General features: G+C 35.5%; 2 protein-coding genes across 5 annotated transcripts; one reads left to right on the top strand and one right to left on the bottom strand.

Annotated features, from left to right (window-relative positions):
* Positions 1-42316: 42316 nt before the first annotated feature.
* Positions 42317-117197, bottom strand: LOC145687243 (uncharacterized). The gene is made up of 7 exons (XM_081760717.1): positions 116864-117197; positions 116304-116386; positions 115245-115556; positions 97116-97153; positions 95855-95946; positions 73755-73886; positions 42317-46067 (listed from the first exon to the last, which is right to left on the bottom strand). The coding sequence occupies exons 1-7, from the start codon at positions 117195-117197 to the stop codon at positions 45403-45405; spliced, it is 1656 nt and encodes a 551-aa protein (XP_081616843.1). The 3' UTR covers positions 42317-45402.
* Positions 117198-125656: 8459 nt separating this feature from the next.
* On the top strand, positions 125657-239973 carry LOC145688104 (uncharacterized). 4 transcript variants are annotated; one of them, XM_081761848.1, is made up of 6 exons: positions 125657-125811; positions 134635-134739; positions 144275-144400; positions 160978-161102; positions 168335-168486; positions 237596-239973. In XM_081761848.1, exons 1-6 carry the CDS (start codon positions 125763-125765, stop codon positions 237693-237695), a joined length of 657 nt encoding a protein of 218 aa, XP_081617974.1. In that variant the 5' UTR covers positions 125657-125762; the 3' UTR covers positions 237696-239973. The 4 variants fall into 4 exon arrangements, with proteins under 4 accessions (XP_081617974.1, XP_081617977.1, XP_081617976.1 ...); XM_081761851.1 differs by having other exon boundaries at positions 125801-125834; XM_081761850.1 differs by lacking the exon at positions 125657-125811 and adding an exon at positions 125820-125892.
* The last annotated feature ends 3636 nt before the right edge of the window (positions 239974-243609 follow it).

Below are 243609 nucleotides of genomic sequence, written 5' to 3'. Positions count from 1 at the left end.
AATAGTGAAATTTTACTTTCTGCTCGCTCTATGCACAGAAAAAATGGCTTCGATACTAAACAAAACTCATCTAGAGAACTGTGGATCCTGTTACTCATTCTGAGCCAATTGAGTGAACTGTACCTGCCTGTTACGGTCACCTTTGAGACATTACAACTGACTTTTGTATTCCTGTCATTTGTTGGTATGCAGCACTCATATGATTGACCCCTGCTATACATTCGTCTTCCTAGATAACCAGGGCGTACTGTACTTTTGGCTTTTCACAAGTAATGCCATATGTGCCATCACAATTTCCTCGAAAGTGATTATCCTCAGACGTCCACTGCGTGGTCTGTCCGACAGAACGTGCTTGTCTAAATTTCACCGGTAAAGTGTGTTCAACTCGGGAACTTGAGAAAACCGGTAGACACGATATTGTTCAACAAAAATTCCCGTGGAAGAGGATATAAATAGGAATTCCTCGCACCACAGGTGTCTTCTATCGTTAAGTCCCTTTTATTTAAGGTGCAGGAAAGCAGTTTATATAGGCCCTGACTTCGGAAAAAGTTGTTTAGAACTATATTCTAGAAAAGTAATTTCGGAGGGAGAGGCTATTGCAAGGAATGGGATGCAATACTGTTTCTGGTACAAGAAAGCAACTTGACTGAGTCCAAATGTTAGAAATTGCAATTAGTGGCAATTTTGTAAAGGATGTAAGAAATCACACTGAATTCATATTTGCATCACTAAATATTTTGGAACCTGAATTTTGTGGAGTATATATAGTACTAGCAGAGGTACCCAGAGTTGTACAAGAAGAATAATGTTTATGCACAATATTTGAATATATATATATATATATTAGGGATGGCCAAAATTTTCCGGAATCGGAAAATTTACTTTTCGGAATTCGGAAAAATTCCGGATTTCGAAAAAATTCCGGAATTCAGAAAAAATCCGGAATTTAGAAAAAAATCCGGAATTCGGAAAAATTCCGGAATTCAGAAAAATTTCGGATTTCGGAAAAATTCCGGAATTCAGAAAAAATCTGGAATTCGGAAAATTCTAGATTTCGGAAAAATTCCGGAATTCAGAAAAAATTAGACATTCGGAAAAATCTGGAATTTAGAAAAAAATCGGATTTTTTCCGAAATCCGGAATTTTTCCGATTTTACTTTCCGGATTCCGGAAAGTAAAAATTCTGGAATTGGCCATCCCTAGCTAGTAGCTGTTAAAAGAGAAGCACAATAATGAATATATATACTGTATTAGTTTCTTGTAGTTGGATATGTCTTTATCACTTACATAGACAATTGCTACTGCAGTTATTTACTGCTTTATGAGGAAGGTCTTATTTTCACACACAAAAAAGTCGCCGGTATGTCTCAAACATTATCGCGTTCCCACCTGCAGCTACTCCAAAGCACTGCTAACTACTTTTTAATCAGGCGAAAGGCAGTGAAGGAAAATAAATCTCAAGAAATATTCTAACAACATTCGTTTATTGTCAATATACCTATGTACAGTAAATACAAATTTATAATTTTTGACTTTAGGAAGTATACAATGTAATTGTTCAATAATTAACATAAGCAGGCATTCATTAATTTATATTAATATAATAATTAATAAAACTAATAAGCGGGTGATTGATGACTCAGTGGTAGAGTTTTCATCTGTGGTATTCTAACCCAGGACATGTGGGTTTTCGATGGCTAATTTTGTGTTCGAAAATTTTCCCGGTGGTAGGCCTACTCTTGGTTCCCTTTCTTATATTTGTTCCATCATTACTCATTAACGAATTTAGTTTATCAAAACTCTATAGCCATACATTCATTCTGTCTGTCAGTGAAACAAACAGCCTCAAGAACTATCTGATGGATTACCATCAATTTTGGCCATGATGTACAGAGTCAATAGTGAAGAATCGAGTCCCCTGATGAATGTAATATTCAAACCGGAAGCGGTAGAAATCAACCATTTTCGGTTTTAACGTTAATCATTATATAGTAAATATGGTAATAGATAGCGAGAAGCGGTTTCCAGTAATCGACATATATAACATTCATGTAGATAGAATGTTACCCAATTTGTGCATCTGCTGAAAATAATGAGCTTAGGCATTTAGAGAGCATTTTCCGCTTTAGAAAATGTGTGCTTGGTAAAGAATGTAGAGAATTAGCTGAGTCAGGCACGTAGCTAGAATATGGTAATAGGAAAAGGGGTCTGTCACGAAATACTGTGGTTATTTACCAGGGGCTCAATCATTCTAAACTATTTTATTGGCAACATATATTGGTTCGTTTAGCCAAGATTTCTAATGGGGAGATGATATGAAATACTGTGGTTACACACCAGAGGCTCGATCAATCTAAATATTTTACTGACAACATACCCATATTGATTGGTTAGGACAATAAAATGAGGATATATTAGTAAGTATTTTAATAAGAAGCTATGAAGAAATCTCGAGTAAAGGAATATAAAAAAGTATTGAAAAAGATATAGTCTTCCGAGGTCATTCGAATGGTGTCGAGAATTTTGCGTCTGGGAAATTTGCGCCCTACCTCAAGAACAGGGAAAATTGCGCCTGCGATGTACCTCCACCGGGAAGTTTGAGCCCTGCGAAATAAAAGAACCAATTGGAGCTTACGCATTTGCTCGGAGGGGCTGACATTACAGCATAAACAATCCTCCCCCCACAACCATGCCATTTGTGATTTATTTTCATTGTGGCTATATAAGGGGAAAACAAACTTCAATATAAGCCAAAAGAACACAACGGATCAACGCAATCACTGCTTCTTCCAGAGATGATTTTGGGGGAACACTGGCCTCCCCAGAGCTCTCAGAGTGCCCCCTCGGAGGAGACCAAAATAATACGTCTATAATATAATAATAAATAGAATAGTATCACCAGTGACCCCCCTCCGGAATACTAAGTGTGCCTCCCGGAACATTTTTTCTGAAAGAACTATTGAACGCAATTGTGTGTTTGAAGTGTAATTCCAGCAAGTAAACACACTGTACATAGTTTTCTTGATAATATTACTGAACTGATTTTACATTCACTTTACATTTTCTTTTCTTTATTTTGTGTCCTGAAAAGCCAAACAACTCTCAAGGATTGTGAACAGAGCTATCTGGGTAGAGCCATACAGCCTTTTGTAGATTAAATTATACTCTTTGATTATATTAATAAATAATTATATATCAGTCATTTATACTTTTATTGTAAATTTTGTAGTATAATGAAAAATTGTATTTGTATGGATTGCCCTTTAGTGAACTAAAATTGTATTTTTTTCATTTGTTCGGAATATTATAACGGATGGAGTAACTCACTGAGACGATGAGAGGCAAGCCTAGTTCAAGTGTGAGTGGAAGTTACTTTACACAATACAAAAATAAGTTGAATTGTAGGGCGCTAACATCCCAGTGCAAATATTTAGCCGGCGCATTTTCCCCTCTTTTTGGGGTAGGGCGCAAACATCCCAGTGCAAATATATTGCGAGCGCATTCTTTCCTATTTTTGTGGTAGGGCGCAAATTTCCCGGGCTCAAAATTCTCGCATTCAAGGAAAATATAATGTCCGTGAAGTTGACCCCAATTTCGACTTTAAACGTCGCTAGTGCTACGTTAGTGTTCGATAGTGACGCAAATCGTTAGTACTCCACAGATAACGTGTGCTTTTTAAATAATGGATATAAGTCTTCTAACTGCATGCCAACACGCCTACTTCTAAGAATCATCTCAAAAATGAGGTTAACCGTTAGAGCAAGTAAGTGCTCATTAGTGCCATTAACATTAACGTTAATGCCTCCATCGTACGGCCCTTTGAGTAATAATAACACCACGCTCTTTTGCTAGAGTCTCAATGCGTCCCTATATTCTCGCGAACATTCTGACGTGCCCAAGTTAGTTACTTTTTTTTGCAACTATTGTTTATCTGTTATTGTTTATTGTTTATTGCTAATCTGCAGAGTAGTCCTTACATTAATATGCCATTGTCCTTGATAATCATTGCGTATTTACAAGCAGTTTGTTACTACTGTTAGAAGATATAAAAAAACAACAGATCAAATCTACTACTTAACGGTTCATATTTTTCTTTTACAGTACATAAACGATTAATAATAATAATAATAATAATAATAATAATAATAATAATAATAATAATATTCCAGCATAAAAGTTATCAATTGCATCACACTGGCAACAAGCGACGCATATTTTAACTTCATAAAAAATCGTTTCTCACGATTTTCTGGAAAACTACGTATGATAACATCTTCATGATGTCAAGTTGTTTATCACAGTGTGATATATGTCTTACCTTTGGACAATATCACAATAAAACAAAAATTAAATGTTAGGATTACATCGTGCTTTTGGACTACATCTCATTAACCATGGGAAGATTGAGTAGTGTATACTTTAGGATGTAAGTTTCAGCTTAACTTGCATCATACATTCTTAGGATTACAAAAAGGAAGTTTGTTCGTTTGCATTTGAACAAAATTCTTAGGATTACAAAATGAAAAAATATTTTTTCCGAATTCCGGATTTTTTCTGAATTCCGGATTTTTTCCGAATTCCGGAATTTTTCTCAATTCTGGAATTTTTCCGAAATCCAGATTTTTTCCGAATTTCGGATTTTTTCCGAAATCCGGATTTTTTCTGAATTCCGGAATTTTTCCGAAATCCGGATTTTTTCCGAATTCCGGAATTTTCCGATTTTACTTTCCGGATTCCGGAAAGTAAAAATTCCGGAATTGGCCATCCCTAATATATATATATACAGTATATATAAAATGAGTAGAGTGAATGATGAAGAGCAGTGATTTCGGAGTTGCCCCTGCCAATTCCGGTCCCACTGATATGCACGTCCTTGGCTGAAATGGGCTTAAATGTTATAGAAACTGTCGCCAATTAGCTTAGCAGCTCTAAACTCTATGGATTTAATCATCTTGCTTTTATAAATGAGGTTACATTCCGAGCTTTACCTTCCTAACATGAAAAAGTCATGAGATATTGAATGTTTTCATAAATGTCAAATCACCTCTTCCCCTATGAAGCTCCTTAACTCCCCTTAGAATACGAAACAAAGGATTCTATAGAGACCACGGTTCCTTCCAAACTGCGGTCTTTTCAATAAAATCACTTTAAAGTAGGCAAAGTCAACAGTGTGGATATGTATACCGGATAAGCAAACAAACAAACACAAACACATACACATACATACATATTCATTTTTATATATGAGCGGCTCGAGGATACATAATGATATATCACATTTCTTAACTTTCGAGTAAACTGGGAAAGAAAATTCAATATTCCTGTATAATTCAATGGCACATACCAAACAAGCTTCCCCTGCCATCTGTAGACACATGTTCGCAATTAAACTACCTACGTACTCTTCTGTGATCTAATCCCAACCCATTCCACTTAATAACTCAATTTCGCCGGAAGTGGCACATACCGTTATGTTCGCCGGAGCCGCTCAAAGATTTGGAAATAAAGAACTGTGTAGAATAATTTAACACACTCTGCGTTGCCCTTGTAAATTCCCAGGCCAGCTGACGTTCATGTTCTTGATTAAACTTGGGATTAAATGTAATCTGGACAGTCAACAATCAGCTGAGCGACCCCGAAAATTAAGAATTCGAAACAAGTTTCGGTCATTTAGAACATTTTATTTTTCACTCCTTCTCACCTCATGCCTATGGGGACTGAACTTTGGCTTAGATGCATCGAGAGTACCACGGAAGTACACATCTAGTATTTAAAAAAAAAAAAAAAAAAAGATTGTAAGTCATATGTGTACGTCAACTTGTTTTTTAAAAATGAGTTTACCTACCGAATTTCATCTTCCTAATATGACGAGCTCGTAAAATAGTCTTTTTTTTTTTGCATAAATTTTAAACTACTTCTTCCCCTTTGAAGCCCCGTCCTTCCCAGTTAGGATATGCATCAAAAAGTTCTAAATAGAATACCATCTCTTCCAGGCCTTGGTGTTTTCGACACATTTATTTAGAAGGATGTCAAACCAATGGTAAGAATTTTTGCACTGGACAAACATACATAAAAACATTATTTTTTAGGTACACAACTAGTTTAATTATATAAAACGAGCAGAAGTGCCCGGATTCGCAAGGGAAGAATAATGTTTATGCACATTATTTGAAAATAAAGAACTGAATACTGAATATAATAAAGTTGCGTTGCCACTGTCGGTTCCCGAGCCAACTGACATATACAGTACCTTCGGCGTTACCCTTTTCAGAAAATAAAGAACTAAGTAGAAAAAATAACGACAAACAGTTTTCAAAGTATAAAGATAACTTTTAATCTTGTTGCGTAAAAGGTATTTTTATACATATATGCTACTGGCCCCGACGAAGAAGAGAATATTATTATTCTCGTATATACACATATAATTACTATTAAATGTGGTAGTGAAGATATCGACAAAGTAATTAATATATGAAACTTAGATGACTTTCAAACGTAAAGCGATAAGAAAGACTAAGGACATTAGAGTATCACAAATATCCAAAAACGTCTAAATTTTGGAGGCCTCTACAACAGTAATAACTCCAGTGAGATGGGCGGGGCAACGTATGTACACTAGCAAAAATTCACACTTCCATTTTCATATCCTGCAACATTAGACAACCAACAATACTGTTGAGGTTCGCTGGTTGTGAACTACATAAGGCGTTCTACAAGTGCAATAGTTAGTTCCAAACATGTCACTGTAGCAAACAGCAAAAAAATACAAAAATATCCATGTCTCTGTGACGAAAGAAACAAATCAGGTAGAATGCGCCCTTTAGTATCTACAGAGCGATTGTTATCATAACAAAGTCACAAAGAGATCTTATTTAACCTTAGACACACAAAAGAAAAATTAATGTTGCTGAAACATTCATTTTATTTTACAGGTTACAGTACTTTTTAAACTCTCGGAATCTTTTACATTATTCATTTCAATGTTACTTTCATTTTTGTTAGTTATCAGTTTTAATATCTCTAGTAAAACTTTATGAACGAAACATCAGGTCGAGGTGTTTTAACTTCCATCTTTGTTTTGCGAGAATATTTTTATCATCAAAACCATAGTAGTTTTTATTTTTTATATGTATTATTATTATTCATTTACATGTTAAAGCTAACAAGAATATTTTCTGAAGTTATATTACTAGTTTCCAGTGTGTTCGGAAAATGAAATAAAAAAGAAAAAAACAAAAGATAAAAAGAAAATGAAAGACAATCTAAGAATGTAAAAACAAAATATAGTGAGTGTCACTTCAATTTGCGAAAAAATGTCATATGTTTCAAATATGAAAAATAGTCATATTTTGTGTGCACATAACATGAGTTTGTGTAATTTAATCCCTAATTAATAATACAAGAATACTTTTATTAGAAGCATATACGATATCAAAAGAATACGAGTTGTTTCTTGTAATACGCCATAATGTATCATTCACTATCCCTTGCTATATTCTAAGTAATCGAGAACTCTTAATTTTGTAAAGAAAAATAAACGAAAATGAACTAAAACATAAACAAATATGAATATCGATGAAAGTTTCGGATAATATTTCAATTGGAGATACCTCCACTCTATTTTTTTATCTCGGTTAGCATGTGCATGATTCTTGCATCTCATCTCTAGATGGAGAACTTTAAGTAAAGAGAAGTCATCACACTCCTTGCAAGAACAAATTAAATTTAAAAGTGTTGAATTGACTTACAGTAGATTTGAGCCCACGATCCCATGATTACACAACTAGTGCCTATAACACCTCGACTGTTCTTTCACTACTGCGATCTCTCGTAGCTTGAGAGTTGTGTCATGAAATGATGGTCGGAGGGAGAAAGAACGGAAACGAAAATTTGATTTATTTTTTTAAAAAGAAATAAACCTAGAAACTTTCGGTTTGCCTAACGAAGGCTTAAGTAGCCAAGTCTCGATGAGGACAACCCTATTAAAGAAATCTTGAGTGTGACACAATATTTTTTTCTGCCGTATGTCTTGGTAGGTATTCAATTAATTACTCTGAAATCTAAAAGGAGCGTCTTATGTGCTAAAATAATACATTACTATCTGTCAAGAAATAATTTGTCGCGGGTCTACATTGTTTATCCCTTCTTGGAATCGTTGTTATGAACAATTAGTCAATACACTATGCATCCGCTTCGTAATTCAATCATGTTTAAGAAAGCTATTCAAGTAGCAAGTAGATATTTACTACTAGATAAAGAATAAAATAGGTATTTACATTTAGTTTACTGTTCCAGTTCACACAACAAGCTGTAAAAAGATAAAAAAGAAATCAGAACAAATCTTCATAGCTTAGCACTTAACGTTAATACAACAAAAGTATTACAACTAGTCCCAGATATTACATTTATTATAAACACTTCTGTTGTGTATTGTTGGGTGAGTGGCTATCGTAATTATCATTGAGGTAGCCATTAAGTGTCTTGGTTTCGAATCTCCGCCACAGCTGGTTTATGATTCTTTTTTCTAATGCTTGTTTAAAAAAGAACTGTAAATAGAAGGCAACACTTGAATCATTTCCATTTGGAGCTGACCACGTGATTCCTGCGCTTCAATACTGCGTCGAGCAAACGTTTGTCTAGTGGCATGTCCTTGACCATGTAATGGCGACTTCCTTGAAACTAAATGCCGAATATGAGCATTTAATCTGTCATATCTGTAGTTGGGTGTGGAGAAGAAACAAAATTGAGGACCAAAGTTACAAGAACAACTCAAGTTATTAATACAAACTATGCCAAAGATTTTTCCTTATATCATCTTAAAATAAAAGGAGCCGATGTTTTGAAAATAACGAAAGACGTTTTGAAAAGAATAAAAATTACGTAGAATTTTGTAAGCGGAAGCAAAGAAACCTAACGTGAACACACTAAGGACGAATCTTTTACCGCGTATTGATCGCGGTTCAGTTGTCAAGGCACTCGGACAATAATCTGAAGGTCCTTGAATTGTATCCATAGAAGGTAGGTATTTTTTTTTTACTTTACAATTTTTGGTGGTGAATGATTAGCAATGAATCATGTTTAATTATTTTCAGATATTTGAATAGTCGGATGTTTCAACACTTGAACTATCAAATCTTCAGGAATAATAATAATAATAATAATAATAATAATAATAATAATAATAATAATAATAATAATAATAATAATAATAGTAATTATTATTATTATTATTATTATTATTATTATTAGTAGTAGTAGTAGTAGTAGTAGTAGTAGTAGTAGTAGTAGTAGTAGTAGTAGTAGTAGTAGTAGTATTATCATTATTATCTCTAGAAGACTACAAGCTAGGAGCTTATTATCGCTCATGTCATACCATTACAAGTAGAAACGTGACATTTGATAAAAATATTCCGGGTTTGTTTAGTGTTGCCAATGGATGAGAAATTTCTCATCTCGTTACTAATGCAAAACAAACAAAATCGAGAAAAGAATGAAAATTTTACATTCGAGAAGGGACAAGGCTAACTCAAATTATCGTCTTGTTTTTGAGATGAAACGAAAAGTATCGTAAACATTTCTCTCAGTGGAGTATTTAGGATCTTGTCTCGGAGAGATGTGTGAACCAGTAAGAAGCATTTGTGTTGTATTGTAATGCGAAAAAATAATAATGAAATTATTTCGGGGGGGTTGAGCGTCATAGCCAACCCAAATACGCCACTGATTTCTCGTCTTATCTCGATTCTCGGAATAGTGTATGTTCATTCTTTAAGCAACAATTGCTCTGTAGACTGAATTTTATACGCTATTTTGTTACTTTGTATTTCTGAGCTCATCGAATTATGGTCTGTGTAGGTATTTTTGTAACAAAGCTTTTATAATTACTTCCGCATATCCTAAAAGTTAGTTTGTTATATGCCTTACTGTTCATTTATGTTCAGTTATTTTTATTACAGTTATGTTTCTTAAAACATACAGTAGAATACTTTCTACATGAAACGTTAGTGGAAGGTTTCGTTTAAAATTTGGATAGTTGAGTTTTAAATCTCTGCATAAGTAGTTACCCACAAAGTATTATAAAAGGATTTTTCTTTTTTTAGTTCAATCTTTCATCTCTTCTGCCACGATATTACCATCTCCCTCTTAATTTAATCTTCACACTCTATTGCTATACCTTATCGCCTAATCATCCAGACTTCGCACTTGTGTAAGATCACCGCCTTCATGTCCATCTACTGCATATCTACCCGTCATATCACGCACAGTAACTCCTCTGTCATCTAGCAGAGCCTCCTCTGTCTACATTGGCCTAGCGTCGCCCCTAGGCAGAAGATAACCAGCATTTGTCTTTATTAACAGTCCCTATGTGTTGTGGCGTGCATCGCACCTCATTTCATACCTCATATTCATTTATACAGTATTGAATTATTATCACAAGCCTGTTTTGTATTATTCTAATCATAATTATTGTATTTATAACTATATTTAATTTTATTAATTACCTCACCTATAAAATGATTATAGTCGCAAAGACTATAATGACCCAGTAATAAATAAAGTAATATCTCTTAGCCCAACGATTATAACCTTTAATTCCTTAATTTCCGTTCCATCCCTTTCCTTAAAGAGGGTATAGCCCTCTACAGGGTAGCTACCCCAAGGGCTAGCAAAAAAAAGGTTCAAATGTTTAGAACATTTTTGACTTAACACCTTTTACGCTGCAAACACAGGTATGCTATTTTTTCACGACGAATTGTTCCTAAAGTGAGCTCCGGGGGTCAAGAGTAATCCCTGCCTCTGCATCATGAAGTGAAAAATCTTGATATGATTGCGTATACGTACTTGTATGAATTTAAATGGCAACTGTCGTCGATCATTAGAAAGTGAATATGGGAGAGCTATGAAATGAAGAAAAGAGACGCGTGTCATCCTAACTATATATTAATTTTTAGGGGGTTTAAAGAGGGGATGAAATATTATTCTATATTATTTAAATGGACCTTTTTTCGGACCTATAATCTCATGTTTTAGGTACTTGGAATTGGAAAAAAGAAACTTGAAATTCGGTATGCTTGTACGTTTTCGTTAGCACTACCTAAGTAAACCAGTAAAAATTTTAAAAAATCAAACTTTAGAGTGGCTTTATAGGGAACCGAAAAATGTTTCCCATGTTATTTATATGGAACACCTTTTACATCCCCAAATTTTTGAGCACTTTCTGTAGGTCTACAAATGATGAAATTTGGCATGATTGTAGCTTTTGGGGACTTACCGACAGAAAAATTGCCAAAAGTGAATATTTTTAATTTTTAGGGGGCCTAAAGGGAAGACGAAGAAATTCCCCGTGTTATTTAAATGGACCTTTTTTTTATAATCCTAACTATATATTAATTTTTAGGGGGTTTAAAGAGGGGATGAAATATTATTCTATATTATTTAAATGGACCTTTTTTCGGACCTATAATCTCATATTTTAGATACTTGGAATTGGAATAAAAACTTGAAATTCTGTATGCTTATACGTTTTTGTTAGCGTTAACTAAGTAAGTCGCAAAAAATAAAAATTTCCAAATGTAGAGTAGTTTTATGGGAAACTGAAAAATCTTTCCCATGTTATTTATATGGAACATCTTCTACACTGCAAAATGTTTAGGCACTTCCAGCAGGATTAGAATGATGAAATTTGGCATGATTGTAGCCTTCCGGGACTAACCTACAGCAAAATTCCCAAAAGTGAATATTTTTAGTTTTTAAGAGGTCTAAAGGGGGGGTGAAGAAATGCCCATGTTATTTAAATAGGCGTTCTCTTGGGATACAAAATCTTATCTTTTTGATAGTTGAAATAAGAAAAGGAACTTGAAATTGGTACAACTCTGGTTTTAAGAGGTGCGAGGAAGTAGGCCGAGCAAAGGGGCGGGTGTGGGTGTGAAGTCTCCAGCTGGAAAAATTCAGGAAATATGAAGAGCAAATGCACGAAATTCACTGTTGATGCAAAGGCTGATGCATAAGAGATGCGAGGCCGTAGGCCGAGCAAACGTGGAGGACTGGGGGTGGAGCCCCCAGCTAGCCGGAGACTAGTTTTATTATAAAATTACAATGTGAATGCATTTTATCTGATCCCAAACGGTTATTGTGCAATATACACGGTTAAAGGAGCACTCTGATTAACCAAATTCAAAAGACTTCAAGGATTTATCATTGCACAAGCAGCGTTTTCTTCAACGCCTCAGTGGCGAAGTCGGGAGAGAACGCGATTAGTAATTGCAAAGTTGGTGGTTCGGATCCCGGATTTCACCCATCCCGGATGACAATTTGTTTCACTTTTTTAGTGTTTTTCTTAGACTCGCCTTAATGTATACAAATCACCCATATTGTCAATTTAACGTATTTTGGGGGAATAACTTGTGATTCATTGGCGTGATTCTGTCGCTGGTGGCCCAATGCTGGCATAATTTTCAAAACGGAAGTGGGTCCACCGCGTAAAGGCACTGCGATTCCACCAATGTTTCAGGAAATTTCACTAGTTGCTCATTGGTGGTTCATTATTATTATTATTATTATTATTATTATTATTATTATTATTATAAAAGTTTTGTGAACTTAATTGATCACCCTGTACCAACAAGGTTAGGCGCTTTCTTTATGATTGTTTCAGTCGTAGCGCACTCAGCACTGAATCTTGTGTCCCTTTATCTATCCCATCTCCCCCTGTGTGCATTATGTTGGACAAAAGCTGTGTGTGGGGGTTTTCTTGGGGGTTCTGTTTCCTCCCACTTTCTTCATCACCATCTAACGTAAAACTTAAAAAATATAAATTTTCGTACGGCTCTTGTGAGTTCAGTAACCCTACTTTCTATATAAAAGTTTACTGGAAACCTTTCGTTCGACATTTACCTACTTGTAGGAACGAACGCAGGGGGAATGTTTCGGTGGTAAGGACAATTCTCTCCAATCTCGACTATTTTGTATTTTTTGTTATGTTAGGGGCGATTTTACAAATTTTAATACAATCTATCGTCATACGGAATTTGTATTCTATATTATTATTATTATTATTATTATTATTATTATTATTATTATTATTATTATTATTATTATTATTATTATTATTGGAAATTTGTTCAGACAATAAGTCCAAAAAAAGTAAGCCTAAATCCGTCACAATTCCCGCACGTTTATACAGAGGAAATTGCATTTTCCCTCTGTTCTTTATATAGATACTAGCTGCAAACCGTATATATGCCGCCAGTAAGAACCTTTTTGTCTCCGTAAACAACTTATTAGATTTGAAGTTCGAGACTGTCTGAGATATTATATTTATTTTTTAACATGAAAATATGATAAACTATTTAAAAGTGTAATACTTTTTACATGTGTAAATTGCATATATAATGATTTGATATTAAAATTGGTGTTTACTGCCTATATTGCATGTTTGTTTACATTTAATTCAAAAGATATATAAGATTTCTCGGTTTAAAATATCTAGAATAATCAGTAACACTTGGATGGGTGAAATTAGACTGAAATATGTGCATATAAGCATACTGAAAAAAAAACAGGGATGAATTCAGGGGTTAGGCCGGGGGAATCTACCTCCTAAGAAAATTCGTCCCTCCCCGGAGAAACTCAAAATTTAAATTACAAAATGTAGAAATTACTTTACCCAATTATTTGCTTTTCTTTCCGTGCACGTGCAGACGAAATCCAATCTCTCAATATATATATAAATGACTCAGAGCCATTCTATATAAATATTAAACATGTAACATCTAAGATAGAATAAAAAATAGTCCATAAAACCTGTGTTTCTTAACGCTATCAGCAAGTTTGGCAGAATATGAAATTGTCAAATGTTGAAGAAAGGTTTGTATTTTAGTAGGGACTATACTCTCGCCCTATATTATATATTAGTAGATAGCACTAGCATAGAGTGAGACAGGGAAGATCCTTCGTTCATTCCATATTATCTCTGATGTCAACAGACTTGAGTTCTTGAAAATGAACAGTTGTTGCATTATTTGAAATAGAGACACATAAATCCCATTTTTCCCATCAGAAGTAACAGACGTAAATGTATTTTAAGACTGTAAAAGTAAACACACCTTCCTTTAACTAAATTGAATTCAGTCAGAGGGAAGATTCAGAGGGGTCAGGGAGGAAAAATTGTTCTCCTGGGTTTGAGATTTATATAGATTTTATCAATATAATAGTAATATATAAGTGAAATATCGCTATTGAAGGTGACGAAGATCCTACTCAGTGCCGTACATTGAGGGGGGACAAGCGGGACGACTGCCCCTTTCACTGAAGTAAGGGGGCGCAAAATTCGGGAGGAATAAAGAAATGAAAAGAAGGAAAGCAAAAAAAGGGGGGGAAATATTACTCATGTTAGGAAAATGCATGTGCACATATACAAAATGGAAGGACTAAAGTAATAAAAAGAGTTTAAATCAAGGAAAAGCAGGGTTTACAGACGGCACTGATACTACCAGTGTCAGACTGGCCAAGGTGAGGCCCTTGGTGCTGGTGCTTAAAGGCTCCACTCAGATATATATATATATATATATATATATATATATATATATATATATATATATATATATATATATATATATATATATATATATGAGTGGGGCCTTTAAGCACCCGCACCAAGGGCCCTCAACTTGGCCAGTCTGACACTGGTAGTATCAGTACCGTCCATGGAAAATCAGCGCTCGGGGCGAGAGTATACGACGGCGTCCCCGTACCTTCATGCGCAAAAAAAAAAAGCGCGCATACTGTAACCTACGATTTTTCGCAATTATTCCATCTTCCTTACGTTTATGGGTAAAATTCAGTTATTAGTAAGTGGAAGTAATAGAAAGCAATCCATGTAAGAAGATATTTCCCATAAAAGATAATAAAATAATCAAAATATAAGCAAAAAACAAAATTATGCTCGGTTTTGTGTATACTGGCAATACTGTTTTCGAGGGATTTTGCAGTAGCAGAGCACGATTGCAGAGGGAATAACACGATTGGTAGGGAGAGAGCTGAATCAAGGAGCTGGAAAATGGAGTAAAAATTGCATTTATTGGCTTAAATCTAAGGTTTAAGTTGTCTGCCAAATATAAATTTGCTTCTGTAACCAAGATGTACGGAAATATAGAAACAAAAGAGGAAAACTGTTTTCTTAAGTTTGGAAGTGACATGCTCTATAGCCCTGAGCATTTATTTGTTAAGAAAAAGACAGGCAACAAAACGTAGTCTCTGTGGTCAAGTGGGTAGAGTGGATGACTGGTAGTTCTTATAATGTTTTGACACCAGATCGAATCCCATCCCATTCATTTTATTTTTTTACAAAACATTATAGAAAGTGTATAGTTTTTATGTTAAAAAGAATCGAAACAATATAATAAGGAAATAACTTCTTGTTTCGTCTGATGACGTATTTATTCAGAATTAGTGTACTATTAGTAATAGCAATTGTTTTCAGTTTATGCTATTGTATAACTTCTTCTCTCATCCTCTTTTCTTGGAAAAAGAACAATTTTGTCTCCAATAATTTGTGAAAAATATATATTGACAGAAACAGACATCTTAGTACCAAACGTGATTTATCGTGATGAAATGAACAAATTTCCCGTTATAGGCCAGTAAAAATACGATTTAACCTAGGACTACTTGCAAAAGAAATGAAAACAACGTCAATTGTTGTATTTTATGTTCTTATTGAACATACAAAAAGTATAGAAGAATCTAAGTAGGGGAACACTCTCAAAATGGCCACTTTCAATATGGCGGCCAGCACACCTTCAAATAAATTACATATATATAGCTATTTCGTTTTGTTTCGAGAAAACGATTAACTTAAGGTGAAAGTTTTTGCTTAACTTTTGTTCACCTTTCTTTAACCTTCACTTTGATACTCAGATCATTAAAATCGGGCCCATACTTCTAAAGTTATAGTGCAAATTATTTGTGACTTGTGTTCCTCAGATTATAAATAGTAGTGACGCTTATTTGTTCAAAGAAACTTTGCTGTTTTCAGAACTTCCATAGAAATATATGCGCTGCGTTATTTTGAAAAATCATTCTGAATCAGTTTACAAGACTTGATGTCTTATGGAAAATGTCATGGCGCGTAACTCCACCACGTCCATCCTGATCAAAAATGATGCAGTCTGTTCAAGAAGGCTCCTTTCCTGGACGATCACCTGCAAATTTTCTTCCAATTGTTGACATGAACCCTTTTGACTTATCGTGTTTGCTTTTAACGCTTCAATTTATTTGTCAAGAAACAGCTCTTCATAGTGTTACACCTATTCTAACTCTTGGTCAGACTCTGGTGTTAAGCACCGCTGATAAAGCATGACAATTCTGTAAATACTTCCCTGAGTTCCATAGTATTGTATTTATGAGGTTTTCACTTACTGATGAGTTTCTTGGGTTGCATTGCCCATCTCATAAGTGGAATAGAATTGAAAGAGATATTAGTGTACGCACCAAACACTGCAGTTCACATGCTAAGTGGTAAAGCAATTTCAAGAGTAGTGCGAGGTTATTTCTAATAGATGCAGTTTTAAATATACTTCTATCTAAGTGAACAACTTTTTATACGGAAGTTCACCTGAATTTATTCAGAGCACCTTGACAAGTAACACGTCCTTGCTTGATAATGAACACAATGCTCCAAAAGATATGTGGTTTGCAGTAGAGAAAATATATCACATGATTATGAGTAAAATCAAACCCTCTCAACTCAATTCATATGAACTACTGAAGGAAATCCACAGTCACATCAATGATAAGAAAACATCTTTGGCAGTTGAAAGTCGTACCAGAAATCTATGGATTCAGTACTAAAATCTTGTAGATATCCTTTGCAACTTTATCACAGCCGAATAGACAGTGGATTGAAATTTGCATTTGAGTACATGTAAAGAAATGCTTTAATATCTTTCAGCCTGTGACCGCAACCTCAACACGAAATCAGTGTACCCTTATCTCAGGAAATGACTGGGCTACAAGAAAACCATCTGGATGTTTAAAAAAATCTGTGAGGGCCACCACGTTACCCGACGAAGTGATCGTTGCTGGACAAGACTTCCTCATGATCTCTTGATTGAACAGACTCTAATACGAAATATCAAAATCACAATAGGATTAACACGAGGTAGAGCTATTGGGGTGTCTCAAAGGGAATTTCGGATTTTGTCTATGAAAGCATGCCCTGAAATTAACAACACCCTACAAGAGCTAATAAGATTGGAATATCACCCAAGTGATCAAAACAAGGAGAGCACGTCTGCAAGAGTGAAGAGAGATCAGAAAGATATTTCAATTAGTTTGCAATACCTTCAGGACCGAAACCTCTTCTACTTCAGTATTGGAGACACTATGTTGTACAATATTAAAAATGGAAATGAGTGATAATGAGTGAGAGGAAATGAGGCAGAAATGAGTGATAATGTTGATATGGCAAAGGAAGTCGGAGATTCAATTCTGAGCTCGATGGTCGAGAAAGAGATTGGTAAATATTCATTTAAAAGATCGCATCAGGTTGTAACTATGAATGCTAAAAGCAATATTGTTATCGATGATCAAAATGTGCCTATGAATTCACAAATTCTCTTCCAGAGGCTGATGTTGGTAGCTCAATCAAATAATGAAAATATAGAAGAGGGGTTTAAGTACAAAATATAACAATACGCTTCATCCATGTTTGACCAGTTTGGACTTATGAGAAGCGAAAAAGCCTGACTTAGCAGATGCGTTGTGGAAGATTTTAGAAAATGAATAGAATGAGTCAAGTGAAACATTACTAGCAGAACAGTCGTTACCAATGGCGGCTTTCTTTTACATCGCAGTCTGGTAAAAAGATGAAACTTTTAATTCTAATTGTGATAGCCATGTGCAGTTTGCCTTAAAAAAACTGCCCCAAAGCTATTATTGTCTTTGACAGTTATTTACTTTGGACAGCATATAAGAAACAACCCGTGTTCGTCGATCGAAGGGAATAAAAGCAGTTCAAATTATATTTACTGAGAACATGCCATTTCACTCTAAGGAATTGTTCCTCGCAAACCCAAACAATAAGCAGCGCTTCATAAACATGCTGAGTGATCAACTACGAGCAGAGGACTTCCAAACACTGCATGCTACTAACGACGCGGATGTCTACATTGTAAAATCTTCTGTTAACTGTGTCAGAAAAATGAAGACATTTGTGTATGCAGAAGATACTGATATGTTGATATTCCTCTGTTATTTTGCAACAGTGCACAACATGTTTGAGACATAGAACGTGTATGCTCTATTCTTGGTGAAGAAATTTGTAATCACCTTCCATTGTTTCATGCGATTGCTGGATATGATACGCCATCGCATTTGTTTGGTATAGTTAAAAGTGAGATATTGAAGAAAATTAAAGATAAACTCTTTCTTCAGCAAACAACATTACTTTAAGATTCTTCGTCCACCAAAAAGAAACATTATCCATGCAGGTGAAAAAGCCCCAATTTGTTCGTATAGTGGCAGACATAAATCATTGATCAGGTAATAGCGACTGCTTTGAAACAAATGCAGAGTATGAGAATTAAATCAGTCATATCTGTGGTTTTGTGTGGAGAAGAAACAAACTTGTGAACCAAAGGTTTAAGAACAACTCAAGTTATTAATATAAACTTTGCCGAAGATTATTCACTTATCATAAAAGAAATACGAAAGACGTTCTGAAACGAAGAAATATAGCATACAACTTTGCAAGTAGAGGCAAAGAAACCTAAAATAACGAAACTAAAGACAAATCATTTACCGAGTGGTTCAGTGGTCAAGGCGCTGGACCAGTAATCTGCAGGTTCGTGGTTCGAATCCACGTAGCGCATTTTTCTTTACTTTAGAATTTTTGGTGGAGATTGATCAACGATGATACACATTTTATTATATTCAGATATTTGAGCACTCGGATGTTTCAATATCTAAACTATCAAATCTTCATGAATAATAATAGTATGTAATAATAAACTAATAATAATTAATATTATCTCGTAGAAGATTAAAAGCTAGGAGCTATTTATCGCTCAGGTCATACCATTACAAGCAGAAACGTGACATTTGTAAACAATATTTCGGTTTGGTTTAATATTCCCCACGAGAAGAATAATTTCTCATCTCGTAACTAAACCAAACAAAATAACATGAGAATTAACATTTTACATTCGAGACAGGACAAGGCTAACTCAAATTATCGTCTCGCTTTGAAGATCAGAATCGAGACGAGACGAAAAATAACATCGTAAACATTTCTCATCTCGTCTCGATTCTCGAAATAGTGTATGTGCACTCTTTAAGTAACAATTGGTCTGTAGACTGAATCTTATAGGCTTTTTGTTACTTTGTATTTCAGAGCTCATTGAATTATGGTCAGTGTAGGTATTTTTGTAGCAAAGCTTTTATAATTACCTCTGCATATCCTAAAAATTAGTTTATTATATGCCTTACTGTTGAGTGCTATTCAGCTATTTCTATTACAGTTATTTTCCTTAAAACATACAGTAGAATACTTTCTATATGAAACATTAGTGGAAAGCTTTTGTTTAAAATGTGGGTAGTTGCAGAGGTGTGTCTTGAAGGTACGGAACCCCTTCTCCGAAATCCCTACTTTAAGTAAGTTTTTCCAAATTTTAGGGCAACTTTAAAAATTTTAATATTACATTATTATTATTATTATTATTACTGAAATGTTGTTAATTTAATGGTTCACCCTGTTCCACCAAGCTTCCGCCTAGTGGGCATTGTGCTGAACAAACAAACACCCAGTGTGTAGGTTTTCCCTGGGTCCAGCTTTCCTCCCACTTTCTTTATTCCAATGTTTCTTTCATTCTCATCATTGACGTCTTCTGTAGCTTAGCCGTCATCATGGGCGGCGATTAGGGGGGGCAAAGGGAGGCAGTTGCCCCCGCACTTTTTTTAAGTAACCAATTAATGTATATAGTTTCATTTGGAAATGTAACGATTTTGTATGTGTTACTGATTAATAGGAAAAAATGCTGCCACATAACATTTGCTGTTGCGTGAATACGTATTGGTTGTCTTCCCGTGGAGTAAAGAAAGCTACAGTAATTGCGTTTTAATCGCCACAGAAAATAACCCCAAAAAATAACCTATTGGAGCACAATTTCAGCATACTTTCATTTCTTCTTACAAGGGCTCGATATGTTAGTGAGCCGCTTTGAAGCTAATCGAAAGAACATTATGAAAAAAAGTAGGGCCTATTTCACAAGTTATTCTTTAATTGCACAAAAATTGACAGTTCCTAAAATGTCTTTTCTTCTTTCTAAAGTAAGGAATATCGATTAAAAAGAGCGTGATAAGAAACAACTTCTACCTTTTCCATTGTTTTGTAGTGTAATATACGAGTGAAGTGTTGTGTTTAAGGATGTACGAGTGTATATACAATAACATTTAGTAAATTGAACATAATTCTAGGTTTTAAGTTTATTTTGTATAACTGAAGTGTGGATTGTAAGTATTGTTGTGTTTTGAAGTGTTCCAAGAAAGTGAAATCTGCACCTAATGGCAACGAACATATTTCAAGAAGTTGCAAAAGCAAATATTTCTTTAAATGTCGTAGCATATGCTTGTAGTATTTACTGTCTTTCATTTTCTAAGAGTAATAACATACATTTAATATCATGTGTGGAATTAAATATTAAGTTTTTCATTAATCCTCAGTTTCAATATAACTTTTACAAAACAAGCATCATTATTCATTACTATGATTAATATTATCCTTTCTGTTTATTTGTTTTGCAAATTTATTAAATAATCTGATCACACAATTTTCCAGACAGAATTTTAAGATGTTCATGAGCAAGGAATCAAATCTCTTCTTACACTTTCGTTGTTTAAGAGTACAAAGGGCTAGTATCTACTTGCGTTGTTCTTCTCAATTTACTTAATAAACTATTATATACGATATACGGTATTTTAACTGAAAATATAGTATCCTATTAGTTACACAACCTTTCGTCAAACAAAATGTTAGAAACAACCAGGAAAACTAACATTTATATACAAATATTCAGATCATGTCTTGCCCCCTCACTTTTAACGTCCAACCGCCGCCACTGGCCGTCATAACCATTACTTAAAAACAAAATTTCTTACGGCTCTTGTGAGTTCTATATCCCTACTTCCTACATGAAATTTGCCTCGAAGCTTTACGTTTTAACATTTAGCTAGTTGTAGGGACGTATGCCGAGGGTATGTCCTGATGGTCCTGACTCTTCTCTACAATCCCGGCTATTTTGTAACTTTTGCCTAACGCTACGGGCGACTTTACAGATTTTAATGCAATGTATTCTCATACGGAATGTGTCTTCTATATTATTATTATTATTATTATTATTATTATTATTATTATTATTATTATTATTTATTATTACTATTATTATTATTATTATTATTATTATTATTATTACTGTATATTTGATACCTCAATATTACGTCGTATTCCAATGCAAATAAGCATAATGAAGTTAAGAAAAATAAAAAGAATTTTTTCGGATCCTCTATAAGGATGAATTGCCTTATAAGAGATACTTTGAAAAGAAAAGAGGGGGAAAAGAAGGTGTCAGCTACTGGACAATATGAAAATCGAACCTTCGGATGCCTTAAAAGAAACTAAGTAGGATTTGTCTTCATCACGATACATAGTAACACCCTTTCTTTGGGTAAAAGACATTGGATTATGTATGCGTTATATTGATATTTTAACAAAATATGCAAACAAATATATTAAAAAGAATAGTTACTATTTACTAATTTTTGTCGAACGAATATATGGAACGTATTGAAAATGGCGAACGAAAATATTATTATTATTTCCAGTTAGAGAGGAAGAACTTAATAACAATTCCACAATGACGTTTCAGATAAATTTATGACTCATACTAGGCCTGAAGGATAACCCGTTTGTATTCATGAATTGTTTGCGAAACACGCTAACTTTTCAGACAGTAAAAATCGAGATTATAGACTGTGACGTCATGTTGTTAGTTTTTCCATTGTGAAAGAAGTCGTTTCAATTCTAAACTGTTAGAACGAGAGAAATTGACTATTTTTCATGTTATTATACATCAGAAACATCTACATTCTAAATTATAATTTTTTGAATATCCTCGGAGGGACTCGAACCGCGGACCCCTAACTCACGAAACGAATGCTCAAGCCACTACCCTGAGACCGCTCTTTTAAGTAAAGAGTCAAGAAACATTCGTCAATGTAGAAAATTGCAAACGTTTACGATTCCAATATTTTATTAAGATGAAACACTGATTTCGGTCATCATAAAATACTATGGTCCAGAGAATTCAAGTTTAAATTAAAAAAAGACCGAAAGTATCTCCGTAACCTATCTCTATTATATTCGGTTATTCCCGTTTTACAGGTATTTGCAGTAACCTTGAACGACAGGGACACGAACACAGGTACATCGAGGACATTTAATATTTCAAAGGCTCTCCCACCGGGAATCGAAACTGAGACCCCTCATACTCAGCTATCTAATGGGTGGGGTGCCTGGTTCGTTTCCAAGGCAAGTAAGCTTTAGATGGACACATCGTGTTCGTGGGTTTTCTCGGAACACTCGCACTTTCTCATTCTACCATTTCGTCCACCATAAATCACTTGTTTTAATCAGTCTTCCTCAACCTAACACGAATAATCGTTGGACATTAAAAGTAAAGATTTCATTTTCAAGCTGTAAGCCCAAACCAATCCGAACCGAAAAACATTTCTATTTTCTATTGCTCATTAACGTGTTTTCACAATATATATATATATATATATATATATATATATATATATATATATATATATAAGATAGGGAATCGTAATTCCATTTAAAACTGAAACAGCAGACTCATAATACCTTAACCTAAAACGAAACCATCACATATCGTTTGGAACTTTTCCAAAAATATATACGGATATTCTGAAAAGTGGCAATATACTGTCTATTTTCAAACAAACTGAACCAAATTACGGTTCGTTTTCTGAAATAAACGGGCACATTCTGTTTCAAGTTCAAACCGAACCCAAACCAGTTAACACAGAGATGTCGTGGGTCAATGAAACCGTGACCCAGTCTGACTCATGACCCACCGTGACCCACTATGGCCCACCACCCACTATGACCCACTGACCCACCAAAACACATCGTCATCAACTCTGGCATGATCCACGGCCTCTTTACCGACTAAAGGGTTTACACTTGTAATACAATCAGGTTGTAAAATTCTAAATAATCGGAGTTTGAATTTCTACCGTCAATCGCTCAAGCACCGCTCTGTTACAATAATAATAGGATCTAACCTTTACGATATAAAATGGTAGTGTTTATCATGGGTAAAATTACGATGAATTTCAATTAAATTATCATGGTCTAACTACTTCCTTGTTGAATTATCGATACTTTTCAGTGGAAAAACGGATGAAATTTTGAAAGTCCCAATTCAAGGTCAGTAGACCAAGTACAGAAGCTTATATTACAAATTTTGTCTATTTTTCTCACAACTTCATGGGTTGATTGCCCTGTGCTTTAAGTGCTCTATATAATGAACAAGCTTCAGCAATTATTATAGTAGGAAGCGTATGGTAAGCAGGGGCGGATTCAGCGGGGTGATCACCCTTCAGAAGAGGAAACTTTCTTATTTTGTATATAAATAAAACCCAGATTTCGGAGCTCTTAAAAGTAGCACTAAGTAGCAGTATTACAACCCACCGCCCCACGGAAGTGCATCCTGGATCCGCTCCTGATGGTAAACATATATGGATATAAGATACGAAGCACTGCATTGTTTGTGTCTCAACTAATATCGATTGTTTTCGATTATTTTTACAAACTTACCCACTGTCAATTTACCATATATAGAAAGTAGGAGAAGTTTGAAAAATGCTAGGAGATTTTTATTTTCATTTTTATTTTCATTAAAGAGGTAATATACTGAATTTCAGCTCCGTAAGTTGAACGGCTTACAAGATACACATTTTTTTCCGCAAAAATTCGGATCCCCACTATACCTTACGATATTAGTATAATGAAAGCAATATGATAACATCCAAGTTTGAATTAAGGCCTAGATATATACCAAAATTCATTTCATTTGACTGCAATTTGGCAGTAATGATTAGGCACATATAGTTACTTCATTTTTTATATAATAATTTATATATTACAGTGATTCAAAAATGTGTTTTTTTCTGTAGTTAGCTCCTCTAAAAACTCATTGTCTCGAAAGCCAAGTAGTAGTATAACTCCTATTGCTATTATTACAATTACAAATATCAATATCCAAGAATGGCTCAAGTTCTTTTTTCACCTAGAGATACTCATCTCAGGTAAGTAAACAGAAACAAATGAAAAAGGGAAATGGAGGCCTTGAAAGTAAAACGTAGACAAATTGACCAGTGTTCAGAAGCATATTTTTAAATCACGCTCGACCCTACTGATAGCAGGTGGTTAGTTGCAGTTATCAGTTTCTCGCCATGTAGCATATATAAATACAGCAGAAATCAAATAACTGTTACTGGCGGTCTTCGTGGCCTGCGTACTAGCGCATTGCACTAGTAATTGTAATTGAATTTGGCGTGGGTTCAAGCCAGGTCCAAGGACTTTTTTTCTATTTTTATTATAAAAAATAATACTCAAAAAAGTGATTTACTTACGTTACTTGTGCAGTTTTGCTATACGATTCCACTGTATAAGAAGAAGAAGAAGTAGTAGTAGCAGTAGTAGTAGGAACCGGTTAGAAGCCCCGCAGGGCTGATTTTGTACCACCTTTACTGGCATGATATAAATTTAACCTCAACTGCTTCTTCAATTTTCTTCTTCAACTTCAACAAAGTGACAATTTTCTTCTATTACAACACAATACATACACCAGATTGACTTAATGTTTTGCAGATTGATATATGTATGAACAGTACACATCTATAGGTTTGAAATTTCGCGGACGTTGACGTACTGAACGCAATATGGCCGATCAAAATGTCAATGTGTCCACGACTCTTGTCTGGAAAACGAATTGTACTATGGAAGTACAGTATCACTAGAGTCTATATATACACTAGCTGAAATACCCATTCTTTGCACGGGTCAGATAAAATATCTATGTAAACAAACAGAACAACGGAAGAAAAAGATATCGGTCATTTTCTACTAGTGTTACATATCCTGGTAAACATCCCCTGAGACCCCCTGGTTTCCAGCCGATGGGGGCTGTATTAGAAAGTCAACGCCTATGGGAATATCACCATTCATCTTAGCGACCGCCAAATTATGAATTTGACACTAATATCGGTCATTTTGGATTATTTTTACATTTCTCGGTATTATCTCGGTGACCCCCGGCCTAAAGCCGAATGTGATGAATTGGGAAGTTAATGCGATCCGAGTTTCACCATTAACCTCAGCGACCGCGAAAACTGAATTCGACACTAATATCAGTCAATACTACTTTTATATGTCCCGGTAAACGTACCCTGAGACCCCTTGGTTCCCAGCCGATAGGGGATGTATTTGGAACTCAACACTTGTGGGAGTATCGCCATTGATGTCAGCGACCGCGAAAACTATGAATTCGACACTAATATCGGTCATTCTACTACCTTTACATATATTGGTAACCACCCCGCAAGTGCCCCTTACAGCACAAGATTTGCTAGGCATGTGCCATCTAGGTGTCCCAGCTACTTTTTAGGTACCTTAGTCGGGTCAAGACTTCAGCAAACTACCCTTACTTTTAGTGTCGAAGGATATAAAATTCGAAACGATAGTGTGTTATTAAAACCTTATGTCTAGAATTCGGTCCAGATACGCTGAACAGTATGGCTTCTATTTGAATGCATGTAAAAGTTTGGCGAACCGACAGACGAATAGATGAGCAGACATCGAAAAGTCAATTTTTCAATATGTAGGGGCCATGTAACTTGAATTTATTGAAATCTGGTATTCGATTTTTATAACTATCGCCACAATTTCTTCTTTCATCGCTCGAACGTGAAAACGAATAGGCCTACACCGACACGTAAAGTCGGCCTACACGACCAAAATATAATTTGTTATGTTTAATGTATCGTTACGTTAGAAAAAAACTTATGCCTGTTACATCATTTTATTATCAGTTTTTCACGCTACTGTATAATTCGGAAGAACGGTATGATTATAGTTAATATCCATGGCATATTTTGCAAGCATTCGTGTTCCTCACAAATAGAGCTGTATAATTTAGTTTTGTTTAAAGAAAGCATTCTTTATTCCTTACACAGACTTATGATTGTATTTCTTGCACTTCTGGATATGAAGAAAAGGAGATAGAGAGAGTCAATATATAACGAAATACTTTAGTTTGTATAATATTTACCTGTACCGTGGGCAAAAAGTGCTCATAAATATGTAATATACTTAGTAGAATGTTCATTTTAAATTAACAGAAAAGAAGAATGTTTTTAATATATGTAAGAGATTATTATGGGATAGTTATGGTTATGTACATGTTATGTGTTGACCTAGTCAAGTAAATTTATGTATTTTACGGTCTTAAAACCAATATTTAAGACATATCAAGCAATAAAGGTGAGACTAATAAACTTTGAATATCTGAGTTGATTTGTGCATAAAGAAAAGTAATTATCGCTTCGTAACTGATATTTTACACGACGAACCAGGTTGACGACGCTTTTCTATAGAGTCGTTATAAAAATTTGGTTTACCAAACCCGGGATCTTTTGAAAATTCAGTTCCCGAAGAAGGAAAGTAGGGCTGAATTTACTTGGATATTACCATTTATGAATACGAACTTAACCGTATTACGAAGCGGTAAGGTCATCAAAAGAAAAATGGATAGTGAAATAGTGCAACAGGAATCTAATACCAGTAATCCAGGTGAAATTAGTGCAACACCAAGTTTGTCATCTGAGGATCGACTTTTGTTAGCTGTGCAGCGACAAATTATGCAAATGACGACTGAGATAAAACAAACCATGGAACAGAAGCTCAATGAATCTAACACAAACATGGAACAGAAGTTCTATGAAGCTAACCAGACCATGGAACAGAAGATAGAATTGAAATTCAACGAAGCTAACAAGACCATGGAACAGAAGTTCTATGAAGCTAACCAGACCATGGAACAGAAGTTCTATGAAGCTAACCAGACCATGGAACAGAAGATAGAACTGAAATTTCATGAAGCTAGCAAGCAGTATGAAGAATTAAGTAAACGAATAGAACGGATAGAACTGAAATCTGACGATACGAAACAAACAATCGTCCAGGTGATGAACGACATATCCTCGCAGTTTGAAGAGAAGTTAAAAAGGTTAGCCGATGAGTGTCAAGAAAAGCACGATCATCAAAATCATGAAATCTGTGCTGTAAAAAAGGATTTAACGTTAATAGAATCTTCCGTTAAACATCAAAAGATCCAGTTGGCTACTATGCAGGAAGAAATTAAAACGTTACAGGCTAGAGACACCATTTATCGCAATAATCTGGGCAGTGATCGCTTCGAGTTTCCCCAATCACCGGATATAAATACGCCTTCGCCGGAATCTGAGGAGGATATTATATTAGAGGAAAATTGTCCGAAGATCACTGATGAACGAAATATAAATGGTATCATGACACAGCACGCTACGGACCGGAACAATCACACCACAAGAACAAGGAGTGAGAAAAGAAAGGTAAAGCTAAGTGTCAAGATGAGCGAAATCAAAGCCATGAGTAAATTTAGTGGTAAGTGCAATGAAAATGCTAGTTCTTTCTTAGAGAAATTCCAAGACGAATGTAATATAATGTCTATCGACCGATCACAATACATGAAATTAATACCCCATGTATTACTCCCACCTTGTTCCTTATGGTTTAAGGCAATACGTGATCACATTAGTACATATGAGGAATTTAAAGCGGCATTGATCGCGAATTACGAAAATGACTTTTTGCTGGCAAACAGAGATGCCACTCTTAGAAATCAACATTTCAATCCTCGATTGCACAAATCTATTGTAGAGTTTGTTGTAAATGTCTATAATGAATTAAAGGTCGTTAATCCCTTGCAATCGGAATCAAGAATAATTGCATCGATTCGCAATTTGCTTCCATTTAAATTACAGCAGATCTTATTTTCCACACAGTGTATGAGTTTCAGTCATTTATTAATGCTTGTACAATGCTACGAAACTCAATACCATGCTATGAATCTAACACAATCAGGAATGGGTAAAAATAAGAATAATTCAGATCATTTGGTCCCTGTTCGGAATTTGAATATCCGAAGTGTGAATAATAATGAACCGAACCTAAGACGAGTATACTCTAGCAATCAAAATGAACAAAATAGACAAGGCTATGTAAGGAATCCGCCTAACCTAATCAACCGAAGTAGACACAAAAATAATAGAAATACATGTCGAAATCCTAGAGATGCTATCAATCCTATGTATAGACATAATCATTGTTCACGAGATGGTACTTCGTATCCAAATTCAAATCACGATGAAAGACAGGTACAACCTAATGTAGAACCTAACCACGATTGTGCGGTACAATGCACTTTATTAGATTCATATGCCAGTGCGAATGTAACATGATTACTGTTAACGAAATTAGGTTAAACCCATGTTGGTTATAGATTCTTGTGAATTTTCGTTTTAAAGTTTGTGTTAATATTAATAATGAAAACGATGATCATAAATATTTGAGATGCATCTAGTTAAAGAGTTAGTAGCACCCAACATTCTTGATCAAATAAATAAGAATGAAAAATAACAATAATAATGAAAAATGTGTTTATTTAATAACAAAAAGGTGTCTTTTGTTTCTGTAAAATAAATTTATTTACTTCCATTTGATTATTCAAACGTAGGTTATGTTTAATTTTTATTCTTTCTTATTAATGTGAAGAATCATGATTCAATTTATAATTAGTTAAAGGTAAAAAAAAAAAAAATTTTACTTTATATCAGATTGATTTGTGTTTAATTGTCAAAGATTATGTTAAGAATAAGATCCATTCTATAAAATCCATTATTCAATAACTACCTTGAATGAAATTCTTCTTTATTTATGACATCTTAGTGCTACTATGTATACATTACAATTGCAACATCTAACTTATTTGTTATACAATGCGCCCGAAAAGAATAAATATTATTTGTCACATCATCGTTTGTAATAATGATCGAAACTAGTAATCTTGATAATTTGTGTTTCACCCTCGTTAATTATATTTCTAAGCGACGATGTTTTTAATGATAAAGAATAAATAATAATGTAATAAAAGAGAAATATTAATGAAATCAAAGATTTATTGTAAATGTATTTATGTGAATGATAATAACTAATATTTTATATATATATGAGGGATAACAAAAAAATAATGAAGATATATACGAGGTGTGATCAAAATATAAAGAACATATGTAATGTACGAACATTAATCTAATCAGACCAGTGGTTCTTGAATATAAAAGCCAAGCCTACTCATGACTTTTATATTCAGTCCCTCTGTCGGGCGACATTTTCTATAACGAAATACTTTAGTTTGTATAATATTTACCTGTACCGTGGGCAAAAAGTGCTCATAAATATGTAATATACTTAGTAGAATGTTCATTTTAAATTAACAGAAAAGAAGAATGTTTTTAATATATGTAAGAGATTATTATGGGATAGTTATGGTTATGTACATGTTATGTGTTGACCTAGTCAAGTAAATTTATGTATTTTACGGTCTTAAAACCAATATTTAAGACATATCAAGCAATAAAGGTGAGACTAATAAACTTTGAATATCTGAGTTGATTTGTGCATAAAGAAAAGTAATTATCGCTTCGTAACTGATATTTTACACGACGAACCAGGTTGACGACGCTTTTCTATAGAGTCGTTATAAATACTCTAAAAAGACACACACACACACAAACATTAGAACAATAATTTAACATCAGCTACTTTTTATGATAAAGAGCTATTCTACTTCATTCGCTCTGACTGTAAGGCTGCAGGTCGCGCATGTTTTTATTTTTTCTGTTCCTGACTCACAAACACACTCGAAGTGAGTTGAAGTTTCTTCTGCTGTGCACTAACGGAGAGGGAGAAATGGACATACCATGCCATAAACTGAAAACAATCGCTATTACTAATAGTACACTAATTCTGAATAAATACGTCATTAGATGAAACAAAAAGTTATTTCCTTATTATATTGTTTCGGTTCTTATTAACATAAAAATTATACACTTTCTATAATATTTTGTAAAAAAAAAGTAAAATAGATGGGATTCGATCTGGTGTCAAAACAGTATAAGAACCACCAATCCGCCACTCTACCCACTTGACCACAGAGACTACGTTTTGTCTTACAAATAAATGCTGATGGCTATAGAGCATGTCACTTCCAAACTTAGGAAAACAGTTTTCCTCTTTGTTTCTATATTTCCGTACAACATTTTGGTTACAAAAGCTAATTTATATTTGGCAGACAATTTACACCCTAGGTTTAAAGCAATAAATGCAATATTTTACTGCACTTTCTAGTTCCTTGATTCAATTTCTGGATACTACCAATCGTGAAATTCCCTCTGCAGTCGTGCTCTGCTACTGGAAAATTCCCTCGAAAGCATTATTGCCAGTATACACAAAACGGAGCATAATTTCGTTTTCTTGCTTATATTTTTATTTTTATTATCTTTTTTGGAAATATCTTCTTAGATGGATTGCTTTCAATTATCTCCAGTTACTAATAACTGAATTTTACCCATAAACGTAAGAAAATGGAATAATTGCGAAAAATCGTGGGTAACAGTATACGCGCTTTTTTTTTTTTTTTTTTTTTTTTTTGCGCATGTGGGTACATATGAGTGAAGTCGACAGACCAGCCGCGAAGCGCCACCATGCTTGGCGCGAGGAGTGACAAGATTTTAAAAAGTAAACCCTGCTTTTCCTTGATTTTGAACACTTTTTATTACTTTTGTTCTTCCATTATATATGTGTGCACATGCATTTTCCTAACATGAGTAACATTTTTCCTCTTTTTTGCTTTCCTTCTTTTCTCTTCTTTATTCCTCCCGAATTTTGCGCCCCCTTACTTTGGTGCCAGGGGCAGTTGCCCCGCTTGTCTCCCCAAGGTGCGGCACTGAGTAGGATCTTCGTCACCTTCAATAGCGATATTTCACTTATATATATCTATTCTATTGATAAAATCTATATAAATCTCAAACCCAGGGGAACAACTGCTCCTCCCTGATCCCTCTAAATGACGCCCTCTGAATCTCCCCTCTGACTGAATTCAATTTAGTTAAAGGAAGGTGTGTTTACTTTCACAGTCTTAAAATACATTTACGTCTGTTACTTCTGATGGGAAAAATGGGATTTAGGTATCTCTATTTCAAATAATGCAACAACTGTTCATTTTCAAGAACTCAAGTCTGCTGACATCAGAGATCATATGGAATGAACGAAGGATCTTCCCTGTCTCACTCTATGCTAGTGCTATCTACTAATATATAATATAGGGCGAGAGTATAGTCCCTACTAAAATACAAACCTTTCTTCAACAATTGACAATTTCATATTCTGCCAAACTTGCTGATAGCGTTAAGAAACACAGGTTTTATGGACTATTTTTTTATTCTATCTTAGATGTTACATGTTTAATATTTATATAGAATGGCTCTGAGTCATTTATATATATATTGAGAGATTGGATTTCGTCTGCATGTGCACGGAAAGAAAAGGAAATAATTGGGTAAAGTAATTTCCACATTTTGTAATTGAAATTTTTAGTTTCTCCGGGGAGGGACGAATTTTCTTAAGGGGTAGATTCTCCCGGCCTAACCTCTGAATTCATCCCAGTTTTCAGTATGCTTATTTGCACATAGTCCAGTCTAATTTCACCCATCCAAGTATTACTGATTATTCTAGATATTTTAAACCGAGAAGTCTTCTAAGTATTTCTTTTAAACTAAATGAAAACTAACATCCTATATAGGCAGTAAACTCCAATTTTAATATCAAATCATATTTGCAATTTACACATGTAAAAAGTATTACACTTTTAAATATTTCATCATATTTTCATGTAAAAAGTAAATAAAATATCTCAGACAATTTCGAACTCTCGATCTTCAAATTTTACAAGTTCTTTACGGAGACCGAGCGGCTCAACACGATTGACTACAATATTTAAAAAAAAAACACCAATCATACCTCAGTTTCCTGAGCAACCCGAGTTTCCTTGCATACAAGGCCTCTTTGACCTTTACTAATTTCAACAGGAACACAAACACATTCATATCCAGGACAGTAAAAATTCCAAAGGCTCTCCCATCAGGAATCGAACCCGGGACCGCGTACACTCAAACCACACGTCCTAGCCACTATACCAGCGACGAGGGCCATACTGACGACATATGTACGGCTTGCAGTTCGTATCTATATAAGGAACAGAGGGAAAATGCAATTCCCTCTCTATAAATCTGCGGGAATTGTGACGGATCTAGGTTTATTTTTTTTTTTTTTTGGGACTTATTATCTGAACAAATTTCCAAGTTTATGTAAAAGAGGAGTGTACACTGAAACAACCCGAAAATATCCTCGGTCTTGCTGGAATAGGACACAATATTGAGCTCTCAAATCTTCAATAATAATAATAATAATAATAATAATAATAATAATAACTAACTAAAAAAACTAACTCTATGGCCTATGGAACCCGGAGGTTCAGTGCCGCGTTCACAAAAGCTCTCCACTGACTTGAGCTCCCTCGTGGCTAAGCGGTTAGCGTACGCGCCTTTGGCGTGGGAGACCCGGGTTTGATTCCCGGCGGGAGCTCATGTGGTTCGGATTCCACGTTAATCAGTAGGTCCACGTCTCATATAGCCTCGCTGCTGAAAGGGACGCTAAACTAAAATCAACTCAACTCAACTCTCCACTGACTTCTATCCTTAGCTAATTGCATCCAGTTTCTACTGTGTATTCCTATCTCTGCGAGATCCATCTTAATATTGTCCTCCCATCTGCGCCTAGGTCTTCCTAATGGTCGTTTTCCTATGGGTCTACCAGTCAAGACTTTGAAAGCGTTTCTACTTTCTTCCATTCTAGCTACATGACCTGCTCACCTAAGCCTCCTAGACTTGACGACCCTAACAATGTTGGGTAAACCGTATAAACAATGTAGTTCCTCGTTATGAAGCTTCCGCCACTACCCATTCTCGTTCCTCTTGGGTCCGAATATTCTTCTCAGGATCCTGTTCTCAAATACTTTCAGTCTATGTTCTTCCCTCAGAGTAAGCGACCATGTTTCACAACCATACAGAACAACAGGCATGATTATCGTTTTATATATTTTAAGCTTCAAATTCCTCGACAGAGTTCGCGACGACAAGAGATTTTGAACCGAATAGTAACACGAATTTCCTGCTTTTAGTCGACATTTAATTTCTTCGTGAATATGATTTTCGTCTGTTAATATTGATCCTAAATATTTGAAAGTATCCACTTTATCAAAAGCATTATTTAATATTTTAACGCCTCCACAATTTGCCGTATTACGGTCCCGACGCACTTCCATGTATTTAGTTTTCTCTGCATTTACTTCTAAACCCATGTCCCTGCAAGCGTTTAATAAGATCTCTGCATTTATTTCTACTGTTCTCCTATCATCCCCTATTAAATTTACATCATCAGCATATGCCATAACCTGGTGAATGCCGTTCAACTCTAGGCCCTGGTTGCTATCTTTGATTTTCCTTATGGCATATTTCAGCACAAAGTTAAATAATAATGGCGACAACGCATCTCCTTGTTTCAGGCCATTTTCGACGTGGAAGCTCGTGGACAAAAATTTTCCTACCCGGACTTTACTTTGGGATTCACTTAAACATATCTTAATTAATCTAATTAGCTTTCTCGGTATTCCAAGTTCTGTAAGAACGTTGTATAATGTTTCTCTCCTAACCGAGTCGTAAGCCTTTCTAAAATCAATAAATAGTTGATGTACCGGGGTATTGTATTCCCACTTCTTTTCGAGTATTTGGCGAATGGTAAATATTTGGTTGATAGTTGATCGATTTCGTTTAAATCCGCACTGATAATCTCCAATAATTTCATCTGCGTATGGGGTCAATCTTGCTAACAGAATATTTGAAAGGATTTTATAGGATGTTGACAGAAGAGAAATGCCTCGATAATTATTACAGTCAGTTTTGTCGCCTTTCTTGTGAATTGGAACAATGATTGATTCTTTCCACTCTTGTGGCAATTCTTCCTTGTTCCAGATAAGGAGAATGAGTTTGTGTATCTTGTTCCACAATTTTTCGCCTCCAGCTAAAATTAACTCAGCCGGAATTTCATCTACACCCGGAGATTTGTGTTTCTTAATAATAATAATAATAATAATAATAATAATAATAATAATAATAATAAGAAGAAGAAGAAGAAGAAGAAGAAGAAGAAGAAGAAGAAGAATATTGAATACAAATTCCGTATGACGATAGATTGTATTAAAATTTGTAAAATCGCCCCTAACATAACAAAAAATACAAAATAGTCGAGATTGGAGAGAATTGTCCGTATCACCAGGACATACCTCCCACGTACGTTCCTACAAGTAGCTAAATGTTGAACGAAAGGTTTCCAGTAAACTTTTATGTAGAAACTAGGCTTACTGAACTCACAAGAGCCGTACGAAAATTTATGTTTTTAAGTTTTACGTTAGATGGTTATGCCGGCTAAGCTAAAGGAGAAGTCGATGAGAATGAAAGAAATAGTGGAATAAAGAAAGTGGGAGGAAACAGAACCCCCAAGAAAACCCCCACACAAAGCGTTTGTCCAACATAATGCACAAAGGGGGAGGTGGGATAGATAAAGGGACACAAGATTCAGAGCTGAGTGGGCTATGACTGAAACAACCATAAAGAAAGCGCCTAACCTTGTTGGTACAGGGTGAACAATTAAACTCACAAAACTTCTATAATAATAATAATAATAATAATAATAATAATAATAATAATAATAACCAATGAGCAACTAGTGACATTTCGTAAAAAAATTGGTGGAATCGCAGCGCCTCTAAAGAATGAACATACACTATTCCGAGAATCGAGATAAGACAAGAAGTCAGTGGCGTACTCGGGGGTGGCTATGGGGCTCAAGCCCCCCCCCCCCCCACCGAAATAATTTTATTATTATTTTTTCGCATTACAAGTACAACACAAATGCTTCTTGCTGGTTCTCAAGCCCCTCCGAGACAAGATCCTAAATACATCACTACGAGATGCGTTTACGATACTTTTCGCCTTATCTCGAATGCAAGACGATAATTTGAGTTAGCCTTGTCCCGTCTCGAATGTAGACTGTTCATTCTTGTCTCGATTTTTTTTATTAGTAACGACATGAGAAATTCTTCATCTCGTGGACAATACTAAACAAAACCCCAATATTCTTGCCAAATGTCACGTTTCTGCTTCGAATGGTATGATATGAGCAATAATAAGCTCCTAGCTTGTAACCGTCTACAAGATATTATTATTATTATTATTATTATTATTATTATTATTACTATTATTATTATTATTATTATTATTTTGGCTTCGGCTGTGGTTAGTACCATCAGTGAATTCAAATGCAAATTATTATTATTCCTGAAGATTTGATAATTCAAGTATTGAAACATCCGACTATTCAAATATCGGAAGATAATTAAACGTGATTCATCGCCGATCAATCGCCACCAAAATTTGTAAAGTAAAAATAAAATACTTGCCCTCTGTGGATCCAATTCGAGGACCTTCAGATTATTGTCCGAGTGCCTTGACAACTGAACCGCGATCAATACGTGGTACAAGATTCGTTCTTTAGTGTGTTCACGTTAGGTTTCTTTGCCTCCGCTTACAAAATTCTACGTAATTTTTATTCTTTTCACAACGTTTTTCGTTATTTTCAAAACATCGGCTCCTTTTATTTTAAGATGATATAAGTAAAAAATCTTTGGCATAGTTTTTATTAATAACTTGAGTTGTTCTTATAACTTTGGTCCTCAATTTTGTTTCTTCTTCACACCAAACTGCAGATATGGCAGATTAAATGCTCATATTCGGCATTTGGTTTCAAGGCAGTTGCCATTACATGGTCAAGGACATGCCACTAGACAAACGTTTGCTCGACGTAGTATTGAAGCGCAGGAATCACGTGGTCAGCTCCAAATGGAAATGATTCAAGTGTTGCCTTCTATTTACAGTTCTTTTTTTAACAAGCATTAGAAAAAAGAATCATAAACCAGCTGTGGCGGAGATTCGAACCCAAGACACTTAATGGCTATCTCAATGGTAAGTACGATAGCCACTCACCCAACAATACACAACAGAAGTGTTTATAATAAATGTAATATCTGGGACTAGTTGTAATACTTTTGTTGTATTAACGTTAAGTGCTAAGCTACGAAGATTTGTTCTGATTTCTTTTTTATCTTTTTACAGCTTGTGTGAACTGGAAAAGTAAACTAAATGTAAATATCTATTTTATTATTTATCTAGTAGTAAATATGTATTTGCTACTTGAATAGCTTTCTTAAACATGATTAAATTACGAAGTGGATACGTAGTGTATGGACTACTTGTTCATAACATCGATTTCAAGAAGGGATAAACAATATAGACCCGCGACAAAAATCTTTTTGACAGATAGTAATGTATTATTTTAGCACATAAGACGCTCCTTTTAGATTTCAGCGTAATTAATTGAATACCTACTAAGACACACAGGTTTCTATGGCAGAAAAAATATTGTGTCACACTCAAGATTTCTTTAATAGGGTTGTCCTCATCGAGACTTGGCTACTTAAGCCTTCGTTAGGCAAACCGAAAGTTTCTAGGTTTATTATTTTTTTAATCAAACTTTCGTTTCCGTTCTTTCTCCCTCCGACCATCATTTCATGACACAACTCTCAAGTTACGACAAATCAGCAGTAGTGAAACAATAGTCGAGGTGTTATAGGCACTAGTTGTGTAATCATGGGATCGTGGGTTCAAATCTACCGTAAGTCAATTCAACACTTTTAAATTTAATTTGTTCTTGCAAGGAGTGTGATGACTTCTCTTTACTTAAAGTTCTCTATCTAGAGATGAGATGCAAGAATCATGCACATGCTAACCGAGATAAAAAATAGAGTGGAGATATCTCCAATTGAAATATTATCCGAAACTTTCATCGATATTCATACTTGTTTATGTTTTAGTTCATTTTCGTTTATTTTTCTTTACAAAATTAGTTCTCGATTACTTACAATATAGCAAGGGATAGTGAATGATATGTTATGGCGTATTACAAGAAACAACTCGTATTCTTTTGATATCGTATATGCTTCTAATAAAAGTATTCTTGTATTATTAATTAGGGATTAAATTACACAAACTCATGTTATGTGCATACAAAATATGACTATTTGTCATATTTGAAACATATGACGTTTTCTACTGATGCAATCGTTTTCGCAAATTGAAGTGACACACACTATATTTTGTTTTTACATTCTTAGATTGTCTTTCATTTTCTTTTTATCTTTCGTTTTTTCTTTTTTATTTCATTTTCCAAACACACTGGAAACTTGTAATATAACTTCAGACAATATTGTTTGCTTTGTGTAAATAATAATAATAATAATAATAATACATTTAAAAAATAAAAACTACTATGGTTTTGCTGATAAAAATATTCTCGCAAAACAAAGATGGAAGTTAAAATACCTCGACCTGATGTTTTGTTCATAAAGTTTTACTAGATATATTAAAACTGATAACTAACAAAACTGAAGATAACGTTGAAATGAATAATGTAAAAGATTCCGAGAGTTTAAAAAGTACTGTAACCTGTAAAATACAATGAATGTTTCAGCAACATTGATTTTTCCTTGCTGTTCTAAGGTTAAATAAGATCTCTTTGCGACTTTCTCATGATAACAATCGCTCTGTAGATACTAAACGGCGTATTCTACCTGATTTGTTTTTCGTCGCAGAGGCATGGATATTTTCATTTATTTGTGTTTTATTTATTTATTTATTTTTGCTGTTTGTTACAGTGACATGTTTGGAATAAACTATTGCGTTTGTAGAACGCCTTATGTAGTTCACAACCAGCGAACCTCAACAGTATTGTTGGTTGTCTAACCTTGCAGGATATGAAAAATGGAAGTGTGAAAGCACTTTTCCTCATGTGTATACATCCAATGTACCTTTGTGTCGAATACTATGATCATAGTATGAGATATTTCGAATAAATAAGAACAAAGTATCAAGCAATTGATTACTGAACTTGTTTCGAAAGACTTTATTTTGAAAAACGGCTTATTGAAATATCGCATCTAATCACGTAGATGGTTTTCAAAAGACACGAAGACATTAATGGTATCTCACATGAGAAACATTAAAGTTTGCAACACTGTTCATAATCATGTAATTCTGAGAGCTTGTTTAGTTTGCAATGATCAAAAACTGATGCTGTAATGTAATCTACGAAACAAAGGAAAGCAAAAAATTTTCATTACGTTTTTAACATTTTCCACAAATACGTAATTTTTAGCAGTAGTGCGTTCCATTAGAAACGTAATACCAGTCATAAATGTAGAAACCGTCTGGAACTGTCATAGGACAAAGAATCTACTCTTGTTGGTTCGTGAAATCCCTCGTCATAGAGCGGAGACTCCTCACACGGGAGGGTCCCACAAGTTGTCGCTAAGATCTGATTGCCACATAGCGCATCTGATAGAGCACCATGAGAAATGAACATGAGCAAAGTTTAAGGTTCTATGGACCAGAAGGATAGGAGCTACGGGGATTCAAAATTTGAATATCCAAAGAATTATATTCTGGAATCATGTACGTTTAAAGTAAATTTCTTGAAAACCGTTAAAGCAATCAAAACAAAAGTTGCACAATATACTTAGATCAAAATGCCCTATCGAAAACCATAAACATAGTTGCCATAGGGAAAGCAGTGTTGCCAACTCAGCATAAAAATATTTTATTTTAAATAGCATCATATACAAGTGTGCACAGATTTAAAATGCACTATTATCACTAAACATAACAGTGAAGTGTAGTGGTACAGTGTTGCACGCTATTGGAGCTACATGTGCTGAAAATGTACAATGGAGAAGTCTGATATGTGGGACCAAAGGGTAATAAAAGAATGCATTAGAAAAAAGTGAGGATTTTGCAATATATTTCTGTAACCCCGATGAATAAGCAGACAACTCGCGAGAACAAAATGATACACGCGAGGAAAGAAACACGTGTCTTCTAATTCTGTAAACTGGTTCTCCACGTTATCTTATCAATATTTGGAAGAGTGCTTTGTTGGTTTGTGTATTTCGTATTAAGTAACATGTTCTTTTACTTCCTCTCCTACATACCATATGATTATGTTTCTGCACCGTAATATTACCATATTCACATTGGAGATATAATTAGTTTGTTACTACCTCATTTCGTTTATAGTCGGACCGGATAGCGATGTTGTTTAGAAGGCTAGACAACCGACATATTAGGCATCGCGGGTTCCAATCCCGCCTCGGACATGTTTTTGTTGTACTTTTCACCTTACATTTCATTGTTATCTTTCTTTTTCATAGTGATTCGGATCCCATTTTGCACTCCTATATAGCTTCGAAGCTGACGCAGGACGTAAAAATTGCATCACTCAATTTCCTTTTTTCAAATGCATCAATATTTTGTGACATTGCTGACATTTTGCTATGTTATACTATCTATGTTATGCATTTGAACTAAATTCATAGTATGAAACCCAGATTCCTTTTATTACCATCTGTTGTCACATATCAGCCTTCTCCATTGTACATTTTCAGCACACGTAGCTCCAATAGTCTGCAACTGTACCACTACACTTCACTGTTACGTTTAGTGATAATAGTGCATTTTAAATCTGTGCACACTTGTATATAGTGCTATTTATAATAAAATATTTTTATGCTGAGTTGGCAACACTGCTTCACCTATGGCAAAAATGTTTATGGTTTTCGATAGGGCATTTTGTTCTCATTATATTGTGCAACTTCTGTTTTGATTGCTTTAATGGTTTTGAAGATATTTACTTTAAACGTACATACAAGTTGCAGGAAGTTTGAAGAAAACCGGACCCGGTGGAAAACCGAACCGGTTTTGGAGGCAACCGAAACCGGTTTTGAAAACCGAAAACGGTTTCGGTGAATTTTTTTAATTTTCAAAAAAGTTTCGGTTTTCCTAAAAACCGAAAACCCGGATTTTGTGCCCACTACTATTTGAAATAGATGCTCGAAGTGTGTAGCTCCGACCTCTTGGCAGTAATGCAATCGTTGAATTAATTCTTCTCGAACCTTGGCAAATATTATCACCAGAATTGATAGACAAGCATCCTTGTGAGTTTTCGCCAAACGACGACCCGAATACAGCCTACGACGAAGGGCCCGAGTGTGTGATCACCTAATATTCTAGCCTGGATGTTGAACTTTCTGGGTGTTGTATGTTGCCTTCACAAAAGACATGGGAATTCGCGTCACTCCAGTATCTGTAATTGTGCCTGCTCATCGTGCATTTCACGTGAAAAGTACTCTAATCACTGAAATACACGCTTGTCAGCACAATGTTTCCACACTTCAATTCTTCACATTTTCTCAATGTGCAGTTTGTACAGATAAAACTTGAGTTTCTTTAGGTCCTGTGTGTCGTTGTACGTGACAAGTACAGATCTGAGCCAGTGTTGTGATGGCTTACTCTGGACTTACATTAGTTTCAGCCAGCACGTGTATATGTCTCTCTCCAGCGCATGCATTTGGAACGCGGTGCTTAGGGACATTTAACACATCGCTTGTCGTAAAAAATAAAGAGCTTCTGCAGTAACTTGCATACGGTAGACATAGTAACGGGGTTGTCCACGTGTTGTTCATTGAACCGTTGTGCTGTTTCACGATAACAACGATTAGCAGCATAAAACAGTGACACAATTTCAATTATGTATTTCCAGAAAGCGCATTGTGCCCATAAATACGACGAAAAACACAAATCTTCATTCAAGAATTACTGGTCCCGGCTCCTCGATATTACTGTTCCTCACACACCAACTGGAAACATCCCTTCTCACACAATGGCTTACCGAATACAAAATTGCTGCTCCCGGCTGTTTCAATATCATTGTTAATCGGAACCCACTAGCTGATAGTGGTGCATGGTTGAACGCAGTGATCTTCACTTTATTTCTAAATTTTAATTCTCTTACTCTAAAGAGAATGATAATTGTAGTCGTAGTTTCTAGCCTAGCAACGTCCCATAACCGGCATGTGATCATTTAAATAACACTTTCCGCCAAGCATCCTTACCCGACATCCCCCTCCCCTCTCTTTTACAATATTGAAAATGCAACTATTCATATGACACAAGTAACAACATTCTTGAATTAACATATTTAAAAAGAAAACGCTATCTCATTGTTAACATATAAAATATACCAAATTTAATGATGTTATTGTTTACGCAAAATTAATCTACTATGTACACTCATGTCCAAAATTATTGTCGCATGTCTATAAATATGTTGTTGTAGGAATATAATTTGATAAGGAATTCGCCCAGTATTTCTTATAATGTTAGTATGTGTATAATCCTCAGAGACATGTATGTGGTAAATTTCAAGTCAAAAGAGCAGTAAATAAGAAAAATAAAATGAAAATAAAACTTTCTTGTTTACTTAACAACATTTTGTTTTACTCATTCTAATTTTCGTATTTATAATTCTTTTCCTTTGAAATTTACCACAAATATATATTTCCCGATTATCATATCATTATTATGCTATGATTATATTATTATTATTATTAACAGTATTACCAGTACCCTGCAAAATCATTATCAAATTATATTCTTACAAGAATACAGTTATAGATATGGGACAATCATTTTGGACATGAGTGTACCTCAGTGTGCCTTGTAATTAGTTTCAGATTCACACACGGTTTTGTGTCTTCAACGTTTCTTTCTGTAAAAGCACATGGATCAAATTTCAAAACAACTATGAGGATTTGTCTATAATTGTGACTTCCTGATCAACTCTCCCTTCACCGAATAGTACGGTTTTATTTTGCACTCATACTTGTTTTTCGGTTCACTGAAACTACTGCTTCTTAAAAGCTGGGAAAAGTGAGAACATGACGCTCTCCTACCTGCGTCCATGGATAGAACTTATAATGGAGATCTGCACGCCATAATAAAAGACAATAACTTCATCTCCGTCCGTAAATAGACTTTTATTTGTCATACTAAGAGACAGTACAGACTACTTCAAATATAAAAGTGAAATATCCACTCTTCTCAGAATACATAATGTTTAACAAGAGAAATTAACAACAATATTCTTAAACCTTTAACATTAACAACTAAATGCACTATTATATATACCTGAGAACATCAGAGTTTCTTATGTACTAATTGAGCCACTATAGATCACCGCAGACTACCACTAACACTTCTGTATGATCACCAGTAAAAATGTATACTCAGCTGTTCTTCAGTCAAGTTACTTCTGAAAGACTAATTTGAGTACTCTTCAGCAAGCTACAGGGAATTACGTTTTCTGTATGCCAAAGAAAACTTTTCTCGTACCGCTAAATTCATTAGAATGTTATTTACAATACCACGTAGGGAGAGGTATTGAGTTTTGCATGCAACTATACAATTCGTATTGAATACTCTGTCCTTTCCTGCAGTTATTTATCGAAAGTCTTTTTCTGAAGCTATTTTATAAATCATTTCTTGCACTTATTTCTTGCCGTTATTTATCGGGAGTTATTTCCTGCTATTATTTATCGAAAGTAATTTTCTACCGTTATCTATCGAAATTCATTTCCTCACGTTATTTATCGAAAGTCATTTCCTCACGTTATTTATCGAAAGTCATTTCCTGCCGTTATTTATTGAAAGTAATTTCCTGCCGTTATTTATCGAAAATTATTTCCTGCCGTTATTTATCGAAAGTCATTTCCTGCCGTTATTTATTGAAAGTAATTTTATGCCGTTATTTATCGAAAGTAATTTTCTACCGTTATCTATCGAAAGTCATTTCCTCACGTTATTTATCGAAAGTCATTTCCTGCCGTTATTTATCGAAAGTCATTTCCTGCCGTTATTTATTGAAAGTAATTTCCTGCCGTTATTTATCGAAAATTATTTCCTGCCGTTATTTATCGAAAGTAATTTCCTGCCGTTATTTATCGAAAGTAATTTCCTGCCGTTATTTATCGAAAGTAATTTCCTGCCGTTATTTATCGAAAATTATTTCCTGCCGTTATTTGTTGAAAGTTATTTCCTGTCGTTATTTATTGAAAGTTATTTCCTGCCGTTATTTATCGAAAATTATTTCCTGCCGTTATTTATCGAAAGTCATTTCCTGCCGTTATTTATTGAAAGTAATTTTATGCCGTTATTTATCGAAAGTAATTTTCTACCGTTATCTATCGAAAGTCATTTCCTGTCGTTATTTATTGAAAGTTATTTTCTGCCGTTATTTATCGAAAATTATTTCCTGCCGTTATTTATCGAAAGTCATTTCCTGCCGTTATTTATCGAAAGTCATTTCCTGTCGTTATTTATCGAAAGTAATTTCCTGCCGTTATTTATTGAAAGTAATTTTCTACCGTTATTTATCGAAAATTATTTCCTGTCGTTATTTATTGAAAGTTATTTCCTGCCGTTATTTATTGAAAGTCACTTTCTGCTGTTACTTATTGAAAGTCCTTTCTTGCAATTAATTATCGAAAGTCTTAACAAGAATTTCGGCAACACTTTATACCTCTTTTCATTTAACAATATCAACTGTTACATCAACAATATCAACTCAACAATATCTCTTAACACTGGGACTGGGATAAAACATTGGGACCTTTCTTTTTGGTAAACTAGATAAGTCTTATAGTTGATAAGTTAGCATATTTTCACAGATTATATTTAGAGAGATATGAATATCCAGTTCATTAAAGTACTAAATAATGTAAGGTATTTAGCTCATTACGTAAATTTCAAATATCAATTGTTCTTTACTGCTACGAAACCTAACCAGGCAAGAAAAATGCCAGACGTTACTCAGTATAAAAGTTTCAAGCAGGTTGTAAATATTCTTGACCAATACTATATTGCATACGAGAGTTGACTAGAGGATTGAACGTGTGAAAGCACTTTTAAAACATAGCTACGTTTTTTTTTTGTTTTGTTTTTTTTTTATTCATTTATTCCTGGGACACACTTTGGATGTCGAAGATAAATTATTCGTTTAGTATGAATAGAATGATCTCAACAGTAAATAAGTTGAAGATTAAACAAACTTAACACAATAAGTAACAAATGCCATATAAGAAATATTAAAATATAAAATAGTTTTCGAGTAGTAACAACTCTTAACTATAAAAAGAATAGTTTAAGACGCTGAACAATACATAATAATTGTAAATCATATTTGTACTTTTATAGTAAGTTATTTAAACAAACAGTAATATTCTCTCTATTCATACATCATATGAAACTTAAAACAACTAAAGCAACATATAAAAGTTTTGCATTCAAGTAGTAGTTGTATGTTAACAGGAAACTAGAGAGAGCAGAAGATCAATACATATTAAACAGTTTTTCCATAATATACTATTATTTCGTGGAATTCAGAATATATCTCTACAGATATGTGAATAAATGGTGTTCAAAAATCGAAGGAAAAACAGACATTAGTCTCTTGTTATCACTATAATAATTAAACAATTATAGTAAAAAGGAGAAAAAAAACTAACATTAATGGAATAAAGTAGTTGGTCATTTTTATGAAGAATATTCCATCAATAACTAACACTTTCCGGCTAACTACCTAATAGTTCAATAATTTACGGACTTATATTACATCCTACGGAATGTTTGATTAAATATTTTTTTCTTTTTATTTGGAATGTACCTCTCCAGTCAAATTCCTTCTTGTACCCAATTTGGCCCTGCACTTTTACAAGTAAGAATTTTCTGGACTAAGTAACTGTCAGTATACGATACTCATAGTTTTCCAGTCTTTGATAATTTCTCTTTATACTTTTAAAATATTTTTAACTGAAATGAGAATAAATATCTTTATATTCAAACATTATATGCATTAAAATATAAATAAATAAATAAATAAAACTTCTAACATTTATCGTATGTAAACGGAAAAGTGAAGAGAGCACACATAGTCAATACGTGCTCATAAGACAGTTCTTCCCTCTTGTAGCACCATTACTATTATTCATTTATTTCTGTAGTTTAGACATAGCAAGTTATCCCTTTCATACAGAAACATTACTATTCTGCATCCTTTCGAATCCAATCTGCTACTAGTTTTCCCATTTCTTCTGATGAATGTAAGACAAATGCATGTTCGAAATTTCTATTGCACAAAACAGTTTTAATATTTGGAAATCGTACTTTAAAATTAAAGTAGTTCTTCACAGGGCACCAACCATCCTTGGAGCCATAATATAAAAGAAGCATGTGACCAAATTGTTCGAAAGCTTCTTCATCTATATCCCGCACTTTTCGCATTTCATCCATTCCTAAATGAAATACATTTCGAAACGCAAGCGGGTGAAGGAGTCTAATCGTTGACCCAGCATGACTAAATGGTGTTCCAACAATAGAAAAATACAGTACTATCATTGCTCTCCTTATCATTTCTGGTAAGAACGTAAATAGCCAACAAAAAAATACCATAAAAGGGAGTAAATACGTGGCCATTCTTATGAAAAACTTCCCATTGGGCGTGACTGCCAAATTTTCAAGTGCTGGAAACAATAAGTAACACTTTTGAACTTGCTCCCTGATATCACATTCTTTCAATAATTCAAGAATTATCTTACAGCCTATGGAATGTCCAACAAGATACATCTTTTTCCCCTTTGGAATGTATCGCCGAATAAATTCCTTCTTGTGCTCAATCTGTCCTTCTAAGTTGTACAGAAATGGATTCTCTGGAAAAACAATATTCACAGTTTTAAATACAGAAGAATTAAGTAACTTGGCAATGAGTAGAGTACGATTTACTATGTTGTTAATACAGCAATTAAATTCACATAATGCAACTAAGAAGTTCGTGAACTTACTTTTTTTAATCAGGAGCGTCATTTCAGATTTTGTTTGGGAGGGGCAAGACCCTTGATTTAAGTAAAATTTCTCGTATTTCACTGATTTACCATTATTCTTTTGATAAAATCTATATAAATCTCAAACTCAGGGGAGATTGCTCCTCCTTGCCCCCCCCCCCTAAATGACGCTCCTGTTTCTAATAAAGGGAGTTCACCATTCATTGGCTGGGTTACTCTAGGAATATAAGATAATGCATTTGAAGCGAGCTTCTACCACTCAACATATATGATAATACACTTGATAGGTAGTATACAAACAAACATAAGCAACCATATATGTATGTATGTACAGTATGCGCATGAAGTCCGTACACTCTCAAAACATTAAGTAATGTCTTGTTCGTGCTGGTTGAGTATCGCACATTCTTGTATAGTCAAAAACAATATCAAGAATAGGTTAGAATTATCATTTCTTATACCTCCAACCTATACTTAATATTGTTTCTGGCTGTACGACTTTTCCACGTATTCTTCCGCTGCCTTAATGTCTGAAGCGCCGCCCTTTGTTCAAATACTGCGTCCTTAACGTGCAGTGTCAGAGAAAGTCATGGTAGAAGGGACTACAATTGACGGGCATTTGGTAGCCGCGATGTGGACCATGAGCATCAAACGAACAACAAACTGATTTTTAAAAAGTCACAGATGCGCAGTTTGAGATAGCAGAAGACAGCACCGATGATCTTCCAATGGGCAAGTAAACTTTTCCAATGGACACTATTCACAACGCGCCGAGAAGCGGACGATATTTAACAAGAAGAGAAATGTATGCAGATATAGCAGAATCTAACCAATGATACCTACTGAAATCCACGTACAAACGTGCAGCAGACTTGAAAATTAACCACGTATCGTCATCCGCAAAAAAGTTCGCATGTACTGTAACTTCACATTTTCATTAACAACTCAGTTTTCTTACTACATTATCGCTTCTTTGTGCTTTCCTTAACAAAGCAGTGTAATAATGAATAATTATTTATTTTTTTCGAGAAAAAATAAAGCAAAATAAGAAAATTATAAGCAAAAAATCTTTCTTCTTATGAAACCTTAGTCTGTCAAATAATTACGCGAAGAATATCCCGCGGGAAATTACAGGGAAAGTGACGTCAGTGCACAGGTATTAGGAACACTCAGTAACATGTGAAGCTATTGAACAGAAACATGAACTGAACAATCAACTACGTATTTCTGCGTTGAATATGCAATTCACACTTCATGCACAGTTCCAATATACAAAATCAGTCAATATCTTCAGTTGAAATTACTGATATAGGGAGAAAATGACTATTTAAAACTTCAAGTGTGAACCTGCGTTTGGAGCGATATGTTAGCATTATTACAACGTGTTCTTCCATAAGTTGTCTCGGTGGTCAAGCGTGTTTAGTAGTGCTCTTGAAATTCTGGCATCGGAGGGCGGCAGTTCGAATCTGCCTCCGGGAAGTTTCTTTTTTTCAATATACGGAAACATTTCTCTAAATATAAAGTTCTGTTTTGAAGTGCCTTAAAAAATAAAATCAGATGAACTATCACGTTTGAAAGCCCAGTTATATTTATTCACTCTATCATTTATACACGAAGACGCTAAAATGAGGAACGACATTGTTATAATGGGAACAGATTTGAATACCAACCTTAAATCACACGTCCAAAATGAAAATTATTCATGTTCCTGATACCTATTGTAATATACAGGTGTATATGTAGAGAGAGAGAGAGAGAGAGAGAGATACAAAACAATATATGCTTGTATTTTTAATTACAACGTAGAAAAGATATTGTAATTCATAATCTGGAATTTTATAAAGCGAATTGAACGCTTGAAGCGACTTAATGTTAATAAAGCTTCTTTTTCTTGAAGTTTTTGTAATTAATGTCGCAAATATTCCGATACTTTGTAATATGTGCCAAAGAAATAAATGCATGTTTTTAGCAGGATAGTATCGTCTACCTTTTGCTTCTATTGATGGTATAAAAATAAGGTTGAGTTGATTTTAACATCCCTTTTAAAAGCGAGGCTATATGAGACGTTTACCTACTGATTAGTGTGCAATCCGAACCACATGAACTCACACCGGAAATCGAACCGGCTTTCTTATGTTAAAGGTGTGTACGCTAACCGCTTAGCTACGAAAGAACTCGGTATGAAACTAAAATAGCACACATTACCCCATATTACTTCACCGACAGATTTCTGTTTTATGATCAGTTAAAATATTATTTCTGGACACAGTAGCGAAAAATGTATTTGCTTTTTCAACCACTGTACGAAAAATACAAAGAATAAACACAGTAAAAACGAAACAAAGAAAAGGATTCAAAGTAAAGTGCTTTGCCTCTCTCGAATAACTCACTCAATGTATTACAAGTTCATATCTCGCGCATTTCCAGAAGAACTATTATAACGCGCTGGCTTTATAACTTGGCTGTGTGGTCTAGTGGCTAGTATGTGCGTCTGTGGTGTACAGGGTCCCGGGTTCGATTCCCGGTGGGAGGACTTTTGGAATTTTATATGTTCTCGATGTGTTTGTGTCCCTATCATTCAAGGTTACTGTAAAACGTGTATAACCGAGTAGGAAATATACACAAATTACTGATAAGGGGAAAGGAATCTTTGGTAAGCGAACTTCAGAGCCGCCTTTCGCGACGTAACTTAAGAAGAAAATATATGTAAGATTAGCGAGACGCTTGAAATTACAGTAATGATGATTCACGGTTCGGTTCCCAGTCCGGTTTTCTTTCAATATAAGGATATTTTATTTTTTCTAAATATAAAGTTATATTTTGAACATTTGCACTGGTTATAAAAACAAAATTAGATAAACTGTCAGCTTTCAAACCTCTGTCACTTTTATTCACCATCTGTTTGTATACGAAGATGACACTATGGAAATGCTAGCACTACCAAAGTTCAAATAGATTTCTAAGTTATCAAATTGAAGCCACACGCCCAAAATGAGAATATATGTTTCTGCTTTATATGCATAGTTCAATGATACCAAACACAACCCCCTATCCCTACCCCATTCGGCGGTAGGGGGTAACTTTAAAGTTTTAAAGTGGGACAACCATTTCTTATTGCACATTTGGATTCTCCAGAAAAAAGTGACTGATTTCACCCAGAATTGAAAACAATTCCTTCACGGATGGCACTTTAATCGATACGGGAAAAGGAGGGATACCAAAACGTTATGAAAATGTGGTTTGTCAGACCTGTACTGCGTGGTCATACGGTTAGCATACTGGACTGCGGAGTCAGAGATCCTGATTTCAATTCCTAGTAACCCTAGGGGAACACCAAATGAGTATATAACAAGTAGTGACTATTTTCATGAATATATGCATCATATAAAAATCGCTTAAAGTCTGATACTAAGATGATATTATTATGTTATATATTACTTGAGATTACCATTAGGAAGACCTAGGCGCAGATGGGAGGACAATGTTAAGATGGATCTCGATGAAATAGGAATACAAAGTAAAAACTGGATCCAGTTAGCTAAGGATAGAAGTCAGTGGAGAGCTTTTGTGAACGCGGCATTGAACCTCCGGGTTCCACAGGCAATAGAGTTAGTTAGTTAGATAGCATTACTTGAGATGCAAACTACCGTTGCAATAATTTTAGAAGGAATGTTGCCTAACTGATGATGCCTATGAGAATTGTTAGGTTTCTAAAGTTGTGGAAACTACTCTTCCCACCCTGGGAAAGAAGTAATTATGCAAGTTCCTTTTACCCTCTACAAATAAAGCGCTGTATAGCACATATAGCACTGGAAACATATATTAAATTTTAAACTGGAAAGTAGAACTTTACGTCTTGTTTTGTCTGTGAAACATATGCTTGTTTAACTTTATTGGGAAGTATTAATTTTGCCAAAAATATTGAACGTTGAAAAACAGCAATAGAATTTCCTTATAGGGGCCGAAAAGGAGAGCTGATACTTCTAAAGAAGGCAGTCGTAACAAAAATGGATCGGAGATAAACATAAATCGAAAATGTTATGTTGAAAACATTTTCATTGATTTTGTCTTCTGCCTCAGGCACTGACAAAATCAGACAAATATCGTCTATTACGTTTAAAATTGCCTTAAGGAAAGTTGAACAAAATACCACAGCTCTAATCACTCAGTAAACAGTTGTGAAGTGCTCGCTTGAAGTAAAGCAACATATATCGAAATAAGAAGTTTTTTCTGGCTCTTAGGAAATAAAAACTGCTATTTTACTAGCTCTTGGAGTAACCAACTGCGCATGCCGTTTGATAGCTTCAACTGAGGGGTGCTCATTCAACGTGCAACTCGTGAAAAGGGTAGAAGTCAGAAATGGCTGAGAATAGAAAAGTGTGTGTTCTCGCTTTAGTGGAAGAAGGCTATTGCGCTTCACAAGCCGCTGAAAGGTGCGGAGTTTTACCAAGAACAGCACAGAAGTGGATAAAGCGTTTTCGAGAGACTGGAGAAACTATGTGGCGCCGAGGTAGTTGTAGGTGTCGTGTGACGACACCAGAGCAGGACGCGCAGCTTGTTGCTGCAGCGCGACTTAATCCCAACATGATCGCCAGATAACTTCGGCACGCATCTGCTTTTCCAGGCTCTCGAGATACTGCTGTACGGCGTCTTAGGGAAGCTAATCTTCACGCCCGTCGTGCTGCTGTGAAAGAATTTCTCTCGGAAGAGCATATAAAACGACGGCTTGAATTTGCGGGAGAAAATGTAAATCGTGATTAGAGAAATGATGTCTTCACAGACGAATGCACATTTTCTTCCTCAAATAACGGCCCAGTAGTCGTGTATCGTCCGAGAGGCTCCAGGCATGATCCCAGATACGTTTTCCACAAACGTCACTGTGGACGCATATCTGTATCTGCTTGGGGTTTTATGACATCACAGTGTCTTGGAGTATTCCATAGGGTAGAGGGGCGTCTTACAGGTGAGCAATATTTACATATCCTTCGGGATGTTATGTTGCCATCTGTGCGTTTTCTCTACCCCGATGGAGTAATCCAGTTGCAGCACGACACGTCTCCGGTTCATATGTGTCAATTAGTTCAGAATTGGCTCTTGCAGAAGGCTGATTTAGAGGTCCTAGATTGGCCACAGCGTGGAGCCGATATGAATATAATTGAGACAGTATGGGCAGAGGTCAAAAGGGTGATGAAGGAGAACTGGCCTAATCCGCCTTCATCCACAAAATATCAACTATGAGAAATCGTTGAAAACACCTGGGAGGAAGTCGCCCTTAGTGAACGCTTTCTCCGTAGACTTACCGAGAGCATGCCCAGAAGGCTCCAGGCAGTCATCGATGTAGAAGATCATTGGACCTCCTATTAAACACTTGTATATAAACAGCCCTTTTCAGGGCTACGTATTCCCTTCCTTTTTTTTTTTTTTACCGTTAAACAATGAAAATGGAAAAACATAATAGCAGTGGACAAGACTCGATCGTGCGAACTTGTGTATTGTAATCTGTCACTTATCCCCTGATCCATGCAGTAACACGTGGAAATCTTTCTTGCAAAAGATATTAGTAGTTCATAACAACACACTCTCTTTTATGTAATTCCTATGCCCCTTGCTGCTATCGATGGCGTGAAAACAAAATGCTACATATTACCCCATATCATTTCACCAGTAGATTGCTGTTTTCTGATCAGTTAAAACAGTATTCCTGGATACCTAAGCGAAAAATGTATTTCTTTTTCATGTATTCTACGAAAAACCTAAAGAGCAAACAAAATAAAAACGAAAAAAAACAAGCAAAAAGATTCGATGTAAAGAGCTTTGCCTTTTTCGAACAAACCACTCAATGTATCAGTGTCATTGCAAACAATGTCCCCCTGATGTAATGAATAACAACATGTAGTAAAGATCATGGGATCTTCAGATCAAATCCAGCTTGTCATATGGTTTTGTTTACTTCACCAAAATAGAAGTTTTTTTTTTTTTTTTAATTATCCAGTCATGTGAGAAAAGCAAATTTTGCAGAATTATAACATTTCGTTTTGAGAGGCGTATTAGCAAGGCGCTTAGTTTTATTTCTTGCAATCCAAACCGTGAAGAATAAGCTAATGAATAGCGTTTATGGGTCTTTCGATAAGCACCATCCAGTGTGTTGTCGTCGGAAACGTTACGGTTTTTTTTTTTCTCGTTTGTGCGCATCACATTCTGTTTTCCAATGACTTCTAATGCTAAATTTTAATTCGCTATTACTTCTTTCGTCGTGTTCACTTCCACCTGCAATGTTAGATTTAGGCATATTTGACTATCCTCTAAACTGTATCGAAGTTTTGTCAAGTTTCCAGTGGACGTCAGTTGAGTTGATTTTGAGTTTAACGTCCCGTTCAGCAGCGAAGCTATATGAGACGTGGACCTACTGATTAACGTGGAATCCGAACCACATGAGCTCCCGCCGGGAATCGAACCCAGTGGACGTCAGCTAACCATTATCTTCCAAGTACTAAATGTATTCAAATATTTATTTCAAACGGTTGATTTGATTTCTCGTGATGATCGGACAGACAATCACGATGTCACTTTTATATATTGACCGCCTTATTTGGAACTTGCCCCATTTTCTCCTCAAAAGTGGAGTTTTAAGGACAACGGAAGATGGGCTTACATGTTTTAAAATAAGATGTTTATGTTCATCTGTTCCCCTTATGATATATGTGTTAATGAATGATAACCTGACTGGACCAAATGCTAAATACTGTATATTAAAACGATAATTTCAAGTGCTTCATCCGTTTTACTGTGAAGACAAGACACAACCTCGATGTCATCATTCTTAAATATTGATGTTAATGTTATGTTTAATGTTTAACAATACCTAGAATTGTCCGTGCTATCAACAGTGAAGTAGCGAATTTTGTGTGTGTAATATTTAAATTACATTGAATTTAATGTGTCACGCTAGTAGCAAATTAAGCATGAATGCGAAAACATTGTTCAGTTTCAAGTTCTCAAGAGATTTTCTTTCCTGTCTATTATTTTGTCAATAGTTTACAAATCAGACTTTTGCATGTATATTCTTTAACATTTTTCCCATCTACTTTCCTCAAAGTTTAACGGGAATCGACCCCGATACTACAAGAAACATAAACGCACGCGCTAGTCACTAGACCAGCAGAAAGCACGTAAGTTCTACTAACACTATCATACAAATTTTCCGTGTGTATGACGACGTTTCGTCGTCTCCAGGTCTGTTCCGGTCATATCGGGACACGAGTGTAACTGCTTCCAGATCACGAAATTCTTAACCAGTTTCATCACTGCTTCCCAATATCAGCTGTAGGGTCAGATACTTTTTTTAAAAAACGGAGTTCGATTCTCGGCGGGAGCTCATGCGTTTCGGATTCCACGTTCAGCTGTAAGTCTATCTCTCATATAGCCTCGCTGCTGAATGGGACGCTAAAATCAAGTCAGTTACTACAACTAATAAGAGTCATTCCAGAAAGACCTCTGCAGACAATTTTCTTCATCATAAACTTTCTTTTCGTACCAAAAGGACAAATATATATATATATATATATATATATATATATATATATATATATATATATATATAATAACACGCATTCTGCAAAACCTTCCGAAGTATCCAAACACGTTAGAAAAAAGAAAAAGAAAAGAATAAATGACATAGGAACTTCCACCAAAAATAAGTTCTAGCAAGCAAAGTACTCTATTTTTGGCATTATTGAATTTGATCAGTTGATTTATTTGCTAATGGAATGTTGACGTTACATGTACTCCCTGAAATATACGCAAAAGGAAAGCATACCTTTTCACCAAAAATCCATTGTTAGATACATTAATTTATATAAAAAAAAATCGGAAAACAGGAGCTGGTTGAGTGAGTTACTCCCTGGATTTATCGCTAGTTTAGTCAGTTTGTAACGACAATAATATAACCATGGGACGTCAAATTAGTGTTGCGTTCTTCAAAGTTTAAAGTTCTAAATATATTCAATATAAATGTATATTGAAGAAACTTGCATTTCGGCATATAAGGGCAATATATTTTGCCAACTTCAAATATCCTGCATTTCATTGGAGTTTATTATAAAAAACTGCTTAATTCTATTATAGAATTGTTCATAATATTTGTCATATTACCTTCGACATTTTTAAGTGTAAATGTATTATTTTTTCATTTCTTTGTATAACGAAATGTAATGATATAACCATGGGACGTCAACATTTTGAACTATGATCTTTGTTTTGTTAAGAACCAATGATGAGTATTTTATATCTATTTATTTTTGAGAATCCAACCTTTGAGATAATTCAATTTATTTTTGAGCTGTAGACTTATTCATAGTTTTTATTAAGAGTAAAATCTAGAGCAGCTTTACACTTGTGAAATCTATTTCATTTTGTTCGCTTGACAATAAATATATAAATAATTACTTGCAGAATATCGAATTACCCCTTAAACTGTAACCATATTTTTCTTTTACTGGAGTCCTACCTGATCAGTGAAAAATTGAAATGAAAAAAGAAGTAAGATTAACAAGGAGAAAGCAGATTTTGGTAAATGAACTTCGCTGCCATTTTTTGCAAGGTGATAATGCACTATATCAAGGTGATAGTGCACATTTAAAGTGTTATTACAAACTGGGAGAGTGCAATGGCTTAATATAGCAAAGAAAAAGCGTTTTAAAGTTTTCGACTCGCCGCATATGTCATACGTTGCGCTTATTTATGAAGTGACGGCATGGCAAAATCAGTAGCATTTGTGACTCGTGTGTGAAGGGTCATGGGATCGATTCCCGCTTGAGTCAACGTTTTTTGTTTTTTTGCTTCAATCAATAAAGTAGCCACTTGTAGCTACAAGTAAAATGTTAACTCACCATATGTTTATAATGAATTAAAACAATAGACATATTCAAATCAGTTGTAAAATCTTTCAATGTTCCATGTTAACTACCAACGAAATGTAAATCTGTTTCGTAAATATATTGATATATAGTGGTTTTCAAAGCTAAACCAAGTTTTCTTATCAGCAGTAAAACCGTCATATGGTTGTTAGCGGCCGCGTGCAGTTTGTCAACCAGCTGGATGTTGCCGGTATTACAAAAGCTTAGCCGCTCTCCCTGTCGCCAGGGTAAACAATGAAGTCTCGAAATATTTTTTCTGAGTGTTGCAAACCAATAAGCAGATACATAAAACCAGAATAACCATTTAAAATAGGGATAAAATACGTACACGTCATTCAACAAGTAATTTTCTCTCCTATTAATATAATAATAATAATAATAATAATAATAATAATAATAATAATAATAATAATAATAATAATAATAATAATAATAATAATAATAATAATAATAGTTTTTACGTCCGAGCCGTTTCGGGCAACTGTGCATTTTCGGTAATGCTCGGAAAATAGAATAGATCCTGGACCGCACGTTGGACCGATATTGTATTTTTACCCGTATGAATCGGATTTGCCCGATTGAACCGTATGAATAGGGATGACCTGATAATCCCGTGTGTCATTATTATAAATGATGTGTTGTTTCACTTTATTATCATAACACAAATTGTTCTAATTATCATGTACGAACTCATAACGAGTCTATCGGGTCAAACGGTCCAAACAGGCCAAACGAGTTTATCAGGTCTAAGGATCGAGTAAACCAAACGCAATGGGTATCGGGCGGGTACAGCTTACCCGAAAAGTTCAAGCACTAATTATAGGTTAAAGTCAATACTTAAGAGCTCTAATTGTTTGCATTCACATTTTTTTTTTTTTTTTTTTTTTTTTTTAGTTAACTGACCAACGAACTTGCGGATACATAAATATAAATGCTCAAATCTAAATTATTGCATTATATTATTGCAGTGAGCATCAACGTGATTTACTATTAGGAGTTAGCGTGATGCACTAATGTTAGTCTTTTATAAATAGCATTATTATTATTATTATTATTATTATTATTATTATTGCCTTCATGCAACTTAGAATCAATCTCATAAAGCACTACATCATTATTGAACATTATTTTGAAAATTCTCACATAAATAGGTAAAATAAACAATTGGAACTTAACACTTCAAGAGTTCAAAATATGTCCTCGTTTTCGTTTTCCTTAGTTTCTGAGGATGATTGATCTATCTTGATGAAAACATGATCTTTGTCTCCATCAAAAATATTTTGCAAGACACGATAACTTTGTTCAATGTCCTGGGAAAACATTATTATTATTAATATTATTATTATTATTATTATTATTATTATTATTATTCGACAGACCATCTGTCTATAATGACAATTTAAAACTTTTTTTCTTTAAAAAAAGAAATGATTAAAAACCATTCTATTAAGTACGGTACCTAAATCCTCACATGTATTAATGTATGCAGGTTAATATCTGAGTAATAAAGCTATCATTATTAATTTCCTGTGTATAGTATCCTAATTTGTAGTTTGTCCAGTTTTTATACACGTGAAGAATCAGATTAGAAAGAAACTGATCAATTATATATTGACCTGTATAACTATATCTTAAAGTTAGAAATAATATACTTACAAGCAGAGCAGATAAACAGACAGAATCTTTATTAAGCCTATTACTAATATTACATATTATTATTAGCAATAATAATAATGATGATAACTAAATTCCTGGTGCAACAGCCATTAGAAGGCCTGGACTTATGGCACTCATTTCTGTGGGGTAATGTGTTTAGAAATCTGCACGGACTCGGGCTACTATGATAACCGTAATAGGGTTAGCCATACTGAGAGCTTTATACAGTTCTACCTGAGTTGGTGCGGCAACGCCGAAATTTAGTTACAATGAAGGATTTATGGTAGGGACAAGTAAACCCTTAGATCTTGACCTTCGAGGAAAAAATTGGCTATGTTTTGTCGCGATGTATAACAAGTTATATTATGGTTACCACAGTCGTTGTGTAAAAATGATCTTGACGCTTCGTGTCTACATCTGTTGACAGTGTGAGAATTACAAGGGGGATGGGAAGGAAATCCCGTTTGGTAATACTGAATGTAACTATAACCAAAGGAGATTTCCTCCTTATTCCTCTTGTAATATGCGGCGCAAAAATCTGTTTCCACGTTGGGGGAAGGACGGGTAAGACCGTTCCCATATTTTTTTTTAAAGCGATGTTGAAAATATTTATGAAGTTGAAAAGCAGTACTGTGGAGGATCAGGGTAGCAGAGTTGTCTTCAACATTGGTAGGCGGGCAAATTTGAGGTTTATTCTTGGGGGATATCAATTTCATCTCATTTTCCTTTGTGGCAATCGGACACAAGTCATCACATTTCTCCCCAAAAACACATTTCAAATCGGATTATCGGGGGGAACAGTCCCTAGTTCCAAGATTGGAGGGGATATGTCCCCCTCATCCTTCCGTGCCATTTGCGCTTGTGCTTGTAATACACACACACTGTCAACAGATGTAGACATGAAGCGTCAAGAACATTTTTTACACAACGACTGTGGTCACCATAATATAACTCGTGATATCAATATATCGTCCCTCTCGAGACAAAATGGCGTATCTCATTTTCTTAATTTTTCCAGAAGACAAGTTTAAACTTTTTATTATTATTTATTCTTTCGTCTTCTTTTAAAATTTAGTTTGATATCCTTCGTGTCAAGTATGTAACTTACGAAATCAAATTAAATTTTGACAGAACATGATAAAATAAACTTATGATAACATCTTTAAACTTGTCTCCTGGAAAAGTTGTAAAAATGAGATACGCCCCTTTGTCTCGACAGGGACGATATTTACGAAATAGAACATTGAAAAATTTTACAACTGATTTGAATATTTTTATTGTTTTAATTCATTATAAACATATGGTGAATTAACATTTTACTTTTAGCTACAAATTACTATTTTATTGGTTGAAGCAAAAAACAAAAAGAAAGTTGAGTCCAATGGGAATCGATTCCGGAACCCTTCGCGCGTGAGTCAAAGATACTACTGATTCTGCCATGCCGTCACTTGATGAATTTGCGCAACGTACGGCATATGCGGCCAGTCTAAATCTTTAAGACGCTTTTTCTCTTCTATATTAGGCCATTGAGCTCTCCCAGTTTGTAATATGAACACTTAAAATGTGCACTGTCACCTTGCAAAAAATGGCCAAGAAGTTCATTTACCAAAGTCTGCTTTCTCCTTATAAGATGCGAACGCTAGTCTCGGGAATGGGAATTCTGCACGGATTCAATGAAATACGGAATAAGATACACAAGTCATCTACTGTATTATATGGCAATAATCGTAAGGTTCATGCTGTGAAAGGATGTTGTTTTTTTCTTCTTTTTCTTTTTATTAAGTTTTGCGATATTTCTATAGTGTCTTGTGTGAACTGCAAAGAGAGAGATCATGCATTTACCCATTTGGTTAGAGATTGAACCTTTAAAATCTTTACAACATTTAATTAAATCACGAGGTGGTAGAAAGGAACGTGTATCGATTTCATTTTATAGTAAGGGGCAAAAGATACTATCCCGTGGAAAAACATGCATTTTTTTTATGTGACAGGTAATACGCGCTTTTGGCGTGGGACACCTGGGGTCATTCCCGATCTGAGCTCATGTGGTTCGGAATCCACGTTTCATATAGCCTCGCTGTTGAAAGGGACACCACCAATAGCAGCAAGGGGCAGACGATACTATGCCGAAAAACATGCATTTATTTCTTTCACACACATTACGAAGCATTGGACGATTTGCAACATTAATTACAAAAGCTTGAAGAGAAAGAATCTTTATGGACAATAAGTTTCTTACATACAAATTCAATTATATAGGGCCTACAACTTATCTTTCTTATTTAATTTATGGAGCGCGATGGTTCACTGGAAGAGCGCTTACCTTTGGTGCGTGCGGTCTCTGGTTTTATTCCGTCCAAACAAGCTTGAGGTGGACAGCATCATGTCCGTGAGTTTTCTCAAAGCATTTCCGTTTCTTCCCACTTTCTCATTCCACCAATTCTTATATCTTTATTCTTTCTTTAATCATCATCTCCCTCAGCCTAAGGTGGAAGGGTTCTAGAACACTGGTCCGTATACCAAGTGAGTCGTGATAAAGAAAGCAATGAACCTGGTTACTAACCTGCCTTCACTCGCTATCGCTCGCTCGGCATTACTATATAAACTGTGGATTGAGATTTGATTTAAAAAAGAACCAAACGGTTTATTAACCCAAATTCACCTCTATGTGTGGACCAGCATTCTAGAACCTTCCCGCCTAAAGGGTGTAATAGTGAGATGTTAAACTTAAATATTTCATTTCATTTTCTTATTTAATTTAGCTCTTCCACATAATATTTTATCTAATATAATAATAAAATATTATCAAATACTCGCAAAGCTGGGAGCGAGCTCGGAATCTACCGTAATGTGCGGTAATCTTATTAAATATGTTTCACTATCAGATCAGTTGTTGAATGTTTTATAATGCTATACTAAATTCCATGAACATTGAAGCGAAATAAGTAAAATGATAAGATTGACAATTTATACTGCAGAGTATTGCAAAGCTGGCGGTGTAAATATTTACTCCATTACGCAAAATCTGTTTCAAATACAAACATTATTAAACACTACATTTTCATAAACTTGTTCTTATTGCAACTATATCAATTTCCTAATTAAATTCAATTTATAGATAATTTTGTCTTACATATCAGCTGATATTCATGCTATAAACTATACAATAAGTTAACATTCGATGTAAATAAATAAGAAATGTAAGATGTTACAGATTCTGGAATTGCAATCTAATTCAATTTTTAGCACTATACATTTTCTATATGATTGTTCAAATAGCTTTATAAAAAAATCCAGATTATGATTTACACTAACTATTTTAATTACAAATACAAGCATATATACAGTATTTTATCTCTCTCTCGCACTCTCACTCGCTCTCTACATATACACCTCTGTGTTTGCAATAGATATCAAGAACATGAATAATTTTCATTTTAGACGTATGGTTTAAGGTTGCTATTCAGATCTCAAATCTGTTCTCATTATAACGGATGTGGTATTAGCATTAATAAGGATCGTTAACGTTCCTCATTTCAGTGTCCTCGTATATAGTCTAAATGATGAACATAGTGAATAAATGTGACTGAGCTTTGAAAAGTGATTGTTCATCTGGTCTTGTGTTTTCAAGCACTTCAAAGTAGATATTTATATTTTTTAAAAAAATTTCACTACATTGAAGATAAAAAAAAAGAGCTCTCTGCACTCAGGCTCGAACTGCCACCCTTCGATTCTAGAATTTCAACAGCATTGCTAACCCCGCTTGGTCACGGAGGCATGTTACGCAATAACGCGTTGTGATATTAGAAATAGAATCGCTCCAAGCGCAGGTTTATACTTGGAGTTTTCAATAGGCATTTTCTGTCTTTTTCAATAATTTCAACTGAAGATACTGATTGATTTCCCATATTGGAACTTCGCGTGAAGTGTGATTTGTATGTTCATCTTAAAAATACATTATTTTCTGTTCCTTCAATTTTACGTATTTATGAGTGCTCCTAATACCTGTGCACTTTGTGGAGTCAATTTCCCTGCAATTCCCTCGGGATATTCTTCGCGTAATTATCCGACAGACTAAAGTTTCATAACAATCAAAGTTTTTTGCTTATAATTTGCTTATTTTGCTTTATTTTTCTCAAAAATCATAAATAATTATTCATTACTACACTGCTTTGTTAAGGAAAGCACAAGAAGCGATAATATATTAAGAAAACTGACTTATTAATGAAAATGTGGAATTTACAGTACATGCGAACTTTTTTTTTTTTTTTTTTTTTTTTGCGCATGACGATACAAACACATGAAATTGGGCAGCCAAACACTTCCCTTAGTTTGTTCGATACCATCTTAGCAAAGTCTTTTCCAATCATTGGATTGGAAAAACAGTGCAAATTGTCCAGCGCTGCTTGCCTGGTCCTGAAAAAGCCCTGATCTTACGACACCGGATAACACACTAGGATTTCGTCAAAGGTATGGTGACGTCGTTATTTAAGAAACGGTGAACATACAAAAAATGCCGTATGTGCAGCCTTTGAGGAAGTAACCGAAGGAATGTTGGATAACATGAACAACCAAAGTTGCAGGGGAATTCAGGTACGTGCAGACCACGCAAGGACGCATTCGAACATTTTGGATTCACAAGAGATACATTCCGCATTTTCTGGTATTTTGCATATGCATGTAGCTGTAATTGTGTACAACGTTTATACTAAGGTATCTAGAGGTATACGAACTTTGTGCGCACTCTGTATATACACGAATTACGAGAAAATAGAGGGAAAATAGTTTAAAAAAAAAAAAACTAAGGCGCTACACGCTTCATCAGATAGGAAGAAAAATTAATTTACTGGAACGCAGCTTTAAAGCGTCCAGTGGGAAACATCATCTTTGATGCAGTCACGGAATAATGTAACCAAGCTGAAGATACAGTTAATTTACTGGCAGAAGACGAAACTAACGAAACAGGTAGGTCGGTTCGTAGGTCAGAGAATGAATAATTATAATTAAATGAAAAATATAAATTAATGTAGAAATGAACAAAAAATTAAAGAAATGAAAAAAGATAATAATCAAAATTTTACATTATTATTAGCATTTAACGGGAAGAAATGAGACATATACCAATTGATAAAGGTCATTTAGCTAAACAAAATGACATAGGTGAGTATAAATGTTCACGCGCAGTTGTCGATATTTTTTTTAAAAAAACCCAAAAACTGATGCTGTACAATAACCAAGCTAGGTGAAAGTACTAAGATGAAAGTGCTACTGAAGTATAGATTAATTGAGCTTTTCTTTATGACACTAGCAAGGTAACTGCACATAGTATGCTTAACTAGATAGCCCAAAATTACGATTAACTCAAACTATTTTATATTTAACTATAATTAGAGGTCTGTGCGGATGCGGATCTAGTTTTAGTTCGTATGCGGACGGCTGATAAACATGCGGACATTTGTGAAAAGACAAGAATTTTAGTAATCATTCTTCTAAAGGCTATTAATTATTTGCATTTTGTAATAAAGTATTGATTATTCTTTCGGAACAAATAACCGATAGAAAAAATTAGTTTTTTTTTTCTGCGTTTAACAGAAATAATAAATATGAGTGCTAATCTGATTTTATGAAGGTTTGAGTGGGATGGCTTATTCTTCTTTCCGAATTTTATTTATTTATTTATTTATTTTTTACGGCACCTCTGTTATACTTTTGCTTTCTGAGCAAAGACACTTGTTTTATGAGTTAGGAAAAACAAAGAAAATTGAGTTCGTCTACAATTGAAATGGAATTATATCATCCAGTTTAACGCCCCACGATTGATCCCTTAAAGCTAAGGAAGACGAATGATTAAAGTAAGTGAACGATGATAGAAGAATTGGTGGAATGAGAATGTAGAAAGAAAGGGAATACCCCAAGGAAACCCACGGACACGATGTTGTCCACCACTTGGCCCGGAATCGAACAAGGGATCCCACGTACACCTCTAAAATTAAATGACATATATGGCATTACCCATTTACAATTTTCTTAGTCAGAAATTTAAACTTGCCGGCTTCTTATGTAAGTATATTTTCCTTTTTTTCTGTTTGTATGAATTTTATTATGTTTCATTTAGGATAATTGACACACAATAAGAAGAAAAAATATTGAATATTTACATTGAATTTTATTGATATTATATCAGAGGATTCATGAAATTATAAAGGAGGTATTTACAATTGTTATAGTAGGAACTATTTTGAAATCGTGTTCGTCATAGAATAAGTTCGATATTTGTTATTTCATTATCTGCGGATCCAGATCGAGATGCTGATCGAGATCCTGCAAATGTGATTTTCTATATTGGCGCAGACCCATAACTATATTATAAAAAAAAAAAAAAAAAAACATAAGATATATATATCAATCGATAGATCACTTCGAGCTGAAAAACTGACATTGTTGGAGATAAATTCTCATGTGAAGTTTCACACAAAATCGAGAAAAACGAATTCTTTGGCGTGAAAAAGTATGGCGTTCGTTCCCAACCTGATGCAGTTGATAGTTTCTTACTTTACTAGGATATATTATTTATTTATAAACTGTATATGAAAAATATAGATTATTAACCAGGAGATTCTACCTATACGTATTTGTTTTTTTCTAATAGTGATATACATGGTCCTAAGAGTGATGCACATAATCCGAACACAGTGAGCGTGTGGCCCCCCTCACTCCCATTTCATTTAATTTTCCCAGTTACTCTTGGCTGAAGTGGAATAAGGCTCCATGGATTATATGTCGATGCAAACTTTGTTAGTTTTATCTTTCTCAACGAATTGGCAGCATTGTACAGTGGTGACTTGCAATATCTATTGAAGGCACAAAGAACAGAAAGGGGTAGTAACTCTACGAAAAATAGTTCCTTTAATTCCAACCTCATCGATATTAATCTTAATTATTTTCAACATTTTAACTACGTAACTTTAATGATGGATCAAAATGAAATTTGACAATGTATATAATGTTTATGAAAATATACTTTTCAGTAATAATCGCAGTAAGTATTAGGTGTAAGAACACAGACGCTTAGTCTGGAAGGCGCGAAGGTGTGTTTGGTGATGATGGCTACATAGACTGTCCCGCTTATGTTGCGTCCATCGAAAAAAATCTAAAATTTCTTTGAGCATCGTTGAAAATATTGTGGATTAAGTTATATGAAAATGAAGTGGAACTAAAATAAGTGTTTGAACGCAAAATTTTCATGAAACTAATGAACGTATGCAAAAGCAACGCATAATATTCAAAGTAATGAAAGGGCACGATTTGTATACAAGGGATCGATGCAGGTACAAATTTAATTATTTCCAAAGTTAACTAGCAGCATCCAAGACGGAGCCCAAAACATGACCATTGGAGAGACAACACGAATCAATAAGGAATTTCTTCACTGGGAATAACTACAAGACCCCCCCCCCCCAAAAAAAAAAAAAAATCCATCAATTTTCAGTGCAGTGAGGTGTAGTGTGAATAAATAGCGTGTGTTGAATGTTAATATATCGTTGAAAGTAAATTCCAGCCGGCAACTACGGTGTGTTATTTTCTTTAAAGAAAGAAAGAAATCAATCGTTCATAATTATTCCTTCGTATAAATCTTAAATAAATATCGATATGGGCTTATAGGGTGTGAGTACATGTTTAAATAAATTTCTCAATAAAATATAGTAAAGTTGTACACGTAAGTAATATACATAACTTGTGTTAATTGAATAAAAGTTCCTTAATGCATATGTTTTGTTTGCAATTATCTTTACCATATTCATTACATGAATCACTATCGAAATGGTGGATATTATATCTAAATACTTGCGTGCATTCTGTTGATGCTAGCAGGCGTGACGAGGACGGTGGGCACCCGCAGTCGCAACCTCAACCGGAATCCAAATTGGTTCGAGATCCAACTTGGAGGTTTGCGGATTCTTTATTCTAGTATTGTCAGCTGCGGAATGAATATTTGTTTTCCACCAACCACTAGAACCCACCATAAGAAAGGTGTACCGGACAAGAATCGAACCCAGTAGGGTTATAAGAATTGCTTATCCCGAATGGGAACAGGTAAGAACCAAACCCTACCGGTTATAAGAATGGCTTTTCCGAACAGGAACACGAACCAATCGTGTTATAAGAATGTCTTCCCGAACAGGGACAAGCAGGAATCGAACCCAATCGTGTTATAACACTAACGCAAAAATTACTTGTAATCAGGTAATAAAGAACGAAAATTATTTAGGAAAAACACGACAAAAAGATGAATACAGGTTTTATGGAAATAAATTATTGAGGTGGGTTATAGTATAGACGGTTAAAATAAGGAGGTGACTTGCGGATATGATGTTAAAGTGTTCCTCCATTTGTTTCAGAGGGACATGGAAGAGTCTAGGGGAGAGATTTTTAACGATACTTTCCTGAAAGGTGTTGGTTGTCAAATGTAATATCGTGAAAGGTTGCGTATTCTGGAACGGGAAATTGAGGGATTTGGGGTCCCCAGCTGAATCGATGATTGTTCATGATCCAATCGAAACAGAAGTTGAGAGTTTTGTAAATAAAAAAGGCTGGACAGTAAATGCATTTAAGGATGTAAAGTACATAGGCTGCAAGAATCGGAACTACTGAAGTGGTGAAAAGTATGCTATCTTCGTGATAGACAGTTGAAAGGTCAAAGAGGTACCGAATATACAAGATTTACATCCGAGTTTGTTGCATTTCTTTGGTGGAAGAGTATCCGTTCAAGGGACCAGCTCTTGTAACGCTAGGGAAGAAGGGAGTCTTGAGTAAACGATTTTAGGGCGAATAAGGGAAGCTCTTCTTGTTTCAGGTGAACTGCGAGTATGGGATACGCAAAATTCACTGGTTTCTAATTATTCTTTCTTCCTTCCTAATTCTTCCCCTCCTATCATATGAAGCGTTTACCGAAAGTGCTTATAAATGTATCTTACCTTCTTTAGAGTGTATGAACCTATGTGCATGTTTCGACTGATTGATTTGTATTCACGCCCTTTAGTCTAGGTTATACAGTAGCAAGTCTCTATAAATAAAACATACAGTTTATAGTGGGATCTAAGTAGTAAAAGTAAGTAGTACTCGATCGTAGGTTCGAGATTCTCTCACAGGGAATCGAGCTCGGGACCTCGTGCATCAAAGGCACACACGTTGGCCATTAGATCAGCAAGGAAGGCTATGTATGAACGTGTATGTCTATCTGGCTGTTTCATGATAATTTTAGGGAGAAAAATTTTGAGTGGTCTTATGTTTTTAAAGAATACAGTTTTTAAGTTGTAATTAAATCGACACATTAGTTTTAAATCGACAAATTGTCTGCACGTACGATATGTATTAGCCTGAGAGTTTATTATTACGAACTAGTGTGACGTACTGAGGCGTTGGCCATTTATAAATAGGATATTGTTATTACTTACAAAAGAACCACCGTTAAGGCTGAATTCCAGTGACTTGGATTATTTGGTTAATTTGGAAGGTAAGCAAGGAAGATAGACGCTGACAGCAATTTGCATGAGCATACTGGTGCAAAACTGACAGAAAACACAAAATAGATTCATCTCTCTAGATGGAATATTACTAAAGGTTTTATATCTATTGTTTTATTGATTTACTCATTTTACATAGCGAAGTTACGGCTAATCATGTCTTGTCTTCTGCTTGACCATGCAATGATCACGATTAATATTTATATAATAATGATTGAAATGACATACATACAGATACAAATACTAGTGCACATAATCCAATATGTATTAAATATGAATTTTTACGCACTGTAGTAAATAACACAACCAAAACATTACACTCACAATCACACACACACACACACACACACACCATATATATATATATATATAGGGTGACTGGTAATTCGATGCATTCCTTGCAAGGGGAAATTCTACAAGTACTTTGGAAGATTTTTACCTATATGATCGCAAACTGAGTAATTTGCACACATGTGATTTCTTCGAAATTGCCGGCTAACGAGAGATGCGCGAGAAAATTTTACCTTAACCCACTCCCACATATCGTAGAGCGATCAAATTTTACATGGGTAATCCTGCATACCTATGTACGTCATGTGGTAATGTTCAACTCGTTGCCCTATACCGTTGCTGTGTTATAGGCCCAAACGTAAAGTAAGGAGTAGTAGTTCAAAATCCATTACTGCACCTCAGAAAGCAGAGTGGCAACGTCGCAGAAGTACTTGCTCCTAGCAAATGACTACATGGTTGGGAAGAGTGGAATCAAAATGGTGTGCAGTCAAGAGAAAACGCGAACTAAAACGGATTTCATACATAGGTCGTGCATCTGTCTGGTCAACATTCGAGCAGTGAACGGGTGCGTTGTTTTCCAGGGGCGGACAGCTTTCGTCAGCATGCCACGTTCTGGGATTTCACGGAATCTCGCAACGCACGGAGCAGTGAAGTATAGTATATCCAGGTAATTGTGGTACCATTTGCCTGGAAAGTAAGAAGTAATACCCCACGCTGATCGCAAATAAACATGATCATCACTTTGGTCGCTCAGAGTTGAACACGGACTTCCTTTGGTGGTGGTATTTCGGCACGCTGTCATTGGCTTGACTTGGTTTTCCCATATTTTTTTCACTCCCACCAGGCGAAGGCTGGGGTGGTACCTTCTAGAATACCAGAGCCAGTTTTTTTTTTTCCAAATCCTAGACCCACCTGAATGACCGATATGATCCCGGAGTTGGAGGTCTGAGCGCTTCCTTGAGTCATTCTCATGCATGCATAAATAAATAAATAGCAATCGAATACATCAAATGTGTTATTTTATCACTTTCCAAGGTTTACATTTTTACCTTTGTAGGAAGCTTATAACAATAGGCTGTCATTGTAGCAGTTGGTACGTCAATGGTTTTAATTTTGTTTTGAGTTATTAAAAGGATGTATTTGATTGCAATTTCTTTCTTTCTTTATGCATTTATGCAAGAGAATGACTCAGAGAAGGGTTCGGACCTCCAACTCCGGGATCACAACGGTCTTTTAGGTGTGTCTTAGGATTTGGGAAGGAACTGGCCGTAGCATTCTAGAAGGTGCCATTCCGGCCTTCGCCTGGCAGGAGTAAAGAAAATATGGGAAAACCTAGTCAGCAATGACAGTGTGTCGACGTACCACCACCAAAGGAAGCCCGTGTTCAACTCTAAGCGATCAAAGTGATGATCATGTTTATTTGCGATCAGCGTGGGTTATTACTACTTGCTTTCCAAACAAAGGTTCCCACAATTACCTGGATATACTACACTTCACTGTTGCGTGCATTGCGGGGTTCTGTAAAATTCCAGAACGTGGCATGCTGAAAAAAGGTATCCGCCTCGTGGAAAACAACGCACCTGTTCACTGCTCGAATGTTGGCCAGACAGATGCACGACCCTGCGTATGAAATCCGTTTTAGTTCGCGTTTTCTCTTGACTGCACACCATCTTTATTCCACCTCTTCCCAACCATGTAGTAATTTGCTAGGAGCAAGTACTTCAGCGATGTTGCCACTCTGCTTTCTGAGGTGCAGTAATGGATTTTGGACCACTACTCCTTACTTTACGTTTGGACCTATAACACAGCAACGGTGCAGAGTAACGTGTTGAATATTACCACATGACGTACATGAGGTATAGGTATGCTGGATTACGCATATGAAATTCCATCGCTCTACGATATGTAGAATTGGATCAGGGTAAAACTTTCCCACGCACCTCTCGTTACCCGGCAAATTTCGAAGAAATCACACGTGTGCAAATCACTCAAACTATTGATTTGCGAACCCCAGTTCATATAGGTAAAAAAATGTACCAAGTACTTGTAGAATATCCCCTTGCAAGGAATGCATCGAATTACAGTCACCCTGTATATCACATACACACGCACACACAGAGAGATTACTACAAATAAACATGTAGTACATACATTTAGAGAATAAAAGAACAAATTAAAGGTAAAAAGAATGAAAAAAAAAATCTGCATTTTTGTCAGATATCAATAAGCCCAGAGAGAGTCATGGAGGATATTTCCTGAACTGACTTCTTAAATTCACTGAGTGAGATTGTCGTGTATTTGATGGAAGGTCATTCCAGACACAGATAGTGGATGTAAAGAACGCATTAGAGTAATATTTCCACGAGTGTAGGGAAAGAGGAAGGATTATATTTATACCTGATCTTGTATTGTGATCGTGCTGAGCATTTAGTGGTTGCAATCGTTGAAATACGTAGGAAGGTTGTTGAAAGCGCAAAGATTTAAAGAGAAGTGTGAGTCGGTGAAAATAACGTCTATCGGCCAGTTTCAGAAGGTCAAGCTTTCTGTAGTATGGAGTTAAATGATTTGGTCGTTTAAGCAAACCGTATAGAGGTAATTTGGATACCTTGTAAACGGTACGTTAATTCTTCATTTAAGTCTAATAAAGCTACATGACAATATTCAAGGTGAGAAAATACTAGTAATTTTACAAGTAGTAACTTTGTTTCAGTGGGAAGAATTTTCTTTAGTCTACTGAGGGAATGCATAGATCAGAACGCTTTCTTACATACAGCGTTGATGTGAGGTTTCTACTCAAGAAATTTATCTATTACTATCCCGCGATGTGTATCAGTTTCAGAAAATAGCATAGTTGTTCCATTTGTCTGTACTGCTGGTATATTCGAACGGTGAATTTATGTAAGTCGTTTAGAGGAGACAGAAATGCACTTACATTTAAGTGAATTTATGGTAAACCCATTTTTATTTGACAAGTAAATGCGGTTCAAACCATAATTTATTTGTTGAATTTGAACTGTCCAGATTTTCGGGTTGACCTGAGATATAGATCTGAAAATCATATGCGTATAGGTGATACAATATTGTAAGACAGAAGGAAGGTCATTAATGTACAGACAGAATAGGAGAGGGCCAAAGACGCTTCCTTCAGGGATGTCGTGACTGAGATTCCACAGCGAAGAGGAAGTATCGGATACGATTACAAATTTCTGCCGTCCCTGTAGATAATTTTGAACTCATTTCACAGCACCATCGGAAGAGTTAAATTTCGTCGCCAATTTACAGAAGAGGATCTTATATGTAATTGAAAAGCTTTAGAGAAACCTGATAGAGCAAAAATAGTTACCTGCTTTCTATTCATTGCTAGTCTAATGTCATCAGTTACATAGGTAAGAGTTGTAGCAGTACTGTGGTTCTTTCTGAAGCCTGACTGAAATGGATCGAAAAATTTGTATATCATCACAGGGTTCGAATCCGATCACTAATAATATATTCTAACGCCTTTGAAAAAGCAGGGAAAATACTAACTGGCCGAAAAGCATTAACACTTATGATATTACTTGTTTTGGGGAACGCTAAGACTTCATGTGTTTTCCAAGCAGATGGAAAAGTGCCGATCATAAGAGAACGTTTGAACATATTAGAAACTAGCATCAATTACCCGCTTCGCTGGGTTAAATTAAGAAAGAAATAGTAATATGTTTCGTTAGTCAGTCACTTTTTACTATTACTAAAGCGCTCCTTGATATTGGTCATTTTCGATAATTTTTATATATCCCCTCTCCTCCCCATGTTGCGTGCCACGCATCGGAAGTGTCATTGGTCATCTCAGCGACCCCGAAAAGTATGAATTCGACAGTGATATTGGTAATTTTGATTATATATATATATACCCCTCCCACAATTTTTGCGAGGCTCAATTTGGACTTAAATGCCATCAGAAGTGTCACTGTTCATCTCAGCGACCTCAAAAACTATAGATTCGACACTAATATTGATCATTTTCGACCATTTGTAAAAGTCTTTCCCCTCCTTTAAGTTTCATCGTCAAAGTGATATGACAAAAATCATCTCATGTTCGAACTTAATCTATGTTGAAAATTTGATCGAGATCGGTCAGGTGGTTCAAGAGTGAAGTCACATAGACAGTCACTTTCATTTTCATTTTTTTACATATATATATCTCCGAATCCCCCTCCGTTACGTTGCACCGTCAAAGTTAAATGATAAAAATTATCCCAAGCCCGAACGTCATCTATGTTGAAAACTTGATCGAGATTGGTTGGGTGGTTCAAGAGTTATTAAGTTTCATTTATTTTTTATAGATTTCTCCCCCCCCTCTCGCCCCTCTTCTAAGTTCTACCGTTAAAGTGATATGATAAAAACCACCTCAGGTCCGAACCTCATGTATGTTGATTTTTTTTTTTTTTTTTTTTTTTTTTTTTTTTAAAGATCGGTCGCGTGGTTTAAGCGTGATTAAGTCACAAAGACAGTCACTTTTATTTTTACTTTTTTTTTACATATATCTTCCCCCACCCCTTCGTTGCACTGTAAAAGTGAAATAACGAAAACATCTCAGGCCTGAACCTTATCTATGTTGGAAATTTGATCGAGATCGGTCGGGTGATTCAAGAGTTATTAAGTATTATTTATTTTTATAAATTTCTCCCCTCCCATCCCCCTCCCCTAAGCTCTACAGCTAAAGTGATATGATAAAAACCACCTCATATCTGAACCTCACCTATGCTGAAAATTTAGTTAAGATTGGTCGGGTGGTTTAAACGTGATGAAGTCACAAAGACAGTCACTTTTATTTCTACTTTTTTGACATATAAAATCCCCCATCCCCCTCCCCTTCGTTGCACTGTAAAAGTGAAATGAAGAAAACGTGTCAGGACCGAACCTTATCTATGCTGAAAGATTGATCGAGATCGGTCGGGTGGTTCAAGAGATTAAGAGTCACAAACATAGTCACTTTCAATTTTATAATTAGAAATAGGATTTAGTATAAAAGGCAAAATTATTCTTGTTCTTTTACCTGCCATCTTTTAATTTTTTTCTTTAACTCTTTCATCTGTCTACGAAGCTCGTAGTGATTACGAAACATCATAGCTGTGATTTTAAAGGTCTGAATTATAAGTTTAAATTACTTGCATTACACCGCATGTAATTCTTGAGTTTAATCATCTTCATATTGCCGTTTTTCAGGTTAAAATTATGACAAAGAGAAAAACGAATCTTAGGGGGGGATTGTCCGTGTTTGGGGTCAAAATTTTCGATTTTTGAAAAGTATCATTTTCATAATCTACGGTCTTTGAAGTTTCATTGCTGGAAGTTTCATGTTCGTAAGACATCAGGTTTCCTTCGAGAAATGCAAAATTATTGTGCACTTCCGTTGTATTTTCATGCTTAAATATATGTATTTTCAGTCGACGTTTGATCCAGGTTGTTTGATCATCCCACTCTTCTGTAATGCTGTAGTAAATATATTTTTCTTTTGTCGTTCCGAAAAGAATACACTCACATCATTTTGCTTATTGTTGTTTACTTTCTGCGTTCACAGTTCCTTGTTTTCGTGTTAGTAAACTTAGCGCGCGAGAGATTTATATGAAAGCCCGCCAGAATTGAGAGGAAGCAATAAGACATTGAATAGATATTCTTCCAAAACTAGGCATGCGATATATCGTTGGAAAGCATAATTTATCCCTTTTCAAACACAACTAGAAGCAGCTCCCTACGCTAATTAGATCAACAGCAGTGCTGAGCAAAAGTTGCGAGTATGTACCAAAATGAACGATTTTTTCGTATTTATGGCCCTCATAATTCAGAAACTTCGTCACACAGGAAGCTATAACTTTGCACAATTTCATACCTCGACAATCCCTACGAAATACTAAAATTTGGTAAAAATCTAATAAGGTCGGCTTCCGGGTTTTGTTGATCTCACATGGAATAACCCATTTGCGGGTTACAAAATCATACAAATTGCAGTGTATGATGCTGTTCTGTATTTTAATAGTAGCCGTGAAGCAAAGAATTGGTGTTCTGGAAAAGATGGAAATTTCAAGCAGTAAATACACCTCCGAACTACTGCGAGACACGGACAGAAAACGTATAACAAAATCTGAGTTGGCAATCCTGAAGCTTACCAGGGAATCAAGAATGAAGAAAAAAAGGTGTAGAAAGGATGAAGAGGACAAAGCCAAAGACGAAGAATATGGTTATGGTGCTTTCTGAATGTTGTGATTCGCCTTGTTGATGAAAATCCATTGTGAATTTTAACTACTAATTTCTCAAAAATGCATTTTCGGACATACATGTGCCATTTTCTTACAAACTATTAGTGCTAAAGTAGCCAAATTTTGTACCAATTTTACTTATATGTACTTCTATTTACTGAACTAGAAATATAGCATAGTTCCTTTATTTCTCTTAATTACTCTTTGGTGAATATAAAAAATAACTATTAAAATTCTTTGAATTTTTAAAAAAATAATTATTGGCTTTGTATGTACCCTAAAAAAATAATCTTAGTTCGGTAGCATTACCAGCTAGTGTAGAGTGTGTGGTATAAAAATTAAACGAATGCCTTCAGTAGTTCCGAAGAAAAAGGTACAAACACTTTTATAGTTGTGCTAAAATGTTGAGCCATGTGCATAAAAAGCAAGACAGAGGGAAAAAAATGAACACAAAGGTGCTGAACTTCTACACATATCTACCGACCGAACATTAAACTTCTGCAAGGAATAGCAAAGCGTGGGTTTGCAAATTTCTCGTAATCGGCCAAAAATGGACCCCTTAAGCAGCAGAAATACCTGTTGTTCCAGCACTAAAATAATGTTATGGTTTCTCTGCGTAATGTTCTAAAATTTACAAACTACTCAGTAAAATATACATTGCTGTCACGAAATTTCTCATTTGTCAAAAAGCACGAATCGCTCAAGCACAAAGAACAAACTTACTTTACAAAATACTTCAGTTGAGTGAGCGAATGGCTCATTTCTGTAACTTTTAATTATCAAACTTTTCTAGGTTTTACAGGACTCTTAATCAAATCATGTGCAATGTTAGACGTAACTCAAGCATTTCTGCACTGTGTTAAGCTTATAGAAAGCTACTAAATGGTGTAAAGATAACTCTCGTGCTTGAGTACAGAACAAAAATAGAATTACCATTTAACGGTGGTATTTTATCATCATCGGGAATTTCATGTCCTGCATGTGACAGCACCCACACCGGCATTCCAAGTTGTTCGTAAATCGTTTCCATGAATTCTGTATAGTAAGTAGACACCCCTGGATTACCTAAAAGTAAGCAAGTAGTTACAGTAAATCAATTAATGAAAATGACAAAAATTAATCAATATGTTAATAATAAACTACATAAAATATTCAACTCAGTCAACTGTAATAAGAAATTAAAAGTACAAAACAAATATACGAAAATATAAGAAATATTGATCTGTGCCATTTCGAAGATACAACCGTCGAAAATCTGACAGAATAATAAACAAAAATAAAATAAAAGACCATAATTCGAGTTTGAAATACCGCATCAAGGTCGGATAAACGGAATTAGTGATTATTTTGACCGTATATTCCATTAACTCACCAGATGGTGTGAAATTGCCCAAGACTTAGCCTGAGAGGGAAATAGTAATTCATGGAATATTCTACAAAATAATGATAATAAATCAGAAACTCTAAACTGGTACACACTCCACACCCATTGGTATATTAATAAAATCTACGACTCAAAAGCAGCATTTTTTTTTAATCATCCGACATTTTGTATTCGAGTTTTGGCTCTTTCATATCGTTCCGACGAAGTTTCGGCAGACAATACCTCCGAAATGACGAATTTATGCAACTATATTGATCAATGATTTATTTCACATTTTAACGAGAGGAATTATTTCCTAAAATTTGTCGGTGTGGTATCTTGTATGTACGAGTATATACATAATTATGCTATACGAGACAGAAATTAAAGGTGAACTATCAAGAATACAATATCTGAGCGAATATTGTTTGTGCTCTAGATAAAAACCCTAAATCAAAGTGCTAGGAAATGGAACAAAGAGCAGCCAACTTGTAAAACAACTGGGAGGTTGTTGTGCGGTAGGCAGTAGATCGTCAGACTCCTTCCGAGAAAGTTCAAGCTCCTCGTAAAAAGTCTGAGACCTCTTCCCCAATGTCACAGAGAGAAGTATACAGTGAACCAAGTATTACTTATTCACAGAATTAAGCATTATATTTTGTGTAATTTCTTTCTTGAAAGTGGGGATTAGAGAGTGAAACTCAATAGGCGTTATTATTCTGAAGAAGTAAAAAATCAGAAACTCTGTTAAAAATCTTGTCTTGCTCTAATGACAAATAAATATTTTCGGCTTGTGTATGCCTGGTTGACTTATCGGATCTATGAATATAATTCCTTTTCTCAAACTCCCACATATTTTCTCTTCCCTCAAAGCGTTTTGTTTCGTAGTACAGTCAGTACCGTGTGTTCGTCTGACTGAGATTATAGCAACATTGACGTCTATAGATTTAGCTGTAGATTTGCAAACTTTTCTTTGGAACACGGATGGCCATCAAAATAATGGAAACACCTGTAGTTTGCAACACGTAAATGTGAGAAGTGGTAACATGAGGATACATCTAAGAAGCCTGGTCGTTGTTCGTGGGGAAATAAATAAATCGTCTATAGTACGACAAGCGAGGTAGAACGGAGGCATGTGTGTGCTGAAGCGAGCAGACGCTCATGGTGATGATGCAAAATTGGGGACCTTTTCGAGTTTCCAAGGGGTCAAATTGTGAGTGCACCATTAGTTGGCTCAAGTGAATCTAAGGTGGTCTGTGCACTAACTGTCACGAGGAACAATTCGAAAGTGATAATAGCCTACAAAACTAATGCCAAAACATCGGCGAAGACTAATAGTAGACTGAACAGAAATCTGTGACAGAGATCACCACGCATTGCTTAGGATTGTCATTAAGACCATACAGTGAATGCAATAGAAATGAGTGAGGAGTTCAATCAGCACCTGGAGCAGTCTACTGCGATAAAGTTCGATGCGAGTAACATAACCTAAAAATACCCGGTCGGGTTGCGATTTCCAAAGTGCTGATCACGGCTATAGTGCGAAGAACATGTAAAGTTGACTGCCGGAAATTGAATATTAGTAATATGGTCCAACTAATTCTTTCTGACTTCATTTCTAACAACAGACCATGTTTATATATGGACCATGATGCCCAAAGATGTTTATATTCCAAACTGTCTTCTCCCTACTGTGGAACATGGTAGTTTCGTGGTGCTGTTGGCCGCGATTTACTGGTCTTCTGTGCATGTAATGACACTTACAGGACGCCTTTTTGTTAATGATTAGGTGGACATTTCAGGTATCTACGTGCATCCTATGGTCCAGGAGTCTCCAACCAATGACAATTTCCCGAGATAACAACGTTTCAATTCAGACTGCTGGAGCTGTTGATGTGTATTTTCATGAGCATCGCCATTTTAAGGAACATGAGCAATTTATAGTCCAGATGTTGTTACCAGTCAATGATACTATATTCCAGGATAATAATGCACTCGTTCATACAGATGAAACTGTTACGACGTGGTTTGAGGAACATCGAGATTAAGTTGAACATCTCAACTGGTGCACCCAATCCCGGGATCTTAACGCTATTAAAGATCTGTGGCCCGTTCTAGAAACACAAATTCAGCGTAGAATGGCGAGTCCATCGTCTCTCGCGGAACTGAGTGATGTACTGCGCGGAATTGTGTAATATTCCATTTGTTATCATTCGTGACCTCTGTGACCCAATTCCACGTAGCACCAGAGTTGTGAGGTCGAAAGTTGGTGTAACGCCATGTTAATCTAGTAAGTTGCACTTTTCTCAGGTGTCTCCATTAAATTGGCATCTTTGTATATAGCCTGTATGTTAGACCTGTGATAACGTAGAAATCAAGAGAGATACAGATATGAAATCTTGTACCATATAAATATCGGCAGGAGGACATTGATTGACATACTCTATAATACAACCAGATCAATAGTTAGAGGTCTGCGCGGATGCGGATATATATTTCTTTTCTGTGCGGATAGCGGATAAAGTTGCGGATATGGTATCCTACATCTTTTCCCTACTTAAAAAAAAAATCACTATAAAATTTGTGATGATGGTGGAAAGAGCACTAAGAAACGTTTGTTTTGAATTAACGTTTTGAAACAGGTTGAAAAATAGCTAAAATCAAAATAAGTGTGTTTGAAGCTTGTGACTCATTGACAGCAAAAGGACAAGAAATGACATGAGAGTTGTCCTTTTATTGCTCTTATCAATATTTTTTGCAGCCGTTTTGTAGGTGAATGACATCTCTGACCTAAACAGAACGAAACGACAGGCCCCTTCGCTACTCCTCAAGTACCGCTATTTGTTGTAAAAATGAAAAATAATGTCTCCAAAGCCCCTCTGATAAAGCTGAAAATTTTCAGACCATTGGCCTTGAAGATGAAGAAATGTGTTCAAATAAAGTTTTCCCAGCCTGAGAGGTCAGGAACCAAAACCATAATTTACCACACCACATTCCCTTCCGTAAACTGGAAACGGGTGGCGAACTGGAGAAGCGCGTAGGCCACCGAAATAGTAAAAAATCACATCATTCTTCAGCAGCTAAAATCTAGAAAAATACGCTCATCTTTCTCTCTCTCTCTTAAAAAAAAATTCTTCTTTACTGTTTTCTTTGAAGTACAGCAGATACCGAATGCACATTTGCAATCCCGCAGATTTCTCTTTTCGGAGAGGTACCAATGACCTCAATGAAAATCCAGACGGATTGGAGTTTTATAACAGCAATTTCTCTCTCTCTCTCTCTTCGTGTGTGTATGTATATTCTAGGCCTCTGGTAAAGAAAGAAAGAACAACCAATGTGTTGTTTCTCTCCGACCCTAAGTGTGTCCAACAATAAGTGGGGCTGAAAAGAAAAGCAGTAAATTCTAAACTTCCTCTATTGCCTCTTCCCGAAATTAAAGGCATATACCTCCTATTTGTATTCGAAGTTATTTTCACTTCTAGTTTCAGCAAAAGCGTGATCGTGAAATCATGCAGATTGTATTGCGTTGTTGCGGCACTTTTTTTTAAATTTAGTACAATTGCTGGTGCTAGTGTCAGTTTGGGATGGAGGCTACCTCAGCCACTACAATTACTTCCAAATTAAAGCATGGAGTATATACTATTGTGCAAGAAAATAAACTGAAATCAATAATATGGAAAAGTTCTGGTCATGTGTACGATGGTGATACTAAAGTCAAAGATGTTGTGGCATATTTCAAATGCAAGAAAGTTTACACTTACAAGGGACATCAGTCAGGTACATCAATTATAGCAAAACACAAATGTGATCTAAAGCAGGCGTCAATGATTAGTTTTTTGAATGTGAAACCACAGAACAAGTGTGTTCCATTTCCACCGAACTTAAAGCAAAGTGCAACAAAAAGACTTGTGACCTTTGTTTCAAAAGATATTGTTCCTTTCTTTGTTGTTTCTGGGAACGGTTTTGTAGAATTTTCGCAATTCTTGCTTGAAACGGGTACGACATATGGACAAATAAACGCGAAAGATCTATTTCCTTATCCAACTACGATTTCTAGGGCGTTGACAGAAGAAGCTGCGTCTCTTCGAGATACGGTATCTAGTGAGGTGAAGGAGGTGCTTGATGATATTGGTGGTGCAGTGACTGTTGATTTGTGGAGTGATCGGTATAGAAAAATAAACTATTTAGGGGTCACATTTCATTACATTCGCAAAGGAGCACTGTACTGATAACATAAGAACTGAGATTGTTCGCGTATTTAGAAGTTTCAATATCATCGAATTTATTGACCAAGTAGTGTTTGTGACTGACAGAGGTCCAAATGTCGTTTCTGCTTTGCGGCAATATACAAGGATATCGTGTTCTGCTCACATTTTAAACACAATTGTAGAGAACACTACAACAAATTCAAACACAGAAGAGGATGATATTTCGTATTTGATTAGTTCTTTGCGTGGTCTTACGACATTTTTTAAAAGATCCGGACTGCAAAATCGTCTCGATAAAACCCTGAAGGGCGATATTGACACTCGCTGGAATAGTAAACTAATTATGTTTGAAAGCATCGAAACATAGTGGGAGAACATCTTATCCATTCTGAAGGAAGCAAACAAAGAAGACTTGTTGGATGATTTAAACAGGGATTTGTTAAGAAAATTGATACTTTTCTTATCCCCCTTTAAAGCAGCTTCCGATGAGCTTGAAGCTTCAAAAAGGCCTACGTTATTTCTTGCTGCATTATGGAAAGAGAAGCTTCAAAGTATGTTGAGAACACAAACGACACAAGACTGTTTGTTTCTTCAGAACTTGAAGAAAAAGGCGCTTGCACTTATCAGTGAAAAGTGGGACATAACAATGATCCATAAATTGGCAGTTTTTCTTCATCCTAAATACAAAAGTATGAAGTTTCTCTCAGAGGATGAGCGAGAAGAAGTTAAAAACAATGCTAGAGAGATGGTAGCGAAGAGGATGAAAAACTCTATCCGAGAAGAACGACTATCTCCACCAATAAAGAAGGAAAAGGTCAGTGTTGGCACCTTTCATGAATTTGAAGATTCTTCTGATGATGAAGCCACAAGAAGTCCATCAAGCCGGAAAGATGAAGTTACAAGCTATGTACATGGGAAGTTTCACTTCGAGGAGGATTTTGACCTCATTACCTGGTGGTTTCAACAAAAAGAAGAGTATCCCTTTCTGAGCAAAGTGGCATTGTTTGTCCACTCTGTGCCCGCTACAAGTGCTTCATCCGAAAGAAGTTTTTCAACTGCAGGTCATACTTTGCAGGATCGACGCACTAGTCTGAATCCAAGTTCAGTCGATGATATAATTTTTCTCAACAGCAACTTACCTTAAACTCCAAAATTTGCAACATGTATAAAAAAAAGTGCGCTGTCTCTGTGGCAAATAATAACGAGAACATTATGTTTCGTTGGATTTTTTTTTTTTTTTTTCGTTAAAACCTCTACCATAAATATGAAGTGTTAGTGTGATTTTATGTCAATTTGTTTGCGGTGCTGTGATTAATTTTTAATTCTTAATAACGATTATTTCTATTTCGCCTTTGTGTTTTGAACAAATGTTCCTTTTTTATGAGTAATGATGTTTAAAAACTTAGTGATGTGGTCCAAAATTACTCGATAGAGGGGATATCACCTACGTGGCATTATTTTGGTCCGATATCTGCATTTGAAGATCTTGGGTAAGTACATAGATCGTTTATTAATTTCTAATTTGTATCTGCACGGTTTATATTACATTTTATTTAGCGTAGTTGATATTTGATCACGAGGAAACTGATAAAATATATTGTTGCGCTTGATTAAGAAAACTACAAGGGATAGCTATTTAAAATGTGTTTAAAAATATTTTCAAAATCGTGACTATTATAGAATATGTAAATTGTATATATCTGCTACCTCGGATATGCGGGTGCGGATAGAGATGTTGCGGATGCGGATAGAGATGCTGCGGATGCGGATGCCATATTTTATATCCGCGCAGACCTCTATCAATAGTGTTGCCAACTTGACATAAAAGCGTGTTTCTCAAATGGCACTACGCCAGGTTTTTATAAATTTCATCCGCATATTAAACGAAAACATACAATACTTATTGTTTAGTATTGTAAAGTAAGGACGTTACAGTATCATAAACATCCAAATTTTAAAGGCTTCTACAACAGTAATAACGCAAGAGAGACGGATGGGATAATGCATATCCAAAGTACCTTAGTGTCGAATACTACGATTATGACATGGGGCATTTTGAATAAATAAGAGCAGAGTTACAAGGGACTGAAAATGTGACTTTTTCCAAAAGGTTTTCTTTCGAAAAAAATTAGATAAGTATCATATCTAATCATGTAGATGGTTTTAAATAGACATAAAGATCATAATAGCTTAACAACAATTTGATAACTCAAACAATTCCGGAGATATGAAAAACATGGGTAGAGATTGCTATATTGTTTCAAACGACGTACATATTGAAAATAATAATAATAATAATAATAATAATAATAATTGATCGTTGCTTCCTTTTGTTTCTTTCACATTACAGCATTTTTTTTTTTCAGCTGTGTTCTGACAATTACATGATTTTAAGCAGTGTGAAATCTTAAAAAGTTTACCATATCTTCAGAACGGTTTCAGTTAAGATATTAAATTCTGTGAACTGCATTATAGTGTTTACGTCTATTGAAAACCTCTGTGCCATTGGATGTGGTAGTTACTAAGAAATTTTCGAAACAAAAATTTTTGAAAAGCGTTAAGTTTTTAATTTCTTGTAACTATGTACCTACTTTATTTAAAATACCTCACATCATGATCGTAGTATTTCTTGCGCTATTACTGTTATAGAGGCCTTCAAAATTAGGACGTCAATAATACTGATGCGTCCTTAGTTTGCAACATTAAACAATTAGTGTGGTACTGTATGTTTCCGTGCAGATTTGAAATTTGTAATAATTTGGCGTATGCTATTTGAGAAAGTCAGGTTTATGTTAGGTTGCCAACATTGTTGATCTGGTTGTATAACACAATATTTCAAACCATGTTCTCCTGCCGATATTTGCATGGTACAAGATTTCATATCTGTATCTGCCTTGGTTTCTATATTACAGGTGTAACCTTCTTTCTGGAACTCACTGTATATATATATATATATATATATATATATATATATATATATATATATATAGGGTGTCTTAAAAGTCCCCTGATATAGGGTAACTATTATTATCAGAGTTACAACAAAATGTCAGATGAAAAACCGTCTCCAAATTTGATGTTTTCAATCTAAAGTCAAGGGATCTTTTAGACTGGACGAGCTGTTTGGGCTGTACACTCTTTATCTGCCCAATGTGAAATGAAAATGAAACGTTGCCATTTACCTGGACCCACAACATAAGTGAATGAAGTTACTGTTTGACATGGGGGCTGACCATCGACACGTTAGTGTAAAAGACAGTAAGTTCATTCACTTATATTGTGGGTTCAGATAAATGGCAACGTTGCATTATTAACAATGGGCACATAACGAGTGCAGAACAAACTTCTCGTACGATTTAAAGAAGTCCTTCACTTTAGATCGAAAACATCATATTCGGAGACGGTTTTCTCTCTGACATTTTGTTGTAGCTCTGATATAAGAGTTACCCTATGTTAGGGGACTTTTGACACACGATATATATATATATATATATATATATATATATATATAGGATTGGGCACAAAGTCACGTTCCCCAAAATAAGCAAGGAAACAAAAGAAAGAAATGAGCTTCAGCGACTTTTTATTTTATTTTTTTTTTTTTTTTTTAAACTAGAACTACTGTCTCTCTTACTGTGGTTGGAACTGGTAACCATGTTTCCGTACGTGTTTTGTTTAAGAATTGTTTACTGGGTGAAGTTGTGCAGAGTAGTATAGGTGTTGAGATGAACTGCAAATTAACCAAGGAACAACGTGTTGGCCACCCTATTCATGTGACCTCACACCATGCGACTTCTCCATGTGGGGTGGTGTCAAAGTCGAGGTGTTTTCCGAGCAACAGTAAAATCTGGATCCTCTGAAACACCTAATCGAACAATCATTTGAGAGATTGGATGCCAATCCTCGTCGTAACATGATATTTGCAAATCAGTACTGAAGAATGTACCTTTGTACATTGAACATGGTGGGAGACAGTTTGAAGAGTATATTTGTAAGTACAATAAAGATGGTCAAGTTACCGTTGAAACATTTAAACTAATGCACAATAACGCTGAAATTTTGTACCATGTAAACATCAGTAGAGATACATTGTTTGGTGTAATCTGTGATACTACAAGGTTGACAGTGTGGTCAATTCAATATAAAATAACACAACGTCAGATTATTATTGCATATTCCAAATCTACATGTAAAACAAAACTTACGATGTTACATATATTATTACGTGTTGCAAACTAAGGACGCTACAGTACCACAAACATCGAAAACTCCAACAGTAATAATGCAAGTGAGACGGACGAGGTAATACATATTCAAAGTACTAGTGTCGAATACCACATCACCATATGACGTAGTTTGAAGAAGTAGAAAGAAATTAAAGATTTTACTATTTTCAAAGGACTTCATTTCGAAAAAGTGTTTAGATAAGTGGCATATTGAATTACGTAGATGATTTTCAATACACATAAAGATCAAAATAGCGTTTAGTGGAAACTTATATAAAACCGTTTTTTATTCACTTTGCTTCTATAACATTGCAACAATACGTTTGGTAGGCCTGATTACAATAAGCTGTTGGGATTACATACTTTTAAGCAGCATTGCAAACTTCAGTTTTTGAGATATCAAATTGCTGTAAACGGCATTGTGATCTTGACATCAATTGAAAACCATCTCTGCACTTGGATGAGGTATTTATCTAAGCATTTTTTTTAAAATCAAGTTTTCCTTTTTTAAGTCAAATTTTCAAATCGTAACTTTGTTCATATTCATTCGAAATTTGTCATATCATGATCATAGTATTCGACACTAAAGTACTTTGGATATGCATTGCCCCGCTGTTTCACTTGCGTTATTACTGCTGTAGAGGCCAGAAAAATGTGGATGTTTGTGCTACTGTAGCGTTCTTAGTTTGCAGCACTGAACAATAAATGTAACATTGTAACTTTTCGTTTAACATGTAGATTTAAAATGGTCAATAACTGACGTAATACGCCAAACAATGTCCCCCTGCCGATATTCGCATGGTACAAAATATTAGCGGTTTTTCGTCCATTAGTTTAAAAGTTACAAAGGCGTATAAAGATAAATGGTCCAGTCTGTTTATGAAAATAATATACATTTTCCTTACTAGCCACAAATGCATTGTTCCTATATTAATTTAAAATCTACAAATGTCCTAAAGATTTGAATAAAATTTGAAACAAACAATTATACTTCCTATTTTCACTTCAATGACTTTTGTTTTACCGTACGCTGAATCTCATTCTCACTCTACGTGCAGACCATGAGGGGCTATGGTCAGCCAATGACTCACGTTCAGATGGTTATATATTTGCGCGATACTTGACTCGTAGTCAGGGCTATTATTTCTTGTTTTCCAGATTCGTTACCTGGTAATTCCAGTAGTTCTCAATTGATTCCCGATGCTGTTCAACATTGAAAATTCTGCATCTCACCAAGAATGAACCCCGCAAGCGCACTAACCATTTGGTTATATTGGAATATGTAAAGGGTCAGCTGCCAAGAGAGAAGTGCAATGTCATCGGTACTGCATGTTCTACAGTACACAAAGTGAGAGATTACATCTTTTTTTTCTTGCTTTCTTCACGTGTATGTTTGTAGAAAGTTCTTTCTCATGGTATTCTGTCTGACTGTATATTTACTGCCTTGAAGAACAGTGAGGTATTTTATATAAGCATGGAAACAATTTAGAGATCTTTTCCCCCAAGTATGAGAATTAAGAGACTTTTCCAGGGGAAGACGATGAGAAGAAAATGAAAAGTACCTAGATATACTTTGTGCGTACATCCCATATATCCCGGCTATAATTTTCATTCATTACAGGTGATTTCTTTCTTATCACTCAGTAATTCGAACATTAATTTTCCTCATATTTTAGCACGTACACTATAAAATCCAGAAGTTGCCAATGCTGGGAAGAATATTTGGAAATAACTTTCGTCAGGTTTTTAGTTCAGCTTCTCTTATTGCTAATTAAATAATAGTATTACCTAAAAGAGGAGGTAATAATATTGCAATATTTTGACAGATCCAAGTACTAACTAGTTTAATTTTCTTTAAAAATTAAAGCCTCCGCCGAAACTTTCTTCCTCACAAACCGATTCATTCTAATATGAAGATAATCTTATTAAAAGAAGTATTTCATCTTTTTCATATTTAATCATGCAGATGAAAGGAAATATACTGAACAAAGATAATGACTCATAGAAGTATTATTTTAGTTGTTACTGACAGCCACAGATAAAGAGGACGGCGCGTTTGCCATTGTAAAATCTACAATCAATAACCGAAGAAAGAAAAATAAAGTGAATGTGGCTGATTGCATTTAGCTGACTGGATATTAGAGATACCATTCTTTAAGGTAATGTTAACTTCACTAATTGTTTTTAATAAAGTAGATCTTGGCATTCAAGTACTGTTCTCTAAACAAGAGTATTTTTAAAATATATATTTCCATGTGGTCACGTCGTGAATATGTTAACTTTCATTTCGCGTAGTGATGGGTTCCACTATTGGTGAGTTGCCTTAGTCTACGAGTCTCCAACTAAACTAAATACACAATATCTCAAGAGTATCTTCAGGAAGCTTAAGTAAATGTAAAATTTTTTCTGTATACATAGACAAAGAAAAGAGAGTTACTAATTCTAAAATTATACAGGATTGACAAAAGTTTGGGGCACGAAATAAAACATATTAATGTCATGTAATTAAAACGAAGTGCATTGACATCAAAAATAATATTTTCCACGTATCATCTATATATTTGTACTAGTTGAAATTCCTGTTCTTCGCACGGGAAGAACTGATATATGAAAAACATTTGAACTACCCTTAGGATAGGGGGGCACGGTGGCTGTTGTAAAGCGCTTACCTTTGGTGCGTGGATCCCTGGTTCGATCCCCGGCCAAGTACGTTTGTGGTGAACAACACCGTGTCCGTAGTTTTACTCCCACATTCTCATTCCACCTATTATTCCATAATCTTTTACTTGCCTTACTCATTCGTGTCTCTCAGTTTAAGAGGCATAATCGTCGGAAAACGAACTGATTTTTTTTTTTTTTTTAATTTCAGTCTTACGGTACTCTTTAGAATACAGCAGTTGAATGTAATGATAAAAATGATGTGGAATGAAATGTAATGATACAAACCCATGACATACTTCATTTCTCGCAAACATTTTCAACCATTACCCTCTCAAGATACAACCTTTGATCAAAATAACATGACAGAAACCCAGTTTGATGTTGGCGATACAAATATTCAATTCAATCGATTCAGCCATCTTCCCATGATGCAATCACAAAAAGAATTCTTGTAATTTTTACATAATAGACTAGATAAAATATCCCTTCTACTAAGGGGGGAATATATTTATGGAAGATACTTGATCTTTCTCTCCCCTTAGGATATGGATATCAATGAAAGCTTAACCATAAAAACTCTGTAACTTATTCTATTTTCGTCATAAATTCAGAGCCCCGAAAGAAATGCAGATGTGAAGAACCTAGGCTCCTACCATAGTTGTCTCCTGAATAACGAAGATTTAGTTTGTTACAGAAACAAGCCGAATGCAGCAACTATATACTCACCTACACAATGACATGATATAATTTTGAACTGTATGAAGAAACAACTATGTTCTTGAGACCACCGTGAAGAGTTTCGATCTAAACAGTCACTAGAAGATACTAAAAATCAACAAAGATGATTCTTGAAGGAAATTTAGTTAACTGCCTAGTTTTGAGATGAAGTAAATTAAAAAAAAAAAAAAAAAAAAAAAAAAAAAAACAAGTTACAATTCAAAACAATATCGTGTAATGAAATGATCTTCCATGTGCCAGAGGTGCAAAAGAAACAAGTCGAAAACCCGCTTCGTAGCCTGAACTCCATTGCTGAAATACCTTACTCTCTGTCAGACTTGTCACAGCTGGAAGGAAGAAAAAAGTCCCTATGTACCACGTTTACAACAATAAATTGGTAACTGTAACAGCTGACACACAGGTAACTATCATCTACGACCCCCGGAATCAGATGACGACGGTATTTCGTCCGTGGAATGATCATTTCACCCTGCATAATATTACATATTATAGTTAACGGTAATCTATAGGTAAAATTACTGATAAGTACTTTTTAAAAAAATAAATAAATAAGATTTATTTATTTATTATTTTTATTATTAAAAGTAGCCATTCTCAATTAACGTGGTATTGTTTATTGATTCATATGTCAATTTGATTAAATCTAAAAATTATTTTAGACCAAATAATACAGATATACATGAATTGTGCACTGGTCATGAGTGCACAATCTTTAACCTTAAAACAATGCGAACTAGAAAAAATGGTTTTACGCATCTCAGAAATAACTATGTGCAATTAACTTCAATACACAGTATTTGAGTTTCAAAAAACTAGAGTCAATTGTATTGGTTTCTGAACACCTCATATGATTTCAAGTTCCTCAAATGCATGTTATTTGTTATTTTTTTTTAATTTTGTATATATTTTGTTGCAGAGAGACCAGCATTAGACGAACGAAAAATTATAGATAAATCCGGAATATCCAACGATATGTCACTCGAACTAAGCCTGTGCAAAAACATTTTAGTTATTCTCCGTAAATCACATTAGGAAACCACCACTGATAAAATAGAAGTAACAACCACATTTCCTGTGTGTGAATTTTTAATTTCACTTTTCATTAGTATCTTAAATAGTTTTGGGAATACACACATTGTACTAAGTAATTTGACATCAGTCGGAAATAATATGGCTTTTATCAGTTATTAGGCGGCGTGAGGGAAGGAAGGGGGGATTTTATACATCAAGTTGTGTAATTTTTAATGCTATTTCTGACGATGTTACTATACCACAGTTTCTATTTGAATTTTAAAGTTACCAGTAGTAAAATACCCCAAGAAAATTGCCACTGATAGAGGTTACCATTGAATTTCCTTCATGTGACTTTCCTTTCCCATCTTAAAGTTGATATCTTGAATAATATTGGAAGCTATAAGCACTTGGTAGACTTATTAAAACAATTTCTATATGTATGCTTGATTGCATCGAACATGAAATATTTTCTAGTTTTAACTTAGGAATACCTAGCTATCAATGTCGAAACTTCTATTAAAAGCATTGCATTTCCTCGTCTGTCCGATTTGAGTAACTTTTGGATATGTTGTAGCTAAGTCCTCCCCCGCCGGGCAATTGTTTATATTGCAAGGATCCCCACATCACAACAGACGTACGTGTCAACTCAACACGTGCTATTATTTATAAACAACAAAGCAGACAGTAAGCCAACACGGAAGACCGAGGAACACCGAAAGCAGACGGACCTCACGGAAGGACCCGAGGAGGACAAATAAAAGGAGGACCACCGAGGGACCCAGTATCAGTCGACCAACTGATCGCCTAACCTTTACCTTCCTATGTCGCTGTGGACTAGGAGCACCTCTTCCTTACCCTATGCCGCACTGGGCTAGGGATCCATCTTGAACTTATAATCCAAGCCTAACCAACAACGTGCTAAAGTGTTCTGGAAACTGCCATGAGTGGAAGGGGCACCCGGCAAAACATTTAGTATTCCTTCACTTGGTCATTGAGGAAGAGACATTGAAATAAAGACACTTGTACTTATTATATTATACTTTGTAATAAAACTTGGTGAAGGGGAAAAGACACCCTGTCTATCATTTGACTCTACCAAACATTACATGGTGTAGGCACCGGAGTTTTGTACGGGGCGCTCTTTTTCTCAACTTTTTTATCTAAACACTGACGAAGTTAGTATCAGAATTCAACTAAATTTGACATAATCCCTCCCTCTCTTCTTACCTTTCCTTAGTGCGATTTATGCCGGAAACTAGGTCAGGTAAACGGACGTACAGATCAGGAGAGAATAATACAATACGACAGAGGGTGCATCGAATTTATCCTTTAATATGCCACATTTAACGAAGTATGCGGGACACGTGCACGAGGATCCGGACAGGTTTTTTATGCTATTCGACCATATGGCAGCAATGCAGGCATGGTCACCGGCTAAGAAAAAGGAAGTTTTACCAATATATTTACAAGACACGGCACTGGATCTCGTATTACAGCTTAAAAATCAAAATCAATTTGATACAATGACTTATGAAAATCTAAAATCTAAGTTAGTAGCTTTATGTAGACCAAAGGTCCCATCGTATAAAGCAGAACAGGAATTGTTCGAGGTACAACAGGGAATGGACGAGCCAATAGACTCGTACTTTTTACGTAAACTTCGAGCAATAAGGCAATTATTACCGGAAGCGAATGAAGAACAAAAGATTCACCATTTATCTTTGGGTTTGCAGAGGGATTTCCTTAATAAGATAGCATTAGAGGGGTTTGCAACGGTAGAAGCGCTACAAAATAAATTAAACACACTGGAAGCAGCTAATGACCTTTTAAGAAAAAGAGAACACGCAGAGCTATCACAAAAATTACATATGTTATACGGCCAGAGTAATATACCTAACCTGCATAATACATCCTATGGCCTATTAACCGAGCCAAAGTCAATATATCCTGGACAACAGTTATACCATCATACCTATCCTGTGCAGATGCAACCAGTTACACAACCAGTCAACACCTATATACCTGGATATCAACAGCAAAATAATCCTTCCACGGCAATTTCTCAACCCAACCATCAAGAAATTCAAACCTCAAGCCAGGAACCTAAGACCGTTCCCCACCCAGAGCAAAATCCTCCACAAAGTGACCTCTCTACCTTGGCCAATAAAATGGCAGAATTGTCGCTGGTGATAGCCCAGACGAATTACAAAAGCCATCCGAGAAATAGGAAACAGGAGGAGAAATAATAATAACAACGGGAAGAACCATCAGCAGGCTATGGAAGATCAAATTTTGGTGTGCGCAATATGCCGAAAGCGGGGGCATCTAATTGCTACAAGCGTCAAAAAAAAAAAAAAAAACGCATAAGGCAGCCCCTTGACAAGGGGGCCGATAGTTACCGACACACGGAACGAGGAGACCTAAAAGAAACTGGCAAAAACTATGAAATTCCTGTAATAAACGAACAATTAGGACAATTGGCGGAAAGAAGAGAAAATATTGCGTTAGACGACGAAAATAACAGGTCGCATCTAACAATTAAAACTACATTAGGCCTTCAGAATGCGATAATTGACACAGGGAGTACGGTTTCCCTATGGCCCACCCAAATCGTTCCCCCTGGGACAGATATAATTCCATTTCAGACAATAATAAAAGGAATTTCAGGCAATAACATTCATTTGAACCAAATAGCATTAATAAAATTTAAAATAGGTCAGACATCATTCACTCATTACTTCAGAATAATTGACAAGACAATACCAATAATAAAAGGAATCGATTTTCTCCAACGTTTGCATTCCACCATTGATTTAAACAAGAACACAATCTCGTTTTTTAAACAACCGAGGAAACCGCAGTTACCAGTTCAAAGTACAGAGAATACATTGTCAGCTTTAACCACTCAGATAATATCGCAGACGGATCACAATTGTTTATATCTGACTAAGCAAATAAGTTTGCCTCCAAGATCGCATACATATGTACAAGTAGCAGAAAAGAAAAAAATAGCTGACAGAGAATTCCTATATGTATCATTGCTTCCTGGATTACGCGAGAAATATAATTTAAATGCCCTCGATCAAAAGATAGAAACAAGCAAAATGGTAATGTTAATTTCAAATCCAAATGGCAAGAGCGTAACTATAAAGAGGAACACGCCAGTGGCGGCTCTTGAGGAAGGGCACGAAATTTCTTTTCACGCCCTAGAAGAACCCGATTTCTTTGAAAAGGCATATCAATTTAAAACAAAAGAGGAAACGGAAGAACGTTTAAAGTACACAAAAACACTTTTCAATAAAGAACTCTTTGACGTCAACCCCGAATTGGACAGAAAACAAAAGCAAGCAGTTTATGATTTGTTATTTAAATATAGAGACGTTTTTACATATGCCCCTGATGATATCGGATATTTTAGAGGATATGTTCATAAAATCAGAATTTCTAAGTCTGCCGTGTTCCACGACCGCTCCCCACCCATTCCATTAAATATTAGAAGTCAAGTAGATAAGCAGATTCAAGACCTTATCAAAGCAAACATAATCAGGCCAACTGACAATAATGAATTCTCTTCTTCACTTCTTGTGCTCAAGAAGTCTTATACGAAGGAATTTCGAATAGTTCTCAACCTGCAAAAGTGTAACACTTATACCAAGTACCTGTCGGTACCATTTCAAGCAACAGAGGACGTTCTAAACTCTATAAAGGGGAAAACTTTCATAAGCACTGCCGATCTTTCCAATTCATATTTCCAAATCTTGTTGCATCCTAAGAGCCGTAAATATATGACCTTCGAGCTCAATCATAATAGAAAATCATACGAATTTTTGAGATGCACAATGGGGGCCAAAACAAGTTCCCAAAGTCTAAGTGTCGCCACGAGAATGATTTTGGAGGGACTACCAGATAGAATTACAAATTTTGCCGACGATCTTGTTACTAGTTCGTATAATTTTCCACAGCACTTGTAGGATTTGGAGTTATTATTCCAGAAGCTTAGGAAACACAATTTTCGAGCATCACCCAAGAAGACACATATTGACTATCAGGAACTTAACGTATTAGGACACCTTGTTAGTGGAGAATCCATTAAAATATCTCCAAAAATAGCTAAAAAGATACGAAATTTCAAGAGACCGACTACAAAACGGATTCTTAAAAGCTTTATAGGCCTATGCTCATATCTTAGGGCCCACATTAAAGATTTTACGTTAAAAATTGAGCCTTTCCAACAGTTAGTAACATCCAAATCTAAATTTAAATGGACAGAAAATCACGATGTTCTTTTTGAACAATTAAAAGAAGACATACTAAATGCTCCATCACTTGCTCACTTTGACGATTCACTAGAAATCCGCGTCTATAGCGATTGCAGTCAAACTCAAGCAGGAGGACTACTCGCCTGCTATGACCCAAAAACTAACACTGAGAAGGTGGTTGCTTATTGTTCCCGGAGGCTAACGAAAAGTGAAGAGAAAGCAAGCACATGGCAAAAAGAATTGTACGCTCTTATATACACATTGCGCAAATTTCGCTATTTTCTACTAAATAGAAAATTTAACCTATATGTAGACGCAAAGTGTATCGTGACGATGAATAACCAGCCGGACAAAGTCGGGAAGTACACAAGATATAAGTTATTTCTAGCCGATTATGATTTTGATATACAATATTTACCTGGATCCAAACACCCAGCAGATATAATCAGTAGGCTAGAACAGGCTCAAGATATTAAGAAAGAAGGTGAAAAAGTAGAAAATGACGAAGAAAAAGGGGAGGACTATTATGCTTTTAAATCAAACAGCCTTCATGTTAATACTATAGAAGCAGGAAATAATGAGTCTTTACCGAATATCGCAAGAGAGCAGCGCAAGGACGAAAATTACAAAGACATCATATCCGTTTAAAAGGAAGGGAGCCAGAAAAGATTTCCACAGTCAGATCAGCAAGATTTTTTTTGTCTTAAAAACGGCATCCTATATCGAAAACAAAACCACCCCGATTATGGATTACTACATCTTTTATGCATACCGAAGTCCTTAGCTAATTTGTGGTTCACAACCTTCCACCGCCAAGCGACCAATCCGCATTTTGGATTTTCAAAATCATACAAGACCGCTATCATGAAATTTTATATGCCATATCTGAAAAACTATCTTGCTAATAAGATACGCATGTGTACTGAATGTCAACATCTGAAGAAACCAGCACAGAAGAAACAAGCCGAATTCTTACATCACCCGGTGGGAGAGATAGCAACAACATGGATATATGACGAGTTAGGGCCCCTACCAAGCAGAGAAGGAAGAAATAAGTACATACTAGTAGCCACGGAACTAGCCACACGATATGTCATTGCAAAGACAGTAGACGCCATAAACGCGGAAAACAGAGAAATTTTTGGAACATGAAATTATCCTCAAATTTGGAGCTTTTACAACATTATATTGGGACCGACACCCAGTACATGGAGCAACTCGTTTACAAAATTTGGCACAGAAGTACGATTTCGTCTATAAGTACCCACCCACATTTAATCATGCTTCAATAGGGTTAGTAGAGCAAACTAATAAAATCATACAGAATTGTCTTAAAGTTTTTCGTGCAAGAACACCACACGGATTGGGAAAGATGGTTACCGCACGTTATTTTTGGCATCAACACGTACGTACAAGGAGGGACCAAATATTCTGCAAGTTTCTTATTGTTTGGTTATGAACCCAGGACCCCGCCAGAATGTACGCTAGAATCAAGACAACACATACAAATTGACAGAAATAAACTAGCGGCCATCAGAAAGAAAGTACGAGACAACCTGGAACAGACATATAATAAACAAAAACAGTTTTACGATAAGCGCCATAGACAGACAACTTATAATCCAGGGGACCTTGTTTTAGTATATTATCCCACAAGGAAAATAGGCTTACCCGAACACTTCACAGTTCACTACGACGGCCCGGCACGCATCCTGGAGAAGATTAATTCAAATTTGTATAGAGTAGAATTACCGTCTAAATTCAAGGACAGGATTCAAGAAATTGCGGTAGACCGTTTAAAACCATTTTACGAGGACCAAACAGAGGGAAGACAAAATTAAGAAGAAAGAGACACAGATCCAAGAATAATTTAACAAAATTACTAGTACTTACCAGGAAAAGAAGATAAACTAACATCAGAAGAAACGAAAAAAAAAAAAAAAAAGAGATACACTGACATAAATTCGCACTTCTTCATTTCAACTATAACTTGTATCTCAATCTATTATACAACTTCGTTTCATTAGTACTTCCGTTCTTGTCGCAAAATGCAAGATCAACATTTTTTCTCTTTCTTTTTTTAGTTTCAAAAGTCATTAATCCTTGCAAGGTCGAAATACAATACTTTCTTGCTTCTAGCATCGCTTCTTCAATACGAACGTACATGAATGCTTATTACGTTTCTTCTTCTCCTTATACAGGATGTTCATAAAATCAGGCTCTTGACAACATTATACAGAGTGACCAGAAATTCACATTCTCTATTTTTCCTTTTTTTAAATGAAGTTACTAAATTCCAAAACCGATTCTTCTCTTTTCATTCGTTCTAGTAATAATTAAATTGTGCCTCGCCTTTCATAAGCCTCGCTACAAAACAAAACTTAACCAATTGGCTAAATATCTACACCATTAGGAAGACTCAATTCACTGGCGCCTACTACTACAACGAAAGAGACTTCACTGATATAGACTACTCATACCGGATGTGACCGATCCTTAATAAACTGATATATTTATTCATCACAGTGATGACACTTCTACCCACTTTGAGGGAAATGATAAACTGTTTTTTGATCCTGCTTATTTGGGACAGAACTACAGTGTTATTACCATTATGTGTATATTTCACAACAAGTTTTTCATAGTGATATAGGTGTATCCTAGTGTTTATAGTGTTTTCTAGTGTCTAAACAGTATCAAGTGTGTCAGTGTTGGTGCAGTTACTTTTTACTAATTACAACTGTGTATTTTCTCAAAATAATCTTCCAGATTATTTTTTTTCCAGTGTGGGGGTGCAAGGATCCCCACATCACAACAGACGTACGTGTCAACTCAACACGTGCTATTATTTATAAACAACAAAGCAGACAGTAAGCCAACACGGAAGACCGAGGAACACCGAAAGCAGACGGACCTCACGGAAGGACCCGAGGAGGACAAATAAAAGGAGGACCACCGAGGGACCCAGGATCAGTCGACCAACTGATCGCCTAACCTTTACCTTCCTATGTCGCTGTGGACTAGGAGCACCTCTTCCTTACCGTATGTCGCACTGGGCTATGGATCCATCTTGAACTTATAATCCAAGCCTAACCAACAACGTGCTAAAGTGTTCTGGAAACTGCCATGAGTGGAAGGGGCACCCGGCAAAACATTTAGTATTCCTTCACTTGGTCATTGAGGAAGAGACATTGAAATAAAGACACTTGTACTTATTATATTATACTTTGTAATAAAACTTGGTGAAGGGGAAAAGACACCCGGTCTATCATTTGACTCTACCAAACATCAATATAGAGCCAACTCCCTATGACCAACTCTGTGACTTCCAGAGGTTACCAAAGGTCACACAACGTGTGTTGGCAGAACTGGTTCCCATTAAAGCACTCGCCAGGATTCCCAATGCTTTTCGAAATGCAGTTGCGGGTCCTGATACTACGGATTTGCCAGATTAAGCTAGCTCCGTCATACGCTTAAAACAAGGTGCAAACTGACGCGCAATATACTATAAGTTTGAAATTCAATTAGAAGGGGCTGGTATTTTGCGTGCGCAAATGTTCTCCCTGTTCTCAGGTTCTGTCAAATATCAACTTTGGAATGCATTAAAGGACACAGTTACATGTACCCCGAAGATCCAATATTGGGTTGGTATTGCACGTGCAAAAGCGGAGCCGGAATTATTGGTTCCTGCGCACATGTTCCTAGTGTGTTGTGGTACATGGGTTAAGTTAGACATGTATCAAGTATTCGATATCCCAGCAACAGACTTCTATCTACGTTCCTTGATGCTGCAGAAAGCGACTTGCCCATTAATTTTGAAGGAGGCGAAGTTGAATGTTCCGGTTTTGAATGTATAGAGTTTGAACCTGACGACTACTTGTACGGCATCATCAAGACATGAGATCATGTAGCAAAGCGGGACAACCGGTTGCCCTAGTTTAACAAATATGCTGAGGGAAGAGTCATCGTTTCTTGCTTTCCACACACGTACCGGAAGGAGAAAGTCACCTGCTGGCTCGAAGGCTGGGGGTGTGGAAAGTACTGGAGCAGCTTTGGGAGAGGGGGAACGTAACGATAGGACCAATCCGCCGACTGACGTCTCCCACAACATGTTTCGATTTCTGACCTTCCATTACATCAGTACTGCATTTTGTATGCCAAATTTGCGACAGTTCTGAGAAAACCTGTTATGTGACATTTGGTGACCTCTGGAGGTCACAGGATTGGTCATAGGGAGTTGGCCACATATAAACAATTAACGAGGGGGTCCTCAGTTACAATATATCCAAAAATCACCCAAATTGGACAGGCGAGGAATTGCAATGATTTTTGTACAGTGATCTTTGCACAGTATGAAATTGTAAGAAAACCTGTGGTAGAAGAAATCGAACCTAATTTCCAGAATAGCGATACATATACCATAACAACAAAAAAACGTTACAAACTGAACTCATGCAAATCAGAGTAATCACATTCCTTTCATACACAGACAGAACATTATATAATAAACTAAGAAAGTGAGAAACTTACCTGATATAATTAATACAATACTATTTGTGTTTATTACCTCTTCGTCTATCCAGCCACCTAACGTTAACACATGGGTCGGAACACCATTCACAGTTATAAAGCTCTCTTCCATAGTGCAAATTATGGGACCTGCAAATAAACACAAATAAGCATACACTCAACATGAGTGCAAGGGATTTACGTATGGAGCAAACATATACAAGTTTATAATATTTAACAAAACAAATGGTTAGTTATCTGCTGGTCATAAAGATATATGCACACATCTAATAGTGTGTACTATTTGTGCACAACTTGCATAACAGTTCGTACAGGTCAAGTTTAGGCACATCACTCGAAATAATTGTTGAAAAATTATAGATGAAATTCACGGGAGCCACAAGAAGTAGTTGTTAAAAAGACACAATTCCTTCACGATTTTTGTGTATAAATACAGCGTCCGGATATATGCCATAAATATAATGTAAAACACCAACTAACCTGTGCCAAGTCGCCACTAAAACACACGAATACTATTTAACCGAGTCAGGTTACGGCAAAGTTGGTGGGCCTACGCGCGTAGGAAGCAGGCGCGACAGGGACTGTGGTGGCAATGAAAGCAAACAAATTTTCGCAGTGACTTGAGTTCCTATAGCATATGTAATAGTTTCACACTACTGACCCTACACTTGTAAGATAAAATACAGTCTTTGCATATTGTGCAGAAATACTACGCAGTCAGAAAATAATACCTACTATAGGTCTTCTTCATATGCAATTACTTATTTTAACTGTCGAACAGCACTTGTAAACATAAAATACAGCTGTATTACTTACTATTTAATTCTGCCACTTGTAAAACTTGTTCCTTATAAACATGTCTTTCGATACAGAGTATTGACTTTCACGTGAAATTTTCCAGCATGTGGTGCCTAAACTTGACCTGAATCTAACAGTTTATTCGTACTGCTAATATTGAAAACATTTCTATAGTTTACTAAGAAAGCACATCATTCAATATTAGTAAAATGCCTGTGTGAATAAAGAGTAATTAAAAAGCAAAACCGTCTCAATAGACGAATCAAAGGCTATGTGCCGCTAAGTCCAAGATGATACCACCTAGGTTAGATGAATTTCGGTTTCCTATTTCAAGATCTATCTAGCACTTAAACCAAATTCTTTTTTTATAATACAGTCAAGTAGAATAAACGAGCATATACAGAACAAGAACAGGCGTGCTAGCATACATTAACTATAACCATTGTGGATTTTAAAAAAAATCCCTTTGCTAATGATTCCCGAATATCTTTTGTACTGACCTGCTTCGAATTTGACCACTTAGGCCTTCTTGTGCATACTAAGAACTGCGGCACGTGAGATAATGACCATTCAATATATAAACCTACTGTAATGCATACATAAACTTACATAATGCTGAACGAACTCGTATTAAGTTAAGTTTTGCAGGTGGCGTCCTCAAAGTACAAAATTTACAGGGAAATTGCGTGAATTATACGAAATTTAAGCATCAGACAAACAAAAAAAAGTTACAATAATAAAAGTCGTCATTGTACGTTAACTAACTACGGACAAAACTAAAGTTTTATCTCGGACTATTGGATTATATGAGAGCGCGTAGTAGGAACCATATTAGGAAAACAGACAATAGAGCATAATGTGTCAGTGTTGAAAACTCACTACCTTGGTAACTAGCATAGGCAATGTATGATGCATAGAGTAGTGTCCCACAACGTACGCCCCGTTGGGGATCGGCGCTATTCTAAGTTAGGGGCGCAAAAGCTGTAAAATCTACGGAAGAGATGTGAATTTATTTCGCAATACGATTGTAGGAGCAATCAAAATATATCGCGAACTCATCTCTCATATGTATAAGGTCAAAATCCAAAATGTCCTCCTTACCACGTAGTACTCCATAAGGAACATATGATGGAATGACATGCTATATGAAGGCAGTCTACAAAGTGATTATAGAAAGGCCGCAAAACTATGCCACAAGCAAAGCATATATATTTATGCCATATTAAGTGTTTATCAACTATTCTCGTTTATGCATATATCCACCGCCGCTGACTCAGTACGAAAACACACTCGCACGAGCCCCTTGCTGCGTTCCTGCCCTGATTCATTTAGATAGCATTCGTATTATTTACTTTTTGATCTGGTTCATGTCATCCTACTTAGTCCTCCTAAAGTCAATCTGCACCCATTAATGCAACTCTTCTCTCAGAGTGATAAGGTAAGGAAACAAATTTATAATTCCATTGAAACATTGTTTTCGTTATTTCTTAATATGACAGTTTCCAACATTGAAGGTGAAAGGTACAAATTTTCCAATGTAATGTCATATGAAAGAAGGCATACTTACTGAAGAATAAAGAACGCAAGAAATTAACAAAGATTTGCGAAACAGAATTACAACTCAAGCAGGGAAATGAAAAAGAAATAAAAGTGAGTAATGTATATTAAGAAAAATTAATTAGGAAATTAACATTTAAAACAACTTTATGTCCCTCGGATCACGGAGGTGATCAGCGGAACTTTAGCCGTCATACTCTATCACTTTTTATAAATGGCTTAAATGCAAGAGTTTGTTCCGTAACAAACTTCATTACAAATTAGTAGTAATCAATGATCTACCAAGTTGTGTACAAGCTCAATCAATATTGTATGCTGATGACTATACTTTTGTGAACATAAACCACGATGTAGATAACCTTGTACATTTGGCAAATAGCGTTTTAACTGAAGCAAGTAAGTGGTTTGGAGCTAATTGTTTTCATCACAATAGAAGTAAAACACAACACATGTTATTCGGCTTGAGAGAAGTTCCAAATATTGACATCACAAATAGTGTAAAATTTCTGGGTATTTATGTCGATAGTAGGTTATCATGGGAACCACATATTCAGTATATAGCTAGTAAATTATCTAGAGTTGTCTACCTTCTGAAAAGACCGAAACATGTGTCGGATGGTTACGTAAGAACTGCATATTTTGCAGGTATACTCTTTTGGGGAAATGCTTCACGTATCAATGATATCCTATTAATACAGAAAAAAGTAATTAGAATTATGACAAATTCACATCAAACAGCGCATTGTAAACCTTTATTTAGAAATTTGAGAATATTAACTGTGATAAATCTGTATATATATACAGCTGTTTTGTTTGTGAAAAACAGACAACCTGAATTACAGTGCAGATACAACTTGCATTCGTACAATACAAGGTACAATAAACTCATAGATGTACCATATAAGAGACTCAATAAGTCGAAGAACAAGTATGATGTACTAGGCATAAAATTGTATAATGGGTTGCCAAGTGAATTATCTTCAAGTCCCATGAATGTGTTTAAACAAATTATACAATTGGCTAATAGAAAGACCGTTTTATTCATTAGATGAATACTTTACGCAAATTAAATGTGAAAGTTAACACATTGTAATTTTGATGTATATTTTGACGTTGTCTATTGCCATAATTGGTTCAAGGACAATAAAATTATTATTATTAGAGAAACTGGCCGTTAAATGAGGGTTGGAAAACTGCATATAAAGTGTCATGTAATTATCTCTGGATGAATGCATTATAACATTTATTTAGACCCTACTACCGGCGATACACACACACACACAAACAACTTTTATCTTTTCCAGATATTACTAGTTATTTAGGAAATGAATCATATCTCCTATTAACTGAAATATATTCACTCAGTTCAAACATCCACAAAACAGAACAAATGAAAACTTCCAGTGCAAGGAAAAGACAGTTACGATTGGTATCTTTCCTCTGTTGAAGTATAATGTTAATGTTATCTATTTTTGTCTCTCTGTCTTTTTTTTATAAAAAAAAAACGTAATTTCACTGACAAAATGTTTAAAACAAATTATATAAATAATAACTATAGTAAACCTTCGTTTTCCAATCAATGATATTTTTTATCCATAAGTCCAGTACAGCCAAAGAACTTTAAAAACGACAGTCAAATAGAGCAGCGTTGCCAAGAGAATCAACAGAATTTCTCCACATTTCTGCAGAAAGTGTTAGAAACCGAGGGCCTCATTCGGTAACCGTTGTTGGAAAATTTGAGGATCGTGACAAAAAGCAAATCTTTCGTTGCATTGACAAACCACTACAGAATAATACCCAAGGATGTTATAAAATAGCTATTTTATAGCATCCTTGATAATGCCTATAGTTTAATTTAGGTTAAGACTAACTGATGATGCCCATGCCAGATTTAATTTCTTGGGTGGCAAGCGGGTAAACAGATGACTACTTTTTTCGGTGGGAGGCAGCTTTTATTTTATTTATATTTTATTTTTATTTTATTTTATTTTTGTATATCGTAAAGGATAATGTTATATTACTTAATAGCGAAGAGAGTCATCCCCTCTTAGAGTGATTCATTTACAATAAAGGAAAAAAAAAGTTTGAAAAGTTTTCAATGAACACATTGTATTTGAGAGTAAATACGTTATTCTTTTCGCTATAGTTTAATTACAAGATCTCAGAGAGAATCTAAAGAATTTTTTAAATAATAATTAAAAATATAAATAAATTATCGTTTTTTATAAATATGAATAAATAATGAATCGTATTTTTCATTCTCGATACGTGCATCTCTTGCCAGAAAATACACTTTACCTTGCCAAGTCAATTTACCTTGCATCACCACTAGTGCACTTCTCGCGGCTAATACTCATTACCGACTCATTACCATTAACAATTTATTATTATTATTATTATTATTATTATTATTATTATTATTATTATTATTATTATTATTATTCAGTTCAAAATCTCTTGTCGTCGCGAATTCTATCGAGGAATCTGAAGCTTAAAATATACAAAACGATAATCATGACTGTTGTTCTGTATGGTTGCGAAACATGGTCACTTACTCTCAGAGAAGAACATAGACTGAAAGTATTTGAGAACAAGATCCTGAGACGAATATTCGGACCCAAGAGGAACGGGAATGGGAATGGCGGAAACTTCATATCGAGAAATTACATAATTTATATGGTCTACCCAACACTGTTAGGGTCGTCAAGTCTAGGAGGCTTAGGTGGGCGGGTCATGTAGCTAGAAAGGAAAAAAATAGAAACGCTTTCAAAGTCCTGACTGGAAGACCAATCGGAAAACGACCATTAGGAAGACCTAGGCGCAGATGAGAAGACAATGTTAAGATGGATCTCGCAGAGATTGGAATACAAAGTAGAAACTGGATGCAGTTAGCTACGGATAGAAATCAGTGGAGAGCTTTTGTGAACGCGGAATTGAACCTCCAGGTTCCATAGGCCCTAGAGTTAGTTTATTATTATTATTATTATTATTATTATTATTATTATTATTATTATTATTATTATTATTATTATTATTATTATTATTACGTACGTTGAGATGTAGAAAGTAAACGAAAATTCGCAATTGTTGCACATGTCATAACGTCAAAATGCCATTACGCTACACCTAATATTATGTTTTTTATTGTTAGCGTGTTGGACCTATGATTTTACCTCAAGTCCAAATGCTTGCTTACATTTTAAGCCATAAAATGGGGAGACAGCGGCTCCAGCTTTTTAAGTGATGGTCTTAGCATTTGTCTGATACGAAATTGAAAAACAGGAAGAGCTTGAATGTTTGGGATACTATGTAGAACAACGATCTCTGCCCCATGAAATGAACAGGCTTCCATTGTTCTGTATCATAAGAAGTTTTGTATGGAAACTTATAAATAAGTTATTAAAGACTACTCTTGCTACTCGAAATGGAAAATGCACCCTTCTAAGTAGTTATATAGCGATATGTGATCAAACTTCGCAGGCAAAAGGTCGCCCCCAGACAATGGGTAGAGAGTTTAGATGTATAGATATACACTATTGTTTAAATGACATATGATGATATGTGATCGGTGGGGTACTATTGTATGTATAGGAGTTACACAAAAGAGAATATTAAGAGATGTCAAAGTTAAAAAGATAAATGATTAGTAAAACAAAAGAAAAACATTGGAAACTTGTTGAACAATGGTAGATTGTTATAACGAATAATAGAAGTACACAATACATTGTAGCAAGAATTTTGAATAAAAGAAAAAGAATAATAAAAGAGAAACTTTGCAGCTGTATGTTCAAAAGAAGAAGAATAAAAGAGAAACCCTGGAAAATCATTGAACAATGTTAGATTGTTATAAAGAATAAAAGAACTGTACAATACATTGCAGGTGTATGCTTTAAAGAATAATAATTTAGCTGATGAACAATGTTAGATTGTTATAAAGAATAATAGAACTATACAATACATTGCAGGTGTACTCTTTAAAAGAATTATAAAAGAGAAACCTTAGAAAATCATTGAACAATCGCAGATTGTTATAAAGAATAATAGAACTATACATTACGTTGCAACTGTATGCTTTAAAGAATAATAATTTAGGTGATGAGCAATGTTAGATTGTTATAAAGAATAATAGAACTATACAATACATTGTAGCAAGAAATTTAAATAAAAGAAAAGAATAATATAAGAGAAACCTTGGAAAATCATTGAACAATTGCAGATTGTTATAAAGAAAAGAAAAGAATAATATCAGATGTTGATGTCGTGGGAAATTGAAGACAATATTGCACAATAGACGAAATGTTTATGAAAAGACTTTTAAGCCGGTGCTGGATGCCGAAAACGCGGAAGCGGCGCGGGAATGCGCGGGGAGCGAATGGGAAAAGAAATGCCTGCGCGGACGGGAATAAACTTGAAAATGAAGTAAAAGACAGGATGATTTAGAATTTTAAAAGAAGACAATAGTATTTACCTTGAACGTATATATGAAAAGAATTTTGGGAGTTTTTTATTAGTGTAAAGAATTTTTTTTACCTTTTTGTATTGTGTTAATGACATGTTTAAATATTGTTTTGAAAAGAAATAGGTGACTTGTATGAACTTGATGCTGTTGGTGGGCGCCATCTTGATTGTGGTCTGCTATGCAGAAAAAAGATTTTGTGTACGCCGATGAAGAGACTTCACTTTCTCCACCATGTGTGGAGAACAAGACGAAGACAGAAAATAGGGATTTGCCGGTAAACCCAAGACCGGATTCTCCAGATACTGTGAAATATATTTATTTATCATCTTCTTCGGATGATGATACAGATATTGAGGAAGAAGAATTTCAACCAGGATCCCCATCGGTATTATCAAGAACGTGAAGATTTTGTACATTGGATTGTATGTGCGGAAATTTTAAAGTGGACTCAAAGTGCACTTTAAATGCTATTAAAGACTGGGAGACGAACAAAATTTTAATTTCTACTGGTTGCTTTGAAAGTGTGGAGAACCAAATGGCCGACGAATGTTTATTTATGAGTGAAGAAGAATTGGTGGAAAGAGCAATATCAAGTTTGATAGAAATAGAAATCGATGAACTGTTTTATACATATGCCAAATCACATATTATTGGTATATTACACAGGAGAAATGGTTTTATGAAATGCATTATGATCTCATTGAAGAAAGGGACAACAAATTTTTCACTGAAGTGATTGATATTTTTAGAACGAAAGATAGAAAGCATATGTGAAGTTAACTGCAGATGTAAAGTGAACGTTGTATTTGTGTAAATATTATAAAGACATACAAAAAGTGAAAAAAAAACGATTTAGACTTTAAACTTTTGACGAAGTATGTATGAATATTATGTTTTCCGAAAAAAACATGATTTGTGTATCATGTAGTGAAGAACATATTAGTGAAGTTTGTTTTAAAAACTATAAGTGCATACTTACGTTTTAATAATATTTTTTGTGAACAATGTTTACTGCATTTTGAACATCCTTGTTTATTTTTTCATGATATTGGAACTTTTGCTGTTATCCAATGACATAACTCTTATTGATTTGTTTGAAGAACATCATAAACATCATAATGAAATTGCAAATATAAACTTTATACGCAAAGTGCGTGAACACTAAATTGGTTGATCCGTTTTTTTAGAACGTAAACATAAAATTTTAAAATGTGTTAAGGAATACATTATTGACATACAAGGTTTTAAGATTTGAAATCATGAATTTATTATTCGTGAATTTTGTTTAACGGCGTGTGATGATAAAATAAATTTGCATTGTTTAATAAAATTACTAGTAGAATACAGTGTACTTCCGTTGTCAAAAACAAATTAAACATTAAACTTACACGGATTAACTTTGATTGAATTATAATATTTTCATTTAACTATGTTAAATTTGTATATTATTATTATTATTATTATTATATTGTATTACATAAACGTAACCTTATATATGAACTTTATAAATAACATTTAACATTGTATTGTAAAGGTGCAGAAAAAACACTTTGGGTTAAAAATATTTTTGCAGTAACTAATATTTTTTTTAATTTGGAAAATAAAATTTTTTATAATATTGAGTGTATTGTATGCAAACACGAAATAATAATAATTATTATTATGTGTAATGATTGATAATAACATTAAGTTTTTTCTTATTATTATACTTTTATTGTATTGTAATGTGATGAAAATATAAAGAAATAAACTTTTGCATTATAATATTTTTTCTTGTTTTTTACAAAATTGTTAATGAAATAAATAATTCGAAAAAAAATTTTAGAATGTTTGAAAGTAACATATGTTTGATATTTATTTTCTTTTGCATTTACTTATATTATTTGCAGATTAGTTTTGTTTCACATGTTTGCATTACTTTAATTTTTGTAATATTATTTTACGTTTTAAGAAAATATTAAAAGATAAATACCAATAATAAAATACATACCAAAGTATTACAACTTAATATATATTGCTTTAGAGCAGAATAAAAGTTTAAAACTTAAATAATTTATTTGTGAACTAATAAAGGAGAAATGTTTTGAAAATCCTTATTATCTATATTTTCCTAATAAATTAGTCGAACACTTTGTGTGAACGTGTTAAAAATTCCAAAGAAAACTCTGCTTATGTATTCTAACGTTTCTTTGGAAACTCGTAGTTGAAAAGTGTGATTCTACGAATAATTATTTCTTGTTTTTTCAAGAAACACGCTTTGTAGAAAATTTCTGCACAATTTGTTTTACTACGTAAACTATTTATTTTTTAACCTGTCGTATTATTAACAGACTCGTTTTCTACCAAAACTCCATATTTATTTATTTAACTTCTCGTAATTTTTACGGATTGATTTTAATTTTTTTGTTGGTTCGTATGCCAAAGCATACTTGTAAATATGTTTCAAAAATATTAAAATGTGCGAACCAATAAAAAATGATTCGAAAATATTAAAACATGTGTGAACTTAGAAAAATATGTATCAACATTAATTGTGTTTTAGATATAGAATAAAATTTTACTTTGTTTTTGATGTTATTATACTTTAAAAAACAACAATATACATACATACATACTTGTATAATGAAAAGTAAAACACATGTTGCAATTTGAAGCTCTGGTTAACAATGGAAGCTGTGTTCACCAATAAAAGTAAATACTAACTTTTAACACGCAATCGCAATCGTTAAAAGTTTATGCGCATGCGCAGATTTATTTTTGTATACACAGGCACATTACTTAAATAGTATAGTATGTGTGAAGATGTGTAGTAGACGGGTATATCATTCCGAGTATATTTCGTCACGAGAGAAAGAACTGAAAACTGCTAATAAGAAGAAAGTTATATTTTGTAGATGATGATAATATTTGTGAAGTGAAATTATTATATTCTAATGAAGAACATTGTAATTCGTTTAGAAGATTTTATCGAAATGATGATGAAATACAATTTGAAAAAGTGTATCCTAATACGCATATTGAAATTCATGATTTAGATATTGTGAACCGTAAGTGCAGTCGATTTAAAGAAAGTGACTTGTGCATAAAAAACTATTTGAAAATTATAAACTGTATGAACCACTACTTTGTTGTGCTTGTTTATTAGGAATATCCTATGAACGCGTTCATTTATGTTTATTATCATATAATAATCGATTACAACGTGCTGTGTGGGAATTTGTAATTAATAAGAAAACTCGTGACATAGTGTTTGAACTGTACTTGAAGAAACATTGCTTAGACGATAATTACAGACGAAACAAAACACTTTTAAATATATTTAATTTATCATATGAATCACTGACATTTCTAGATTCTTATACTCTCGATTTAGTGGAACTGTTTTTAAAAAAGACAAAAATGCCTACAGGAAACATACCATGTGTGTATAATTGTAGTTCTTTCTTTGTGACAGAACAGTGCGTGTTGGAATGTATTTAAGATGGAAGCCAGAATATGAACTTTTATGTGTTGGATGTTTTCAAAATTCCCATATTTTAGATGAACATGAATGTATTACTGTGGACTATGAAATGTTGTGCTATAATGCATGGCGTGTTATGGTACGAATGGATACTTTTGATGAACTGTATGAAATCTTTTCATTATATCATGATTTTGAAATAGATGATTGGAGTTTTACTTATGCATTATATAATATTTTATTAAACAAAAATTATCTCGATTTAATCACAGAGCTTTTCTTAGAAAAAGAGTTTATTTATAATTTTTAATTTGTTTGATGTGCTAGTGAAATAAGTAAACGAAGTGAATGTTATACAATGTAAATACAATAAATTTTCTATTGTAGAATACTTATTATAATTTGAAACATAGAAAATTTTTAGTATGATAAATTTGTTTACATTTACCTGAATTTAAAATTAAAATAGAATATAACATTACGTATTTATTTATATTATATAATTTCCAACAATTTTATTTATAACATTTGTAATCACTTTTAAATTGTGAAAAATAAAAATATTATTTCGATAAAAGTATTTTTGTTGTTTTTATTTGTTTTTTAAATTACAAATAGTTTGTAATCTTTTACGCAAACTTATTGTATGGTAAGTAAACCATAAAATGAAATAGCATAAGCAAAGAGAAAAAATATAAGAAAGAATGAAATAATCATGTTTGAAATACATATACAGAAAAAAACGTTTGAAAGGAAATTAACAGTATGAAAAATTAGAAAAGAATTAATATTTAGTTTATTTTGGTAATTTTAAAATTAAATTATATCTTATATTTGTACTTGAGTATGGTACAGCGAGTTTTTCTTTAGTACAGTTATATTTTTATAGGATTGCAGCGTAGCTGTTCTGAGCTTGCTTAGCAAGAGATCCGTGAAAAATAATTTAAATACATACAAACTAATAATGAAAAAATAACAGTTTTTAAAAAAAGTTTACGGGAAATTATACCATGTACGTTATTGGCTATTGCTAACGATACTTCCGTTAAGAGTTTATTTTGATATTCCCCTAAAAGTGTAATAGTAGTGAAAGAAAGATTTCTTACTAAACATGTACTACAAATGCAATAGGTTATAAAGTTGAAACCGTATACTACAAAGTAATATAAACACTGAGAAAATTGTATTCAAAACATGCACATAGGTACATATAAAATTAGTAATACACATAATATTGTATAGTGAAAAGCAATATAAAAATTGTGAAATTGCAAACGTGAGGTGCAAACACTTACACAATTAGCAATGAGCTTTTAATGAAGCGATCAAAGAAAATAGCTGCCTTAAAAAGTTATAATAGAAAACATCAAGTTGAAACTTTTATATATATATACAATTAAGTATATTCAAAACAAAATAGCTATTTTAAAAAGTGTAAACTTGCACACACGAAGTGCAAAAACTTACACAATTAACAACGAGCTTCTAATGAAGCGATAAAATAATATAAATATCTTAAAAAGTGTAAAATACAAAACAACAAATGCAAACACTTACATAATTAACAACGAACTTCTAATGAAGCGATCAAGAAAATAATGAAAAGTTAAAAGAGAAAACATCAAGTGGAAACACTTACATACATACATACATATACAATTGAGTAATAGAAGTACTGAAAAGAAATTGAACAAGTACACATGTATATACAAATTTAGTAATACGAAAACTTAAATTAGAAAGTTTTTAATACGTTTACCCATATTTAGAAACGAGCTTCTCTTTAGTATACTTACATTTTTCATAGGATTGCAGCGTAGCTGTTTTGAGTTTGCGTAGCAAGTGATCCGTTAAAATAAGTTGCTACGAATAATTTATTAAGAGCTTTAATATTACGATCACAGATTGTTGAGAGCTTTTAACAAAGTTTTGTTAAGTTTACACTCATTGAGAGTTTAAAGATTCCTATGGAAGCAAATTATTTATAAGATCACTGCAATTTTAATATGATCACATTTTAGAATTTTCAGAATGTAATTCCTCTGAGCTTCCTATGCAAGCGATCCATTAAAAATTAAGAATATGCTATGCAATCGATTTAACGCTTATACAATAACTAAAAATAAAAAAAAGTATACTGGAAATCAAAATAATTACTTTAAAACTATATCAAATAATATAGTAATATGAATACTGACAAAAGTATATTTAAAACATGCACACAGGTATATACACAATTAGTAATACATATACTAGTGTATACTGAAAAGCATTATAACAGTGTAACACTGCAAACATTAATTGTTGACACATACATACATACATGTACAATATTAGCATACTGAAAAACAATATAAATACCTTAAAGTTATAATAGAACACAACAAATGCAAACACGTATAGAAAAATCAATGAAATTCTAACGAAGCGATCAAAAAAATAATCACATTGTAAGTGATTTTACGACTTTTCATAGAAAAGGAGAATATAAAAGAAATATTAAAAATATAACAAGATTACATTAACTGTGAACATTTACTTTAGTATAATGAAAAAACAGAGTAGCTACTTTTAAAAATAGTTAGAAAGTTTTAATATGATTATACTTTAACATGTGTTGTTTTTTAGAAAAAGAAGAAGATAAAAAACTTTATATTATTTGATGAATTACAGTTTATATGTGTTTTCTTAAGAAAAAATAAATATTACGATGATCACACTCTATGAGTGTTCTGTTAAGAAAAATAAGCAGAACTTCCACAGGAAGCGACTTATTTACAAGTTCACAGCGTAGCTGTTCTTACGAGTTTGAAGTGTTATAACATATTGTGTAACGATGCGGAATGTTCATGAAATTAGTTTGTGTTTATTACAACATACTTGTTACATTTCGTAATATTACTGTTACTAATTAAAAATATTTTTATGGTTTTTGAAACACCTCAGTACGAGACTTCAAACTAAATGTATTTGTGTACGAGATTAAGTTTTGAAAGTAAAAATTTTGCGCATCAAACTGCAACACATCCTATACAACTAGGAGTGTTAAAGTAAAGCTGTTTATCGTTATACTCTGTGTTGTTATTACAGTTATTTTAAAACACCAATTTTGTTACGAAGTTACAATTATTGCAAATTACTCGTACATCTAACAATAAACTTTCAAGTATACCTTTGGTGATCTTTAAAGTTACAACTCTTTGGAAGTTACATTTACCAAACGTGTACATGAATTGCCGATAAACTCTTATGTTTATCTTCGGTAAAGTTCGGCAATTTTCGGAAACATTCGTGTGGTACATTTACCAAACGTGTACAGGAATTGTTGATAAATACTTGTGATTATCTTCGGTAAAGTTCGGCAATCTTCGGAAACATTCGTGTGAAATTCTTGGAATTTCCAATTATTTGTGTTCATAATAAGACACTAACTTGTTTGTGAGCTTCCTATGGAAGCGATTTATTTACAAGTTCAAAACGTAGTTTCTCATTATGAGTTTCTAATGAAGCAAACGAATAAAATAATCCCAACTATGTTGCTGCAAGAGTATTATTGAAAATAATACGAAATAATAAAAATAAGAATTATTTACAAGTTTACAGCAATTTTAATATGATCACACTCTATGAGTGTTCTGTTAAGAAAAATAAGGTGAGCTTCTGATGAAGCGAATTATTTACAAGTTCGAAACGCAGTTTCTCTTTATGAGTTTCTATAGAAAAAATCCAATAAATAAGCTGAGCGTGCTTAGCAAGCGATCCGTAAGAAAATAATTTAAATAGATACGATGGAATAATTTAAAAGACAATGTAAGTATTCTTACGATTTTTTCATAGAAAAGGAGAATATAAAAATAAATATTAAATATATATATATATATATATATATATATATATATATATATATAATAACTGTTACCCAATAACTATTTATTTAATTTTAAATAACGAAGTGTTCATTGTATAGTATAGTCTTACCGTTAATGTATATTAAATAAAAATATAAACATTTAACTATGTTTATTAACTTGTTTCTTTTTTACACGTATACGTATTCTTATATTAAAAATATTTACTCTTTTACTCGTGTATATAACATATAAAACGTCCAGTACCTTAATTGCAAATATGTAATGTTATACATTCTGGTTAATATAAAATAATCTTATTAAAAACCTTACCAGTTATAGTATATATCAGTGATGCAAAGTAAACCCATTAAAAGTCACTAAAGTGACCGCCATGTTTTTTTACTCGTGTATATAACATATAAAACGTCCAGTACCTTAATTTACTCTTTTACTCGTGTATATAACACATAAAACGTCCAGTACCTTAATTGCAAATATGTAATGTTATACATTCCGGTTAATATAAAATAATCTTATTATAAACCTTACCAGTTATAGTATATATCAGTGATGCAAAGTAAACCCATTAAAAGTCACTAAAGTGACCGCCATGTTTGTTTTTAAACGACGCCATCTGTGCACACAGCATTTACATTGGTGTGTATAAGAATGTGCGTGTGTGTGCATACACCATAGCAAGTTACCGAGTGTTGTTTGTTTTTATAACCGTCAATACCCCGCGCAGTTTCCGGGCGGTAATATTTTACGCGTCCCGCCTCGAAAAAACCATTTTCCGGGCGCCAATACCACGCGGCGCGCACCGGTAGCGGTAAAAAGGCGCGAAAATGGTGTTTATTTTGGTAATATCATTCATTTTATACATTAGTGTAAAAATATATCCTTCAATAAACATATTTCCAAAGTTTCAAAAAAATCGATGCCATATTGATTATGCAAGTTGATTAAAATTTTATTTTAAAGTTACATTGTTCTAACTTGTATAATAGTATTTGTTAGGTCTTAAGCTTCAAGAAAATATCTTTCTTTTCTTTCTACGACCAATAGTTTACCGTGAAAAGCAAAAAATGTAATGTGATCACCCTCCTTTTTTCGACGCCAATGACACCTTGGAAAATATTTTTCAATTTCATCGTGTAAGGTGTCATTCTATATTGTTTTTGACCTAAAAAATCTATATCTGTAGTCTGTTTTGTCCGTACGTCGTCAGTTTAGAAGTTATGGCCATTTTAAATACATTATGCGGGAAAATCTTTCTTTCTTCCATCAGCACCATCTATTCAGCCAACATTGTCAGTACTCTGTTGGGCTTTCTTCATCTACCTTCGTAAGTAACCGCATGTTGTTACTTTTGCAAACGGCAATGACTCATACGTTTACCGGCAAAAATATTCTGTCGCTTCCCGCGTTGCCTAAAGAAGTTTTTTTCCCCACCATATTTTTTTCGTATACAGTTCCCATAAGTGCCTTCGAACATGCAAGAGGACAGTCTGAATTAGGTAAGTCACAACTTTTTAAAATATGTATAATCTATAAATTTCTTGTGCTTTGCTTTAGTAATCATAACCGTATAATGTAGCATTACATAGACATATATGATACTCAAAACCTAATTTTCCTTTTTCAAATAGTGCAAATACCTTTATATTAACGCTAAATAGCCAAAAATGATCATTGAAAAACATCTACATATCCTTCATTCTTAGTTTACTCTCAATAAGCCGCCCACATATTCATATTCTGCATACGCCACTGCTCTCAACAAACAAACCAATCCTTTCGTTAATAATTCATATTATCCATTTGATTTTCGTTTTTAAAAATATATCTTAAAATTCATTCTCAGTTTACCAAAAATCGTAGAATATGGCCTCCAAACAAGTTTTATTCCCCCCTACCCTTTTTTCCTTGCATTGGAATGCCATAAATCTAACCGTTTCAGCTCTCATTCAACTCAGCTCAAAGCACACGTAACAATCCTACCCATTCAATAAACTTCGGTCGCTTTCTCTTTCTCTCACACTCACCAATACAAGTATACATTGTGTCCCCCTCTTTCTTTTCTTTCAAAGTGCAAGAACTACCAAGACAAGCTATTTCCCCTCTCCGTCGTTTCCAATAACCCCTCTGCGACGTCGAGCGTTCTTTAAACCGAATTTTTTTTCTCTCTCTCTCTTAGCTTCCATATTCGTTTCAAAACGGAGGTAATCCGTTTCCTTACAGCTTTCATTCACTCATTTTAAACTATCTTCTACACCTAGTAAACAAGCATATATATATATATATATATATATATATATATATATATATATATATATATATATATATATATATATACCTCTCTCTGTTAACTCACACACAAGTGTTTATTTTACCAAGTATTTCTCTGTTTGTCCAGGAAATACAGTCATTTCCGCTTCTTCCCACTTTTCATTCTTAATTTATTGGTAGGCCAATCTCAATGTCTTTTGGTAATCAGTTAGTGGTAAAGTTATTTTTAATGATAATTTAATTTTGGTTATAGAAACCTGAGGATCATTGTTTCGTTTACAAAAGCTTTTCAATGACTTGTATCCTTAGCCAGTTGGATTTAGTTTATACTTTGTATTTCTATTTCTGCGAGATTCATTTTAATATTGTGTTCCCATTTGCGTTTATGTGCTGACTTTTACTAGTTAAAATTTTCAAAGTATTTCCTTTCTAGCTACATAACATATTCATTGGAGTCTTCTAGAGTTGATGTCCTAATAATTTTACTATTTACCGTTTTTGGTTCAAATATATATGTTTAACTAATACTACAGTAGCCTTGGGTAGTATACTTGCTAATGCTGAAATCATTTAAAATTAGTATAGAAAACAAAGAGTGAAAAATATGAATTGAGTTTCTTTTTATAAGATATGATTCAAATCAATCCATTAAAATACAACATGCACAGCAAATTAAACACTGGAGGGAATATGCAAATAATCCCTAAATAGGGGCCAAAATTGACAATTATAAAGTGAAAATAAACAATAAAAACCTATGCAAAAATCCCATGGAAATCAGGTTTTATCTAACACAAATTTAAAGCCTGACACCCTTACATTTTTTACTATTCCCCCCAAAAAATTTCACGGAACGAAAATCAAAGAATGACTATATCCAAACAAATAATCATTTTTAGCTACCAAACTGAATATTGGACTTAGAAACAAGTTGGTCAGGTGCTATATCTGTGCCAATGGACTATATCTTCAGAAACTTTAGCAATACGCAATTACAAAGCTTCAAGAGTGTTTTTCAAGGGGAAAAAGTAAAATGTATATAAGGACAAATAAAAATATTTTAAAAACGGATAGGAGAGAAGAGGTGGGTTTTATTCATCATTTTTTGTTAATAATATTATTTTGATTGCATATAGTTTACGAAAAAATTGTCTTTTTTCTTCATATTAGTATAAAAGGAAAACGCGGAAGAAAAGCAAGGGATAGGAAGAAGGAGATAAGCACAATTGTAAAAACAGTCGGGCGAAGATTATAAAACGTAAAAGAATTATTTTCCAGGTCTGTCAAATGGCGGAATATTTAAATAATAATAATAATAACTTTATTTTCAGTGCTGTGAACAGCTCATTGGCAAAAATACAGCACTATGTTAGGACTATTATACAATCATTTAAAACAGACCAGAAAATGTGTGATATAGAATGAATATTAGTAGGTTAAGACCCTTGTCAGAAATTTAATATATTCACATTACAAGATTAAAGCTGATTATAAAATAAGATTAAAATAGATACAGTCAATATCATAAAATACTATTAACAGAACTATGGAAATTAAAGTTTCATTTAACTATCGTTAAAATAATGAGTCAACTTTGCTTAAAATTTCGTATCTTCTATGTAAAAGATCCTGGTTACCTATTGTCACATGTCCACATAAAATATTGGTTATTTGAATAAAATGTTATAAATAAATAATCTAAAGATATATAATAATAATAAAATGAAGGCCCTTGTCGTGAAGTTAAAACAAATTAATCTTTGGAAAAAATATAATTAAATAAAATAATTGCTCTATTGTTTCTCCCAATAAATGTTCATTTTAAACTGTTATATGACACTGTCATTCTTCTCAATATTTCGCGTTTTGAATTTAGTGCTACCAATGTTGACTGACTTCTTACACTATAACACGGCACTCTTATTCCTATATTTTCCAAGCAGTAATCGCTACTATATTTATTATCCAATACCATTTGAATAAAGTATTTATCCATAAAATTTCTTCTTTCTGCTAGAGATTGAAGTCCCCAATAAGTTAACCAATATTCATACTCGTGTGAATAGTAGTCCTTTTTCATTTTATAACATAGTAGTCGTATAAAACATTTCTGTACTGCTTCAAGTTTGTTAATAAGTATATTAGACAAGCTGTTCCAAACGACTGAACCAAATTCAAGTTTGGATCTAACAAGTGTCTTATATAAGTACACATAAGAACTACCATTTAAAAAATCAGGCCATTGATTAAAGATAAAACCTATGGTTTTTCTCGTTGATTGCACTAAATCATTTATGTGATTACTAAATTTCAATTGTCTGTCATAAGTAATACCAAGATCTTTAATTTGCTCTACTTTGTTTATTCTTACTCCATGAATATTATATTTACTGACAAAGTATTGAGTTTTATTAGTAAATGTCATATATCTAGTTTTTCCAGAGTTAATAGTTAATAAATTATTCTCGCACCAATGGTTTACTGCATCTAAGTCTTTCTGCAGAAGATAATTATCATACTCATTATTAACCATTCTAAAGAGCTTTTTGTCGTCTGCGTATAATAGTATTTTTGAATACCTTACTTTTCCTGGTAGGTCATTGATGAATAGAGAAAAAAGAAGCGGACCCAGGGGAGACCCTTGAGGTATTCCCTTCCCTATATGACCTTGAGTAGATGTTACCTTGCCAATTTTTACCTTAAAAGTTCTATTTGATAAGTAACTTTCAAACCATTTAATATAAGACGGTGATAGGCCAATGTTTGATAATTTATTCAGAAGTAATTTATGATCAATAGAGTCAAAGGCCTTTGACATATCAATATATATAACATCAAGCTGTAAATTACTTTTTAGTGCAAAGTACGTAAAATCTGTAAAATGAATGAGATTCGTTGCAATCGATCTACCTTTATAAAAACCATGTTGCGTATCACTTAAAACATTCTTTACATTAAAATATAAATGTTGGTGTACGATTAATTCAAAAATCTTAGAGAATGCACTTACCAAACTAATAGGCCTATAATTTTTAACATCATATCTATCACCAGACTTGTATATTGGCACAACATTTATTTGTTTCCATTTTGAAGGAAATACTCCAGTCTTTAACGATGTGTTACATATAATAGCTAAATTTGACGCTATTTCATTACTACAGGCTTTAATGATATAATATGGAATGTTATCAGGCCCAGGTGTAGTACTTCCCTTAATTTTACTGATTGTTTCAATTATTTCTTTTTGCGTGAAAGATGGAGTACAAATGGGTACATAATTATCATTTTCTGTCAGTTTCAGAACTTTACATTTTTTATTCTGGTTGGAATCAGAATTAAAAGAATTATGAAATACAACTTTAAAACATTCTGCTATATCTAAAATTTCTGACACTGATGTATTATTATATTTTATCTGTTTTGGCATTTGTTTGTTATGTGATTGCTTGAATGTTCTCCAGAAGTACAAACTGTCATTACAAATACTGTTCTCCAACGTTAAAAAGTAAAATTTTCTAGCCTCTAGATATTTCTTTTTGACCAACTTTCTTAAATCGGAGTACCTCTGATACCATATTTTATTATTTGATTGTTTGGCCTTTATAAAATGTTTTGTTTTCTTATTTATTAATGATTTAAGGTCTCTATTCATCCACGGGTCCTTATATGTCATATTATTATTATACAGTTTCTTTGGTACATGGGAATCGAAAACTTCATATATTTTGTCATACAAATTTTCAGACATTTTATCTACATTGTTGGTAGGATCATTAATTTGATTTATTTTCTTTATTCCGTAATAAACCTGCAAGAAATCAGCTTTTTTGAAGTCATAATTACTGGTCTGTTTTGTATTCTTTTTTGAGCTATTGTTTCTTATAGTATTCCATGAATATACAAATGGTGGGTGGAAACGATCGATTTTAGTTAATGGTTCAACATTAAAATTAATTGTACTATTTTCTATATTCGTCAGCAACAAGTCAAGTACTCTATCTTTATTTACGGCATCATAGGACTTACTTAGCTGGTTTAATTGGAGAAGGTTGCTTAATTCTATTACCTTTTCTGCTTTTTTCTTAGCATAAAAATTGCTAGCTGTTACAGTCCCTGTTTTCCAGTCAATTCCTCCAGCATTAAAATCACCTAATATTATAAAATTACTTTTTATTGTCAATAAGTAGGAACACAACCAATCACAGTAGTCTATAAAATTCTTTAACGGTAGTGTAGGTGGAAAATAGTGCAAACATAGTAAAAGTGGTTTATTGTCAGGGATTAAAATTTTTAATATTATTACGTCCAACCTATCGTCAGGAACTTGTATCATTGTATACGAGTATTTATTGTTTATTAAAATCATACACCCACCTCCCTTAGATTTGTTTTCTAGTGTCAGGTTCCTATCTTTCCTAATGATATTGTACTTATTTGATAATTGTACGAAATGTGCATTTGTTTCCTTTAGCCATGTTTCTGTAATACAATAGATATCGTAATCTTCACAATTTACTTCGTCCGTGAAAGACCGTTCTTTTGTATTAATACCATTTACATTTTGATAAAATAAGTGCAAGGTACTCATATTTGGTTTAAGCTACAAAGAAAGACAATTTTATTTACCTGACTTTTCTTCCTTTTCGCTCAATTCATTTTCAGTTTCTTCTACAACTATTTCACTTTTTAGGCGACCCATAAACCTAGTAAACAATACACCATCTGGCCACACATATGTATTACATACAGTATCAAGCTGATTTCCTTGTACACTTACATAAAATGAAGAGTAACTATTATGTTTGGTTTTTAATTTTACGCACTTTCCAACTTCAATATTTACACTTTCTTTCACGAACTCACTATCATCACTACAAGAAACAGTTGAGTCAAACAGTGTAACGAATAAAGCGGACACACGAGAGGGTTTCTTATTGACCTTCAGCTTATCAGTGTTCATTTTTCCTTTCATTAAATTGGAACGATTTCTGTTAGGTAGACCTGACTCATGCATTTGGTTAATAATAATAATAATAATAATAATAATAATAATAATAATAATAATAATAATAATAATAATAATAATAATAATAAGAAAAATGAATATTTAAATAGCCGGAATGGTTAGCTGAATTCCAGTTCGCATTACCCAATGTTTATCCTTTATTCCTAAATTCTCTAATTTAATCAACGTTTTTCCAGAACTGGTTCCCATTAAAGCACTCGCCAGGATTCCCAATGCTTTTCGAAATGCAGTTGCGGGTCCTGATACTACGGATTTGCCAGATTAAGCTAGCTCCGTCATACGCTTAAAACAAGGTGCAAACTGACGCGCAATATACTATAAGTTTGAAATTCAATTAGAAGGGGCTGGTATTTTGCGTGCGCAAATGTTCTCCCTGTTCTCAGGTTCTGTCAAATATCAACTTTGGAATGCATTAAAGGACACAGTTACATGTACCCCGAAGATCCAATATTGGGTTGGTATTGCACGTGCAAAAGCGGAGCCGGAATTATTGGTTCCTGCGCACATGTTCCTAGTGTGTTGTGGTACATGGGTTAAGTTAGACATGTATCAAGTATTCGATATCCCAGCAACAGACTTCTATCTACGTTCCTTGATGCTGCAGAAAGCGACTTGCCCATTAATTTTGAAGGAGGCGAAGTTGAATGTTCCGGTTTTGAATGTATAGAGTTTGAACCTGACGACTACTTGTACGGCATCATCAAGACATGAGATCATGTAGCAAAGCGGGACAACCGGTTGCCCTAGTTTAACAAATATGCTGAGGGAAGAGTCATCGTTTCTTGCTTTCCACACACGTACCGGAAGGACAAAGTATTGAGTTTTATTAGTAAATGTCATATATCTAGTTTTTCCAGAGTTAATAGTTAATAAATTATTCTCGCACCAATGGTTTACTGCATCTAAGTCTTTCTGCAGAAGATAATTATCATACTCATTATTAACCATTCTAAAGAGCTTTTTGTCGTCTGCGTATAATAGTATTTTTGAATACCTTACTTTTCCTGGTAGGTCATTGATGAATAGAGAAAAAAGAAGCGGACCCAGGGGAGACCCTTGAGGTATTCCCTTCCCTATATGACCTTGAGTAGATGTTACCTTGCCAATTTTTACCTTAAAAGTTCTATTTGATAAGTAACTTTCAAACCATTTAATATAAGACGGTGATAGGCCAATGTTTGATAATTTATTCAGAAGTAATTTATGATCAATAGAGTCAAAGGCCTTTGACATATCAATATATATAACATCAAGCTGTAAATTACTTTTTAGTGCAAAGTACGTAAAATCTGTAAAATGAATGAGATTCGTTGCAATCGATCTACCTTTATAAAAACCATGTTGCGTATCACTTAAAACATTCTTTACATTAAAATATAAATGTTGGTGTACGATTAATTCAAAAATCTTAGAGAATGCACTTACCAAACTAATAGGCCTATAATTTTTAACATCATATCTATCACCAGACTTGTATATTGGCACAACATTTATTTGTTTCCATTTTGAAGGAAATACTCCAGTCTTTAACGATGTGTTACATATAATAGCTAAATTTGACGCTATTTCATTACTACAGGCTTTAATGATATAATATGGAATGTTATCAGGCCCAGGTGTAGTACTTCCCTTAATTTTACTGATTGTTTCAATTATTTCTTTTTGCGTGAAAGATGGAGTACAAATGGGTACATAATTATCATTTTCTGTCAGTTTCAGAACTTTACATTTTTTATTCTGGTTGGAATCAGAATTAAAAGAATTATGAAATACAACTTTAAAACATTCTGCTATATCTAAAATTTCTGACACTGATGTATTATTATATTTTATCTGTTTTGGCATTTGTTTGTTATGTGATTGCTTGAATGTTCTCCAGAAGTACAAACTGTCATTACAAATACTGTTCTCCAACGTTAAAAAGTAAAATTTTCTAGCCTCTAGATATTTCTTTTTGACCAACTTTCTTAAATCGGAGTACCTCTGATACCATATTTTATTATTTGATTGTTTGGCCTTTATAAAATGTTTTGTTTTCTTATTTATTAATGATTTAAGGTCTCTATTCATCCACGGGTCCTTATATGTCATATTATTATTATACAGTTTCTTTGGTACATGGGAATCGAAAACTTCATATATTTTGTCATACAAATTTTCAGACATTTTATCTACATTGTTGGTAGGATCATTAATTTGATTTATTTTCTTTATTCCGTAATAAACCTGCAAGAAATCAGCTTTTTTGAAGTCATAATTACTGGTCTGTTTTGTATTCTTTTTTGAGCTATTGTTTCTTATAGTATTCCATGAATATACAAATGGTGGGTGGAAACGATCGATTTTAGTTAATGGTTCAACATTAAAATTAATTGTACTATTTTCTATATTCGTCAGCAACAAGTCAAGTACTCTATCTTTATTTACGGCATCATAGGACTTACTTAGCTGGTTTAATTGGAGAAGGTTGCTTAATTCTATTACCTTTTCTGCTTTTTTCTTAGCATAAAAATTGCTAGCTGTTACAGTCCCTGTTTTCCAGTCAATTCCTCCAGCATTAAAATCACCTAATATTATAAAATTACTTTTTATTGTCAATAAGTAGGAACACAACCAATCACAGTAGTCTATAAAATTCTTTAACGGTAGTGTAGGTGGAAAATAGTGCAAACATAGTAAAAGTGGTTTATTGTCAGGGATTAAAATTTTTAATATTATTACGTCCAACCTATCGTCAGGAACTTGTATCATTGTATACGAGTATTTATTGTTTATTAAAATCATACACCCACCTCCCTTAGATTTGTTTTCTAGTGTCAGGTTCCTATCTTTCCTAATGATATTGTACTTATTTGATAATTGTACGAAATGTGCATTTGTTTCCTTTAGCCATGTTTCTGTAATACAATAGATATCGTAATCTTCACAATTTACTTCGTCCGTGAAAGACCGTTCTTTTGTATTAATACCATTTACATTTTGATAAAATAAGTGCAAGGTACTCATATTTGGTTTAAGCTACAAAGAAAGACAATTTTATTTACCTGACTTTTCTTCCTTTTCGCTCAATTCATTTTCAGTTTCTTCTACAACTATTTCACTTTTTAGGCGACCCATAAACCTAGTAAACAATACACCATCTGGCCACACATATGTATTACATACAGTATCAAGCTGATTTCCTTGTACACTTACATAAAATGAAGAGTAACTATTATGTTTGGTTTTTAATTTTACGCACTTTCCAACTTCAATATTTACACTTTCTTTCACGAACTCACTATCATCACTACAAGAAACAGTTGAGTCAAACAGTGTAACGAATAAAGCGGACACACGAGAGGGTTTCTTATTGACCTTCAGCTTATCAGTGTTCATTTTTCCTTTCATTAAATTGGAACGATTTCTGTTAGGTAGACCTGACTCATGCATTTGGTTAATAATAATAATAATAATAATAATAATAATAATAATAATAATAATAATAATAATAATAATAATAATAATAATAATAATAATAATAATAATAAGAAAAATGAATATTTAAATAGCCGGAATGGTTAGCTGAATTCCAGTTCGCATTACCCAATGTTTATCCTTTATTCCTAAATTCTCTAATTTAATCAACGTTTTTCCAAGTTCAGAAAGCATTTTAAACATCAATTGGGAATTATTTACAAGTGGTATTTTTAGCATTATTCTTCTTATAAGGTTTCTATAGAGTTTTTCCTGTAATTTCAGCAGGCAATCATTCTTAAATACCTGTCAAACTAATAACCTTCGCTGGGTCTTTCACAAAAAATAGATAAATAAACAAATTTGTAAGCTCATTCAGTAAATATACAATGTACCTTACCTTTGCATTCGCTCCACTCCTTATAGGACCAAAAGGGAAACTGAAAAAGAAAATCATAAAAAATGTGGTCGCTATAAAGGTTTCCAACCAACCAACCAACCTTAAAACATGATTTATCAAAGTCCAAATTATTTAAACACATTGTAATTAAAAGGAAAGAAACTGCATATTTAATAAAACACCCAAATGATATTCCCTATACTAATTTCTTTTTTTCTTTTTATTTTATTTTATACATTTGCAATTTTTTCTTTTCTTTTTTTACAGTTTTCGCTTCTTTAATCTTAGTTTCTCAAATGCTTCCACTCTTTTCACCGCAATTATTCAAATAGTTTAACATTGTTTGCACAATGATGTGTATGTCTTTACGATGTCATTACTGCTTGCATGCCGGTCTCATTCCACTTTTGCCAGAAGATCATTCACTTTTGCTGTGGTTGGTAGCCGACTGTGAAGAGTATCTTGGGTATCAAAATTTTCAGAACGAAAGCGACTGAACTGTCTTCTGGCTGTTGCTTTTGATAAGGTATCTTGCTCATAAGTAATACGGGTTTACGCAGCATTTGTGCTTTTATCGGAATACAATTGTAAAATGTGCTGTTTTGAAGGAAGTTACTTATCTTCATAGTGCAATACTTTACGTCTTTTATAAGAATTCAAACACTTTTCGCACGTCTACCAGCTTAAACTGTCAGCTATCAAATTGTGTTAGGCATGAGCCGCTGCACTCATAAACCCTGAGATTGAAACACTAACGTCATCTCTTCCCAAAGTCTCAATATATTTAGACTACTTGATATTAATGACCGTCCCCTAGCTCTGGAATTCAACTTCAACCCTTGGACGTTAGTAATTTATAGAAACCCTGTTGTAACGAGCTTTCATTATCCACTCCTTTATTGGAAGATATCAGTGTTGGAGAAAATTTGGAATGGTGTCAATGATCAAGGTATTACACTTCTTCCGTTTGGAAGTGTGATTTGTCTTGAAGTTTGCAAGGCGTGAAACAATATTGAAAACCCTATAAAATATCATAACTGCAATAATTTTTAAACAATCGTAAGAAAAAATGTCAAAATGATGCTTTACGGTGGAACTGCAGAATAAAACACAGAGGCGTATCAAGAAAAGATGCAAAAGTATGGGAAAAGTACGTAGAAGCACGAATTAGATGAACGAGTGCATTTTAAGTAAAATTGATTATAAATAGTCCCCTAACTCTGCCCCACTTGGTTGGTTAAGGTGGTAATGGGTCCTATATTTCTGGCTCAGTCTTGAAACACATTTGACGTAAGCATGTAATCAAAACAGTATATTGGTTAGAACAACGGATTGGATCGATTTTTGCAGCAAGTCTTGAATTCATAGTTATAGTTAGACTATAATGCGTATGACCTTCTGAAATAAATCTGCACTGAAGATTGGTCATTTCATAAAATACAGCTGTTGAAGTCACTAAAAATGGATTTTTATCGAAACAGCAGGGTATATGTAACAATTCTCTGTTAGTCTGTTGAGTGTTCCTTTTCTCAAGCTGCAGCAAGTTCCTGGTAAAAAAAAAGAAAGAAAAAAAGAAAAGAAGAAAATGTATAATATTAGTTTCCTAAGACGTTGAGATTCAATTTAAGTAAATGTTACACTTTTTGGGCCTTATACACGGTCGTTTTGAGGGTGATTAGTGCCATACTAAAGAGTTCGACTTAGGCCACGCCTCCATTGCATCCGAATGCGACTGCGAACGCGAATGCGAATGCGAACTGCGAATTCATGTGCCTCTACTACATCCGAAGTTTTGTAATGCGAATCAAGTTGCAATGTCTCTTTGTAACCTTCAATATGAAATATTTTTGCTTGAAAATTCGTACCTTAAAGTCTTGAGAGCCTAAATAACAATAATATCTATTAATTTCCTTTGTGTGCAAAATAAAGTGAATGTCGCTTCCGTTATTATTATGCTTCTCTGGTAACCGCTTTTTTCACTTTAAAATAAATTAACTAAATAAAAATAGTGGTTGCAAAATCAACCAACTTTCTAAGAACATTTTCTCCATGAGTAAAAAATCCGCTTTTGCTATTTCAAACATATTAGTCAATAATTACATGTATTCGTAAAATCATTATTTGAGGAACAAAGAAAAAATATAAATTGAATAAAAAGTTGCGGTTCGTGTATTAATTAAATCTTCATATTTTAGAGAGAAAACAAAGAAAATTATATATATATATATATATATATATATATATATATATCTTCCACTCCAAGTTCTTTACTTACATCTGCTCATAATTTGTTCACGACGTGTCGTTTGTGGTAATCTGGATGAGCTTGGATCCACACTGGAATTTTATCAAAAACACAATATATTAAAGCATCAATATCTATTTCCATTTTTATTTTTATTTTTACCTCAGCACCTCGCAACGTCTTCTGCTTTCACGCAAAGCAAACTTTCTTCTCTCACGTAGCGCTCAATTTCTCTGCAGACGACTATCCATTCGCACGAACATTCCCAGCATGTTGGGATCGTTCCCATTCGCAACTTTTCGTCGATTTTCGCAATTCGCAGGTCGAAACTAGTTGAGGCACTTCAATTTATTTACACGGGCTGGGAAATTCGCATACGCATTCGCAATCGCATTCGGAAGCAATGGAGGCGCGGCCTTAGGCCTCGCTTCCATTGGACCCGCATACGAATTTCCCACCACACAGTGTTGTAGTCTTGAAATTTTCAGAGTGTTCATGCTGTTCTGTGATCATCGATGATTGGTATAAAAGACATAGAAGGCATTTTTAATGAATAATGTACAACTCATGTATTAATTAATTGAATTAAAATATAAAGAATATACTACTGTTTTATAGTCTATAAGTATTTCATACTATTTTCCTGATGACATTCCAGACTTAAATCAATCCATTATTAACATAAATGGGTGTAGATATATTGTCAATTAGCTGACTCATTTCGAGAAGGAACAGAAAAAATCCCGCCCGATCTGCCAGAGGTAAGAAAAATCCAAATTTAACTCTTTAAAATCATTAAGTCATTTTTTCAATTAATAGGTTCTTATTGCTCAGTTACGTATTAATATTAGCATGAAATTGAAAATATTCATATCTCAATTTAAAAATATCGAACATGTTTGGTTTTCTTCAGTAGAGAACAAGGTTCTAAGTAATTGAAATATCACAGCCATCGACCTTCAAAACCGTTAGGATATTCTCTTAGAACAAAAATACGCCACTTTGCATCGATCACTTACACCACTCTCATCCTAAACCCAACAATTTTGGGCCTTATGCAGAGTCTTTCTGGCGCGTGATTAGTGACATACTAAAGAGTTAACTAACATAAGTTTCATGCAGTAGTCAGAACTTCAGTATGACTCGAATCATACAACAAAACGACTTTGCATAAGGCGGTTTATGTTTTGGGCTGGCGATATACTCACTCTATCATTGGAATAATGGCTCTGATTTTAGATAAATACATTTAAACAAAACAAAGGTAAGAAGTACTATACTCCTTGAAGCAATACTCCAATGACTAAACTTAAGCAGAGGGTATACGGCGCGTACCGCCGTGCCCCCTCGACTACAGCCCTGCCAGCACGTGTAAATAAATTGGAGTGCCTCCACTAGTTCCGACCAGCAAATTGCGAAAACCGACGAAAAGATGTATATGCGAACGATACCAACCTGCTGCTATTGTTCGTTCGAAATTGTGCGAAAGTCCTCTGCAGAGGAATTTGAGCGCTACGTGTGAAAAGAAAGTTTGTTTTGCGTGAAAGCAGATGACGTTTCGAGGTGCGGAGATAAAAAGAATAAAAATAAAGATGGTAATATATGTTAATGCTTTAATAAATTGTGTTTTTGATAAAGTTCCATTGTAGAAACAAGCTCATCCAGGTTACCACACGTCGTGAACAAATTATGGGCAGATGTAAGCAAGGAACTTGAAGTGGAAGGTATGTATATTTTTCTTGGTTTTGTGTTTAAAATATGAAGATTTAATTAATACACGAACCTCAACTTTTTATTCTAGCTGAAGCAATAAGTTAAATTCTCCCTCCTTATTTCTTGATGAAAATGTGTCATTTATCCACATTCATCTTCTTCCTTTTCTCAAGGTTTAAGGTACGAATTTTCAAGCAAAAATATTTCACATTGAAGCTTTGAAAGAGATATTGCAACTTTATTCGTATTCGCAAAACTTTGGATCTAGTTGAGGCACATGGATTCGCAGTTCGCATTATGTTTCCTCCACTAGTCAGCCTTTGGTATGATTCTAATCATACTCAAAACGATTCTGAATAAGTCTGATTGTTTCGCGATTCCCCTATTTTTAAACTGCAAATTTCTTGTTTCTTTTCTTGCTATCAGATGGTTTTCCTTTTAAATCAATAATCATAATCACTTTATATTATAGTTTCTGATAAAAGTTTCCTTCGTAGATTTGAGATTAAAGATATTCGTCGTCACAAAGAAGTTTGATTAAGGTTACCTGATATATTTAGTACTCTTGTAAATGTAGAGTGTGGTGAACGGTAGACACTGAAATTGGAATACACTACGGAGAATTGCACGTACCACGTGATTGAAACCAACCACTGGAAGAAGTGTCCTCGTTTGTGGCTGCTTCATGTCTTCTCCATCGTGGAGTAGATTTGGTCGTTCGACGGATTCAAGATGTGAGTAGACATGTGGATTGTGTGTGAGCACTCTTCTAGTATATATGGAAGTTTATAGTTGCAGATATAATTCTGCTCAAGGTCTCCTACTTCATTTAAAGGATGTGTGGTGTATAAGAAAGTGTTACGTTTTCTTGAAGGTGTAGCTGTTGCGCGTTAAACCACAATACTGTGTATCCATCAAGAATGTTGCTGTCATGCAATTATGTGCAACAAAAAGATGAAAGTAACGTGTCAGTTACGTGGAATCGATTTTCGGATCTGTTTGTTTGTGAACAGCAATTCATTCGGCGGTAGTAGGCAACTTAAAGAAATCAAATTCGAGATGCAATCATCCGTATAAATATAAATTTTTCACGTGCAGTATTTTGATTTTCCTTATGAGACTTGAAAGTACACGACGTAGCAAATAAAGTGATAGACATCTGGTGAAGGCATAGTGTCTTAGTTTTCAATGAGGACAGTAAAAGTTTACTTAAGCAAGTTTTGCACATATTAAAGAATACGTGAATTACATCATCTTGCGTTGATATATATTGGTGAATATTGTAACATCAAGATCATATAAAACCTGCTTGCTCGGATCAGTTTCTCGATTCGTTTGATACGAAAGCAATTTTGCGTGCAATTTTTTTTCTTTAATTACATCTACATGGAGAGGAGTAATCCAAAGTTTTTTTTTTTCTAATCAACCATAGAGGAGTAATCTGATACTCATAGAAGTTAGTTGTAATGTAACCGACGATATAAATGAGAATGAATATATGAATATGTAGAGTTGTCTTGTGTTGTTTGTTAGTGGTGCTATTGGATATTAGTGCATTTTCATTGGGTTCTGACACATGCTAAAAAACAAAACAAAACATAAAAATATATATATAATGAAAAAAGTGGGATATGAGTAATGACTGTATGTCAATATTCCGTAGCTTTTAATTGAAAACAGCATATATACTGATATTTTCGTGTATTTATTTTGTGTGTTAGGTAAAATTATAAAGCAACTGTCTTACATCTTGTTCCAATGTAATACTAAAACTATTCTATAGGCTACGTAACTAAATTGCAATATAGGTTTTCAACTTAGTCGCGATTGTGGACCTAACTTAGTGCAAGGGTGTATTATCTGAGCAAAAAGACAATGGTAATAATACACGACACATATTTGAAGAGTATAGTGACACGCTAGGAAAAAGTTGTATTAGTTTCTGTTCGAAAAGTGGGACCCCTGAGTCGAAGTTCGGAATATGTTTATTATTGAAGATTTAATGAACTGGAATTGTAAAATATGATAGGCTGTAATGTGGAAATTAATTCTAGCAGCACTTAAAATATATACAAAAATGTAATTGCAACAAACTCGAGCCACGGGTATAGAAACAAAATTGATAATTGGTACTTTTTTGCCAGTTAAATCAGGTCAACTTTCCATTAGTATGAGTGTTCGTGTCCTTACTGGTAATGAGACTACTTCCAATCAAGAGATCAATAGTGGTATTAGAGGCCCTGCGTAGCGTAGTCGCTAACGTTCTCGCTTACGGTGCGATCGGTCCCAGGTTAGATTCCCGGAGGGTGCACTCTTTCGAAAAAGTGTAAAAGGCTTTTATAGGCCAGCCATCTGGAATAAGGTTTTCCTTATTGACGCCAGGCAGATGCCGGGGTAGTAATTAACTTATAGGTCCCAGGCCGCTTCTTTCCTTCCCTTTCCCCGGATAGGGACGTCATCCCTCAAATGTAACGGGCTAAATGGCCATAGAGGCTGGAAACCCAGAAATCTATATCCTAGATAATGATATTAGATAATGAAACAAAGAAATCTTCCTTTATTCGATATCCAGTAGGACAAACATGGTGTCTTGTGTTTTTTTTTTTCTTATTTCTCCCGTTTCCTCCTAAATTCTTCATTCCACTATTTTATTAATTTCTCTTCATCGTCGTCTTTGGTTTACACAATATAAGCGCGGGACGTAAAACTAAAAGACTTCGTTTAAGCTTATTCGATCACCACCGTTGCTAACGCTACGGATACATACCCCACACGAACCCTGCAGCTTCGCATCCCTTGACGCTCATTTAATGCGTTGTGTAGCTCAAGCATGAGGTATTTCCGTGGGTACCTTCGACAGTTTTGTTTACGGTGGGTTCGAAAGATATTAGATACATATGTAATTTACAATGGTTGTTTCACGTTGGGTTATGAATGTTACAGAATTGAATTTCTGTTAAAATTTCCAAAAGAAGAATCTGTAAAGGGCAAATCTATCAGAGGAAAGTAAAGAAACTTTTTTTATATGGAAATAAAGACATATTGGCCAATTTCTTTACCTAGCAGACGTATTGTTTGGAACCGAGAATGTGTAATTTTGGAACTTTTCACTTAGGTAGAGACCGGAAGTGACGGAAGTTACTTGACTCATCCATACTAGCTTGGTGTGCATCTAGCACAAGTTGGTGTGTATTCCGCAGTGGAAACACTTGCAGAACCATGTTACGTCATATACCGTAACGACGCCCACTCCCGATGCGAATGTGAACTTAAGCTGTTAAATGTTCTAGTTATAGGGCACTGGTACTGTGCGATAATCGGTTCAGCTTTCTTTTTCCCTATTGATACTATATAAACGGTAAATATTCAATCTTGCTCTTAACTACTTGATTATGTGAGCGGGAGCTACACAAATAATTTGAGAGTATATTAATGGAGAGCACTGCGCAGATAGTACTTGAATGCGTTTCAGATTCTACCTTAAGCGTGTAGCAGTATCCATCTTGTCCATCCAGTTGTGTTTCTGGTAAATTTGTTTCCACATGCGTTGAAAGCATTTTGAAAGAAGCAAGTTTCGTGAAGTAACATTCGTTCTTAGCTTAGTCACCTCTGGTACGAAAATTTGTGTTAATTTCCGGAACATATGGTGTATGGTATTGATTCCAGGTTAAAGTGCAAATCCAAATCTTATATACACAGTATGAAAAATGTTTTGTATTGCATGGAAACAACGCGGAGGATAAGGAGAAATGCATATTCTTACAAAAGTGTTTGGCTCAGTGGTAGTGTTCACCTCCGGTGGTTGGGGTCCCTGGTTCGATCCCAGCTCGCGCCGTGTGGACTTTGTGGACAAACATCGTGCTCGTGGGTTTTCTCGGGGTTCTCACGTTTTCTCCCACTTTCTTCACTCCACCATCTCATTCGTTTCTCATGATCACAGTCTCCTTTAGGCTAACCGGTGTAATTGTGGGACGTGAAATTTAAAGATTTCATTTCATTTATTACAGAAGTGTTATGTACAGTGGAACCTCTATTAATTCGAATTTGAATTATAGTATTTTCTTTCTTAGAAGAGAGCACAGTCAAGAGTAATAATTGCCACACAGTATACGTCAGAATGTACAGTACTCAAATGACAAGACTGCAACACTATTACCTTGTCATGTGCAAGTTTTATTTCTCGAGTAAGAAACTAACGTGTTCACACTATTACATGTGTAGTCTTCTTCCTACACGATTGAGAGGTGCTGTGCAACTTATGAAAAGTTAAACCAACGGCCGCTGTGAAACTGCTGCAGTGATACGTACGCAGTAGCTAGTAGAATTTGATCAGATTGTCTAGACAACAAATCTTTCGTAATATGTGAATTTTGTGCTGTTCTTCCACTGACGTATGTCGAACAGAATTTCTCAATGTGTGCGCTTATGATGATTTGATACTTAGCCAGAACTTGATTGAACAGAATTGCGATAACCAGCAACACACACGGATTTTTTTTCTTTATCTTACGAAAATGCTAGTGTCCAGTCGACTCTTTCCAACCCAGTTAATACATACTTTCTTAAGTTTTAAAATGGGAAGTCAATGGAATTCTAGATATTAACGTAATATTAAATGTATGTAACGAGTGATCTTCGGTTTTACTAACAGGATATTCGACTGAAAACAACCGTATGTGGAGATTGAAAGAAGTTATAATAAATGAACTACGATAATGCTCCTTTCAAGAGAGAGTATCAGGCTTTTATGTCCCAGACAATATCGTGTGAGCGATTGATAATACATTCTTGTTTTATACAAGCAGCAAATTTTAAAACCCCCGTATCTTTGTTTAATTATGCAAGTGCTTTTCTGCATAACAGATTGGTTAACACGTATTTTAGTATATGATACCAGGTTCAATCCCCGGTGAAAGCACGCAGCTTTGGAAGGAAGGGAGTAACGCTTAAAGTGATTGTAGTACTAGACCCCCTCCATTTTATTTTCTTCGAGATGCGCAGTTACTAAATTTCGTGAGGGAAAAAAAATCTGACAAATACTTTCACTTATAAAATGTTAAAACTACAAATACCCTTCTATCAACTGATATATGAATGGGTGAGTTGAAAAAGGGACATATTCCAAAAACCTCAACTTTCAAACATGGGTGGAAATATGAACACATTCCAGAAATATCTTCGATTTTTCACACATACGTTCCCGTAGACTTCAGTAAAGAGGACGTAAAATTAATGAATACCTTCCTTATTCTTCTTAAGCGGTGTAGGTACATATAAAATGAATATAACCATCCCGGTTTATCTTGCCTATTTTCTGGAATGTGTACCTTTTTCAACTCACTCGTTCATATTCTTTACTACTTTACACAGCTTGGAACACATTGTAAATAACAAACGTCAACTTCCGTTATTCACATCCATTGATATTACTGCTATGCAAAATTATAGCTGAGCCTTTCCTGCACAATACTAATAGACGAGCGCCTTCAGACCTGTGCTCGACTATTACATACTTTGTGATCGATAGATGCAATTTTCTTGAATCGTTAAAAAAACCAAAATTTCGTTGTGACAGGGCTTATAGCGATACACTTTTAACTAAAAGTTACTTTTGTGGGATGTAAAGTGACTCTTTCCCGTGATTTATGTTTTGCATTGGCAGTTTCCTTAAGAAAAATATTATAAAAATAAATAGAAAAAGTAGAAACGTGTTACTCATTACTCTTCTGAAAGCTTCAGTATTTGCTGCCACATGTGAAACAGTCAGCTTTATTCTCACTTGAGCTTTTATTCTTTCTAAAGCACAGTGGATGGTTGGTGGATGCTTAAGCTCTCAGGGTGGGGTTGGGAACCCTTCTTTGTCTATTCTTTCGTCTATCATAATAGTCATTTAGTTTTCTCTCGTAATAGCTAACGCTACGCTCAACGTTGTGTGTGTGTGGGGTTCATCCTGTTAGTCTTATGTTATGCTTCTTGTATGATGTTCTTAAGAGTAGGTCATAAATTTGAATATTTCACAGCTTTGAGAACTCGCAATGCTAAGTTACATATGATGTCTAGGAAGAAATTCGGAAATAGGCCAGAACTGGTTCCACTTATTCAAAAGCTTCTTACATCTGCTAAGTCTGCTTACCGTAACTACAAAGTATGCTTAGAAAACCTAAGAAAGGGGGAAGCTCAAAAAGAAGAAGTAAAGAAGAAAAGATGAATCAAAACAACAAACAGAGACGTGATGGAGAAATTGACAAAGGAAAAAAGGAGCATGATGAGATTTTGGTCACTTTTTCTGTGCTTTTGGTCACTTCAACTATTCACAAGAGACCAGACCACTATGAGCCCTGTTGTGGGAGAAAATCTGTCTGAAGACATGTTCAGGATAAGAGGACGTTTGGTAACTCTGTAGATGCTTGGACCACAAACAATACTCAGGTAAATGAGTAATACAGAGAAAGTATGAAATTGTGTGTTGTATCTACAGTAACAACAATACAAGAAAACAAGGGTCACACTAGAGGAAGATAATTTATTTTGGAGATACACTAAGATTATTAGCGAAACTTTCAACACCAGTTTACAACTAGTTTAACTATAACTTGTGTTGTAATCGCCGAAAATGTACACTACTGGTGATTGAGGCATTTGGATAGTTACGGAAGCGTAGTGCGCTTGTCTGTTGTTTTGGTAGGTTTACATATGAAATTTTCTGCACTGCCACAGTATACTTAATGTAAGTGTTCGAAGTATCCAACGCCTTTTATAGACACTGTTCATATCGTTTACTCAGATTCTCATGTCCTGGAACATATGTTGGTGCAGACTCTTGCAAAAGAAGACTTTTTGGATGCGTAATTGAGGTACAGGTCTTGTTGGATCGTCATAGTTGAACACCTTTCTTCAATATTCCTCACAATGGTTTCCGGATATAAAATGGTGGAAATGGGACAGGTGTTGGAACTTAGTACCATGTGAAATACGTTCAAGTAAGTTTTCGTGTAACATAGCTGTAAGATGGCTAATCACCCCGTTGATTCCACTATAGACTCGTGTGAAGGTGCACGGCAAAACTTTAAATTTTTGGGAAATGATCCTATCAGCATGTCCTATAGCGGTCTTGGGTGATAAGAGCATTGTCTTCCCCTTCCACAATAAAATAGAAGGCTGAAGTATCGTGTGCTAGGACGACACCGCATCATAAGTGCACTATGTAGTGGTTTCTGGCCGATAAAATGTATCTGCTCAAATCCAAGGAAGCAAACTGTGTGTTGTTTTTGACTTTTCCTCAAGAAATCTGGATTTTCATACTACATGGTTAAAAATGTTCCACAGTATGCTATCTTGCTGTCAGGCGTTATTCAACCTGTATCTGGCATGGAGATCAACCTATGTCTGTTAATAATATACGAATGGACGTAAAAGACGTTCGTCGTGTACTTCGATAGCACCTACTGGTGTGGAATTCTGATTTGTCGTAATAGTTACTGGTCGACCAGACTTCATCTTCCGGTTACAAAGTACACTTTCAGAACCGTGAAATTTCTTCTCAGACAGCATAACATTGTTATTATCCGTGAAAAAATTTGTTATTTATGGGCAAGATAACGTTATTAAAAACAACAGCCAGCTAGAAGTGGTTCCTACGCTTGCACTCTGGAAAAGTTTGATGCTCAAAATACTCCTTGCATTGGGTTACAATTACAGCAAAAGTGAGTCAGTCATATTCTGGGAAAAGTCGAGCAAGACTGCCACGTAAGCAGTCATGATATTGCAAATGACCTACTCATCATACGCAAAAAGCGTCAAACCATTTGAAGAAATCGAGCTCCCAAAAGGAGTTCAAAGTTTGCATGCCACATGATCTGACTTAAAAACCATTAACTTGATCAAATTTCTATCTGCAAATCTCTAATAAAATATAACGAATTCAAGCAATTTCTGAAGTGGTTGATCACGATTGATGAAAAATGGATAACTTACGATAACAATGTGCGAAGATGATTGTGGTCGATGCGAGAAGCTCCACAATATGTAGCAAAGCTCTCACTGACGCGTAGGAAGATTATGCTGTGTATTTGGTGCGATTGGAAGGGCATCGTGCATTACGATCTGCTTCCGCTGAGTAGAACGACAGACTCAGACATGTACTGTTAACAATTAGCGCGAGTGCATCTGGCAATTCAATTTACATCTGGAACTGGTCAACAGAGTGTCGTAGACAACGCTGACAAACGCCAGATCACATACATCTTTAACGACCCATCAGAAATAAAGAACTTAGCTGGGAGATTTTAATGCATCCACCGTATAGCCTGACCTGGTACCGTTAGACTGTCATTTGTTTTTGTCTACAGATCTCTGAATATTAATTTCAAAAGAGGCATGTGGAAACCATGCTTTTTTTTACCTCATAAACCAAGAAGTTTTATATCGCCGGGATCTGGTTTTGCGCAAAAATGGCAGTAATCGAACTAAATGATGGATATATGGTTTCATAATGGTATTTTCTAATGACAATACATGTAGTCTGAGATTTGATCTCCAAAGGCTCAATACCTTTTAGACAAGCTGATATAATGAAATTTGTGAAATTTATTGCTTATGTATTTTATTCGAGAACTGGAGTATGAGGAGAAAAAAAAAGAAAAACTGGTCCGAGAAAACTTGCCGTCCTACGCCATGGCCCATGTTGGCCCGTGCGTAAATATGGCTCTGCTCCAGCTACTAAAAGGCTATATATTAAAAAAAATCATTCTTGTTTAGTTCGTTTCTGGTACCTTTCTTCTTTTATCCTATTTAATGTGTATATTTTATGTATAAATTTGCACTGGAAGGTGAAGTCAGTGTTGTTAATAAGTACAATAATTGTGTGTCCTTCCATAGTTCTAATTTTTTAAGATGCGATCAATAGTGACTCAGTGATAGTGTTTAACCCTCTCTGAAGGGTCCCAGGTTCGAATCCAGGCCTTGTGAATTTGACATGGACTTCGTGTACATGGGTTTTCCCAGGACTCCTGTATTGCTTTAATAATCCTTCACTTTCATTAATCATCTCCCTAATTTTTATATTATACACTTCTCTTTTGCATAAACGGTACTCTGTGAGACGTTAAATTACAAATTTTATTTGATTTCACGCATCCAATAGAGAAGTGTAGCTAATTTCTCGATTCGCATACGCGGATAAAACGACGCCTGCAGCTCTCATGGATATTTAGTTAGCATACGTGCCTTTAGCGCAGGAGGCCAGATGCAGTGGATATCCTGATCCAATTCCGAAAGTACGGCCTGATATTTTATTGGCGAGACGTAACCATTTGTTGGTATTGTTTCTGTGATTTCGTTAGTGATTGCTCTAAAAATAAAAAAAGTAAGTCACTATGATTCCCTGCGTTCTAGCTAATTTCTATGAACTGAAGATATTATGTTTGTTGTAGAAAACTAAGATTGACTACTTAGGCACCATGTATTGCTCAGTAATAGTTTAAATATTGGTGTTGATTTTATAAAATGATTAATTCAGATGTCATTAATGGAAAATTTGTCATGTTTTCTCTTTCTAGTTCAAAATTCGTCAGTCATGAATTCAAGTGTGTGCTACAAGTGCAATAAGAGTGGGCATTTTGCTCGAGAATGTCCTCAAGTGGGTGCGTTCGGACGTGGACGAGGTTAGTAGATAATTTAAATATTTCTTTATATACCGTGTAAAAGTAATGATAGTCAAAATATTTACACCTTTTTTAATGTCATGAAACGCTTTTTAAAATTTTTAAGTAGTTCAAAATAGTTCATCGTACTTATTGAACTTCACTCTCTATACGTTGAAAAAAGGGACAAATGTCCTAGCAGCGTTAGTGTTACAACAATATTTACATAGTAAAATAATTTTCTTTCGTGCAGTGCGAAATAAAAATATTTCGTAATTTTTAAAAAAAATGTGTTTTTAATTACTGATTAACAAAATGTGTAAAAAGTGTTCGTAGTGCCAGCTCTCAAAGGTAGATACAGTGTTCTTTGTGAATGATATGATCGCCAGCAAATATACATTACATACCACATATAGATCATCTTTTGTGAATAAGTTTAGAAGGAATGTAAAAAATTAAATAGTTTTCTTTGACAGAGAACTTTATCTGTAAAATTAACGAAAGTCTTTCTTCAGATTTTCTTATTTGCTCTATATTCACTTGTACAAGTTCATATATTAAGAAAGTATACGTATTTAGTGACAACTGAATAAAATACATTTAATTTACTCGCTAGAGGTGTGCACTTTCAAAAGGTTATTAAAAAAAACAGGAACGTTAAGTGTTTTGTTGTATTTCGAATGTACTGTATAGCTTATTTCCGTGTAACATGATATATACATATATATATACTCGAGATTTGATAGGGGCCGCGGTGGCTCAGTGGTACAGCATTCACCTCTGGTGCTTGGGGTCCCGGGTTCGATCCCATCCCCCGCCAAGTGAACCTTGTGGTGGACAAACACAGTGTGCGTGGGTTTCCTCGGGGTTCTCCCGTTTCCTCCCACTTTCTTCATTCCACCATTTTATTCATTACTCATTTAGCATAACCGGCATAACCGTGGGACGTAAAACCCAAAGATTTCATTTCATTTTTCGAGATTTGATATTTTCAAAAGTGCGTAGTGTACCTCTAAAATCAATTATATTATTGATTGCTTCCTTTTATCACCATTCCCGATTCGAGCGTTGTATTGGGTTTGATTGTATATAAAGCTTCTGCAATGACTATTTTCACTCTGCCGCTTTTCATTCTGGACATTTCCTCATGTTATTTTCCCTTTTTCCACAATATGTTGTACTTCGCCCTTCCATCCATTCTTTAGCCTTCCCCGGGGCAGTTTTTCTGTGATACTCCAGTTTAAAAACTTAGTGGGTAATTTCTTTCTTTCTTAGATGTCTGTACCAGCTTAGCGTAAATTTTTCTTTTTCAGTCGCTCGTGGTTTGAGTGTATTTCTGATGTATTTATTTATGTATTTAGTTATTTATTTGATGTTTTCCTTTGGCCGAGGGTGATGCTTAAGAATCTGTCCGTTACTTGAATTCTATTCCTTTTCTTTTTTTTTTATATTATCCATGCTTCCCTGGTAGAGCGTTCACCTCTGGTGCTTGGGGTCCCGGGTTCAAATCCTGCTCCCGCCAAGTGAACTTTGTGGTGGACAAACACCGTGTGCGTGGGTTTTCTCGGGGCTCTCTAGTTTCCCCCCACTTTCTTCATTCCACCATTTCATTCATATCTCATCATCACCTTCTCTTTTAGCCTAACCGGCATAACCGTGGGACGTAAAACTCAAATTTCATTTCATTTTTCCATGCTTCCCGCATCGGAAAGTGTTTTGGATTAAAGTACGTGCTGTATAACTTTCCTACATATGTTCCGATTCTGTATCAGATGTTTCTCGCCTTAATAAAAAATCTTCATAAATGATGTAATGTGCTAATAGTCTCTTTCGGCCATACGCCCCAATTTGTAACTTTTCTGATGCTTGAAAATTTATCTTCAGTGTTTTCTGTTACTGATGTTTACTTCTTGAATGATCAGATTTTTTTCCCCCCTTGGCTGATACATGGTTCTGTAGCATCATTTGCGTCAAGCATCCAGGTGTTTTCGTACTAACTTTGATTCGTTCACAGATCTTCATGTCGATGGCGAATATGAACATGTTCTCTAGCCCTTTTTTGGTTATTTTATTCTAACAGTGCTGTTCCTTCTATAATGACTATGAATAGTATACAAGATAGATTTCAGTGTTTCAGACCACACTTACGTTATCCATGGTTCGTCTGCACCTTTACTAGTACTTGTATTGAGTTGTGAGATCCAAAATCATCTTTCTTCTATCTGCTGTAGATTTTTCTGTATGTGCTCATAGGTACATTGGTATATTCCTTTCCGAAATCTATGAATGCTGTGAATATTTACTTCATTTTAAAATCTTTTTCAATTATCTGTCTCAGTACAAATATGAGATCTACTGTCGATTTTCCTGTCCTAAAACAATGTTATTTTTCACTTCGCTCATGTCTTTGCTTTATTCTTAGATTTCTGGTTGTAATTTGTTTCAAGAAATTTTGACTTTGGATCGTCAAGGTTTTTTTTTCCGTAGTTGCTGCTTTTTCTCACTTCTATTCTTACAATGCACTGTACCCTCTCCGATTTTTTTCAATATTTTCATTGTGTCCAGTCATATCATCACTTATTACCAGTTTACATTCACTGGATCTGCTCCTTGTATCATTTCCATCGTTGTTTCGTTTGCTTTGAGAACTTTCGTGCTTTTACAGTGCTGCTTCTAATACTTCGCGACTAATATCGGTAGTGTCTTCTCGTTTTGTTGTGTGAGATTTCTCTTTAGCAATTTCAAAATACAAGGTAACCAAAGAAAGCTCTTGCCGTTCTAGAGGTGTGAAAGAGCAATACAGAGAATGGGTACGTACCTTTGGATTTCGAAGTAATCTCAATCAGCATCGAACAATTTTTTGCCAACGTTTCTTCACTACACAATATTCTGGCAATTAAACTCAGCGGTCGTGGATGCAGATAAGTCCATGAGTGCGTTCCACTGATCTCCCTAATCTGTGAAGTATCTCCCACGGAGGTGGTGTCAAGGGAATGAAACAGGTGATAATCTATTGACGCAAGGTCTGGTGAATATGGCGAATAGCATAGTGTCTCCGAGCCAAGTTACTGAAGGGTATCTCGGGTTCTCTTTGCCACATGTGGCTTTGCAATGTCGTGCAGGAATAGCATACCCTTGCGATTCACCAATACCGGCTCCTTCCGTCACAGTGCACGGAGCATCCTTTGCAAGTGCTGAGAGTAAAGGTCAGCATTGATGGTCTGACCAGATGGAACGAGCTCGTAATACACCACTTGCCGATAATTCCACCATAGAGAGAGCATAACCTGTCGTGGGTGCAGAGTTGGTCTTGAGGTGTGAGGAAGTCTATGGCAACAGCCAATATCTGATTAGTTTGGTGGCGTGGAGGACTCACTTTTCGTCACTAGTGAGCAAACGATCAAAGATCGGTGAATTCCGGTGCCGAGTGAGCAAAGACAAACAGGCTGTCACTTGTTCCTTGTTGGCTGCCGACAATGTTTGGGGGTACCCACTTACTTATGACTCCCTTATCCCATGCATGTGCAGTCTGACTGTTTCAGCGGAGACATGGAACCTTTCTAGAAGTTCATCATACGTTAGACACCGCCCTCCTCGATGGCTGCTTTCAGGGCCTCTTCATCCAACACATTTGGTCGTCCATTGCGAGGTTTATCCTAAAGGCTTCCACCGTCCGAACGGAATTTTTGGAACAAATGCCTGGCGGTGCGTTCGTTCACGGCATTCTCACCAAATCCCTGGCATATGCGACGACTTTATGCGGCAGCTGACAGGCCCACTTTAAAGTCATGCAACAAACACGCGCGAACAAGCTGCTTCGATACCTTCATTTCTCTTCGACACTGGGCGGGCTATAACTGCTGTATATGTGTGCAACATCTCTGTATTACTGAATGTCAATCAGACTAACTACTGATCGCTAGGCAGGCACGTGCGTCATTTAGTTTCCTCTCCGTGAGATGTCAAAAGCGGAAAGAACTTTGTTTTCCTTGTACTTCCTCGATTTTTCTTTTATATCTTCTCGTTGCGTGATCATTTCGTCATTTTTGTTTTACATTAGCTGTATTTTTGGACTTTGTTCATTCGTATGTTTCTTATTAGCCCATACTAGGTACATGCAAACTTGTGAAGCTTGCGAGCTCGGGGCAAACATTCGATCCTACTCAAGTTCAATAATTGATCATGAGTTCAATTGAGGTTAGCGAGCCTGATGTAAAGTGACTATCTCTGGTCCATACATTTTCTAGTTTCCCATGATCTCACTGAAGTCGAACCACATCTTTACCTTTTCTTTTACTATTTTCTTTGTTCTTTGTGTTAGATTTTACCATTAATATTTCAAGGCCAACAGAAATGTTACGGGCAATATGCCAAATAATAATCTGTGAATTTGTTGAATAATGTCAGTTAAATAGCTAATATATTTACTCCAGATTACCTAATATTGAGCGTATTCAATATTTACCGTAGTATTAAAGATAATTCGATAAGTGTTTGATTGGCTAATTAACAAATAGACTTTGAGTTACGTTGCTAGAAACGTAAAATTATCAGATTGGCGACGAGGAGTTTCGATAATGGCAGTACCACATAAGGATGCTAAAGTGCATTATTTCGAACCTTACGAGCCAGATGAATAGGGCATTGATGGTTATATAGAAAGGCTCGATCCATACTGTAATGCAAACGAGATACCAGATAAGAAAAAGATGTGTATTATCAGTTACGGCTCCAACGATTTATCGGACAATTAGGCAAGTGGTAGCACCAAATAAGGCATCAGAACTAAAATTTGCCCAAATTGTTGAAGTAATGATCAGACATTGTGAACAACCACAAATTACATATGGAGAGATGCAAGTTACATTCACTGAGACAACAAAGAGTACAGTCTGTACAATATTACTTAGTCACTTTAAAAACTGGAGCCACGGTGGCTCAGTGGTAGAGCATTCACCTCTGGTGCCTGAAGTCCTTGGTTCGATCCCAGCTAGTGTCAAGTGAGCTTTGTGGTCGACAAACGCCGTGTGCGTGGGTTTTCTCGAAGTTCTTCCGTTTCCTCCCACTTTCTTCATTTCACCATTTCATTTATTTCTCATCATCAGTTTCCTTTAGCCTAGCCGCTAACCGTGGGACGTAACACTTAAAAGATTTCATTTCATTTTCATTTTAAAAACTTAAGCAAACAAATGTAACTTTTGAAAACGGCTTACAAGAGGCTATCTGAGACCAATTAGTCTTTGAGATTAGGATTAAAGTTACGCAGATAAAGTTACTTGCGTTTATCAATAACCGTAAATTCAGCTAAGGAATTAGCGTTACAGTGTGAATTCTTAGAAAAGGAAGTGCAAGTGTACAGCCACGAGAAACATGAGCGAGCAGCAGATAAGTTAAAATCAAATGAAACAAAGAACAAGAAAAGAGATGAGCAGAAATTCAAGTGCGGGAATTGCGTGATGATACACAAAATCAAAAGATGGCCAACCTGGGAGTACGGTTAATCCAATGTTCTCGGGATTGCTGTCAGAGTGAGTGTTGCTGTGCTGAGCTTTCGTTACCATACAGCGGCAACATCTTCAGAACCGAAGATGTTGCCGCTGTATGGTAACGAAAGCTCAGCACAACAACACTCACTCTGGCAGCAATCCCGAGAACATTGGATTAATAGTAGACGCCAGCAAAGCTTCAAGATCATATGGGAGTACGGTGTTGTCATATGTGCAAACTAATTTAATCATTATGTGTCATTGAAGCAAACATTTTATCAAAAGAATGACATCAGAGAGTGACTTAACCAGTACCACCACTGTGGGTGTAGATTCTGAACGTTATCACCAGTGTAGTTCGATACGATTAATGAAGAAGGAAAAGAAAGAAAGAAAAAAAAAACAGAAGGGTAGCAAATATTCCGATGAACAAGGATGCGAAGAAAAAGCAACAAAAATATTGCCTTGGGATTATTATAAGATTAAACTCCTTGGAACAAAAAGTAAAGAAAAAGAAAATAGGCTGCCAATACAATGTGGAAACCAGGTGGTCAGTTTTAAATTGGATATGGAAGCAACGGTCCAGGTAATCTCAGAAGTAACTTTAGGCGGTGGGCCAGTGAGTGAAAAACTGCTCCCTCCTTAGGGGAAAATTATCACTTGTTACACTGATAGAGGATGATTAACAGTGGAAGAAAATGCCTGTTGACAAACATGAAAGTGCATCCTTTTCCAGAAAAGGCTTGAAGTTAAACTGAAAAAAAAAAAAAAAAAAAAAAAAAAAAAAAAAAAAAAAAAGGAAAGACTTCATGACGTCATCAGAATGCATTTTTTTTTCGAAAACGAGACTAAATAATAAAAAAAAAACTTCCCACAAAATTATTCATATGCTGCATGACGTAAACAGCAGAAAACTCCTAGTGAAAATTGGAAATTACCGTTAAACTTGTCACTAAAATTCACTGAATCGCGTAAACCTTTTTCTGACGTAAGTTTTTGACATCGAGAAACACTATGGCCACCATTAAAATGTTTTACCACTCACTGAGAGCTTTTTTTTTTCTTTCTTTAAACAAAGGATCTCTATGAAGTCATCAGTTGTAAACGTTTCGTGAAAAATGTACCATGAAACTTGGTACAAAAATCACCGAAATGCGTCAACTTTTTTTCCAGTCTTTATTTTCGAAGCTAAAACTTCTAGAGGTCAGAATTAGGATGATGTACGTGGCAATGGAGGGTTTGGGCTATACTATAACTTGCTCTTTGTAAGTTTATGGCGGTGGAAAAGGTTTTGATTTGCATGCCCATCTTCTGTATGTTTCAGAAAATAATGCAGATATCTTTTTGAACGAATTTATTACTTAATAGTATTAGCTGCAATTTTTTCTTTGTCACGTTATTTTTATGTTTCATGTCTTTAAAAACAACGGCAATAAATAAGGCTTTTGTGATGCAGGATAATGAGCTGACGTTGAATCTACCAATCATGGTTGGAAGAAAGCGTAACTTGACTGTATCTTCTTCCATCGGTATTAAAACCTTTTTGTATAATACATTAGGTACGAAATCGCAGTGACAAAATCCTTAGAACTTAAGTGAAATCAGTTTCAGAAAGATTCATGATGTAGTAGCTATATCTAGAAACAGCGCTCAACCATCGGTTAGTTTACTTAGTATTTGTGAGAAGATTCCGAAACATTTCGATCCTTCGCTACACATGTATTATCGTTGCTGTTACCAGAAGTTTACTAAACTTACCCATCCCTTTTTCAACGAACTTCAAATCTATCTTCCAGTCCCGTAACTGAGAAGGCGCAAGTCTACCGGATCTATGATAAGAGAGAAACCATTTGGAGTGTACTGATTTAATTTTAATCCAAAGCAGTGCATATTCTGTAAGATGAAGAGAGTGTACGTTGGACTGAAGAACAGTCTCTACTAACAATGGAAGTCTCTTATTCAATGCATAACATAATGTGCTGAGGGTTCCATAAAGGAAGGAGCTGAAGCGAAATGAGATAAAAAGTAACTAGTGGAGATACGATGGGTTGATTTAATTGCAGCTTTATGCGAAGTTAATACTTGGTCATGGATATTTGTTTAGAACGGAAATTTTTTCCACTTCACGTTACTAGTGAGCCTCCATTAAGCTGATCTCCTGTCACTACAAGGAGGTAAAGCTGGATTTTGATAGGTTATTTCATCATTATTTAAATTACTGGCTGAGAATAAATTCATTTTATGGTGCACCTCTTCGTCAACTGGCTACCGCTCGTACTTACTGAGTAGTGGTTCGGATCGCAGTTTGGTCAGTAAGTTCCCATCTCATGTAGACTCGACCCTGAAAAGTGACATTGCACTCCAATCAATCAATTAAATTTCATTAGTGTTCATGCTTGTTTTCATCACTTTTCATACCTACAGTTTTAATCACTTATATATTTACTCAGTCTTTTTACGAAGGAGGGCACGGTGGTTTAGTGGTAGAGCGCTTACCTCTGGTAAGTGGGGTTCCTGACTCGATGCCCGGCCAAGTAAGTTTGTGGTGGACAACATCGTGTCCGTTTTTTTTTTTTTAATTCTCCCGTTTCCTTCCAGGTTCCAAGGCTACCAATTCTTTCACCATTCAATTGCCTTAATCATCCGTCTGCCTTAGGCTAAAGGGCATAACCGTGGGATGTTAAAATAAAAGATTCGACATTCTGTTATCGGCGTCAATATGCTTCACACCCTGTTAGCTTTGGGTTTTTAAGGCTGTATTGACAAGTGCATCGTCCACTTATGGCGTCGTCAATCATATATTACACACGTATCTGGAAACTTCGCAAAACTCAATCTTCTAGCAGGATAATACACACTCTTATACCGCCGAGCTAACCGAGCGTGCACCACTAAGTATTTGCAGACTAATCTGGATGGGTCTTAGGACCTAAACTCAATCGAGTACGTATTGGCCATGGTGTGATGGCATCTGGCTGCCAGCAGAATCCCTGAAGGACCATCGTCCACTTACACCAAGATCTACAGTGCGAGTAGGATACCATATTTGAGATAGGCATTCAGCATCTGCACGATCGTCTTCCTCCCCGTACAGTTGTTTGTGTGACCATTCGAGGTGACTATACGTGCTGTTAAGGGTAATTACTGTAGATTCTTTGAAACCCTCTATGGCATGTTATGGTCACTACTACCAAGTGACCACATCACATTTGAGTATACAACCTTTGTGTTACTCTTTAGTGTTCTTAAATGAATTATTACTTAGTATTCTTAATTATGTGTGTTCGGGCCATTCTGCCCTCTGTTTGTTTCATAAAATTAAGAAGAAAAGGGAGACTTATGTTTTTTCAGTATTTGAGCCTATTGTCGGCATTTCCAAAACTTGGAACAAAATATATGTTTTATGTAGTGTCAGTTTTGCTGTAGAGATGTCTCTGCAGGTCAATATGGTTTCTATTTGTAGTATCTTACTCTGGCGGTCTCTTGTCTTTCTTTTCAAAAATATCGTTAGGCCGCCTCCCGCATCTTTTGTCAGTGTTGTTGTGCTTTCCTGCAAAAGCCTCGTGTGCGGGATCTTCAGTGTTTGTGTATTGGATTTTCTTATTCTAATACTTATTAATTCCAGCAACTATACGAATTTATACAATCCAAAATTCCAGATGCAAAATAAATTGCTATTGTTTTCAGTAACTCATTATCTGTTTAATTAAATGCGCAAAACAATAAACTATTGTTTGGTCGGCGTATACAATGTGTTTTCATAATTTTACTTTTGTTTGAGAGTGAGAAAGTGATACTCATATACGAAAGTGTTAGCTCATGTTCCCGGTTTGATTCATGCTGAAGCATATAATTTTGTTGGTGACCCAGCATCGTGGGGTAGTTGGAAAGAAATAATTATGTCCATCTGACTAGCCGTAGTCACTCGTGAGTTCTAAATCGAGGGAATTAAAAAAAGTATGTGTAATCTTCAAGAAATTGTGGAATGTTCATTATTTCTGAATGTGGTACATATTTAGTTGATTTGGTTTGTAATACTTAATTGATTGTTTTGTCCGTTTTCCCCACAGAGAAATGCTACAAGTGCAATCGTTTCGGCCACTTTGCTAGAGACTGTAAAGAAGATCAAGATCGTTGCTACCGCTGCAATGGTGTTGGACACATTGCTAAAGAATGCCAGCAAAGTCCTGATGAACGTAAGTTTCAAAAGAAAGTTGACTACTGTAATACAGTTACTTTATACCATATATAATATAAACCATTCATGATTGCTGCCTGCCTTTATTATTCTAATGTTACGTTGGAATAATCCTGAGTGGTAAATAGGAGTTTAGCCGCATTTGTTGCTTACACATCTAGGGGTGGAAAGCACTTTTTTTTTTTTAGAATTATTTTTTGAAGTTCAAGGTCATTTTTTTAAAAGGTACGTTGAGTGATGAATAACCCACGTTAAAAAAAAAAAAAAAAAATCTGGTTCTGATTTTATTGCCAGATAGTCTTTATTTGTATAATGCGTAATTCTTAGCTGTGTAGTCTAGCAGATAGACTGCTTTTACATTCTAAACTGTTGCTATAATTGGGAAGTTACCGGAGTGAACCATTTTTGCTATTTTGCCAAGCTCGTTAAATCACTACTTTTTGATTAACAGTCCTGTGTAGTCGTAATGATCGTTAAGCTAATTTCATTCATCTCATTGTGCGGCAAGTTGTATGTGAAACTTTTTTTTTCGTTTATTTTTGTTTCACGAGGCTGTAAATCGTGTAGAAAAGTATGTGTAATGATAGTTTGTAAAATCGGCAGGCAGTATTTCCTTGAATGGGACTTTATACTTTCCTTGTTGAATAACAATATCTAACTACAAATTGAGTGAGTGTAATGGATTACAAAGCTTTTTAAGCCTTTTGTGCTTGATATTCATATTCTAATGAATTCGCATACATGTGATGACTGTTATTAAACTTTAAGTAGTAATACTAGGTGCATTTTCTAAAACCGTGTTCGGTAAAACGATTGTAAAGACTTCAAAGGAAATAAAAGCAACTTTGAGCTGCAGTTGTATTGTGAGAGAAGTTCGGATATAGATACAAATTTCACACCTATACACAAGAATGTAGTGTATATGAACAAAAGAAAAGTAGTGTACCGTTTGAGCATTGAGATTAAAAAATAAATGCTTCCAAATATTTAATGTTCTAAGGTGAAATAGACATGATACTAGAGTTTATTCCTGGTGATGGACTCTTGGTGCTACCCAAGCATCGTGTAGGTATATCGCACTATACAGCCGTACTATCTTAGAGTTTGGTTTAATCTGTATTAGCGATGAGAAATTTAAAGAAGAACGGAAATTAGAATATACTAGTTGTTGCACTCGAGCCGTTGGCCTGCTGTGTACTTTAGATTAAAATCGTGCTAAATTAGAAGCTTTTACTTCATTTTGTTATGAGATTGCCACCAATCGAAACATGCGTTACATAAATATTAATGCTTCAGTCTAAATGTAGTCACGACCCTTGTTCTATTTTCAAACAATACATGTTCATTTCTTTTTGTTTTGAAATTAAATCGTCACAATAGTTGTAAATCGGCAAATTGCGTGCACGCTAGCGATATCTAATGGCGTGTGAAGGTATGCAACGCAGATAACTATACCTGTCAGCGTGAGTATTTACTATTAGGAATTCGTGTTACGCATGAGGGACTGAAAAGTTTCCCTTTTATAATAAGGATGTTGAAAATATCACTGTGAAAAGGAATAAATATAACTATATATACAGTAGGAGCTCGAAATAGGTGTTTGGAAATACCGGATTGGGCTGTAACACGGGGGAAAGTATGTTTCCTAATACACTGTAGTTTCTAAAATAAAAATGTCACTTCTGAAAGTTTAAACAGTTAGAATTTCGTGAAGATCAGTTCTGCAATACAATTTTAGTGTTAGACTGTGTTTTATATTGCGTGGCCCCGCGTAACATAGTCGCTAACGCTCTTACCTTTGGTGCGAGCGTCCCGGGTTCGATTCCCGATGGGGGCATTCGGTCGAAAAAGTGTGAAAAGCTTTTTCAGGCCAGCCATCCTGAATAAGGTTTTCCTAGGTTTTTCTCATTCACACTAAGCAAATGTCGGGGTGGTACCTAACTTATAGGTCCCGGATCGCTTCCTTCCTTTCACAGTTTTCTTCTTTACCTTTCCCCGGATAGTGTGCTCGCCGAAAGACGTCATCCTTCATACGTGAGGGGCTAAATGGCCATAGATGTCGAAGTCCCAGAAATCTAAAATCTTATATCCTGTATTTTATATTGCTGTATAATATTGCAATTTATTAGTGCACAAATGTTTCTCTCATCGCCTCCGCGGGATCGATTTTTCTAGTCGTAGCGCAATATGATGCCTGTTGCGACGAATCTTGAGCTATAAAATGTATTAATCCTTCCTTAATGTTTGTATACAGATTCCCTTTTAATTTGTTAGTTTTTTTAGTTCTGTTTGCTTTTTCTTTTATGTGCTTAACCTAAGTCAAACCACCTAAAGATATTCATTCTCCATAATTCTTCGTAAAGGATAAAACCGTGGTAGTAAAAGTAAAAAGTTATTTTCTTGAATATGATCTCCATGTCTAGTGTTCAAGGCCATACTAAGAATACTTCTTTATTCAGCCGTAGTAAATAAATGAAACTTTAATATGAAGACCTTCAAGTGGATGAACATTATACATCAATAGTTTCTTCAGTCCTTATGTTTTAAGTTTATATAACTTCGGAAGTAAGGCCCGTGAAGCCGTTTATTCTAAATATGACTGCATTTTTTTTTTTACCTGAATATTCAATAACAAGTAAAGAATTGTTAGTTTGCGCGTTATTAAATTTTCTGTAATTTTTCTGCCTTGTTTTGAAGTGAGAAAATTTGAGTTTTGCCTCACCAGACACACTAAAGTCACTCTAAATTAATATTTACATTAATAAATTTGTTTTCTAACAGTGTAATTCATAGTTAATCAGGCACCTGTTAATGTACGAACTGGCTGGCGCCTGGCAGGCATTCGAAGTAAAATCTCAATTCCACCGTCATAAACTTGCCTTGTATGAAACTTGCCTTTGTCTTACTTGGCAAGCACAAGAAAGAAAGAAAGAAAAAAGTGTTAACCTGTCGGTATGTCACATTCAAGTAGAGAAACTGATTACATTAGGTGAGCAATGACTTCGCAAGATATTACTGTGCTATGATTATGTGTGAAAATTGCTATCTCGGCGGGATCGAATCTTGGATCACGCACAGAAAGCATGATTCAGGCCTGTTATCTACACCAGAACTCGAAGAAATGTTTGTATTAGATGGGTAATGAATGAGAGAAATGTGTACGAATCTGAATTTGTGTGTACGTAGAGAATAAAATAAGAATAATAACGTGGCTGATTGTTTGTCAATCTTGAACACAATACACATACCTGTACATGTTCTGTTCTGGAAATTCTCGGTGGTAAGTAGTAGTAATGAATAATAGTTTAATGGTACATAAAACTATGTACAACGGCTTCACTGAAAGTTTCGAGAAAATGATAGAACGCAAGAACATCAAAGTACAGTATTTTTTTTTTTTTTATTGTTTTTTATTTTATATTTTAGAGTACTCCCCCTGTGTAGCAATATATTCTTTCATGCGATGAAACTACATTTTGAAACAGTATGCCACTTCTAAGTTGATACCTGTGAAACATACAGTTTGTATGTCTTGATGGCTTCTTCTGGAGTGCAAAAGCACTTCCCACGCAACATGTTCTTAATTGTTGGGAACAAAAAGAAATCACTGGAGACTAAATTAGGGGAATGAGCCGGATGTTTCATGACTTCAACGTTTTCCTGGTCCAGAAAATCACTTGTGGCAGCTGCTATTTGCGAGCTGGTATTATCGTGATGCAGAATGATTTGAGGGTTGGGTTTGGACTGTCTGCCCACATTTAGTACTTCTGGTACACACATGGTTGTGTACCATTCTGCATTGACTGTTCTACGATTCTCCAGTGGGACAGTTGCAATGTGACGTAATTTACCAAAAAATCATGCCATCATTTGTTTGGAGACCGCGTGCACGAACAACTTTGGTTGGTTTAGGTTCATCGCGGTATACCCACACAGCAGATTATCGCTTTGTTTCCGGTTCGTATACATAAATCCACGTTTCATCACCTGTTACGATGTCAAACACCAAGATCCAGACTTGAACCGTTTTGTCATAGTTTTGCATCGCTTCACACGGTCGTCTTTTTGTGCTTGAGTTAAATTGTGTGAGATCCAATGAGCGCAAAGTTCTGTCACACCTAAATGATCATGCAATATTACTGTATTTTGCTCATGCTAATTAATGCCCCCTGAATTTCCCGATAAGTCACATGTTCATCAGTGTTAATTAATTGAACAGCATTAATGGTTTTTGGGCACAATGGCTGTCGATGGACGACCTGCACGATTCTCATCACTCATGCTGACCCGACCACATCTGAATTCCTGAAACCACCTGTAAATTTTCGTCTTGGGTGAGATTTCACCAGGAAAGGTAGTAGTGATCCGACGAACACACTTTTGCTGGGTTAACCCTTGGCAAAAATCGTAATAAATCATGGCACGAAAGTGCTCTCTTGTCAGGTCCATTTTTGATCACTACCACCTCACTTCAAACTGGTGCCTTGCAACTACAAAGATTCCGAGTTCATATCGTTTTGGATTTAAAGTGAACAAAGATGACAGTTTATAACTAGAAGAAAATTTAGCGGATCACATTGTTCTCAGTTTGTTAGTCCCGAAACTTTCAGTGCAACCGTCGTAAAAGTGACTAAATTATTATTTTAGACAAAACGTCGTATAATATAAGAAAACCAAATGTTAACAGATTTAGTGATGCTGATTTTTACCAGCTTGTTTAGATATAAGTGGCTGAAATGCATGGTGTCAGTTCAATCCATCCCTTACTGTGACTGCACTGGAACGATGGAACAGTAAGTAATGCTACTTAATGTCAGGTAGTCGTGAGGCTAGAAGTCTAGATTCAGTATCATTAAATCCTATAGTGATCTGTGCAACATGATGAGCTAAAGTGACTTAATTTGTAATTGTGTTTTCACGACCTCAAATTGAGGCCTAATGCAGCAGTAACTTAACCGTAATGTGCAGAGGGCATAGTGCGTATACTTGAGAATTGAGTCAATCGCTTGTTTGAAAAGTTTCTTGTCTGCGACAAGTCTTTCCAAGATGAGGGAAGCAGAGAGCGGGTTAACAGCGTTTGAAATTGTGTAGAGGCAAATCCACATGCCATCGTCAGGGAACTTGCGTGACAGTGTAACCTCTGGATTTTAATATTTTTTGTTCGTTTATAACAAATAGCGAAAGTTAAGATGGACAGCTTTCTCCCACACGAAATGATTTGATCATCAGAGACGGTAGCGAATAGACGTCTGTAATAACCGTTCGGTTCTTCTCGAAAATTAATCTCTATTGAAGTGTATTGTTGCGGGAAACTGACTTCGACGGTAATCGCATGGAAAATAGCCTCTGGTAGACATGAAACATTCAAAAAATTTCGAAAAGAAAAGCTGACACACAGGCTTTTTGTTTTTAGTGTGATGCACAAAGCTGAGTGTCATCCGTATTTTTTCCTCTTTGTGAAATCGTTATAGCTGTCACGTACTGTATAAAAATGGACAAAATACACCAGCGGTTGTATGAAAAGCAGCCGGTTTTGTTCAGTAGGAAGTGTTCGTGTAATCTTGCAAGATACATATGGCAAAAATTACGAAACAGAAACTGAGTAACTTGAAGTACAAATTATTCTGATGCTTGGAATATTCTCCTGACTTAACAAGAAGAGACTGCCATATATTTATGCGTCTAAGTCACGTCTTGAAAGATAGGTTGTTTAAAAACAGGAATGGTGCTGAAAGCAGATTCCGGAGCTTTGTTTTAAAGCAACCATATTGATTACGGTACCATGTTGAGTCCTAATCATTTTCAGATGGGTATTACTGCAGACAGGCTTTTTTGAACGAAGCAGTATGTTTTCTCGATTGCAACATTTAGTTATGTACAGTACGAAAACGGACACTTATTTTCAAACGAATTGGAAATAAATGCGAAAAGACTCGCTCAATGCAGCTATTTATCGACAATGCAGGTGATAACTCCTTGTCATTTAATAACATAAAAGGGTAGTCTTTATTTTCACGATCTTTCTAAAATTGAAGGAAAGTATGACTCGCTGAGGCCAGTCATATCTGACAGAAGCGGAAATGATAGATCTTACCATTCGTTGCATGCTTTAACCATTACTGGCAATCATCGTACTGGATTTACGTACCAAAGGAATTGAATATTTCTGCGACACTGAATAATATAATATCCCAGTTTTAAAGCAATTTTGCCGACTGACAGAGGACATTACCAGGGACGTTACCGCTTAATGTTGTGATGAGCATTTCGAAAAATAAAATATTCAACTCAGGTATGCTAGATACGAGGAACACACTGGAAATAATTTTATTTTTCACAAGGAAAGGGAAGGAAAGAAACATGTCATAAAATAGAATCTCGGCTAGTTTTCCACATAGTCGCCACCGACCTTGGTGCATTTTCCTTACCTGAAACAACTTCAAAAAACCGTCCCTAGTAAAAGTCGGTGTTCAGCGATTTGAAGTTTTTCACAGCCTGTTGTATTTCTTCGTTGCTTCCTAAGTAGTCCCGATAATGACTTTAATACAGAGAAAGGACAAGATCGAGGTTGTAGTCGAGACAATTCAATCTCTCCCATTTCAGACTACAAATGTGTTCCGCAGTGTCCCTTGAGCTCGTCCGTAGCTAAGCAGTTAGCATACGTGCCTTTGGCGTGGGAGACCCGGGTTCAATTCTCGGCGGCAGCTCATGTGGTTCGGATTCCACGTTAATCAGTAGGTCCACGTCCCATATAGCCTCGCTGCTGAAAGGGACGTTAAACTCAAAACCAACTCAACGCAATGTCCCTTGCTATGTGGGACCTTGCATTGTTGTCCAAGAACAAAACTTCTCGACTCAAGAGCTCTGGTCCTTCCGTCGAATAGCGACTTCAGTTTGCTTAGTGTGTAGCAATATCATGCCACATTGTCGGTCTCTGCAGCGAGGACATCAAGCAATGCGACACCCTTCGCGTCCCAGAACACTGTCAGCATAATCTTTCCTGCAGAAGTGGTATCTTTCCATGTTATTAACATAGCCGTGGTCTCTGGAGTAAAGTTTACACCTTAGTCTCATCGGCTGTTATTATCCTGATCAGGAAGTAATTACCAGATATTCGAAGCTTATTGCCATTCGTACAGTGTTGTGATCAGGAGTGAGGTTTCTTAGTAACATGATCGCCATGCAGGCATCTAATACATCCATAGAGGATTTGAAAGAGCATTTGATAGTTGGCGACGAAGCAATGTGAGTTTAATTATTTTGGGAATAAACGTAACTATATAGAAGAAAGATGGATGGAACAATGTTTAGTGTTTGAATTACAAACTGTGTAAGTCTTTTTATTTATTTATTTATTTATTTATTTATTAGGTAAAGTTAAAACTGGCATTAGAAATTAAGGGCTATGATGGTGCAGTGTATGTACTTCGTTTGGTTGCATGGTTGTAAAGTTAGTCAATCAAACCTTACAAAAAAAGTTAGTCACCCCCACCTTCTAAAGCTAACATTGGTCCGTTTCTATCGTTATACATTGAGTTTCACTTGCAAAACGTGACTTCCAACGTGTCTACGAGGAATGGTCTTACACCCGCAGCGTGTTCCTTTAAAGCACGTGGTCCCAGGCTTGATTTCCGGTGGGAGAGCATATAAAAGTTAATTTCAGTCATTCATCACGTGTCTCCTTTAGCCTAAAGGGCGTAACCGTTGGACGTTAAAAAAAAAAAAAAAAAAAAAAAGTATGCATCGTAAGCCGAGGGACCGCCAACGAGTCACATCTGTATATTCAGTGATGTAAGTAAGGCGTCGTGTGCACCAAAAGCTTAATTAATGAAGCATTTCACTCCCAATATGTAGAGGGTGTGGTTTAAAACAGGAGGTGGTTTTGTGATTGTGTTCGGTACAATACCTGGGCCATTAACACAGGTGAATACGAAAATAAACCACCATGTTCATTTGGTGTTCTCGGTGACCAGGTGTTGCTAGTTCTCCAATATCTTCATGTTGAGTGAGAGATGGACATTCCTATCTTCCAAGATTACGTGGGGTTTGAATCGTATGTGCATGGTTTGAGTCTTGTTGCTCCTGGCCTAGCTCTTAAATCCCCAAAGGGTCTTTCCTAGTAAGATAGTGAAATCGGCCCTTGATCCAAATTGGGTCGCTATTCACCCAAAAGGTTACCCTTGACCTAAAACTACTTTAAAAACAATTTTGACCCCCTACTCCCCCCTCCTTACCAAATTATCGTATCATACATGCTCAAAATTGAATATTTTTTAAATTTTGGTGGGGGTAGTACAAAAATTTCGAAAGTTTCACAGATTGTAGATACTATCTAGATGCAAATGTGCAATTTTTTTCAAAACTATCGATGCGTATTTTCTTTACTTTTTTGCGTGTTGAAAATTTCAAAAAATTGTAGAAACAAATTTTGGGGAGGACACGTTCCTGATTTTTCGGTTAAAAAATTTGTTATACCCTTAGGTACAACATATATTTTTTTTTTTCGGGGCCTGAAAGTGATGGCAACATTGTCAAAAAAAAAAAAAAATAAATAAAATAAAATAAATAAATAAATAAAACTGAAAACAAACGTGTTTTTCGCACAGTTTTTCCACCATTTTAGGGCTCTTAAGGTGAGGGCCTCTTCGAAAAATTCTTTGCCAAAGTTCACAATTTTCCTTTCTCTTGCGTTCCTTCTGCTAATGTCGTTCTTTGGATGCTTCGATTATGTCCATTTCGGAATAGAAACACCAAACATATCTCCGTTACAGTGCTTCAACCGACTGTTGCAAAGTTACACATACCTCGCGTCGGCTCCACGTATCTATCAGTGCTTGCTTCACTGGTCACACACACAGTGACGCTCTATCGGTAGCGCGCTCTACCGTGAGCTGTGTAACTTTGTTGTGCAAGAGTCGGTTGAAGTGGAAGCACTGTTACGGAGATATATTTAGTGTTTCTGTTTCTAAATGGACACAATCGCAGCAGCCGAAAAACGACAGAAGCGAAAGGGACGCAAGAGAAAGGAAAATTGTGAACTTTGGCAAAGGATTATTTGAAGAGGGCCCTCACCTTGAGGCCCCTAAAATGGTGGAAAAACTGTACGAAAAACAAGTTTGTTTTGAGTTTTATTTCTTTTTGGACAATGTTGCCATCACTTTCAAGCCCCGAAAAAAAAATATATTGTACATAAGGGTATAACAAATTTTTTAACCAAAAAATCAGTGACGTGTCCCCCCCCAAATTTTTTTCTACAACTTTTCGAAATTTTCAACACGCAAAGAATAAAGAAAATACGCATCGAAAAAAAAATTGCACATTTACATCTAGATAATATCTACAATCTCTGAAACTTTCAAAATTTTTCGACCACCCCCACCAAAGTTAAAAAATATTCAATTTTGAGCATGTATGATACGATAATTTGGTAAGGGGAGGGGGTAGGGGGTCAAAATTATTTTTAAAGTAGTTTTAGGTCAAGGGTAACCTTTTGGGTGAATATCGACCCAATTTGGATCAAGGGCCGGTTTCACTATCTTACTAGAAAAGACCCTTTGAATCGAATTGAAGAATTGAGACTTTGGAGTGGGTGAAACGTAGAAATATTATTTCCCTTACTTTGCTGGAACTAGAGGATCCACTGATGAGCGGCAACTCCAGTCGATGTGGGAAGCTTGCAACACCTCGTGGAGTCACTCCCAAACAGAAGCTAGACATTTATCTATACCAGATTGTGTTACCTGGTATTAGTAAGTTGAAATAGCTTAGGGGTGACTGATTTTTGTTCGGTATGATTATAAACTTTTTAATCATACTAATTGTTACTACCTTTAAAGCATCATTCAAGAGCACAAAATTCGATTCAGATTAAATTACTAAGATTTATTTTCGCTATCCTGTTCTGCTGATACCTCATTTCTTGCTAACACATCAGGTAATGTCACTATAGGCCTATGACACGCACTATTGTTGTTAGTCTGAAAATGTGACTTATCGTCTTACGACGAGTTCTTTAACGCACTTATTTGAATTATATTTAGCGTAGCCATTACCATGGCAAGTGACAGGACTGTATGACCTGAAATTATTAACAACTGAACGTCGAATTGCGAGGAAATTTGTTTACTTAGCATTGCTATACAGTAACCAAGAAAAAGTTATTCCTCTTCCATTTTATATATACAGTTTGTACAGAGGGGTCCGACAAATGTACTTACGTTTGCATTAAATAATTTCTAAACAAAAAGACACTCACGAATCTAATGAGTGGTGTAGTGTAAGGTATTAAATTCGTCATGCTAAGTGAAGCTGGCAATTTGTGCCGCGCATGCACGGGTGGTTGGTGGTGGAACGAGCCATTCATATTAGCCAATGCAGCAGAAAACAAGTCGAGTAGTAACAATGGTTGAGGTTCTCTTATCGTATGTTGAACTCAAGGTTGTAATGAAATAATATTGGAAGTACGAGAACATTCGCGAGGTTCAACGGCATTGGTCGAGAGTTTGGAATACCCACTAACACGTCCAGTAATTACCCGCATTCGCAGTTGATTCGAAGCCGACGAAACAGTTAAAGATGTGCACAAAGAAAGATCCGGCCGACCACAAACAGCTACAAATCCGGCGTCTAGTCTTGCAATGTTGCAACATTTCATCCAGTCACTGCAAAAATCAGTGAACCAGGGAGCGTGCGAAAGTGGGGTGAGCCGGCCAAATGTAAGACGCATTCTGAAAAGGGCGAAGTGGGAAGTGTACATTCCAAGACTGCTGCACGCGACGAATGAGAACAACTCAGAGCGAAGGTTGGAGTACTGTGAATGTTTTTAACATACGGTTGGCGAGAATGCAGAATTTACAGGGAAGTTTGTGTGGACAGGCGATTAACGGTACTGTGAAACGTTACACTTGTATCTACTTGGCTCCTGAAAATCCTCACGCTCATATGGACAGGGCAGTGAATCTACCGGAGGTTAAGGTGTACCAGTGTGTGGTGTGATTTATCTCCTCTTCTTGGAGGAGAGGCGTATCTTAACATGCTTCAGATAAGGACTTTGTCTGCCATCCGAAACCTGTATTGTGATTAGCTTTACATGCTACAAGACTGAACCATCTAGATGTCAGGTGCCTCGATAAAACTCTTCCCGGACTGTGGGTTTGTCGAAGAGGTCCTGTTGAGTATCCACCTCGATCTCCTGATTTGATATCTCTGGACTTACTGAAGTGGTTGCCGGACATACTTCATTATAAAAATAGGAGGGATATTTATTATTTTCTACCAGAGGAGACCTGTGTGAACTGACAAATCGGGGAAAGAAAAATTGTTCATCCCAAACATCGATAGACATTGTCGTTCATTGTGGAGTAGTGAGCGTGAAGCTTATTTGAATGCAATTGAAGCGCACACAAAGTATGAAGTACATTATGTAATTTGATTTCTCCGGGCGGAAGGGTATAATACAGCCGCAATTCATCTTCGAATGATTAAGGATATAACAATACTTGGATTTTATCACTTTTTATTATATCTTAATTTGTATTTGTGGGCAGAAGTACTTTTAAATTATGCACAAACTGCTCTAGAAAGGAAGATGATGATTATGAAAAAAATACGTAATTTCTTATCTAGTTGTCATAGCAACGAAGAATAAATATATATAGTAAAGGATCCATCTTTTGTACACTGTATGTACAATTTTTAAAGAGTGTAAAAGTTTAATATGTCACATACTGTAATAAAAGGTAATATCATGATGTGTGTAAATGGATTTTGTTAAATCAGTAGCCTTAGTTATATATATAAATATATGAACTGGTGATTTTGTCGTTATATAATTTGGTGGTCCTCTCCGCAGGATTGTTAGTTATAAGGATTATGGCGGGAATTTTGTAAGTGCTTACTGTGTGTACAAGTTAGTTTACAGAAAGATTTATCGACTTATACAACGAGCATGTCTAACAGTGGATATCTGTGTCGGAAGACGATTTTGATGAATGCGTGAGTCATGTGATTCGTGTAAAGGGTAGAATATAGTTTCTGAACTGTCTAATATTGGAATTTCAGGGAACTAAACAGCCACCTGGAGAAATCAAATTACACCGTGCAATTCACATTTAGCGGGCGCTTCAATTGCACTCTGTTTTCATGCTGGCTACAGTCCATCGGTGTAGGATATGGGTGATGTCGAATGAACAAGTTTGAATTATCTTGTTTCATCATCTCACGCGTGATTTTCCTTTGTTGTAGTAACAGAGGTTGAAAAAAAGAATCCCCCCTATTAGGATTCTTAAGTACCATCGGGTCTCCTCTTAGTGGCAATGAACGCGCTGCCTACACATTTGGTTTCAAGATGAAAACAAAGCATGTTACTGAATATTCTCTTTTGTAGTATGGTAGTTGTGACATTTACAGTTCGGAAAGGTCAGTGAGATTAGGCCAAATATATATAATATAAAACTTCCCACTGTTGCGTCTCGTGATTATCCCTTGTAGGCTAAAGACGGGTGATTAATAAAATTGGACGAATATTTAAAAAAATGTGGAATGAAAATGAGAGGAAATCATTTTCTCAGAATATTTTCCATCTCTCAATATTTTCTATCTCAAATTCACATGATCGGGGATCGAACCAGAGTGCTCTATCATTGAGCTACCTTAGGTGTTCGAATTTCACACGAATAGTAGGGCACACCTGCCCTTGAATTGTACATTATTAGGATAATTATATAAATAAATATCGTGTAATGAATAATATGGCGGTAATCTCTATGTATAAAAGTAGTAGTACTGACTGATTGACTGATCAACGCCCAGCAGTCACAGCATAAGATTTGTGATGATGGTCCCACTAAGGAAGGATTTTTGCAAATTCAACGGAAATGGGAGGAAAGAGCGGTGGCAATTATCTTAATTTCCAGATCTTGGAATCTGAATGTTAGGGACATGAAATTCGGTATTTGGATTTCTCATTTAAAATAATTAGGCATGTATTTCACAGTTTTCTCATATTTGACCTAGAAGAAAAGAAAAGAGTCAGGTAGAAAAATAAAATTGGGATGTTACAATTGTTAAAATAATAGCTTTATCTCGAAATCCCTTAGTGTTAGAGATATGAAAATTGCTGTTTAGGTTTTTAATTCAAAATATTTAAAGACTTGATTCAGCGTTTTTTGATGTTTTCCTTAGAGCGGGAAGAAAAAGGGAGTTGTAATATGTTAAAGTAACTGCCATATATCGGGATTCCTTAAGAATAGAAACATGTTAAAGACGTGTTTAAGTGTTTTGTGAAGTTTCCCGTAGAAGGGAAGAAGAAAAGGGTGGGGATTGCAATTGTTATAATAAGATGGCCATATCTCGAAACCCTTTTAGAGTAAAGATATGTCAAGTATAATATTTGTGATGTAAGGTGCCCTTAAGGAAGGATTTTTCAAAATTCGACTGCAAGGGGTGATTGGGGGTGACAGTTATTATAGTAAAATGCCCATATCTCTGAAAGGTAATGATATGAAATTTGGTAAGTTTCTATGGACTTAAAGCTTTTATTGACATTTAACCTTTTATAGACAGGCGTGGCGTATAAACACAGCCAATTTTACTGGACGGGTGTGGTATATAAACCCATCTGGACAGAGAAAAGCGTTGTTTATAAGCGTCAGCTACGGTTAATTTCTCAAATAAATCAGTCAATATTCAATCGTAATATTGGGTGGTTTTAAGGAATTAATTTTTTGCATTCCCAAAGGGATAAAATAATTACACGTGTTTCACCGTTTTTTATTCTCTCCTCAAGGGAAGCAAAGAAAGCGGAAAGGTTAAGGTAGGGGTTACAGTTGTTATAATAGAATCTCATTTTCTCGAAATCCTTGGAGATATTAACTTAGTATTTAAATTTTCATTTGAAATCATTAAAGTCGTGTTTCAGTAATTTTTTAATTTCCCCTACAAAGTGAAAAAAGATAGAAGAAAGAGGGTGGGAGTTGTAATTGTTAATATAAGATGGTAAATATCTCGAAATCCCTTAAGATTAAAGGCATGAAATTTGATATTAGGCTTTTAATCTCCCTTATATAAAAGGTAGCCCTGGTCGTAATGACGGATTGATCAACGCCCAGGTCAACCCGCTTAAGCAAGAAACTTGGAATTTGGACGGAGTATAGAATTTATGATGCAAAGTGCCACTAAGATAGGGTTTTTGGAAATTCGACGGGGAAAGGGAAAAAAAGGGGAGTGGCAGTTATCTTAAAATGTTCATATCTCGGATGTTGAATGTTAGACATGAAATTGAGTATTTGGACATATTATTTAAAATAATTAGACACATGTTTCAAAGTTTTATTTGTTTGCCCTAGAAGAAAAGAAAAGAAAAAGGATGGGACAACAATTGTTATAATTGGATGGCCATATCTCGAAATTTAAGATTAGAAACATGGAATCTGGTATTTATATTTTTAATTTAAACAGTAAGAGACGTGTCTCGGTGTTCATATATATATATATATATATATATATATATATATATATATATATAGGAAAGAAAAAAGTGGGGGTTGCAACAAATAGCTCACTTTATCTTTTCTATTACTTTTTAACGTATAATGAAGAATGTGGTGATGAGGAAAATATTACGTACTTAAACCGCGCTAGAGATCGTCCGTGGCTAACCGGTTAGCACACGTGCCTTTGGTGTGGGAGACTCGGGTATGATTCCCGACAGGATCTCGTGTGGTTCGGATTCCACGTTAATCAGTAGGTCCGCTTCTCATATAGCCTCGCTGCTGAACGGGACGTTAACTGAACTCAGAACGTGGTAAAAGTGTAGAGTGTCATTTTGACATAGTATTCTTCTGCGTTTTCCTTACATGGAAAGGAGCGTCAGAGGTTGAAATAAGCACAACTTCAATATGTTGAGCTAGTAGTGCTAATCTCAACTAATTCGCTTTCTTCATTCAGATACAATCTATCTGATTCGACATATTCACTAATATTTTATGTGGCTCTCTTGTGGTTATATGGTTACTTATGCATCTTCGGTGCTGAAAATTCGGGCTCGATTTTTGATGGGAGCTCATGTGGTTCTGATTCCATATTAAGCTGTAGGTTTACGTCTCATATAATCTCGGTACTGAAAGGGAGGCTAACCAAGCTAATATGTTCTTCCAGTTTTGATTCAGATGACCTTTGAGGTTACTTTGTCAAGCCGTAAAGCTTTTAATAATCTTAAAAGTGTAAAATTGTGGTCTCACTAGTCGGTTAACTGAATGAATGAAGAAGAATGTGAGTAATAAAGCTTTGTATTGAGTTAACTGTTCGTTTTCAGGTAATATTAATTCTTAAGTGTCTTAATATGAATCAATATTTTTGACTTTAAGACTGAACAGAATCTGTCATTTAAAAATAATATACTATGACATTGTGTTATAAGATGTATGTTGCCTAGTGTCATGAGGAATTAACTACTTGAAAGAATAATCGGACTGTTTATCAAGAGAATGATAGATATTACATGGGAAGTCAGTGTGCTTACCGCACACGACACAGTTGATTGTGCGGCATCTGGCCAGTACACAGTCACAATTTATTTTCCCCCCATCGTAATATGTGATCCTTATCACAGTGGTAAAAATTTTAAGATGGGCAAATCTTTTAGTTGCGAAAACATAATTCGGGTGATAAGTTTTGGAATCACTCTAGGGATGTTTGCTGATCTGAAAAGATTACTGGCCAAGCACTAGATTTAAATTGTCAGGCGAGCTCCTTCGTGGTTAAGCGGTTAGCGTACGCGCCTTTGGCGTGGGAGACCCGGGTTCAATTCCCGAAGGAACTCATGTGGTTCGGATTCCACGTTAACCCTTAAGTACTCTCGCGGAGTGTATACAGATCCCCAAAAGGGTAAATGTTTTGCTGCTAGCCAGAAGTCCTGATGAAAAAATATAACAAAATATCTCAAAACGAGTACAAAAAAATCTAATTGCAGCCAATACTTTTAAAAACATGTCTTAGAGTTATGCTACATTAAAACAAAAAATATTTTTATTGTAAAAAAAATATTAATTTGCGGGTCTACTGTACACCCGCGCGAGTACTGCTGTCACAAAAGAGGGCACGACTACTTATGGATTAATCATTAGGTCCCGTCTCATATAGCATCGCTGCTGAAACGGACGTTCAACTCAATTGTCAGCCAAAACTACCATCATTTAGTGTGGTTCTAATAATAGCTAGAATTGGGAAATATGGAAAATTATCAGTTCATTAATATAGTTTCCGGTATATTTAATTAATTTTAAAGCAATATTTCTAAATTAACTACTTCTAAAAATAACCACACTTTATTTGGATCACGCAGTGCTACTTATAATGTGTTGCTATTACGTACATCCCTACGTTACTCCGCATGGTAACTCTTGAATGGATGAGATTTTTTTTTTTTTATTTTGCAATAAATTGTTTACTCTTAATTAGATATATGCTACTATCCAAAGAGAAATCCCGTCCATCTAAATGTTCTTAATGTAGACTTTGTACCAAGACTAACCGTATTGTCAACTCACTGAATGACCTAAATATACTTTATTTCAGCATCCTGTTATAATTGCAACAAGACGGGACATATTGCTCGTGAGTGTCCAGAGGCATCAAAAACTTGTTACGTTTGTGGAAAGAGCGGCCACATAAGTCGAGAATGTGACAAGGATGATCGTAAAGTAAGTACTACTGCTGGTAATCTTGTTTGTCCAGTATTTTGTGTTTTATCTTTTGTATTGATTTTATGGGGTCTCCATTAATTACAAATGTTTCTACATTAGAAACTACACTGAAATGTCATGGGGTCTGGAAGTAATTTTGTGCATTAACAGAGATCATAGCATAGTACTTTCAATGAATTTCTTATTGTTAAACGTTCATCGTGAACAAAGTATGTCATACTTGATGGAAAAATTTCTTGTAAACACTCACTATAAACTGATTTGCATTATATATATCTTGCAAACATCATACCAAACACAATCAAAACAACGAACCAAAGGAGAAATCATACCTTTACTGTTTGGTTACATGGACAAACATCTGTATCGCAAATTGTGAAAGCTATACTCTATAAATAATGTAATGACCTGGAACTACTACATAGGTCTCTCAACGGCGATCCATATTGAAAATAAGGTTACCAATACGACCCATAGACATCAAACACCAATTTTCGCGGGGACCTCTTTTAACTCACTTAATTTTCTGGCAAATTACGTTCTGTTATCAGTTTGTTTAATGCATTTCACTCATGTTCTATCAAATTTAGATCGGGAGACTCGGCTGACCATTCCAGCTGTTCGTATCTGCACTAACAAGGAAATCGTTGACGAGGGAAGCTTCATAGCTGTGAAGGGGGAGAATTAGCTCCCATGAAACTAATTTGGGACAAAATAGGACCTCGAAATCCTCTCATTATTCTGTGTTCTCATCGTTATATCCGAGCGGTGAGAGGATTTTGTATTGATCGATGAGGATGTTTTCCTACAAGCAAATTATGACCGTAGTTATCCCTTTCCCTGACGTTTGAGGGATGGTATGTTTTATTTGGATTCCGGATGTCTTATTCGGGACTCGGTCTGTAAGTTGAACCTTATTTTCCTGTAAACGGAGCATGCGACTACCAGTGAGTTGAGAGTAGACAGACAGTAGTTGTTCTTGCAAACAGGGGTATTTTGTAAAGCTTCCGACATTCCATACTTCGACACAGCCCGCCCTCTAGCCGCAGCAAATTCTTAAGTCACTTGATGTGTGTATTAAATGGAGAGGCTCCAGACTAATGATAGCTGTTTTATGGATTTGTGATCTTTGCACGACCTTGACCACGTCTTTGTCATTTGGCATGTTCGTTATAATTCTTTTTATAAACGTGACAAATTTTTAAAGGATATTCATGACTAAATATTTTGTTTTTCGTGCCTTTCGTAGACCAATCGCTCTGCGTCTCAGAAAAGTCAAATGTCGTCTTTGAGCCCTGATAACTTTATTTTAGCAACACTAGCACGGATCAATACAATCATCTTCCACAAATATTTTCTCATTCAAACTTGTGTGCTGCATGTTGTGCAGAGATGTAGTTTTGCAGCATTGTCATCATTGTGGCACCGCCCAATTTGCATTGATTTCGTGTGCTACCTTTTCTGTTTTATCCAGTTACACCTATGCAGCCAGAGCTACCTTGTAGCTATATAATTAATGTACTCACCTTCCGCACGGGAGACCAGAGTTCGACTCCCGGTGGGAGCTCATGTGGTTCGGTTTCTTGGTTGAGCTGTAGGTCGAAGTCTCTTGGTACTTACTTTCCGTACAACAGTTTCCTTTTCATGCTACACCCCTTAATCGGAGGAAAACATCGTAGAGGTACTTATTGTGATGGACAACACTAGTAAAAATAAATAAATAAAATAACATTTTTCTATTTGGAACAAAACTACATAAAACAAATGAGATGAAACGTTAATTTGAGGCATAAAAAGTAAATGAGACCAATGATTATCTTGTACTTACAATAGACTTTAAAACATCAGAGGACTGTTTGCTTCTGCAAGCATACTAGTTATGGCTTTCCGAAATTATTTCCTATATCCCTTCTTTCTAACCTTTTTATAGCATCAAACCTTGTGGACATGCAGTGAGCAAGAGAAAACATGTATTGTTGTCGATGCCACTTATGTCCAATTTCTGAAATTCGCTGATTTATTATTATTATTATTATTATTATTATTATTATTATTATTATTATTATTATTATTATTATTATTATTATTATTATTATTACTATTATTATTATTATTATTATTATTATTATTATTATTATTATTATTATTATTATTATTATTATTATTATTGAGACATTTTCCGTTCAGTGTTTTAAAGTTAAATGTAACATACATTCCCTGTAGAATAAACGTCTAGTGAGTTGGAAGGTTGCCAGTCTCTAAAAAAAACCATTTACATAAATAGAGCGATATCTACGATGTGTAAAGCATTGTTATTCTGATACGAAATAATTGAATACAGAATTAATGTAAAGCATCTCTACATAAGATTTCCGTGAACTGTTTTCTCGCAGAAACATTTTTTTAGTTCGTTATTTTTTTCCTCTTCTGCAATTTTACCGTAACGTTATTTCCTACAATTACAAACTACTTTTTGTTGGAAAAGATTACTCTGTTCGTAATTTTATTCGTCTTTCCACGCAACAATTACAAATTGTTGCGCTGCAGCTGTATAATTCTTTGTAAGTGTAGTTTTTTTTTTTTTTTTTTTTTTTTTTAATGAGGCGTTTCCTTCTCAATTTCACAAAGATTTGATTCTATATATGTAGAATCAATATGCTCTATTTAATACCGGCATTCACTTTTCTCTACAGCGTTGACATGAGATCAGATCACTTATTCAATTTTGTAATATTCCGATCAACTGTTGGAAATGCCTCCAAGTTCACCAATATTAATTCTGTAGAAAACTTATCATTACTTGAAACAAAAAAGTGAGGAAAGTGTTCCCATAACAAATCAGTTATGAAAGCCGTTCTTCATACTTGGTGGTATCATTGTATAGAATATCCAGAAGATTTGAGTAAGTTGAAAATGTTGGAGGAAGCTCTATGTATATAATTTTAACTTCAGAAAACCATGAACTGCTGCTTTCCTACTGTTGAAATACATAGAAGAATATTTTCCCTTAAAATCTTGCGTTATAATGAATATTGCACTCCAATATTTTGGAGGTATATACATACTTCAAGCTAATATTCAAATACAACTATGAATAAGTGTACAAGAGTATTTGTGGAGGTTAAAAAAAAATCAAAATAAGTTGATACTATGAGTTTTTATTGATTAAGTTTAATCTCTTTCCAGGACTGTGACTGAGACGAGACTCACTGCTGCTTAAGTGGGATTAGAATGAAAACGTGAATTTATGTGGGAGACTAGCACTGTCAATCGAATCCGGGCATTACATATATAATTAATTGGAAGTTATAGAATTTGTGACGAGTGATTTTTTTATTCTTTTCCAGATAGTGCAAATGGTTAATTAACAAAAGTTGTATTGTTTAATGCATTTCAGATTGTGACATGGGAGATATAATTCACTTCCATATTTCGCCTATACAGAGGTTGGACAAAGAATCTAGAACGTTTGCAAAAGTGTTAAAATCATACATAGTATGGTGTGGGGCCTCCTTTTGTGTCCAAAACAGCATGGATCCGATGTGCAATGCACGTATACAGCTCCTGAATCGTGCTGTGTGGAATTTTGTATCATTGTTCCTCCAAAACATGCTCCAGTTCCTTAAGGGATGCTGGTGGAGTGTAATGAGACCGAACACGCCTTTCTAACTCAGACCACAATGGCTCAATGGTGTTGAGATCTGGTGATCGTGGGACCCAGGGCAGGTGTGATTGTTCCTGGTCATGCTCCTCAAACCATAATTTCACCGTTTTTGCAGCGTGACAGGGTGCCAAATCATCTTGGTAGATGCCATCACAATCAGGGAACAATATTTGGGCCATGGGTAGAACCTGGTCCCCCAAAATGGCGTCATACACCTTAGCATTCATCATTCTACGCAGGGCTATGATGGGACCTGCAGAAAACTACGATATCACTGCCCATATTGTAACAGAACCACCCGCATGCTTTACAGTTGGGAGCAGACAGTCTGAATCATAGGGGCCTGCGACGGTGATCTCCATACGTAAACACGACCGGTTGTTGGAAACAAGGTGAAGGTAGATTCATCGGACCACATTGTGTTTCCACTGCTCATGAGTCCACGCCTTGTGGTTCTTGCACAACTGGATACGCCTCTTCGCATTTACTGCTGTGACCAGGGGTTTGGCGATAGCGGCCCTGCCATGAATTTTCATTTTATGAAGTTCCCGTCACACTGTTTTCGATGAAACCGGGTTCTGTAGGCCGGAATTGAGCTCAGACGTAATTTTCATTGCAGCGGTCTTCTTTTTAGCTGCTACAATCAGTTTTAATGCCCTCCGATCCCTATCTGACAGGATTGTCTTTCGACCAGTGTTGTGCTTTGCAGACGTCGTTTGCCCATGAATTGTGTATGCCCTCGTAACATTGGACACAGTGCCTTTCGATACCCACAATGTTTGCCACTGTTACCACTGAAGTTCCAACCAGACGGGCACCAACGATCATGCCTCTTAGGAAGTCTGTCAGGTCGCCCATTTTACCGCACCACTTTCACACCACGACACTCACAGGTGAACTTATTACTGCTGACGGAAGAGGAAAGTGCACATGACACACTGAAAACAAAAAACGATCGGTAACCGCAACACGCGTTGTACAGTGGAGGGCCAAACTTACATGTCCTGTATGAAGTGTTTTTAGATTTTTTGTCTATTTTTGTCTAACCCTATATATATATATAATTCAATTTGAATAATGATATTAAAAAAAGTTCAAAGAAGGAACATATTAAATTGCGAGAAGCATGGTAATTGCTCCGCCGTAGTGACCACCAAGTGTTCGTATTGAACTTCTATATGTGACAGTATTGGAATCAATGAAGAAGTGAGGGACCATCGTTGCTTAGTAATTACTTGTACATAGAATTCGTATTCATGAGTTTGAACATTTCCCGCACCATATCTGCTTCATTTGACAGACCGATTAGGAATAAGTAGGGGTTGCAGATACATGTAAGAGCACCCCATATGCATAATCTGATTCGTCATGGTGGCTCAGTGGTACAGTTTTTACCTCTGGTGCATGGGCTTCTTGGTTCGATCCCAGCTCGCACCAAATGGACTTTGTGGCAAACGCCGTGTGCGTAGGGGTTTTCTCGTTTCCTCTCCCTCTCTTCATTATGCCCTTTCACTCATTATAATCATTCCCGTCTCCCTTAACCTCGGCGCATGATTGTGCGACATTAACCTAAGAAAAAATAAACTCAGTCTTTGGTTTGAATTTTTGATACAATGTATGACGGAAAATATGATTACCTCTAAAAGACCCTATAGGAATTTCTAATTTACCGTATTTTACCCGGGATGGGATGGGATCACATTTTTTAGAGCTCTCACGTTTGGTGCATGAGGTCCTTGGTTCAATCCTAGCTCACGCCAAGTTGGTTTTGTGGTGGGCAAACACCGTGTACATGAGTTTCCTCGGATTTTTCCAGTTTCATTACACCATTTCACTCATTCTCATCACAGTCCCTTTTAGAGTACACGACATAGCCATGGGACGTAAAACTGAAAAAAAAAAAAATCTCCTATTGTGCAGTTAAGTGACTTCGAACGTGACCCTCTAGTAGGTTGGGTGTTCATTCCAGAGAATTGCCACTCGCTGGGTCAGTGACGTTAGTGTACCTGATAGGTGGAAAGAGTTCCTACAGCAGATATAAGACTGGGAAACTTCGAAGCATTCTTACTGACAGGACCGTAATTGCCAGTGGGACCAGAGCCTCTCGCACAAGACGAGACAAGTGTGTGTTTCTCTCGCACGGTTATCCGTAATATCTCCTTGTAGCCGGGAACGTCTTGAGAGATATCCGTAGATTCGAATGGAGGGAGATGGTATTCAGTGATAAGGGTACTTCGTCTTGGACACAGTGACAGCCTTGTACTTGGCCGTAGATGTAAAGGTGAGCGGGAAAATTCAGCGTGTTTGCACTCTCCATACAGGATCCACGCCTGCCATTCTGGTATGGACGCACTGAATACTCGTATGTTACCAATTCCGTTAGCTTCTGGTCCTTATTCACGAGTGTGTCTAGTGCATCGTACATTCGTGACTTCAGTTCCGTGCACTGACCTTACCTGCAAGACTCATCTTCCACTAAAATAACTGGCGTCTCCATACCAAGATCAGTTGAGTGTGCTCTATTTTGTATACTCCTAATCTGGTCTGCTAGTTCTTCTGACCGAAGCCTCATCTTTGGTGAAATGATAATGTGGGAGGAAACTGGAGAACAGTGATCGAGCATTGGATGGATATGGTGTAACGACTCCCGACCACCAGCTTGGCTTCGGCAATTACCATCGCCAACTACTGCGAGCGTGGGATACCATACGCCGGACACATTTTGCACATGTACAGATGCCTACCTGTCCGAACAACTGCTTGCGTGACCACTCGTGTTGGTTACACAGGCTTGTTAAGCGTATACAGTCTTGTTCGAAAGTACCTGGTGATATATATCCACGTATCTTTGAAAAGTTCTGTATTTCCATCTGTTTAAAGTAAATCAAGCAAATTTGAAGCTTCTTTAACCAATTGAGATATTCACTTCAAGCTATTTAAATTTTCTACACGCGGTTGCAGTGATATATATATATATATATATATATATATATATATATATATATATATATATATATATATATATATATATATATATATAATATCATATAATATAATATAATATAATATCATATAATATAATATCATATAATTAGCACCACTGTACGTGTTCGGGAGGTGCTTCGGGCGTCATATTGTTATCAGTACCACCTACCATCGCTTCCTTTTTGTGTACTTACTTCGGGACATATCCGTGAACTAGAACTGCGTGTTTTGAAATTAATTTCCATCAGTGCGTTCCTGCAAAATGCTTTTTAAAAATAAGCTATTTGCATAGTAACCGGTCATGTATTTTGTTTCTACAGTTTCTGTTGTCATTGCACTCTGACATCTTTGTTACAATATCTTCTTAGTATTTATTGTGCAGCTTATTTCGTGCGACTAAGAGCAGATTTTGCAAATCAAGTATGAGATTTTTGTTCATGTACTTTTGAGACATTCTCATAAATATAAATATAATAATGGGACATTCTCATAAAAGTTATTTTTTGTTATGTATAAGTCATTTACGTACACACAATTTACATAATTTTTACTCACAAGCTGCCTTTTCATTTCTTTGCAGTGCTACGCATGTGGAAAAATAGGACACATTTCAGTTGATTGCCCTAATGGTGACCAAGAAGAGAAGAAATGCTATTTGTGTAGCTCAGTGGGCCACATCTCCCGTGATTGTCCGAATGGAGGTACCCCTGAAGAGGAACCTGTGTGTTACAGGTAGGAAGCAGATCATTCCAAGAAGCAGTGGCGAAATGTGTTACATTGGGTAATACATGTAGAACAAGAGTTTTTTTTATGGTTTTTATGTTGTTCCCTCTTTTGTTTCTGGAAATTTTTATTCCATGGTTTAATGTTATATTCGATTTTGAATCATGTTTTCTTTTTCTACCTTCAGATATACTTTCTATTACGAAATTAGCCACATAATGAAACCATGATATAATTTGTAGTGAAGTATCAACTACACAAACAGAATCCCGTGTCTACGAACTTTGTCATTGAAATTTATTGTATGAGTTATTTGTATCACATTTTATATAAGTAATGAAGGCTTTAATTGATATTTTTAAAGACCATTACATGACATATAACCCGTAATTGGATTTAAATAACAGTAGTGAATTCATATATTTGAAGATATTTTTGCGCTCTTCTGATTCATCCACCGTGCTAAGGACATAAGGCTGAATGAAGGCAAAACTTGTCTAATTTTATATTTAAAGTAAAAAAACATTTAAATTGCGGTTTGTTTCCATTTTTCGTAAGCTAGTTTAGCAGATGATAAAGGTACTTATATTAAAATGTAGGTAGTGTTTTATACTTTTTTTTTGAGAAGATTGTTTATAACCAAGCAAAGGGTCAAGGCAAGGAGATCAGGTAGTCATAACTTGTTTTCTACTTTTTATTTTATCTTAGCTTTGTACTTTTCAGTGTATTTTGTTTCCTTTTTTTCCTCAGACTGCTTCATGTTATAAATTTTGGTTAAGTGCTTTTGTATGTTGTGATATTTTCACACGGTACTCGTAGAAACGGGATTCTTTCATTAGAATTTTAGGAATTGTGTATATGCAGATTTAGGGTTTCGTTATTATTCTAAGTGAATTTATCGGTCGCTTGATCATGAAATAAATTGTTAGCATCTATAACTTGGGTCCAACTATCTATCATATATTTCTTTAATACAGTTTTATTGTAATTTATTTCGAGTGGCGGAATGAAATTTCCATGGAAACGTTAAAAATAAAAAAAAAGAAAGAAAAACTAATTCAGTGAATTTAAAAAGGTGGTAGTCCAACTGCAGTGCCCTAGCAGAAACTTTATTTTTTGTCTTTGCATGTATAGGAATGTTATATGTATGAATACCTATTTATCCCTTATGTAATTGTTTTCTGCTTGGAATGTAACTGAAATATGAGAATAAAATGCCTGATGATGGTCTTAAGAAATGATCTGTTACATAGAGCGCATTGGTACATTCTGCTATATTGTAGATTTATTTTTAGAGCATGCAGTGTGCACGTTAACTTTGATAAGATATATCCACATGAAAGATGTAGTAGGGATTTTCCCTTTAGGCGATAAAATTCAAGTGACAAGTTTGGTTCCTTTATTTTTATATGAATTTGGGCTAGGGTAACCTTTTAGCCTTTGTGAACTGTTACCGGTTTTAAAATAAATTGAAGAATCTGTTACTTTTCCCCAAAACCTTTTATTTTGTCAATACATTGTTAGTTTCTGTTTTGTTAATTTTCAGTGAGAGGCTACTACAGAATTGCATTGTTTTTGCACATAAATCAGGTATACCGATGGCTTAATGCACTAAGAGTAAACGTAACTTACTGTATGTACGAATTAATTTATGCGAAAATTTTATATACATTGGTTTGAATCGCATCAGTTTCGTACAACAAAATCATTTACGGTTATATTGTAATTTGTAAAACAACTTCAAGTATTTAAATTGGGTGTTCTAACTGCCCCATGTAAGGCTCATGAAGGTTGGTTTTATTGTAAAGATGGACTTCAAGTGCAGTAAGAAGAAAAGTAAATAAATAAAATGGATATTTCTGGCACCAATCGTATATGCGCATAAACCTATTAAAATTGACATCGTTCGGCTAACATCACAACATGTCACTTGAAGTCATCGCTCATCTTCAGGTAATTTTCTTAGAACATCATATTTCAACATTAAATGGCTATCATTCTGTTAAAGAAAAAGTGGAAATAATGTAAAATTAAATTAAATTCGAGGTTGGAGTTGCAGAAGGATCACAATGTATATGAAGTTATATAGTGTAATTGTTTATAAACGTTACAGAAATGAAATAAACATGATACTAGAGTTATGTCTGATTTTATGTGAAATAGTTACCATCACTCTTTGACTACATGCCTTTAACATACTTTGGTCATACATTAAGAAAAAATGATACTTTCTTCAATTTGATGATTGGAACATCTTGTTGTGTCAGTTTTTAGTGTTGCCTGCGTGCAGTTGATTACTTCAAGCTCTCAAACAAATGATACTATATGCACATTACTCTGTTATGGAAGAGTAAAAAATCTCTTTACATTGAGCGAATGTTCAGATGATTATTACTGAAAGTTGTTCTTCCTTATTACTAAAGTCGTTCCTGATGGCATTCATTCGGCAATAAAGCATATGGAATCTGGATATATGTATGCACAATATTCTGGAGCTATTAGTAGTATTTATTATATTCAGTTTCCGTGCAATAAGCCATCGATATAAACTGCACTGGTTTGGTTTTGAAAAGCTTTTTTTCTTTTCAAAGGAGAATGAAACTTGGAAGAACAAACATTTTAGTATTTTGAACGTAGATGTGTACGCAAATGTCTTGCCTGATTTCCCCTCTGTTTTTATCTTATTTTTTTTCTTTTTTTTCCGTTTTAGTGTGTGCGTGTGTATAAGATGTATATATACATATCTGTACATGTGTGTGTGCGTGAGTGTGTGTGAGAGAGAGAGAGAAAGGAGGAGGAATATTAAGAAATACTGGTTGAAAGACACTGTAGTAGATGCGAGCTATAGATTTTTAAACATGAACAGCTTATGATTTTGTGTTCTGTTGAATTGGTGGAAAATAGGATATGCAGCTTTAGTGAGCTCATAGGAGAATACCTCAGTTACATCTCGTATTAAGGAAAAATGAGTAACCACCCTTCTTCAAAAGACTTTTCTCATATACATACAGAATAAAAATATAATTTTTCTTCTTCAAAGAATATTGTCTTGCTGTAAGTGGAGTCACTTAAAAAAGGGAAGTGTGTGACTAGATATTAAGTTTCTAGGTTATCGGCTGCATTTTACTGTATTTATTCATTTATTTTATAAATACAACTTTTGGACTTTCTCTGAGATGCTCTGTGTATCACAGTATTAACATTACCAACAAATTGCGTAAAACATGTAAGGTTTAAACCCCATAGCAGAACATTCCGCGATCTGCGATGTGATCGCAGAAAATTTGCCGCGCCTGTACAGAAAAATTGCCAGAGGAAATATATATATATATAGCCAACAGAAAAGTAAAAACATGCCTGTTATGTGTAGATGTCTTGAATGCAAAGACGACTCGCGGGAATATAGTTTGAACTGCTTTTTACGTCGCGTAAAGCGTATTTTTAACAAACACAAGTGTTTCTTCTGCAAACATTTTTTACAGAATTCTTGCAGAAACTTTTTGGTTTACGAAAGCTCATCGCAGAAAGACAAAGTCCTGCAATCGAGGGTTCAAATACGAAGCTCTACACGATCTATATATGTCAAATAATGGAAACACCGAAAGAAAATGAAACTTATCTACTTAATATGGCGTGGGAATAGTCTGCAGAACATCTTTGATTTGTCGTGGAATGGAGACAGATAAATTATGGCAGGTTTCCAAAAGAATATGGAACTGTTCCTCATGCAGTTCAGCAGTGTTTCTTTACAAAGGATGAAAAATGATGTATGTTCCGGAGTCAGAGCTACAGCATTGACTACAGGTGTTCAGTATTGTTGAGGTCTGATAATTGGGCTAGTAAGGGTAGATGATACATTTCATCCCCATGTTGATGAAATCACGCCTCAACAGCTCCAGCAGTTTGAAATGATGCATTGTCATCTTGGGAAATCGCGTCATTGGCTGGGAACATCTGGACTATAGGATGTATGTGATTGCCTAGAAAGTTCAGATAATTAGTGGCAGTAATGCACTATGAACATAGTCACATCATCCACGGAATAACCAGAAAACTGCGGTCCCAGCTTCATAGAGCGCCGCCGTATTTTACGGCAGAGGGCGTCTGCCATATATACATATATGCTTCGTTGAAAATAAATTAAATGGGTCGGATCGGATGATATTACACATTTCCAGTCATCGGCAACTCACTTCGCATGCACTCAGAACAATTTTCTTTAGGTTGGTGTTTGGAAATTGCAACCCTACGGTGAATGTTTAGATTATGCAACTCGCGTTGGTTTGTCATTGTCGCAGTAGCCAGGTCCAGGTGCAGATTGAGTTCTTTAGTCACTTTTCCCGCATTTGCTCTATAGGCATTGATAACAACCCTCTTCAATGGCCGACGATCCCAGTGAGACTTTGTTCCTTCCATTATTACACTTCGCCGATATTGTTTTGGCGCTATCACCTTTAGCGCTGTTCCTCGACACACTGACCACTGTGGATAACACACCAAATAACAGCGCGCACAGGATTTGTCCTCTTCAGAATTCAGAGGTATCTTCCATTTTCATCACCGCCTGCCTGCTTCAACATACGCTTCCGTTCTACCCCCCTCTGACGAACTACAGATGGTCATTTGACAGAAGTAACAACGGCTAGACTCTTCACATGCATCCTTTGTGTTACTACAGCGCACAACTTTCGAGCAGCAAGCTGCAAGTGTTTCCACTATTTTAAAAAAAAATCCGAGCATATTTATAGGACATTTAAAAATGATTTGAACGATTTAAATCTGCTGTATTTTATTCATGAATTGTCTAAACATGTAATGGAACTAATTTTTTAATGACTTCATAAATTCTCAATATGAGTGCTCTTCGTTACTAATCAAATATCAATATAGTTCTCGCACATCTTGGAGTAGTTTGCAGATATTTTCCTTCCTAATCCCTATTAAAAGAAAACTTGTAAAATGTTAGATCCATGACCTAAATGTTTTGTCTAATGCTTTTCACTGTCGTGTCAGAGGTCAAACACCTGCCTGTCGATTTACCTTTATAAACTGCAGCCTGTTTTTTTAATATTATTTAAAATAAGGTTCTTTGTTCAATGGTGTTCGAAATTCACACTAAGAACCGACCTACTCACATTAAAATTGTAAGACTAAGAATGCCTTTTCCTGACACTGGAAGCCATTTCGCAAATAGTCAGCCTGCCTACCTAGCGGTAGTTTTAGGAACACGTTTTTATTTACTTTGAAGTGTCTTAATACGTATCCAGAAAATAGGAAATTTTAGTTCCGCTCTTTAATAAGCTACTGTTATTTTGGGGAGGAAGAAAATACGAAACCTTCTTTTCGGAATCTTAAATTTTAGTTATTTCAATACGTTTATGCCTCTAAGGTGTTTCAGATGCAAATGAATGGACATCCAAAACCTGCTTTTAAGATTATATATGTATATATATGTCAAAACATACGATTTCCAACATGCAATGCGAAATTAGTAGTTATTTTCTGTATGAAAGCAAGTATTCATATCCAAGTCAGAGATAGTTTATTTCGTGCACAACTAGTCTTTTTCTAATACATCGATACTTATATAATTGAGCGTGATGGAATTTTGAGCACGGGCCAACGTTTGCTACTTTGGATTGAAAAAGAATAAGTCATACTGCAACATATCGGTGGTTTATATTGGAAGTTGATCTGCTGTGCTTTTCTTCATTTTATAAAGCTCTGACTGGCCTGTTCTTAGATACCTGAAGTCATCCCAGTTCGATTCCCAGCGGGAACTCATGTGGTTTGAATCCCACGTTAAGCTGAAGGTCCATGTTTCATATAGCCTCGCTGCTGAAAGGGACGCTAAAACCAAATCAAAATCTAGTCTCCCACATCATATTTGTAAAGATAAATTCTTAACACACTGTCACAATGTATGAGGATACTTTTTATTCATATGAATTCCACGTGGGAACATTTAGAAGTGTCGTGTGATAGATCTTTCAAAATATGACACTTTATCTGCTGTGATTAGGTACTGTGATATGCTGCATTGAAACTCTTCCTCAAGTAAATGCATAATCTCAGAATACAACTAAATTATATCTTGTGTTTTAGTGAGAAGTTTTCTTCGGGAAACACCGCAAGGGATGTTATTGGCTACAACTGTTTACACCAGTATTTCCTTTGTAGCAAATACGGATTGCTACGTTGAATTAACGTATCTGATTAATTCACCATACATTTATGTTCAAAATAAGAGCACGTAGTTAAATTTCATTGATTGCACTTACCTTCGTTGCATGTGTGCTTACTCTCAAACCCTGGTGGAATTACATCTCGGAGACACACTAGTAGTCTATAATCCGTTTTTTATAGCGTCGGTGTTAAGCTTAAAGAATAACAATAATACAAAAATAAATAAAAGCTTTCTATAAATCGTAAAACCTCATAGTTGAAGTATTAAATGAGAATTGTCTATTTTACCCCCTTCATAAGCACATCCAAATTATGTTTCTAAATAAATGATTTTTAAAGTGCTGTTCGTATTACCTCCGAACTGTAAATTAGTTACTTACAGCTCCATTTAGTGTCAGAATTGACTTTCAGAAGTATGCCTGGGTACTTGTATCTTTTCAGCACCTAAATTGTGAGTTCACTTACACTGTAACGTGGATACTAAATCCACCGGGTATCGAACCCAGATCCATCGCGCCATAGAAGAGAACGCTAACCATTTAGCCATGTAAGTATTTGTTCTATACGTAAAGTGGAAATAAGTTACTTTACCTTCAGAGATAGTGCAGTTGTTTCTTGTCAAATAGTTTTCCACACCTTAAGTGTCCTCTCTAAGTGTGTCTGTGCAAACTGTATAATTTTTTCTTTTTTTTTTTTTTTTTTTACTTTTTTTTAAATACGGAAAATGTACCTGTTAACTTTTTTCGAATATAGAATATTGTGTGTTTACACCGAGTATTATTGAGAAATAGAACTTGTATGTAATGGAAAGAAGCAAAACAACAAATCGTTGATAACGATTCGATTAAACTGTACTGGTTGGGAAAATTACGTATTTCTGTTTAAAAATCATTCAGTTACTTTTCGTAATGACTATTTACACCATGGAAATTATTTCCAGGAACTTGATTGGGAAAACAAGAATATTAAAAAAAAAAAAAAAATGCATGCGTAAATGAACAAGCATTGTTGCAATTGCCCAGCATGATTCCGTAGACCCAAGAAGAATTTTAAATTTTTTGTGTTCGTGTTACATTAGTTATATATAAAACCATGTTCAAATATATATGTTGAAATCATATATATGTTCAAATCATGTTCAAGTGCTAATTATGAAATGCATTCTCTTGCAACTCTGCTTGCTTCAACGTATTTATAATTGCGTGTATTTCCCAAGCACATAAGGTCGTATTTTATATTGATAAAATTCATCACACTATGCTAACAGAGGATAGGTAATTTATACGGAAGGAAGAATCTAGACTTGAGTAACTATTTGTGTGTACATTTTATGACTATGAACCCTATATGACTTCATGCAGATTCTTTTGTGGTATTTTGCCTGTCCTTTGTTAGCCATAATGTGACTTAGTATAGACAAAATGATTGACCATTATCACAGATAACACAGTGATTAGAGAATGATGCGCATGCTTCAATATTTGATAGATTTATTGTACAGTCGTAACTAGTGTAAAACCAATTTAAAGTAATGAGTAATCATACAACCTTTGTGGAAGAGACCTTAACATTTTTCATACAAATTCCATTAATTTCTAGTTGTTAATCTGTCATATTTTTGGATATAGAAAATTGCAAGATAAATATTCATGGAATGCTAAATACAGGGTGATCAGAAAGTCGTAAAACCAATGGAGGTAGTACAAAAAGTGTTAAAAATGGCTACTATTTACTGCTTCACCATGTCCGTTGAATTGCACGTGAAATGTTGGTCTGTGGTTCTTTCAAAGAAAGCGAATGGATTGTGTAAGCTGCTGACTTCAGATATTCCATAAGAAAAATTAATGAGATTGGGGGACCGAAGTGGGCACAGTGGATTGGAAATGATGCGCCCCGGTAACACCGATTCCAAATGCTCCATGATCACATAAGCGGTATGGGGAAACTGCACTGTTCTACTGATATCTGTAATTTTCTTTCATCAAAGTAGCAAAACATTGCCTGACCAGCTGAAGATAACGTTCACTATTGATGGTCACGTGAAGGAACAGAACCAGAATTTTCTTTCAAGACATTGGACATCATACGTCAATCTTTTGGGCATGAAAGCAGATTCATGTGATACATACGAATTGACAGTCGACCACTAACTCGAATTTTGTGAATCCACGTACCCGTCAAGGTGAAACCAAGCCCCGTCTGTCCAACTCCTTCCCATCAGGCGTCACATGTTCATGTTGCAAATTGAGTAATAAAATGGTTAACCCTCTACAATCATTTGGAAATTAGTGCTTACTACATTAATCTAAAATATGTGAATTCGATTGTAAATTGTGAGTGGTCTGTGAAATAAAACTGTTTTGTAAGCAGCTTCGTGGCTAAGTGGTTAGCGTACGCGCCTTTGGCGTGGGAGACCCGGGTTCGATTCCCGGCGGGAGCTCATGTGGGTCAAGTTGCACGTTAATCAGTAGATCCCGTCTCATATATCTCATATAGTCTCCTTGCTGAAAGGGACGTTAAACTCAAAATCAACTGAACTCAAAACTGTTTTGGAACAGCAATTGTTGATCATGTCAGCTGTTGGTAACCAGAACATTCTAGGTAGTGTAGTATTATACGTGGTTTATAGGATCACGGCTGACTGCAAATGAAACAAATTTGTACCAGAACTTAATTTGACACTAAAGAGCAAAATAATTTTTGTCCACATATAAGTGGCACAATTAGTAGGATAGTTATATGCGGATAGTAAATTGATTTTCATTTATGGTCCAGTTCACTTATTTTTGATTAATGTGTTCAGCACTTTTTCAAATGATAAAAGTTTCTAACTATTTTACTATTCAGTTTAATAATTTTGAAGACAAATCTGCTAATCCGAACGACTAACCAAAAAAGCAGAGACTATAGATGTTTAAAATGTTCATTTCTCTTCCTATTAGAGAGAGAGAGAGAGAGAGAGAGAGTGAGAGTGAGAGTGAGTGAGTGAGTCCACCCCATCCCACTCCAAATTGAAGAATAGAACAAAAAAAAGTAAAATATTACAATACGTACCGGGGCCTGCATAAAAATGTATGCACTGATTTCTTCACAGCTGTTCATGCTGTAGCGTAAGAGACATCATTCTGACTAGATAACTCGAGCAAGGACATCTGCGGACTATTCCTAGTGGCTGTACTGATATCCATCAGTTTGTCCTAGGTGAGAACGTCGATCTGCCACTTCGAGGGACATCTGATACGCTCCCACTTAACTTGAATTTAACGTACGGATGTTAGTGGCTGGTTTATTCAAGTATGCTTTTCAAAATGTGTCTTTGCATAGCAACTCTCTGCTTATATACTCTTTCAGAATAAAAATTCTTTCCTTCAGTGTGGTACAGTACTACAAGTTCATTGTCTCAATTATCTCACATGTCATGTGAACGAAGACGAGAGAGTGAGAAAAAAAAGCTTCATGGGTTTCGTGGCTTTTTGATCACTAGTATGAAACCGATATACCTTTACTTTGCTCTTACCTAAATTCTGTCCTATCTTCTTGTTCTTTACTGTATTCTTCATTCATTTTTAATTTTTAAATTCGTTACAAACTTTCTACTTCACATCGAAATTTCCTGGATTCCTATTTTGTTTTAATTACACTTTCCAAATAGGAAATGGGGACTTTGGTGTAGTTTGTAAATAAGTACCATTGCGAGGAACTAGTGTAATTTCAAATTTTATAAACATGGTTTTAAAACTATTGAAACAGGGTTTTTTTCTTCATCATTTTCCAATCTGTAGTCTCAAAATGGTTGAATTCAGTACGTTATTCTATTATAAAATACGTAAAAGTTTGCCCATCAGTGTCCAAATATCCCCTGTGTATCTGAGGTTATATGTGCCGTTACTTTTTCGTAGTATACATACTTTCGTATCTCAAGAACAATAGATTCTAGCATCTTATTTTCGTTGTTCGATTTCTGTACTGTATTCCATGAATTGGAAAGTGTACATACTTTGTAAAATAGCTTTGTTGCATGAAAAAGAAACAAGTGTACATGCTGTTTTTCATATTAAGAGTAGGTATGTTATTGAGTTTCTACTATATCTGAATATATTTACTAAGTGTTTCATTATACAGATTTGAGCTCATGTGCTCAAATAGTGCGACAGCGAGGCCACTTCGAAACTATCAGAGTGCACAGAAGTTTTATTTTCACTGATAGTTAACCGTTTACTGGTCTGCGTACCTCGTCATTTATTTATTTATTCCCACAATATCTTGTGATGTCAAGTATTGCTGAAGTTGATCAAATTTTAATTAATTTCATTAGCTTTTTTACCAGTATCCTTGTCTGGGTACGTAGTTAGCTCTGAAAGCTCACCTTACATTTATTACAGATTCATCACAGCTTTTATTAGGAATGCTTGTTTGACTTGTTGCACGTAAATGTATTTCAATTGTGTCAGCTGTATGCTTAGCAGATTATTTCACCATGGATACTTGAAAGATATTTAACTGATACATCAGTTAAAAGAAATTGGAAAAAAAAGAAAGAAGAAAAAAAAACGACGTGATCACATTCCGTACCTTAACATTATTATTACATCTTGACCCATATGATTTTTGCTGAAGATGTAATTGAACGGGAGAAAGTTGTGGTTCCTAGCTATTTTGTGTTTTTCATATATGCATGAATGACAATGCGTCAGTGTTTCTAGTTATATTACAGAAGTGGTGAACATTCATGGGTCCAAATCTGTAAATTTATTGTAATATTATTTCGGATTTAACTTGAAGTTTTAGTTCAACGAGTAGTTAACACGTGCTTGGTGTCCACAAAATTTGGGATTGAAACCTCGGTATGGGGCCGTGCTGTTGAGATTCCGCTTTAGTGTACGCTCATATTTTACGTGCCCCAGTGCTAGAAAGGAACGCTTCAGCTCAACTGAAATTAATCTTTTCGCTGATTTATGCGTTAGACATTTATACTTGAAGTTAGTTAAAAACATTACAATATAAAACCTATTTCTTATCTTAGACAGCTAATAAATATACTGCAGTACAAATCCATGCCTATTCTTTCGATAGCGTGTACACTTTGGTGCATGTGATTTCGGGTTCGATTTCCAGTGGGAGATTACAAAAAAAATAATTTCAGAATCCTTAAGTTTCATTAATCATCCGTTTAGCCTAAAGGACATAACCGTGGGCCGTCAAACTAGAAAAAAATGTTATTTCATTGGCTTCTTTCGTGCCGTGTCATGCTTCATCTTATTCAAGTGTAACTAAAATTATAGGACAGATCAACTTAAGTAATGATTTATGAACCCCGAACTGTTAAAATTTCCATGGTTTTAATTAAACGGAAGTAATCATTGTAAATAATACGTACCTTTTATAACTTGCGTAAGAATTTATCATTGTATTCTTCAGAGTTTCTGACGTGACTAAATGAGAAGCGGTTCTTCTCAGGAAGAAACAACGCACTCATACTCAACAAGATTGTTACAAAGGCGGAAAATCTTATGTAGTTTATAAATGGAAACTGTGTAAATGAGTCGTAAGAAATGCACATTATTATACTGTCCATCTCACAAACAGTTTCATAAGTGCGAAACTGTACAGTGAGTGAACCGTTTGTTATATACTGCAATTACACTATTCCTTAAGGAAGATGAGTCATCAAGGTAATATATCTAAAGTCTACAACCGTTTTCTGCGTGATATTTTTCCGACTGAATTGTTGATAAATAAGAAACATTGATTCGAATTGGAATTTTGTGTAAAAGGCATATGACCTTTGTCGTATACAAATAGACAATACTTGAAATGAAAAAAAAAAAAGCTGACGAAAGCGAACATTTATTACTACTACCAATTATAACTTAAATCATACATGAGATAAGGTGTCTGAAGGCAGTGATTAATTGCCGAAATTGTAACCGAGATCAGTAACAACGTGTTTATTTTGGTCAATTTTATTTTTATTTATTATTATTATTATTATTATTATTATATATATATATATATATATATATATATATTTTTTTTTTTTTTTTTTTTTTTTTTTTTTTACGTTAGGTGTAGTTTCAAAGCTAGAATGAGCAGTCAGACAATAGTTTTACTGTTTTGGCTATGTGCAGTCGAAAAGGGACTTCGAAATAAGGAAACGGGAAACTAAAGTCTGACATTTTGTTTCGGTTAAGAAATTCATCCAGGAATAATGCTTTTCTTTCCTCTTGAAAGAAAAAATATCGTTAATTGGTGACTGGAAAATTATAGGTACTTTTTAATTAAAAATAAATAAATAGAACTACTTGTAGCGTGTGAAGCATAGTAAGAATTTCTGTGTATTAACTACGTACGAATCTCAGATTGTGATAAGGTGAAAGTATAAGGCAGTATAATTTCCATTCAACGTATTGAACGAGTTAAATTTGTATTTGAACATATTTCGAAATGTTGCGTGAGAGCACCATAAGTAGGCAACTTCTTGCAGTTTTGTAAATACACTCAATAATGTTCTGCTTTTACAATTTCTTTCTTCATAAAATTACGAATTCCTTTGATAATTGTACTTAAGTGATTATCTGGTGTTGCAGTCAGAAAAAAGTTATGAATTTCTAATCCTATTGAAACGTGAATAGGAAACGCGGATTTTTTTTCTTTGTTAAGCAATAGCCCTCGTAAATTGAACTTAGTTTGCACAGTCAGAAACAATTTAGTGTAGATTGGAGCTATCATTTCTTATACCTCCAACCTATACTTAATATTGTTTATAACTGTACAATGCATAAAAAGGTATTTCAGAAACAGTAGTTGCTTCGAGGGCAAATGTGTATCAATAATTTAGATCCATATTCCAAGCATATGAAACATTTTGCTTTTTTTGTTCTCTTTGCTTTTCTAATTTACTTTTGCTTTTTCTATATTGAGTTACTGTGAGTGAATGACTGACAGATTCGTAACATTTCGTCCCATTTATGTCCAACAGTAAAATAAACATGTAATAGTAAAATTGCTCTTTCCCTCTGCTTTCCGGAATGAAATTTCCAAACTTCACGTTCTTTGTGGCAAAAGACTCCCATATACCAATTTTCGTCAGTGTGCCAGCAGTTATATATATAATCTTACCGTCACATTGAATTGACAAAAGCAAACTACATATTCTGATCTATGGTGAGTACTTGGTTCACAACATGTCATGCGTTTACTTTCAACGAATGAAAATAAACTCTTCACGATAATGAAATTTTGCATTCTATCTTAGGACTAAATAAAATTTCTTAGGACTAAATAAGTAAATAAACGAACAAAACCTTACATACCGGTCACTGTCAATATGATTCCAATCCACAGATTAGTTTTATCTTGATGCTAGAACCGACAGATGGGCTTTCTCTTTATGTAATAGATCTGTGGCCAACTGTTCAAAATTAGTATCCTGGTAGGTACACTGTAAAAGATGTTCCAAACTTTGCAATCAAGGTTTCATGCTTTAGGATTCAGAGCGGCATATTGTGGTTCAATGATTGACACTCCCTTTTGATGCAAATACAGAAATTGCTGATTCGATGTAGGTCATATGAGCCTGTAGTGAACAGTATAGTGTCTAGATTTTCCTGAACTCTTTTCTTTCTTTCTTTCTTCCCTTTTTATTTTGTCAGGAGAGCTGAATTAAACTTGCCACTTCACTTTAAACAAACAAAAAGAAAAGAATAATTAGAGCTTAAAGTGAGTGTGAACACAACTTACGGCACTTTACGAAACGAAATAATTTTTATTCAGTCTTTATATTATAGTTATATCTATGGTAATTCGTTTGACATGACACAAAATAAAATATGTGCAGGACACAAACCGATATATGTATGGCTATATAACTTGGTATACTTACTTACAAAGATTACAAAAGATGTGTGAAACCATCTAGTTCTCCACATATTTACCACTTTGGAAGACTCCGTACACTTCATACCTGGCGGACAGGTTACGCCACGTAACTTCGATTTCTGGTGTGACTTGTGCAAACATCTCTACACCCCATTGATTTCTGATTAGGTCAACTGGGATTTGGTGATTTTTAGCAGACCATTTTGTCCCAGCTGTAGTATGGAAAATTGTTCTAACATGTTGAAGTAATTGGTAGCACAAACTGAAGCAAGAAAGAGCCTTGCACTTTCTGATGAGCAATGCCTCAGAACACATTTACTTTAGGGCTACTTGCTTCGAGTTTGTAAATGTGCAGATTTTCCCTTTCCCCAGATTATTGTATTGTGTGTGTTCACACGGCCACTGATGTGAAAGGAGCTTCGTCTGTAAACATCCACCGATTTAACCCTAGATCATCTGCTACCTTCCGCTCACACATCATGTTGCAAACGTTGTTAGAGGTAGGAATCATCTGAAGATATTTTGGGACGATGCTATATATAAATATTGTAAGGACTCTTAAGTTGACAGTCTGTGTAGCGACTTATACTGTCATGGTTTCTAATGTTCTCTTTTTTGTTTGTTACGCACTAGTTTGCCTGTGTGAGGCATGGTGAGATCATTCCACAGGAACATGATGCGTTACTGTATTATGGTACGATACGAATGTTGCATGATAGTTGTATTGCGCTCTAAAAACAGGAGCGTCATTTCAGACTTCGCTTGAGGGGGGCAAGAGCACCAGGAACATAAGATTTTCACGTGTTGTACTAATATATTAGTAGACAATCGATTAAAGTATATGTATTACTCAAACTGTTGGGGGGGGGATTGTCCCCTTTTGCCCCACCCCCCTAAATGACGCCCCTGTCTAAAAAGCCACTGAACAGGTGTTACGTTTTCAAAGCAGATGCTTCACAATACACATTTGTGGAGTGGCCGACTGAATCGTGGAAATGGCGGGAAACTTCATCTCGGTGCTCCGATTTCAACAAGCTGGTCGATCATAGTAACGTTTTATTTTTATGACATCGTAGACGGATCACCCTGTAATTCCGGAGGATACAGTATATTGATGACACATTCTTAAAAAATATATCATTTATGACAGTTTCATATGAAAAGTGATTGTGTCATGATTTGTTCGACGTTTACGTACTATATGATTTTTATATATTAAGTATTTGATCAAAGAGTCTTCCTTCTATACGTTTTATGAAAAATGTAGAAATCAGTTAATTTACTATGTACAGACGAGAGATAAAAGGCGTGTATGTGTGTGTGTAGAGATAAGCAGCAGTAAAGAAGAAAACACCAGGGCAATTTGAGGCATGGATCTTCTACCCTGCATTGTACGTCTATGATATATCCAAAGGAATGATCACACAATCCCAGTATTCAAGATGTCCATTGGCAGTGTGTTGGATATTTGGATTATTGTGCTCTCTGAAACGTAGCTAATAATAAGTTGAAGAAAACAGACGGCATGGAGAGGAATTCTATATATCCATATATGGACCACATTTATCACGGTTTGTACCTGAACCTTAACTCTTAAATACGTCATTAATACACACGAAGTGTATATTAATGCATTTATTATTTTTAAGACGAAATAATTCAGGTAGCTTAATGAAATTGTGGCCTTTTACAAATTCATACCTGACAGCGTTGTATGCAATAATATTACCATATAAATTTCAGACTGTGAATTGAGTATTTCGGAGCAATAATACCAATGCATTTAGGTGCTGCGGTCGTTTGCTGCACTTGACTCAGACTAGAGAACATTAAAAACTCTTAGCAGATATAGATAATTGAATCCAAACTTACTTCGTCCCTTTTCAGTTAACTTTTTCTTGTCGTTTTCTACCGTTTTCTTTACACTAGAAGCCTTTTACCTTCCATTGGAAAGCACTGTGGCTTATAAGAATGCAGGTTATTGAAAGATTTGTAATTATGACATTTGCCGGTAGTGCTGATTTTATTAACTTCAAATGCAGTCTATAAGTTGAAATGACTATACAGAATGTAACGAGAGTACAGAATGAGTTAGAAGGTATCAGAACGATCCAGGTATAGATTTACGAATGACCTAGCTTGGAAGTAATACTTTACTCAACACCGTACCAATGGCATTGATTAGATGTTAATTTTATCGTGTGTATTTAATAACGCAGCTAGTTACTTTATTATTCTCTACACAGTGATTTCACGGAATTAATGCTGAATCTGCAGGTGATACTTCAACTGTATAAAGAGCATGTAGTGTATGTAGTAGAGAGGTGTATATATTGGAGCTGTGTAGTATGTGTGTCTGTTTAAACGTAACATTCTTAATGAAGGCCATAAACATTTCTTTTACATTCATCCCTATCAGTAGCATCTTCTGACGTGGATGTTAGGGCGTTGGCAAGAAAGGAAAAATATATTAACTCTCACAACCATAAGCGATACTAGAGGGGGGAACCCCCTCTCCCCAGGAGCAAAGATGGGCCGACCCATATTTTTTTACTGATCAAAAATATTGTGACAAATTTACCTCAATTTACGCATAACAATTTTAGTGGCATTCGCATTCAGCATACGAGTATTTAATAGTGACTATACTTTGCCCACCCATCGATTTCCTTAATATAGTCTGTACCTGGAAGTTCTCGCAGTTTTCGAAAGTAAGGAACCATGATCGTCACTGCATAATGTCCTAGTTACGCCAATCTATAAATAGCAATTTACTTCTAACAATTTAGTCTGGAAATTATAAAGAGGAATCAAGGAGGATGTTATTACGTAAGGAATACATTTATCTGTAATAATTATAGTATAAGTAAATATACCCTCAAAATATGAAACTGAAAACCAAAAACAAGCAATTATTTACTTACAATTACGTGAATTTTAGCTCAAGTCGTCTTTCTTTGCGTAGAAACCTCTGGATTACTGCTTTAGAAGCAGTAATACGGGCCCGAAACCGTAAGTCTTGAGAATGACCCATTAACGACAAAGTAAATGAAAATTAGGGAAATAAAAAGGCAGAATGGAAAACCGTTCTGTAGCTTAACGTCCAGGCTTTTTTTTTTTTCCATCAACTAACACTTCGAACACAACTTGGGTGATGTTTCTTTTCACCGTATTCTTTACATGAATTTTAAGTAAAAGTCGATTGCACCATTAACTTTTGAATTGAATGATATGTTTAGCAATAAAAATTGCGTAAATGATACCCCCTCTCCCCCAAAAATGTTTTCCGTATTGCTATAAAATATCTGTACATTCACAAATAAATCTAGACTTAGCAACGCTTGAGGGAGGGAGAAAACTCAAGACGTTGATTTCCTAACCAACGCCTTGGATCACACAAGCACGAGGTGAGGAACACGAAGCGCATGCACAATAGGAGTCTTCGAAAGCAGTGAAACTTCAGCCAAAGCGTTGCCAACGACTTACTCGCAGAGTTGCCTCCTCAAAACATGACGGAGACCGCACAGCACTTCTCTGTTCTTATGCACTTGAACAGTTGAAAAAAAAAAAAAAATCTCTAGTTCTGACGATCCGTTTAATTAAATTAAAATACTCATTTCTTCATTTTTCGTTGGGCGTTAACACACGACTTGCACACCCAGAGAAGACGCTACTGATCCCTATAATGATATGAAGTAACTGACGTATGTCTAATATGCTAGAAATTACGATCAAGAATATCTCCACCGAGTCCTTATGCTTTCACATTGCATTTTGTTCATTCTTTGTAACTCAAGAAAGAAAGGAAAAAACTGATAAAAATAAAAAAAAAAAAATTGCTCATTGATAGTGTACCTTAATTCCGAGATTACGAATAAAAAAAATAATCGTGCCTTTAAGGTTAGTGACCCCATTTCCCCCTCAACATTGAGATTTGCTTTTCCATACTTTGTTATAGGCAGTCTTGCTGTATGTGAGCGTGCTGTTGGATTGCATAAGAGCGAAAAAGCTTTTACAGTGTTATTCTTTTTCCAATTTATAATCTTTGGAAACTCTTAGAAGGAATGAAAATTTATGCTTTCATTAAATTAATATGTTTTACCTTATTATACAATATGCATACTTTTCTTACATTTTTATAGTGTTTTCTCTGTTTATATTTACATGTTTTTGGGTGCGAGAAAGCGTTTTAACTGGGTCTTAACTTTGGGAAATCACTTCTGTGGGTGAATTTGATTGTAAGGATGCGGAAAATTCTTTCGTCATGGTGCCAGAGTTCCTTCAGCCGAAATATCGACCAATATTGGGTTATTCCCACAAAGTCCAGCAGTTGGCTGGTGAGGTTAATTGTATGCTAAAAGTGAATAATTTTTATTAAGAGAAAGACACGTAATTAAAATGGAAGGCCGTTAATTAGAACTTGACAGGAGTCAGTCAAATAGATAAAAGAATCTATATATTAATAGCGGTGTCTGTGAAGAAAATACTTCAGATCGAAATTGAAAGAGACTATATTTGTGACTCTTCAATCTCTTGAACCACCGAACGATCTCGATCAAATTTTTGACGTAGATGCAGTTCTAGCCTGGGAGTGTTTTCAGCTATTTACTTTTATCGGTAGAACTTAGGGAAGGAGGGCGAATTATAAAGAAATAAATAAAACTTAATAACTCTTGAACCACCTGACCGATCTCGATCAAATTTTCAACATACATGACATTCAGGCCTGAAATAATTATTATGTTGTGCCCCAAAACATGGGGAGGGGAGAGGGATATATAAAAATAACAGAAAATGACCAATATCAAAGAGTGCTTTAGTAATAATAAAAACGAAACATATTACTGTTTTTTCCTTAATTTAACCCAGCAAAATCGGGGTGCGTCTTAGATTCGAGGACGTCTTAAATTCGAGTAATTATCGAGAAATTCTTAATTAAAGATATTAACGTGTTATTAAAACTACTTTGCTAGCCATAAATATTTTTTATTTCGTATCATATTCAATCATTCAGACAATAGTGTCCTGCGCTTACGCAGGACGTGCGGACTTGCTAGTAAGAAATTAAATCTACTATTAGAACCCTTAGTTATTTTGTTAAGTGTATTAGTCATTCTTTTCTTTTAATAAGAACATTTCTCTGGTATATTTTTTTTTAGATAGCTTTCTAATAGCGTACAGAAAATATATTTAAAAAAGTACGTTTGCAAAATTGTTGTCTGCCGATTAGCATTTCTAATTGTACACCGAATACATGATGGTATAAGTACGTATTCAGCTCTTAACGGTATAAGGGGGTACGGTGGTTTAGTGGTATAGCACTTACCTCTGGTGCGCGACTTCCCTGGTTTGATCCCCGGTCAAGTAAGTTTGTGGTGGACAACATCATGTCCGTGGGTTTTTTTCAGGGTACTCCGGCTTTCTCTCTCATTCTCATTTCACCAATTCTTTCATCATTCTCTTGTCTTAATCATCCGTCTCCCTTAGCCTAAAGGGCATAATCGTGGGACGTTAAACTGAAATATCTCATTTCTTTCCCTAGTGGCATAGTCCAGATCAATTCAGGCAGGCAAAGAAAAAATCCTATGTTGATATCGTCCGTAATATCTGAGACTACAATTTCAATCAGTAAATTATTATCTTTCAAATAGAGCAAAAAGCAACAAAATATGTTGAGCCGTTCCAGAGATAGAGTAGTTTAATATTTTGCTGAAAATCGCACGTGAGAAATGGTCCCCAAAGCGCCATCTTTGACGGTCTGTTTCGGCCCAGGAATTTTATTTTGGACAACACAAAAACAAACAAATACGGGATTCTTAATTTGTGCTGAATTTCAACATATGTTAAATTCAAAACCCTCCTGAAAGATTTCATTTCATTTCATTTTCCAAGTTCTAAGTCCAAGTCTTGCACAACAAGGAGCTCTAGATGATTAAATTCTGAGGAAGACAGTAACAACAAACGTATATGCATAATAATTTGTCGATATATATGTATTTAATAGGAAAAGAAAGAATGCTTTTTAATGATAGTGAAAAAACGTCACTTGCCCCCTGAAATCGATAGTCGCAGGGTGCAGTGTGCACAAGACCCCATTGGCAACGGTTGTGGCAAAGCTACTTTTTTTTTCTTTTTTGAAACGTTGATAATATAGAATACGATAGAACAGCGTTTCCCAACCGGTGTGCCGCGAATGGGCCGCTGGTGTGCCGCGAGTAAAAGGAAAACAAAATTATTAATTATATAGCAACCAAATTACAAGACAGGAAAAATGTGTATCTTTATTTCACATTACTATGAACCTCTACAATGGAAAAAAATACTGTAATTGTAATATATTAATGTATATACATACATTACTACTACACAGACTGTATTTCGAAAACAGAATTTTATTAATATTTAAAAATTGTGACGTATATTAACCATGTTAATAAATTATAGGTTTCACACTGTGTTACTTGTCTGTACATTTTTAATGTTCAAAAAAAGTATTTATAATCATTGTTATGACCATTATTGCTTCTTTATTGTTACAAGTTATTTCGTAACTTGAAATTTTAAAATCTCATTCTACCCTTTCGACAAAGCACTCATACAAATTACCTCCATCTGTTTTAAAAGTACAAGTGATATGTTTGTTCGTTTATTTAGTGATCTTAGAGTGAAAGGTTGGATACAGTCTTCAAAAAGTAAGTTTATTTTTAAAAGCCTGAGTCCTATATCTCATTGGAATTGTTTTCTATTTTTGAATTAGAATGAAAAATAAGTATAATGATTTACGATGGGGGAAAACCAGTGATCGAGCTTTATTCTCTGGGAGAAGGAGGTCAGTTATCATAGAAAAAAAAATACGACGGTATTTTCTATTTACTACTACTAGTACTACTGCTACTAATCTATGAGTGTGCCGCGAGAATTTAAGTTACACCCGCAGTGTGCCGCGAGAATTTAAGTTACACCCGTAGTGTGCCGCAAGTTGAAAAAGGTTGGGAAACGCTGCGATAGAACATTAACCAACGAAGTAAGAATTATTATTTATCTTTGCCATTACCGGAGCGTTTTACCATTAACTTCGATAACAAACTTTCAATCTTACTTTTGCAGTAATCGAATACTCCATTCGATAAATCTTCCCACGAACCCCTCCTTTTTTTTTAATTTTATGGTAAAAAAAAGAGAGGATTGTTTATGCTTCAGTGAGTTGTACGGCATGCCAGGCGGATTTCCTCACGTGCAGTCTCAAGTCAAATGAGCAATAACTAGGAATAAGGCCAGAAACAGCTGATAAGACAGCTCGGTTGAGTTGCCAAGTTTCCAAGGAAAAACGCGCCAAATCACGGACTGAACGTAAGATTTGCAATTTAAACTTAATGAGTGAACAACACACGAAATATTGTTTGTAATGCGTATTCCATTTTTACAAGCATTTTAGAGTTTACAGTTAGCTTTCTTTTTTCCTAAATTAAAATTCGTTTGTATATTTTCTGTTAAAAAATGACATAGTTTTATAAATAAGAAACAAAAATAATTAAATGAAAGGATTCCGTTCTTTATAATAATAATAATAATAATAATAATAATAATAATAATAATAAATTAAAATATTGAAATAGTGACACTTGCGAATAAAGACTGTAGAGATCAGAAACGGCCCCCTTGACAGTTAAGAGGCAGTGGCGGCGGTTGGACGTTAAAAGTGGGGGGGCAAGACATGATCAGTACAATTGTATATCAATGTTAGATTTCCTGGTTGTTTCTAACACTCTTTGACGAAAGGTTGTATAACTAATAGGATACTATCTTTTTTCACTTAAAATGTCGTATATCGTATTTCTATTTTAAGTAAATTCATAAGAGCAATACAGGTAGAAACTAGCCCTTTATACTCTTAAACATCGAAAGTGTAAGAAGAGATTTGAGATCTTGCTCATGAACATCTTAAAAGTTCTGTCTGGAAAACTGTTTGATCAGATTATTCAGTAATAAATTCGCAAAACAAATAAATAGAAAGGATAATATTAATCATAGTAATGAATAATGAGGCTTGTTTTGCAGAAGTTATATTGAAACTGGGGATTAATGAACAACTTATACTTTTAATTTCACACATGCCATTAAAGAAATGTTTTTTCTCTTAGAAAATAAAATACAGTAAGTACTGCAAGCATATGCCATGACATTTAAAGAAATATGCAATTACAATATTAGTTGCTTTAAATTGCAATTAAAACGCAATTCCTGTAGCTTTCTTAACTCCATGGGAAGACAAATAACCAATACGTACTCACGCAACGGCAAATATCATATGGCACCATTTTTTCTATGAAACAGTAATACATACAAAACCTTTTCCAGTGTGTCCACATTCTGGAAAATAAGTGAAAGTCAGGGAAGTAAAAATGTATCAGGTGAAGTCAGGGAAGGTCAGGAAAAAATCGATTTAGGTCAATTGTTCAATTACTGAATTCATGAAATAGTGTTGATTTCTTTACTGTTACTGGATGCAAAATGTAGTGTTCTCAATGATGATATTGAGGGAGTCAGTGTTCTCTGATATAGTTTTTGAAACTAATTTTCTGTGAGAAACACATCTAACTGCATCCTGGCATATTTGGTCAAAAGGGTAGACGCTGTTCTAGAAGAATTGAATGGTGCCAAGAGGATATCTGGACAAGTGGCTGAGAACGCAAAGAAATAATATCTCCAGCTCACAGTGAAAGCTCAGACTGAAGAATTTAAGGAACACTGGAATGAATTCATAGCCAATGACAGAGATGGTATTGAACTTGATGAATTTTTTTAGTTAGAAAATGGGAAGAATTCGTTGACTTATGGTCAGTTATGAAATTGTGTTTTATCTTCTTTCATGGAAACGCATTTTTTTAAAGTGGTCTCATAATAAATAAAATTCTCATTGTTGACAACTTACAAGAAGAATCTCTGGTTGCTCAACGGATCATATATGATTCTGTGATGAGAATAAGTGGATCATCAGGATTAATAATTACAAGAGGTATGATAAATTCAGTGAGAAGTTCAATGAGACAATATCAGGTGTATTTGGAAAAGAAAAGAGAAATAAATGCTGGAGACGAGAAGAGGAGAGAGAAACGGAAGATGCAGCAACAACTAAAGGAGCTGGAGGAGGAAGAGAAGAAAATTATACTGCGGAGACGACAAGAAGGATATTCAGATCAAGGAGAAGAAAACTATGCGAGAAAGTATGAATACAAATTTCTAAATGGGTTGCATTTAACAACTGCACCAGCAAAAGTAATGTGTGTGTTACATAAGGTAATGTGTGTTAGATAGTGTGTCTTTTTTTTTTTTTTTTTTTAATAATCAGTAAAATCATGTATGAACTGTTTATTACTATAGGCAATATTATAATGCTGTGTAATTGGTATTATAATGTATATTTTTTTTCATATCTTAAGTACTCTGTGTGCTGCACACTTTCGTTTGTAATTTTACATTTTGTGTAATATGTAGGCCTAATCAATATCGGCCTAATGCACATGTTTGTAAATTTACATTCCTTTGGAAAGAAAATTGAATAAAGAAAGAAAGAGAAGCGGAAGAGAACAAGGCCAACTGGGGAGTGTGGAGGCTGGGGTTCTTTTTTTTCTTCTATATTTTTAAGTTATTCAGGGGTCAGGGAAATCTGGAACTTTCGACATCGAAAGTCAGGGAAAAGTCACGAGATCTTTTCTCCAAATTGTGTGGACACCCTGTTTACATTTCCAAATGAAATTATATAAATTAAGGTCTCACTTCAAAAAAGTGGGGGGGCAACTGCCCCCTCTTGCCCCCCCTAATCGCCGCCCATGTTAAGAGGGCAAACATAACTTGCAACAAAATCAAAGGTCAAAATGTAATTTCCATTTTGAGATTTCAAACAGTAGTATGGAATGCCATTTTTGCGAATTTTCATCTTTTGATCAAAAATTTGTAAGTTAATTCTAAAGCAATGTAATGAGAAAATGTTTAGCGGGGAACTTTGACCTCTAACATGTCTTTGTGAGACTCCTTTCAACATGTAATCGTATGATATAAACTCAATCAAGTAAGGTTTAATTGAAAAAGGACCTGCCGAAAGTAAGCTTAAACCAATCTAAAATGCCATTAATACTCTAAGAGGTCAAAGCTGCGAAACGTGTTTCCTATTACATTTACTGGCAGTTGTCAACTTACAAGATTTATTGAATAATAAATTGGCAGTGTTTGAAGTTCAAACCAAAGAGTACCATTTCGATTAGAACGTGAAATTATATCCTTTTCTCCTTTAGCCACTACGCCAGCAAGTTCAGTTACAACAAACTGCGAGGGTCATTCCATAAATAATGCACAGTAATTTTTGTTTACTTACATGCTTAAAATTTTTCTATAGTATCTCTTTATATGTCTTTAATGTAGTATCCCTACTTCTCAATGACAGAGCCCTAAGATTTGGTAAGCTTCAGTATTTCATCCAAGACGCCATTTTTGTTCAGCTGTCGAATTGCTAGGGTAACGGTGGCAAAAAGCTCTTCTAGAAATGAAAAGCCACGTCCACGCATAGGTTTTTTTTTTTTTTTTTTTTTTTTAAACTTTGGGAATATATCAAAATCTGGTGGACTCATGTCTGGACTGTATGGAGTATGAGGCCAGGGCCGGCACAAAGGAAAATAATATTATAGAACTCATATGGTGCCACATAATTTCTTCTTTATATATATATATATATATATATATATATATATAATATGTAAAACCCATAAGGGTAGTTCGCTTTTATGAGTTCGTTTTTCGGACTGTATTTTCAAAAGCAACTCAGGCAATTTTATTCATAGTTCGTAAAAAAAAAAAATGATTAATAACCTGATAATGTGGCATTACTCATTTTTCCTGAAAAAAATCCACAAGGAATAGTTTGCTCTTGAGGGTGAGTTTTTTCATGCAATTTTCTCAAATATGTCCGAGTCAATTATGTGCACATTTCTTTAATGTACGACTTAGACGATTTTCTTCATATTTCATAAATAAGTATTTCATTAATAACCTATAATATTGCGTAAATTATTTCTTGATGAGAATATCCAAAATGTATAGTTTACTTTTGGGGATGACTTTTTTGGGTTAATGTTTTCTTGGAGAACGTCTATAATTTTGTTTTTCATTAGTAAATGTTCCAGTTATCACTGTAACAGAACGTGATTTAGTTCAAGAAATTCGAGCGAGAAAGTTTAGTGCAGTGGTCCATACTTTTCATTTCCCAAAGAAACGGTAGTTAATCCCTCTCCTGAAGAATCATTTATGCACAAAAACTCCACAAAAAAAAAAAAAAAATGATGATTTTGTATCTTGCTCTACACATACGAAACGAACAACTTAAAAAAAAAAAACACACACACACAGAATGGGTCCTGCTTATTTTTTTTTATAACATGTGATCTCAAGTACTTTTCTACTGCGTAGCGAAAGGAGGCAAAAGACTCATTAATATGAGAGAAAGGCTGCGACCAGCCGTAAATTTTGACGGAGCCCCTTGGACCTCGCTCCTGGCTCCTCAAGCCACGTTAATGCCCTGCCTTCTATTGATTATTTTGCAATGAAACAATTTTCCTAAGTTTTTTTTCTTCGTACCTGCGCCTATGGAAACAGCAGCGACGAAGAGTGTTTTTCTCTCTTTTTTTACACTAGCGCTAAGCTTACTGTGAAGCATCACACGTAAAAGATTAATTAAGAATGAATGTGATTATTATTTATGACAGCTAACAATGATGAAGTTTTTTGAATACTGTATTGTTAAAATTTTCAGGAGTGAACAAAATGTAATTAATTACACAGCTTTACGCTGCGCCTACAGAAGTTTGTCTTGTATGTAAATTAGGAGCGAAAGAATTGTTATGCTAGACTTAAAGGGATATCATACCACCATTTAAAATTGAAATCCCACTTTAAAAATTGCATTTTGAGCTTTCACTCTGTAACTTACCAGTCTGTAGTACTTCCGTGACCTTACTCTAGTGTGAGGCAAGACTTCTGAACTTAGTTTATGATCCTACTAAAATTAGCTTTGCTTGCGTTCACCGTTTCTACGTACTACAAAAAATAAATTTACACTTCAATTCAGAAACAATCGGAATAGTGTCATCATGCCTTACGGGCTGTCTTCCGCCTTCCATCGAGCCTGCTCCGGACAGAAATATAACAACATGGGATTTCTGTACACTTCATGTAAACTAAAACATAAATGTAAAGTTTAAATACCATGTAGTAGATATACCGACACCGAATGAGCTTCATAAGATAACACACTCGAATAAAATCGTACTGTTCTCGAGGCATGTTACTGGTATTAGTAATATCAATAATAACCAAGTCGAAATATACAACATGACCTAAAATCAGACTCAAAACACATATGGCCTTATGCAGAGTCATTTTGACGAAATTATTAGCGTCATACTAAAGGCCTGACTACTGCAGAAATCATAGGTTAGTCGAACTCTTTTAGTATGGTACTAATCACGCGTCAGGACGACTCTGCATAAGGCCCATAGTTTTAAATCATTCTTTAGTTAAAAACGGGAGTAGGCAGATGGTTAATGTTCTCTCCACATACTCCTGAGATTACAGGTTCTAAAGACGAGGCGAACTCTTATGACGAAGCGATTAGCGTACGCGCCACTGACGCGGGAAGCATGGGTTCGATTCCCGGTGGGAGCTCATGTGGTTCGGAATAGTGCTGTCAAAATCGGTTTTTGAAAAACTGAAAACTGGTTTTTGAAAAAAAAAGTGAAATTTCATAAAACCGAAATGTCGGTTTTGAAAACCGCTTTTGCGGTTTCGGCTTTGAAAACCACATTTGCGGTTTCGGTTTCCAAAACTGGATTTTCGGTTTTCAGAAAACCTGTTTTCTCAAAAACCGAAAACCGCAAATGTCACAAAAAATCGACAGCCCTAGTATCAAGTAACGACGAGAAAACAGCAAAGAATCTTTCCCCACTTCGACTCACAGTTGCCAGATAGAGGGAAATTTCCCTAGGCATAGGGAAAAAATGCTCAAAATTTGCAGAGGGGAAAGACGTTATTTTTTCTTAAAATGTCTTAAAGTGTAGGGAAATTCTTGAGTTGAGTTGATTTTGAGTTTAACGTCTCGTTCAGCAGCGAGGCTATATGAGACGTGGACCTACTGATTAACGTGGAATCCGAACCACATGCACTCCCGCCGGGAATTGAACCCGGGTCTCACACGCCAAAGGCGCGTACGCTAACCGCTAAGCCACGGAGGGGCTCTAGGGAAATTCTTGTTGAGTATACTTTTACAATTGGCAGAATAAAAAAAAAAAAAGTTGCAATTTTTCACAAAGAGGCACGGCTATCGGTTTTGGGAAGTAAAAAAAGATACAGAATAAAACATGATCGGTATTTCCTTGACGTATAAACTATTGTAGGTGTCTAGGACTTGCGATAAGAAACCAGTCAACACATGCGAAACCACAACATTCACATTCATTGGAGTGGCAACAAATCAACAATAAAATTGTGTATTGCGATCCAAATTTTCTTTCTTTCTTTCTTTTTTAAGAAAGGGAGGTGGTGCTTTTTTGTTAACAAAAGAAAGAGTGGCAATACTATTTTTAGAAACAAAAGGAAAGAGTAATAATAATATAAAAGATCTCAGTCTAAGTGGATAAGATTTCAAATTGAATTTCATGAGTTGCATGTGTAGTGATCTTAAATAATTATACCTTATTTAGCTTTGTGTTGCCATATTACCCGATTTACCACCCGATTACATTTCGAATTTCGGAACTCGAGATATTAAAACTTAAAAGTTTAATATAGACGCTATGTATCTATATAAAAAAAAACAAAACAATATTCTCTATACGAAACATATTATGTCCTGTGAGATATATAAAGGTAACCAAGAAAGTTCTGTCGCGTTTTGTTGAGGTCTGTGTTCAATTGGCCCTCGCATCGTGAGTTGAATGCGAATGGAGATAAGGCGAAGGTCAGTTGTTGGTGTGGGTATATCCAACATTCTACCTGGTTGTGGCAGTTCAGTTACAACGTAAATTTGTGTAAGGACAGAGTGAATATTAAACCTCCACAGAGCGTCATAAGGGCGTGTATGTTGTACGAGTTCAAACGCCACTACAGCGGGGCAGGAGATATATCAGGCCTTTCGTAAGGGTGTCGCGATTACGCAGACAGTGCAAGGGTGGTTTAGCCAGTTTAAGGACGGTGACGAAACACTCACGAAAGACGCGCCACGTACCGGAAGACCAACACATGTACAAAATGATCTTCAGGTAGCAATCGAGGCGAACAGTGCCAGACGTGAGCAACTGGGGCTACAATTCAGTGTGAGTGGAGAAACAATTCGGCAGCACCTCCATCAACTTGGGAAGCACTACAAGTTGGGTCTATGGGTCCCATATGATTTGACTCCGGGCCAGAAGGCTACGCGAGCAGACATCTGTGTTTCTTTGGTGTCTCGTCTGAGGAAGGAGCCATTTCTGGACAGGATATTGACATGTGATGAGAAGTGGGTCCTGTACGAAGCTCAACGGCGTCGTCATAATTGGTTAAAACCCCATGAACCGGTTCCAAAAAAGCTGAAACCAGTAATGCAGCAGAAGGTGTTTGGTGGACTGCTCGCGACATCGTACATCGGAAACTGCTGCCGGCTGGTCAGAGCAGAACATCAATGCAACTGTCTACTGTCAGCAGTTGAGCCGTGTTCAAGATAAACTCAAAACCCTGGAGCCAGCACTTCTCAAACCCTAATGGGTTCTCCCGTTATGGGACAACGCTAAGTTCCACATGGATAGAATGACCCGGGACACCATCCTACGCCTTGGATGGGAAACACTATCGTATCCGCCATACTCCCCGGACATTGCACCGTCCGATTAACAGCTGTTCCATTCCTTGGACACTCACCTTAGAGGACTCCAGTTCAACTTCGTAGTAGAGGTGCAAAATGGACTTGATACCTTCTCCGCTTCGCGACAAACCAAGTTCTACCGCGAAGGAATCCATTCCCATCCCGAACGTTAGCAGAAAGTCGTTGATACTGATGGGAACTACTTTGATCTTCCAGATACGTCTTAGGTGACATATCGATACTCGAAGTGATAGGTCAAAAAGCGACAGAACTTTCTTCGTTACTTTTATATATAAGTTCTACTATCTCGAGTTCGGGAAGTCGGAATGTCAGTATTTTTTGAGATTATTGCTCATTTTGGTCTAGTTTACAAAATATATAAAAATCAAATGGAGCCCTTTTTGCTTCCGTGGTCACTTTATGTTCAAATATCTCGAGTTCCGAAATTCGAAATGTAAAAGTTCCTTCGGATTCGTGTTCCTCGTGGTTTAGTTTACAAAATATATAAAAATAAGGTGGGGTCCAGTTTGCTTCCGTGGTCACTTTATGTTCGAATATCTCCAGTTCCGACATTCGAAATGTCAAAATTCCTTCAGATTCGTGTTCCTCGTGGTCTAATTAAAAAATATATGAAAATCAGGTTGGGTCCAGTTTGCTTCCCTGCAGCCGAAAAGTACATTGGAAGTGTCATCAAAGAAATAACTTTAAAAAAAGTGCGAAGGATCCTAGGTCAGTATTTGTAACACACAAGTCCACATCAGTGCTTACGGATTAGAACTCCACACTTTCCTGATTTTAAAATATGGCAATCCTAATTTAGCTGTGACTTATACAACCAACGAACTATCCCTTTCGCACAGTGCTGCACATATTGCCATAATAGTCTTGGAGCGAATAAAAAAAGTTAAAAAACATATAAGTCAATACAATTGTCTCGATTGATAAATGCTTTCCCAATTGTTAAAAGGTGTAATTAAAAACAGCAAACATTGTTTCTGCTTTGAAAAGGACAAACATGGCTTCGCTTATAAAACCGCAAACACGGTTTCGGGCGGCTTTCGCTTTCGAAAAAAGCTTTTGTGGTTTCCGTTTGGAAATCCGCTTTTGCGGTTTCGGTTTCCAAAACATAATTTGTGGTTTTGGGTTTTCAGAAAACCGGTTTTCTCAAAAACCGAAAATGTCACAAAAATTCGACAGCACTAGTTCGGAACCCACGCTAAACTGTAGATCCACGTCTCATATAGCTTCACTGCTGAAAGAGATGCTAAAATGTAAATCAAAACAAATAGAAGAACGAGAATCTTCTCTAGTTGTTAACTCAAGTTTCCTGGGAGTTAATTTGTACAAGGACTTCTTAATATTTAGACCGTACATGATTTCGAAATTTCTTCCAATCTTTCGTTGTTAGAATTAACATATTTATTTATTTATTAACTTACGTGCAATCCAACTACAGCTATAAAGTCATTTTACTGTGGAAACAACAAAGTTTTTTCTTTTTTTTTAAATAGGAATAATCAGAAGAAAGTTGCTATGGCTTGAATTTAATCATCCTAGCATTTACACGGTGGCGTCTTAAAAGCATTATGGGCCTCTGAACAAATCGGTGTGCTGGGGTTCCTACGATTCAATTTTGCACGTAATACGTAACACATTTAATAAGTTCCGAAACTACCTCGAAATAATATACTTAACAATAACAGAAAAAAATATTACCATATTACTTTTCTACATACATTCTTTCCTAAGCCACACAGTCGCGGGCCGTAGAAAAGTCGTCCCATCATCTCATTCGTTTGAAACGATGCAACATCCTCAAAACACTTTCCCTTGAGGGCATATTTGAACTTTGGAAAGAGCATGAAATCCACTGGCGCCAAATCAGGCGAATGTGTAGGTGTTCGTGGACTGTGTCCCTTCTTTTGGCCAAAAACATCAATGCGCCGACTCACACCACTTTTTTTGTGCGTCAATTTTGGAGCACGGACCCCTTCGCTCTCACACTGAAGCAAAAAGTATTATTCCATGTATTCTTTTGCACTCTTTCTTCTTTTTCATGTTTCTCATATTCATTGTTGGCAATTATGATGTTCAGCTGTTTAAGTCCTAGTGATGTTCTTTCAGTTTGCCACGGTATACAGTACAGTACAGAATAGCTTACAGTAGTATTGACCACCCCGTATGGCTTAATCGGCTGTGATTGGCTGCGGACTTATGACATCACGTGGCATGATGTGGTATGACGTCATAGGTCAATGTCTTCTTGATTTTGGCAAGGGTACATTGGCCTACCCCGTAAGTTTTGGAAATTTCCAAAGCTAGAAATGTGGTATGGTAGTATCGGACCATGGTATGTATCTCTATAAGGTTGGTTGGTCTCCTTTTATGGGTAAAAATTGCCAAAATGTCAAAATTTGGAGGCGTTTGACCTAATATATCCCCTTTGATTAGGGTTTATCACGTATATGGTTATATAATAGAGTATAGGGATCTAATCTCTTTCATAAGACATGGGTACATTAAACGTCTCTTAAAATTTCGAAAGGATACATTGGCCCACCATTTAAATTTGGAAATTGTCAGAAATATATATTAGTAAAATGGCTTAAATATATAGTTCTGTAAATTTAGTTGGTCCTGCTTGTCCCCTTCTATGGGTACAAAATTGTCGAAAATACCTGTATATTGTTGAAAGTAATACTTTATATTTGGCTGGAATTTTAGATTCTGGCGGGAAAATTGAATTAGCATGAGGTAAGATTTTTGAATGTCTGATTAATCTCTGATAATTTTGTACCTATAGAAGGGGAGAAGTAGGACCAACTAAATTTACAGAACTATATATTCAAGTCATAGAAAAAATTACCAATATATATATATATATATAATATTGATGCTCGCAAATTTAAAAGATGGGCCAATGTTCCCCTTCCAAATTTTAAAAGCAGAGGATCAATGTACCTGTCCCATATGAAAGAAAATTAACCCCTGTACTTATATATGAATGTAATAATATAATGCTTCATCAAAGAGCATATAAGTTAAAAGCCTCCGAATTTTGAATTTTTGATAATTTTTACCCGTAAAATGGAACAAGTAGGGGCAACCAAGTTCACAGAGATATATATTTGAGTCCTAAGAAGAACTTAGCAAATTTTATTTTTAGAAAATTCCCAAATTTAAGGGGTAGGCCAATGTATCTCTCCCAAAATTTAAGAGAGGTGTGTTAATATACCCATGTCTTAAGAATGAATTACACTCCCAAATACAGTAAAACACACCCAAAGCCACACATATTCGAGGCTATTAGAAAGGACTTGTTATAGGTGCTTAGGGTTTCCCGCCAACATGGCTTAACCTTTCATTATGTTGATTTAAAAAACTGAAGTATATTACCAGGAAAAATATCGGCTATTTGCATCAGCAAAGTTTCTCCACCGCTTCAAAAAGAAATCAGAATCAGTTCCAGAAAAGTTACAAAATTTGTTTCTAGGAAAGATATACAGGAAAAGTCAGAATTAATTGACATAGGCTTTTGTGACGGATATGAATAAAATTATATCAAACTGCAGACAATGGTGATTGTGTATTCAACACTGATTAGACGCGATTTGAATACGAGCTGATATCGGGTAGAACTTGAGCAAAGACAGGTGAGAAACATACGCATGCAGTTCTGCAATCAATCGCGCCTTCCACGCATTCTACACTTTTCAGGTTCATATGCCATCGGTTGGCACATTAGGGACACGATTTTACATATGTTTCCAAGAACCGAAAGGAGAGTTCGGACCAAAATTAACACTTTGACTGCCCATGGTAATTTTTGATTATGGATCATGGCGCCAACGTATGTTCGCCTTATGGACACCACCAGGCCACAAAGTGATAATCAAATAATACGTACCTAGACACCTCAATTTTCAATGTTCCAAGTTTTTTATAACCAGGCCAGGCTCCTGGCGATTAAAAAAATGCGCGAGCCACATATGGCTCACGGGGCCTCAGAGGAACAAATTTACGTCTAGGCCCTGTGAGCCATGTGTAGCTCAAATGAAAAACATGGAAATTGACCCTTTTTAATCAATAATACATTGTTGCATACCTTTAAAATATATTTTATAATTTGAATGGTATATAGCAATGTATTGCTACCAAAAAGTGTCAATTTCCTTGCTTTTCATGATGTGATCCACATATGGCTCACAGGGCCTAGACGTAATTTTGTTCCTCTGAGGCCCCGTGAACCATATGTGGCTCACGCCTTTTTTCCCGCCAGGAGCCGGATCTGGTTCAAAAACTTGGAATATTGAATATTGAGGTCTCTTGGTACGTATTATATGAATATGCTAAATTCTAAAATGCAAAGTATAAGCTGAATAAAAAGCCAAACAAGTTTCATTTTCGCATCTTCAGGAAGTTAACATTTTAACATTTTAACTTTTTTTTTTTTTTTGTGAATATGGATGGATTCGAAAAGCTAAAGGGCATGCAATATAGCCACACACTTGACTCAAAACATCATATTAAATAAGAAAACATAATCCTTTTCGTAGGGCTTCAGATAAGCGACAAACAAAAGTCAACGCGTGAGCCACATATAGCTCACGGAGCAGTTTAGTGTGAGCCTCATATGGCTCACATGGCGGTCAAACTCTAGATAAACACCTTCCATGTAACCTTGTCGTTGATGCTAACAAGTCGGGAAAACTCACAAAACAACATGTGCAAAGATGGCTTATGAGCGTGTTCATTCCTGTTGCTACGGATGACACGTTATTGCTATTCCTGGAGTGGACAGACTGATCATATTTTTAACGACTCCCAAATACAACAGATGTTCCACAAAAAGACGCTTCGAACACAAATAATTCCTCCCAAGACTACGGGATTTGTGCAGCCACATGACGTTTACTTTTTTTTCAGACAGTACAAACTTGTCATTCAGAGAATTGAAGAATACTTTCAACACAAGATTGTCCTTGAAAATAGTACAGAAAAGTTGCACGACAGAATCTTCATAATGAAATTACATTCTGTGGTCAATCAGCAATTCTGTTCCCTGCACTGCAAGACATGTTAGTGTATGCGTGACGGAAGGTTGGATATGTAACAAAACAACTGAACAGTGGTTTCCGAAATGTTCTTCAAACCTCATTTCAAGTTGACGATGATATGTGTGCAACAGAAGATTGTGAGGTAGCAGCATTTCTTACCTGCACGTACTGTTCCTTGGCTCTTTGTCCAACTCACTTGGTTTGCAATCCACACTATCATCGATAGGGAATGTCTGGTTTTAACTTCCCTTCAATATATTTCAGCTGTAGTTTCTTTCATTTGCGTGCTATTATGACCCGCATTAGGGCAAAGCGTAGATCTTTAGCACTTGCTTATTACACGTTGTATTATGTTGCATTCTGTTTTGCATCACCCTGTATATCTCGTAAAGTACGCAAAAACGAATCGAATGACTACTTCAACGTTATTCACCGACCTCCAATTCGTATCTATACGAAATTTCGTCCAACTCGGACTCGAATTACATAGTTGTCTTACGTTGCATTCTGTTTTGCATCACTTCGTATATCTCGTAAAGCACGTAAAAGCGAATTGAATGATTATTTCTACGTTATTTACCGACCTCTAATTCGTATCTATATGAAATTTCGTCCAACTCGGACTTGCCTTACATACGGTAGTTGTCTTATGTTGCATTCTGTTTTGCAGTTACCTTATACAGTATATCTCGTAAAGTACACAGAAACGAATCGAATGACTATTTCCAGTTATTCACCGACCTTCAGTTCACATCTGTACGAAATTTCGTCCAACTCGCACTCCTGAGGTTGGGACCATTCCCTTGTAAGTTGTTAATGGAGATCTGTCAAATAATTTCAGGGCGTATTACTTTTTTGTGTATTGGTCCTGGTTTCTATTCCCAGGAAAGAGCATTGAATGTATTACACAGTCTGACAAAAACAAAACCGTTTCTAGCAGAGAAGCTCGACGAGACATGAAGGCAACAGTTCATCTTCCTGATCAGGCCACAACGTCGGTGGCAAATGTCACTACAGTGCAACGTGATTCTCCAGCTAAAAAGAACAAGTGTCAGTGTAAGAAAACTGATGACTTGTGCACAACGAGAGCTACAGTTCGGGAAAGAATCATAACCCCTGGATACAGTGCTGCTTCTGTTTACGATGGTTTCATGAATGGTGCCAGAATCTCAATTCAGCTGACATAACCATTTTCATGTGCAGCATATGTGCAATGACAAATGACAGTGATACAGACGGTGACAAATAATGTAGCGTGAGTACACTACTGTATCACGAAATTAGGTACACACCCTCACGGAATAAGATATGCTGTCACTAACTTAGGTAGCTCACACATATTGTGTATTCTGTTTCTTTATATTTTTTCTTTTGTATTGTTTGCGCTTCTTTTACTGCATCAGTGTGTTTATGTTCGACCTACCTAATATAGAAATTACATCTATCCTGCATGCTTGTAAATGTGTATTTTTTTCAGCCATCCTCCTTCATATCACGAAGTTAGGTAGGTTTACCCTATACACTACACAGCTCACAAGCACACGTTCTGCTGGCTCATGAACTGAAGTTCGAATTACGAAAGATTTGTTGCGATTGCATCATCCACTACACAATATTGCCAACCTGTGCATTGTTTATGAAACGAACCCCATATTAGCACATGCCACTAAGCATATTTTGGATGTGTCATTGGAATGACCCACATATGAATTACCGAGTAAGGATTAAAAGTGATACAGTAAGCACGAACAGCTCATTTGCGGACAAATCTTTGAACAACGACTGCAACAAACTTTTTTGCCATTTTTGGCACGAGATAACGTTAGTATTCTCTTGACGTTTAGTGTGTACAGAAGCAAGTTGTTTGTTTGTTGAAGTTTAGCGTTTTGTTAAGACACGAGGCTTTGGGTGAGCAGGGGCGGCTCTGTAAAGTAATTACGAAGCCATGTGCTTTCCCAATGAATAATAATAATAATAATAATAATAATAATAATAATAATAATAATAATAATAATAATAATAATAATAATAATAAAGAAAACAATTATGGACACTCATTCCTGTATAGGAATTAGAAACGATCAAACAAAGAAGAAGTTATTTTGATATGGAGTCTGCAACCCTAATTGATGTCCATAAAAGAGTTTGCAGCATAGCGTAAGTCGCAATGCTTGATGTTACCCATGTACTCAGATTTATCGTATTCAACACATGTTACTGCATACATGCTTTCTTGTCAATGTTGCCAGTCCCACTTGATAAAGAATTGACCCTCTTTTACATGCGCCTCGTATAATACTGTAGTCGTGATCTCGACAACCATTTAAACACACATACTTAACACCAGAGATGGAGTGGGTCGGTGGGTCAAGTTTACTGAGTGGGTCAACAGATGTTACCCACTGCGACCCACTGTCCCACCGTGACCCACTGTGATCCACCACCCACCATGACTCACTCTTACCTACCGACTCACTCTGCTCACTGCATTGTAGACAGCATCTTCTAAACACTGGTGAATTTGTCTACGTTTTACTTTCAAGGCTTCCACTTCCCTTCCTTTTTCATTTGTTTCTGTTGACTTACCTGAGATGAGCATATATAAGTGAAAAAGGATCTTCAGGCACTTTTGGATATTGATACTTGTAATAATAGCAATAGGACTTATACTGCTACTTGGCTTTCGAGACACACAGCCTGAGAGTTTTTAGAAGAGCTAACTACTGGAAAAAAATAAATTTTTGAATTGCTGTAATATATAAAGTATTACATAAAAAATTAAATGTAACTGTGTGTGCCTGATTATTACGACCAAATTGAAAAGTCAAATGAAATGATTTTTGGTATATAGTTAGGCCTTAATCCAAACTGGAACGTTATCATATCGCTTTCATTATACTACATATCCTAAGAGGGTAGTGGGGATCCGAATTTTTGCGAAAAAATCGAGTATCTCTAGAGACGAGCACGAGCGAGTTTTCTTTGAAACTCGACTCGACTCGGAACATACATTTTTCAGCTCGAGTCGAGTCAATTCGAGCTAAACCCTGTGGGTAGTTCCAAGCACTCTTTTTCAAGTATCCTACATAGACAATATAATTATCAATACTACTACTACTACTTCAATTTTTTATATTACAGTGGAATCTCGGTAATCCGAACACGTCCGGGAGGAAAATTTTATTTATGTATTTATTTATGTGGCGAAAATACGCGGTTTTAGGAAATTAATAAGTAAAAGGATGAAAATATGTGCATGTTTTTGTTGAAAACAGTAAACTTTCGTTGAATACAGTTTTTCCCTTTAATAGCCTACCTGTATTTAGCCTGCATTACAACAGTTACACAAAGTTAAGAATACAATACAGTACGTGCTATACAATATTGAAACTTATAGGTTTAGTATGAGTGAAATACAGTAATGTAGTAGAATAAATACTGTATTGCAATACAAAACTGAACGTCAAATACTGGTAGTGTACAGTACTAACGGAAAAATTTGTAACTACTGTGTTGTACGTGCTGTATGTGGAAAAATAAAGTCAAGTTTTTCCAACATTTTTCCAGTACAGTACATATACTGTAGTCAGAAAACGTGTTTTGAAATACTACAGTATACTCTATGTATTATAACACAATAGATCCGTTTACCCGCTTCAAACCGCGATTTTACTGTTATTCCGGCTAATACGAACAATCATGAAATTCGAACAGAAATCGGTCCCAATTAGTTCGGATTAGCGGGACTCTACTGTATTATTATTATTATTATTATTATTGTAACAACACCTTGTATAACCATGAAAGGTAGGCGGTTTATATTTGGATACTGAAAACTAGTTGACTGTAGATCTCAGTCTTTGAAAAGTCTTCAGGAAGCAAGGACATCGGTCACGAGGTTCTGGGTTTGAGTTCTGGACGAGTAAGTATTTGGGCTCGAGCCAAAAGTTGTGAAAAGTTATAGGGCGCCGGCCAAAGATCTGCTCGGCCCGAGTTTACGGTTGTCAACGGCTCGAGCGGCTCGGTTGACAGCTCATTCACTATCGAGCCGAACCGAGAAGTGACCCGAGCCAACAGCTCACCTAATCGAGCTGGCTCGAACATATGGCTCATCCGAGCCGATGGACTCATTTCAACGGAGCTGGCTCGAGTCGATGGCACACATAAGCCAAGTCTGTAGCTCATCCCAATCTAGCCGATTCGAGACATCGGCTCAATTGAGCCGAGTCGATGGCTTGACCCAACCCAACCGATGGCTCATCCCAATGGAGCCGGCTCGAGTAGCTCGGCGAGTAGCGAGTTGAACCAAGCCGCTCCGGTTGACATCACTACCCGGGTTGGGCTTCTGCTTGGGCTCAAAAATTCGACAGTGCAGGTCTCAGCCTTGATGATAAGAACTACATACTTATATTGGTTTATATCTACTTATATTGGTACACTAACTACACTAAATACACTAACTAAATACACCAAATGTACCCCACAAGATGCACTACAAGTACGTGACGAGATGCACTCTGTCGGAGGAACACTAAAGGTATTCCACATTACTGCTTACATTTCTCTTGGCTTTCGGTTTCCAGTTTAATCAGGCCATGATTTCAAAAAAAGCTCAACGAGCGAGTCATTTATCAAACTCGACTCTACTCGACCCGAGAAAATTACCTTTGACTCGATTCGAAACTCGAGTAGAATTCGAGTCCAGTTTCGAGTCGAGTCGAGTAATAGCTCGACTCGTGCCCATCCTTAAATATTTCGCAAGCCGTTAAACTTACGAAGCTGAAATTCAGTATATTAACTCTTTATTGAAAATGAACAGAACGTCTTCTAGCATTTTTTTTTAATCTCCTTTATGGGGGCGGCACTTTCTATATATGGAAAATTGATAGTGGGTTGGTTTGTAAAATTAACCGAAAACGATCGATATCAGTTGAAAAACAATTATTAGTTGAAAAACAAAAAATACAGTGCTTCGCTTCGTATATCCATTGTTTTCTACTATAATAATTGCCGACGCTTATGTTTATTATATGGAGCGCTTAGAGCACAGGGCAATCAACCCATAAAGTTGTGAGAAAAATAGGCATAAAGTTTGTACTGCAAGCTTAATTACACGCAGGGGCGGATCCAGAGGGGGGCGATCGGGGCGATCGTCCCCCCAGAAGAGGAAACTTTCTTATTTTATATATATAAATAAAACCCATCCCAAAGTTTAGAGCCCTTAAAAGTAGCAGTATGACAACCCATCGCCCCCCCCCCCCAGAAGTCGGTCCTGGATCTGCCCCTACGAACATTTTAAGATTGGATTGTACGCTTACTTATATGAAAAATAAATCACCTTTTTCTTTACGTTGGTCTACGTACCTTCTTTTGGGACTTATTCCTTTCATCCTTTTCACTGAAAAGTATCGATAATTCACCAAGGAAATAATTATACCATGATAATTTAATTAAAATTCATAGTACACTTTACCATTTTATATCATAAAGGTCAGATCCACCGTTATTGTAACAAAACGGTGCTTGAGCGATTGACCGTAGAAGTGCAAACTCAGATTAGAGATAATTTCACAGCCTTGTTTTATTACAAGTGTAAACTCTTTAGTCAGTAGAGAAGATGCCGTGGATCATGTCAGAGTTGATGACGATGCGTTTTGGTGGGTCAAAGTGGGTCACAGTGAGTGAGGGTGGTTCATAGTGGGTGGTGGGTCAGAGTGGATCGTGGGTCAAGGTGGCTGGTGGGGCACGGTGGGTGGTAGGCCAGTGGGTCGTGGGTCACGATGGGTGGTGGGTCAAGTTTTCATTGATCCGCACCATTTCTGCTTAACACCTGTGGTACTCAGTGGGGGGATCCGAAATTTCGGCATTGACTCATTGCAATTGAAAAAGCTATCCTATTATTTTAGTAGCAAATTTGTATGAAGTTAGGCCTTTTTGTGCATGATGTAAAACCATAAGTAAACTATATACAAAAAATAAACGTTTCCAAATTTTACAGAAGAAGGAGGGTGTTCAAGATTCTTGAACGTGATTACATTTCTTGTTCCTTATATCAATATATATTCTCTGTATAACAAATGCGCATGTAATAATGTCCGCATTAGCGAATTTTTTGTATTCAGAAGGGTTGAAGCACAGCAGATCTTACTCAAGTAATTAGGGAACTAGTTGAAAGGCCAAACGAGTGTGAATTACCCTTGTGTGATGTCTTCATTGTGTATGAAAAAGCTTTTCGATTCGGTCATGACGAGAACAAATTTAAATGGGAAGTACAAATACCTGACCCATATTTGTTTTGCAGATAACATCGTAATCATAGCAACCAACGAAGAGAGAACTGTGAAATGTGATAAAAGAGCTTAATTTGAAAACTAAGGAAGTTGGGTTCAAAATGAGTATTAAAAAATAATATGTTTAACTTTGTCAGGAAGTTAATGATTGAAGTTGGAAACTCTGAATTAGAAGATCTGAATACCTTTGTCTATCTAGGACAATATATTCACGAATGGCAACGTTAAATCAAAGTTAACAGCTACATTAATTTAGGTTGGAGTGCATTCGCAAGCAACGGCTTCATATTGGAAAGTAAAATATTACAGTGCTTAAAGTGTAGAATTTCCAGTATATGTACTCTACCTGTTTTGTCACGTGGGATAGTGATGTGGGCAATAACAAAATCAAACTTTGCTGTTTACGGACCACACAGCAAAGCATAGAGAAATGTATGCTAGGAATTATATGCAAAGAAAGGAAATTTAATCATTTGGATCAGACAGATGACACGAGTGACGGATATTATTTTGTAATGGAAATAAATGCATTGAAGTGGCAATGGGCGGACATATTGCCAGAAGAAATGATGTTTGGTTAATAAGTCCAACTCTAGACTGGGTAACAATAGATAAGAAGAGATCTAAGAAAATCCTCCACCAAGGTTATATGGTGAAATCAAAACGCACTGCAGAGTAACCTGTAAACGAAATTCCTAAAATTGTGGAGAAGTCTTGGGGAGACTTTAATCCAGAAAGGATTAATAATGTTTGCCTGTTATACGAGGAGATATAAAAAAGTTCATGCAATTACCTAGAAGAAGTCCTCTCTGAAGAACTCTGACACCATGATGATATTAGTCCTTCTCTATGTAGTTACTGTGTCTAGCGACACATTTTTGTCAGTGAGTTTTCATTTTACGTAAGCTTGTTTTGTAAAAGTCCGCAATTTGGCTTTGAAAGTACAGTTCAACATCAGAAATGACGTCATCTCGACTGTCAAAATGGCGTCCTCTCAATGAACGTTTCATTTCTGGGAAGGAGAAGAAGTCACTTGGTGCTAGGTCATGTGATCATGGGGGTGAGGCAATACTTCATATTCTAATTCCACTGTTTTCTACATGAATGCAAGGGTGAAATGAGCTGGTGCATTGTCTGACAAGAGTGCCAACAATAGCTCCTTTTGTGACCAATCCACGACGTTTCTGTTTCAGTTTCTCTCGCAACTTAGACAGGATATGGGAATAAAAATACTAGTAATTGTTTGCCCCTGTAGTAGGTAATCTATCGTGATGACCTCTTCACAGTCCCAGAAAACGCAACGCATCACCTTTGTGGTAGACTTATGCACTCGTACTTTTCGGGGATTGGGGAGGAGGAGTGCTTCTATTGTTTTCTCATTTCTTTTATTTCTGGGTCATAAAGATAAACCCAACTTTCATCCACTGTCACTAGTCTACCTTAAATGTCCTCTTCATCCATCTCACAGCGATGCAACATTTCTCTTGCAGAGTCCTCGTAATTTCTTTTCTGGAAAGGTGTGGGCAGTCGTGGCACCAACGTGCTGACACTTTCTGAAGATGCAGCTGGGTGTGATTGATATTCCAAGCACACCAAAAACTCATACCTATTGCACTCATAATATTTTCGGCGGTCATCTTCCTGTCTTCCATTATGATCTCAGTTCTCTCTGTCAAGGGTGCATAATCCAGATCTAGATCTAGAGGCGTCCGTGGAGGTCATGTGTCCAGTTTGAAATTGCCCTTTCCTCTTGGATACCATCTCATAGGATGAGCGTTCGTTTGCATAGACTTGTTTCATCTATTCGTGGATCAGCTTGCTGAATTTCCCTGAAGACGGAGGAACTTAATAACGCTCGTGCCTCAGGCTTGTAAGTTATCGCACCTTCAGTGAGCTACCTGCAAAAGAAAAGGAAGAATTGTAATGACTCTAGAATTTTAATTGTTAACATATAGAGACCTAACTATAAAATGCTTGCCAGAGGGGTTAGTGGTTTGTTCCCTCGGTGATTGCACGAGCTTTTTGATATCTCCTCGTATATACTATGTATAATCAAAATAGCATACTAGCCCGCACACTTCGACTTTCTCCCTTCCTTCCTTCCGAACAAATATATATATATAAAACTGAGACATGTAGCTATCAGTCACATAAATGGTTTTGTTTAGATACCCTTTTCAGCTCTGACTTTTAAAAATAATTTTCATTAAATAACAAATTCTTTTCTTGATATTGCAGAATTTCTTCAGCATAAAAGACTTAATCTTTCCACAGTTTCTTCCCATCTCATGTTTTTTTTTTTTTTTTGGTATATACTTTGAGATTCAGCAACTTTTAGTCACCCTGTATATAATGATATCTACATAATGGCAAAGCGGTGACAATGTCGGCGTCGACTTCAGCGATTTTTTTTTAATGTAATGGATGGTTTGCACAAGTGGGTGAGGAGGGCACCACTACCAATTGTTTGCTTGCAACGTAATAATGCCACCCCTAGACAAAATTTATGGTATCTCCAATTTTGTTTCTTTAATTCCTACGGAGATACGGCTACCAGAAAAAAAAAGATTAGCATTATTGTGAAGTTCTTGGTTCGTGGGTTGTTCTGAAGCAATGGATGTTTATCTCGCTACAACTTTGTATTTTGAAGGACTGGATTCTTCAAAGAATTGAAAGTTTTACTGATTATTTAAGAAAGAAACGTATCACATTAATATGAATGATAATATACTCTGGAAAAGACAGTAGAGATTGTCACGCGAAATATTTTCATGAATGGGATATGGATAGCCACTGTTACCCGTTAAGATGTTAACGGATGGACTTCATTAACGAAATCGGCGGAGAAAATTTCTGTAGCTATTGCAAAAAAATAAATAAATAAACAGAAGACAATAATTCGTTTATATATGTGGGATATGAAATATAGATTGCCACAGTTTAAGTCACTGTTACCCATTGCGATGTTGACGGAGTGCCTGCATTAAGAGTCTGTATCACTGCGAAATTAAAATACCGCTAATTTTACAGTAATTATGTGATATCTTCAAATAGATAAAATATAATCAAAAAGTGGATCAAAACCTTCCTAGAAGATGTTATTTTGCATGAGGTACCGTTATCAGGAGTCACCTAGTAGCTTTTCGTTTGCTGTTATTTAGAAACGCGAAAATAAATGCCAATTTTCTAAATTTCTGAAAATCGAAAGCAGATAAATGAATCGTGATAACGGTATCTCACGCAAAATAATGCTGTCTAGGGAGGTCTTGTTCCACTTTTCGATTATCTTTTATCTATTTGAAGATATTACATAATTACTGTAAAATTAGCGGTATTTTAATTTTGCAGTGATGAGGCCTCTTAAGGAACTCTGCCGAGATAATCACTATAGCTATATACTAAAAAAAAAGTATTAAACAATTCGCTTACATACATGGATTATGGGCAATAGATAGCTTCCGTTAAAGTTACGTTATCCGTTAGTGTGTTAACGAATTGACTCTATTAACAAACACTGTCGAGATAATTGCTCTAGCGATCTATTGCAAAAAACAATTAAAAACTCGCATCTATTGAAGAGTTATCGTGCTTAGTAAAGGTCGTACGGATAACACAATGTCATAAGTTTCACTGCCTGATCCTAATAACAAGCCCTTTTATCCTCTTCAAAATTATACCTCAACAATAGTTTATATATATCGGGTGTTCTAAAAGATGCCGCCGACGGACAACAGAGCGCCATTATTCAAGTGAAATTAAGCGAAAATGCTATATAATGATATACAATCCAGGACCTTCTTCAGCCGCTATAGGAAATCGAAATTTCACTATGTGGCAACGTCTCAGAATAACTTGGAACCATTAGCATTGTTCTCGGAATTAGTTACACCGATTGTTACGATAATGAGTGATGCTAGCATCAATGTCTATCGACTTGAACACGTAAAGAATCGATGTAACCATTTAATGGATTGGTAGATCTTCTCTGAGGTTCTTTATCTGTGACGTTGCCACATACTTCAATTCACACCTACAGACCTTCAGACGAGGATCCGAAAGGTACACAATTATATGAAAATTTTTTTGCTTTATTTTGACTTGTAGAATAATGTATTTTCTGGGCACCATTTTTAGAACACCCGATATATATATATATATATATATATATATATATATATATATATATATATATATATATATATATATATATATATACATATATATATATATATATATATATATATATATATATATATATATATATATATATATATCATTATGAAGAGGATACAAGAGTTTGCTGTTAGGATCAGCTAGTGAAACTTATGATATTGTGCTGTCCGCACGTCCATTACCAAACACGATAACTCTTCAACAGATGCGAGTTTTAATCCTGTTTTTTCCAATATATAGAGAGTGTCTCACCTAACTTTGCGACCTGAAATATTTCTGAAATGACAAAAATATGACCAATCTAGTTAACCAAGCGTGCACACATGTCAGGGGCCTATAAATTCTGTGAAGAACAAGTGACCCCAAGGGTCCCATCAAAGGGAACAGGCGAAACCCCTATCCTTATTGCAGATTCTGATTCTGCAATCGAAAATGAGCAACTTTTATACTCGAAGCACTTTTTTGTTATTCTACTAGATGGCGCTGTAATAAAAAAGAATATCATCATACGTAGGTCCCCTAACTTTGAAACCTGAAATATTTCCGAAATGACAAAAAATGTGACAAATCTAGTTACGCAAGAATGCGCGCATATCAGTGGCCTATAAAATTCTGTAAACAACAAGTGCTCCCAGGGGTCTCATCAAAGGCACCCAGGGGCTAACTTCAAAGTTTTAAATGGCAATTCCCTATTTTTATTACAGATTCGAATACTGCAACCTAACATACGCAAATTTTACTTGAATACTTTTCGTTGTCCACCTAGATTGCCCTGTGATCACAAAAAAGAAATATCAATGTACGTTATCTGGATTGATAATGAACTAAATATCTCGAGAAATACACGTGCAATTAAAAAGCACGAAATACCTGACCAATATTTAAGAAAAGGCTTAATATAAAATAAAATTGCTTTCATTTACATTTCAATCGGACCATGATAAACCACTACGATGTGAAAAAGAAAGTTTTTCTGTTTTGCAACAAGAAACATCTTCCTTAGAATTGTCAAGGTCTAGTACAGTAGCTCTCAAACTTTCCGATAATGCGAACCCCCTATCAGTGTTGGGTAAGTTACTTATAAAAATGTAACGCGTTACAAGTTACTTTACTTTCTCTTCAAATGTAACGCGTTAGTAACGCGTTACTCGCCCCCCAAAAGTAACTGTTACTTTATTTCGAAAGTAACGCGTTACTAACGCGCTACTTTTAGGTCCGAAACTTTAAAAATGTGAAAAAAAATTATGAGTTCAATTTTCGGTTCTGCTATTACTACCGCAATAATAATAATAATAATAATAATAATAATAATAATAATAATAATAATAATAATTATTATTATTATTATTATTATTATTATTATTATTATTATTATTATTATTATTATTATTATTATTATTATTGCACGTTCTGAATCGCTTTATGTAAATGCGAGGACAGATTTTTACTTGATATATGAACATTTTCATATAATATAACATTGATAAAATGCCATACTGCGTTACTCGTAGGGATGGACACGAGCGAGTTTGAGCGAGACAGACATCTTGAGCTCAACCCGAGAACTCGACTCAAAAAATTTCCTCCAACTCGACTCGAATTGGGGTTGAGTTCCAAGTCGACTCGAGCCAAATCCGGTGTGTCGAGTACATTCTTCAAGTATATTATATAGACAGTATAATTATTACCAATGACACTACTATTACTACTACAACTTATATTATTATTATTATTATTATTATTATTATAACAACACTGTATATAAAAAGAAAGATAGGCGTTTTGTATTTGAATACTAAAAAACTAGTTGATTGCCAACCTTGGTAGTCGTGAAGTCTAGTAGTCAAGGACATTGTTCACGAGCTTCTGAATTTGGGTTGAGGGTCTAAGTTGAGTATTCGGGCTTGAGCCAAACACTGTTAAAAGTTATAGGGTACTGGCCAAATATCTTCAAAACTGCTCGGCCCGAGTTTAGAATTGCCAACGACTCGAGCAGCTCGGCTCACAACTCATTCACTATCGACCCGAACCGAGAAGTGAGCCGAGCCAACAGCTCACCCAGCCGACTCGGCTAGAGCCCTCAGCTCAGTTGAGTCGAACGGAGCAAATGGCTCATCCCTACCAAGCCAGATCGAGCCGATGGTTCACCCCAAGTGAGCCGGCTCCAGCCATCTTCTCAGTTGAGCCGAGCCGAGCTGAGCTTGTTATAAAAAATCTCTTGTGGTCTCGTTATCGAGACGAGACGAGATGTGATCCGTGTCCCCTCTCGTTGCAACACTAAAAGTATTCCATGGCTTTCGTTTTCCAGTGTAATCAGGTCATGATTTCAAGACGACTTAAAACGAACAAGCCATTTATCAAACTCGACTGGACTCGAAACTCGACGCGAAAAACTGAATCGGCTCGGAACTCGACTCGAGGATATTACCCTTGAATTGACTCGAAACTCGACTTGAGTTCGAGTCGAGTCGAGTTTTAGCTTGACTTGTGTTCATCCCTATGCATTAGAAAAAATGGTTGATTATTATTCTGCTAAACTAATTATATAATAATAACAATGTTGTTATGTAAAATTAAAAATAAAGAATAAAGAGAAACATTACATTACTCTATAATCAACGAGACTCTAGGGTAAGCAAACTGATCTGAAAGAACTCCAATATTACATACATCAACAAACTATTTTCTAGGAATAAAGTAGGCCTGCTCATTAAAACACAGTTTATTCATATTAACCCCTTACTGTAAATCGTTAATTATGACACCCTAGCTGTTGATAAATATTTTCCGCCGGGGCACTTCAGACACTTTACTTTTAAATTCTGTCCACCATCATCCTCAGCACTAAAGAAAAAAGTATTCTTTCAAATGTTCGAACGGTAAAATATTTTCGTTTTCCATCTTTATAAAAACAACACCAATCAAACTAAAATAGACTACCGGTATCATTCCACTACTAGTTCACTCACTGAATGTATTGATTTGGAGCTGTCAAAATCTACCACCAAATCTTCCAGATGCTTGCAATCAGTACACGTGATTTCCCTAATAAGGCTGTCTGTCCTCATCTTCGAAAAACAGCAAATGGCACTACGAACTTATGTGTTTCTCTGTGTGACTGTGACTGTCGGTCACTGACATACGTAGTTCATGCTCGATTGTTTCATTCTGAGAAATTCACTTACAGGAAAGAAACATTTGTTTCCGAGAAAAATACATATATTGTAATTACTCATCCGAAATGTAACGCGAAAAAAGTAACGCAAACTAGGTACGTTACTTAAAAATTTGTAACGCGTTACCGTTACAGTTACTTTGGAAAAAATGTAACGCGTTACTAGGAAACGTTACTTAAAAAGTAACGCGTTACAAGTAACGCGTTACTTGCGTTACGTTACTTCCCAACACTGCCCCCTGTGCATTCGGAATGTGATCCGCGGATTCCTTTGCAATGCTATCTGAATTTTCACATGGTATTAAAAACTATACTGATTAGAGTCACCACTGACAAGGAAAAGATCAAGAAAGATATTGCAATAAGTAATTTATTCTAAAGATACATGATTGTTTCCCAGTGAACGAAATTTCTATTGAAAATACAGTAACTTTCAAGACTGAAAACCAATGTACTTTTTTTTTTTTTTTTTTTTTTTTTTAAGGAAATTCATTTGACAAACAATTTTCTCAAATGTGGGGTCACTAATATGAGGAATGGAATTCTTTCTATTTTTCCATTATTGCACTGAAATCCGGAATAAGTTTTGTCACCATTAATCTTAAGTTCGATTCCACATTAAGAAGATTTCGCTTTCAGGCTTTAATACTGCAAAAAGCAGAAAAGGTCTGTTCACATAATTAAGTGGTAGGGAAATACATCAAATGTTGCAACGCGTATTTAGACAACTCTTCATACTCACAGGGCAGGAATTTAGTCAAGTAGGAAAACGTTTAAATTTACAAACGTAAGTATAATTTCTAATTGCTTTCTTTTTAGTAACTGAAAAAAAGTACTTCTTGCATAACAGCAGTGAGTGCCATTTTATTATAACATATTTCAATTTTTAGGCGTCGCGGACACCCTGGATACGTCCCACGGACCCCTAGGGGTCCACGTACCCCACTTTGAGAACCACCGGTCTAGTAGACCAATATGTTTCTTAAATATCACTGACACGGTCAGATTAAGTAAAATCATTATTTTACACTAGTACGTAATTAGCACAATCGACGACGAAGATTTCAGAGGAGAAGAAATTTACAAAACTTGGATAAAGTACAAAGAAACTTAATTGATATACAATAATTGATATACTTAATTGGTTATTGTAAATGATCTCCCCGATTTCAAAGGTTAATAACTCACGTTTATTTAGTAACTAACATGCAGCTTATGTTAAATGAGAGAAAACTCAAAAAGTTATATACACACATGTGTGTTGTTTCTTGTCAAAGATGCTTAAGATGAGTGACGTTTGTAATTCAACATACATCAGTCTGATAGTCTAATTCTTAGTACTTTTTTTCTACATCCCAGAGTCAGTACATCCACCTGCTTCTTAAATGCGTTCTCAAAGTTCAGTTAAATTGTTAGGGAAGGATGACTGATACACTTAGATTTAACATAACCCTAACTTCGTTGAACACTAACAACAGTGCGTTTCACATGAAGTTCGGGAATAAAAAAACGTTGTCCTGTCTTCATTTCCTGCTATCTTTATTTATTGATACCCTAGCTGTTTAATGCGTAACTACACGTCAGCTTTACCAGCCACACACTGTCTTCCCGTTTTTTTCGAAGAACTTATTAACGTGAGTCCCCTTGCCTCTCACGACTTGGTTGTCTAAAATTGGCAGATGAACAAAGTGTAACTGATGTTTCATAGCATGTGCTCAAACTGCGCACTTTTCTTGGTCTGACAGAGAACAATTCGATGGTAAAAGACAAATACTACATTCCTGATGACGTCCAGTTCAATAAGTGCAACTTCCGAAAGAACCTTTTGACGAAGATTATCCAAAGTGGTTGGCATTGTTTGATATACTCGGGTTTTCAGATAAACTCAGAAAAAAATAATCTAGTGACGATAAATCAGGGGAGCAGAGAACGAGCGGGCTACTCAATATCGCCTCTTCTGCCAATCCGTCGTTTAAGAAATTTTAGAAATAGCCGCATATTTACGCCGCACTACTATCTTGCAAATCTTGCTGCAACCATCTGTGGGCAAAATTGTCTTCTACAGTGTGTCTCATTGCCGGAACTACTTGATTTCGAAGCATCTCCTCACACAATTCAGAAGTCAAATTGTCATTAATAAAACAGGAACCAATTAGTGTATATTTAGCACGGTCGCCCAGATATTCAAGTTTTCGGTATGTCGAGTGTGTTTGAAAGTGCCGTCAAATCAAAACCTGGAATTATGTCTGTTAATTTAACCGGTTAGGTGGAACGTGGCTTCATCAGAGGACAGAATTCTGGTAAGAAAAGTAAGATCATCATTGATTTGTTTCATTACATCGTTACAAAGTTCTATGCGGCGATCAGACACCTTTATTCAGCTGGTGTATCAGATGAATTCTGTATGGGTGGAACTTCATTTTCTTCAACATTCTTTTCGCAGGCATGTGCCCAATGTCATGTTGTTCAGCAGCTTTATGAAGAAGGTGGATATTTTAGTTCTCGAAATGAGATTGTGTTGATCGATAATTTTTTTCGATAAATATTTCCCTTACTTCAGCACATGACCTTCGACGATTGTCCCATTCTCATATCACCGAGAGCGTTAGAACTTTACTTTGACAGCTCTAATACAAACAAGTTGAAATACAGCTTAAGTGTTCAGTGGCTTTCTGTAATAATGATTACTGCTACCAATATCTAATGGCTTCTACGTTGCTGGACAGTAATTTACAATCAACCATAAGCATTTACAGTACATGCTAAAAGGGTTGACACATACGTATGTCTTTTGGTCAAATCTAATTTGTTCCACTAATTTTATAAGAGTTTCCATCCACTAATTTGCTCTCTTTTTCTAATGACTAATAGATCTACCGATCAATTTTACATGTTCATATTTACTTTCACTTCTCAGATGGAATTACATACAGTTTCAAATCAAATCGTAATTATGCACATCTACATAACCATAACAACACAATGATAATGTCGTTTTAAACTTTAATAGATCTACCGATCAACCTTACGTGTTCACTTTCACTCTTACCTCTCAGGTAAAACCACATGGTCTATATTCAAATCAAATTGTCATTGTACACTCTGCATCAAAAAAATTGCAACAGCTAACGCTCTGCAATTAGGCCACCCAATATACACCTTCCTATCCCATAATCGTGTCAGGTAGAGACCCCCCTCTCCTCCTTTCTTCTCTCCTATACGAAAATTAGCTAACAACATGGGCGCATTTCTTATTTTAAACTACACATGCAATAATTTCGATAAAATGAAATAACAAAGCCGAGACGAAACAAGATTCATAGGTTGATGTAGGGAGAAACTGAAACACACACAATGAAAATAAATGAGGCAGAGACAGAGAGGAGAGGAGAGAAGAAGAAAAAATAAAAGGAAGAACAGATAAAACTGTGGAATTCAAACTTAGTAAGAAAAGAACCTAACATTATAAAGTACCGTTTCCAGAAATCCAACAGTAATATAGAAACAACGTTTGTTTTTACATATTTTTCAGAACTATTCGAATATATAAAGGATGCTTTAAACATTCATTACGTCACTTTCATAAAGGATAGCATACTTAATTTGAAGTAGAACTGTATATCTCCGAGACAAATCCAGAATAATGTCAAAAGTTTAACACGCATGCTTTGTTTCTGCGTGGTTCCATTGCAAATTTGGTAGTGTTCATTGGACGTACTGTTCTAAAATGCATTCAAATAATCCAGTAGATAGCATTGGTTCATGTCTTCCATATCACACTACTAATGCAAACTTAACAAAACAGAAAAAAAATAATCGGGTCCCAAAGTTAGGAAATGTACATATGGATGGTATCCACTTTTTAGATTACAGCGCCATCTAGTAGAATAACGTAAAAGTGCTTGAAGAAAAAGATGCTTATTTTCGATTACAGAATCAAAATCTTCAATAAAAATAGGGATTTTCCACTTGAAGCTTCCTGTAGTTGGCCCCTGGGGCCTTATCTTGGGACCCTTCGGAAGTAAAATTGTGAGTAGATGACGCACGAAACATTTCTCCATTCTGAAATCAATCTCTCTGGTTCAGAGCGTGTTGTCCAATGAACATAATATGTTAATCTCAATATTACTGTGTATGTAATGTATACTGTATAATCAAAGAAATAGAAACACTGATCACACATGAATCAGAAGATGCTTGAAAGTAGCTGAAAATATCAAATCTAGAACAACTGCTGGAAATAACTTTGTAAACGATTGCCTCCATTGAGAGACCTCCAGTTCTCCTCATTCCAACATCACCTTCTTTCTGCAGGAAAGAAGATCTTGCTTATCACGCTGAGTATGCATTGAAATTGAAATTGAAACAATAAAACTTGAAAAAGCTTCAGCCTGGCGGGAAATCGAACCTGGGTCCACCAAACGGAAGTTCAATATGCTAACCACTCACCCACCGCGCCATTTAAACTTCCACCCAAACTAATACCTAGTTAAAATCTTTTCATGGAAAAATATAAACAAAATGCTCAAATATAACAAAAACAAACAAATATAAACAAATATAAATAAAAATATAAATAAGAAAATATAAACAACTTGTGAGAGTGTCTTAATGACTTACTCGAGATTTTCTTGTTTAACTCAAAAACAAGTTATATAGACGTTCCTCAATGAGGAAAATATCACGAAACGTTCTTCAAGTTGAGGCTACGCCATTGGCAGAGCCATAACTTGTCGGGGAAGGGGGCAACTGCCTCCGTTCCCCAGAGAATCTTCCCGCTGTTCGAGGGGGCCAATTTTCAGACAAAATTTTCTTACTCCATATACGATAGGAACATGAAATTAGAAATGAAGCATCAAATAGGGTCGCCACATTACATAAACAAAACAGCACATGAAAGGTAAATAGAACAAACATGAGTCTTGGGCCCATTTCAGTAAAAAATTTCTAATATTAGGGGCTCTAGAAATAATATTTATTTGTATGGCGTTGAGATTTATCAATAATGTCCCCTTAATAATTTTGTCATGTATGGAATGGGCCCGGGGAGTAACTAACGGAACCGCAGACCTTGCCGTGCGGGAGGGCCCACAGGCTCCGGGAGGCCCATAAAGATTAAGGGAAAGTTGGAAAGAGGAGACTCAAAAATCAGAAGAACAACTTTTTCTAGGGGGCCCAAATAAGCTTATTAATGCTTGCCCCACCTCAGAAAAAAATCTAAGTTACGGCGCTGGTCACCGGTTGCAGGGATTGTCCCGATTTACATTACGTTTCGTGTTTTACCTTCTAATTTCCAAAGAAGAAAAGACGACAGAAATTATTTTCACATTCTTTAAATTGCATCAACACGTGTAGAAGTAGATAGTTGTATGTTTACGTTGCATAACTACTAGTTTATTTTATTATGTTCTTATGAGGAATTTGTGGCAAATTGAGGCCACATGATCATGAGGCTGCTGATCATGATGTGCAATCCACTAGGGATTCGAATTCCTCTGAAGAGCAAGGTCGGAATTTTAACTGTCCTCAGTATTTCTGTGTTCGTGTTCCTGTAGTGTTTGGAATACGTCGAAAGGACATGAGGTGCCAGTGGCGAACAATACTCTGGTTAGGGCGGTTTGTTTAAAAAAATGTGAAAGCAGGAAACTCCCATTGCAGCTATCTGGGTTCAAATCCCGTCGTAGCAATTATTAATTTTTCTGAATGGGAAGATAATGTTTATGTAGTTAGTGTTGTAATTATGTCATTCCTTTATTATTATTATTTTATTATTATTATTATTATTATTAATATTATTATTATTACCAGAGAAGGGAAGAAAAAGTAACATAGTTGAAGGTATTTATAGGAAAAGAAAAGATATAGAGCATGTCAGATGTTTCTTAGGTTTACACATGAACGCAATAATCTTATTACATTTATGGATTTACAGATGGAATTATCATTTTATGATAACAAGAAATGGGATATAAAGATTTTTTTTTAGCTGATAACAGTAATGCATTTTGTTTCGCCCTTCTAGGTAGAAAGATGATGTGACATCTTATGTAGGACCATTTCCGTGACTAGCGTTGTAAGTTCGATCACAATTTGCAATTATTGCACAGCTACGAACAATTCATTGGAACTCATTTTTGGCCCATACTACAGCAGTAAGGACGTGTTTAGCCCTTATGTATTTATCAATTCTTGCCCAAACATGTTACTTGCCAGACGGTTACGAATCAAGTTGATATGGATGATGTAATTTTGTATTGTTGGCATTTTGCCTATGAAGGAGGTCGTCTCAACTCTTAGACCCAGAGAAATTGAATATTTTTCATGTTAGTATACATCAAAAGTATCAGTTTTGTAGATTGTAAAAATTTACTGAATTGCCACACCCCGAATCGAACTCGCGTCCCCAACATTACGAAACTAACGCTTAAGCCACTACTCTAAGACATCACTGTTCTGAGAAAAGAAAAAAATGGAGCTGTAGTGAATTCAGTAATTACACATTTTTACGATTCCAGTGTAATAATGCTGAAACTTTCTGATTTCAGTCATGATAAAATAGTAAAATATTATGCAGAAAGAATAGTCCAGAGAAGTCAACTTTAAATTGACAACTCACATGTATGGAGGCGCTGCCATATGCTCTCGCCTCGGGCCGTGATTTTTAACGGCACGGCATTGGGCAGATACATATATTGATTGGAATCTGGTGTTTCAGGGCACTGGATTATTTTTTAAGTTAATTAATTTAACGAACTTTCCTCAGTACCTTGCTTCGTATTTTTACGCGTTTTACGCACTTTTAGTTTTTCCACTAACTCTTTAAGAAGAGGGACAAATACACAGAAACATTGAGGACAGTAAAAATCACAAACACTATTCGCGCGTTCTTCTCTTGCCTGAAGTAAAACAATAAAATATGGAGAATATGCAATTTTTGGTCTTTCATCTTCTATGTGTTGTCAAATCTGTAAAACCAAACCAAAGAAAGAGCAATACTACTACACAAAACGCTCAACATGTTAGCTACTCATGATAACTATTGCATGATCCGAATAATTCCAGTATATCCACAAATCATCATTTGTCATATTTTACCGAAATACGTCATGACTTTTCTGACAACCTGATATTTGAAATGTTGTTAATACGCAAAGTTCAATGATCTCAACACTTATTCACTTACTCTCGTATGATCATCGCAACCTTTAGGGTACTTTCCGTAGATATAGAAAGGTGAAATGCAGTATCCAGGCTTGGTGTAGCATGCAAGTAAACAAATAAAAAGCAACAGGATGATATATCTTTCCGCCAAGTCCCCTTCAATGGAGTGTGTTGTTTATTGAACAAAAAGACGTAAAATCTAACCAGAACATTCATAAAATATAAAATATGTAGCCAAGTCTCGAAATGGCGTGGGTCAGAAATGGTGTGGGTCAATGAAAGCTTGACCCACCACCCACCGCGACCCACTCTGACCCATGATCCATCACGCACCTTGGCCCACTCCGACCCAACACCTACCTGGGCCCACTCTGACCCACGCCGACCCACCACCCACCATGAACCAGTGACCCACCAAAACACACCGTCATCAACTCTGACACATGATCCACTCCTCTTTTCTACCGACTAAAGAGTTTATACTTGTAATAAAACCAGGTTGTCAAATTCTAACTCATTGGAGTTTGAATTTGACACTGACATCGGTCATTTTGGGATATTTTTACATGTCTCGGTAGCACTCCTCCGCTGATCTCCGGCCCGCATACAATGGTAGCTGAATTTGCAAGTAATCGCTAATGGAAGTGTCAAAATTGATTTCGGCGACCGCGAAAACTATGGATTGAACACAAATATAGGTCATTTTGGATTACTTTTACATGGCTCAGTATATTCCCCCCCCCCGATGATCCACGGCACGCAGCCAAATAGGGTGAATTTGGAAGTTAATGCGATTGGAGTTTCACCATTGATCTCAGCGACCGCGAAAAATATGAATTCGACACTAATATCGGTCATTTTCTACTACTTTTACCTCCCGGTAAACGCCCCCTGAGACCCCCCCTCGTTCGAATTATCACAAAAACGTTTCACTCTGGTCTGGAGCCTGCACAAAGGTATCTATCCGTGACCAAAATCGTAACTCTCGCTCAACTTATCTGGTTCCCAGGTCGGTCCCGGTAAACGCCCCCTGAGACCCCCTGGTTAGAAATTTGGAAAAAGCGCTTCGTCTTGATCTGGGGACTGGACCAAGGCAACCTTGACCAAAATTTGGTAAATCTCAGTCCACTCCTCTGGTCCCCAGGCCGCACACAGACAGACAGACAAACAAACACACAAACGAATTCTTTATTTTATTTATATTAGATATTAGATATAGCTAGAGCAATTGTCTCGACCAGCAGAGTCAAAATCTGTTTACATCTTCACGGGTAACGGCGACTATCTATATATATCACTTTGTATTATTGAAACATAGGTGTACAATTTTAGAAGTTACCTATCGTACCGTTAGATAGCAGCAGACATTTTCCAGCGGTTGACATGCATCGGACAAAGTTGAAACTTCTAGTAATATAAATGAATGTACACGTTTAGTGTTGGGTAAGTTACTTGTAAAAATATAACGCGATACAAGTTATTTTACTTTCCCTTAAGATGTAATGCGTTACTTGCCCCAGAAAAAAAACTGCTACCCTACTTCGAAAGTAACGCTTTATTTTTAGGTCTGAAACTTTTTTTTTTTTTTTTTTTTTTTACATATTCAATCTCACTATTTCAATTTTTCGTACTACTACTACTAGTACTCAGGGCTGGATTAACCTATCTGGAGGCCCGGGGCTAGATAAAATACGTGGCCGCTGCTGACTTCACCTAATACTTTTTTTTGTGAAACTACAGGAGGAAAGTTAAGGGAATATGTTTCATATTTGTGGTCATATTTTACTTTATGACGATGATTGTATCTTTATGATTCTTTTTAGATAGCCAGTTGAGATTTTGATAAGAGTGGAGGCCCCTATCCACCTAGAGGCCCGGGGCTATAGCCCCCCTAAGCTTCTCCCTCAATCCGGCCCTGCTAGTACCGGTATTATTATTATTATTATTATTATTATTATTATTATTATTATTATTATTATTATTATTATAATTCTGAAGCCGGTCACTTACAATAAAACCCTTAGTCTCTTGAGAAAATGGAGTGACCCTTAGTCTCTTATCTTTTTCTTGCTTTGTTGCAATTGAAAAACTTTTTCCCCCAAGAAATTGCAATTTCTAATGTCTCCATAAGTCTAAACAGAATAGCACTTTACAACTTTCGTATATTTCAGAAATAACAAGAATACCAAACGAGAGGTACAATGAAAGCGTTCTTCGTATTCGGAATGTCATGTTCCTATCACGGAGTTGGCCGTCCTACTTGAAATTTCCTTGTTTTTTTCCTCAATTTTACCAGGCGAATGTCAGGATAGTACCCATGTACACATAAAGTTAGATGCAAGCAGATCTAAATCCCTGCGTAATTCTCCTGACAAATAGATTTTAGTTCTTGTATTGTATTGAAGTAAGCATTAATATAATATTATTAAGATCACGCGTAAACATGTTACTAATATTTGGACAATAGCTTGATCCCAAATATGAAACCCGACATAATAAATTTTACCCTTTTCGGTTTAGTAGGATAGTATGAATGGACATAGTATCCTTTCTTACAACTTTGAATCCATTTAAAAGAAAGAGATAAAAAAATTACTACTTATTATAGTTTGTTTTCTATGGGTATTAAAAACTTTGTGGTGGACAAACGTCGTGTGCATGTGTTTCTTCGGGGTTCTCCAGTTTCCTCCCACTTTCTGCATTCCACCATTTCATTCATTTCTTATCATCACCGTCTCCTTTAGCCTAGCCGGCATAGCCATGGGACGTAAAACTCAAAGATTTCATTTCATTTCATTTCTATGGGTATTAAAGTTGAAAGGGAAATGGTTTATTTCTACCACTTCTAGTTTGACTTGAGGGTTAACGAAAAAAATGATCTTATTCTAGGGACGCTGAATGGATTAAAAAAAATACTTCTCGCTGTCTCTTTTTGTTTTCGCTTTATGTAAATCAATATTGAAACCGGAAGTACTACTAATTTCAAACCATTTCTGATTTTGAGAGATGAGTACGGATGATGATAACATGTTTATTGAGACGCTGAATCGATTCAAGAAACCACTTGTTGCTTTGTATTACCGTTTTTGCTCTATGGAGATAAACGTCGAATCTGGAATCAGTTGATTTCTATCAATTCCACGTGAGAGTGCTTCCGGAGGAGTTGGAACTTATTCTTGAGACACTAAACTCATTTCGAAGAACATTTAATCATATATTTCTTGGTTTTCTTCAATGCAGATCAATACTGAAGCCGGAAGTACTTTGGAATTGCTACCACTTCTGGTTTTAGTAGGATGTCATGGATGAAGATATATTTTTTAAGACGTAAAATCGATTTTAAAAAACACTTGTCGCTATCTGTCAATGTTTCAGTTTTATGGTGATCAATATTAAAACCGGACATACTAGGAAATTTTACTACTTCCGGCTTTAGTAGGGAAATACGGATGGACTTGTGAATATCTTTACTTGACACGCTGAATCAATTCCAAAAACTAGTTGAAGCTGTATATTATCTTACTCTTTTTGTTGTATGCGATCGGTGGGGACACTCGGTCGGAAAGGTGTCAAACCCTTTTCAGGCTAGCCTGAGTAAGATCCTTTCTTGGTTTTCCTCATTCATACCAGACAAATTCCGAGATGGTACCTAATATAATTGTTCCATGCCACTTTTGGCCTTCCTTTCCCACTTCCCCGTGTAGTGTGATTGCCGAGGATGTCCTCCCTCATACGTAACGGACTAAAAATGGCCACAGATGCTGAAAGCCCAGAAATATAATTCCTAATTTCTAATTGATGTATACGATCAGCGTTGAAACCGGAATAGTATTATAGTTTTTTTTTTTTTTTTTTTACCATTTCCGATTTTAGTAAATACGGGTGGAGATGGTGTCCTTTCCTGAGACATTGAATGGATTGCAAAAGCTTGTTGATATTGTAATTCCTGTTCTATAGATGTATTCGTTGAAACCGGAAACGGTTGGTATCTTCCACTTCCGGTTCAGAAGAGGGTTAATGGAATGGAATGAACCTATTCTTGAGACAGTGAATTGATCAAAATAATTCTCTTATTACAAGGGAAGGTCACGAACTGGCTTCGCTCAGATCCGAACGAGACAATTATGTTAAAGAAGGTGGAGCAAGTCTCGAGTCTCTACGACAACCGGTTTCAAAATGGCGGCGGGTCAAAATGTAAACAAGAACAATTAAAAAGTCCATGGCTACCCGTATAAATCGGAAATAGTGAGACAAATGTGAAAACAGGAAAGCACGTGTGGCATTATTTTCAAAGTACAACGAAGGTTTCTAGGTGGGGTCCAACTCAAAAGTTTCGAAGGGAAGAGGGATATTTAGCACATCATTTGATAGGTGTTGTTAAATTAAAGAAAATGGACTCTCGACTCTCTATGATAACCCTGTGCAAAATGGAGGTGGGTCAGAATGTAAACAACAACTTAATTGAAAAGTCCATGGCCTCCTTGAATCCAAGATGGCTGCTTAAAACCTATGTCGAAATAATAGACATTCCAAACTCTGAAGCTGGGAAAACCAAATTTGGCATGAATGTTGATCAGTAAGCGAGGTGACGAAAAGATATAAAATGTTCAAAAACGCAACATCTTGAGTTCAAAATGTCGCACTATGTATCAAACGCATGTCCAGTTCATACCACTGGAGCTGGAGAAGCAAAATGTGATATTTACGTTTATTGTCAATAGTAGATATCCACAAACAGTATCATCTGTAATCCAAATGACCGTCATCGTGAAAAATGATTTTGTATATAAATGCTGACATTTATGTTGTATCTGACAATCACAGCAGCCAATTATGTTGCATCATCATTCATTCGACCCGTTGAAATAGAGATATCTACGAGTAACCCGACCGAAGTACAGAAGTCGTTGTCACCAGGCGGCAGCTCTAAACACCGCAGCAGATGATTGGAAGCATTATAGAACAGAGACTACTATTGTTATTTTTTTTATTTATTTACTATTTCGATTATTTCTTATTTCTTTGTTATTCTCACTTTCATTTTCTATCCTGTTTGTACAATACTTAAATTAATCCGTCATTATGAACTCAAGGTGTCGCGTTTTTGAACATTTCTTATCTTTTTGTCACCTACGTTTACCGTTCAACATTCGTGCCAAATTTGGTTTTCCTAGTTTCAGCAGTTTGGAGTGCCTATACTTTTGACATAGGTTTCAAGCGACCATCTTTGATTCAAGGTGGCCATAGACTTTTCAATTAAGTTTATGTTTACATTTTGACCCAATGCCATTTTGCATAAGATTATCGTAGAGAGTCGAGACTTGTTCCATTTTCTTTCATTTAACAACAGCTTTCAAAGAATGTCCTACTTAACCCTTCTTGCCATTTGAATCCTTTGAGTTGAACCTGGGAACCTGCGGGAGCTCTGGGACAAGATGTTTTTACTTTAAATCGTTGTACTTTCAAAATAATGCCGCACATGCTTTCCTGTTTTCACATTTGTCTCATCATTTCCGATTTATAGGGGTGACAATGGACTTTTCAATTAAGTTTTTGTTTACTTTTTGACCTGCCGCCATTTTGCAACGGATTGTCATAGAGAGTAGAAACTTGCTCCATCTTCTTTCATTTCACAACAGCTTTCAAATGATGTGCTACTTAACTTCCCTTGTCATTTGAATCTTTTGAGTTGGACCCCGTCTTGGGTCCTGGGGGGACCCTGGGGCAAACAGTTTTGCCCCCCAAAAATGTGCCCTTAAAAATGATGGGATACGTGTTCGCAGAGTTTTCCATCTACCCAACCGTTTCCGAACAAATTACCCAGTTCAAACTATTCTGCCAGATAATAGCTTTTACATTATAAACTATGTTCTAATTCACGATATCCCGTCCGGGGGCACGTATAACTTCGGAATTCGTTTAGTTGTAACATATGAAATGGAAACACAATTGTCTCGTTCGGATCTCAGTGGACCACTTCGTGACCTTCCCTTGTCAGTATCTCTTACCAGTTTTCTTCTCTGTAAATCAATATTGAAACCGGAAGTACTAGTAAATAGAACCACTTTCTGTTTTCTTGAGGCACTAAATGAATTTTTAAAAATATCACTAGTCGCTGTCTATTGCTATTTCTAAACTTCCAAACTATGCTGTGCATAAGTGTTGCATATTGCATAAGTATCCCTCTATTGCAGTCAGAAGTTATAAATGTTATATCCAGTTTTAATTTTAATTCGCATATTTGGAAGTCTACCATAGCTTCACACTGTGAAACAAAACTTACTTGTCGCTTTGTGGCGATCAACGTTGAAACTGGAAACAGTTTAATCCTACCGCATCTGGTTTGAATAGAGGCTTTACAGAGGAATTAGAACAAATTCTTTGGACGCTGAATCGGTAGCTAAAAAGTGTGTCTCGATATCTATTATCATTTGCTCTTATGTCTATTGACAGACGGACGGACATAGTTGTTTTATAATACTTCCGACATTTATGCATAAGTTACTTTGGAAATCTAAGAAGTAAAACAGGTGTCTAAACCAAACGTATTAAGATATAGTATGAGGAAAAATAAGGTCAAAATAAAGCAGGGAAAAACAGGTATATTTAGTGCTTTAGTTTTTTAAAGAAAAAAGGAAAGCAGTGGCTAATGCGCATGACTTCGGTGAACGAGGTCCTAAATTCAAGTCTCGTTGAAAGAGTATCGAGCGCACTACAATAGTTTAGATCCTTCTTTAAACTCTAGGTTCCGCACTGTGGAGGCTCACAGCTGGCAGACAGTTTAAATACAAATGAGTCTAAAGATCAACAAACTAGAAGGAGGGATAAGGACCTAAAATCTGCACTATCTACTGTTAAAGCGCCTATCTCAAGCTACGAAAACTTAGGGTAAATCAAAAGGAGTTACGGACTTCAGAGATGAAGTAAGTTAAGACCCAAGCATTTTGATGCTCTGATAATTATTAATTTAAAAGAAACACTGGAGTTAGAAACACATCAGATGTCAGCATTGGCAGCGTTCAGCGACGATCGCAGCGCCGCGCAGTGGAGCCAAACACTCGAATTTTTGGTAAAATTCTCAAAAATAATTTCACCAATCCATTGAAATGACGGAAGGATTCATGAACCACCTCTCACAATCTGTGTCGACAATCACAGTCCGTCCGCCTCGAGTTACATGACATACAGGGTCGTGTTGCACGGACGAAACCACTGGTTGCGCTTTAGCACGACGTCAATGTTGCGGCAAACACGCAACATGGACTGCTGATGCCTGAAAACGTATTTAGTTGGATAAGTCATCGTTCACCTTATTTCTAAACCACGAGTTATATTTACGTGTGGCGAATACCCAAAGAAGCGTTTGATGGGCAGTGTCTCCGCCCAACCGTGAAACATGGCCGCAGCTCTGTAATGGTGTTGGTCAGAATATCCTGGAATTCAGTGGATCACCAGTTGCGTCACTGCCCGTGGTTATGTTGCCATTTTAGAAGACCATGTGCATCCTATGCTCCAGACGTTTTTCTTTTCGAGCAGTGACGCCCTATTCTAGGATGATAATGTCCTTATTCACATAGCTGGGACTGTTATGACGTGGTTTCAGGAACAGCAGGACGAAGTTGAACACATCCTGTGGCCTCCCAATCACCGGACCTAAACGTAATTAAAACTATGTTCCGCCTCTCTCCTCTCTCATGGAACTGAATGATGCTCTGCACGCAAAATGGTGTAATATTCCACTTGCTACTATTCACGACTTTTACGAATCCATTCCTCGTTGCATCAGACCTGTTTTGAGACGAAATGTATTCGAACTCTATATTACTCTGGTATGATTTTTTGGATGTTTCTATTAATACTGTAAGTACTGTAGATTAGCTGTTATTTTTCATTATTTATCTCCGGGCGTAAGCATACGGAGCTTATAGTTTCATTCCAGGTGTATGTATGTGGGTAAGTGTGGGTGTGTGGTGGAACACGAATAGATTAATATAATCCATTGATCTTTTATTTAATCCGGAAGTGGTGGAGATATATCGCTTCCGGTTACATCGTTGATCGCAATAGAAGAAAAACGGTACTAGAACACAAACATGCAGCTTTTTAGAATCGATTCAGGATCCCAAGAATGGATACCTTTTCGACCCTTATGTCTCTACTAAAGCTTGAAGTTGTAGGAATCAAACCACTTCCGGGTTCAATATTCATCTCCATAATGTAAAATTGATAAGTGGTAGCGAGAAATAGCTTTTCGAAATGGATTCAGTGTCCAATAACTAAGTGACATCTTGACTTTTATCCTTTATTCAAACTTAATCTCAGAAATCAGCCACTTCTGGTTTCAACGTTGATCACCATAGAGCAAAAACGATAATTTATATGATACAAGCGAGGAGCGGTTTTCGAGAACAAATTCAGTGTCCCAAGAATGTATTTAATTTCTACTTGATTCAGCGTCCTAAGAATAGTTTTCATCTTCTCCGTTGAAGCTCTATTCAAACCGAAGATAGTTCAAGTAAACCGTTTTCGGTTTCATTGTAACAGATATGGAGTTTTTTTTTCAAACGGTTCAGTGTTTCAAGGCAATATATCAGGACTACCCGCAATACTCTACTAAAACCAAAAGTTGTTCAAATTTAATATTACCTCCAGTTTCAATACTGCTTTACATAGAACAACAGCAGTAAGATATATTGAGATGTGGTTTTGAGCAATTGATGCAGCTTCCGAAGAATAGGTTCCGACTTTGTTGTTAACTATGTATTCAAACGAGAATTGGTTCAAATTAACCATTTCCAATTTCAACATTTAAGTATAGCTATACAACAAAAGCGGTAATAGATAGCGACAAACGGTTTTCTGCAATCCATTCAGGGACTCAAGAGAACATATCGTCGCATGAGAACCAAAGAGGCGTAACTGCAAGAATAACATTTTTGTTTGCTTGGATTATGAACATAATTTTGAAAGACCCACTTGGCGTTATTTGAGTGTTATTGATGTTGACTTTGTCATTGACTTGTCTGCTATGCAATAATGTGTTTACCATCTTATTAAAACAACATTTGTTTGAAAAAGAAAACAACTTTTTTCCTCTATTTCCTGTAAACCTACGAAAATGGAGTTACGCTCCTCTGGTTCCCATACGGCGATATTATCTCAACCTGCAATACTGTACCAAAACCAGAAGTGGTTCAGATTTACTACTACGTTCAGTTTCAGTACTGATTTTCGTAGAGCAGAATAATAGGAATAGAGATGCGTTTTTTTCAATCGACTAAGCTTCCTAAGAATAGATTTATCTTCTCCGCTAACCCTCTGCTCAATCCAAAAATAAAATCTCGAAAAATTCTTTAAGTTTTACGTCCCACGATTATGCCAATTAGGCTAAAGGAGACGTTGATGATGAGAAATAATTTAAATAGTGGAATGAAGAAAGTAGGAGGAAACGGGAGAACCCCAAAAAGCTCATGCGCACGGTGTTTGTTTACCACAAAGTTGACTTGCGCGAGCTGGGATCGAACCAGGGACTGGATACACCAGAGGTCAGCGCTACCACTGAGCCACCGCTGCCTCTCAATCCAGAAATGTTTAAAATTACCCATATCTGGTTTTAACATTTATCGTCGTAAAACAAAAATGGTAATGGATAGCGACAAGCAATTTTCTGCACTCGATTCAAAGTTTCAAGGGAAGATGTGCTCTTCCTGAACGATTTTTTCAAGTACGACTCAGGCAATTTTGAACATATTTTGTAAACAAATGCTCCATTTAGAAACCTACAATACGATATAAATACTTTATTTTAAAAATGACAAAAAATAGTTTGTTGTTGAAGGTGAGTTCCTCCCGGACGAGTTTCTCAGCGGCTTTGTTCATATTTTATTAATAAATGCTCCATTAAGAAGCCTACAATACGGGTATGACATAAATCATTTTCCATTAAAAAATTCGCAAGGGGTAGGTAATTTGGATGATTTTTTTCCGGGATGATTTTCTCAACATTGTCTCAGGCAATTTTGTTCATATTTAATAAATAAACATTCCTCTAAGAAACCTACACTATAGCATGCATTTTTTAAATGAAAAAAAAAAAAAACACACACACAAAGGGAAGTTTGCTTATAATTTTTGTGTATATTTTGCAAATAAACGCTTTCATAATAGAAACATTAATATGATTGAATTAAAGGAGTTCAGCGAGCAACTTCAGTGTGGTGGACCGTACCTTTTCTTTCTTTTTTCTTTAGAAGAGGCTACGATTGTCAGGTGTCAAATTATGTAGCGGTAACATAGATGCGGATTACTCAAGTACTTCCAAAAATTAATTAGTACCTCTGTAGCAAACTTTTCCGTCATCGCAATATATTATTTAATTATCTGTGGGTGATGTTCGTCACATAATTCAAATCGTGTTACTCATTTATTTACACATTTTTTTTTAAATAAAGAATTTGGCACAGTTTCCTGAATCTTGAAACAATGTAGGTAGAGGAATCCATTGTATCTCTCTACCATCAGCAGAGGCAGCGAATGGAAAGCGGAGAGACTTTACAAAGTTACAATACTTCGGTAGCTGCAGGCAGAAGCTCCAGGTCTCTTAATCAAATAATCTTCCCGAAACGTAATAAATCACTTCGCACCAGGTTGTGTTGAAGCCTACTTAATACACTAAGCGACAGACGACTTTTGTTTGATTTAGTCCAGATAATCAGTCTAAGGACTTCTTGGAGTCGATTCAAGGACGTTTCGGTTTAGTTGATTTGAGTTTCTTCATCACCCGTGCGGACAAAGAAAGTGTGGTTTGGTTTAACTGATTCGTGTCCTATAGCGCGTGAGTTTTCACTCGGTACTTGGCAAGAAATTAACTTGAAATCTAGATGTAATGGTTAAGCTTCTAGTATTTTTTATAATGATTATCTGTTACAATCTTCATGTTTTATGCAAATTGATGCTAAAATAAGGTACATTATGAACTTGAGGTGAGAGACTTTTCCTATTGGTCACACGTGTGTATTCACTGTAATTCCTCACTCAACTTGACTGAAATCCAGTAGTTAGATACAATATATATCTGAGAGAATGTATGAAGAATTGAGCTTAAAACCTTTTACGAATCAACAATAAAATCTGCTTGGACAAGTATTCGACAATTTGACATATAATTTTCTTATATATAATGATTGGCTTTCATACTTTGCTTGCTCACTGACATTCCATTTATAGCAACTTTCTCTTTTGCAGTGAACCGTACCGTACATAATAAAAGAAAATGGTCCGAAGCCTTGGGAAACGCAGCTTACTTCTATAAGTTACATCCACATCCGTTTCTAGATATAGGAAAATAATAATAAAAAAAGTGTTCATAGAAAGTAATTCGGAATTATCAAAAGTTTTATCTCCCGAACACGAGACGATCGTCTCGTGTTCGGGAGATAAAACTTTTGATAATTCCGAATTACTTTCTATGAACACTTTTTTAATTATTATTTTCCTATATCTAGAAATTGTACTTTGGGCGTGTATGTTTAATCCTCTCTTTCCCCTTAAAATACATATTTTAGCTAAATGACATGATAAATGACCGGCTCGAGCCTCGGTGCTAACTATCTTGAAGAATTCCTTTCAAATGTTTCAGCCATTTATTCGTGGTGATGAGGCGGAAAACTACGACGGCATTTTTATGTATTGAGAAAAAATGCTTTTTGTCTCAGTGACAGAAGAATGTCTGAAACTTTCACCACTTGTTTTTAATAAGGAGTTTATGTATCAAGTTTTATTTCTTTAACTTGAGGGGCTCGTGATACTCAATTTTTGGCATGCGTTTTAAACCACTTCCTTCCCCCCCTTTTTAAAGTTTATATACCAAATTTCAAACCTTTAACTTAATCAAAACGTCACTATTGGCCATCTTCGAATAAAGAATCGGAAATTTTAATATTATAAAAATTTTCGTCTTGTTCCCTTACAAGAATATTATTTTAAATCGCTGAACATATATTTTCATATTTTTAGTTGAGAGTCCACCGGAAATCGAACCTGGGACCATGCACAGTAAAGAAAAACGTGCTATTTAACTATTTGTTATCTTCCACATTATTGGATTTAAAGTCTCAACAGTTGAGATCTTAAAGAAACATTTACTTACTACATAGAGTCGCTACATTTATAATGAGGATTCTACTCTGATTTAATATCTTAAAATATATCTACTGAGGAAAGAATGTTAAGTATAATTATATTTTGAAGAGATGAACACTTTTATCGGATTTTTTTTATTGTCACTCCCAGTAATAATTGTGTCACTACCGGTAATAATATTCAAAAAGAGACGAAAATTCAAACGCTAGGTCACTGGACAGTTAGCAATAAACTCAAATAAATCATTAACAATTCAAGTTAAGCACTTATATTTAATTTCAAAAGTAATAAGTAAGTTCCTAAAAAAAAAACTACATATTGTTGGAATACCACGAATTATGTATTACGGTATGAAATTGAAATGAAAAATGTAGTGTTTCAGTCCTATATTGTATGCCCTGTAGGTTAGAGAGACAAATAATTAACGCAAAAAAAAAAAAAGAAATGATTATGAAATAGTTTGTGAAATGAGAAAACAACAGAGTAATAAAATCAGATACCACCACCAGAAATTCACCAGAAATTCACATGACCTGGATCGAATCAAGAGCTCATACGAGGGGTAAGTGTTATAACACTGAACCTCTGCATAACACTATAATAATATTCTAGCATATGACTCCACGTATTATTGTGGAAGGCAGCATGGCTCAGTGTTAGAGCGAGAGATCTGTGGTTCGATCCCTAGCCACCCGAATTTCCGATGAGCAACATCGTGTTTGTAGGCTTTCCTCCCATATTATCAATCCCCCAGCTATTCCATAATCATTGATTTCATCACCCATCTGTCACCTTTACTGAAAAGAGCATAATTGTGGAATGTAACTGTAGAAATTTCCTTTCATTCCACGACTCGTATCGTCTTGAAAAAGAAGAAGAAGAAGAAGAACTACTTACATATATCATATTTATTTCATTATGTGCTGTAATTGAGAACAAAAACAATAAATCCCCACTGCTTCGAGGCGAAGTTTCAAAACTCGTGGAAGTGAACACAATATTCATATTTTGTGTAATTGAAAATATCAAGAAAGTACTTTTTTTATGTCAAATGATTCTTTGTCTCCAAATGTAGCACAATTGCGGCGAAATTTTCAGCATTCACGGAAGTGAATAATAGGCTCATATCCTGTGTTATAAAAAGCTCCACATACACAATTTCGTACTTTTATGTCTAAGGGTTGAGAAAAAGCTTCACTCACTTCCTGCAACTACAGAGTTGAAGTAGTGTAAGTGGATGACACATTCATATTGTGCATATAGATAGCTCTCAGATCAAATTTTGTATGTTTATGTTAAACGTGTGAAAAGCAACATGTTGTGATCAATTTCAACTTTTATGCAATTGATTACTCTCATGCGTGATAATAGCAAGCCTATAGCCACCTGAAAGGAATTCATTTTTTAATGTTATACGAATGATAGAAATAATATGAGCAGTGTAAGAGGTTAGCTTGGAGAAAGGCACGCCCTCCTGAACTTTGTATCTTGGTAGTTCGCGTGACACAAAGACAATATGTGGCTTGGTATGTTTGTATTTCCTAAGTTGATGGTTTGTGGGAGTTCTCATCATGTGATGAAAGTCCGAAGATTTCAAACAGTAGATTCTGATCACAGGCTTAATTCTAAAAAGAAACATTAAGCTCTAATCAGTCTAAAAAAAATAAATTCCAATTCTTATCTGTATTAGCGTTAATATTTGATTAGACAAACATTTGGTTTCTGATTCAACGATTAACCATCTTTATGATTATTATTGTCTTGCGAAGCCTAACGTGTCTTGCTGTTGAAATAGGTTGAGAATTTCTAGCCTAAAGGAAGATATTCAATTGTAAACACGGGAAGCCATTAACAATTCGAGATACTCAATATCAGTGATTAGAACTTTCTTCTAATTGTTAATATTTTTATTGTTTTAGTGAATATACTGACGTTGCACCTACAGTTTTTACATTTCTTTCTATATATCAAAACACTAACATTATCACATTTTTACTCTGAAGAAATATTTGCTAAAATATAGAAGTAATTTTGTACAGTATTTAAGTGTTACACGTCAGATTTTGAAATGCCTTTCTTGTGGTAGGTATAATTATTTTACCAAACGTAGATTAGGTAATAATGCTTACACTTGTGGTCATAATTATCTTGATATTTCTGTATTTTATTTCAGATGCAATGAGAAGGGCCATATAGCTCGCAACTGTCAGAAATGCTACAATTGTGGTGGATTTGGCCACTTTGCTCGTGAATGTGCTCAGGCTGCTGCCTAGAACATTTAAGTCCTTCATATGCAGATTGTTTCTGCATCTATTACGTGTGTCACAAGATTGGCCTGCAATCTGCAGGTTTGTAGTGGTGTGTTGTTTGATGCTAGTCGTGCCCATTGCCGTAACGGCATACCATTCAGGGTGCGTTTTGGGGCTGCAACATACTGGGAATGGAGCTAGGTGGTGATCCCATCCATCTTTTTTTCGTGTGTGTGTTTGAGCAAGAAACAAAACAGTCAAGAGTGGGTGAGCGAATTCCGTAGTATTCTGCTGATGTGTAGCAGCGGGTCTGCCTTTCAAATTTTTGTAAATCACTTGAATACTTTGCAGGATATAATACCTGCTCTGTTGTGATTCTTCTAATTTTTCAGAAAAAGTTAAACTTTACCTTAATTTGTAATATTACTAAATTATAATTTTAACATTTGTATAAATTGTTTTTATGTTGGGTTTATCAATTGATGATATTTGATTTTAAAGTTGATGATTATAATTTTATTCATATATATGTATATACTACACTAGTACATATATATGTGTTTACATATTTTTTTGGCATCAGCTGACAAGTTTCTTGAATCTATTGCGAGCACTCGAGCATATTCGCTGTACGTGAACTTTCATAGTAGACTTACCTGTTTGCTGTACGTTAAAGTAGATCAATATCTTTAAAAAGTGCAAGATAAATGCAGAATTTGAAGAAAAAAATAGTCTGTTTGCTAGCTTACCTGATTACAATCATCAAGGGAAGCAGTGCAAGTTATTTATGTAAACCTACGAACAATCTTACATTGTGTGTGGAGGTGACTCAGAAAGCAGAGTCATGTTGATGCATATATCTTAGGACTTACAAATGAAATTTTAAATACTTTGCTTATATAGTTTTCTTGGGTAATAATATTATGTTGTTTCTCTTAGTTTTCTTCTTTTGAGATGAATGTTATTGCTGGCTAAAGGCACAAGAATACTCCCTAATCTTTAGTCGTCATTGTACCCTGTGTTTCTACTTTGTTGCACGTTACTCCATTTTACTATATATATACATATATATATTTTGTGATGTCTTGGGCAAATGAATTAATGTTGTTAAGATTGGTTATGGCATAGCCAGAATATTTCTGTTATTTTATTAGAATGTATTGAATATAAATTTATTGTTGATCTATATTTGCAATAGTCAATAGAATTTTCGTTGTCTTAAGACAATCGGTGAAGGCATGAGCTTCGTGGAATATCTTGTCCCCTAATAGATAATGCCAGCGTGTTTTATTTTACTATAATAAAAAAATCTGAATTATAAGATATATATTTGTTTCACAAAGTAAAAACAATAGCTGATGTTTTGTTACGGAATATATGTAACATCAGTTAGTTTGTAGCTCCAACTTTATGAATTAAGAGTGGGGAAGAAGTAAGCGTTGAATAATTATGAATTTTGAACTGGGTTTATTTTTATTCTATTTTACTAATAATGTATTCAATTCGGAAATAACATTTCCGAATATAATCTCGAACAGATCACTCAAGATGGTGAATTTAGTTTCCTTCAATTATGTGAAATTGTAAGTGTATTTTTGAAAGGAACTAAAATAGTACGAGTATTTTATTCTTTTTCTGTGCGAGGTAAAATTTTCAACTTATTTTAAATTTACATAACGACTGATTTTTTAAATATATTTGATTAAAACTGTAGGTGTCACAGCCTATATTAAGAGAACCATTTCCAAGTACTTCAAAGTCTACTATTAAAATTTTCTTGTTTGAGTACAGTAATACAAAATCGAATGGTTAAGCTATTTTGTAATATTAGTTATTGTAATAGTTCAGGATACATTCCCTACGGCCAACTTCATGCATATTAGCATCTCAACAAGTAAGGTATCTTGAGAAGTCTTACCATAAATAATCGATTGTCCGTGGCACCTAGTAGTAAAACAGAAATATTATATTTTGTAATTGTTATGTCGTTCTTAAATAATGCGTTAAACGTTGGGAAGAGTTTTAAGTTTTGTAAATGTAAGTAAACGTGTATTTTCGTCATGTATATAACAGTATAGCAGTATTGTATAAATATAAAATTGTTCATTTAATTGTATTATTTTGCATCTGTATTGGGATAGATGCATAAATCTTGCGTGAAAAATATTTTCCTAATCTACAGGAGTAATAGCTAAATTGCAATTAAGTACATATAATCAAAGTACACCATGAAATACTTTCTCTTTTGAGTTGATGTTACTTATTATGGAAAATAGAAATAAAAGGAAAATGAACTAGAAAATAGAGAATGTATGATTATGCCTTTCCCTTTGTATGCTTATTTTATTCTTACCAGTTAGATAACAGTGTAAAACAGGCTTTTTAAAGTTTAAATGTCTTGTATACTTAATTTATATTATCAAAAATAATACTTTTTTGGTTGTTGAGCAGTATTGACGCCAGAGCCCTGGAATGTGACGCAAGAAATATTGCTGAATAATCTACGGCGCATAATTATGGTAACTTGATATTCTAGAATTTCGTGAAAACCAGGCATATTTGTAAGTTTACATAAACGAAAGAATTGCAATGTATTCATCATATTCAATGATCACTTACGCAGTACAAACTTGTGCATTTGTTTCTAGTTCATCTAATTTCAGTAAAGTATATCAGGAAACTTGGATTGATAGTTGTGCTGTAAAGATACTTTCATAAATTCTAATGGACCCGCGAAATCAAATAGTGCTAAATATTCTAAGGTATGTTATATTCCATCACCTCTTATTCATTATGAATGAGGGAATTCCAGTGGTTGGTCTATATTTTCTCCACTTCATTTTATTTTTAGTTAAAATATCTTAATTTCACAAGTTTGTCCATAATACCAACAATTTTACTACGTGTACATATAGTCGTTCTTATGTTTGTAACTGTCAATTTTAATATAATAATTACTTCAGAGTTGTATACAAGTCACGAAATATATCAACATCTTCAATATTGCATCGTGCTAAAATCATCACTAATCAAACTAATTGTTGAAAAATTGTTAATACACTAAAGAAGCGCATCAAAGTATACCCGTGTAAATCGTCCGATGCGAATGAATTTCACATCACAGAATGTCTTTTGTAGAAGGTATGTAGATCTTACAGTTTCAAGGTATCAGTGTGCCGTTCACAGTAGAGGGAAGGTTGTTTGTATTGTCTGTAGAGGACATGATGCTACTACTTTCAAGATCATCGGAAAATACGTCGAATGTACTTGTATATGCGAGTCCGTTGTTTGTGAAAAAGAGTGTACAATGCAGGGTGATAACAGCAATCGCCTATTGTGTAACTAAGGGACTCTGAGAGTGGGTGTACAGTGGGACTCCAAGAGGCCGGTAGTCGTTCAACAGAATTGCTTTTCACGTGAGTCGTGGCGTGTCAGTGGTCCAACTGTGGTGTTTGCGATGCGAGAAAGTTCGCACGGCAATCGTGCCCCACGTCGCACTGCTCCAGCGCCTGTACAAAAAGGTTGTTTTGGCACTCTAACTGACAGGATGGCAATTACTAGTTTAATTAGACCTACCCACCGTATTCTATTAAGGGCAATCTTATATATAAAAATTAATATTTGTTTGTCTGCTGTGTGTTTGTCCGGTATACAAATCTATACCATTGACTTGGCATACTTCAAAATAATTTTATTAAAGAGCGTAGGCAATATAGAACTTTTAGTTCGCCTCCTAAAGACAAGAAGGCGGCTTCAAAAAGGGAAGAGATGGTTTAAAATTTATGTAAAAAAATAGAATATTTCACGAGCTTTTCATGTTAAGAAGTTGAAACTCGGTATGCAACCTCATTTCTAAAAACAAGTTGACTTGTACATATGATTTACAATCTGGAAGAAATACTGTGGGGGTAAGATACTCATAGGGTGATGGGAATGGGTGACATGTAAAAATAATCGATAATGACTGATATTAGTGTCGAATCTATAGTTTTTGGGGTCGCTGAGATGAATAGTAACACTCTTGACGTCCTTCAAGTGCAACTTAGCCCCAATTGTAATGGGGTTTTGGGGTGGTGGCGATAAATAACATTTCAAAATGACCGATGCTAGTGTCAAATTCATAGTTTTCGGGATCGCTAAATTGATCGGTGAAAGTGCTGATGGCGTTTGAGCCCCAGTTTAGGTAAGAAGGGACGTGGTAGCTGATCAAGGAACTGACAGCGGCAATGCCGAAGCAAGGTGTTGTTCTTCATTACGTATTTAATTCACTCATTTCTTCACCTTCAAATATGATAAGTTGCAGTGCAAAGAACTGACATTTCAGCTAGTTACAAATTATTTCAGGGCTTTCGGCATGTACTGTCATTTAGTCTATAGCGTATGAGAGATGACGTCTTTCGACGATCACATAACCCGGCGAAGTGGGGAAAGGAAGAAGAAAGCAATCGGCCTGGGACCTTTAAGTTAGGTATCCCCCCGACATTTGTCTGGTGTGAATGAGGAAAACTCAGAAATAAACTCACACAGGATGGTTGGCCCGAAAAGGTCTTATATCTTTCAGATTAAATGTCTCCATTGGAAATCAAACCAGAGATGTATCATCCGCTTTGTGCGCACGAACTCTCAAAAATCGATTGTGTACGTTCCCATATTCCTCTTATACGATTACTGCTGATATCTGCTGATTACAGAGAAAGTCTTCAGTGTTGCCGATGGCGACTGGTGGCGAGGAGAATGGAGAGTAATTGTGTTCAGCAATAAAGATATTTTCTCTTTCAAAGAGTGTATATCCGCACTTGCCATTCAGGACCCATATGACATTCGGGTATGGAGATAATCAACTAGGCTTTCTTCTTGCCTATGACCTTCATTTATGACAGTAGGCTTAGTGCGTCGTTCATTCGTGATGTCATCAATCTTGTTCTCCTATCTTATCTTGGCGCTTTGTGGAACACCAAGTTTCAACAGGATAACGTGCGTCTCCATACCGCAAAGGAAACTATACGTCAGGATACACATTTTATTTAGTTTCTTAAGTATCCGGACGTAAGCTATATCTAGCACCTGTGGAACATGGTGGAATGGTACCTTACCGCGAGCCGTGTTTCGGCAATGATCATCACTCATTTACATCAAGGTCTACAGGGAGCGTGAGATATAATACAACCATTAAGCATCCGCCCGAGCAGCTGTTTGTGTGGTCCCGTGGTTTGACTACACGTGTTGTTATGGTGAATTCTGTGTGCTTTTGAATAACGTGTATAATATATTCGGGATGTCCGATTGGCACCATGCCACGATAAATGTCAAATATTGTCACTTTCTCGTGTACAACTTTGAGCCAGATCCATGAGTTACTCCTGGGTGTTCTTAAATGTGTTTCGACCAATTTATACATATCGGATGCCAACATTCGCCTCGTTATATTTGATTTGAATAGTTTACACGAAGCGAAATTATTCGTAGTCCGGTTTTACATACAAGAACAGTTTATTTTAGTATTACAATGCCTTTATTTTACAGTAGCTGAAGTACCCTTTTTTCGCACGGGGAGAATAAGGTTTATGCAATATATCATATTAGAAGATAAAGAAGTAAATAAATATGTAAGAGCAACGTCTTCAGCGTTACCCATGTGCTTGTCAGTAAAATAAATATATAAAGAGTAGCACATCGACGTTGTCTCTGTCAGTATGTAGTAAATAAAAAAGTGAATAAATATTGAATGCCAACAACTTCGGCGTTGTTTATCTCAGTATGAGTGAAATAAATAAATTCCGATGAGCAATACCTTCGGCGTTGCCCCTATCAATTCCCGGACCAGCTTCCTCGTCCTTTATTGCTTAATCTTGGGCTCAAACGTCACCTGGAATGTCATTAATCACCTCAGCGATCCCAAAAACTATGAATTCGACACGAATTTTTGTCATTTTGGACA

This window comes from Thermobia domestica, chromosome 6, assembly GCF_964235325.1.
Source record: "Thermobia domestica chromosome 6, izTheDome1.hap1.1, whole genome shotgun sequence".
Taxonomy (NCBI): Eukaryota; Metazoa; Arthropoda; class Insecta; order Zygentoma; family Lepismatidae; genus Thermobia; species Thermobia domestica.
Note: the sequence above shows the minus strand (reverse complement) of the source record. Positions and strands in the feature narration are given on the sequence as shown.

Bases quoted from the DNA above. Each gene is read 5' to 3' on its own strand.
- LOC145687243 (XM_081760717.1), bottom strand. From the start codon at position 117,197: ATGAACACTGATAAGCTGAAGGTCAATAAGAAACCCTCTCGTGTGTCC. The intron at 97,154-115,244 runs GTAAGTGCATTC...CGCAGTTCTTAG, and splicing joins ATTATAGGCCTATTAGTTTG to TATGCACAAGAAGGCCTAAG. The intron at 73,887-95,854 runs GTAATAAACACA...GCTTACTTTTAG, and splicing joins GTGGCTGGATAGACGAAGAG to GTAATCCAGGGGTGTCTACT.
- LOC145688104 (XM_081761848.1), top strand. From the start codon at position 125,763: ATGTCTTCTCCATCGTGGAGTAGATTTGGTCGTTCGACGGATTCAAGA. The intron at 144,401-160,977 runs GTAAGTTTCAAA...ACTTTATTTCAG, and splicing joins CCAGCAAAGTCCTGATGAAC to CATCCTGTTATAATTGCAAC. The intron at 168,487-237,595 runs GTAGGAAGCAGA...ATTTTATTTCAG, and splicing joins GAGGAACCTGTGTGTTACAG to ATGCAATGAGAAGGGCCATA.